A 284,796-nucleotide genomic window follows, 5' to 3' on the forward strand; every position below is an offset into this window, starting at 1 on the left:
CTTGTCTGTACAGTAGGAATAACAGTGACATCACTCCAAGGGGTGGATGTAATGACTGATGGTTTGTTTGTAAAGCAGAAAAGCAGATTGTGCTTTTGCCATGGCACATGTGGGCACAGTCCCTGCTGTACCCTGTTCTCCAGGCTGGCGGGCCTTGCCATTAGCCATGGTGCAGCTTTTAGGTTGGCTGGCTGACAGACATCCTTTGGACTCTTTTACAGTCTAGGTCAGAGGTGGGCAAACTACGGCCTGCGAGCCACATCTGGCCCGCGGAACCGTCCTGCCCGGCCCTTGAGCTCCCAGCTGGGGAGGCTCGCCCCCCCCGCTCTCCCACGTCCCTCGCCGCCTCAGCTCGCCGTGCTGCCAGCGTTCTGGGCGGCGGGACAGCGTGGCGGTGGCTGGCTCTGGCCGGGGGGACGCGGTTGCCAGTCCTGGTGCTCTGAGCAGCATGGTAAGGGGGCGGGGAGCGGGGAGGTTGGATAAGGGGCAGGGAGTCCTGGGGGGCAGTCAGGGGACAGGGAACAGGGGGCGGTTGGATAGGCGTGGGAGTCCCGCGGGGGCCTGTTGGTGGGCGGGGGTGTGGATACGGGTCGGGGCAGTCAGAGGACGGGGGGGACGGGACGGGGGGAGTTGGGAAGTGGGAGGGGGTGGGTAGGGGGCAGGGGCCAGGCTGTTTTGGGGGCACAGCCTTCCCTACCGGGCTCTCCATACAGTTTTGCAACCCCAATGTGGCCCTCGGGCCAAAAAGTTTGCCCACCCCTGAACTGGGTGCTCCCAGCATCGCCCCACACTTTGCCGGGTGCGGTACTCGGTTTATCATGGTGCAAGGGGCACCATGGTGCCGGGCTCATGCTCGAAAGGGGCCCTGGCCTGGCCAGGCGCTGGTGCTGCAGCCGAGCCGGGGTGCTGGTTCCTCTTCACCCCGTCCCCACCCTCCCTCCCTTCCCCGCTCCTCTCGGCAGGCCAGCCCAGGGCTCCCCCCTGGCCTGCCCCCTCAGCCCGGGCACCCAGCGCTCCCTCCCCGCCGCCCGCCTCGGCTCCGGGGGAGCCGGGGCTGGGCACGGGGCTGGCATCTACAGGGGGAGAGGCGGTGGGAGAGCGATCAGCGCGGGGGGGGCGACCCCAAGCCCGGCCCCCCTCCGCCCGGCCGCCTCCCACCTGCGAGTTCGTCGCCGCTCGACCGGCCGGAGCCCTTTTTGGCCCCCCCAAATCTTGGCGCCCTAGGCGGCCGCCGCATGGTTCCACCGGCCCGGGGTGCCCCCAGCCAGGATTTTCACTCCTGCCCCATCTCCGCCACCGGCGCCCACCCATGGGGGAGACCCAGCGCCCCCTGCCCCAAAGGTGGGGAGGTTCAGGTTGAGAGGGGCTAGTTCAGAGAGGGGTCTGATCCAGTTTGGGCTGGAAGGAGGATTTGGTCCAGTTTGGGGGCTTTGGTCTGCAGAGGGATGCGGGTCTGGTCCAGTTCGGGGGGTTCAGTCTGGGGAAGGATGTGGGTCTGGTCCATTTTGGCCTGGGGAGGGACGTGGGTCTGGTTCAATTTGGTCTGGAGGGGGACACAGGTGTGGCCTGATTTGGCGGGTTGGCCCAGTCTTTTGGGGGCGCAGCTGGTCCTGATCCTAGTCTCTGTGCCTCTCTGCCGGGAGGGAAGGAAGGACTAGCACGACTAGTATGAATAATGAATAATGCTGTAAATAAAATGTAATACAAGTTTTTTGTATTTTTATTGTTGAAATGTTTGAAACAGTTTTTTAAATTGGCCTTAATTTCATCCAATAATTAAATTCAAGCCCTGGTAGTTCATACGAGAAACATGAAGGATGAGCTAGTCTGACGGTTCCCGCTTAGTGGGAGCAGCACATAGCTCGTGGTTTGCCCAGCTTTGGCTTTTGTTCGCTCTTTGTACCCTCCGTGTTTTATTTTGTATTTTTTTCTTTTAGAATTTATTTGATGTACACTTCTGTGTATCTGTTTGCCTTGGGGCTGCCATTGCTGGTACCCTAACGGCAGCTACCTCCGCCTGCAACTTAAACTTGTAAATAAAATCTGTGCAGCTCTGTGCTGTGTCAAAGACAACTCCCGTGTTGATCTCCCGTCTTCTACGCCTGTTCCCCAGGGGGGCCCACAAAAATATTTGGAGCTGGGCCCACAAAAAGTTAATCCGGCTGTGATAAATGAAGGGAAGGAGGGGTAGCTCACCCAGCCAGCCAGTTAGCTATCAAATCCCTGTTAGTAGCTATTCTCTACTTGCTTTACCTATAAAGGGGTAACAAGTCCACAGGTAAAAGGAAGGGACTGGGCACCTGACCAAAAGAACCAATAGGAGGGCTAGAACTTCTTAAAATTGGGAAAAAACTTTCCCTTTGTCTGTCTGTTGTTGTTCTCCGGAGAGAGGAGACAGAGCAGCAATGCTGTAAGAAGCTAAACCAGGTATGAAAAATCATGAAATCATACCTAGGAATTGCTTATCTGAAACCCCAGATATGTAAGTAAATCAGGGAATTTCTAGGAAGATGCAATTAGGGTTATTTCTTTTATTTCTTATTGGCTTGTGGACTCCTCTGTGCTGTGCCTGGAGGATCTGAGGGTGGCAGTGGGTGAGGGGCTTCTGAAAATATTCCGGTTCAATGAGGCAGCCACCTGCCACTGCTGCCTTGGCAGGCTGGTGAAGCCAACCTGGTCTGGATACAATTAACTTAGGCTTGAATAGAGACTGGGAGTGGCTTAGTCATTATGCAAGGTAGCCTATTTCCCCTTGTTTTTTCCTACCCTCCTCCCCCCCGATCATCTTGTTAAACCCTGGATTTGTGCTGGAAATGGCCCACTTTGATTATCATACACATTGTAAGGAGAGTGATCACTTTAGATAAGCTATTACCAGCAGGAGAGTGGAGTGGGAGGAAGTATTTTTTCATGCTTTGTGTGTATATAATAAGATCTTCTACACTTCCCACAGCATGCATCCGATGAAGTGAGCTGTAGCTCACGAAAGCTCATGCTCAAATAAATTGGTTAGTCTCTAAGGTGCCACAAGTCCTCCTTTTCTTTTTGGTTAAAAGATAGGAAACAAAGGGTAGGAATAAATGGTCATTTCTCAGAATGGAGAGAGGTAAATAGTGGTGTCCCCCAGGGGTCTGTGCTGGGCCCAGTCCTATTCAACATATTCATAAATGATCTGGAAAAAGGGGTAAACAGCAAGGTGGCAAAATTTGCAGATGATACAAAACTACTCATATAGTTAAGTCCCAGGCAGACTGTGAAGAGCTACAAAAGGATAAAATGGCATCCGATGAAGTGAGCTGTAGCTCACGAAAGCTTATGCTCAAATAAATTTGTTAGTCTCTAAGGTGCCACAAGTCCTCCTTTTCTTTTTGCGGATACAGACTAACATGGCTGCTACTCTGAAAAATGGCGGATGAAATTCAATGTTGATAAATGCGGAATGCACGTTGGAAAACATAATCCCAGCTATATATATAAAATGATGGGGTCTAAATTAGCTGTTACCACTCAAGAAAGAGATCTTGGAGTCATTGTGGATAGTTCTCTGAAAACATCCACTCAGTGTGCAGCGGCCGTCAAAAAGCGAACAGAATGTTGGGCATCATTAAGAAAGGGAGAGATAAGAAGACAGAAAATACTATGTTGCCTCTATATAAATCCATGGGATGCCCACATCTTGAATACTGTATGCTGATGTGGTCGCCCCATCTCAAAAAAGATACATTGGAATTGGAAAAGGTACAGAAAGGGCAACAAAAATGATTAGGGTTATGGAACAGCTGCCGTATGAGGAGAGATTAATAAGACTGGGACTTCTGAATTTTGAAAAGAGACTAAAGGCGGATATGATAGAGGTCTATAAAATCATGACTGGTATAGAGAAAGTAGATAGAGAAGTGTTGTTTACTCCTGTTCATAACACATTAACTAGGGGTCACCAAATGAAATAAATAGGCAGCAGGTTTAAAACAAGCAAAGGGAAGTATTTTTTCACACAATGTTAAGTCGACCTGTGGAACTCCTTGCCAGAGGATGTTGTGAAGGCCAAGACTATAGCAGGGTTCAAAAAAGAACTAGATAAGTTCATGGAGGATAGGTCCATCAGTGGCTATTAGCCAGGCTGGGCAGGGATGGTGTCCCTAGCCTCTGTTTGGCAGGAGCTGGGAATGGGGAACAGGAGATGGATCACTGGATGATTCTCTGTTCTGTTCATTCCCTCTGGGGCACCTGGCACTGGCCGCTGTGGGAAGACCGGACCCTGGGCTAGATGGACCTTTGACCCCGTATGGCTTTTCGCATGAGTTGTTGGGGTAGGGGAAGTTTGCAGTTGTGTCGCAGGGCCAGGCAACTGGGGCTTATGGTGCCACCATCACCAGACAGGAGTGGGGCGCAGCAGAGGGTTCCCGAGTAGATGCCTTGGGCATGCACGATTCGGTTTAGAGTGAGCCGCTGCCTTGCTGACTCCACTAAGGCGCGCCACAGACTCCCTGGCGCATTGGCTGTGCCATGGAAGGCTTGGGCTGCAGCACTCAGGTGCTGTCCAGCCGGCTGCTGTTCTACGCTCACGTGCTCTCGGTTCCCCTGTACGCTGGTGAGCGCCGGTTGTGGCGAGCAGGGCAGAGAGGAACCTGAGTGCCAGCTCACCAGGGTGCAGCGTTACTAAGGGCGGCATGGATGCGTTCCCTGGCGCTTTGGAATCCGTGACTCCCCCTCCTGCTGGACTCGCAGACGGAAGGGCTGCAGAAGGGCCTGTCCAGGAACTCTGAGGAGCGGATCACGGCCTGGAGCCTCTGCATCGCAGCCTGGCTGGAGGCCCAGCGCCCTTTGCCATGGACCCCAGCCAGTTTGTAGGGGCAGGAAGTGAAGAGGGAGCAGGAGCCACGCAGCTCTCTCTGCTCCCACTGCGCCGCTTCATTTTGCACACGCATGCACGCTGGCCATAACTGGGACACGGTGCCTTAGAGCAGTGGTCTCCAAAGTGGGGTGCGCCAGAGGATCCCAGGGGGTGCACGGACGGCACTCCGCCATTTTGCTTCTTCGGTGGCAGCTCTGCAGGCCTGCAGCAGGTCTTCCCTCCTTCTTCCTTCAGTGGCACACCTGCGGTAAGTCTTCCCCTCTCCTTTCTTCAGCAGTATCGTGGGGGTGCACGATCCAAAAACTTTGGAGACCACTGCCGTAGAGAGTTGGGATCCTGAAGAAAGAGTGGGATGTTGCAGGTGAGGTCGAGAGAAGGGGTGCGTTGAGGAGCAGGGAGATGTCAGATGGGAGGGAGGAGGGCTGCTGGGGGAAGAGTGAGGAACGAGCTGGCTGATGGGGGGAGGAGGGAGCAGGGAGGTGTGGGTGGGGAAGAAAGAATCAGGGGTGAGGGCTGGAATTAACTGGGACTTGGCTGGGCCACTGGCCCAAGTCAGGTTCTGGGGAGGCCAGAAGGAAGGGGCTGGAGCCTGCTGGAGAGAACAGACCTGACCCTTGCATGGGGCCTCTGAATACAGCCGGAACCTCACTACAAACCGTCTTGGGGCCAGTGTAAGGACACACTACCGGGCTTCTGGATAGACTTGATGTGAGCAGGCGGTCCCAGTAGAGACCAGAAAAAATGATCAAGCTCAAAGTAGGTGGGAGAGAGAGGCTGATTCTGAGCAGCGATGCTGGGTGGGCGCTGGGCAGGGCAGCGACGTGGACCCTGGACCCCTAGGCCAAAGCAGGGGTAGAGGGAAGGGCCGGGAGCTGCAGCGGGGGCAGGCTAGGTGCAAGGAGCCTGGGGCTGGGCAGGTAGCCTGGCATGGACCCCGGACCCCGAGGGCAGGTGCAGGGAGGCTGGGTGTCCAGAGCAGGGGTAGAGGGAAGGGCCGGGAGCTGCAGCGGGGGCAGGCTAGGTGCAAGGAGCCTGGGGCTGGGCAGGTAGCCTGGCATGGACCCCGGACCCCGAGGGCAGGCGCAGGGAGGCTGGGTGTCCAGAGCAGGGGTAGAGGGAAGGGCCGGGAGCTGCAGCGGGGGCAGGCTAGGTGCAAGGAGCCTGGGGCTGGGCAGGTAGCCTGGCATGGACCCCGGACCCCGAGGGCAGGCGCAGGGAGGCTGGGTGTCCAGAGCAGGGGTAGAGGGAAGGGCCGGGAGCTGCAGCGGGGGCAGGCTAGGTGCAAGGAGCCTGGGGCTGGGCAGGTAGCCTGGCATGGACCCCGGACCCCGAGGGCAGGCGCAGGGAGGCTGGGTGTCCAGAGCAGGGGTAGAGGGAAGGGCCGGGAGCTGCAGCGGGGGCAGGCTAGGTGCAAGGAGCCTGGGGCTGGGCAGGTAGCCTGGCATGGACCCCGGACCCCGAGGGCAGGTGCAGGGAGGCTGGGTGTCCAGAGCAGGGGTAGAGGGAAGGGCCGGGAGCTGCAGCGGGGGCAGGCTAGGTGCAAGGAGCCTGGGGCTGGGCAGGTAGCCTGGCATGGACCCCGGACCCCGAGGGCAGGCGCAGGGAGGCTGGGTGTCCAGAGCAGGGGTAGAGGGAAGGGCCGGGAGCTGCAGCGGGGGCAGGCTAGGTGCAAGGAGCCTGGGGCTGGGCAGGTAGCCTGGCATGGACCCCGGACCCCGAGGGCAGGCGCAGGGAGGCTGGGTGTCCAGAGCAGGGGTAGAGGGAAGGGCCGGGAGCTGCAGCGGGGGCAGGCTAGGTGCAAGGAGCCTGGGGCTGGGCAGGTAGCCTGGCATGGACCCCGGACCCCGAGGGCAGGTGCAGGGAGGCTGGGTGTCCAGAGCAGGGGTAGAGGGAAGGGCCGGGAGCTGCAGCGGGGGCAGGCTAGGTGCAAGGAGCCTGGGGCTGGGCAGGTAGCCTGGCATGGACCCCGGACCCCGAGGGCAGGCGCAGGGAGGCTGGGTGTCCAGAGCAGGGGTAGAGGGAAGGGCCGGGAGCTGCAGCGGGGGCTGGGGAGGTGCCACCAGCCAGGCCCCTGGAGCTGCAGCGAGGCCGAGGGGCATTTGCAGGGTGCGTGGGGCAGGCCACGGCACCGGGATCCAGGCAGCTGCAGGGAGGCTGGGGGCAGCGCGCGGGGGTGTGCAGGGGGCGGGGCCGGGCGCGCGCGCGGGGGTGCAGGGGGCGGGGCTGGGGCGGGGGCCGGGCGCGCGCGCGGGAGTGCAGGGGGCGGGGCTCGAGCGCACACTCCCGAGCTCGCGCTCCGCCTCCGAGGCCGCGCGCCGCGTTGCTTAGCGACGCTGCGGCCTGGCCCAAGGTCGCCATGAGCCGGGCGGCGCTGGCCGAGGGGGAGCCCGAGGGGCCGGGGCAGCCGCGGGCGCGGCTCCCGTCGCTGAACTCGGAGGAGCAGGAGGAGCGGATCGCGGCCCGGCGCCTCCGCATCGCGGCCCGGGTGGAGGCCAAGCGCCGGTGAGAGCGGGGGGCTGGGTCCCCCGAACCGGCCCCGCCCCCCCTGAACCCCGAACCGGGCCGAACCCCGAACCGGCCCCGCCCCCCGAACCGGGCCGAACCCCGAACTAGCCCCGCCCCCCCAAACCAGCCCCCCAAACCTGGCCGAACCCCGAACCAGCCTCGCCCCCCCGAACCCCGAACCGGCCCCGCCCCCCGAACCGGCCCCGCCCCCCGAACCGGGCCGAACCCCGAACCGGCCCCGCCCCCCGAACCGGGCCGAACCCCGAACCGGCCCCGCCCCCCGAACCGGCCCCGCCCCCCGAACCGGGCCGAACCCCGAACCGGCCCCGCCCCCCGAACCGGGCCGAACCCCGAACCAGCCTCGCCCCCCCGAACCGGCCCCGCCCCCCGAACCGGGCCGAACCCCGAACTAGCCCCGCCCCCCCAAACCAGCCCCCCAAACCTGGCCGAACCCCGAACCAGCCTCGCCCCCCCGAACCCCGAACCGGCCCCGCCCCCCCTGAACCGGCCCCGCCCCCCGAACCGGGCCGAACCCCGAACCGGCCCCGCCCCCCGAACCGGGCCGAACCCCGAACTAGCCCCGCCCCCCCAGACCAGCCCCCCAAACCTGGCCGAACCCCGAACCAGCCTCGCCCCCCCGAACTCCGAACCGGCCCCGCCCCCCGAACCGGGCCGCCCCCCGAACCGGCCCCGCCCCCCGAACCGGGCCGAACCCCGAACCGGCCCCGCCCCCCCAAACCAGCTCCCCAAACCTGGCCGAACCCCGAACCGCCCCGCCCCCCAAACTCTGAACCAGCCCCCTCCAAACCGCGACCCGCCTCCCCGGACGAACCCCGAACCAGCCCACCCCACCGGGCTGAACCCCGAACTGCCCCCCAACTCCGAACCAGCCCCCCGCGAACCGCCCCTCCTGAACCCGGCCGAACCCTGAACCGGGCCGAACCCCGAACTGCCCCCCTAAACGCCGAACCACCCCCCCAAACCGGGCTCAGGCGTAACCGCGAACCATCCCCCAAATTTTTCTTGTCTGAAAGTCAGTAGGAGCGGGAAGGGGGCAGCCTGGGTACCCAACTGTGGGTCGTGGGTGGTGGAGCCGGCCTATCCCTGGGAACCCAGGGACGGATTCTTCCCCCTCCCGGGGCTCTTGTCATCCGCTAGCCAAATTATTGCTCGCGTCCATGTGACACGGGCTGTGGGAGCAACAGCCTTAGAATATGGGGACGGATCCAATCGAAGACCAGCCTTCTTCTCTGCATGGGGTCAGATGAGCCGGTGCTCCTCTGAAATCACTGCCAACCGTCTTGCAAATGAGATCTGGACCCAAACACGGAGCAGTCCGCTGGAGCTCACTAGGCAGGAGCCTCCTTACCGGGCACTGATGTGTTCCACCATGGCAGTAACCCTGTTGTCCTTGCTAACCTCCCATGTCATGATGGGGGGACCCAGCTATCTCCCGTCAGAGTCTGAGAGCATCTGGGTCCCTCTTCCATCCGAGCACTGCGCTGACTCACCCTTGTGGGATCTTACAGGATCACAGAACCAGGTGTTATGGCTCCATGGAGATCTTTAAGCTATAGAAGATGGCATGTTACTAAAGAGTTTCTCTTCCCCATGTGTCCACACAGGGAGGCCCTTGGAGAAGATCCAGATGCGAAGAAGGCTGAGGCAGAAGAACTGAGCAGGAGCCACAAGCAGATAGAAGAAAGCAGACAGGTTAGAACTAAGCTATGGCGATATAGATCAACATAGGCAAGTCGATCAGGGCGTCTGAATCACATATTTGGCTCTGGAGTCCTATTCAGGTAGCCTTTGATGTCACAGCCCAGAGTAAACCAATGGATCTGTGTGTTTTGACATAGCCTGATCACACAGGCTGCTCAGTTGGGGACTAATGTAATGTTTGAAAAACATGTCCATATGTCAGGGAGATCTACAACCATAAGCTCATGAGAATTGTTTCGTCTTAAGCACCCAGCTGCTTCTACCTCTTCACCTTTAGGAGCTCCTGAAAACAGCCTCCTATTTTCAGCTCTGCAGCTAAAGCCTGGCCAACACACAGTATACTGAGCTTCCAAGTACAGCACGTGTTGTGTGGTGCCCTCTCATCACACTAAGGGCGCAGCGAAGCTAGGATGCACTGTGAAGGAAGGGTCCTCCTGGTGGTCACAATGATTCTTCGAGATGATGGCCTGCGTAGAGCTGCCCTGCGGGTGACACGCAGGCCTCTGACACATCTGATTCTTTCCTGTATAGTGAGAATCTGTTGTAAGGCTCTGACCTAGAGAGGAAGGAGGGTGGGGCATGTGGGTCCATGCTGGGAGTCATCTCAAAGACCCACAGTCACCAGGGGACGTGAATCTTTTTTTCTTCTTCAGTGGAAGCAGCAGGTGCACAGACTACTTGTATTTAGGTACCCAAATATGAATGTAGGAGCCAGACTTTAGACACCCTGGCTTGAAAAATGCTAGCCAAGTAGTCCTCCAGCGTAACGAGTTTGGGCCCCTTTGCCTATCATTTTGCTCTGTCATTTTGCTGCATTCACAGAGGCTAGCTAAGCTGCTGAATGACGGCACACAGCTAGTGACAAATATCCAGGTGGCTGCAGATGCAAGGGAAACCCAGAGGAGGGCTGAGGAAGACGAACTGAAGCGACAGAGGTAAGAGATCCCATAGCTCTGCTGTGTCACTGGCAGGAAGATCTTTGCTCCCGTGCTAGGCCCTAAGCATCCCCTGAAAGCACCAGCTTGGGCCGCCCACATGCTGATCAACTGGGGGCTGCTTTGGCAACTCACTGGCAGGCGAGAACTGCGCTTAATTTACATAAACGAGCAAATTGCAGCCACCCTTTTCTGTAATATGCAGAGGTGGCGTGGAGAAGCTGCAGGTCCCTGCATGCAATGCGGCCTGCCTGATTGGATCTGGATGGAGCATTGCATGCTGGTGTGTATAGCTTCCCCAGCCCGCACTCGGGCACAGAAGGTGATGGTGATTCCTTGTGAGAACCCTGTGGCCTGCAGGTTCTCATTTAGCCACCACCCCTGGTTTAGAGGAGCCAGCACTGGCCTCTCCTCTTTGGGATTGCAGTAGAGAAGCCTGGGTGTTCAGCCCCATCTCCCTGCTGTCGGACTTAGCAGTTGTCATGAGCAAACAAGTCCAGCGTTGCTGAATGGACCCGTGCCTCTTAAGAACCCCCAGTTATTTTCATGGCACTCCACAGGAACATAGTGGGACCAGAGAGCAAGGGGACTGCTATGAAATTGTGAGCCTTTCACTTGTGGGTCACTTTTGGAGGGGACTGAGTGCAATGGTTTTGTTCTGGGCTAGTTCTTAGGTGACCTGTGTCCATCTCTCGGCTGGCAGCCTTGCTGGAAGTCTCATTAGGAAAAGCAAGCCCCCTCAGACCCTGGTGATGGCCCACTGGCAGGGCATGTGTGTGAGGGAAGCACGTGCTGCTGCTGTGTGTACTGTACCTGCTCCCTGGATGAATGGAGGTCTTGGGTCCCTAGTGCTGCAAATCCAGCACCTTCTGCTAATGCTAACCTTACTGGATCGGTGACTGCTGCTGGAGCTAGGCTTCCTGGGCCAAGCCCACTGTCAGCAGTGGTAATGGTGTGGGGTGTCTGCGATGCTGGCCTCCTGACAGACCCAGCTTGCCAGACGAGCATTTCCACAGCCAGTTTGTTCTGATCAGTTTTTGCTTGTGTAATGTGCTCCCTTTGAATCCAGTGTATTCCCAGGGCTCTGATACAGAGACCAGTCCTGCAGCCATGTTTGTAGTGTCCTCTACATACTGGCTGCGGAGTCATTTCTCTTAGTGCATGGAGTCTTTTCAGATCAGAAGATGGAGCCTATCATTAGGGCTACAGAAAACCTTGTTGACCCACTAAGATCTTGTCTACCCTTTGGTTTAAAATGGATTTAGTCCCTAAAGCTGGTTGTCCATGAAGACACTAACATGGCTGGAAATCTCAGTGTGGATGGGCCAAGGGCAGCTGCCAAACCCTCCACCAGCCCCAGTTCTGTTATCTGCCTTGTGCTGGCTGCTCTCTGCAGGCTCGAGAAACTGGAGAATGAATCCAAGACTAATCAGGACAAGTTTGAAGAGATCACCTCAAAATGGGGCTCGGCCAAAGAGAAAACCATCCCGCAGGACCTGTGGGACGTGCTCAACCAGCAGCAGCAACAGTGTGCTCTGCTCATCGAAGAGAAGAACAAGCTCATCAGTGAACTGCAGCAGGTAGATTGCCAGAGTGTGTGTGTGTGTGTGTACGTACACAGCTGTGGGGCACAAAGGGTCTTGTTGGAGAATGTTAATATTAGAGGGACACTGTCCGAGAGTAAGTGACCCAGAACTGGCTGGCTGTTTTTCTAGGGCACTGTGCTACCCTACAATAACAAACCCATATACAGACTCAGCATTCACTCATGTCCTGGCAGTAACAGACCAGGACCCAAAAAATCCTGTTCCATACTTTTCCCACCCGTATGCAACAACCCTCCAAGTTCACACCCAGGCTCCTTCCGAGCAATTTACTTCCCTCTCCCTCAGCTCCTCCGTTACCCCTGACTCCCCCAAGCCTTTGTGCTGCTGCTGAGGGGTGTGGGAAATATGGTTCTGGATTGTAGCTTAAATGAATTATTATTCAGAGCTCTGTATTTATATGCCTAGTAAGGAATCTATTTGTCAAAAAACATTTACTGAGTCTTTTTTGTTGTCTATATTGTTACAGACGTACTTACTGACAAGTACTTTGGAATAACTGACCAAAAATAATTGAAACTGGTTTGATTATATTGTGTTATTTTGACAAATAAAATATGTAAAATTTTGCAGAACTTAAAAAGATTGCGTGCAGAATTTTAAATTTTTTGTTGCAGAATTGTTGTTTTTGGCACAGAATTCCCCCAGGAGTAATCTCCCTGCCAATGCATGATTGTTCCTATAGTTTACTCTTGGGGCTTTCTAGTCCTGCCCCCTTTAGTCCGGACAAGGGTTAAATAGCTCAAGCATTGGGGCTTCCTCCTCCTTGGTAGCAAGTGTAGTAGATCTTCCCATCATCTCTTCTCTCTCCTAACCACTGTTCTGTTCCTCAGTTCTCTTCCCTAGTCACCTTCCATAACGTCTGAAGGGGCAGATGCAGGGTATTGATTATTAGGTTCTCTGGCTTGTGATGAACCTGTGTAGAGCAGCATTTATCAGTTCAGTGTCTGCTCTTCTCCTGCAGGAGCTGAAAAGCAAAGATGACCATTATGTGAAGGATCTCAAGAAGCAGTCAGACGACATTAACCTGCTGGTGGAGAGAATGGAGGAGCAGATCAGAAACCTAATGAAAACTTACCGTCGGGAACTCACGCAGATTGAGGTAGCAAATGGCTTCATAGCAGGATGGGAGCAAGCAGTGAATTATTCCCACAATAAATCCACCAGGGAGTTCTCCTTAATGGAATTATCTCCGGCAAAGGGGTCTTTTGCTCATTACACTGGCATTTCAGCAGCGCTGGGTTGTGGGCTGCAGTCAGATGTTTATGTGGACCAGAGCTCTCACTTTGCCAGGTAGAAATAAAAATGGAGATGAACTGAGCACTGCGGGTCCAGGTTATGTGATTATTGGGTCTTCTCCTCTCTAAGTTACTGGGGATCCAGTGCAGTCCAGGTCAGTAGAGACTGAAAGTCGCTTCTGTTGATGGCTGTTCATTCCCAGATGTTTAAGGCCAGAAGGGACCATTCTGATTATCTAGTCCAACCTCCTGTAGAATGCAGGCCAGAGAATTTCACCCAATGGCCCATAAGTTTTGGTTGAGCTAGAGCATTTCTTTCAGTTTAATGTAGTGGCTTGTTGTGTGAACTAGATTTCATCCTTGCACCCATGCTAAACTGTTCAAAGCCATCTTCCTACAAACTGAGAGAGCCAACAGCCCGCTTAACCCCAGACCCAGTAACGCCAGCCTTTATACCTGGCAACTGCTGGGTCTGTGTTGCTGTCGGGGCAATAGGAAGTGCACGTTGTCTCATGGTTAGAGCAGCGCACTTAGAGTCCCGAAGACTGGTTCTCTTTCCAGCCCTGCCACTGATCCCTGGTGTGACCTCGGGCACAGGGAGAGGATGCTGTGTCTGGGTGGCACCTGGCGGCGATCTGGAGCTGGCTTCTGTCACAGAAGCCTCTTGCCATTGTTCCTAGAGCTTGGCCTGGTAAACAAGGCTCGTCCAGCATGGCAGAGCTGGCAGCAAGCAGGGAGTGGGCCTTGCGCTGTGCACGGCAACCCGCTCACTGCACTGTCTCCTTGTCAGAAAGCTTTCGAGCTGGAACGGCGAGAGCTGCTGAGCAGCAATAAGAAGAAATGGGAGCAAGCCATGCAGGACCACAACGCACAGGAGGTAAGGGCCCCAGGGGGAATTGTGATCTGCGAAGGAAGGCTCCTGGGCCAGCAGCTGCTCCTAGGCACTGAGCAGTAGCACGTCTCAGTCCCTGTGCTCGCTCTTGACATTGAAGAGCCTGGGGTCAGAAGGGGCCAGGTGTGGGCAGAGAGTAGGTGGGCCGAAGCCCAGTCCTTGGCAGGGTAATGAATGCTTCACTCTGCCCCCCTCTTGTAGGGTTCATGCTTGCTACAGGGCAGGCGTAACTCGGCAGCCCAGCAATGCAGGATCAGGCTGCCCTGCACTCCTTGTCCATATTGCTCTGTACCTTGAAAAAGACACGGGAGGCAATTGTCCTGCTCTGCTCAGCGCTGGTGAGACCTCAGCTGGAGCACTGTGTCCACTGGGCGCCATACGTTAGGAAAGATGTGGGCAAACTGGAGAGTCCAGAGGAGAGAGACAAAACTGATCAAAGGTTTCGAAAACCTGCCCTGTAGGGAAAGGTTAATAAAAGTGGGCCTGTTTAGTCTTAAGAAAAGAAGACTGGGGGGGGGGGGAAGACGGGACTGGGGGACTTGATAAGTCCTCAGATCTGTTCAGGGCTGTTATGAAGAGGATGGGGATCGATTGTTCTCCATGGCCACTGAAGGAAGGACAAGAAGTGACGGGCTTTATCTGCAGAAGGAGATTCATGTTAGTTTTTAGGAAAACACTCTAACTCTCTGCGTAGCTAAGCTCTGAAATAGGCTTCCCAGGGAGGTTGTGGAATTCCCGTGACTGGAGGTTTGTAAGAACAGGTTGGACAAACCCCTGTGGGGGATGGTCTAGGTTCACTTGGTCCTGCCTCAGCACAGGGGGCTGGACTAGACGACCTCTCGAGGTCCTTTCCAGCCCTATGTTGCTATGACTCTATGATTCTATAATCTCCGAAAGGTAGGGCTGGAAGGGAGATCAAGAGGGCATCTAGTCCAGCCCCCAACGCTGAGGTAGGATGAAATATACCTCAGTGTGAGGAGGAGTACTGGCTACGTTGTGCTAGTACACACAGGATTCCCACTTCCTTCTGCCCTGCCCCCAGTCACTTCTGCCCCTTCAGCCAGGGCTGGTTGCTTTGCTCTTACTATGGAGGCCAGGAAGTTGGGAGAGCCACCTTGGAGCTTGGAGTCTGTGCAGAGGCAGCGAGATACCTCGGTGATGGGCAGACTAAAAATGAATGAACAGAAGGGGGATCCCATATATGGTTGGTCTTTTTTCCACTCGTTTTTTGTTGGATTGACTGTTAGGCCACATCCTCAGCTGGTGTAGATCTGCTGAGCTCCCACAGACTTCAGCGGAGCTGTGCAAGTTCACACCAGCTGAGCTCTGGTCCCGGTTTTGTACCCGAACTCTTTGCTGCACTGGGGCTTCTTGGTGGCTGTGATGTGCCTGGTAAAGAATCACAGTGGAGCAGGAACAGCCGGCGTCACTTCAGAGGCCTGAAAGGAAAGGGATGGAATGGGTATCCAATTAGCCTGGCTAACAGCACGTACCGGGTGAGCAGGCATTCAGGGACTAGAGCAGGTGGCTGGCCCTGTACCGCCTATTCCAGTCACACCCACATTACACCCCGCATGCACGGTGTGTAAGGGAAAGACCTAGTGTTGGTGTCTGAAGTAAAGACTGTCCGGAGTTGGGCACAGGGAGTGACACTCCTGCCTGGTTTGTTGATAGCCCAAGGAACATTGTCCCCACTAGGCTGCTGCCTGGGAATGATCCATATCCCTCCTTGCTTTGGACTTGCCAGGGCAGCTGGGATCAGGAAGGCTGAGCAGCCAATCAGAACCGTGGCGATTATCTGCGGTCGTTTGACTCTCCTCTGGTCTCCTTCTGCCCTCAGCTAGAGAACTTGATCACCCGCATGCAGACCGTGGAGGAGTACGAGAAGCAGCTGAATCAGCTGCAGGTGAAGGATGCCGAGGAGTACACTACCGTCAAAATCCAGCTGGAGAACGATGTACAGGTGTGGAGAGCAGGGTCCCGGGGGAGTAGAGACACAGGACCCCACTGAGTGCATAGAGTGACAAGGAGAACACAGCGACAGCTCTGTGGCTATCAAGGGGAAGGTCTAAGCTAAATGGCTTTTTAGGAGGTCTAAGCTAAATGGCTACATTTCCACAAACCGCATAGCTTGTACTGAGACGGGAGAGAAGGACAGCAGAATCAAACACTCTCAGCCTTTCTGGGGCTTGGCTTCAGGGTACAAAAGTTAACAGTAGCAACCGTCCCCCCTCTCCCCCCCAAGCTGGGCTACTCCTAGGATTCCTCCCTCATGATTGCTCAACCTGCCCCCTAGATCCTCTCAGACAGTCACTTCCAGCTCTCTTATATCCAGATGGAGTAATGAGCCACATGTATTAGTGAGTTAGCAGTGCTTACTTGCGATCAGCACCTGCTAATAGGGTGGGGGTTTCAGGCAAACACTGCCTGCTTGTTACAAGGATAGAAACCTTCATGCATGTTACCTTTTATCTAACTAGGCTCAGGAAGGCACTTCCCTCTGGATAGATTATTCCAGAATTATCCGTGATTGTGGCTTCCTGTGAAGCCACTGGTACTGGCCATTCAGCCGAGAGACTGAACTAGCTGGATCCCTGGTCTGCCCGGCACAGCAATTTCTGTCTTCCTAAGTAACCACCGTTCATATTGCAGACCTTGTGACTGAGACGTAAAATAACCCTCTTCCTACCGATGTGTCTTCAAGTGCTTGAATAACAATGTGTCCAACAGGAGGGAGGCAGAGAGATTCTCACACCTGCACCTGGATTGTGCGGCTTTAGCTCGGACAGTAGATGCTGCCTCTTCCCGTGTGCTGCCATGACAGCTGAGGGCCCCTTAACACTCGCGCTGACATCGCTTGGCTGGGGGCTGCTGGCAGGGAGTTTGGAGCCTGTGACTCTCCTTGCCAGCTGATGGAACAGGACGTACAGGGCCTGGGGCACGCCTGTCCATGCTGCTGCCTGAGGGGTTGGCATGGGGGTGAGGAAGGTGATGCACTCTTTCTCCATGGCACTGAGTCGGTGGGTGACAGGCTAAATTAGGGGTTCTGTAGCATGTCAGTACAGTGAATGTTTGTAGCCCCTTTCTATCAAGGAGGGCTTCGTACAGGGCTCGTCCTTTAGAGGAGCTTCACTGTAAGACTTCTGCACTGTTTGCTAGAGCCTGGGGAGTCCGTTCTAGGCCCTCTCTTTTGAGAGCCCCAGGGCCAGCCATGGGATAGCAGGGAGGGGCTCTGTACTTGCAAACCTTCCCTTGGATACAACAGAGGATGGCTTTTTATTTTGTTTGGAATCACAGATCCTGGAGCAGCAGCTGCAGCAAATGAAAGCCATTTACCAGCTGAACCAGGAGAAGCTAGAATACAACTTCCAGGTGCTAAAGAAACGGGATGAGGAAAACACCATCATAAAATCCCAGCAGAAAAGGAAACTCAACCGGTAAAAGATCAACCCAGTTCGTGTGGGGTTGGGGCAACGCCTGCAGCCATACTCAGCACTCTCTGGGTCACTGTCCATATTCTCACTGCAGGCCACAGCCCTCTCCCTTCCCCCACAAAGGCTGAATATAATCCAGCTTTGCACAGGGGCTCTGTGAACAGAGTCCTTCCCACTCCAGGGGTGCTGCAGCCACTGGGCTGGGACGGGGGTGAGGAGTGGCCCATGTTCAGGTGCTAGGACATGCTTGCCCTTGTATGTCCGGCTCTGGATGTGTGTATGGATTTATTTACTCCTGGGGAAATTCTGCACAGGTACATAATTTATGTCCCCTGCAGATTTCTTTGCTTCCCCACAGAAAAATGACTTTCTGACGGGGAAGCAAAGGGAAGCCGCAAGAGCGGTCATGCAACCTTCCCAAGCAGTATGTTTCGGGTGCCAGGGTAGCCGGCAGAGAGGTAAATCACTTGGGGCAGAGGGCAGGAATGGGGAAGACCCGGCTGGTGGCTCCTACCCTGCGCCGGACTCAGCTGCTAGTCCTGACTGGGCTGGGGAGGACAGGACTTCCTCTTCCCCTGCACGGCATCCGGGGCTGGGTCAGACCCACCCCCAGATTTCTCCCCCGGCTGCAGGAAACTCTGCAAACTCCACTCCCCCCACATTTCCTGCACCCATCACTCCTCAGCTGCAGTGGGAGGGATCCCTGTACAGGGAGCTGCTACCCCATCCACCCAACTCTCGTGCATCCAGACCCCTTCATACCCAGACCCTCCCACTGAGCCTCACCCCACTGCACTCAGAACCCCCACCTGATGAGCCCCACTCCCCCTGCACCTGGAACACCCCGATGAGCCGGCGACACCTGGATCCCCACCCCACCGAGCCCCAACCAGATGCACCTGGATCCCCACCCCATTGAGTCCCACTCCCTCAGTATCTAGACCTCCACTGAGCCCCTCCACACCCAGACCCCCCTGCCAAGCTCTATCTTCCCCCATACCCAGACCCCCCCTGCTGAGCCCCACCCATCTTCACCCGGACCCCTCTGCAGAGTGTCATTACTGTTGCACCCAGAACCCTCCAATGAGCCCCTGTGCATCCAGATCCCGCCCTGCACCTGGATCCCCCAATAAGATGCTCACGCCAAGATTGCCCCACAGAGAACCTTCTCAACCCACACCTGGATCCCCCTATGCTACGCCCCTCCAGGCTTGGATCTTGCCTTGCTGAGCCTGCCTGCCCACACCTGGCACAGAGGGGCAGGGCTCTGGGGTGTTTTTGGGCAGACCCGGTCCTTGCGCTGTGTCACAGTTGGGTGCAGCCTCACTGCTGAGTCTGTGTTCCAGGGTGCGGGGGGGAGCTGCACAGTGATCTCCCACCTCTGTGCAGCCTGTGGCCTGTGCTCCCCAGAGTCATGCTGGAGCCCCCACATTTATTTGACAAACAAAATTTGCAGAATTTTGCAGGATTTTAAAATATTGTGCACAGAATTTTAATCTTTTTGGCACAGAATTTTTAATTTTTTGGCACAGAATGCCCTCAGAAGTAATTTATTGTTGTTAACAGCCTGCTCTCCTCCTCAGGCTGCATGATGTGCTCAATAACTTGAGAATAAAACTGGCCAAACAGATAAAGCAATTCCAGGAGGAGAACCAGAACCTGACGGCCGATTACAAGCGCATAGTGGAGCAGTACAAGGACCTGCAGAGAACGATGAGGTATGGTGTGTCCCAGAGACACAGCCTCTCTTTGAGCAGGACGAATTCACTTGGGCACTGGAGGGCAGCTTGGCGGGACCCCCAGGGCCTCATCAGTTAGTTCAAAGAGAGCAGATAGCAGCCACCCTCCCCTGGCTGCTTGGCTCAAAGTGGAGCATTGCTGGGGGGCCAGTAGTCTCTGGGATCTGCTCCACTGTCTTAAAGTTAAAGGCAGCTGCACGCCCCATTGTGGCCCTCACCGGGCAGCTGTGGGGAGAGAGGTTACTCTCCGAAGCCTGTGACTGAGCACTGTCGGGGGCTTCTGACCCACAGAGGCACCCCATTGCTCCAGAGCATGGAATGCGGCATGGCACAAGCCTGACTCACAGGCAGGGGCCTTCCCCCTCTCGGCAGACACTTTGGCGTCGTTGATGCCCAGAAGTTCCTGGAGATCTGGCTAATGAACGAGGAGGAAGCCAAAGGGCTGATGTGGAAAGCTCTCGAGGCTGATCGCGTCATTCACACCCAGCAGCTGGGGCTCCCCTGGGTGGAGCCTGACTACTGGTTCCTGGACAACGTGGGCCCCATCGTGCACCGCAAGGCAATCAAATCTGCCAGCAAGCTGGCCCAGGAGGTGATGGCATTAACAGGTGGGACACATGGCGGCTGTAATTCCCCGAGGATCTCAAAGCCCTTCCCATGCTCTCACTGCTGACGCCTCCCTGCACCCCATCTCGGAGGAGGAGGAGGCTGAGGCCCAAAGGGGTTCAGCGACTTTCCAGGAGGGCTCAGTGAGTCCTTACTAGGTGGGGATAAACCCCCTAGCTCCCAAATCTCAGTGCCCTGCTCTGCTTTGCCTCTCCGGGGTGTGGCGGGAAAGCAAAGGGACCTGTTGTCATTGTAAAACCCCTGGGACCGCCAGACCAGATCTCTTTCTAATGACATGCACCTCTGCCCGCTGGCCGAGGCTGGGGTGATGTCAGAGCCAGCCCTGCACGTTCTCTGCAAATCCAGTTTTAAAATGGAAACTCCTCTGCTCCCAACCACCCCATACCCACCTGCTCCTCATTGTCTCCAACTCCTAGAGGCTAGTGCAACATCAGATGCACCCGCTGCTTGCCAAGGTTTGCATCAGCTGCTGAAGTGGTAACCACACGAGGTGGCCTCCAAGCATCTCCCCTTTCACAGCCCTCTGACCAGATTCCTGTGCTGATTCCCTGGGGGTGGTTACCTGTGCCAGGTGAGGAGAGCAGCAGGCGATGGGTCTTCCCTCTCCCCTTGTGCTTCAGAAAGCAGCCAGCAGGAAGAGGAGGAGGAGGAGGAGGAGGAGGCTGCGGAGGAAGGAAGACAAGAGGTGGCGGAGGCTGGAGAGGAAGTTAAACCTCCCCGGCACGTCTTGGTGAAGTCTGTCAAACACATCCTGGAGCTCCTGTGCGACGAGTCGGTGAGTTGGGCCGTCCTGGCCAGCTCCGACCGCAGAGGGCTCTGTGCTGCAGAGGATGTTGGCCCTTAGCCGGGCCGCTCCTTCGCAGAACAGCTCCTTGGATCTGAGGATTGTCTTCTTTTCCTGACCCCGCACTCTGGCTTCCAATGGGTTCAAACATCATCTGAGCCAAGGCCAGGTCCCCGTGCTTTCTACAGCAGCACCTGGCACAGTGAGTCCCTGACCCTCTTGGCGCTACTTTAATGCTCCTAATCATCCAGCTGTCTCAGTGGAGGGGTCACCCTTCAGGGCGACTCAGACCCATTCAGCCGGGCGTTCACGTGGGGAACAGACAGGAGTGTGAGTGCTGTTGTGTTGCCAATGTCTCTTAGCCCCTTGCGGGGCTTTCCGGGTCTGAACTGCCACCTGCCCGTGCAGCATCTCTTGCTGCAGAATGTGTGTGTGAGAGGAGATGCTGGTATGTGTTTGGTGCCACCTGCCTGCCACACTTCTGGGGAGGGGGTAGAATGGGGCTGGCGCAATATGGGACACACCGAAATAGCAATTGGCTAAGCTGCATTCGCAAGAGCTTGTAGGGATCTAAAAACGTCCTTCTAGGGAGCGTCCTATGGATCGGCAGGGTCAGACAGCTGTCGCGCCATGGCACGAGCCCCATGAGACCCTCTGCCAGGGTAAACGCAGCCCTGCAGCCCGACGCCCTCAGCTCTGCCAGTTGTCAACAGCAACTCAGCGCGAGCCCTGCTGGGGACAGCTCGGGCCGTTCGTTACTGGTGGCACGAAGCTGCAAAGCCAGGGGTCCGCCTACCTCTGAGTCGGTGACACCTTCCACATCAAACAGCTGCTGGACAGGGTGTCACAGCTGTCACGTGCCAGACGTGGCCTGCTTAGAGCTTCCTCCCCAGAGGGATACACGGGAGGTTTTCCCCTACGTGTGTGTTAATACACTGCCCGCTGTGGCTGTCACCAGCTCCGGTGGAGAGGGTTATATCTGGTGCCACCTACTGGCTGAACAGTGTAATTCAGTTCGGCATCCTGTCCCAGCTGACGGCCATCAGACACACTAGAAAGTGATTTCCAAGTGCACGGGGGACGTGATTTCTGAGGTAACCAGGCCCAGTGCCCCACACTTGTCCTGCTGTTGTGTGAACTCTAACCCACCGTGAGATTGGGCTTTTCCACACCCCAGTCTGCAGCAGGTTAGGGTGTGTGCAGTGGGATTCAAATCACCATTGCAAAAGTTATTTAAAAACCTCTCTTAGTATGCCCAGGGCAGGAGTTTCTGAGCTGGGAGCTGTGCTACATTCTGGACCCAGATGAGAAATGGTCCCATCCCTCCAGATCACTTGAGTCCCCGTTATTTGAGCGTGGAGGTTAGCACAGAGTAACTGTGCTGTGGCTGGTTCTGCCTGTTGGGTGAGTTAGCAGCTCTGGGATCCTAGTGTGAATTGAAACACTCATCAGCGTCTTGTGATTTCCTTCCAAGGGCTTCCTGATAGAGAGCAAGCTGCTGGGACTCCTGCAGCCCCTGGAGAGGCACGAGCGCTCCCTGATGAGGCTGGATGCAATCTTTGCGGTTAGTGGGGCGTCTTGCACAAAGCACATAGGTTAGGGGCACTGCAGGAACACACCCCAGAACCAGCCCCAGTGCCCGCGGGCTGAGAGCTGCTGGTGGATGATGCAGTTCCACAAGGGCGGACCTGCTGAGACGCTGCCTTTAGAAGCTTGTCACCTGCAAGGGGGGGAAGGGAGGAGGGGCATGGTCCATGCACATGCGACTTCCCGTAGGACTCAGCGGGGTGATCTTGTGTGCTCTGTTCTGGGAGTTTAGCTGGGGAAGGTGGGGGGGGAGGCTCCCTTCCCAAGGGGGATTGCAAGGCAGAAGGAGTAAGAGAGATGGGATGTGGCTGAAGCCAGTTCCTCCCTTTGCCACCCCTAGTGCCATCAGCTCCCACTCCCCTGGCACTCGCTCCCACTGATCCCCCAACCCCAACACACTCCTGGGCCTTCCGGCTCCCACCCTGTCCTGTGTCATTCCCAATAGAGCCCTCCATCCTCCCTGCAGATATCGCTGCTGCTGCCACTAAGACTCCACGTCTCACATCCCCTTCCCACCGGGGCCTACCCTCTTGAGGTCCTTTGTGGCCACCACCCTTTTGCCCAAAGAGAGCTGGGCTCCTCTCCCCTTCTTTGGGAAGAGGGATGGGTTTGGAGCCGTGTGACTTACCCTCTTTCCCTGGGGAAGCATGTACTGCTGCAGGGCTCCCAGCGTCTGACATCCCACTGAGAAAGACCAAGAGCTTGACCTGAACCTGGTCTTTCACTTGCCCCAGCTGAGCTCTCCTGCTGGTCCCGCACCAGCCCCCTTCGCATTGGGAAGGGAAGGGCTGTGAATTTAGCTCAGGCCCATGGGCCGCTCCTCTAAAGGAAGCGGGAAGGGACCAGAGCAACATCTCGGAGTCCCAGCTGCCACCCAATCTGCTGTTTCTCTGCCTTTCTCCAGGCCCTCGAAATTGACAATGAAGACGACGTGTATACGCTGGTGGATTTCTTCTTGAAGTTCAAAGTCCAGCAGGTTGTCTCCAGCCCGGTATGATGAACGTGGGCATCGCGGGATGAGACCCAGCAGCCCGGGAGGAGATGGGGCTTGTAAAGCCCCGCGGAGGGGGAGGGAATTGGTGTTGCTCTTACCAAGAGAACCAGCGTGGTCCAGAGGCTGCAGCCATGACACCATTGAAATGGGTGAAGTCTGAGTTTCCGCCAGTGCTGAATTTGGCCCCCAGGCCCCTGTGCTTTGTGCCCAGTGAATACAGATGTCAGTCATAGACACTAAACCAGGGCTCCGGATGGCTGGAAGCCTCCTGGGTTTGTAGGTTAGGGTAGAGGTGCTGTGGGCTGGGAGGAGCATTACCGGGGTTAGCTGTAGTTGGAGCCCTGTGTGGCTGGAGTTCACTCCCGGTGCGTGTGGCTGCCGTGCAGAGTAAGGAGTGGGCAGTGGAGGAGGGCCCTGAAGAATTCGCTGTGGATGCAGCGAAGGACGACAGGGGATCCGCTGCCCCGAAGGAGGAAGGCACGGCCCATCAGAGCTCGGCAACGTCACTGTCCTCTTTGCTCTTCCATCACGATGACGTCCTCAAGGCCCTCAAAGCATTTGTCCGGGACTTCCAGAAGTCGAGGTGAGCAGAGCTCGTTAGCTGGGAATGGGGTGGGGGGCTGGGCCTCGTAGGCTGGTTGCGAATACGAAGAGTACGAGAGAACGGGCTGCAGGAGTAGCCCCGTGATCCGAGCGTGTGAGCTGGAGGAGGGGCAAGGCACGGGAACCGCGGGAGTGAGGCTGGGGAGAGCGGGAGGCGCATCTGGGCTGGGGATTGTCTGCGAATGCACTGGGCGGGTGTGCTGGGCTACGGAGGCTGGGCTGATCTGCCCAGCAGTGGAAAGGTCCCCGCCGTCTCCCCCGGGCACAACTGGTTTCTGCAGGCAACGTTGACGAGGTGGGGCAGGGCAGGTTCCCCACAGTGAGTGGGGTTCATTCTGCCTGGGACAGCTGTGCAGTGGGGAGCAGGTTGGATTGGGTGGGGTGAACATGGTGGGGCAGGGAGGGGAGGCAGTTGAGATGAACAGTTGTGGTGGAGAGGAGCCAGTCGCTGGCAGCAGGGAGCTGTGAGGCTAATGCCAGCGGTGCCCCAAGCCATGGTCCCTCCTTTCAGACCTGGCTGGGTGACCGGAAGGGTGGGCCGAGCAGTGCCGTGAGCCCAGGGCTCCTCTCTCTGTCCCTTAGGGACAAGCGGCCGCAGGTGAAGAAGGTGATGGAGGAACGGGACAACTCCAAGGACTCTGAGTATTGGGAGGCCCTGGCTCACGTCATCCCAGAGTCAAAGCTGAAGGTTTGGGACGCGCTGGAGGCGGCATTGGAGAAATACCAGTAAGTGCCCCAGCCAGGGGCCCCCAGCCATCCCACCCTTGGGTGTGAACGCACCAGGCCTGGCAGTGCTGATGGGGTTTGTCATTAGACGTGCGACAGAGCCCAGCGGCTTGCTGGGACATTCCTCTGGGCCGCTTGCCCCCAGCTGCCAGTGCACACGTGGGGGGCTTGTCTTCACGTGCCCTGAGGGCTCAGCCTGGGGGAACCTGCAGACAGTGCCTGTACAAAGGGTTACCTGGCCATTAATGAACTCCAGGGGAGTCCAGCTCCCAGTGGGGAAGCGCTGGTTCCTGGCCTGAGACACCCCTTGCTGGGCCGTGGCTGGAGGTCGGGTGACCCCTGGTGGTGGGATTGTAGAAGATCCGTTTCTTGTATCTGGTTGGTTCATGTTTGGCTCCTGCCCATCCTTGAGTGCCCTGTAAGTGACCTGAGCATGACTCTTCACCGCTACCTCCTTCAATGGAGGTTTTCCACCAGTGACATTCACAGCATCAGCCGCTCGAGCACACCGAACGCTCCCCCCAGCTGAGCTTCCCAGCCCCTGGGCCCCCTGCAGTCAGGCGGGACCGTGCTTTGTCAGTGGCGTTCTCCAGGGTGCACTTAGTCGCTTCTGTGTGGCTGCGGAAGGCGAGCTGGGAGGAACACAGGATCTAACTGAAACGCCAGGGGCCATTTGTGGGCAACACAATCAATTTAGCCAGACTGGGGCATTGCTCATCCTCTGCTCTTGAGAAAAGCGGGACCACAGCTATACGTGTGAAATACAAAGGGCCTGTTAAAAGCCAAGCCCCCAGACCCACGGGGAGGAGGCTTTGCCGTCGGGAGCTTTGACCCATTTCCCTTCCTCTTTGTGAAGCTACGTTCTGAGCCAGCGGTCGAAGCTGCTCACCGATCTTGATGGGCTCCAGCAGCAGAACACGGAGCTGCACATGCTGCTGCATCAGTACCTCACCTCCAAGGTGAGTGGGAGCTGGTACCTCACTGGGCCCAGGGCCGCTGGGCAGCTGCACTCGCTGGCCGTCAGAGAGCTACGTGAATGCTTATTGCTAAGGCTGCCGGACGCCCTGCATGGCAGCTGCCCCCATGGCCCTGTGGCAGTGAGCAAGGGTGAGGGGAGGTGATGCAGGGTGTAACCGGCCCGGCTGACACCTCACAGGCTGCAGGCAAGCAGAAGAGGTGATTTCTGAGCTGTGGGAAGTGGGACAGGTTGGTCCTTGGGGCTGCAGCCAGGGCCTACCCATGCATCCTCTGCCAGTCAGGGTGGGCAAGTGGAGGGGTGGAGAGATGCCAGGGGGATGGGCATAGGGCCAGGAGGGGCTCTGAAGGCCAGCAGAGGGTTGGGTAGTGGGGTGGACCCAGTAGAGACCTCTTCAGGGGGGTGAAGTGATGGTGTGCGTGCAGAGAGAGGATGCCATTGGGACAGATGAGCAGAGCAGGAGGAGAGAGAAACCAACCCTGCAGTGTTTGGACTGAAATGGGCAAAGGGTCCTAGGTCCCCGGTGTGCATGTTTCCCCCCCCCCCCCGTCCCCTCCCCACACACACCCCATCTCCCAGCTGACAGCAGGTTGGGGGGCCGGGGGGGACATGCAGTACGTCCCATATTGTTCCAGGACGTGAGTATTCAGGGCTGGGAATCCGGCGCCTTCCCAGACACAGCACTTGCTGTACCCGGAGAGGAAAGGTGGGAATGGGCAGGGGACACTCACAGGGGCAGTACTAGAGTCAGCCTGGACCCGGCCAGGGAACAGCGTAGCTCTTCTCCCCATCGCGGCTCGGAACCGGAGTGTAACACCAGCGGGCAGAGCGTAGTGGCACCTCGTCCCCACCCAGAGTGAGGGCCCTGGGGCCTCTTCCAAGCCAGTGGGTGTGGTGTGCCCCCGAGAGCACCGTCACCCTCACTGTGGCCTCGGCTTGTCCCGGCGCAGGTGAACCAGGAGCTACTGATTCCACCCACCCATGTGGTAGAGCTGATGACGCCGTGACGGTCAGGAGGCCAGGAGTGCCGGCAGCCAGCATGAGGTCCCTGCCGTACGCCCCTCCCCATGAGCCTGTGGTGCTGGATCCGGGGCATTCGCTGGATGGCAGCGGCTGGAATAAACCCCCCTTTAAAACAACCGGGCTGCAGGTGTGTGATTGCTGAGGAGAGATGCTGCCCTCTGGGATGATGCCAGGGCTGGCTGCCCTCTGTCACGGAGCAGCAGGGCTCAGGCTGGCAGCAAGGTGCCTCTCACTGTCTCTGCTACCTTGACGCTGTGTGACCTGGGTTGGCTCATTTCCCTCCCCGCCGTCTCCCATCTGTTTTATGGTGGGGTGGTCAGCGGCTGCCGGGGTACTCACACAGGGAAGATAAGGCTGATTACGTCTGGCTCCCCAAAACCCTGCCCAGCCTTAGCCCACCAAGCACCCAGCCCATCACCCACCCTTCTCTTCCTCTTTTGATCAGGCCTGCCCCCCATGCAGCAGTTACTATAAGCCTCCCCCCGTCCCGCCCAGCCCTGGGGTCAGCCCTGGTCTCCCTCAGTGGGGCTGGGAGGTGTTATTAGAGACTGTTAGGCTGGGTGGGGGGCCGTGCAGCGGACGCTAAAGGTCATGTAGGAACAGTGTGCAGACAACACCCCTCAGCCCCCCGCATGAAGTAACAACCGCAACCTGGAGCCACACACGCTGCCCGGGCATGTGCTGTGCAAAGCGAGGCACGGCTCTGCAGGCAGGACATGACGCGCGTGCATTGCATGGCTGGGGAGAGCATGACCCTGCTTCACTAACTGACACGGCTCAGTCCTGCGGGGGCCCCTCCCTCACAAGAGCTGAAAGGGCACCATGCACACCAGTAACCAGGGCAGTGTGGGTGGGTGCTCCTGTGCTTAGCTCCTACTGGGCGCGCGAGAGCATGATCAGCTGGGGAAACTGAGGCACTGAGCGTTTGTGACATGTCCAAGCTCACGCGCAAGGGCAGCAGCAGAGCCAGTTCTAGCACCAGGCCCTGGCTGGGTCTGAGAGCTAAACTCCCCCTGCCCTTTAAACGAAGACCTGCTGGACGCGCCTCTTCCCAAAGCATGGGCCTGCCTGCTTTGCTAAGCCACCAGGCCAGGGCTACCCCCACGCGCTGTGCTGGTTAACGGGCCCTGCTCAAATTAGACTGGTACCCCCTCCCTCCCTGTTGCCTCCCCGGGGGGACGTAGGTCGTTCTAGCCGGCTGGTATAGCTGGGCCTGCAGGGAACGGGGGCCTACGCTATACCTGTGCTTTATGTATTAAGCTGTGTCCGTGCCAGGGGGCGCCCCGGGCTAACGGTGTCAGTCAGATCACCCCCACCCCCATGCTGCAGGACACTGGTACAAAGTGTGGGGGGGTGGGTTACATGCAGGCCGCAGCCTGGGGACCAGGCACATGGGCCTAGTTGGGTCATTAACTGCGTGAGCCCCATGACTTGTGGCTTCCTGCCTAAACAGCCGTCTGTCTCTCGGAGATCCGGGCACTGGGGCGGGGGCACCTTGGACTCACTTGACATGCTACAGCCGCACTTCAGTGTAGACGCTACCTAGGCTGACAGGAGGCAGGAGCCGGTCCCCACAGGTAACCCACTTCCCGGGTGGAAGCCTGCGTGTCTCACCCTAGGGCTGGCTCCACCGGGGTTAGCTCGGCATAAACATCAGTCAGGGCTGGCGTCTTCCCCCCACCCCTGCACGATGGCACTACGGCACCCGGCCGAGTTAGTGGCACCCAGGCCCTAGCCTGCCGCAGTAGGTGGTGGAGACGCAGCCGGGCCCGGTGCTGAGCCAGCTCCAGCCCCCAAGTCCAGCTGGGGCAGGGCCTGCCCAGTGCCCTGCTCCCGAACGGTTCCCATTCAGCGGCAGGGCCAGGGCCCAGTGCCTGCTGCAGGGGCCAGGGTTCAGGGCTGGGTCATGCGCTGCTCACTGACCCCCACTCCCACCAGGTAACCATGGAGCTGCTGTGCTGAAAGGAAGGGGGGGAGTGAGCCCCACCAGCACATTGTGCAGGGGGTCCCCTTTCCCTCTTCCTCTCCCCCCGGTCCATTGAGGCAACCAATCGGCATGGGGAGGGAGCGTGAAGTAGGATCCTGTCTCCCAGGCCTGTCCTGACCACTAGGTCATGCTGCCCCCCCCCCCCCCCCGGTGCACGGTGCAGTTGTGTTGCTGGAATTTGGGGGCCACCCTTCCGCCACCAAGCCTATGCAGTGAGCAGCTAAGCCGCGCTCCAAAGGGCAGCCGGCGCCTTAGGCATGGGCCCTGGGATGCCCCCAGCTCCAGCACCAGGCCCACAACTGGGGTGTTTCAATTTTCTTTCCTCTTTTTTATTGACAGATAAAACACAAACATCATAAAAACAAACGAAAGAGGCTCCCCCCCAACCTTGAAATGGCCCCTGGGCCGGCTGCTCTCATCCCAGCAGCGAGCTGGCTCAGCCCCAGGACCAGAAATCAGTGAACACCAGACGCACGCGTTCTCGTGCCCAGGTGGGAAGGGCTGAGGGGGCCGGGGGGAAGGGGGGGGGAATAGCTGTAACACATCAGGCCAAGCGTTAGCAGGGCTTGGGGCCAGCAGGGCCCCTCCCAGGATCCCCTGCGGCGACAGGTCCCGCTGCGGTTACTGGGCAGCCACGCTAGAACAAGGACCGGCTGGGTGGCCCTCCAGCCAGCACCGACGGGGTTCCCACGCAAGCCGTGCACTGGCCCAAATGGAGCGGCTGAGGGTGGGGGGGCTGGAAAACGGGCCCAGGCTGCGTCCAACCCACCCCCCACGGCGAGGGCAGGCAGCCTGGAGAGCTGGCCGCTCCTCACGACCTGGGCACGTTTCCTCGGCTCTGCTGCTGCTTTCTCCACAGCCTCCGGGGTGAATGTCACCCCCACGGGGGGGGGCAGGACGGCCAGGGCCTTGGCCATGGGCAGCCTCAGAGCCCGCCTGGGCAGGTGAGGGGCTCTGCCCCTCCGGAGCAGAGGGGGCTGCTTTTCTGGAGAGTCCCATGGCTCCCCTCCTCAGGCTGTGACCACTCGGTGTTCAACGGCCCCGTTCTCCCTGGCACCGGCGCCCCAGGGTGGCTGCGGCCGAGCAGGAAGGAGGGTGTGGAACAAACCAGAGCCGCACGTCCCCCCCTCCTTGCCAGGCCAGCCGTGATCGTGGGAGGGTGCGACTGGCCTCCTGGGGCTCTGGGAGCCAGAGCCGGGGCAGGGCTAAGAGGCTCTTCGCTGTGGGAGGTGGAAGCCGAGCTTCGCCGACGCTTCGCCCAGGGAAAGCGCGAAGGGAGCCCGGTGCCCCAGGCCCAACTCTTCCTGCCCCCGGCCTCAGGCGAGACAGACCCCAGAGGGAGCCGCGCAGGCGAACACGCAAGCAAGGCGGAGCCGCGGGCGTCCCCCTGACCCAGTCCCGGCGCCGCCCCAGCTGGGCCGCTGCGCGTGGCGAGCGGGTGCCTGGCCCCGGGCCCGGGCAGCCTTAGGCCCCCAGCAGCTTCTTGACCATGTAGCCGGGCATGGAGTAGAGGAAAAGTCCCACCATGATGAGGAGCAGCAGCGCCAGCATGATCTTAATGATGAGCCACTTGTAGCGGGTGCAGATCAGGTACTTGACGGACTTGAGCGGGTTGAGGAACCAGATGAAGGAGGTGTCGGGGCGGCTGGCCAACGGGCAGCGGCAGCAGGAGGCAGGGGATGGGACGGGGAGGAAGAGACGCACGGCCCGGGTTAGCAGCGTTAGACCCAGCCAGGCCCCTGGGTAGGGGAAGGGCCTTCTGCCCACGCCACCGCCAGGTCTTTGCGCCTCTGCCTGCCGCCCCCTGCAAGTTCCCGCCTCCCTCGGCTATGCCCCACGGCTCAGCGGCTCGAAAGTGGTTCCCAATTCCCCACTGTGCCCGCCGTGCCTTAGCCCAGCTGCTCATCCGCCCCGGGAGACCCAGCTGGCCTCCTGCTGGCCGGTCTCCAACGAGTCGCATCTGTTCCCTGCCCCTCCTGGGACTGGCCAGGGCCCCTGGTAGCCCGACTATGCCCCACCTTAGTCCCCTCCCACGCACCCGGCGCCTCACGGGCCCCTCCAGTGTTCTCAGCCAGCAAACATGCCCCGGGTGTTCGGGGCAGGAAGTACCATGAATAAAGGGGATGGTGCCCTCAGGCCCCCAGAAGCTTCTTGACCAGGTAGCCCGGCATGGAGTAGAGGAAGAGGCCGACCAGGAGGAGCGCGAGGAGGAGGAGGAGGAGTTTCAGGAGGAGCCAGCGGTACGTGTGCCAGATGAAGTAACGGATGGACTTCAGGGGGTTCAGGAACCAGATGAAGCTGGTGTCGGGGCGGCTGGGGGGGTGCAGGGGGGCGGCCGGAGTGATGGGGAGGAGGTGAAGAAAGGCAGGAAAGAAAGGTTGACAGACAGACACAGAGAACTGGACGTGTATGGGGGGAAAACAGCCTGTATCATGGGGTGTCCCCACCACCTCCATGCCCTGTAGCGTCCGATCCACGCACCTAACCCCCCTCTCCACCCAGCCTTCATCCCCACAGCCCGCCCCACATCCTCAGCCTCACCCTACCCCCCCACCAGGACCCTGCAGGCTCAGGCGTGACATTTGCCGGTCGCCCCTCGTCACTTACTTGGGTTTCTCCAGAGGGTCGGGCTCGTTGCGGGCCAGCCCCGCGGGGGATTTCTCGGCCTCCTCCGCTGTCAGCAGGTGCAGCTCGGCCTCCACCTTGCCCTGGGGGAAGCACAGAGTCTCTGGACGGCCCTGGCTGAGAACTCCCCTGGGGCTGGGGACCATCCCACAGCCTGGGCTGGCGTCCTGGGGCCTACAGCTGGAACGGTGCAGAATCCTCCCAGCAGAGCCGCCCCCAGGGCACATCATCTGAGCTGCTGGGGGTGACCGTAACCCCCCCACGCTGAGAAACAGGCTCACCGCTCCCAGGACCTACCAGGGCCAGAGAACAGAGCCAGGGGCGTGCCCAGGGCCAGGCCGTGGGGCTCGGGCTCCCTTTGGCTCGGTCAGATCTCTCTCAGCTCCCCCTGGCTCTGCGCCTCCTGGCTACAGCTGGGATCGGCAGCGTCTGAGCGGCTGCCCCGCCTGCACCTGACACCCGGCTGGGCAGAGCGCCCAGCCCCGAGAGCCGCACAGCGCAAAGACGGAGCCAAACTGCTCCAGCCCCGGAGAGCCCAACCTCCGACGGGAAAGAGTCACCCAGCGCTTCTGCCCTGCAGTCCCCCGCTGGCCTGGTCCCGGGCTCCCCGCCCCCGGCTCCGCCGGCACCCCCCAGTCCCGACCCGCAGCCCCCCCCGCTGGCCTGGTCCCGGGCTCCCCGCCCCTGGCTCCGCCGGCGCCCCCCAGTCCCGACCCGCAGCCCCCCCCGCTGGCCTGGTCCCGGGCTCCCCGCCCCTGGCTCCGCCGGTGCCCCCCAGTCCCGACCCGCAGCCCCCCGCGCTGGCCTGGTCCCGGGCTCCCTGCCCCCAGCCCTGCCAGTGCCCGTCCTCGTCGTGAGTGATGCCAGGCCCACACTGCGGTGCTGCATTCAGCAGTGACCCGCTGCCCGGCATCCTCACCGTGAGCTCCAGCTCGTCGTTCTCATTCCTGGCCACGAAGGGCCACCAGCCCTTCACCCTCTTCTGCTTGAAGATGGAGACCAGGGGCAGGTCGCCCTCGTTCGTCACCATGTCCATGCTGCACTGCTTGGCCGTCTTGGCGCCACGTGGGAAGCGGTTCAGGTCCAGCTCGATGGCCCCTGCCGGGGAGAAAGATCAGCAGCCTTCCCAGCCCGCCGGCACTGCCGTTGGGTGCACGGCGCTGGGGCGGGGGGGCGGCTGCAGCTCCAGGGCCAACACCCAGAGCCTCATGGGACGTGCCAGGGGAGCTTGAGCCAGCTGGTCCCTTGGACCTCATCCCCTGCTCTCCATCTCCTCTGAGCTCCTGGGGGTCTCCCCTGCCCTGATAGATCAGCATCTCCTTTAGTGGCTTCTTCTCCCTCCCTGACCCACCAGGTTCTTGCCTGGGGCTTCCCCCCTTCTCTCTATCCTCTCCCGCCAGCCTCGCCTGCCCGGCCGTGGACAGCGCAGAGTGGATCCCCAGATGGCGGCCTGGCGCTGCACGGCTGGGTGGCTCTCCCTGCCCCACCACAGCCTCGTGCCCAGGCCTGGCAGCGCGTCACCCCTCCCCCCCCAACGTGGGGCCGGACCCCCTTCACTGCACACCGAGGAAGTCGTCAGCCGAGAAGTGGTCGGCGTCCCAGACTTGCAGGGTGAGGCGGGCCGGGATCTTGTACTCAGTCTCATCCCAGGAGAACATGGACTCCTTCTTGGAGATGACAATCTTCTCCTCCGCCATCAGGTAGTCGAAGGGGAAGACGTAGCGCCAGTTGAAGTTGCCCTCGCCAGTGAGTGAGTGGTAATGCACGTCCGTGTCCTGCTTGTCCTCTTGCTGGCCCTTCAGCCACCTGCAGGGACCAGACCGTTGGGCAAGGGGATGGGGCTGGTCACGGGGAGCAACGGGACAACAGACACACACACACACCCCGTGCCAAGGAGCTGCTGAGACAGCACCTTGGCTGCGGCCCGCGGCCCAGGGAGACAAAACAGGGGAGCAACGACCGCAGCAATGGGCTGGAGGACCCGACAAAGGGGGCAGATGGCATGGAGCTCAGCAGGTGAGCACTAAGGGCAGGGACCCAATGACTCTCTGGAAGGGCCAGCAGGGTCCACAAGCCCAGGAGAACCCGGGTGGTCCAAGGGGACCGGACGAGGAGGAGGGGGAATGGGATTGAGGAAGGGAACATGTAAGCTGGGGACCAGTGATTGTCTCCTGGTGGGCAGATGTGCGGGGCTGTGCAGCATTCCTAGAGAAGGGGGGGCGCCTACGTGGCTTGCAGCCAGGGCAGAGAAGGACACGTCCATGCGTGCGTGAGCGTGTCTCTGTTCCTCCAGCAGCACGGCCAACAAACAGACTCAGCAGCGAGCTGGGACCTGCCGACAGCCCGGCCCTGGGGGACACTGGTGCAACCATCGGCTACGCTGTCCCCACACACTGCGTCTGTGCACCTCTGCCCCCACGGAGAGGAGACCCCCTGGGGTATGGGACGATGTCACTCTGCCTGCAGGGACTCTCTGAGGAGCCGCAGGTTATCGTTAGCAACTCTTGCTTCAGGGGACTGCCCGTTTGGCACAGAGGGGCACCAGGTGGCTGTGGGCAGGGCGGGTTTGCAGATTCATAGAGCCCAAGGAACCACTGTGATACTCTCATCTGACCGCCTGGATAACACAGGCCAGGGCACGTCCCGAGAAGCCTACCTGCAGCATCTCCTTTAGAAAAACATCCAACCTTGACTTAAAAATTGCCAGGGAGCAGGGAGTGCCCACACTGAGCGCAGGGAGTGCCCACGGAGTGGCCGAGACCAGCGAGAGCAGCTCTCAGCAGCTGCTCACTGTGTAATGGCAGCTGCTCTAACTGGGCGCCAGACGCAGAACTAACCGGCCACCGAAATCGTCAGGCATCCCACCGGCAACTAACGGTGCCTCATCGGGCCCCAGAAGGGGAATGAACGCGGTGTTGCCACAGACACTAGCCGGGCACCAGAGTCGTCCGGGTTCCGTGCTGGCACCAGGCCAGCGTGGGGAGTCGCACGAACAGGCCCTGGAAGCAGAATTCACCCCCGGCTGCAGGGACGGGTCACGACAAGGAACCCAGCGGAGTCTGGAACTGGAGTTAATTCGGTGCTGGAGCTCAAGCTGAGTGGGCTTGGGAGGAGCCAGGGGCCAGACCTGGCTGAGCCCCCCCAGATCCTCAGGCTGTGGGTTTGGGTGGGGTCTCCCGCGGGGCAGCGATGAACACCTGGGACACTCGGGACACATCGTGTCCCTCTGCACAGCCCGCAGGGGAGGGGGCCGGGCGGCAAGATGTTGGCCGTTACCCCCGGACATAGATGTCAGACATCTTCTCTCCTGCCATGAAAGCATCATCCTCCAGCAGCACCTTGTCGGTGTTCCAGATCACCGCCCGCAGCTCATAGCTAGGCGGCCGGCAGGGCGGGACACAGGGACAGACCACACCAGGCGCGGAGCAGACACGGCAAAGGGGTTGGGGGGGGGACACAGACAGAGGCAAAACAAAGAAGCAGAATGTCTGTTATTCACCCCCGCAGCCCCCCAGACCAAGCGCCAGCGGGATCCCGGAGCGGGGCGGCAGCTCCGCGAGATGCTCACGTGCACGGAGGAGCCGGCTCGCCGCGCTGTACCTACCCCCTGACAAAAATGTCACTGGATTTCTCCCCAGTGAAGAAATCATCGTCCTCCAGGATTACCTCATCTGTGTTCCACACTATCACTCTAAGCTCATATCTGGCAGGGAGGAAGGGAGACAAGGAGGTGAGACGAGGCCGGCGGGGAAATCCGGGGCAGAACGGCACAGACCCGGTGGGGCGCTGGGATCGGCTCCCCGGGACAAGACCCCTCTCCTGGGGGGAGCCACGGTGCAGGCCCAAGAGCAGGGCTCAGCCGTGAGTTTCGTGGCAGCCCAGTCCTGGGCCTCCCGGCTGTTTCAGACCAGAAGGAACCATTAGGATCAGCTAGTCTGACGTCCTGCCGATCGCCGGCCGGGGGACCTGGGCAGGCAGCCCACTCCTGGGCTTGGGCAGCTTGCTCCCAGCTCTGGGGCTGGTGCAGGGCAGCCTGTTGCTGCATCAGCTGCTGGCACCTGGGCCCACAAAATTCACCTCCACATGATTCAGCTGAAGTCCCTGGGGTTGCACCAGGGCCCAATGGGAGCTGAATTTCCCCTCCATGCTCAAACCAGCAGCCCAGATGTTCCAGCAGAGCCCTGCCACCTGGCCCAGCTGGGGTCTGGGGAGCTGGGAGGAGACAGAGCCCATGGGCTGTGGGTTTCATACCTAGGGAGCCCCCACTCCTGTAGGCTCATTCAGGCAGGGGCCCATCCAAAGCCCCTAGCATGCTGCTGAGTAACATAATAATTAATACAGTTTAGGGCTCCAGCAGGTGTGACCTGGGGTGGCTCCTTGCAATGGTTCCCAGCCAGGGATGCTGACCCACACCAGCTGATGATAATACACATCACACCCGGGGCTGCAATGCCCCCGGGGCTGCAGCCTCGTTGCTGATGGACGGGGGCTCGCGGGGTTGTTAAAACGCTGGTCTGGCTCGATCTGCAGTCTCTGTCTCACGTGCAGGCCGGGCACATTCACACCCACACGCGTGCACAAAGAAGGTGGGGGCTTTGCTGGGTGTTTCACATCACTCAGGTCTGGCCCTGGCCACAAGTCGCGATCGGGAACAGACGGCAGGGCCCCGGCTCAGCTTTCCCGGCGGCAGGCAGGCGGAAGGCGCTTTGGGGCTGGAAGCTGTTGAACGCCTTCCCTGCCCCTGCCACGGTGAAAAGGGCCCAGCGCTGGTTCACAGGGTGCTGCTGATCACCGGTTCCTCCATCGCCCTCCCTGCCCAGCCGCTCTGTCCCCCCTCCCGCAGCTGGATCACGCCCTGGTCCTTAGCTCTCCTGCTCCCTTGGTAGACCCAGCACAGGGCCAGGAGAAGGAGCCTCATTGATTTCACTGGGCTTCGGATCAGGCCCTTATCTCTCTGGCTGTGGAAGCTCAAGGCCCTGCAGGTGCTAACTCTGCCTCGGTGCCCGGCTGGGGCCCCGCGCACCACCTCTCTGTGAGCAGATGGTGGGAGCAGGAGATGGAGGACATCACACCCTAACTCCCAGCCACCTCCCAAATCCAGGGACCAGGAGCATGGGCTGGAGGGATCGCTCTTTGCGGGGCAGGGGAGGGAAAGAAAGACAGGTCCATCCAGCTGAGGGTTTCCTATAGCTCTCAGCCCAAACGAGGAGCTGGTTAGGAGCCCCAAGGCGGGCCCTGCAGCCCTCCCATTAGCAGCAGCATGAGGGGTGACCGACGTGGGGCCTGGGCTGGTCCCAGGCTACCCCCAGGTTCGTTACCTCTTTGGCTTCCTGGGAGAGATATCGATGGCAGGGCCAGGTGCCGGCATATCCATGGGGAACATGTCCACCCACATCTCCAGCCGGCCCTGCAATGTGGGGAAGACCCAGTTAGCTCCCTCTGCTGTCTCCTCTCCTCCCTTTACGGGGTTCCTTCCCCTCCCGCCTGGCAGTCACCAGCCTGAAGGTGACAGTCGCATGGAGACAAGGCCGTGACAGGCCGTGTTTGCAGACAACTTTGCCAGCTTGGGGGCTCAGCTGCAGCTCCATCCCCCCACAGAGTGTCTCCTACCCGTGGAGCAGATGAGAGGCAATAGACGAGGTACCGAGGGGACATGGGGAGGGAGGGGCGTGGCCACAGGATGGGGATGTAGGGTGGAGATGGAGGGGAAACAAGCGCACGAGGGTAGAGAACAGGGTCCGGGGATGAGGAAGGGAGCCAGAGCCCTACAGTGGTGGGCTTGGGGAACACAAGGGAAAGGGGCCTTGGGGAGGTATGGAAAGAGGGGGGAGCTAATCAGACAGGCAGAGATCATTGCTGTTATTGCTCCCCCCGGGGTGATGTTTTGGGGGAAGGGGCTCCCCATGCAGGATTCTCCAGCTGTGGGGACGGGATGGGGCTCGTTCGCTTGGCCTTGGATCTGCCTTGCACATGGGAACCCATGAGGCTCCGCAGGGCTGGCGTTCCCCGAGGGCCAGACAGGGTGCTGCGTTCACCTCTCTGTCCCGCCCCCCCGGCGCCGAGCCGGTGACCCCCGATGCCAGGAGAGCGGGCGGTACCTGCTCGATGCCGGGCTTGTCGGGATTCAGCAGCGGCCGCGTCTCCACGTGCTCCGGGACGAGCTTGCAGCCCACCCGGGGGATCTCCTCCCAGTGGCGCAGGACCGCCAGGGCCAGGTGCTCGTCCGTCTGCTTCTTCTGACCTGCGTGCGGAAAGCCAGCTCTGAGCCGGGCCGGCTGGGCCAAGGTAAAGCAGCCGGGCCACGCTGTCCGCGGCCAGCCTGAGGCAGGAGAATGCCCACCCCCCGACGGGTAGGGGCATGGAGCATGGGCTGTCTCACCTCTTGGGCGTGGCCAGGCCCCTCCCAGTACTCCCAGCCCAGGCCGACCCCCAGCCTCCGTCTCCCCAATGCAAAGCAGGTGCTTGATTTTCTGGCACGCTCCTTGCCTGACCTGGGGTGCGTGTGTGCTCATAGCAGCGGAGGCATATGCAGGTGCCTGCCAGGACGATGCAGCCGTCCGACCCACCCCTCCAACCCAGCTGGGGGAGTGCCGCGCCCCGGTCCCATTACCGTTTTCATCCTCCATCTCCCTGGGGCCGGTGAAGACCCGGTTGGCGACTTTCACCCGCCCTGGAGGTCCGTAGTGGGGCCCGTCCACCTTGCCCTCTTTGCACAGCTTGGAGAGGATCTGCGTGGGCTTCCCGGGGTCCCGCCACATGTTGTAGCCGTGGCTGTGAACAAAGGGCTGGGGTCAGGGAGAGCCGCTGCGGATCCAACCCCTTCCATCTTGCCCAGGGAGAAGGGGCCTGTCCCGCTCCTCCGGGGCTGGGAGGAAGGCAGAATCGCACCAGCTGAAGCCAGGAATCATATGGGAAGGGACAGTGTAGACCAATGTCCCCCGCTCTCCCAGCCCTGAGCTCCCCACACATGGATCTGCCAACGCCCCTCAATCCTGAACTGTAGCCCCTTGTGGTCCCTGCCCTGGGCTTCTCATACACAGCTCTGCCGGTGCCCCCCAGTCCCGACCCACAGCCCCCTGCTGCCCCAGTCCTGGGCTTCCCCACCAAGCTCTGCCAATGCCCCTCAGTCCTGGCCTTACGTGTCCCCTCTTTGGGCACCTATGCACCCTCTGCTGATGCCCCTGAGTCCTGCCCTGCATTCCTGCTATTCCATGTGGGGTGCCCCATACAGGAGCAGCCAGGGCCAGGGGGTAAGTAGCACACAGCGTGTTTCCACCTGCCCTGCTGGGCTGCGGGGGTGGGTATAGGCCCGGGGCTGTCTGTCTGCCTGGGGACAGTTTCATTCCCACGCAGTCGGGGCAGTGGGGTGGCAGGGCCCGAGGCGGGAGGAGTTTCCATACGTGGAGTAGATCTGTGAGATGCCGCAGGTAGCCCGGTGCTTGCTGTAATACCGATTCTCCAGGTCGATCTTGGTCTCCCCGATCAGGTCATCAGAGCCCACCAGGTCCCAGTCGTACACGGCCACCGTCAGCATGGACTCCACGGGGAAGGTGGCCTCAATGTCGAACGACCTGGGGAACGGGGAGGAGAGAGAACGAAAGAGCATTTACCCCTGGGCCTCGGTGCAGGCCCCCCCCTTGCCAAAAGTCCTGGCTTGCCTCGCAGCCAGCTCTGCCCCAAGGCTCTGCCCCGCACTCCACCCCGAGGCCCCGCCCCAGCTCCGCCCACAGTCTGCCCTGAGGCCCCGCCCCCACTGTGCCTGCACTCCACCCTGAGGCCCCGCCCCAGCTCCGCCCCCATTCTGCCCTGAGGCCCCGCCCCCATTCTGCCCTGCCCCCGCCCCTGCTCAGCCTCTTCCCCCCAAGGCCCCACCCACCACTCGCTTGGGGAGGGGGCAGAGAGGAGTGAGCAGTGGGTTCGGGGGAAGGGTGGAGTGGAGTGAGCAGGGGGCAAGGCACGGAGGGGGGCGGAGAGGAGCAATCAGTGAGCAGAGAGAGGAGTGAGCAGGGGGGCGAGGCGGGGAGGAGAGGAGCGAGCCGGGGGGGGCCAGGTGGAGAGGGGGCGGAGAGGCTGAGTGGGGGCGGGGACACAGTCCGGGCACTGGTGCCCCTTCTGAGTGTGGGCCTGGTGTCACTGGCACTATTGTAAACCCGGCGTGGACAAAATGGAGACAGGGAGCCTGCCTTTGTCCCGCTGCTCTGTGGGGGATGGGCCAGTGCCTAGAGCCCTGGGCTAGCGCTCAGGAGCCCTGGGCTCTCTTCCTGACCCTGCTTGCCTTCTTCAGGCTCCCACTATGCGGCTGAACTAGCCCTCGCCCGGCGGTCTCAGCTGTGGCCACTAGTCGCTACAGTAACACCGCAGCGCCTTACTTCCCAAAGATGGGGTTCAGCTGCTTGGAGATGTAGTTCTCCTTGTCTTTGATGTCTGTCTTGCCCAGCTTGATGGCGATATAGGGATCCGCTTTCCCGTTGATGTCGGCTGGGTGCAGGTCGGTGGCCTGTGAGGAAGACATGAGACACACCGTGTCCCCTGGGGGTTTCCCTGGCCACACGTGGCCCACACCAGCCACGCGTTCGCTTTCTGCAGCGTGGCTGCAAGGCTCTTGCTGTTCAAACCTCCCCTCCCTCCATTTCCTCCAAGAGAAAACTGACAAACTGCAACTTCACTTCCCTCCGCCCCTCGGAAGAACGTAACTGGGTCAGCCCAATGGTCCATCTAGCCCAGTATTCTCCCTCTGGTCGTCAGAGGCTAGGGACACCCAGAGCATGGGGTTGCATCCCCGACCATCTTGGCTAATATCCATTGGACCGGTCCTCCGGGAACTGATCTAATTCTTAGAATCATAGGGCATAGGGTTAGAAGGGACCGCAAGGGTCACCTAGTCTATCCCCCCACCAAGAGGCAGGATTTGTTGTGTCTAAACCATCTTTTTTGAACCCAGTGATACTTTTGGCCTTCACAACATCCCTTGGCAATGAGTTCCACAGGCCGACTGTGTGCTGTGTGAAGAAATACTTCCTTCTGTTTGGTTTAAATCTGCTGCCTATTCATTTCATTGGTTGATTCCAGGGTTCTCCTACAACTCTCGCAGCCTCCTCCCAGCATAGGTGCAGAAGTTTCTCATCCACTCTCCTCCTATAACACCTCCACTTGCCCCTGTGAGCCCATCCCAGCTCATCTCCTGAGCTCCCTCACGCCCAGCCTCATCCCCACCCTCCTCTTCTTCATAACCTCTTGCTCTCTTCTGGCTCTTTCCCCTCACAATACGACCACGCTCTCTTCGATTTGTAGATCCCAAGGGCAGAAGGGACCGAAGTGATCATCTAGTCTGACCTCCTGAATAGCACAGACCTTCCCCCAAACAATTCCTGTTTGAACTAGAGCAGAACTTTACGCAAAACAGCCAGTCTTGATTTTAAAATGTTCAGTGATGGCAAATCCACCACAGCCCTTGGGAAATTGTTCCAATGGTTAATTATCCACTGTGTTAAAAATGTACATCTTATTTCCAGTCCGAATTTGTTTAGCTTCAACTTCCAGCCCTGGAATAGTGTTAGACCTTTCTCTGCTAGACTGAAGAGCCCATTGTCAGATATTTGTTCCCCGAGGATTAAGCTCTTTGAGTCTATCACTGTAGGGCAGGTTTCTAATCCTTTAATCATTCTCATGGCTCTTCTCTGAACCCTCTCTAATCTATCAACATCCTTCTTGAACTTTGGGCACAGACCCGGACACAGGATTCCAGCAGCGGTCACACCAGGGCCACATACAGAGGTAAAAGAACCTCTTTAATCCTACTTGAGATTCCCTGTTTATACATCCCAGGATCACATTAGCTCTTCTGGCCCCTGTGTCACACTGGGAGCTCAGCTTCAGCTGATTTGATTCCCCCTTCCCCAAATCTTTTTCCGAGTTTCTGCTTTCATCCTGTAAGTACAGCCTCATTCTTTGTTTCTAGATGGATACATTTACATTTAGCCGTATTAAAACACATTGTTTGTTTGTGCCCATCTTACCAAGCGATCCAGAGCAGAACAGACCTGTCCTCGTCATCATTTACAGATGTATACAGAGATACTATGTAAGGAATTTGAATATATACTGGAAATATGTTTTAAAGTCTGCATCAAGGTATTAGTCACCAGCAAAGATGAAGAACAGGTTTTGCATAAGACACGGACTAAGAAATGTGTATTTCTTTGTTGGGATGTAAACGAAGTAGCATAATCTAACACAACGGATGCTCATTTTACATACAAAGTCAAATTTTAACGAAGAGATGTGAGGTCAACAGGGAAAGCAGCACACAGGCAAAACATGTCACAGGTGGTTATCCTGTCTGTGAGGAAAGACAATGAAATTTGGGGGTACACTGAGGAGGCAAAGAAGACCCGCACCCTCATCCTGCACCTAGGAAGGAAACAGACAGTGTGTTTACATTCATGAAAAACGGATCTCAGCCAACCTTGGCTGCAGGGGACTTTGGGTTAGAGAAACTTCTTTAGACAGGAGGTTAAGCTGGTAGTTTAGTCTCTAGAAAGTGTGTTGTGCTTTTGTTTGCTATGTAACTCTTTGTTTCCAATATCCTCCCTCACCGTCTCCCAAATCTCTAGTCTTTGGTAATAAATTTATTCTTGTATCACTATCAATATATCTCAGAGAGGTGGTGTTCAGCAGCGTGCTGGCTGAGCTGAATCTTTCAAGCTGTCCTGTCCTGTTCCTTTGGGGATGGCAGCCCTGCTAATTCTGTGAGTGGTCAGTGGAGAGGGTGCTGGACTTGACAGGGGACGCTCAGAGCGGGCCAGGGGTTGGCATGTGCACAGAGACAGTGAGAGCTGCAGAGGCCTGGAGAGCAGGGCTTGTGTTGCCAGCGGCTGGTGGATTCAGGGAGCTGATTCACAGACAAGGCTGCCTCATGTTTACAGGCAGGTGGTGGTGAGGGGCCCCACAACCGTGGGCACTGTCACATGGGGACCCTACTAGACACACACCCGCTCCATGATGTGGACAAATTGGAGAGAGTCCAGCAGAGGGAAACGAAAATGATTAGGAGGCTGGGGCACATGACTTACGAGGAGAGGCTGAGGGAACTGGGCTCATTTAGTCTGCAAAAGAGAAGAGTGTGGGGGGATTTGATAGCAGCCTTCAGTACCTGAAGGGGGTTCCAAAGAGGATGGCTCTTAGCTGTTCTCAATGGTGGCAGATGACAGAACAAGGAGCAATGATCTCAAGTTGCAGTGCAGGTGGTCTAGGTTGGATATTAGGACACACTATTTCACGAGGAGGGTGGTGAAGCACTGGAATGGGTTCCCTAGGGAGGGGGTGGAATTTCCATCCATAGAGTTTTTTAAGGCCCGTCTTGACATAGCCCTGGATGGGATGATTTAGTTGGGGTTGGTCCTGCTTTGATCAGGGGGTTGGACTAGACGACCTCCTGAGGTCTCTTCCAACCCTAGTCTTCTATGATTCTATGATCTATATTCCATAAAACCATGGTGATTGGCATTAATTACATTATCCTCCTTTAGTTCTTTATTAATCAAGTCCCAGATCCAGCTGTTCCATTATCTTGCCTGGGATCAATGTCAGGCTGACTGGCCTATAACTACGTAGGTCATCCCATTTACTCTTTTAAAAAATTGGTACATTAGCTTTCTTCAAGTCTTCTGGAACTTCCCCAGTGCTCCAAGACTTATTGAAAATCAACTCAAATGGCCCAACGCATTCCTCAGCCAACTCTTTTAAAACTCTTGGAGTTAAGTTATTTAGACCTGCAGTTTAAAAATGTCTAACTTTAGTAGCTGCTCTTTAACATCCTCCAGAGATACTAGTGGAATGGAAAGAGTATTATATGATATGACTACACCATCTGTTTTTTTCCCAAATACAGAACAGAAATATTTATGGAAAACGTATGCCTTTTCTGCATTATTAGTGATAATTCTTCCTTTTAAATCTAGTAATGGACCTGTACCATTGTTGGAATTCTTTTTGTTCCTAATATACTTTAAAAACTCCTTGTTGTTCTTCTTAACTCTGCTGGCCATAGATTTCTCTTTGTGTCCCTTTGCTTCCCTTATCAATTATCTACAGTTACAATTTATATTCATTACTATCAACTTACCATTTTTTCCATTTGTTATAGCTGTCTTCACTTACCCTGTAACTAGGTTGGTTTTTTAACCAGTACAGACTTCTTCATTGACTGTGAAATTACAGCTTTTTGGGTATCTAGTAAAGTGTTCTTAAACAATTCCCAATTAACATTCACATTTTTCTGATTAAATTCTTCCTCCCCACTGATTTGGCTCATGCTTTTTTTCAGTGTTGTGAAACTGGTCCTTTCAAAGCATCAAGCATATATATCCCTGGTTTGGACTTTATTCTATTTGCACATTAAAACTATGATCAAGAATGATCACTTGTACCTACCCTTCCATTAATTTTGAGTTCTATGGTCAGTGCCTCTTTATCTGTTAGGATAAGGTCTAATACAGAATTCCCCCATGTTGGTGAAAATGCTTTTTGAGTTAGGAAACTGTCATCTAGGCTATTACGAAATTCCAAGGATTGTTTTAGCACTGGCAGCATGACACTTCCAGCATGTGTCACTGAAATAGAAGTGCCCTGGGACCACACAACCACACAGCTTTTTTACCTACACTTTAGAGCAGCGGTTCTCAACCCGCGGCCTGAGGGCTGCATGCGGCCCCATTACCACACAGCTGCGGCCTAGCTCAGCTGCATGTCAAAGGCCACGGGCCCCGGCTTCCTGGCTGCCCTGCCGTGTGGTCCCTGCCCCGCGCCCCACACCCCGCTCTTCACTCCTGGTCCCACTCTGGGGGGGGGGAGTCGTCTCTGGGCGGAGGGTGCTGAACAAAGGGGTTTGTGGGGGGCACTGTGGGTCTCAACCTGCGGCCCAGTTAACACTTTGTGGGCTGCATATGTACCCCACAATGATAAATAGGTTAAGATTGATCCTTAAGCGTTCAATATCATCTTCATACATGCTGGCAGTGACTTGGAAACAGGGAATACCATTTTTGACACAGAGCGTCCCTCCTCCTCCCCTCTTGCCCACTCGCTCCTCCTTTGAATAGGTTAAAACCATTGATTTTAACACATCCATGGACTGGACCATGCAGCCCACGCTGTCCGGCAGGTTACACTCACCCTCACGATGTACACGCGGACCAGCACATTGATGGGGTCATTGTTTGGAATCCCCTGGAACATGCCGAAGTTGGGGTCGTATCCTGCCTCCTTGGTGATGTCGTCGGGAAGCGGCACTTTGTAAACACACATGGAACCCTGATGCAAGGAAAAACACATCCCAAGTGGGATTCAGCCTGAGGACCAAGCACCCCTCTGGGCCACATTCTGATCGCCCTTATCCCAGGGTGAACCCAGAGCCACGGCGCCCTCAGCTCCAGACGTCACACCGCTGAGTTAAGCTGAGGTGGGTTCAGAGAACAAATGAGAAAATAGCATCAAGGATGGTGAGTCCTGTGAAAACAGTCCACAGTCTGATTGGCCGGGGGTGAGGGCCGCGGGAATGGCCGATACACTGAACCACTGAAAATCCGGCCAATAGCCTGCCTCTAGCTATGACGGTGACAAGGTAGGTCAAATTTTGAAGCTTCACCGAACTTGCAAGTATCCCTGTTTTATTGAATCGGAATGAGGAAAACGAAATCCAAGTGAATGAAGTCTGCAGGATGGCTGAACTGTCTAAGGCTGTCTCTTCCGTTGACCTAGCTGCGTTTATTCTGGGGGTTAGGTTGGCATAGCAATGTAGGTCAGGGTGTGGTTTTTTCACACCCTTGAACAAGGTAGCTATGTCGACATAACTTTTAAGTGTAAGCCGAGTCTCAGCATCTGCAGGTGAAAGCGCCAATTGAGAACTCCATGAAACCTAAAGCAATGGAAGGAGAGGAGAACATCTACTGATGGGCCAGAGAATCCAGGAGACACCACAGGATCTGCTGCTTTCCATGTCCCTGAACTTACAATATGAGACAGGGTGGGCAACTGCCGGCCAGTTTCTTCTGATGGAAGTTCATGGCAGTAATTATGAAAATTGCCACTGGAACTGGTTGGAAAACGTTTGTGGAAATCGTTTTCCATCAGAAATGTCTCGTTTGAATATTTGCAGAACAAAATAGTTCAAAAAAGTTTTGATGTTCTTGTATCAAAATTGAGTTTGATTTGAAAAAAAAAATGTAAAAGGGCCAATATCAAAATGAAACATTTTGAACACATCAGATCAAAACATTTCCATTGGCCAGACACACACTTTTTGTCAGAACTTTGGTTTGCAATAAAAATTTGTTGTTTCCTCCCAACTGGGGATGAGTTCCTCTCCCCCTCCCCAACAAATCTTACCACTTTTGGCAGGACAGAAAACCCGTTTCCCAACCAACCCTGCTTGTAACGGGCTGTGATTCAATACCCGTGTGAAATACCTTTGTGGGTGGCCAATCTCCTAAACCTTTCCTCGCTCGAGTGAGTCTTGCACAAGCTAATAGCCCCTTTGGTGTCAACAGGGCTACCTGTCTGAGTCGAGAACAGACCAATGGAGGAGTCACAAGTTCCCTTCCCATAATCTGGGAAGCCTGGGGAAGGGAAGGATTTGCTGAGGGATACACTCTGGGTCTGGGCACTGGCTTTATGTGGCCACCAGCTCATGTGGATACTGCAGGAATTAAAGAGACACATCACGGACTGACTGAGGCAGGTTGTGACCAAGGGAGGGTTACCTGAAGGTGGGCAGGGCAGGCTGCGTGTTTCCACCCCTGCACTCTCCAGAAGCAGCTCTGAGCCCAGAATAGTCCTGCTGATACATCCGCTGGAGGTCTCCCATCTGTGTACTGATCTGCCTCAGCCCAGAAGAGCTTACTCGGTCTAACGGGCTCACATGCCAAGGGAGCAGGGTTGAAGGCACCGCAGCCGGGTTCAGTTGGGGTCCCTGTGAATTGATTTCTATTGTATCCGATCCATTTCCCTGCCTGCAGGAGGGTATCCCGGCTGGGCCAGACTCACCTTGAACCTGCCCACTATCCGCTCTTCCTCCGTCGTGGTTTCGTCATTGTCCCCGATCTTCCCCCGGAAGAGGCTGAATGTGTGCAGCCAGTCTTCGAAGCTGTCAAACTCCATTTCTAGTTCTTTGTTGTAGACCTAGGAAGGAGGCGTGGAAAGTCGTGTGGTGCACATTCCCTGTGCCAACAGCCGCAACCCGGATGGGAGCCCAGAGCGCCCTAGGGCAGTGGGCTCCCATGTCCCATTAAATGCCATTGGGGATTGGGCACCTAATGCTAGTAATTCCCAACCAACAGCAACAACATGTGGGATGACTCACTGAGCCACTCCCGAGCTTCCCAGGGAACTGCAAGGCCAGACGTGGCCGCAGAAAGCAGAGAAGGAAAAGCCAGATTACAGCCCAGCTCCTCCCGTAGCCAATGCAGGTCTGCTTCCTGCAGGACCTTTCCCGGGGCTTTATCCAGTCCCTTTGTAACTGGAGCAAGTGATGGAGTTTGTCTCCATTCCCTTGGGAGACTGTGCCGCAGTGTAGCACATCTCACTGCTAGGCATGGCAGAGCCCCGAGAAACAGCCTGTGTTGAAACTAACCTTGGTTCCCCATGACCGCACAAATAACGAGAGAAACGCCAATGGCAATGACCACAGGGCTCTATTCTATTTGGGTTCTTATCTCCTCCTCCCCACATTATCTGAGCCCCTTCCAGTCCTAAGAACATAAGAATGGCCAGACTGGGTCAGACCATGGTCCATCTAGCCAGGTGTCCTCTCTCCAACAGTGGCCTGTACCAGAGCTCCATGGGGAGTGTACAGAACACCATTTATGGAGTGATCCACCCCTGTCTTGTACTTCCAGCTTCAGTCAGAGGTTTAGGGTTGCCCCAAGCTTGGGGTTGCGTCCCTGACGATCTTGGCTAATAGCCATCGATGGACCTGTCCTCCACGAGCTTATCTAGTTCTTTCTTGTGCCCAGTTATACTTTTGGCCTTCACAACATCCCATGACAATGAGTTCCACAGGTCAGTTGTGTGTTGTGGGGAAAAAGTAACTTCGTCTGCTTTGCTTAAACCTCCTGCCCATTAATTTCGTTGGGTGATCCTTGGTTTTTGTATTGTGGGAAAGCATAAACCACACTTCTCTCGTCACCTTTGCCACATCCCTCACAATTTCATACCCTCGATCACATGCCCCCTTAGTCGTCACTTTTCTAAGCGGAACGGACCTCAATCTTTTTAGTCTTTCCTCGTCAGAAAGCCATTCCGTACCCTTGATCATCTTTGTGGCCCTTCTCCGAACCTTTCCAGTTCTGCTATATCCTTTTTGAGATGGGGCGACTAGAACGGCACTCAGTATTCAAGGTCTGGGAGCACCGTGGGTTTATAGAGTGTCTGTCTTTTCTTTTTCTATCCCTTTCCTAACAGTTCCTAACCTTCTGTTAACCTTTCTGACCGCTGCTGAGTATTGAGCGGAAGTTTTCATGGAACTATCGATGGTGACTCCAAGATCCCTTTCTCAGGTGGTAACAGCTAATTTAGAACCCATCATTGTGTCTGTAGAGTTGGGATTATTTTTCCCAGTGTGCATTACTTTGCGCCTTACCAGGTGTAGCACTTTCAGGACAAATGGCTGAGCCCATGGGCCACCAGCCCCTCCCCAGGCTGGGATCTGGCACTCACCCTAGCCCCTGAGCGGCTGGCACTCACCTTCAGCTCGTCAATCTTCTGTTTGTTCTTCTTCTCAGGAGCCTCAGGTGGCTGTTGCTGCTTCTTCTTCTTGTCCTCTTTGGGCACCTTGACCTTCTCCTTGGTCTTTGCCTGGCCCTTGGAGCCTTTCATAGGAGAGTCATCAAGTTTGATTTCTGAGTCCAAGGGGAGAGACAGGGGGGAAGGAGGTGGAGATGGGAGTGAGGGTGGGATGAACACAGGACACTCAACCATGGCGGGCATGAAAGCTGACAGCCAACGGTTAAACCTAAAGCTTATGGTTCACATGGGCAACCCCCACCCCAGCAAGTCAGTCGGCACAACCTCGCCCGGGGACATAACGTCCCACTTGCTGACGGACCAGTGGTTAAATGTCCTTTTGGTCTCAGGAGCTCTCACTAAGGGCTGGATTCCCTTCTCACATGGGTGAGATCCAGGGGCAACTCCCTGGAAGTCACCATTGCTACACTGGAACAAATGAGAGGAGAATGGAGTTTTAAGTCTCAGTTGAAAGAAAAATATCGAGGGCACCTTATTTACCGCAATAGGTCTTGCCATCCCACTGCCCTTGAGCAGAGTACGTCTCCATGCCCAGCACCCATGATGCCTTGCAGCATGGGGAACAAACCCCAGCATGGGTTGTCAGCAGGTCTGAAGCCTAGATCTTCAGCCTACAGCACAGAGCTTGACCACTGGAGCTAAAGGAGCAATCCCATTACGTGGCAGCAGTAGTAAGCTATTACCCTCTATGCAGAGCAGCCACGACACACAAGTATGTTACCCAGGCAGCCAACAGAGGTTTGTTCAAAAGGGACCTGTGGACACTCTTTCCCCAGATCTAAGGTTCCCCCAGCCCCAGCCCAAAGTCTTTGGCGGTTTCCTTTTCCTTTGCTGTCTCCGTCTTGCCAACTTTCATGGCTTCTTTGCCGTGCAGCTGAGAACAGACAGACTGGGACAGACAAATGCGCAGTATGAAAGAGGGAGGGTAGAGCATGCGGGGCGGAAGCTGACCGTGGCCAGGCTCCGCTTGGGAATGGCTGGCAAAGACAGGGGAGGGAGGCCAGAGACACCATGCCAAGAGCAGCCAGAGTGACCTCGCGACTGGGGTGAAGAGACTGGGAGCCAGGGCTGAGCCCCGGGGGTTCTGCAGGGAGCAACCTGGTGCTTCTCATGGTGCAGAGCCCAGGGACTGAGCTGAGACCAGGCCCCTCCTCCTGACTGGCTGCTGATTCCACGCACCCCAGTACACCAATGACCAACACCCAGGTACACCCAGGCCCTCGCTCACCCAGATGTTGGCCACAGGCAGAAACCACATGGTAGCTGAATCGCACTGGATGCAACAGGCCACATCCCCAGCAGGTGCAAACAGTGTATCGCCGCTGATGGCAACGGGCCAGATCCACAGCTGGTGAAAATCAGCCCACCGGGGCCAGCGGAGCTATACTGACTCCCAGCAGCTGAGGGTCTGGCCCCACACGGTGAGAGGTGCAGAGCCGACGGCCCCATGACTGCAGGCTTCCTCCCCAGGGAACAGGTAGAGATGGGAGCAGCACAGCAAGCTTCCTCCTCACCAGCCACCCTGCCCGCAGCGTGATGAGCCACCCAGCGGGGAGCTAAGCGGTACCATCTATGGGCCCGCCCTGGAGCCCTACCCACATGAGCGGCCCTGCTGAAGCCAGCGGGGATTAGTTCCGTGAGTAAGGGAGAGTGGATCAGACCCTATAAGGGGACTGCTAAGAGACACCCAGTAACCCCAAACATCAGTCGTCCAAGGGGAACTGACCGGGGCCCAGAACTCAGAGGTGAGAGTCCCTACACCCCATTCCCGGAGCCCCCTCCTCAGCCTGATGGATTCCCGATGTACCGACTGTTTGCTGCACAGCCCGGACCGTCCTTGGCCAGTTGGACATGGCCACGGACATTCGTAGCCAGCGTGGGCTGCATTAGTTCTTCCTGCTGGTCTGAATTAATCCTCCGGTGACACATGGATGGGGCCTGCCTTTCGCAGCAGGTTACTCAGAACCTTCATATTATTAAATAACCTAGCAAATAGGTGTGACCAGTTGGCTGGAGCAGCAATTGCAGGGATCACAACCACCCTGGGCTCTTCACCCGAGTTGTGAGTGAGATCCCATAGGGCTCGACTCCTGGAGGGGCCAGATCCACCCAGCTGGTTCTTAATGCTATGGGGAGTGGGATGGCTGGGGTGCAACTGATGTGATCAGCAATGCCTAGTGGGAAAAGCACAGGGATGGGCGTAAGGGCTCCTGGATCTGTTCCTGGCATCATCCACAGACTCACCGTGTGATCTTGGGAAAGTCATTTAATCGCCCCATGCCTCAGTTTACCCATTTGTGCACTGTTAGGGCAGACACCTTCGGGGGTGTGACATGCTTGGAGATCCACAGGTGGCATGCACTAAAGACGTGCACGCCCATGTCTCGGGGCAGCCTGGCAGGGCAGGCACTGCTGTATGCTAGTCCCTAAGCTACGCTACCCTGTGAGTTGCCCACAGCCTCCCTGAAGGGAATGATGTCACACCAGCGTAACGGAGTAGGGTGCGGCCCAAGGGGATATAATACAGTTGAGAAACTGGCCATCCTGCTTCTGGTATGGCTGTCCTGGGGGTGGGGGCTGGACAGGCTGGGAAAGCCTGGCACGCTGGCTTATTGTTAAGAATAATACTTTCCACTTCTATAGAGCCAAAGATCTCCGAGTGCTTCCCGCACACCAGCCAGAGGACCCCCAGGAGGAAGGGATGGGCAGAGAGACTAAGTGGCTCTCCCAAGGCCACACAGCAAGGCAATGACTCAGACTAGACGCTAACCACTAGACCGCATTGTCTCCCTGCCATGTCACATCTAAGCCAGGCAGACATCTGCGCCGTGATCCATCATTGCAAGACGACATGTGTCAGGTTTGGTCTCACTGAAATACGTGGTGAGACCCCAAACTGCAAGCTTGGAGCCAGAGGTACAGAATTTAGCAGAGGCTCTGATTTTGGTCTGAACTTTCCAAACCCGGAGAGAGATCTTAGCACTGAGCCCGGTTTTATCGATCTCTGCGTCGCTCTGGTAGCTGGCTTTCAAAAATTTACCCTCTGCAATCTCCAGTTCCTCCTTCTCCTCAGCTTCTGCTGCAGCCGCTTCCTGCTGCCGGAGTTGCTGGAGAGAGACGAAACGGGCAGTGAGATGCAGAGAAGGGCAGGTACAGGAACGATACATTCTATTTCCACAAATACCTTTCAGCCCGGAGCCTGCTAGAAAACACAGACACATAGCAGCCCTGAAATGCAGCCAGCTCTGGGGTGAAGCACAGCGACTGAATAACAACACACAGTCACCGTTTAGGACAGGAAGTGAAGATCAGCTAACATTGTATGCAGAGGTTTATGCAGGCAAAATATAAGCTGGAATTTGTCCAAGGCTTTAGGGATGATGCTAGATCTGGGTGAAATAAAACTGATTTTTCAATTCGCTGGCCATTCTGAAAAATTTTAAATTTTTTTTTTAATGAACCAAAAAAATTTTTAAATTATTATTTTGGATCAAACAAAACAGTTTGTTTAATTTTTAAGCTTTCAGCTTTTTAATTTTTTTTAAATAAAACACATATATTTCACAATGAAAAGTCATTTTGAATCAAAAAATCTCAGAACGTGTCAGAACAAAATATTTTGATTTAAAAATGTTGGAGGGGGGGTATTTTTGTTTTTTCCTGACTAAAGCAATTTAGCAAATTTGACATGAACTTGCAAAATATTCAGATTTTCAAAAATCTGGGGGTCTAGCTCTTTGTGGCAGGGACTCTCTGGGTTTGTACAGCGCCAAGCACAATGGAGGCAAAGTCTATAACTGAGACTCCTTGGTAGTACAATAATAGAAATACTAAATAATAATAGTTAACATCCATTACTGCAGTAAACAAAACAGACCAAAAAGTCCCATGGATCTTTCCTAACAACAAGCGGTCAGAAGCTCAGTTTTACTTCTGTTCCCAAATGAGACACCAGCTGCAAACTCCTCTCTCACGCCCACAAGGCAGGAAGAGAACGGAGAGGGCGTTGTGAGAAGTGAGTTGCCTCATGTGCGAAGGAGTAAAGGAAGCTTTAAGCCACCTTAGCATCCCATAGACCTTTGGGCCCAGCCAGACAGTTGGCCAGAGCCCTGTGTAAGTTAGAGCTGACTTGAGGCTGCTCTAAGTTATGTTCTGGATGCTGGGGTGGCTCATGATGCTGGAGGCATTTACTGGCTGGGAGAGCCTTTACTTTGAAGGCCCCTATATGCCGCAACGAGGAGTGGGCTCAGAGCAGATAAGAATCAGCGACCTAGAGACAAAAGGCTCAGTATCTCATTGTCAGCTTCGATGCTTCTGCAGGGATAATGCGCATGTCCATATCCTCTGCTGGGAGCTGCTCCAGAAATGCCCAACCTTTGTGCTTAGGGGCCAGATTTGCCGGGACCTTGGCTCCGCTCTGGTGTCACATAGCAGCCAAGCTACTGGAGCCTGTCGGGGAATCTGGCCCTAGAATGTTAACCTGAGGAGATGAAATAGCCACTGAGCCGCGCCTGGCAGTGTGAATTCTCCCATGGGCTGGACCCCCTGCCCCCTCCCTCCCTGCCCCGCTCCTACCTCCTTCATAGTCTCAATGGAAGCAAAGTACTTGGACCACCAATCCAGCATGCTTTCATCCGGCTCCTCTTCCTCTATCTCCTCTCCCCCTCCTTTCTTCTTCTTCTTCTTCTTCTCCTTCTCCTCTTCCGACTGCCGGGGCGCGAGGAGCACAACAGAGGGAGAGAAAGAGTGAGAGAGAAGAGGGGAGAGGCTGAAAGAGCCCTGCAGCCAAGATGGGGAAATAGATCCCTCCCAACCCACCCTGTGTACTGTTAGCTCAGGTAGGGGAAACTGAGGCACAAAGCAGTGAAGTGACTCATCCAGTCACACAGGGAGTCAGCGGCAGATTTGGTGCTGTACTTGGAGACCACAGGGCCGGCCCAGTCTTGGGACATTTTAGCTACCGCTCAGAGCCCAGCTGGGAAAAGCGGAGCCCAAAGCTGCAGAGGTCAAACCCTGAGCTCGAACCCACTGGCAAAGTCTGAGGTGTTGGGAGCAGAGGTTTGGGTTGGGGCTCCTCGCTGCTCTGAACAGCATCCATTGCCAGCCCCCTGTTCCCAGGCAGCCCGCCAAGGGCCAAACCCCACCCGCAGCACTCCTGGGGCCAGAGTCTCAGCCGGCGTCACTCCAGATTGCTCCATTGATGTCACGGAGCCTGCTGAGGGTCTGCTCTTCGCTGGGAGCTGGCGGGGGGGTGCGGGTTTGGTGGCCGTAAGAACCCCACTTGGGGCTCCCATCCATTGGGGTCATGCTGGCTCTGGGCTCACCGCACCGTCTACCCCAGGGGTTCTCAACCATTTTCTTTCTGAGGCCCCCCTGACAGGCTATAAAAACCCCATGGTCCCCCTGGGCCACAACAACTGGTTTTCTGCCTATAAAATCCAGGGCCGGCGTTAGAGGGTCACAAGCAGGGCAGTTGCCTGGGGCCCCACGCCACAGGGGCCACCACAAAGCTACACCAGGTGCAGGGGCTCAGGGCCTCAGGCTTCAGCCCCATGCGGTGGGGCTTCGGCTTTCTGCCCTGCGCCTCAAGCAAGTCTAATGCTGGTCCTGCTTGGCGGACCCCCTGAAATCGGCTCGGGGGCCCTGGACCTCTGGTTGAGAACCACTGGTCTAGCCCCACGGCTCCAGCTGTCACTGACGCTGCTCATCACAGACGTGCACAGGAGTGGGGTCCAGTGCCCAGTGAATAGACAGGAAGGCCTCCCTTGACGTCAATGGGCTGTGGGTCAGGCCCATGCAGCGTGTGTGCCAGCTGACTCAGCTTCCCCGCCAGCCCCATAACAACACCAGCGGTGAGGGCTCTGCAGCAGGCCAAGCAAAGCCGAGGGTGGCTTGCTCAAAGCCAAGCAGAGGGCAGGGGCAAGGCAAAGCCCAGCACTTACCATGTCAACCTTCACCACCGCGTCGGAGTTCTGCCGCCCGGAAGGAGAGGGAACAGGGGAGAACATACCGTCAGCAACGAGCCAGGACGCACCTCTGTGCTTTGCCCACACATGCACAACACCCACCCACAATGGGGTGGGAACAGAGACGCACGACACCCCCCCCCCCAAAGAAACAAACAAGGTGTCTGATGTTCTGAAATGAACAACTGCAATTAATAAAACTGAAAAGGCACGGACACCTCGAGGGAAAGTTTGGAAGATGATCCGTTGGGAGACGCTTCTTCTCCTGCTCTGCCAGTTAAATATCACAGTGCTAGATAGCAGGGTGATGGGCTCAGGAGAAATGCCTGGATCCACAGAGCACATACAGGCATTTTCCCCTTCTTCAGCTGCGCATGCCGGTTTGTTATTGTAGGGTTGCTGGTGAGCGGTACCCTGGTTTGTATATGGGCTGGACTGTGCATGCTGGTTTGTTATTGTAGGGTTGCTGGTGGGGGGTACCCTGGTTTGTATATGGGCTGGACTGTGCATGCCGGGTTATTATTGTAGGGTTGCTGGTGAGGGGTACCCTGGTTTGTATATGGGCTGGACTGTGCATGCCAGGTTATTATTGTAGGGTTGCTGGTGAGGGTACCCTGGTTTGTATATGGGCTGGACTGTGCATGCCGGTTTGTTATTGTAGGGTTGCTGGTGAGGGGTACCCTGGTTTGTATATGGGCTGGACTGTGCATGCCGGGTTATTATTGTAGGGTTGCTGGTGAGGGGTACCCTGGTTTGTATATGGGCTGGACTGTGCATGCCAGGTTATTATTGTAGGGTTGCTGGTGAGGGTACCCTGGTTTGTATATGGGCTGGACTGTGCATGCCGGGTTATTATTGTAGGGTTGCTGGTGAGGGTACCCTGGTTTGTATATGGGCTGGACTGTGCATGCCGGGTTATTATTGTAGGGTTGCTGGTGAGGGGTACCCTGGTTTGTATACGGGCTGGACTGTGCATGCTGGTTTGTTATTGTAGGGTTGCTGGTGAGGGGTACCCTGGTTTGTATACGGGCTGGACTGTGCATGCTGGTTTGTTATTGTAGGGTTGCTGGTGAGGGGTACCCTGGTTTGTATACGGGCTGGACTGTGCATGCTGGTTTGTTATTGTAGGGTTGCTCATGCACACTGGCGTGGGGTAGCCTGGTTTGTACGCATGTTGCGCTGTGTGTGCCGGCCTGTTACTCTTTGAAGCAGAATTCCAATATCTATGTGCTCTCAGTCCCGAACGGGGGCTCTCTCTGCAGGTAGCACTGTGTGCATCCACCCAGGCCAGCGTGGGGGCCAGCCTGCGCCTTTCACTCAGGGCATCAGTTTGGTGGCACATCCCACCAGATGGGTGGCCCCTGCTTTGGGTGGAGCACCCCCTGGCGGTCTGTAGCATTGGAAAGAAACACACCGCTCATGGAATGAGCTTGGCCGCTCGGATACTCACAGCCTCCAACTTCACCATGGTCTCCATCTTCTTGATGGGCACCTCCGGCTCCATGCTGATGACAATTTCACCTGGGAGGCGATAGTACGGGCCTCTGTTTGCCAGGGCCAAATAGCCGTTGAGCAGTTTAGCTGGACAGAGGACAGAGAGAGAGAGAGAGAGAGAGAGGCAGAGAAGAGCCAGTGTAGAGGAGACCCGAAGAGATCAGAAAGCAGGAATGCGAGGGAGGCGGGTGATGGGGAAGAGAGACAAGAAATGGGAACTGTCCCGGAAACAAGAATCAGAGAAAAAGAAACACCTGCCCTCAAAGGAAAACCCAACTCAGCCGGAGTCGCTGTCAGAGGACGGGCCACATGGATGGCATTCACACCAGCAATACCAGCTAGCACACACGTGGATGAGTGAGAATTTCATGCTGGAGCACGGAGCTGGGGGGACGGCCTGGGGGACGGGCGGCTTCTACCTATCCACAGCACAGGTGCTGTGTGGACGGAGGCGTCGTCCGCTGCTGATGCTGCCCCATCCCAACCCAGGGGGGCTAGGAAGCGAGAGAGGAGTTCAGTCCCCTTGGCCTCTCGGCTGAGGCCACTGTGGCCTCGCTAAGGAGGGGCCTGCGTGGCTGTGCAAGAGGTCGCCTTTGCCCCTCTAATCCCTGGGGTTATTTCTTCCTCCCGTGGTGCCATCGGCACGCACGGAGCTTTCCTACACGGCCCCTGCCCCGGCGCCGAGTGGAGATGCTGCGGCTGTAGGGAACTGGGCCTGCACCGGTCTGGAGCTGGGCTGTGTGATCGGGGCCTGGGTGGGTTCCACAGGGATACTGACGCCTTTGGTAGATATCAACCCGCTGAACAAGCCCGTGAATCTCCCACCCATCCGACCCCCTGTCCCTTGCTCTGACCCGATGCTCCCACCCGGGAGCCCTGCCGGGCTCTCGGCCTGCCCTCTGCTCAGTTAGACGCTTTAATGAGCAGGAAACACCGCATCATAGAATCATAGAATCATAGAGTATCAGGGTTGGAAGGGACCCCAGAAGGTCATCTAGTCCAACCCCCTGCTCAAAGCAGGACCGATCCCCGGCTAAATCATCCCAGCCAGGGCTTTGTCAAGCCTGACCTTAAAAACTTCTAGGGAAGGAGATTCCACCACCTCCCTAGGTAACGCATTCCAGTGTTTCACCACCCTCATAGTGAAAAAGTTTTTCCTAATATCCAACCTAAACCTCCCCTACTGCAACTCCTTGTTCTGTCATCTGCTACCACTGAGAACAGTCTAGAGCCATCCTCTTTGGAACCCCCTTTCAGGTAGTTGAAAGCAGCTATCAAATCCCCCCTCATTCTTCTCTTCTGAAGACTAAACATCCCCAGTTCCCTCAGCCTCTCTTCATAAGTCATGTGTTCCAGTCCCCTAACCATGTCTGTTGCCCTCCGCTGGACTCTTTCCAATTCTTCCACATCCTTCTTGTAGTGTGGGGCCCAAAACTGGACACAGTACTCCAGATGAGACCTTACAAATGTCGAATAGAGGGGAACGATCACGTCCTTCGATTTGCTGGCAATGCCCCTACTTATATATCCCAAAATGCCATTGGCCTTCTTGGCAACAAGGGCACACTGTTGACTCATATCCAACTTGTCGTCCTGTCTATCACTCTCTGCCCATCCCTGCCCGGCTCGGTAGCCGGCTGGGGGCCACATGCAGCCCAGGGCGTCCGCCCCTCGACTGGTACCTGCAGTGTTCCAGTGCTGGGATTTCTTGTCCGGGGGCCGGTGGATGAACCTCCGCAGGGAGCTGACGGCGTGGGAGCCCACCAGCGTGTACCGGCCAAAGGCCCGGCAGTCCACCACCCGGATGTTCAGGGGTGGGTGGAGCAGCTCGTTCTCTGGGAGATCCTGGAAGGGAATGGTCCCCGTTGCAGGGGGTCAGGGGTTATTTTCGTGGAGGGGATAAGCCTCCTTCCTGGCTCAGACCAGGATCCCATCAGAGGGTGAATGCTAATTCAGTTTCCTTCCCCAGCCAAGCAGGACTCACTGCCAGCAGGGGAAGGGCAGCTCTCAAAGGACCCCTGGGTTTGGGCCCCTCTCTCGGCAGGGGAGAAGGGGATTGCTTTCCAGTGGGGGAGAGAGCAGGGCCCCAAATCACGCGAGTAGGGGATGGGGCCCTACTAACCGGCCTATGTTAATAGAGGCAAAGTGCCAGTTGGTGCCTTTGTGACATGGCGCTGCGTCAACACTGCCAAACAGAGCCCCGCAGCCCTTATCGGCCCAGTGGGGAAACTGAGCCAAAGAGGGTCAGTGACTTGCCCATGGCCACCCAGGGAGTAGCTGCCCAAGTCAGGGTAAGAACTCAGGAAGGAGCTGGATCCCAGGCTAGCGCAAAGGCCACTAGCTCCCCCACCCAGACCAGCTGCTCCTGCTGGACCCCCCTGGGCTCCCAACCCTAGCCCTGCCCAGGAGGGGTCGGAATGGCCTCTCCCCGGCCAGGCAGGGCTCAGCTATCCCCCCTCCCCCGAAGCAGGCTGGACTCACCACTTCAAACCACTTGACCAGGGTGCTGAAGTTGGGGTTTTTCTTGTAGTTCTGGATCAGGGCCGACTGGACGCCCTTGCCGGCGCACTCGATGTCCACGCGGGGCCGGTCCACCTGGGCCAGGTTCACCCGCTTCAGGTCCCGCAGGCCCCAGAACAGGATCTGGGCCGAAGGGAAGGTGCCGAGGTGAGGAGCGGAGAGCCGCCCACGGCCTGTGTCTGACATCCGGAGGTGGCACTGGGAGCTGGTGCAAGGGGCCGGAGTGCCCATGGTAAATGGCTGTGGTGTGATATCGGCTGGGGAATCACAGCCCCCGGGCTGCCTGGCCCTGGCTGAGAGCCTCCCCTTCTGACATCCAGCAGTGGAGCAAGCTTCCCTGCTCTCCAGCCATGCCAGGGTACCCAGCACTGAGTCTGGACCACGCCCCAAACATTATAATGGGCTCTCCTAAGCACCCCCAGCCCCAGCTGAAACAGCCCCACATTGCCTCTGCCATGCAATTTGGACGTAGCCATTTGTGCTGCTTATTGACACCATTGTGAACCCAACCACCAAAAGCCAGCGACCCAGGAAGCAGCCGGGCCTGTGGATGAGCAGCATCCCCGGGGTTCTTACCTCCACTCTGTATTTACTCAGCACAGGTCGGATCCCCAAGGGCACCGGCAGGATGGGACCCTGCTCCATGTCTGTCGGCCCATCGATCGGAGGCAGGTCCGACTTGCCAGCCGGGCCGATCTGGAAGAGACACAACACCGATTAGGAGCCGCTCCATCGAAACGCCGCACAAGCATCCAGCCAGCGCCTCCTTTGCCAGTTCCCCCGTGCCCGGTCGGGACAGGAGGGTTTTACATTCCTGCATTCGCTCCTCAGCGTGTATTGCTCCACGCCCAGATGACTGAAGCCATCCCAAGTGAGGAGCACTGAGGAGATGAGGTTCAGCTCCAAGACACCCCGTCCTGACAGACATGCAGCTAAAGCCCTGCCAGGCAGCTCCCCGGCATGGTGCTACGAGACATGCTCCTCTGTGCGTGGCATGCACTCTCAGGGCTGCACCCCCAAACAGAGGCGATTGGCCCCCGGCTGGCTCTCAAACCTGGGACCCTCATGGCTGAAAGAGGCAACTCTACTGTTTGCGCTGCAGGAGACTTGCCCGTTGGCACCTGCCGCGATAGCACCGGTGTACTAGAGTTGGCAAGAGGCAGGCCAGCGGGCAGTGTTAGCACCGGGCGTCTTTACCAGCGCGGGTGATTAACCACTGGAAGAAACACCCAAGGGAAGGGGTGGATTCGCCTTCCCTGGGCGTCTCCCAGTCCAGGCTGGCTGCCTGTCCGGGAGGCGCGCTAGCCAAGCGCAAGTCGTTGGGGTCCGTCCAGGGGTGACAGGGTGAAATGCCAGGAGTAGACCCCACCCCAACATGCTGCCCCCTGCTGGCCCATTCATCAGCACAGGCCTCACCCCAGCCAGCGGGAAGCGGGGACTTGCTGAGCGAGGACTTAGCCTAGACCCACTGCTGCACCTCCACCGGGAGAGCCTGCAGGCTGAGTTGGCAGGGGCTGTGCTCACCCGTCTCTCCTGGGAGCGTCTCCAGCTCACGCCCGTGGCGATACACGAGCCACATCCAGCACCCCACGTTGCCGGCGCAGCTCCCAGTGCCGTGGGGAGGGGGCTCGCCCAGGGTGGAATTATCTGCTACCTCGCTCCGTGGGCTGGGCTCTTACCTGGAGCAGCTCGAAGGCGGCCAGCAGGTCCCCGGCCGTGGAGTTGCCCCGGTAGATCTGGTAGTACTCCAGCTGGGGCGGGAAGCGCGGGGGGCCGTACTCCTCGTCCGACATCTTCACCACCGGCTTGGCAAAGGTGCGGCCCATGAAGTCCGCCTTGCCCTGGAAAGGCAGGGAGAGAGCTTGGGCATGTTCCAGGAGGCTACTTCCCACCCCCCAGCCCAGCCCCATCGCTCCCCCCAGCCTGGGCGGGCAGGTTTGGGCGGAAAGCTGATCGGCAAGTGGATCGAGAGGAAGAGACTGCAGGACTCTCTGAATCAAGAGATTCTGCCCGGTTCTCCAGGGGTCTGTGGATGCCAGGGTCACTTCATGGCTGGCACCTCCTTATTATATCGTGACCCCTGGCCCCTGTGTGTGGGAAGCCCTGTGCTGGAACAGCCAGGGGGCTGCAGGTAGGGACTGAGGGGCCTCGGCAAAGCTGGGGGACAGGGGTTGATAGCAGGGGGCTTGAGGTCAGGAGGGAGGGGCATTGGCAGAGCTGGGGGACAGGAGTGGATAGCCGGAGGCTGTGGGTCGGGATTGAGGGGCATTGGCAGAGCTGGGGGCCAGGAGCAGACAGCAGGGGGGGTGTGGGTCGGGATTGAGGGGCATTGGCAGAGCTGGGGGCCAGGAGCAGACAGCAGGGGGGCTGTGGGTCGGGATTGAGGGGCATTGGCAGAGCTGGGGGACAGGAGTGGATAGCCGGAGGCTGTGGGTCGGGATTGAGGGGCATTGGCAGAACGGGGGGCCAGGAGCAGACAGCAGGGGGGCTGTGGGTCGGGATTGAGGTGCTGTGCAGCGGTAAAGGCCTGACTACCGTCTCCCTGCCTTCGGCCTCACAGTCACTGGCTCTCTCTCACATCAGCAGGAAATTTCAGCCTCTCCGTGCCACTGAAACAGCCTGTAACGAGCAGCACCGGCTGTATAATTGCCCCAGCCCTGGTGTTCTGCAGCTTCTTCCTTCTGCGTGGGAGGTGGTGCCCGGGGGTAGTTAGGGAGGGTGCCGGGGGAGAAGTGGCTCTCCACAGCCAACACCAACACGGTGTGTGCCCGTGATTAATCCTCCAGTCCCTGGCACTGTGCTCCCAGCGGGCTGGGCCGGGGTGCTCCCTCACCACCGTGTCCTGGTCGTAGATCTCAATGACGATAATGGGGGGGTCGTCCCGCATCTCGTGGGCCTCTCCGTAGAGCTCCACGTTGTCGAAGACCAGCAGCTGGTCCCAGGTCGGGCACAGCGTCTCGTTGAGCACCTGGAGGAGCAGGAAGGGGAAATAGCACCGGGGCTGTAGTTAGAGGGAGGAGAGGGGCAGACGGACTCTCCTGGTACTTCCCACACCAACCCATTGGATATACAAGATGGCTGCTTTAAAATTATGGTGGCGAGAAGGCGGGTCCCGGAGCTGGGAAGCCTGGAGGCAATCTCGTCCCAGCTAGCAGAGCTTTGCCTGTGTAGGGTGAGCCTTGGCCACATGGTGAAGGCCCCAAGTGAAGGAGAAGTGAGGTCTAGTGGCTGAAGCACAGTGCTGGGAGGTCCCCAGAGCTCCGACACTGACTCTCTGTCTGACCTCAGGCAGGTCACTTAGTCTGCTCGTGTATCAGTTTCTCTCCATGTAAAGTGGGGATCACGACAGGTATCCCCAGGGGAGTTGTCAGGATCAGTCATTTGGTGCATGTCCAACAGCACCCAGCAGGGTTCAAACCCCTGATCTTTACAGCCCCAGTGCAGCCCTCCCTGGCTTGAGCTAAAAGGGAATCTCCATCAGCTAGCAGCACTAAGTAAACTATTATCCAGCCGTGGGCCAGGCCCAGAGGGGCACCTCTCGCTCTTTGCCAGCGTGTTATACGTCCGGGCAGCACTTGATGTGCGGTGTTTTCATTACCCCTCCCGCTTCCACCAGGGTTGCTGCAGTCTGGCGGCCCAGAAATTCAGCCCAGCGAGTTCAGATGCAAACCCGCCCACCTCCCCATCCCCGGTTTAGGGACCTGTCTCTTACCTCAGTGCACTGGCCCTGGGTGATGAAGAAAACCCGGGCAAAGGGGTCGGAGAGACCGCTGCTGTCTGCGGCGAACAAGCTCCGGGCCTGGTACATGTGGGCTCGGAGCTGGAACACCTGCTTCTCTGGGAGGAAAGGAGGGGGTGAGACTCCCGTAGCAGGCAGCACCAGAGATGTCCTGAGCCGCGGAGCTCAGAGCAGGACACTCCGGGGCATTCGGGGCAGGGATTAGCATGGACACCGGGGAGAGATGCACAACGTGGCTCCAAACTTCCCCGGGACCTGGGCGGTTTCCGTCTCTGGGCTGGGGCTGCTCCGGATGGAGTGGTGCATGCGGGACGCGCAGCACGCTGGGGCTGCCTTGCAGATTTCCACTGCACAGATTTCCTGCGCTGTGGCCTCTCCTGACCCATGGCTGATGGGCTCAGAAGGGACGGGCCACGTGGGGCAGGAAGGGGACCAGAAGGACAGTCTCCCCGCAGGCTTCCTGTGGGGCAGCACGGCTCCCCACACCAGGCTGCCATCAATCCCCGCGTGGCCCTGGGAGTGACTCCAGGGTCTAGCCCAGCCGGCAGCAGCCGCCAGCCCTCGCCCAGCACGGGCCCCCAGGAGCAGCACCCGAGGGAGCAGAGGGAGAGCGGGCAGCTCTTACTCGTGTAGAGGAGGCTGATGGGTGGGAAGGCCTGGAGGCCGAGGCCCTTGCTGGCTTTCTTCTCCTCAAAGCCGCAGGGCAGGCCACTCAGGAAGTCCTTGCATTGCTTGTTGAGGCCCAGCCACAGGTAGATCTCCATCTTGGCCTGCACCGTCCAGCCGGCCGGCCCGAAGCCCCTCTTCCCGGGCAGCTGGGCACAGGAAGAGAGCTTCAGCTGGGGCATAGGGCACACCAGACCAGACCCATCTCCTGCCCTACGGGGTCAGACCCACCATGCCATTCAGCCCACTCTCCACCTCCTGCCCTATGGGGTCAGACCCACCGCGCTGTCCAACCCACCCTCCACCTCCTGCCCTATGGGGTCAGACCCACCGCGCTGTCCAACCAGCAGCCACCTCCTGCCCTGTGGGCTCAGAGACACCTGGCATTTTTCATTGTCTTCCCCACCTACCCCTGTTGTGTGTAACCTAGCAGGAGGCCTCCCACGCTTACAGTTCAGGTTCTGGTACCGCACCTACAACAGCCCCCAGTACCTGACACTCGGCTCCTTCCTGCCCTTCCCCCAGCCTCTATGCACCTCCCCTGCCTCTTTTCACCCGCCCCTCTTCCTCCTGTCTCTTTCTCCATCCCCCCCGTCTTGCATGGGCCGTGGTGGCCCCATCCAAGCACAGGCTGGTTACCCTCAGGAAGACGGTCTTCACTTTGGCACAGTCCTTGCCGGTCTCCTCGTCCACGATGGAGTACAGGATGTCCTTGGAGGGGATGCGGGCATAGGCGATGCGCTTGCCGTTGCTCATCATCCAGATGAAGATGTCGGGGATGCTGTGCTGTGGCTGCGAACCCCAACAAGGCTCCGCTCAACACGGCGGGCGTAGCCAGGCGCCCTTCTCCCACCTGCTCTCCCCTCATTCCTGACACTGACTGAGGCCCCAGGGGATGGACTTGTCTAGTGTCTCCCCGGGCTCACTCACTGTAGGGTCCCCCACTCCCTTCCTTAGGGACGGTTTTAAGCCTCCCCGGGTGGATTCATAGATTCCCAGGCCAGACGGGACCAGTCTGGCCTCGTACAGAGCATCCAGGCCGTGGGACTGCCCTGAATTAATTTCAGGAGGCCTGACTGGCCCTCAGGGTCATTAGCAGAGGGGTGCTGTGACGTTATTGACATAATCTGGGACGTATAGATCATTGTTGCAACCAAGGCCCTATAGTGGCACCAAATCTTGTATAAAGGGGGTCAAATAAGGTGTCTAAGATGAGGTTATGGTTTGCTGGTTATGATTATGCTGTCTCTAGGCATGTATCGTTTTTGTATTTAAAGTTATAAGTATTGGCTCTAGACTGACTGTAGTTCAAACTTGTGCTCTGCTTCTGGGTGACACCCCAGACAAGTTGGTGTCAGCTCTGCCTAGCCTGCTGGATGGCCCATTAAGGACCATCAGCTGTACAGCTGACCCACTGAGAGAAGGCAGACACGCCTGGGGACTCAGCCAGGTGTGCAGGGACCTGCCTAGGGACCGAACGCTGAGGTGTTTCCAGGCCATGTGCTGGGCAGCTTGTCCTTGGGACAAAGAAAGAGAGGCCACATGGCAAGAGAATATTAAAAGCTGCTGCAGCTCCTCCATCTTGTCTTCAGTCCTGCTTCCTACCTCTGGAGGGACTTTGCTACACTGAAGCTTTGAACCAAGGACTGAATGACCCATCCCAGCTGGGGATGTTCTCCAGAGACTGGATTTGAACCTGCCGTTTATTCCATCACTGCTACAAGCCTGAACCAAGAACTTTGCCATTACTGTATGTAATTGATTCCATTTAACAAATTCTAGCTCTCATCTCTATCTTTTCCTTTTATGAATAAACCTTTAGATTTTAGATTCTAATGGATTGGCAACAGCGTGATTTGTGGGTAAGATCTGATTTATTTATTGACCTGGGTCTGGGGCTTGGTCCTTTGGGATCGAGAGAACCTTTTCTCTTTTACTGGGGAATTGGTTTTCATACCCATTTGTCCCCACAACGAGGGGCACTGGTGGGGATACTGGGAAACTGGAGTGTCCAAGGGAATTGCTTGTGTGACTTGTGGTTAGCCAGTGGGGTAAAACCAAAGTCTTCTCTGTTTGGCCGGTTTGGTTTGCCTTGGTGTGCACAGAAACCGCAGCCTTGGGCTGTAACTGCCCTGCTTCAAGCAATTTGTCCTGAATTGGCACTCTCCGTGGGGTCCCGCCAGAACCAGCATCGTTACAGGGGCAGCACACAGATCTCACGCCACGGTGAGGCCTCAAGGAGCTTTAACTCTCTGGCTGTGCCCCCAGCAGCAGCCTGTGTGTATAGTAAAGCTGGGAGGAAATCAGAGTTTCCATCTCGTGGGACGTTCCAATATTCCATCCTTTGTTTTTGCCCCAAATTGACATTTTAATTCGGAAATGTCCAAACGTACTGTTTTTATTGGCTTGGTTTGATAATGAACTGCCCGACCTGCCCAGGGCCTCAGGGGAATTCATAGATTCAGAAAAATCAAGGCCAGAACAGACCATTGTGATCAGTGAGTCTGACCTCCCGTATGACACAGGCCAGAGACCTGCCCCATAGTAATCCCCAGAACAGATCTTTTAGGAAAACATCCAATCTTGATTTAAAACTTGTCCATTTTATCCACATCCTTCCTGAATTGTGGGCACCAGATGTAATTCAGTCACATTCTTCTCTGTCGGCTGAGCTCCGTGGCCAGACTACATTTCCCATGATACACTGCAGCCACGGAACTCTGGCACCTCAACCAGAGGGGGCACTGTGGTGCATCATGGGAAATATACTCCACCCAGGGAGCCTGGTCCATAGAGGAGAATGGGAACACGAGGCACCAAAATTAGAACTCCCACGAGGCACCAACAAACCGAAATGTTTTGACCCCGCCATGAAACAATTCTGCATAATGGGAATTTTCCCAGGGAAAATGTTGGTTTGGTGGAAGCTGCATTTTCCATTGGAAAATATTTGAATGGAAAATTCCTGGTGAGCTCTCCTACATAGGGCTGCTACAGCCCCTCTCCTGGGTGGAGTCTCATGCTGTCAGGAGCAGGGACCAGGCTGCCTCCGCTGGCCGGTTTACAGACAGACCTTCAGCCCTCTTCCAGGCTGGTGATTAATGAGAGTTATTAATGTCATCCCCGTTTTCACAGCACCACTCCCTGCACTCTCTGAGTCCTCTCCTGAGCTCCACTCTGTTCAACAGCTCCCAGCCCCCATTCAGCCACAAGCCTCCCCACCAATTCTCCCCCTTCGGGCCAAGCCTATCACAGGGCAGAAATGGCTGCGTGTAACCCACGTTAACACTGTATGATTCTTTGTCCCCCTCTAGCAGCTGGTCCATATGAAGAGCTTCCTGGAGGCTAATAGCTCAGGTGCTAGCGGCTCATGCATTTACCTGCAGAGGTTCCAGGTTCAATCCCTGCAGAAGACCCAGGCGTTGCTACCTGCCCATTCAAATCAACCAATGCACTTGTGTACTGTAGGAAAGTCAACGAGGCCCAGACACCAGCATGGGTATCATAAGAACATGAGAACGGCCATACCGGGTCAGACCAAAGGTCCATCTAGCCCAGTGTCCTGTCTCCCAACAGTGGCCAGTGCCAGGTGCCCCAGAAGGAATGAACAGAACAGGGAATCATCCAGTGATCCATCCCCTATCGCCCATTCCCAGCTCCTGGCAAACAGAGGCTAGGGACACCAGCCCTGCCCATCCTGGCTGATAGCCATGGATGGACCTATCCTCCATGAACTTATCTAGTTCTCTTTGGAACCCTGTTATAGTCTTGGCCTTCACAGCATCCTCTGGCAAACAGCTACACAGGTAGACTGTGTGTTGTGTGAAGAAATACTGCCTTTTGCTTGTTTTAAACCTGCTGCCTATTCATTTCATTTGGTGACCCCTAGTTCTTTTGTTATGAGAAGGAGTAAATATCACTTATCTACTTTCTCACGATTTTATAGACCTCTATCATATCCTCCCTTAGTCGTCTCTTTTCCAAGATGAAAAGTCCCAGTCTTACTAAACTCTCCTCATACAGAAGCTGTTCCATACCCCTAATCATTTTAGTTGCCCTTTTCTGAACCTTTTCCAATTCCAATATCTCTTTTTTGAGGTGGGGTGACCACATCTGCAGGCAGTATTCAAGCTGTGGGTGTCCCATGGATTTATATAGAGGCAACATGATATTTTCTGTCTTATTATCTGTCCCTTTCCTAATGATTCCCAACATTCTGTTCGCTTTTTTGGCTGCGCTGCACACTGAGTGGATGTTTTCAGAGAAGTATCCACAATGACTCCAAGATCTTTCTTGAGCAGTAACAGCTAATTTAGACCCCATCATTTAATATGTAGAGTTGGGATTATGTTTTCCAATGTGCATTACTTTGCATTTATCAACATTGAATTTCATCTGCTATTTTCTTGCCCAGTCACTCAGTTTAATGAGATCGCTTTGTAACTCTTTGCAATCTGCTTTGGACTTAATGAACTTAACTGAGAGCAGAACACGGACACCTTTGAGGAGAAGCAGAATCCACCTGGAGCATCCTGGGCTGTGGGGCACCTTTGCCCCATACAGGCTTATAAAGCCTCAGTATGCTGGTTTCCCTTGCCCTTGGCCTAGGATCGATGCACAAAGCAACAGCCATCCACAGAGGCTGCTTGTTTCCCTCCCCCGGGGGCCAGCCAGGCTCACGCCCAGGGTCAGTGCGGAGGGGTGGTTCCTGCTCACCTCATCCGCCAGGAAGCGGAGCTTCTGCAGGAAGTTCTGCACCAGCTTCAGCTTGTCCCTCATCGTGTTCTTCTTCACCTGCGACCGCAGGGTCTTGGCTTGCTGGCCCATGTTCTCCTGCGGGTACAGCGTCCGGTGCCAAGGGCATAAAGTGAATGAGTGGTAAAGGGACCAGAGAGAAGGGAAAAAGACAGGGCAGGTCTGCATGCAGTGAGGAGGGGGTGGAAGGACGGTGCCTCAGTTTCCCCATCTATAATAAGGGGATGGTGATGCCGACTTCACAGTGAATTCATTAACACCTGTCAGATGCAGGGAGGAGCTAAGCCAAGGTACAGAGAAGGTCACCCTAGTGAAAGGGGCTGGGTTGGCAGTCCTGGAGACCTCTATGCAGTGATGAGGGGCAGCCTGGGACGTGACAGGGCAAGTCTCTTGCCTGTTCACCGGGGAAGCGCAGTTCCCATACTCCATACTGTCCTGGAGGCTGCCGAGCAAGGGCCAGGAGAGCCAGAAGCAGCAGTGGGTCACTGAGCTGCCAGTCCCATCTCACTGAACACCACCCGCAGTTTCAGCTTTCCCCCTTGGGCGCTGGGCTCCATATCCCATTGGCAGTGCCCAGAGCCCCCCCACCCCTTGCTGACCTTTCACCCCGCCCCACCCGCCAGATGCTCTCACCAGCTCCCGCATGCAGGATTTGAGCCGCTCTCGGTCCAGTCTGGTCCGGGCGGAGAGGCTCTGGTCTTTGTTGGCGAGGGTCACAAAGCGGCTGGCGGGGGAGAGAGACACGACATCGGCAGTCACATGGGGCTCAGGAGAGGAAAGACAGCGGCCGAAGGCGTGGGATGGGCGTGAGAGGGATGGAGGGATGGCAATGCACAGGGTGAATTTCACCCAGTAGGGACAGACCCCAGGATGCCTCCAGCAGGATCCCCGTTCCCTGCCAAGGATCTCTGCAGTAGGTAGATCACCTAGCCACCCACCAGACTCCCTGCAATACAGCTAATGGGCAACTGGCTTATTGGCTCATGCTGCTGGGGGTGGCATGGCAGGAGCTGCCCTCCACATACGAGGCTGTAACTCTCACAGGGCCCTGGTGGCTGAGTCCTTGAGACTTTCCGCCGTGTCTCTGGCTGGGCCTCTGCCTCTTCCCCTTCCCCCTTCCAACTCACAAGCATCCGCTGCTCAGCTCCTCCAGGACCCCTCGGAGCCGGCGCTCAGGGTGCGGCTTCTCCGTCTTCATCATCTCCTGCACGTCGTTGAGCCCCTCCTCCTGGAACGGCAAGGAGAGAAGGAGGCCACGCGTCCTTGGGGGCAGGACGGAACCGCAGCTCCCCTTGGGAGAGCCACGTTGGGAGCGAGAAGCCCCTTCCCCTCTCTCTTCCGGGCCGGGGCTGGGGAGTCGGGGTGCCCTGCTCAGTCGGCCAGCCGGCCAGGTGTAGCTGGCAAGGGCTGGGGCCGGCTCGGTGTTGTTAGCTCACACAGTCAGAGGAGACCAGTTCTGGGCCTTCTCTGGGGCTTTCCCCAGCGACTTCATGCCTCCTTGGGTGGGGCTTCTGAGATGTCTCCTTGGGGATCCCTCACCATTAAGCTAATGAGGCCAGTCTCTGGAGCTTTCTGCTCTCCCTCAGCTTCGAGCTGTAACTGGGGCTGCCCCCCATATCCCTCTGGACACCAGGGTCCCAGGCTTTGGCTCCCTATGTGGCTGGGTTCACCAGCGTGGTCCCTGCGATGGGACCGTTCATGTACCATGAGCAGTGCGGACACAGTTGTCAATGCAGGGGAACTAGGTGTGCTGTCCGCTGCCCCCCCGGGCTCCTAGTCCCCTAGGAGCCCTACCCCGTCCTCGGACTGACCAGCTTGTCGGCGATCTTGTCCATGATGTTGGCGTTGTAGAGCCTCCGTCTTTGGTCCTGCCACCAGCTCTTGATGTAGATGCAGGGCTTCTTCTCGAAGTAAGGCAAGTGGAAGTAGTTCCTGCAGGGAAGGGAGGAAGGATACACCAGAGCGTGAGCACACCTCGGAGGGCACTGCCGGCATCCAGGCAGCGTGAGGGCGCTCATCCCGCACAGGCTTCATGGAGCCCACCAAGGAGTGCACGGCAGATGGAGCGGAGGTCACACTAAGCGCCTCTTCCAAACCCACTGAAGTCAACGGAAAGACTCCCATAAACTTCAGGGGGCTTTGGGCCGGGCCCCAGGATCAGACAGTTGCCCTGAGCAGAAGGAAATTGTTGGTTGCTCGCTTGCAAATAGCCCCATTCATAGGTCCATAGATCCCAAGGCCAGAAGGGACCATTGTGATCATCTGGTCTGATCTCCTGTATGACTCAGGCCAGAGACCGGCCCCAGAATAATTCCTAGAGCAGAGCTTTTAGAGAAACATCTGATCTTAATTAAAAACTTGTCAGTGATGGAGAATCCAGCACGATCCTTGGTAAATTGATAATTAGCGTCACCGTCACGCATCTATGCCTTCCCATCTGAATTTGTCTAGCTTCAACTTCCAGCCATTGGATCCTGTTAGACCTTTCTCTGCTAGACTGAAGAGCCCATGATTAAATATTTGTTCCCCATGTAGATACTTATAGTGTGGGATCAAGTCACCCCCTAACTTTCTCACTGCTAAGCTAACTAGACTCAGGTAGCTCAACTTATCACTGTAAGGCAGGTTTTCTATTCCTTTAAATATTCACGTGGCTCTTCTCTGATCCCTCTCTAGTTTATCAACATCCTTCTTGAATTGTGAGCACCAAAACTGGACCATTGTGATCATCTGGTCTGACCTCCGACATAGCACCGGCCAGAGAGCTGCCCCACAGTAATTCCTGTTTAAACTACAGCAGATCTTTCAGAAAATCGTCCAATCTTCATTGAGAATTTGCCAGTGACAGAGAATCCACCCAACCTTTGGCAAATTGTTCCAGTGGTTAAGTACTGTCAGAGTCAAAAACTTCACCTCTTCTCATGCTCTCGAGGTGCGAGTGTGGACAGAGAATAGACAAGGCAGAGAAGACTAGACTAAGGGAGGAAGGACTGCCCAGTGGTTAGAGTGCTAGCTTGGTTCTCAGGAGATTTGGGTTCAGTTCTCTGCTCCAGCAGAGATTCCCTGGACCAGTCAATTAGCCTCTCTGGGATTGTCTACACTGCAGTCAAACACCCGCAGCTGGCCTGCCTCAGCTGCGGGCTGGAGCACAGATCAGAAGGGACCCTTCAAAGCTGCTCGGAGCTCCAGCAGTTTCTCTGCCTGGAGGGCCTAACCTGTTGTCCTGTAACCCTGCTGATGGCTTGGAAGGCAGTATCCTCTTCTCAGTTTGAAGCACCAAACTCACCCTATACTGCATTGTATTGTACCCTAATGAAGCCAGCAGGGCAGGAAGAGCCCAGTCGCTCTGCTTCCCAACTGCCTGAAAGGCAGGAGACCCCAAATTCTGTTCGATCTAATTACACACCACAAGGGTCCCCCCCTCTTTTATCTTCCACCCCCAACCTTCAGCAACACCCCGTCCCATTGACCAGCCTGGCACACTTGCCTGTCCGTGATCAGGGGCTTCACTGGCTGAGTCGAGGAGACAGAGGCCAGCTCCCCGTCATCATCGGCTTCGTCCTCGCTTGAGCGCTGGAGCAGCTCAGAGTCCTCCTGCTTGCCGTCCCCGCCCTCCTTCTTCTTCTTCAGGCTGAGCTTGGCCGTGCCGTCGATCCGGTTCCCGTAGTTGCCTTGGGAAGAGGGCGGCGAACGAAAACCCTTACCCTCGCCCCCGGCTCCGTCAGTCGCCACTGATTTAGGGTGGCGAAGGAATTCCCCCCTCCCCCTCCCAGGGGATCCTGGGGAGGTCAGGGAGTTTCAACCACCATGAACACTGACCGGGGCTCATATCCCGGACCCCTGAACATCTTCTCTCCCTCCTTGGTATTTATTTAACACCAGGATGGATTGCACCAGGTTCTCCAGAGCTAAAGCCAGGAGCCATCACAGCTTGAGCGTAAACCCATTTTTACAAAAATACCAACCTATTGTGACCTCAAAGTTGATGGGTTTGTCCCCGATCTTCCTGTCAATCATGGTCGCTTCCAGGAAGGCTCCAAAGAGAAAGAACTCTTCCATTTTGCCAGTGCAGTTCTGCCGGAGAAAGTACAGGCTGTTAACATGGGGGCAGGGGGGCGGTAGAGACTGGCTGAACTGGCTGATGGGACTACAAGGTCCCTCTACTTAGCAGTTGGGAAGCCTGCAGACTGGCAATGTGTTTTGGTACCCACAGTAGCTATCAGTTCTGGGGAGGCAGCTTTGTTGGTTTCCAGTGGACTTTATTGCCAATAAAAGATGCCAGATTCACAGGCCTACAGACTGAGGGCCTGTGTTTATTCCCAGCATGAGCAGTAGCAACCCAAGCTGCACTACTAAGGTACCTTAATCTTGATCTGTGGAGCACCCCTCTGGTTGACAGAGGGTAGCTTAGTCTCTCTTAGGACTTTGGGGCCGTGCTGGGACTTGTTGTGAGATAAGAACAGAGCTGGATGAGTAACAGGCTTCTCCGTTCGTTTGCAATTTAAAAAAAAAAATCATTTTGGGTCGCACCAAAAATGAACATTTTTGGAAACTTTTCAGGATTGGAAAGGTAAAAATCCCAAACGCTTCAGGTCCCACAAACCAGTTTGGTTTTGATTTGGAACATTTTTCAAGGTTTTTGATTTACAAAAAAGAAATAAAGGAAACTTTGACCCCAAAAGGCATTCTGAGCTGAAAAATGGAAATGTTTCATTTCAAAAAGGCTGAAACAAAAGGACGCCATTTTTCAGAATTTGTTCTTAGCTTTTTTCTCCCTCAGTGAACCATTCAGCAAAATCAACACAAAATGGCACAACGTTTTGGGGTCACCAAATCTACATTTTTTTTTTGGCCGAAAAAAAAGTTTTTGTCGAAAAATGTCATCCACCTTGGGGTATGGAGCCTTTCACCGCTTAGTCCCGGTTCAATCCCCGCCAAGAGGTGGTGGTGGGGGCAGGGCAGACAGACAGCTGTCACCACATGAAGGCTATTTGGTTGCCATCGCGAAACAAGGGTCTCTGGTGACCTGTTTCTAACAGAACAGATGTCTCCAGATTCCAGAAACCGCGCCCTGGCTGGGACTAACTTTCCCTGTTGGTGGCCGTCCCAACAGGGGCAGACTGCCCCTGCCCCATGCTCGCTGCACTGGGAGACAAGGGATGAACAGGCCTCGGAGGGGTGAAGCAACCTGACCGTCAACTCGCAAGACGTGGCACGGGAGCTGGCTAGGGAAATGGCGGGGTTGACTCACGTCTGCGACCGGCGTGGCCTGCTCCACTTGCACCTCTGTGGAGCTGGTGATCTCCGGGTTGCTGGTGTCCAGGATCTCCACGGCGAGGCTGAGGAGTAGCCGGGCGCGGAAGGAGACGCCCTCGCCCAGGCCCTCGTTCAGGTCCTGGTGCTCGTCCATCAGGGTGTAGTTCCGGGTGGAGCCATACATGTTCACCCAGGCTGGGCCGAAGGTGGGCAGGAAGCCTGCAGCAGAGAGAACATGCCTGGTGAACGGGGTGAGGGCAGTGCAAACACCAGGACATGGCCTCACCTGAGTGGCGTGGGCATGGAGGACTGTGTGAATGTGCACAATTGCACCGGTGCGTGCCTTCACGGGTACCCAGACGTGTGTGTGTGAGCACAGGCTGCCGGTGCACAAATACCGCTGCCTATCATCACGCTGACCAATATCACCTCACTGTTTCCTTGTGCTCCCCCATCTGTCTGTCTCTGTCTGCCATCTCTCGTCTTACACATAGCTGGGAGTTCTTTGGGGCAGGGTGGACTTTTTGTTCTGTGTTTGTACAGTGCCTAGCACTGATTGGGGTTCACAGGTGCTACGGTAATACAAATAACAACAACAAGTGGGAGTGTATCAGATTTGCACCTGCCTGTGGCAGAGCTTGTGGAAGTGACTAGTGGGCTTCGGGGCCCAGCTGGAGATGTCTTACAAGGGCCTGATTTGCAGAAGATGGGTGCGCAGCAATTTCTGAAGCGAAGCCTCTCAGGCCGGGCACCCAGGCTCACTAATCTCTAGGCTGAAGGGGGAGGTAAGTGGTGCCTATGCCGTCATGTCGGCCTTTTCCAGCAGGGTGGAGGATCAGCCCCCGGGCTTTACCTTTGTCCCCTTCATTGGAGATCTTGCGCAGGTCAATGAAGTGGGTGCCGATGGCCATGTCGTTGACCTTGTCCGAGTCCCGGATCTGGACCTTGAGCCGCTTGCACAGAGGGGGGAACATCTCCGTGAAGATGATCTGCTCGTTCCAGAGGGGCTCATAGCTGCTCTTCTGCACTGACGTTTTCCCCTGCCAGACGGGAAGAGCGGGAGCAGGATCATGGAGTGGCCTAGGCTAATGACCACCAGGCTGTCTTCACCTGTTGCCCCTGCTGGTGGTAACCAACGGACCATGCACTGAGCCAGCAATTCTCTCCTCCCAGCATATGCAATGGGACCTTCCCGCGACTGGTGGCTATCGCAAAGCGCTGAACAAAATTGTTCACGTTGTTTGGACACAACAGAGGAACGTGGCAAACAGGAAAGCTTTGCCCAGTGATTGCCTTTCCCAGGGCATCTCCCAGTGCCACGGCTCAGCAAATAACCTGCTTACCTTCTGCCCTGCAAACAGCACCTGGACGTAGGGGTCCACCAGATCCTTGTTCTCTCCGATGAGTGCCTTCTTCACGTTGGCCATGAGGCTGGTGTTCATGCGGGGCAGCCCCTCCGCACGGTAGATCTTGATGTAGAAACGGGCCCACTGCCGCTCTGGCGGGATGCCATCTGGAAGAAGCAGGTTCCTGCAACGTGGACACAGACAGACAGGGCTGGAGGGGGTCACTGGGCCCAAGGGGAGGAGTTGGCTAGTCGCACCGTGGCTGAGGGACCGACTCTGGGGAGGCGAGACTTTCAGAAGTGGGCACAGCTTCCCCTTCACGCTCTGCGTCTCCCTTCGGCACTGAAGAAGAACATAGATGAGTGACCATCACATGAGTGATCATCTCCATGTCTGGAGCCAAGTTGGCTTCATTGCTACATCTCTGCCAACTCTCCCGATTCAGCATGGAGACTGGCCGTTTTACGGAGGACTCCCCATGGATCTGGCCTTGCAATGCATGTGACCATTGGGCTGGATCTCATGAACAGGTTCTCATCCATATGGTCTCTGGTCTTGCTATTTATTTCCACCCTGAGATCTGTCCAGGGATAAGTCACTTAAATAGGTGTTGTCCTGAATGGGCAATGAGTGGAACGCCCCTGCCCGTGTGGGACCGCCCCCGCCAGTGTGGGAACGCCCCCACCAGTGCGACCTCCCACGCACCATGCAGAGGACGCCATTTTGCTCAACCAAATGGCGTCTTCCATGTAGTGCAACCATCATGCTGAGCGGAGGATGCCAATGGAATCCTCTGTGTGGCAAAAGTGCCAGAATGCGGCTCTGGCCCCACGACCGCACTATGTTGTCTGGGGCGAGATGGGGGTAACTTCCTCGCTACATCAGTGGACCGCACAACCTTCTGGCTAAAAATGGGCCAGATTGCACCCTCAGTCACCCACCTGCAATCTCAGGGATGTCAGATGGGGCCAGAATAAAGCCTGGGGTGGTTGCAGGAAATGGCGTGGGACATCCCTTCTAGCCTGGTTGCCGGGGATGCTGTATAACCAGGGGGATGCTAGGTAACCAGACAGGGACCTGAGGTTTGGCTTTAAAGGCCCCAGACACCTTGAGCCACTTCATTGGTCTATCATTGTGGGGGTGAACTAAGTTTTGAACCTCATGGACTTTTCTCCTGAGTATTTTGTAGGGATTTTCAGTGCTCTGCATCAACACCTCTGCAGGCTTCCCACCCCTGTGTCCCCCACAGACCCAGGCCAGCAGGGGAGTGGCAGGACATCTTCCCTGCAGTGCCCTGACAATGAGTTTAAGCACGGTCTGAATGAACTCTCCCCTGATAGCTAGTTCTGGAGGGAGAGAGACTTTAGGAGCAAACTGTATTTACATGAACACACCTACTCTGCCTGCGTATCCAGCAGACAGAAGCTGCGTAGCTCCAAGTGATCAGCTTTGGCTGGTGTTGGGTTACAAATCCCTTTAGTACTGAGTGCAGGGATAGTGAAATGTTGTTATCTTCCTTGTATGACTAAAGGGGAGCAGAACTGTGCTGAGCTTATCCCGACTGAGGGGTCACCCTCAGCTGAAAGGAACTTACTAAGCCAGGGGCTCGAATGCCAGACCCCTGTGAAAGTAAGAGGGGTGGGGACAGGTGTTTCAGAGAGGATGTGGGGATTCCCTCCCCTAAACGTCCTTGGGCTGGTTTAAGCTGTTTCTACCCACTGTTAAAAAATAAAGCTAAACAGGCTTCCTTGGGAGCCTTTTGTTATGTTAAAGTGCTCAAATGGAAGTGGGCGTCGCTGGCAATGGGGCAGTGTTTCTGCCCAGTCTGCACAGAGCTGATAATCACTAAGAGACGGGATGTGCAGAGATCACAGCAGGTGGCAGCAGAAGGTGACTGACAGTCGGACAGTGAATGAGCAGCTGGCGAGGTGGCCAGGCTCTCACCCATATGCACCTCTGAGCCCCGGGTGCTCACTGGCCAAGGACAACCACTGTGAGTGGGCTGTGGTGAGGGGGCACAGTAAAGGAATTATTGGCTGTAGAACTCAAGAACACGGGGTGGAAGGCCCGGCCCCACGCACTCTGCGGGGGGGGGGGGGCGTCCTGCTCACAGTTTTATGTTTATGAATCCCACTTGTGGCATTTTCCCTAATTAATGTCGGGTGACTTCTCTCCTTTCATCCAAAGTTTCTTTTCTACACTCAGACTCTGTGCTTGCAAGTGGGGAAGTGTTGCCTCTCAGATGCCCAGGGGTGGTGTGTAAATTTCCCAGGTCACTGGGTGGGGGCTCGAGCCGGTTCTGTGCTGTATTGTTGAAAAGGAACCCCTAGATATTGAACCCAGCTGTAGTTGCTGCTGGCTCCACCTGGCAGAAGCTAGAGCAACCCCCTTTTCTAGAGGAGAAGACAGCCTCCCTGGCCCATACAGTCCTTGGCATCTTTGCTGAGGCTGCCAACAATGTGGCCTGCTGGAGCAGTGGTTTAACAATGCAGGCACTATGCCGAGACCGCTCAAAAGTGTTTTGCCAACAGACACCAACTTGGCTGTCAGTCATGACCGCCCTGGGCTGGACTGGAGACCTGGCAGTTGAAGACCTGTTACAAATCACTGAAACCCATCAATCTACCCCGCATGGATCTGTGGCACAAGGATGGTCCCTGAGCTGTGAGAGACGGCTAATGTTTGGAGGTGGCTAATTCCAGAGTGGTGAACCCAGTTCCATGCTGCCTCACCCCTCGATGTCATCCTCGTCTGTTTCGTTGGCTTTGTGCGGTGTCTTTATGTTGTCCCCTTTCCCCACCACAGCGATGTCACACTTCAGGTACCCTTTCAAGCCGGCCGTGATGTCCTCGGGATCGGACAGGATGGCCCATTTGTGGTAGAACTGATGCTCTGGAAGCCAGGAGGCAGGGAAAGTCAGTCACCAAAAGAAAGTTCAGGGGTTATTTATGGAGTAGGAAACTGTCTGACCCTTTTCTGCGACCTCCATGTGGGAGTGCCTGTCTCAGCTCCCATGAGTGAGAGGAATACAGATGGCACTCCATGCTTTTTATGCTCAAAATCTTTCTCGAAGGGGAAAATCCCAGTGATCTAGCCTGTAAAATACTAGCTGCCTGTTATCTGAAGCTCTCCTGAGCCCACCCCAAATGCCTATATATTTTGAAAACTATGTCAGGGTTTTGTGTAGTGCCCATAGCTTCTCAGTGGAGGCGAAACCCATAGATAAACTGCCGAGTGACCTTATCAACTGCATTTTTCACACCCTTTTGATTGTTTCACCTACACTCGGCCTACCAATTCAGCTCAGCCAGGACAACCACTAACACGCCAAAGCGGCTGTCAGTTTTTAAAAAAAAATCAATCTGCCGCAAACAGGTTTCCCTCTTACCCCACTGAAAATGTGACATTTCTCCCCAGTTTCGCATCGGCAATGGTGCCGGATGGTGAGATTCAGTCCTGGACAAGAGGCAGGGTGGTGGTCCACTATCTTGTAAAGGGCCGCAGTGCCAGAGCAGTGTGAAAGGGCCATGGCCTTAAACTCCCTATAAGAGTGGAGCCTTTTCCAATGGGATACAACCTTTGGCATATTGTGACATTTTGCACCTTAAAAATTGCACCATTATTCTGTATAGAAAAAAAAAAGTAATTTTAGGCCCTTTTAGAGGTTTCTTAAATGTGTTAGCTATGACTTATCTCCTTCCAAGGCAAGCCCACTGTGAACCATGGGTCTAGATAAGCCCTGGGATCCAGGGACCACTTGATGCCAACTGGCAGAAGGCATAAGGGGTGCGTAGGGGTTTATAGGGATCCCCTGGATCTGATGTCTACATAATAATGGGCCAAAGGGTGGAATGTGAGGTCTCCACCAACAGCCAGAGCTACGCTAGTCATCAGGGAACGTACGTAAAGATCCTATTTAATCGGTTAAGTATCTGTACTGAAAACTATGTTCTTAAGGTAGGTGAGTTAAGGCAGGTCAGCTGAAGGTGACAAACAGGTTCTGTTCAGGCAGGGTTAGGAGACACTTCTCCCTCCTTGGCTGACCGTTGTGTATGCTGTATCTTACGACAAGACTCTTTCATACAGAGCCATCAGCTTATCAAGACAGCAGAGACAAGAGATCTCAAAGCTTACAGGAAGGAAGACACAACAGGAGAATTACAGAATTAGTCAGGTATATCAGGAGAATACAAGGGGACACATGGCTTCCTTCCCCTAGGAGATAAGCTGAGAGCGTAAAAAGGGATCACAGCCAACCTGGCAGAAAAACAGCGGGAGAAAGATTTTGAGTGAGCTAAACGTCCTTAGAGAATCATAGAATCATAGAATTGGAAGGGACCTTGAGAGGTCATCTAGTCCAGTCCCCTGCATTCAAGGCAGGACTAAGTATTATAGAGAAGACGGTGTCTTGTTAGTTAAGTCTAGATTCTAGAAGGTGTATTATGATTTTGGTTTAGATGTAACCAATTGTTTCCAAAAAAAGAAAAGGAGGACTTGTGGCACCTTAGAGACTAACCAATTTATTTGAGCATAAGCTTTCGTGAGCTACAGCTCACTTCATCTGATGCATCCGATGAAGTGAGCTGTAGCTCATGAAAGCTTATGCTCAAATAAATTGGTTAGTCTCTAAGGTGCCACAAGTCCTCCTTTTCTTTTTGCGAATACAGACTAACACGGCTGTTACTCTGAAACCAATTGTTTCCAATACTTCTACCTACTTGCGATTATTTGAATCTCTGTTCTTTGTTAAATAAACTTATGCTTGTTTTCACAATAAACATCGCTAAGCCCTGTATGCACTGCTGTTATAGCCATGGCAGTCCCAGGATATCAGAGACATGGTATATAGCCCCAAGAAGCATCACCACCCTGCCTTGCCAGCTGGAGAGACGGGCCAAATAAGTCCCAGTAGTAACATTTCTTGTTGCATGTGTGCAAACACACTGAAGGGAGAATGCAGACGGGCAGACATTTCCTTGACAGGCCTATCAATCAGCTTCTTCGGTCACTGACGTGGCATAAACCAAACACACCGTGGGATGGAAATGGCCCGAAGGTTTTGTCTGCACATCACTTGTGAGCATGGCAGCCATCCCAAGCAAGCGCTGATAAAACCTTAAGCCTCCACCCCCTTCTCTCCATTTCAACTGACCCACAGAGAGGCCAACCCTTCTGTTAACAAAGTGGGGTTTGAGCACAGACTTTTCCCCAGGCATGAACCACCCCCGCCCAAGCCACTGCTACGTACCAGGCTGCGTGTAAACGGTCCCAACATCCATTTTGAAGGAGCCCACCAAGGTCCCACTGCGCAAGAGGTTCTTAGAGTGGATGACCTTTCGATCAACAAAGGCACAAGCAAGTCAGTACGCACTGAGCTACTGCACTGCCCCCAAGCCCAGCCATGCGGGGAGTGGGGCAGCAGGTCCCAGAGTGCGGATTCAGCCTCCCAGATCTGGAAATGTCATGAACGAGATGGGTGCATGGGGGAGGGTTCTCTTAGTCTCCCTTGAGCATGGGCCCACAAACGGCGAAACCCGGCATCTCTGCCGAGGACCTGAATGGCAGGAGGAAGCTGGGAATCAGCATGGAGGTGCGTTAGCAGAGCGGCATGTGACCAGACTGGAAGAGCAGGATGGGGCTCAGGTGAATGGGCTGGGTGCGAGGTGCTGAGACTGGAATTGCAGCATGTGCTCTAGTCTACAAGCGAGCCCTGCGTGGGCGTACCCAGGCCTGGAATAACGGAGGGCCCTGGACTAGCAGAGGGGGCTGTGGGCCAGGAGAGAGGGGCACCGGCAAAGCTCTTGCTCAGGGAAGCTTGCACAGTGGTTGACAGCGGCATCCCCCAGCGCCTTCCCTCACTTTTCACCTGCAAACGCCACCGGCAGGTGAAATGGGCTCTTTCCACCCATACTCTGAAAGGGCAGCGAAGGGGCCGCACACACGCGCACCCGCTCAAGCACGCTTACCGACAGTCTGATGACTTTATCGAACATGACGTCCGGGGGCACGTGGAAATCAAAGACGAAGTACTGCAAAGGAAAGGGAAGCTGTAAGGGAGGGGGAACAAAGGGGTGTGCCTTTCGGAGGGAACGTCAAAATGGCTACCAACGACCAGCCCTCGTTACCAGAGACAACCATCGCATGGGACTGGCTCCGGGCAACGGAAGTTGCTGAGGAGGTGGGGTGGGGGGGAGAAGGAAGATCCAAATCACCTTAGAAAATGACAGCGTTTGTGGTCAAATGGAATGGAAAATATGATCCGCTATGAAAACTGGGTCAATGGGACAAGGGTCAGTAAATTCAACATAGATCAAGCGAACAGACGCTTTCTCTCGTAAAAGCACTCAGAGGCATTGGCTGCTTTCCCTGGGTTTTCGCTCATCCTAGCTGCACAGGTGCTGTCGGGGCAGCTCGGATCTGGTTCTGAATTCCATCCCCCTGACCCTGTCAGGAAGCAGAACCAGTCTCAGGGTGACCTAACGAGCACAGGTGGCCTGCACAAGGCTGCCTGATGGGGTGGAAGAGTCAACAGACCGGCTGCTCAAAGCATTTGCCCCTGGCTTCGATAGCGCTTCGGCCTGCTTGTTTCCACCCTTTCCTTGCTCCAGTTCTGGCGCTGGCCGTAAGGCCCCCAGGGATCTAGAACCCAGGCTGCAGAGCCACCAGGCAAGCGCCAGCTCCAGGCCATCACCCAGAAGCAGCTGCAATTAGCTCGCGCTCCACTGCCCTTGACTCACAGTGGACACAGACCACAGGAAGTCCTGCCTCAACGGTTGTGATAGGCAGCAGCCTCCTGGCTCCTGATTGGCTCCCTGCCCTATATAAACCCAAGGGGCGGTCCAAGATGTGTCCACGCAACAGTGTGGATCTCCTGTATATGCCAGGACCTGTCCTACTCCTGAACTGGCTTCAGGCTTGATTTGAACTTTGCCTCCTGACCCAGACCCTGAAACCTGACTTGAACTCTGACCCTTGGTGTCGACCCTGGCCTGGAACCTGACCGCAAACTCCTGCACTACTCCTCAGGTTTGACCCTGCTCTGACCTTTGGTCCTGACTGCCCTTGATAGGATCCTGAGCCTAGGCTCTGATTCCTGGCTATCGACTCCTGCTCCAACCACTGGCGTGACTGCCCATGTCCCGGGCACTCACAGACCCATCCCGAACACAAGGACACGTATGTTCAAAGCGGACGGACCCTCAGTCAGGCGCTGCCTCATTCACATGGAAAGACCACAGCCAAGCAAGCCACTTGCTGTAGTGTTGGTGTGCTTCGAAGAGCCAGCGTTCTGCGGGAACGTGGGGCAGATCCCACGGTCTCTCCTGCCCCAGGCAGCTAGTCCCACCGGGCCCGTGGAGCAGTACCAGAGGGGCTTTTAATCCCAAGTATTTGGCACGCTAGTCAGCAAGGCAGCAGTTCTCCAAGCCCAGTGCAATACTCTGAGGCGTCCTGTGACTATCAATGGCTAGATCCGACCTTTATCTTCCGCTAACCCTGACCCGAGAAGTCAAACACCCAGCTCAGTCTAGTCTCTACATCTGTCTACAGGTGTGTGTCAGAGCCAGGTCTGGGGAGAGGCCAGCTCACCTCATTGTAGTAGGGGCAGTTGGTTGACTCCTTCATGGATGTGTATTTCTTCTCTTCCCCCACCTCCACGCACACCACGGGGTCCATGTTCAGCCCCACCAGCTGCCGGGCCTCGATGACTGTGATGCTCACCTGGGGAGGGGAGATAGGGACACCCACCCTTGTGAGAACCGGGTTCATCGCTTCTCCGCGGTATCCGCCGGCCTGCATTCGTCTGCTGACGTGAGATCAGTGCTGGTGGGGAGGTGCCAGAGCGACAGCCCGAGACCCCAGGCAGGGTCAGCTTCCCTACCCCAATGCTGCTGATGTCCTCACGCCCTGGCCTGGAGTGGACGTGAGCTTATTTAGGCCAGAGCCTGTCCTCTGAGGCTTGGGTCATGAAGTTGCTCTCATTTCACTAATGGAGTGAAGTTAAACCGATTTAGTTCGGCCAGTGCAGCTTTGCATGTGGACACTCTCCACTGGTTCACACCTGGGTCACACTGGTTTTGGGGTCCCCACATAGTTGCACCAGCTGACCTATGTCAGTTCATACCGTTAGTGAAACTGATATAACATCTGTGTGTAGACAAGCCCTGAGACTCCCAGCTGACAACGATGGTGGCTGGGTCTGTATGAAATGGCCACCCACCCAGCAAGAACTGGACTGAGACCACCTCTGCGCCCCACCTAATTAGCAGCCTCCCTGATTAACAATTTCTCCTCCCCATCCCCGTCATATCTGTCATATTCTGACTGTTACCTGCATCTTTCAGAAGCACCGTATCAGACAGATGAAGTGAGCTGTAGCTCACGAAAGCTTATGCTCAAATAAATTTGTTAGTCTCTAAGGTGCCCCAAGGACTCCGTTTCAGACTGTGGTTCTCAAATGTAATTGATTTCCTAAAATTTTTAGGCGTTCAGCAAAAGCCAGTTTGTTATGGAAAATGGATCTACCGAGGGTTAGCAAACAAGCCCCATGTGTCCCCGACTGTGTTTTGTCATTGCCAGTTCTTCTACACCTCAGAGCTGAGCCATTCTAGACTAAGTCATGTCTCCACACCCTCATGATCTTCTCCATTCCAGACTAAGTCACGTCTCCACACCCTCGTGCTCTTCTCCATTCCAGACTAAGCCATGTCTCTACACTCGTGATCTTCTCCATTACAGACTACGCCACGTCTCCCTTGCCCTTGCAGGACCACAATGATCTCCCAGCTGGCCTGCCCGCTCTTTCCATCTCTTGCTCGTGACTGGTTCAGAATTTACCAGCAGGCTGCATTTCTCCTGTACCCCATGACACTTCCATTACGCCATTAATGACTGAGCTATACTGGCTCCCCATTAGCCTCACAATCCGGTTTAGTTTATAGTCAAAGCTCTTCAGTTTATATCTCCATTGTATTTGCCTAATTTCATTTGGGCTGCTGTTCCCGCGTGGGACTGGCCATCCACTGGCGATGCGTTCCTGGGACATGCTCCCATTTGGTGGAATGTTCAACAAGTCCACCTGTGGCCGAGCGAGTCACTCGTGTCCCTTTCTCCTGACCAGCTGTGATCTAGATGTTTTAGGGCTCTCTAGGCAGCTGCCTGGTATTTGCAAAGGGCCATGAATACAATCCAGCCAATCAATAATTACAACATCTGCTCAAAACAGGAATGGTTGCGGGCATGCGGAGTGAGAGCAGTCAACAGCCAGACTTCCCCAGGACTCCCTGGCATGAGCTACCCTCCCCAGGCTGTTTCAGAAGGGTCATTCAGAATGACCAGACCCCTGGGTGGGTAGGTGAAGTGCTGCAGTCCATACATGGCTAGCCGGGCATTGCTACCCTCTTCCCGAAACATGGGGAAGATGGAAACATGGGCTCATGTAGATGTCAGCCCTTTTCTGGCACAGGTCTGCTCCTTTAATTCAGTGGATGCTAGAGGCCTGGGATTCTGGAGGCTGATGGTCCCAAGGATGAATTCTTGATGGTCCCAATCCTGTGCTTGCTATGGTCAATACATCACCTCGAGAAATAGCCACAGTGACAAGCTCTGGTCTTTAGCCCAGCAGCAGGTCATAAGATGTGGCTTGGTGACTCTTTCTGATCAGGAAGAACTAAATAAAGTTTCCATGGCCGCCCACCCAAGCTTTAATTTAATGTTCCCTAGCCCTAAAGGCATCTCCTTGGAGCTATCTGTAACAGACAGCCGCCTGCTTCAGAGGTCTCCATGTCAGACCCTAGCTGTGTGCCCCTGTTGGTAAGTTATGTCCTGGCCTTTCAGCTCAGGGCGTCTCCCAGTGGGTCGGGACAAATAGAAATGAAGATACACGCTGTAAATACATGGAACCCTGGGCATCGCCCGTTTCTGTCCTGTGCCGCCCACCCCGCAGCCTGCCTGCTAGCCGCTTGGTTGGGGTGGGACGGGGCACGCAGTTCGGCTCACCAGGCAGGGCTGGACCATTGCTCTTCCCCCTAAGCAAAGGCCCCTCTCCCAGGCTGCCCGAATGAGTCTTCTCTTCCCTTCTGGAAAATGTCTGGCCTGCACATCCTCAGCCTTGCCTTAGCCGCTGGCCTGCACTGTTTTCGAGCCCGTTACAATAAACTTCCCAACCGGCCTGAGAGCAGTGAGGCAGACGGCTGAGTTTGGAGGTTCCCCCAAATGTTTGCAGGGAGTCTCTTCCTCCCCCTCCCTCTTTTAATCTCCCCAGCAGGGCATTCTGCTCCCCCCCGCCAGCCTCTAGCCCCAGGAGCATGTGGAGGATAGGCAAGGGGTCACAGCAGCCCCACTTACTTGGTAATCCATTGGCCGGCCAGCACTGGGCTCCATTTTAATGTCAGGCTTTGACCTTGGAAGGGGAGGAGAAAAATCAATGTTCATAAAACAAAGAGATGAGCAGCGTATTCTGGCTGCTGCAAATGTGGAGACCTTGACAAAATATTTGCAAAGCTATTGAGCCTCTTCCCGCCTCTCTCTCTCTGGATCTAAGCGATAGGAAACCTCCCCTGCCCCGAGTTTTGCCTTCTGCAGGTGGCAAGATCTCTGGCAGGTCTTTAAAGAGCCATCGCGGTAACAACCCTGGCTCACCCCCTCACCCCCCGAACGCAGGCGGAGTGTGCATCTGGACTGTGGGCCGGGTGATGTCACTTTCTGTCTCGTATTGGCTCAAATTTCCTCCCTCACCTCTTATTCGACACATCGGTGGTAACGGCTGTGACCGAAGCCAGAGAAATGGTGTCTAGGTCGAGGCCTCCTCCGAGCCGCATGGCTTTCCGGTCCAGGTCTCCTGCCTCCAGAATGGCAGGTTCATCTGATGGACGCACACAAACACAGACCAAAGAATGACTTTCCCTCGTGCCCGTGTCTCCCCTATATAATAGCGCGTTAAATACCCAACGGCTCAGCGAAGGCCAGTCAGTGACTCCGAGTCATCCAACCCCAGAATGCAAAGGCAAGGGTCCCCACATCAAATTATAGGCAAGAGTTTTCAAACCAAGGGAGCGGAAGCAGGCTTTCATGCTGCATATAATTAACCTGTGAAATTTACAGCTGTAGGATGTTATGGAGGCATATATCTTAGAAGGATTAAAAAACACAAAGGATCAGAGACATTGAAATTAGCATAATACCTGAAGTTACACTGGCCAGGAGAAGAGTTAGAAAGCTAGCAAATCTCATAATTCAGGACTTGGTGGGTCAAGAAGAATTTCCCCCTATGGTTCAGTGTTACTCAGCTAGATGGATGATGGGTGTGGGCGGGTCCCATGCTCTGCCCTAAAGCACCTGGCATTGGCCACAGCTAGAGAAAACATACCAGACTTCATGGACTGCAGATGTGGCCCAGATGTGGCATAAAGAGGGATACAGGCGGTTCCTATATATATAAGGTGAGATGCTGAACCAGATGGACTGTTCCTCTGTTTGGATGTGGCAGAAAGTGAAATACCAGACTAGATCATAGATATTGGACATGGGGGAATCATAGAATCATAGAAGATTAAGGTTGAAAGAGACCTCAGGAGGTCATCCAGTCCAACCCCCTGCTCAAAGCAGATCCAACACCAACTATATCATCCCAGCCAGGGCTTTGTCAAGATGGGCCTTAAAAACCTTTAAGGATGGAGATTCTACCACCTCCCGAGGTAACCCATTCCAGTGCTTCACCACCCTCCTAGTGAAATAGTTTTCCCTAATTTCCAACCTAGACCTCCCCCACTGCAACTTGAGACCATAGCTTCTTGTTCTGTTATCTGCCACCACTGAGAACAGCCAAGCTCCATCTTCTTTGGAACCCCCCTTCAGGTAGTTGAAGGCTGCTATCAAATCCCCCCTCACTCTTCTCTTCTGCAGACTAAATAAGCCCAGTTCCCTCAGCCTCTCCTCATAAGTCATGGGCCCCAGCCCCCTAATCATTTTCATTGCCCTCCGCTGGACTCTCTCCAATTTGTCCACATCCTTTCTGTAGCGGGGGGGAGGGCAAAACTGGATGCAGTTCTCTAGGTGTAGACCTCACCAGTGGTGAGGAATAATCACTTCCCTCGATCTGCTAGCAATGCTCGTACTAATGCAGCCCAATATGCTGTTAGCCTTCTTGCCAACAAGGGCACACTGTTGACTCATATCCAGCTTCTCGTCCACTGTAATCCACAGGTCTTTTTCTGCAGAGCTGCTGCTTAGCCAGTCGGTCCCCAGCCTGTAGCAGTGCATGGGATTCTTCTGTCCTAAGTGCAGGACTCTGCACTTGTCCTTGTTGATCATCATTAGATTTCTTTTGGCCCAATCCTCCAATTTGTCTAGGTCTCTCTGGACCCTATCCCTACCCTCCAGCGTATCTACCTCTCCTCCCAGTTAGTGTCATCTGTGAACTTGCTGAGGGTGCAGTCCATCCCATCATCCAGATCATTAATGAAGATGTTGAACAAAACCGGCCCCAGAAGTGACCCCTGGGGCACTCCGCTTGATACCGGCTGCCAACTAGACATCGAGATGTTGATCACTACCCATTGAGCCTGACAATCTAGCCAGCTTTCTATCCACCTTATAGTCCATTCATCCAATCCATATTTCTTTAACTTGCTGGCAAGAATACTGCTGGAGACTGTATCAAAAGCTTTGCTAAAGTCAAGATATATCACGTCCACCGCTTTCCCTATCCACAGAGCCAGTTATCTCATCCTAGAAGGCAATCAGGCTGGTCAGGCATAACTTGCCCTTGGTGAATCCATGGTGACTGTTCCTGATCACCTTCCTTTCCTCCAAGTGCTTCAAAATGGATTCCTTGAGGACCTGCTCCATGATTTTTCCAGGGACTGAGGTGAGGTTGACCAGTCTGTAGTTCCCCAGATTCTCCTTCTTCCCTTTTTTAAACATGGGCACTATATTTGCCTTTTCCTAATCATCCAGGACCTCTCCCGTTCGCCATGAGTTTTCAAAGATAATGGCCAATGGCTCTGCAATCACATCAGTCAACTCCCTCAGCACTCTCGGATGCATTAGATCTGGACCCATGGACTTGTCCAGCTTTTCTAAATAGTCCTGAACCACTTCTTTCTCCACAGAGGGCTGGTCACCCCTTCCCCATGCTGTGCTGCCCAGTGCAGCAGTCTGGGAGCTGACCTTGTCTGTGAAGACCGAGGCAAAAAAAGCATTGAGTACTTCAGCCTTTTCCACATCCTCTGTCACTAGGTTACCTCCCCCATTCAGCAAGGGTCCCACACTTTCCCTGACCTTCTTCTTGTTGCCAACATACCTGAAGAAATCCTTCTTGTTACTCTTCACATCCCTTGCTAGCTGCAACTCCAGTTGTGCTTTGGCCTTCCTGAGTACACCCCTGCATGCTCGAGCAATATTTTTATACTCCTCCCTAGTCGTCTGTCCATGTTTCCACTTCTTGTAAGTTTCCTTTTTGTGTTTAATCTCACCGAAGATTTCTCTGTTAAGCCAAGCTGGTCCTACTTTCTGTGCATCGGGATGGTTTGTTCCTGCACCCTCAGTAAGGCTTCTTTAAAATACAGCCAGCTCTCCTGAACTCCTTTCCCCCTCATATTAGCCTTCCAGGGGATCCTGCCAATCCGTTCCCTAAGGGAGTCTAAGTCTGCTTTTCTGAAGTGCAGGGTCTGTATTTTGCTACTCTCCTTTCTTCCTTTTGAACATCTAGTCCATTTTTCCTAGGCTTGTTCCCTACAGCACATGTCTTATCTGGTCTAGTTTGAAATGTTTCCTGCAAAGGGGTTTCCTTCTACCATTTCTCCTGGGAGCCTACTCCACAGCCTAACCCATCTCTCTGTGATGAAGACTGTTGTGATATTTATCTTGAGTTTCCTTTTCCCAATTCCACATCATGATCCCTAGTTACGTCCTCCAGCACCATGTTAAACTATTCCCCTCCCTCCCAGGGATTAGAGCTTTCAGAAACCCATTGTCATGTCTCCGCTGAACCGTCACTTAGCCAAGCTAGATGGGTGCTCAGTCTGCTCCAGGCTGGGATACTGGATAAGATGGACCAGCTCTGGGACAGCATGGGGCGGGACTCCAACCAGAGGGACCAGTGATCGGTTTGGTATGGTGGGAAGAAGGTGGGACTCTGTGCCGGATGGACCATTGCTCCGCTTATTCACACTGGCCAGTCCGATGCTTCTCTTCCCGCCCATGTTTCGTTGCAAAGGAGGCTGCATTACAGAGCACTAACCTATCGTGTGACAGCACCCTCTTGGCTCACCTGCGCATGCTCGACCCACTAGTGACGCGGTAAGTACCGCACAGTGTATTTCGATATTAGTGCGATGCAAGGCAAGCGGCCTTGTAATCACAGGATGCAACACGCATGTCTCCTGGCCTCTCAGCTGCCAGCACCAAGGTGACATGGTAATGACACCTTAGCCAGGTGAGCCCACTACAGCCCTCTTGAGCTGCTGAGGTTACGTAAGCAGAGAGGCATCTGCAGCTGGTAACACAGAGCCACAGCAGTGGGGGAGAAACGGATGGATGGGGACAGGATATTCCTCCATCAGACCCTGCACTGATGCTGCACACGGTACCCAGCCCCTGCAGCCCAGGTGCGACAACAGCCAGGAAGAGAATGCCCTCCAGGCACAGCCTGCCCTCACCCGTGCATCCTGCCCAGAGATCAACACTTGACTTGCCCCGTTGTCTTAACTTCCTGTGTGTTCTGAACAGCGACGCAGGGCAGGTGCCGAGGGGTGTATCCATATCGTGTTTCTATAGCTCTTTCCTTCTCCAAAACTCTAATCAGAGAAGTATAGGGCTGGAAAGGACCTTGAGAGGTCGTTTAGTCCAGTCCCCGGCACTCAGGGCAGGACAAAATAATAACTAGACCACCCCGGCAGATGTTTGTCTAACCTGCTCTTAAAAAGCTTCAATGATGGAGCTTCCACAATCTTTCTAGGTAATTTGTTCCACTGATTACCCACCCTGGCAGTTGGGAATTTTTTCCTAATGTCCAACCTAAACCGCCTTTGCTGTAATTTAAGCCCATTGCTTCTTGTCCTCTCCTCAGAGGCTAAGGAGAACAATTTTCATCCCCCTCCTTGTTAACACCTTTTATGTCTCATTTCTCCTACCAATCCTTTTCCCGTGGCTCTATTTCCATTGACGTCTGCACTCATGGGGAAAAAAATCCTAACTATGCCGACAGATCTGTCCGCCTATCAATCATTCGGGCTGGCTGGCAAATAGTAAGGATTTTCCATGGAAAATATTTGAAAAGAAACAAGATTTTTCCCTCCCCCAAAATTTGAATTTTTTTCATCTAAATGGAAAAAAATCGGTTTGATTTGAATTGAAAGAAAACGAAAAAAAAATCTGTTTCACTCACCCCGTCTTTTCCAGGGGGAAGAGGACCCTTGAAAAACGAGGGTTCAGTTTGATTTTGATGAAAAATTGAACAGTTGAAAGAAAAAAGATGAAAACCATTTTTACGCATTCACCCTCTCTCTCCCCCTGCCCCCCCGTCGGTCTGTAACATGCAACATAAAGAAGCAATGGAGCAGCACAAGTTGATGGGGTACTTGCAGGTCATTGCTAACTCAGCCAGCAGCTGCCTGGTCAGCCAGATTTCAGCGTGGTCTCACCCAGCTGGGGCCCAGCTCTGCACAGCTGCACGTACCTTGCTTTCGGTGAGGGTCTTCCTTTGGGGGCCGTATCTTGCCCAGCTTCATGGCTGAAAAGACTCCTTTCCCAGCTCTGCAAGAAGTGGGGGCGGGGGGGGGGAAAGGCAGAACTCACTAAATACAGGAATTGCAGATATTTTTTTCTGGGCATTTCAGCGCTCTGGGGGTTAACCTACCCCAAACTAGGACACGCTACTCTGGGACTCAGATGCGACCTAGATTTTCATCTGTAGATCTCAGAGTGTTTTACAGAGGAGGCCAGTATCGTCAGCCCCATTTCACAGCTGGGGAAATGGAGGCACAGAGCAGTGATGTGATTTACCCATAGTCACCCAGCAGAAGAGGAGGGAAGAGAACCCAGCTCACCCAAGTCCCAGTCCAGTGCTCTATCTACTAGGCCACTCTGCCTCTCTCACGCAGTAACCATACCCCAAACTAGGGTGAAAATATCAGCTAAAATATTCCACTCTGAGTGTTAAATACCAATCAGCCTATCCCAGACTAGAACCAGAATACCCCCAAACTGGGGCTAAAACACCAGGCTGAAATGGGGCCAAGACACCCCAGATTGATAATGGTGACGAGCCATGTGCGCTTGCAGCCATGTGACTCTTTTTCCATAAGCTGCCTACCGGCCACAGGTCAGCGGGGGGTGGATTTCCCCACGCAGAAGGGCCAGCACAAGCCCCAGGCACCATGGACATCCCGCAGTGGTTGTGCTTGGTCTCTGCACGGGGAGGGGGGGAATTTTCACCCTGAATCATTTTGAACCATAAGACTTGGCCTGCAGCGTGTTTGCCAGCCGCTCATTGCAAATATTCAGCCTCCGGGGCTGGCTCCTTAACTGGCGCGAGTTGTCCTAGAGCGCTGTTCACTGCACTGGAGCTGCAGCAATTTATAGCCGCTGAGGAGCTGGCCCCTGAAAGCCAGAGTGCGTTGATTACTTTGGATTAACTACACAGATCACATGGTATTTTTTTATGTTGCCTGATTGGATGAAAGTGTCTCAGGTTCCTGGCACACATAATCTCACTTATGGGTTCAAAATTCACTTCATAGAATCATAGAATATCAGGGTTGGAAGGGACCTCAGGAGGTCATCTAGTCCAACCCCCTGCTCAAAAGCAGGACCAATCCCCAATTAAATCATCCCAGCCAGGGCTTTGTCAAGCCTGACCTTAAAAACTTCTAAGGAAGGAGATTCCACCACCTCCCTAGGCACTTGCTGTTAATATTCACTGAAAACTCATCAGCCCCACTGTCAGGGTTCCCTCCCCACTCTGGACTCTAGGGTTCAGATGTGGGGACCTGCACGAACAATCCCCTAAACTTATTTTTACTAGCTTAGGTTAAAATCCCCAAGGCACAAATTTCACCTTGTCCTTGAACAGCATGCTGCCACCACCAAGTGATTTAGACAAAGAACAGGGAAAGGACCACTTGGAGTTCCTATTTCCCCAAAAATATCCCCTCAAGCCCTTACACCCCCCTTTCCTGGGGAGGCTTGAGAATAAACAAGATGAGCACAAACCAGCCTTGGATTTTTAAGACCCAAAAACCCCAATCAGATTCTTAAAAAACAGAACTTTATTAGAAGTATAAAAAAAGATAAGAGAACAACTCTGTAAGATCAGAATGGAAGATAATCTCACAGGCAGTCAGATTCAAAACACAGAGAATCCCTCTAGGCAAAACCTTAAGTTACAAAAAGACACAAAACCAGGAATACACATTTCCTCCAGCACAGCGAACTTCACAAGCCAAAACAAAGAAAACCTAATGCATTTTCTAGCTAGATTACTTACTAACTTTACAGGAGTTGGAGGGCTTGCATCCTTGATCTGTTTCCGGCAAAGACAGTAAAAGCCTTCCCCCCCCCTCCAGATTTGAAAGTATCTTGCCCCCTCATTGGTCATTTTGGTCAGGTGCCAGCGAGGTTATCCTAGCTTCTTAACTCTTTACAGGTAAAAGGACTTTGCCTCTGGCCAGGAGGGATTTTATAGCACTGTATACAGAAAGGTGGTTACCCTTCCCTTTATATTTATGACACCCACCGACATTCCTGCCAGTAAAAATGCTTGCTAGAATATTTCTTCAACACTTGCTGATTTATAATGGCATTAAAAATGGGGATCGGGGGGTATTCTGGCTACCTTAGACTCATAGACTTTAAAGCCAGAAGGGACCATCATGATCAACAAGTCTGACCTCCTGCACCTCACAGGCCACAGAACCTCACCCACCCACTCCTGTAATAGACCCCTAACCTCTGGCTGAGTCACTGAAGTCCTCAAATCATGGTTTAAAGACTTCAAGTTACAGAGAATCCACCATTTACTCTAGTTTAAACCTGCAAGTAACCCATGCCCTGTGCTGCAAAGGAAAGCAAACGCGCTCTCCCTCCTCCAGAGTCTCTGACAATCTGACCTGGAGGAAAATTCCTTCCCAACCCCAAATATGACAATCAGTTAGACCCTGAGCATGTGGGCAAGACCCACCAGCCAGACACCTGGGAAAGAATTCTCTGTAGTAAATCAGAGCCCTCCCTGTGTAGTGTCCCATCTCCAGCCGTCAGAGATATTTGCTGCTAACAGTTGCAGATCTGATTTAAAACGACAACATACAACCAAGGCAAAGCTAGGCACAAAGTGGGTTCAAAACACAGCCAACGTGAGTTTAAATGGATATTCATGGCAAACATTTTGCGGTGTTTCTGGCTGGTTCAGTACAATATGCTAGTCTGACATGACAATAATTTAATATACTGGCTCCCAAGCTGAACAGAACTTGGTTCGCAGGGTTAATAAAATATAGTTCTTTAATACACTGACAACTCTAGCACGGCAGACTGGGTTCATTTCATCGGACGGCATAATAAATATGCAGAGCTTGTCAAGTAATATAACAACTGACTGCAAGTATTTTTGCTCTTTGGTTTCACTGTTATTTGAGTTGGGGGAGAGCTAGGTGAAATTCTTCAACCAAAGGTTTTTAGGTGAAAAATTCTGGTTTGACTAAAAGGTTTCGCAAATTCCTGTTGATTTCACCAAATTGTTCACTTCAAAGCACCGACCCCCCGTCCCAATTTTAAAAAAATCAAAATGTTTCATTTCAACATTTTCAAAATGAAATGTCTGGATTTTTCACTTGGAAACAACTTTTGGTTTAGAAATTTCATGTAGTTTAAAAAAATTAGAAAACTTGAAAAAGGCTCAAAATTGAAACGAAACATTTAGCTTGACCCAAAGCATTTTTTCTTTGATTTGCCCAAAATATTGAAAATGTTTCACATCTCTTGTGCCCCAAACCATTCTTTTGTTTCAATTTTTCAGAATTGCCAGCGATCCAGAAAAATCCCTTATTCAGCCAGCTGTAGCTGGGGGTTCACTGTTACTTATGGAATCATTTTATCTGCTGTTGGTCGTGGACGGGCACCAGTTATCTTGGTGAAAATATTACTGAATCTGGAAAGTTTCATGACTTTTTCACTTCAAGAATGATTCAGCTGGACATCGGGACCAGAAAGAGTATTCTTCGCTATTCTCCAGGCACCAAGAAGCAGAAACAAGGCCTCACGGTACAGATGGCCAATCCTATGCCACAAATACCGAAGAGCAAACAGCTGCAGCTACAGAGTGAACTACTTGTGACCAACCCAATGGATGAAGTTTGTTTGCTAATCTCTGAGTAGGAATATGCTTGAGGGTTTCACATACATCCACAGCAGTGACGATCGGGGAAAAAAGGATTAACTGGATAATTTGTACATTCACGATGAGTGAAACTCACCCCGTGCTGTAGGGCAAGGCACAAGGCCCATGACCCACATACATGCAGCGTTTAAGTGGGACTAAAGTGATGTAAGAAGCGTTAAAATCAACGGGCAGATTTCTCCTTGCTGTTACTCCACTGCGTGTGAGTTTGTCTGGAGGTGACTGAGAAAAGAGCAGAACTGAAAAGCAGTTTATAAATCTGTACTGATCTCTGCTTAACAACAATCTTCTATTATTCAGCTTGCAAAGAGCTTTTGCTTTAAGAACATCATTCTCTCCAACATCCCGCTTCCACTTGGCAGCTGGAGAACTTCAGCAGATTCTGAGCATTTGGGCAGGACTGTAATTATTCCTCCCGATGTAATTAAATGTCGTTCTTTTTAATTAGTCGCTCCAAACCCCAAATCCATCTCCGGCCCAGGGGTGGTACAAGACAGCCGCTTACTGGCAGCTGATTAGCACATAATGAACAGCCACTGAAGCCATGGTATTAAATATTAAGGTGTGTTTTAATTTGGGAACAAAAAAGAAGGCAGAGGGTGTGTGCGTGTGGGCGGTAGGGGGGCGTTGCAGCACTGTAGGGTGGAATCAGAGAAGAAAACAATGCTCCTAAAGCTCCTCTATGCACGGCAAAGAAAGAACTCATTCCAATGGCATGAATGGGAATCACAGCTCCCATTCAGCATAGCCCTTCAGCACAGGTCTAATCCGTCTCAGCAAACCAGTTCAGCACTGGCTTCCTGTTAAGCATGTTTGCATGCTCTTTGCTGAATCGGGATGGGTGGAAGTGTGTGGCTGAAGGTTTGCACATGGGAATCATTAAGAAAGGGAGAGATAATAAGACAGACAATATATTGCCTCTCTATAAATCCATGGGACACCCACATCTTGAATACTGCATGCAGATGGGGTTGTCACATCTCAAAAAAGAGTTATTGGAGTTGCAAAAGGTTCAGAAAAGGGCAACAGAAATGATCAGGGGTATGGAACAGCTGCCCTGTGAGGAGAGATTAATAAGACTGGGACTTTTCAGCTTGGAAAAGAGACAACTAAGGGGGATATGATAGAGGTCTATAAAATCATGACTGGTGTGTTAGTCTCTAAGGTGCCACAAGTACTCCTTTTCTTTTTACAAGAACTAGGGGTCACCAAATGAAATTAATAGGCAGCAGGTTTAGAACAAACAAAAGGAAGTATTTCTTCACACAGTCAACCTGTGGAACTCCTTGCCAGAGGATGGTGTGAAGGCCAAGACTATAACAGGGTTCAAAAAAGAACTAGATGCGTTCGTGGAGGATAGGTCCATCAATGGCTATTAGCCAGGAAGGGCTGGTGTCCCTAGCCTCTGTTTGCCAGAAGCTGGGAATGAGTGACAGGGGATGGATCACTTGATGATTCCCTGTTCTGTTCATTCCCTCTGGGGCACCTGGCACTGGCCACTGTCGGAAGACCGGATACTGGGATAGATGGACTTTTGGTCTGACCCAGTCTGGCTGTTCTTATGTGCTCCAGCACTTTGCTAAATATTTCAAGGGAGGACTACGAACAGCCCCCTGTATTGTCTGATATTTTCACTAGGAGGCTGTCATGATCGCCCCACCACCGCCCTCAGCATTCCCCGGGGAACCTTTGCAACTCTCTCCATGGACCTCATCCCCAAGCCCAGCTCTCTGCCTCTTTCACCCACCTTCTCAATCAGGTCAGCAGAGGACACCCCTGTGCTGGCACAGGGGAGCCAGAGCAGCTTCATTTAAAGGGGCCAGCTCCCCTACGACAGAGTACAACCGAGGGCTCCAAAATGTGTGTCTTGTCTTAAGGTCCCTGCCGGATCCTCTAGCCCATGCTGGAGGAGGGTTCCCAGCCCTGGCTGACCGACACGGAGTAGGGTTTATAGGAACAGGAGGCTTCCCCCATGAAGATAAGAGCTCAGGGTTAGGACCTGCCACACATGTGCATCCCTTCCCCGCTCCTTCCATTCCCAGTAACGAATGAGGCAATTTTCCCTTCTTTCGGTCTTTTTTCTTAAAGGCCGCATGCTCCTGGGAGCGAGGACACAGCAAACTGCCGGCCACATGACAACTGGGAAGAGTGAGAAAAATTCCTGCTTTCCAGAGAAAAAAGAAAGAGCGAATGAGAGAGAGAGAGAAGCATTCAGGGCCGACACATCCTCGGGGCTGCCAATGACAGAACGCTCTAGCTAGCTCCCCCTGCCCGCCCCCAACCCTCCCATGGCTCCAAGTCCCACCTGTCACCCTTTCAGGTCAAGGTAAAGTGAGAGATGGCAAATACCTCCCCCCTTCCCTGGACCCCTCATTTCCGTGCACGGCCAGGTTCTACCTTCACCAGCCGACAGTCCACAGTCCGGCTTTCCCCGAGAGATGGGCAGAGACAGGAGAGCGCCTACCCGGCTGCTAGGGCGCGTGCCGGCGGCTTTACCCGTGCCGCCCAGCAGCCATCCCTGCCAGAGCCCACCTCAGAGCGGGAGCGGGGGCTACGAAACCAGCAGCAAAGCCTCTGGCCGCGCTGGGGTTGATCTGGGGGCGGACGAGGAGGGGATCTCCCGCCGGTTCTCCGCTCCCACCTGCCTCTGGCTCTTTGCCGTATTAAAGAAAGGTTAAGCCCCCTCACCCCCAGACAAAGCGGGGAGTGGAAGGGAGCTGGCTGGGCGGGCGGCGGTGGAGAGCTGACACCGTCCCTGCATGAATATTGGATGAAGGCCCGAGAACCTGAGATGCCAGGCCCTGGTCTGGCAGTCGTTGCAGGTGAGGGCTCCGGCCTGGGGTTTTTCTGGGTCACTTTGAGACCCAGCCTCCCGGTTCCCCTCCCTGTCTCTCCCAGAGAGGGGGCCTGGGGGCGTGCGTCCGTGCAGGGGGCGCTGGCCGCCTCTCCCCACAGCCTGTGTCCCAGCCCTGAGGCCTGGATCTGGTTACAGGCTGCCATTGAATTATTCACAGCTGGCTCTCACTTTTTAACCATCACTTCTTTGAGGGGGGAGGGGACATTGGCACATTTCATCTCCTCGTCCACGATCATGCCTTAAAGAGACAGGATGTCAGCCGAAAATCAGGGGCTGGCCCCCGTACCCCCCGTCGAACTCCCCCCACCTAGCAAAGCCAGTGGGTCCGCCCCCCCCCGAGGATTTCCCCTATGCATGCAAATCTTTGCATGGTCGCAGAAACGCCATAACTGCTTCTATGCCACCTCCTCCTGGCACAGAGTGCTTGGCTGAGGGCAGGGGTGGCGGTCCGAATGTCTATACACCCTGGCAGTCGTCCACAGATAATGGCCTGGCCCCTTGGGGCAAGGGACAGCCAGGTGTAAATTAGAGCAGCCCCGAGGCTGCCAAATCAGAATCCTCCACTCATTTGTACCAGGGTCAGGGTCAGATACCAACCTGGCACTGAGGAAGACGACAGCACAAGGTGCAGGGCCATGGGAACCAGATCCCATGTCTCCAGTATTGTTCCTATTCCTTCTTTCATAGTGGATTGAAATTCTCTCCAGCGTAGAGAGTCAGCACCAAGTAAATCCAGTGGGACTGTGAGCTGGCCTTCACATGGAGTCAATTTCACTCAGTCAGAAGGTGAGAGGCCAGGGGGTGGGCTAGCACCTATGAATGCTCCCATAACCTATCACCTCATTCACCTTGGGCATAGAATCATAGCATATCAGGGTTGGAAGGGACCTCAGGAGGTCATCTAGTCCAACCCCCTGCTCAAAGCAGGACCGATCCCCGACTACAGGCGTTGCAGACACGGTAAGCCATAGCCACCACAGCTGAACCGGAGAGCTCAGAAACCAGCCAACGGCACCCTTTGAGTGGCCCCTAGAAATCCAGGGATCCAGGCGGAGCAGAGCTGCCGAGTTTGCTCTCTAGCCCCCAGGGAGCACTAGGAAGTCATAGAATCAGAGAATATCAGGGTTGGAAGGGACCTCAGGAGGTCATCTGGTCCAACCCCCTGCTCAAAGCAGGACCAATCCCCAACTAAATCATCCCAGCCAGGGCTTTGTCAAGCCTGACCTTAAAAACCTCTAAGAATGGAGATTCCACCCCCTCCCAAGGTAACCCATTCCAGTGCTTCACCACCCTCCTAGTGAAAAAGTTTTTCCAAATATCCAACCTAAACCTCCCCCACTGCAAGTCCTCACAGCAAAAGGCAACTCTGAACAGGATGGAACAGGAAAGCTGAGAAATGTGGATGTTACAAATGAGGGAGAACAAGTTTGCTTAGATTGACTCTGTCTTGGGAGAGAGCTGGGGGAGAAATTGTATCACGACAGGGAAACAGAATATGACTTTGAAACATCTTAGTGCCATTTCATATCACACATCAGAGTAAGTGAGTTCTTTGTCCCTTTCTATCGGCTGGTCCTTGTAAGAGGATAAAAGTCTACTACCGCTGCCAGCAAATGGAGCTACTCATTTAGCTCCATAAGTAGAGGTTCATGCTTTTAGCACTGAAGATCCCAGGCTCAAATCCCACTGTTGGCCCTAGCAGGGTCTCCGTGGGAAAAAAGCCCCCATCCTGGGCTCTTTCTTAAATCAGTGCTCAGCTGACAGCCCTGAAGACCAAAGACCCCCAGCCCAGCACCCACACTGAGCTCTGCCAACATGCTTCCACCCTGCCAGGGCCGGGATGCCGAAGGGAGAGGAGATGGGGAGATCGCTCACCAGGCCCACTCCGACCTGGAGCTCTCTGCTCACACTGCATCCGATGAAGTGAGCTGTAGCTCATGAAAGCTTATGCTCAAATAAATTGGTTAGTCTCTAAGGTGCCACAAGTACTCCTTTTCTTACTGCCAAGAGAGGGGCCATAGATTCATAGGAGACAAGGCCATGATGCTCATCTCATCTGTCCTGGATGATGCAGGGCCTGGGACTTCCCCAATTTAATTCCTGTCTGAACTAGAGCGTGTCTTTTAGAAAACCGTCCAGCTTCCCAGCCACAGCCCTTTGAGCGAGAGCTGGTTTTCTCTGTGCCCTGGGTCCGGCGGCTGGAGGCTGAGACAGTTGGAGAGGAGGAGAGCCCCGGGGTCGGCTCAGCCCCGCCAGCCATGCCCAGGAGATAGCGCGAGCATGCAGAGAGAGGGCACCTACTTGTGCTCGCCATCTTTGCCCCTTTTTGTCTTCTCTTTGCCTTTGCTGAAGCGAGCGGCCAGGCAGCGAAGGAACAAAAGGGAAACAAACCAGTGGGTGCCATTTACAGATTGATCGCCAGCATCAGCCAGTCGATAAAACGTACATGAGGCCCCCTGCCTAGCCGCTTTCCCAGTCCCTTCTAACTCGGCAGGTCACTACGTGGCGCTGGCCATCACTCAGAGCCCCATTCCCAAATGCCCCTGGACACTGATGTCACTGGGGTCCAGGCTCCAACGTTGCCCCTTTCTACCCAAAATTCGGGGACCAAACACCCCGATACATGGAGGAAGTTTGGGTTCAGAGGTCATCTTTATGACCTGGACCTGTCTCTCTAAGTCTAACCCCCCCTTAGATCTCTGAATGAGCATCCACTGAGCGTCTTCCAATACGGGTGATGCGGGGACTGCGTGACAGAACAGTGAAGCTCAGTGCAGATGGAGGTGATTTGCAGATGAATGAATAATGTGTGGGTGTGTGCGGTGTGTGTGTGCACGCACGTGTGTGTGTTCTCCCCTCCCCAGGCAGCATCACCTTCCTCACCCCATTTAATACACCCTGGGGCCCTTGCACAACGGATCAGAGTCCCTCAAAGTGAGGCTGGAATTTGGGACGCCATGGACATGTGAAAGAATTCAGGCTCTTCTTCCGGATCCATGCCCCCATTCCCAGAACCCTCTGGGTTTCCCTGGGGCAGATCAGAGACGGCAGGAGTGAGGAATTGGTGGGCACTCTGGTGCCCTGGTTTTCATCAGAAAGTCCTGCTCCTGAACATGTCCATCACCATGGTATCCGGGCCCTGACTCAGTGCTCTGAATCTCAGCACATTGTCTCTACTCTCTGCCCACAGTGCTGCTTCCTTTCCCTGTCGTCTTTCCTCTCTCATTCCCTTTTCTCTGGTGCATCTACATTCCTTTAGTCTGATCGTGCCTCCTTTCTCCTGCCCCTCCTCTTTTCCCTTCCTTTCCCCTCCTAATCCCTGTCTGCTCCCACCCCTGCGCTGCTCTGCCCCTGGCTTGCCCCACAGCCGCGTGGGACAGCAGACGTGCTCTGATGTGCCCTGGTGCTTTGGGGAAATTTCCTGTCACCCCCTGCTCTTCTCAGCCTCGAGCTCCGGCTCCATTCAGCTGCGGAAGGCAGAAGAGCAAGGGAGTGGGTGGAGAGAGAAATGAACACATAGTGCTAACGGACCTCGCTGACTGTTAATTGGAGTTTGCTGCTCTGCTCCCAGCAGCTGGAAGGGGGGGCAGTTGGTGAGGAGGAGTGGGGCGGATGAATTCACTGAGCTCCTAGATAATGACCTTCCCCGGGGACCCTGAGAACAGCACATGGGCCTAATACACACCGGCCCATTCCTGGCTCGAAGCAGCCTAGCCTAGTCTGGGTTCCCTTGGGGCGAGATTTTACCCTGTGCAGAGGGGCCGGTACAAAGTCTTGCACTGGCCCCCAGCACAGGGGGAATCTCACGCTTTGTGTCTCACCAAGCGTATGCTGACAGGAGCTGGTCTCCATTCAGCTGAGCTCGCCGTCAGGAGGAGTGAAGCATGCAGAGGAGACTCATAAAATCAGCCCCGTTGAAGTCGGCTGAGCTATTGCTGCCCAGTGACCCCGCTGGGAGGGCCTGGGGGCATTTCTTGTTCGGGTGACAGCGTCTTACGCCACGTCTTGAGTCCAGGCAGAGTGAAGGAAGGGAATGAAATGCACCTTCACGTACTCACTCATGCCCCCTGCTATACATGGCAGAAGCTCCCTGTAAACATCTGCAAAGCAACCTGACTGTCCTCCTTAAAACTCCCCTACCAAAACCTCCACACTAGCAGGGTTGGCAACTCTCACAAACAGCCTCCTGCTGTTTGGGGTTTTGTCTTAAAGCTTCAGCTCCTGGAGTCACGTGAATCTCTGAGAACCAACTTTCATTTAAAAAAAAAAGTTTCTAGCCCTCCTGATTGTGAAGAAATGCAGGAAAACGTGACACCCCCCGCCCCCGAAGACACAGTTACCAAAATCCAAATATTGTTGGATTTTTAAGTAAATCTCATGATTTGGGGGGGCCTGTCTCATGATTTTGGAATGTGTGGGGTTGGCAATACTGATGTGCTGAGACCGCTGCCTGTCACACAGACCGGCTCTCCTTGTGTCCTTGCACTCCCTGTCTGTATCTCTGCCTCTGGTCCTACACTTAGATTGTATGCTCCTTCAGATAGGGACTGGTTTTTCTGTGTTTTTACACCTCGCACAATGGGGTCCTGATCTGTGACTGCAACCCCTAGGCGCCGTGGTAATACAATAACAAAAACAATACATGTCGAAAACATTTCCAAAACACACAGAAAACCCCAGAAGAAACAACAAACAAAAGAAAGTGCTTCCCCCACCCCCATCCCGTGTGTTTAGATATTTTAAAATACCTCCCAGAATCCTTTGGGCTCGCTGCAGCCGTGTGGATCACGGCACGTCCCAGAGAAAGGAACATTAGAACATCTTGTGTTCGTTGGGACCCGCCCGCAGTCTCACTCCATTCCCGTGAAGCGGAACGCAGGACTCCGACAGCCTGGCTTCCCTGGACTCCTGGGAATTCGGGCACCAGGAAGACCCAGGTCGACAGGGAGAGGGTGGAAGAGCGAAAATCTTCGCTCGCCCCCCGACTCCCTGCAATCTGTCCCGTGTCCGCTGCACTGGTGCATGCACACTGCTGCCCTCTGCTGGCGGCAATCAGACATGCTCAAGTGCTTTTGGCGGCTATGTCTCCCTCGAGTGGATGGAGGCCCACAGGGATGATCTAAGACCCGGTACTATGAATAGCTGATGCGGATTGCCCCTCAGAGGCCTGCATTCTGGAGCAGCAGATGCTAAATTCTGCTCTCCTTGCAGTCCAGGCTTGTCTAGAGCCCACTGGGCGTGGAGTTACTGAGCACAGACTGTTGGGAGGGTCTCACGCCACCTGACGGCACAGTGCATTTTCTCACACAGGGACTCTCTCTCTAGGGAAATCACTTTCTTCTCCCTTTTCCACTTTGCAGAATGTCCAGATTTGACTCACCTACTCCACAAGGGGGCGTTTCACACCCCTCTGGGCTACCCGGCCTCCTCCCTGCACCCTCGCCGCCTAGCAGAACTACTGTTCCTCCCACTGCCTCCAACCAACATTAGGCTCTTTGTACTTGAACCCCAGTGGAAGGACGGACAACGGGAGAGATTCCCCTACCTGCCCATTGACACCAGCAGGGCCTCCCCCACTCACACCAGCCGGGAATTTGACCCTATGTATTTTCATTAAGTCAAATTAAGACACCACCAGGGGAGTTTAGACTGGAGCCAAAGCTCATGAGAGTCTTTCCCGTGACTTCCGTGGGCTATGGATCGGGCCCTTAAGCTACAAAAACCATACTGAAAGAAGCAGCAGCTCGTACTGGTGCTGAGGAAGAAATCAAAGTAGCCTCAGGCATGAAATAAGCATCTATAATAAATGGCTCACTAGCAGCTTTGCATCTATGCGTGTGTGTATATATATTTATACATGTACTCATCAGCCAATAACCAGACAGAGAAGAGAACACAAAAACTAACATATATACATACACATGCCAAAAGATGGCAACTCAGACATATGCATATATGCCATATATATACACACCCACGCTAAAGGGCTTGCATTCTGGGCCTTACAAGGTGAAACGTAATCAGTCGCATTTGCTTTTAATACTCAAAGGGTTAAATGTTCATAGTTTTGTTGTGGTCACCGATCAGCAGCCCTAGTCCGGTAGACAGGAAGGAGCCAGTTAAATCCCCACATATTAAGTCTGATTCATTTCTCTCCATCCAGGTGTGTGTGTACCTGCCCGCACACATGCACATGGGTGAACATGAGTGAATTTAAGTGTGCCTTGTCCCCCTCTAGCGGCCAGTTCCTCTAGTGGATAACAACCTACGGCTGCTGCCAGCGAATGGAGTTTCTCCTTTAGCTCAAGTGGTAGCGTTACACGCTTTTACTTCTGAAGAGCTAGGGGAGACACCCTGCAGGGAAGCCAGGAGAGGGGCTGTCCTGCGGAGGCGTGAAGCAGTAGGCTACAACAGTTGTATTCAACCTTTCCAGGCCATTGCACCCCTTTACCAGACTCAGACCCCCACTGTGCCAGGCCGCGGCCTCTCCCCTGCTGCTGTATGTGCTAGATACTGTGGCTTATAGAGCACGCTCAGCTGGGCGGGAGGCTGGCAGTGACCCAGCGTGGTGGCCTGCTGAGAGGGCAGGCTGGAGCTCCGTGATTGCATGGGTGACATCGGAACCCGGGGCAGGGTCTGACTGCCCCGCTCAATTCTTCCCTGCCGTCGGCCAACGTTCTCTGTGCGGGGCCAGCACCTGTGGTCCTTGGCGGTGCCCAGTGTCGATTCCACGCCTGGGGCTGTCCCACACCATCGAACCAGGAGCAAGGCACAAGAGAACCCAGGGGGCTTGGGTCTGATCTGTTATCCTCCACGTGCCAACTGTGAGCCTGGATCCAGCCCCAGAAGATGGGCTCACTGGGGCCCGCTCAGGACCACAGATTCTGGCCTCACAAAGACCACGTACTCTGGCCCTTCTTATCCAGAAGGAAAAGGGTTTCAAGCCAATCAGAAACGTGGGGAAGAGAGACCAGCGGCAGCCCGGCTACTGAGGGCTAACAGCTGAGGCTGGGGAGGGAGCACTGACCCCCGCTAGCAGGGTGATGGGGGCGGGTAGGGTCAGGGTACCTGAATGGCATAACGAGGTGCCTTTTCTCTCTCCCCTTAGCTCTGAAATCACAAAGATCAGTCGATTCAGACACAAGCCGCTCGGCGGCAAGAACACAGAGCTCGCCCCGCCCCCGCCCCCCGAGCTCATGCGCCAAGCAAACCACAGCAAACCACAGCAAAACCTCACTGCAATGGCATGCTGCCGTCCACGAAGCAGGCCAGGGCACCGGGACAGAGAGCAAGGCAGAGAGACGGCAGGGCCCAGATACAGTGGGGAGGGGTGTGGCAGGCAGGCAGGCAGGCAGGCAGACAGATAGGTGGGTATGCATGGAAGCCCCACACCCCCAGGGCAAGTGGGGAAAAGGGAATGAGTGGAAGGAAGCCCTGCTCCCTGCCCCCATTCAAGAGACTGGGGGAGAGGAGCAACGGGAAGGGAAGGAGTGGAAGGAAGCCCCTCCCCCTTTGGTCGCATGGCGGGAGGGGAAGCAGTGCTCCGTGCAGGCTTTTCCAAAGTCACGCCATGCCACGTGCCACGCCGGGGCTGACAGCCCAGCACACACACCACCCGCCATGCACGTGCCGTGGCGAGGGAGGCCTCGTGCCTGATACCTGGGGTCCCTGTGCGCGTCGCTGGTCAGGAGAAACACCATCGACGGTGTGAGTGCCAGGGAAGAGCAAGGCCAACCCCAGCCCTCCGCATCCTTCCCCTGCGCCATCCGCCCTCGAGCACCCACAAGGAGAGGGGAAGAGGCCCGGGGGCTGCAATTAACTCCAACAGGATGGCTCCCTGCTCGGGGTGGGATGTACTGAGAGCAGCTCAGAGCCCCCTGTTGGGGAGCCAGACGCCTGCCCAGAGCTCCCATTAGCCTGAGACTCCATCACTGCCTGGGGGAACCTCCTCCCAGCTCACTGGTGCCGCATTGGCCCCCATATCTCAGCCTGTCACCCCCGATGGCTTGCCAAGTGCAGGCCTCTCCCCTCCCTCTCCTGTGTAACCCCCAGCCCCTGCACTGCAGGGCCTGGAGGTGCAAGTCTGCAAAGCCCTCAGGAGCCCGTCAGCACCGCTCGGCATGCCCAATGCAGGGAGTGCTGAGCGAGGGGTGCGGGTACATCTGCTGGGACCCAGGTGGGTTGGTTCTGAGGAGCTCGGGTCCACAGACACCCAAGGAGAAAATCTCCTCTCTGCCCTCCGGCGTACAGGGGAGCTCTCCCTCCCTGCTGCATTCGCAAAGGAAAGAGATGTCACTGGTGGGAAGTGTTTTCCGTTGTGAAATTCAGTTTCCCTGAATGCAAAATCTTTCCCAGCAACGTGTCAATTTCAAAGGAATTTTGGACAGCAAAGAGTTGAAATGAATCATTTCGCCCTTCTCGTTCCGTTTCACTGACGTCAAAACATTTTGTTTTGATAAAGTACAAATGTTTACTGTCGGCTTCATTGTTTCAATTAATTTTGGTTAGATGTTTCTATTGTATTAAAATATTTATATATCAGTAAAATCCTAGAACCATAGGGTTAGAAGGGACCGCAAAGGTCATCTGGTCTAACCCCTGCCAAGAGACAGGATTTGTTGTGTTAATTATATCTATAATCTATTTAATGCTATAGAATATAAGAGATGAAACAAAATAAATCAAAACAATGAAGACAGACCAAAACATTTCAGTGGTTCCAAATCAAAATGGTTCCAAATTTTCATTTCACGGGAAATTTTGTAGTATCTACTTGTTCGATTCAAAATGAAAAAATGTTTTGAGATGTCGGAATTTCCCACGGAACAGAAATTCTCTAAAAAGAGGGTTTGTGCCTCTGTCCCGTCCCCCCGCGTCTGTGATTTTCCTGCTGCTGAATAAGGCACTGGATTCACATGTAGAGCACTGCCCTGGGATAGTCCAATCTCTAGTTCCATTCAGTCCTGGGGCCTCTGCAGGGGGACTAAGGTGGTGACTCTGAGACCAGATACACAGGGGAAGTGGATACCAGCTCGTTGCACAGGGGCTGCCGAGCAGATAAGCCAGGTGGTAATCAGATTTACTGAGACCCTGAGTGTATTTCTATGCAGAGTCATACGGGTTCACAGGATCATGGGGGTGTGGAACAGGTGGTGTGTGGGAGCAACCCAGAACAACACAGGCATAAGAAGATGGGTGGGGTCAGAGAGAAAACCCTCCTCCAATACTGCACACAGCCTCCCTCCAGACCCAGGATAGTGGTACCTTGCTACTGACTTGTGTCCGTCATTGAGTTTATTCCTCATTTCAGACATTTTGCTGAGTTAGGTGCAGAAAGGGGGGTGGGGGAGAGAAATAACATCACATTGTCAGATTTAAAAGCATCCCACCAACAGCAAGAAAACCATTATCCCTAGGACACATCACTGGGCCTGATCCAATCGGATCTGCCCTTGCCAGATCAGATCTGCTCTTAGCAAGACAATCTATAATGTTGTGCCTTGTAATGATACGTTTACTTGTAATTATATTACCCAGCCACTAGATAGCTCTGTGTGCTCTACAGAGTTATAGGCAGAGTGTGGTTTGTGGTTAACAACACAGACAAAGCTGGGACTTAAGCTGTGTATAAGTTGGCCTATTTGTGTCAATAGTTTGTAGCTGTTTCTTTAATAAATGCCTCCTGTGTAAGATGGACAGTGATTCCATATGCCGTGACACCTCCCAGGCCATGGCTGAACAGGATTCTTGCTCAATCATTTGAGACCAATCCCTGCAGAAGAGATTGCGGGGAACAGTTATGCCCTGGCCTGGATGGGGGTGGACTGTATGCCCCAGTTCAGTCCTTCCCATCTGCAACTCCTCTCCTCCCAAGACCAGACTGCAACACTCAGAACATTGGATTGCATCGTGGTTCATTCATATCAAACATCCTCTCTGTTCCTGTTCTTCTACAGTCTCTGCATGCACCTGGTGGCCTGCTGGATGCCTAGACTGTGAGCAATTCATTTGGCTGACAATGTTTGCCTTTGCAACTGAGCACAAGGAGGTGGTGTGTGAGCACGCCAGGGAATGAAATGGAGATGCTCCCCAGGTGTGCCTGAAATTATGAATGCAAACCTGTGCCCCCAGAGAAAGAGGCTGCATTGAGAAACCAGGTTCTGTTTATCTCAGAAGGTGTCGCTCAAGCCTATAAATGAACGAATGAATCCAGGGGCTCTAAATCCAGATATAAATATTGACAGACACACCCAGGGGACTCATTAAATGGTCCCAAATCGCTGCAAGAATCTGTGGCCGGGGCTCAGCAACCCGTATCATTCAGCCTCCTTCCTGTGCGTTGGCTTAAAGGGTTCACACTCGGGTCCCTGGCTCGGAAGCAACCGGCCCACTGAGCTCATTAGCAACGGACCGAGCTCACCAAGCAGCCGGGCACAACTTGGCTGCATCAGCAAAGCCAAAGAAAGGGAAGCATCAATAATTCACTCCGACCAGATTGCAGTCGGTTACAGAGCTCCGTGCCCCCCATGAATTTTTAAAGGCAAACAGCTATCAGGTTATGCTTTTTGGTCTCTTGTTTTGTGCTCGCCGGCAGCCCACTCGCTGCTCTGACATTCTGGCTCTGTCTTAAATAAGGAGCCCGAGAGAGAGAGAGGCTTTGATGCCGTCACTCTCAGCATGGCTGGGACACTGCTCAAGGGAGCTGGGCCTACACGTTAGACAGTCTAGGAGGTTGCACAGCTATTTACCCAGAATTCTCCTCTTCGGCATCTTCTCCCAGGCTGGGGCGTTACAGATGTATCAAAAATACAATGGAAAAGAGTTAGTCACAGAGGGTCTCTCTCTTTTATAAGCATTGTTAAAGGGGGACACGCATTTGACTGGGAAAGGACCATGAACATAACACACAGAGATAGGGAAAGAACTCCATGCATATTGGCTCCCCCCAAAAAACTTTCTGCTTCTTCCCAGAGCTTTGCACCCAGCCCTGCGGTGCATTCTGGAGAAAACATATGCCAAATGGCGATGACATCTGGACAGGGGCTGTGAGCCCAAGAAAGAGAGAATCCCTGTGTAGCGGGGTGGACACCCGCTCGGGCCCAGAGGGGTTTAAGACAGCCCTGGGAGAGGGCTGGGGCAGGGGAAGAGCTGGGCTGATTGGTAGAGCAGCCGCAGCTGGGGGCCACGCCCCAAACAGACCTTATAGAAGCCAGGAGCAGAAGAGTACTGTCCCTCTGCCTGTAAAGGGAGAAGGGCCTGGCTGCAAGGTGCCGAGCAGGACACCTAGATTGGAGCAGGGCTGGGGAAAGGTCAAGGAAGCTCTGGCCTAGGAAAGACCCAGGCTGCAGGCCTGGGAAGGCCTATTAGGTATGGGGGTTGCAGGGGCAGCCACAGGTAGGCAGAGGCAGCAGGTCCAAACTCAACCTTGCCTGTGATGAGTGGCTCATACTGCAGTCTGCCCCAGGGCGCGTGGGCTAGCTGGTGACTGGCAGGAGCCTATGACTGAGGCAAGGTAGGGATGGGGCGGGTTCCCTGCCCAGGGGCCAACACCCAGTGAAAGGGGCACTGCGGTCCCGGAAGGGACACGGGAGCCAGCAGCAAGGCGAGACACCGGCCTGAAAAGGGCGCTCCGGAGGCTGGTGAGCTAATTCCTGGAGATGACCAGCAGGGGGCGCTGCCGGTGAGTCTGCTCCCGGTTACACCCGGGTAAATCTGGCTCGGGCCCACCCGGCTGAGAACGCCGTTGTGGGGCCCTGATCCTCAGGAATATTCGTCATTATTTTTCAGGCATCTGAAAGTGCGCTCAGCCCCTCCCAAAGCAAAGGAAAACACTGCAAATCAAATAAAGACGCTACCAGAGTTTGCAAACCAAAAGCGTTCATGCTCCGGCTTAACTTGTACCACGTGAGCCAGTCCCATTGACTCCAGTGAGTCTCCCTAGGAGCTTAGTAAAGTACGCGAGTAAGTGTTTCTGGGACAAATTACTACTTGTGTCTTGCTTACAACACTCCTGCTAATACATCCCAGAATGATGTTCACTTTTTTCAATGGCGTTACACCGATGACTCATATTTAGCTTGTGATCCACTCTGACACCTGATCCCGTTCCACAGTACTCCTTCCTAGGCAGTCATTTCCCATTCAGTATGTGTGCAACTGATTACTCCACTGAGGAAGGAGCACTTTGCATTTGTCCTTATTGAATTTCATCCTATTTACTTCAGACAATTTCTCCAGTTTGTCCAGATCATTTTGAATTTTAATCCTATCCTCCAAAGTACTTGCAACTCCTCCCAGCTTGGTATCATCCGCAAACTTAATAAATGCATTCTCTAGTCCATTATCTAAACCATTGATGAATTATATTGAACAGAACTAGACCTAGAACTGATCCCCCTGCAGGACCCCACTCATTATGCCCTTCCAGTATGACTGTGGACCACTGATAACTACTCTCTGGGAACGGTTTTCAAACCAGTTTTGCACCCGCCTTACAGTAGCTCCATCTAGGCTGCATTTCCCTAGTTTGTTTATGAGAAGGTCATGCGAGACAGCATCAAAAGCTTTACTAAAGTCAAGATATACCACATCTACCGCTTGCCCCCTATCCACAAGGCTTGTTACCCTGTCAAAGAAAACTATCAGATTGGTTTGACATGATTTGTTCTTAACAAATCCATGCTGACTGTTACTTACCATCTTATTATCTTCAAGATGTTTGCAAATTGATTGCTTAATTATTTGCTCCATTATCTTTCTGGGTACAGAAGTTAAGCTGACTGGTCTGTAATTCCCGGGGTTGTCCTTATTTTCCTTTTTATAGATGGGCACTCTATTTGCCCTTTTCTAGTCTTCTGGAATCTCTCCCATCTTCCATGACTTTTCAAAGATAATCGCTAATGGCTCAGATATCTCCTCAGTCAGCTCCTTGAGTATTCTAGGATGCATTTCATCAGGCCCTGGTGACTTGAAGACATCTATCTTATCAAAGTAATTTTTAACTTGTTCTTTTCCTATTTTAGCCTCTGATCCTATGTCATTTTCACTGGTATTCACTATGTTAAACATCCAATCACCACCAACTTTCTTGGTGAAAACTGAAACAAAGTGGTCATTAAGCAGCTCTGCCATTTCCACATTTTCTGTTATTGTTTTTTTCCCCTCATTGAGTAATGGGCCTACCCTGTCTTGGTCTTCCTCTTGCTTCGACTGTATTTGTAGAATGTTTTCTTGTTATCCTTTTTGTCTCTAGCTAGTATGATCTTGTTTTGTGCCTTGGCCTTTCTAATTTTGTCCCTACGTACTTGTGTTGTTTGTTTATATTCATCCTTTGTAATTTGACCGAGATTCCACTTTTTGTAGCACACTTTTTTGAGTTTTAGATCATTGAAGATCTCCTGGTTAAGCCAGGGTGGTCTCTTGCCAGACTTCCTGTCTTTCCTACGTAGTGGGATAGTTTGCTCTTGCGCCCCTAATAATGTCTCTCTGAAAAACTGACAGCTGTCTTCTATTGTTTTTCTCCTTAGAGTTGCTTCCCATGGGATCTTACCTACCAACTTCCTGAGTTTGCTAAAGTCTGGCTGCTTGAAACCCATTGTCTTTATTGTGCTGTTCTCCCACCTTTCATTCCTTAGAATCATGAACCAGTTCCTCCCTATTTGTCAAAAGCAATAACAGGTTTAATACCAATGCTTGGCACTTTTCACCGCTAGAGCTCACACTTCTCTGCACACCGAGTGTAATGCGACAGATGGGGAAACTGAGGCATGGGGCACGGCGGTGATTTGCCCAAGGGGACACAACAGACCAGTGGCAGAGCTGGGAACAGAATCCAGGCCCCAGGGCCTCCACGGTGGTCTCTTTGCTCTAGTGACAGAAGGGTCTGACAGCCAGTGCAGGGTCGCTCTTCTAGGTCCATCTGCCCCTGGTGGGGTGGTTGCCCTGGCTGGAGAGCTAAGCCATAATACTCAGGGATGGACTGCCCTGGGCAGCTTGAGGGCAGGAAGAAAGAGACCCCTTATGCCCCCGCCCCCCCGGCTAGCCGCAGACGCCAGCGCGGCCGGCACTAGCTTGGCCGAAGGAGTTTCAGGTAAAATGCACCAGTGCTTTGGAGACAAGTGGTCCAAGAGCCACCTGGTGGAGGCAGGTCACCACACTGACGAGTGCTATAGTAAGTCATCCGGGTCACCCCTCTGTCTCTGGGGCCCCGGCAGTGTGGGAACAACCCCTAGCAAATGTGCCGTCCTTGGAGTCACACGCAGGGTGGCTGTGTTCTCGCTCTCTCCGTTTTTTTTGTCATTACCTGACAAGAGTCCTGTCCTGTCCACTTTTCACCATGGCCCCTCCTGCCCCCCTCGACCAGGCCGGCAGCTGAAGCACCACCGGCTCCACGGACCCTCCATCTGCCTGGGTGGGAGGGGGCCGAGAGCAGCCCCTGACCCATGTCCCTGCTCCCTGAGCCCCCCACCCATGGTGGTGGAGGGTCTGCAGCTCCTCACAGCTGCCCGCGTGGCTCTTAGCATGGCCGGGCTGTGGCTCCAAGGCCCCGTCCCCTGGCCAGAGCTGGGTCAGGGTAAGAGCTGCATGGGCAGCTGTGGGGAGCCATGAACCCTCTTGCCCTGGGCGTGGGGCCTGCTGGGTGGGGACACAGGCCGGGGGCTGCTCTTGGCTCCCCCACCCCAGGCAGGTGGGGGATTCATGGCTCCTGGCCCACTCCGGCTTCAGCTGGGCCGGAGGTGGGTGCCTCAGGTGGAAGGGGCAGGACCATGGAGGGGGTGGGAAGGCTTTTGGGAAGGCTCCACCATCCCTGCACTCGGATACTGTGGTCATGGGTGTGGTGTAGAAGCCAACACAGAACAGAACAGAAGGCAGCAGCCCTTGGGCCCGGCAGGTCTCTGCTCTAACATCCGAAGCCCTTCACAGGCTCGGCTTGTGCTACCCAGGAGATGCCTTTCCCTCCACCACCAGGACCTTCTCCAACAGCTCCCTTCCCTGGGACACTGAACCTGCCAACCACTAGGGGGAGGCTTCCGAGGGCAGGAGACAGGAACTTCCACAGGGGCTGGTCCGAGCCTGTGGAACTCACTGCCACAAGCGGTAATGACAACCCCGGGCTTCTGTGTATTGAGAACTAAATGCAGCACGGTTTTGCACTGAGACAGCAGTGTCTCTGAAATGAATTGGCTCGTTCAGGCTTATTGCCTGGAGCCTTGTTTTTCAATATGCCATTTGTCTCTGAGTCATTAGTGATGGAGAACCAACTTCCGAGCGTTGGAGATGCCTGCAGCCCCTTCTGTCTATTTCCTTGATGGATTATTTAATTCTGACTCCCAGGACCAGAGGTAGGAGATAGTGATGGGGCTGGGAGGGGTGAGAGACTCCTGCACAGCCTTGGTATGAATCCCGGCTTGTCCTCATGGAGCGCAGATGTCTGCAGAAAAGGACCTGGGGATTACAGTGGACGAGAAGCTGGATATGAGTCAGCAGTGTGCCCTTGTTGCCAAGAAGCCTAATGGCATTTTGGGCTGCATTAGTAGGAGCATTGTCAGCAGATCGAGGGAAGTGATTATTCCTCTCTATTTGGCACTGGTGAGGCCACATCTGGGGTATTGCATCCAGTTTTGGGCCCCCCACTACAGAAAGGATGTGGACAAACTGGAGAGAGTCCAGCGAAGGGCAACGAAAATGATCAGGGTCTCGAACACATGACTTATGAGGAGAGGCCGAGGGAACTGGGATTGTTTAGGCTGCGGAAGAGAAGAATGAGGGGGGATTTGATAGCTGCTTTCAACTACCTGAAAGGGGGTTCCAAAGAAGATGGATTTAGACTGTTCTCAGTGGTGGCAGATGACAGAACAAGGATCAATGGTCTCAAGTTGCAGTGGGGGAAGTTTATGCTGGAAATGAGGAAACACTATTTCACTAGGAGAGTGGTGAAGCACTGGACTGGGTTCCCTAGGGAGGGGGTGGAATCTCCATCCTTAGAGGTTTTTAAGGCCCGGCTTGACAAAGCCCTGGCTGGGATGATTTAGTTGGGGTTGGTCCTGCTTTGAGCAAGGGGTGGGACTACATGACCTCCTGAGGTCTCTTCCAACCCTAATCTTCTATGATTCTATGTCAGAGCTCAAGGTACTGATGGCGAAGAGGCCCTTTCCCGGCAGGGAGGGATTTGGTGAACAATTATGCAGCACCTTCTGGCACTGCTTTGCAAAGGGATAGACAGGCCGCCATGCAGGCTCATATCTCTCCTTCGTGGGGCTGTATTCGTCCTGCCAAGGCGTGCACTTGGCTTGCTTTTAGCTGGCGTGATGCTTCAGCCAAAGACTGGTCTCCAGGTAACATGCTGGCAAAGGGTGTGCATGTATCATGTCCCCCTGTATGGGCTGGCCCACTGCAGGATAACAGCTTACTACTGCTACCTTCCATACAGAGAGAGCCGCCCGTAGGAGCCAACAGATATCTCTAACCAATTCCGAGAGGGATGTCTGCCGGTCTACACGCACATTTACACTGGACAGAGCTAGTCAAAGCACTGAGCCCCCATGCCCCCTGCCCAGCCAGGAGAGAGGGAAGGAACAAGCCACTCGGAAACAAACCACTTAATTTCTGCCGTAAGATCTGCTGATGGAGCTAGATATGTACCCTTAGCATAAGCCATTGTCCTGGGCTTCCTGTCTAAGGTGCTTATCACAGTACCTGAGCATCTCACAGTCTTTAATGTATTCATCCCCACAGCCCCGCCGTGACACAGGGCAGTGCTATGATCCCCATTGTACAGCTGGGAAACTGGGGCACAGAGACTTACAAAGGGAGTCTGGCAGGACAGGGCCTCGAACCCCCGGGGTGTAAGCTGTAGGTTAGCACCCTAACTGCCGCCCATCCTCCCTCTCCCCAGAATCTGCGTCTCAGCTTGCCTTCTCGGCTGACATCCAGTTAACGGGCTGTCACCAAGCTTCATTGCTGGACCCGTCTATCTGGAATGTCCGACTGGGGCCAGGCCTCCCTTATGGTTCGCCCAGGGTGCAAACTGATCCCGACACATCCCCGAGTGAGCGGCAGAGCCCAGCCTATAAACGACTTGTCTTCCCCTTCCCCAACGAACGGCTTACTCTGGATGTTCCCATATGGGGCCGACTCCAGACAATTGACAGCAGTGCGTGAGCCCAGACCATGCATGGAGCAGGTGTGAATCAGTTCTGACTTGATCCATGCAGCTAACAGGGCGGAACATGCGCGCTGGGAAAGTGACCCTAGGAGATAGGACGGCCCTTGACTGGACAAGAACTTGGGGGACACGTGGAGCGATTTATAAATTCTTTTCCTTTCGGGGTCTGTTCATTTTCCCCCCCCATGGGACAGAAAAATCAGCTGACGAATGTCACGTCTTCCCACTGGGACAAGTGATAAGTGGCTTTTGAATGATTTGCAGGCAAAACTAAAGGCTTGAGCCAAAGCCACAGAGTCAAGAGTGATTTTCCCCACTCACTTAGTGGGCTTTGGATCAGGTCCATGACTGGGAGCTGCAGCTAATAAACCTGCTAGGACATGGAAGGATCTGGAGATATGAGCTGATGTCACTTTAAACCACGTTTGAGAGGCCAGAGAGGGGGGCATCAAAGCAAATTTGCTCTGCTGAGCCCACCTGGGCAGAGGATGCTCTGATGGAAAGTACAAGCTAGCCTCAGAGAATCAGAAAGGCCCGGGGCATCCCCTGTGGGAGTCCAGTTTATCCCCCAGCCAACAGCCCCATCAAGGAAAACAGCAGCCCTACCAGGGCAGGGGTCCTTAGCACCACCTCTCTCTCTTTTGGTGCCTGCTCCAGGAAAAAAAGGGGTTAACAAGTAATAAAAAAGGGGCATTTCTTGAAAAAAAATAGTTAATTTTCTGTCCAAAAAAAAAAAAAAAGTTTGGAGGGAAAATTTTGACCCACTCTGTGTAATACATCAGGGGCCTGAGTCTGTTCTCATTTACACTGGGCTAAACCTGTTGTGACTTCAGTGAAGTGACTCCTGATTTACTCCAGTATAGATATGAAAATTAAATCTAGGACCATAAGCCACCCCTGACGTGCAAGAAGGAATTAGGGCTCTCACCTCGTATTTGGGACACCAGGGTGCAAGCTCTTGCTTTTGCCAGTCACCCTAGGTGGCCTTGGGCAAGTCACTTAACCTCTCTGTACCTCATTTCCTCATCTCTAGCATGGGGATAACAGCCCTGCCCTGTCTCACAGGGCTGCTGTGAGGATACATACACTAAAGATTGTGAGGCATCCAGATATGAGGTTAATGGGGCCCAATAAGTACCTTAGATCAGTGGTTCTCAACCTGGTGTATGCAGAGGTCTTCCAGGGGTACATCAGCTCATCGAGATATTTGCCTAGTGTTACAACACGCTACATAAAAAGCACTAGCCAAGTCAGTACAAACTAACATTTCATACAGACACTGACTTGTTTATACTGCTCTATATGCTGTACACTGACATGTAAGTACCATATTTATATTCCAATCGATGTATTTTATAATTATATGGGGAAAATGAGAAAGTCAGCCATTTGTCAGTAGCAGTGGGCTGGGACACTTTTGTGTTTTTATGTCTGATTTTGTAAGAAAGTTGTTTTGAAGTGAGGTGAAACTTGGGGGTCCACAAGACAAATCTGACTCCTGAAAGGGGCACAGTAGTTTGGAAAGGTTCAGAACCGCTGCCCTAGATAGACAGCAAATGTAGCTATGATAGCACGGAGTAAATATGGAGCTTAAAACATCCTATGGATGGGAAAGAGGAGGCGATCCTATGACAGATGGGTCCTATAGATGAACTGGATTGCACCTGGGAGTGCTGCTAGAATCTGAACTATAGCACACCAGGAAACCTCTCTCCTGTACGTCCCCCCCGAGGGAATATACCATGGAGCGTGCAGCCCTCTACCCACAGGCCAGGTGCAGCGTGGGGGGCAGGCTTCCCCCCATGCTGTCTTGCCACTGTGCTCCACCACTGAGCCAGCGGGACTGCCCACGTCAGACGGGGAGTTCAGGCTTGCGACTCATTCAGCCCTGAGCCGCTTTGTTGAGGGCACTGATGGTGGTGACTGGAGAGTGGGCCTCCCCCTCAATAGCCCGGCTGAGCCCTCCAGCTCTTTCCCACAGGCCACCCCACAGCCATCAGCTGAGAAGAGCGTTTGGTCAGCCCTGGTCTGGTTGCACTGGGACCGGTGTTAGAAGGGTGGACGGATCTACAGCCCCGGAGACCCCCCCGCCCCGTGCTCTCAACTCCTGTTAGAATAGAGCAGCTCCATCAAGGCTGCGTCTGCAACTGGTGTTGGACGTGGGGGGCAGGCGAGCGGGGAAAGCCCCGGCCTTTGTGACAGGACACACCATGCACACCACAGCACACTGCAACCTGACGGCCCAGGCCCGGCCTGGCCCGATACCTCATGTTGAGGGAGCCCTGGCTCAGGGTGTCTGCCTCGCCCAGGAGTTCGTCCTCGCTGTGATAATACATGTCGTCCTCTTCAGACCTGGGAGCAGCAACGTGGCGCACGTCAGCCTCCTGCGTTCAATCCTCAGCTCCGCCAGCGAGGGCAGCAGGCCCACGGGGTGACGGGGATGGAGACATTGGTAATAATGCAGCCGCTGGGTTGCCGGGGAGCAGGTGGACCAGGACGTGGCAGGGACAGCCTGCAAACCCTCAGCGTGGACGGCTGCTGGATATTGCTTGCTTGGGCGCAATTCCCAAATCTCATTACAATGCTCAGCCACGAGGGAGTGCGTTGGGTGAAACCCTGGCCCCACTGAAGTCAGTGGGAGTTTTGCTGCTGATTTCAACGGCGCTAGGATTTCACCCATTCACGCAGGCAGCTGCAGTGGCATCCTGTGACCCCAAAGACTTTTCAGACTCTGCGTACAGGGACCAGCAATGAAATGCAGACACTTCTGGGGTGGCACGTGGCAGCTAGTTAGCAGTGAGCATGCAGCAATGCTGCAGAGCCAGAGCTATTTAAGGGAGACAGGATAGAATTACCCACATTCAATTTGCTCAGGACAGCAGGCCTAACACCTCCCGTCTTGGGGAAAGTGCCACAGGAACACCTTACAGTTGGTAGTTTGCTAACTTGCCATTATTGCTTCGCCCCTTAACAAAACCAGGGAAAGCCCAGCCCACCTCCTGCATTAGCTGTGATCATGAAAAAACAGGAAGGTGCTAAAATACTCCTGTTTCATACACAGAGCAGGGGCCTGATCCTGAAGGGTCCCAGGCATCCGCCCCTCTGAGCATTAAGGCCCACACAGCAGGTTGGTCACTGCAGGGCATTTTAGTGATCTCTGAATGGGGGTAACTGAAGACAAACTTTATGGGGCCTTTGTACGAGACTTAGGAACTGTCCGAGCAGGGATTGACTCCCCCTCTCCTAGGGGGCACTGATCATAGAATATCAGGGTTGGAAGGGACCTCAGGAGGTCATCTAGTCCAACCCCCTGCTCAAAGATGTTTTAGGGCAGACTACATAGCAGTACACAGCTACAGGTCAGCAGCCCTGCATCCTAATGGTGCTAACACTGGGTACCAGAGTGCAGTTTAGCCTCCGAGTCCCACAGCCATGATTCAGGCACTAGCTGGGCTGTTAATTTTGTGTCTGACTCCAATCGACTGCACACAGTGTCTGTCACCCTGAGCAAGTGCACTCAGTGCCCCCAAAATGCAGCCAGCTCTGGGGTGGAGCCAAATGTCACCCAGCAAAAATACACAACACTGAGGAAAGAAGGGAAATTTTGACCCTGGACATGGCTCCTTCTCTGGTATCTTCACAGTCCAGATGGAGCAAATCGGACACTGATTTAGAAGCTCTCCTCTGAACAGCCGAACTATTGTAAGCTACATGGCTCTGCGCGTACCTATGCCAGAAGGATGGAAATGGGTGTTGATTGTTCCAGGATTTGAACCTGCTTTTGTAGAGATTATAAATCAAAAATCCAGGCTACTAAACCCCCAGGTAGTGTTACACAGTGTGCACACTTGACAAACAGCGGTGCTTGCTCCCTTTGAAATCCGTTAGCATCTTCCCTGTACAAAAAATGTACTGTGTATTGAGCTGGGAAACTGATCTATGGTTTCAATTAGGCTGGAAATCCACAGGACACAGGCCAATTCTCCGAGTAAATTAGCTGCTTGCCAGAGCATTTCGGAGCCTCTGGGAGCACCCTCCCGCAGCATTCTGCTAGGAGGAAAGGACAATTTCCTCCTTAAGTGGTCACGTAGGAGACAAATCTCGAGAGAAAAACCAGGCAGCCTAAGTACAGAGAGTGTGGGTGGGTCTGTGAGCTACACAGCAGACGCCCGACCGGCCCTTTGCGGCAAAAAAGGTTTTCAAATGCCTGTGCAAAAAAGAACACGGCTCTAAATCCTACAAACCGGATCTATTTCTAAGGCACGTGATTGGCCACTGCAAAGCTAGCCTATCGTCTGTCTCGCCTGGGACGGGTACTGTGTCGCTCTGGCTATACCCTACACAGTGCCACATTCAGTGAGGGCCCTTAGGAACCATCATATGATAGAGCAGGGAATAGGCCCCCTCCCGCCCTCATGGGAGGAGAGGCAAGACAGCAGATCCTAGCTTGGACGTCTGAGAGCTGTTTCCCTCCAGTCCTGAACAGGGCTGGGTCCACACTGGGTGACCCCATTTTTTGACAGTTTCCCTGGAGCTGCCACGGGGTGAGGTAGGAGTACCACAGTGGTGACCCAAGCCCCCATCCTCCAAGCTATTTTCAATCTATTCAGGTCCGGTCAGCTCTCCGGTCCACCTTAACATGGGAGTCACTGATCAGCACCTCCCTAAATAGACAGCTCAGACAAACGCCCTGGGCCTGCTCCTGCTCTGATGCGCCAGCGTAAACCTGAAGGCCGAGGCGTTCACCCAGCCCAAGTGGGATCAGAATCAGGCCCTAGCCCCTCTGGCTGCAAAGAGCCCTCTGGCTGAGCGTAACTTGCCTTCGGCTGGTGTGTGACATGGGTGCAATCCGCACCCAGGCGTTATTCCAGAGAGCCTGGACCCGGCGCTTGGCTGCATCTGGCTCCAGTGAGCGACTGGGACTCAGGGGTCTTTTCCTCCCTGGCTGGATGGAGCAGATCCTGGTCTCAGCCACGCTGCTGGACATTCAGCACGACTCAGTGGAAGTCGGTGGAGCCGCTCCAGGTTTCTGGTGGTGTGAATGAGAACAGGAGCCCTCCCTGTACATGGATGCAGCATCAGCTTCCTCTGCCTTGAGAATTCACTCTCCATGGCCCATTTGGCCCCAGCCTCTGCTGAGACTGACAGCCTGAGGGTTCCCTTTAGTGCCCGTTGTGTGCGGGTGGGTTCAGGTCATGGGAACGAGGAACTCTGTGTTCTCTTTTATCCCCATAAAGTGGCCGTAAAGGGCGCAGGCCCCTAGTTTCTCTTTCTAGCTCGCCTTGCATTTTTATTCTCCATCAGCGATTTCCACAGCTGGTTTCCAAAGCCAGGCAGGCCGTTTCTCTCTCCATATCAGCCTTGCTCACTCCGCTAAGTCACTGGGAAATCAGCTCCCATCCTTCCTGCTTCTGGCATCACCGCCAGCCCAGCTAGGTTCATTGCTAGGAGCTGGGCATGGTTCTGCAGGGCTCCCTTTGGGGATGGCTTGGCTCCGCCCCCTCCCCCCCAGAGCCAGGTGAAACGTTTGGATCAAAACTCGGGGACCTTGAGACATTTTGTCAATTTGTGTTTATGTCGCTGAGCTGTTTCAGCTGGAAAAACTCTAAAAAAGTCCCGAAAAAACCAGAAACTTGTCAATTTTTCCATTCAAAATGACTTTTGGCTTTGGCATTTCATTTCATTTTTCATTTTAAAAAAATGGCAGATGTGAAGAAATGCTCCTAGTCCCAATGCAGCCTTTCGTTCAACCCAAAGTGATTTTTATTTTACTTTTCAATTTGTTGAAAATTTCGAAACATTTCCCTTTCTGTTCTACCTGAAACAATTCTCCCTCCACCACTCCATTGTTCGGAAATGCCAACAAACTGAAAAATCTGTTATTCACCCAGCACTAGGTATTGCTGCCAGCTTCCAACGCAGGGTTACCTAGCTGGGATTATTTCTGTCTCTTCTCTTTAACCTTCCCTTGTGAGCACCCCCTACCTGTTCATGCATGCGTGAACCCAGGCAGTGCTCCCCACCTCCTGTCCCTCCGCACACATGCAAACTTGGGTGTCCATGCCTGTGCCCCACCACGAGCCCCACATTCGACTGTCATTTCATCTTCACGCCCATGTGCATAGGCCTGGCTCCTATCCAAAGTGGCTGGGACATCTAGTTACTGGGGTGAACAGTGCTGAATGCTTTGTAATGGTCTGTATGAGCCGCTGTCCCAGGGGTGTGGAGTCGGCAGGAGTCAAATTAGAGCAAAACAAAACAGCAAACGAACTCTTCATGGGGATTTGATTGGGTACAGAGCAAAATCCGTTCCAAAGCAGACTGCACTTCTGCCTACGCATCTCCTCCTTCCTGGCTGGCCAGCTAAGCGATAAGCTGTTCTGAGCACAGGCCATGCATCAGGAGGAAGAACTTCTGACACTGATGCAGAACGGTTCAGGGAGACTAAGGAGCAAGAAGTAAATCCACGGCTCTATAAGCGTAACATGCTCATAAAGCGTGTTGGGTCCCTCGCCGGTGATATGGCCTCGTAGCGGATAGTGGCTGACTGCTGATGTGCATTAGAGGAGTTACTCCTTTAGCTCTGTGGTAGAAGCCCGTGCTGTAGTATAGCAGGTTCTGAGTTCAAATCCTGTGGAGGATCCATGAGAGGGGACAGGCCAGGAAAACTGCATGGTTACCGCTATGTCACATACAACCGCTACCTGGAACATCACAGTATCTACCGGGGTAGAACTTGGATCCTTCTGTTCCAAAAGCCCAGGTCATCGGGGGAACGGGTTACGATCTCATCAGAAAACCAAGGCTACATCTGCTCAGGGTGCACGATAAAAGGTGCAAGAACTTGCCCTGCACCCTGGACCAAAATATCCCAATTTGATCTGTCTAGCTAGGTGCTTACACCATGTCCATCAGCTCACTGTGATAGATGAGCATCTGTTTTGCTGTGCACTTGTCAGCTGAGCTGCCGCTCCCAACCCAGACACAGCAGCATGTCAGTGGTGCTGTAACCCAGCTGCCAGATCCCACCCAGAGGTAGCTGCACATCCACAGCACTGTAATCCAGATTGCACTCCAGAGGTGGCTGCATGTCAGTGGCACTGTAACCCAGCTGCCAGATCCCACCCCAGAGGTGGCTGCATGTCAGTGATGCTGTAACCCAGCTGCCAGATCCCACCCCAGAGGTGGCTGCATGTCAGTGATGCTGTAACCCAGCTGCCAGATCCTACCTCAGAGGTGGCTGCATGTCAGTGGCATTATAACCCAGCTGCCAGATCCCACCCCAGAGGTGGCTGCATATCAGTGGTGCCGTACTCTGTGAAATGCTGTGGGATCCTTTGGGATTCAAGGCGCTATAAAAATACCAAGTATTACAATCCCATCCAATATGAAGAGGCCTAACCAACAGCCAGCCACCTAATCCTCCCCACATCTGTATTTAATTATATTTGCATTTCCCACTCCTCCCGGGCACATTACAAACCTCAGTAACTGGTTTGCTTTAACACTCAGCTCCACCCCAGGGCCCAGGAACTGGGCTGACTGGTCTCTAGGAAATCACCGGCTACTTGGGCCCAGCAATAACCGACATTTCCAATTCATGCCTAACCAATTCTGAGTGAATGGTCGGAGCTGCTCTCCTAACGGCCACTGAACTCCTCCTGTGCGCATGTGTCTGCATGGGACAGCCCTCACCCCCCGTGACATTTACACCAGCGCTGCGGTCCTCACCTGGAAACCCAGAGAGCAGGCAGTGTAAACATCACACCCTCGAGCAAGCTGCTGATCGCTGCTTCTCCTCCCGGCCTGAAACCGCACCCAGCACCGGGGTTATATCCCTAGGTTGCCGTAAGACCTCTGCATTTGCCAACAGTTACCACCTGGTGGCAGCTAATATCACCACAAGTTTCCCTTCTACTTAGCCCTGCGGTTACGGTGCGTTAGAAGTGCAGTATCTGTTGACAAATGTTGCGTTCCCCCCGCCCCCCGGAATTAGCCTGTAACCCATGTCTCTTGCAGGAGCCATCTCTCAATGGGCAAAATCTGGCACTGAAGCAGACTGGACAACGTGTCTTATTCCAAGGGGCGGGGCCTTAGTCTCAGGGGCGGTGCTTGGCTTCCGAAAGCGCGGCGCGGCCACCAGGGAGGCAGAGTGAGTCTGTCCGGCTAATTTTCTCCTGTGTTTTGCAGCCTTTTTTTTTTTTTTTTTGGCCTGAGTTTCAAGGCAGAGGAGAAGCAGCCGCAGCCGTGTCCCGCCCCACGCCCACCTGCGCATCGACCTGTTTAAAATGAACAGGGGCGGAGACACAGCTGGAAATGCAAATCCAGCGGAGGTGAGACGCATCTGCGCTAGCTCGTACACCTATCTCCCTTCGCTGCAGCGTGACGTGAAGACGGTGGCGCTATGAACAAGGACCAACAGGGCCCCCCTCCATAGGCATATTGAGGAGGGCTCATTGCCAATGCACGCTCATGCCAAGAAGTCTGCCCGCACCGGGCAGTGCCTGGGAATCGAGTTGGTGCCGCGGGTGGAATGTTACCTCCTGAAGTTCCTCTCTGCCGGTTTCAGGCTGGGGTTGGATTTGCCAGGAGACACGGCCGCGCCCTGCCGGTGCCCGGGGAGCAGGCTTTCTGTCTCCAACGGGCCTTCGCCCTCCGACCGGTAGTTAGGACTCTCCAGAAATTCCCCGTCATTCCAGGTGCCCACGGTGCCATCCATGGCCTGGTACCTGATCTCTATGGAGACGCTGGTCTGGAACACAAACCAAACACACGCTCAGCGAGTGAGGCTGCGCGCAGGGAAGATTTATTCCTAAATACTGAGGCCAGAAGAGGCCATTAGATCATCTCACTTGACCTCCCGTGTAATGTGACGCCTGCCTTGAGCCCTCCACAGGGCATTTGGCTAAATCAGTGATACGCAGACCGAGGCGTGCTAGCCGCAAGTGGCTCTTTAATGTGTCTCCGGCAGCTCTTTGCAGCACAAGATATTAAAACACGGTGGGATTGAATTATTAAGCGATCTAAGCTATTAACCAATCAGGATGCTTTCATTAGGTTATTAACCAATTAAGTTAACTTGCACTAGGTTATTAATATATGGACGGCGGGTGAACCCCACCTTTGGGGAGGCTAGCCCCTGGGCCCGCCCCTTCTGTCCGAGGCCGTGCCCCCCACCTGCCAGCACCCCATACCTGCCCGCAGCCGCCCAAACCACTCCGGCTGCCCAGCTGGCCTGACCCCCGAGCTGCCTGACCCCCGGGCCAGCCCAAGCTGCCCCAGGCCACCGGCTGGCCTGCGCGCCGTCCCTCGCTGTCCCAGCCCCGAGCTCCAGACTGCTGGCTGGAGCTGAGCCCCTGCTAGCTTCAGGGGAGAGGGGGAGTGAGGACGGGGCTTCGGGGTGGAGCGTGGGGGGGACCACAGCCTGGTTAGGGGAGGCTAAGCCTCCCCTGGCCTTGGATACCCACCGCTCTTGTAAATGAAGCCATGAATTCACACACCGGGGGCTCATTTGGGTAACGCTGATCTCTAATTTGGCTCCTGAAACACGGAGGGCTAAAGCTTCTTCCAGACTGGCAGCCAGTCTGGATTCAAAAAATTGGAGAATCCACCATTTCCCTTGGCCGTTTGCTCTGATGGTTAATCACCCACACTGGTAAAAATTGGTGCCTTATTTTTCATTTGAATTTGCCTGGCTTCAGCATCCAGCCATTGGTTCTTGCTCTGCCTCACTCTGCTAGATTAAAGAGTCCTTTAGTACTGGTATTTCTCCCCTCGAAGGTGCGTTTACACTGTAATCAAGTTACCTCTCAATCTTATTTGGAAAAGCTGAACAGATTGAGCTCCTTAAGTCTCTCACTGTAAGTCATTTTCTCCAGCCGTTCAGTTATTTCTGTGGCTCTTTTCTGTACCCTTTCGAGTTTTTCAATGGCCAGTTTAAAATGTGGACACCAAAATGTGATGTGTTATTCCAGTAGTGGTCTCACCAATGACCTCCCTGAGTACCCCCAGGTTTAGAATGATAGAATCGGAGAATCTCAGGGTTGGAAGGGACCTCAGGAGGTCATCTAGTCCCACCCCCTGCTCAAAGCAGGACCAAAAGTAACGTGAAGGAGGATGTGCCTTTTGAAGTTCTTGGAGGATGGGGGAGAGGCTCCCTGCCACAGGGGGAGAGGCTCAAAGGCCTCACATTGGCCTTTCTTTGTCACTGCATTTTTGTCATTTTGTCACACTTTGTCACTGCTAGTGTGCCCTTGTTGCCAAGAAGGCTAAGAGCATTTTGGGCTGTATAAGTAGGGGCAATGCCGGCAGATCGCGGGACGTGATCATTCCCCTCTATTCGACATTGGTGAGGCCTCATCTGGAGTATTGTGTCCAGTTTTGGGCCCCACACGACAAGAAGGATGTGGAAAAATTGGAAAGCATCCAGCAGAGGGCAACAAAAATGATTAGGGGACTGGAACACATGACTTATGAGGAGAGGCTGAGGGAACTGGGACTGTTTAGTCTGCAGAAGAGAAGAATGAGGGGGGATTTGATAGCTGCTTTCAACTACCTGAAAGGGGGTTCCAGAGAGGATGGATCTAGACTGTTCTCAGTGGTAGCTGATGACAGAACAAGGAGTAATGGTCTCAAGTTGCAGTGGGGGAGGTTTAGGTTGGATATTAGGAAAAACATTTTCACTAGGAGGGTTGTGAAGCACTGGAATGGATTACCTAGGTAGATGGTGGAATCGCCTTCCTTAGAGATTTTTAAGGCCCGGCTTGACAAAGCCCTGGCTGGGATGATTTAATTGGGGATTGGTCCTGCTTTGAGCAGGGGACTAGACTAGATGACCTCCTGAGGTCCCTTCCAACCCTGATCTTCTATGCTTCTATGCATCACACCCCTGATTTCTGTTTGAGCTGCTGCATAGTCAGTTATGATTTAGAGACTGCAAGTGATCACGTGATGCAGAAGTCACCAGGATGCAAAGATGAGGACTTTGCTTCTCACCAACAGACCTCAGAGCATTTCACAAACACTCACTTAATTCCCATTGCTACGGTGAAAAGATTTTGGCCAAAAATGATAGTTTTGTAGGAAAATAGATTTTGTTATCTAAATGGAACTTTCTGTGGGAAATACCTCATTTATGATCAGACCATAGGGGTTTTGTCATAAAAACGAAAACTTGAAAAATGTAGCCAAAAAGCTGAAAGAAATGTTTTGTCTATATTTTTCAGGGATCTGCTCACAGCTCCTCAGGGAGACGGCTGAGTGTCATTATTAGAGCTAGTCCAAAACCGCTAATTATGTTCTGAAGGAAATTTAGAAAATTTTCCAGTTAAAAAAAATCCCTGCCCCTTTTTTTGGTTTGTTTTTCTATGAAAAAAATTTGAACTAAAACCTGGGAACAAATTAGTTTTCGAAAAATGCTTTCAGATAAAAAATAAAAATTGGTTCTAGTAAAACGTTCCCGTTTTTGTAACCCCCCCCCCCCCAAAAAAAAAAGAACTCTCACAATTTTTTACTGATTTGTTTTCTCAGTGAAGAGCTGGAAAAATTTGACCACCATGAACAGTTCATGTTGCTCGAAAAGCCATTTAAAAAAAATCATTCACCACTGATCATTATCCCATTTTATAGATGGGGAAAGTGAGGCACAAAGATGGGACGTGACTTGCCCAAGGTCACCCAGAGAGTCAGTGGCAGAGAACAGGTCTCCTGGCTCCCAGCCCGCTTGCTCTGACTATGCTACTGTAACAGCTCTGCATCCGATTCCCTCTGGTCCCCATATGCGAATGGTCTAAAATTGCAGGTGACACATTTCTATGACTGACAAAGGAAATAGTATCTTTCACAGCCTGGAGAAAGCCTCTTTCTAGCTCTGGTGATTACGTGGTCAGGTCTGAGAGGAGCTACTCAGTCTGGAGTTATTCACAGGGCTTGCATCCTCACTGCCTTATCCCCTGCAGAGCGCCATGGGATGTGTGCTTAGAGCAGCAGCTCTCAATCAGGGGCATGTGTACCTTGGTGCTACGCAGAGGTCTTCCAGGTGGTACTTCAACTCATCTAGATCAGTGTTTCTCACCCCAGGGGGGTCGTGGGATGGGTTTAGGGAGGTCGCAAGTGCAGGGCTGGCATTAGTGGGTAGCAAGCAGGGCAGTTGCCTGTGGCCCCATGCAGGGCCGGCTCCAGGCACCAGCGAAGGAAGCAGGTGCCTGGGGTGGCCAATAGAAAGGGGTGGCACTCCGTCCGTCACTGGGGTGGCATGTCTGGGTCTTCAGCGGCAATTCGATGGCAGGCCCTGCAGTCCCTCTCTTCCTCTTCAGCGGCACTTTGGCGGCAGCTCAACCAGGTTTGGTTTTTTGTTTTTTTTCCTTCACCGCTTGGGGCAGCCAAAAAGCTAGAGCTGGCCCTGGCCCCACGCCACAGGGAATCCTGCAATGCTAAGTTACATGCTTCAGCCCGAGGCACCAGGACTCGGGCTTCACACGTCTGAAAGGGCTATTGTAGTCTGAAAAGGCTGAGAACCACTGGTTTAGAGAACCCATCCTCTCCCCCTATTTAACACAGTCACTGGAGCTGCAGCAGAGGGGGGTTAGAAGGAATTTACATGGCTAAATTGTCCTTTCTGTCCTAAGAAGTTGCCATGGATACTGCATGGGAAAAGGCAAGTCTAAAATTCTGCGTAGATCATATACCCCCACCAACGCAACCACTCCTGCGCAGCCCAGATTAACAGGACCAGAACACCAGAGTTCCGTCGGAGGGCGTCAGCAATTAAGGGACAATATATTCCAGGGATGTTACAGTTGTCCCAAAGCAAGCGGTATGAACCCAGGAATATGAACATTGGATATATATCAAATGTGTTTCTCTGCCTCACACACGAACACACAGGATGCGACTCCAAGGACTTACTGAGGGACCTACGGGGGATCTAGATGCTTTTCACTCTATCATTCTGTCTGCCAAACATTTGTGCCAAATTCCCAGGAAAAGATAGTTTGGTATTGGCAATGGGGCTTTATATGTTTTTCTAAGAACGGCACAAACGCTGGCTCATTAATCCCCACAATGTCCCTGGGAGGCAGGGAAGTATTATTTTGCAGATGGGGAAGCTGAGGCCTTGAGACCAGATGTGACTTGCCCTGGTCAAACAGTCAGTCTGTAGCGAAGCCAGAGTTAGGTCACTTCTCCTCTTGGTCTCCAGTCCTGCACTGAGTCCTCTAGTTACAGATTCATAGAGTTTACAGCCAGAAGGGACCAGTAGGTCCTCACAAGTCACAGAGTTTCACCCAGGTACCCTGTCCTGAGCCCAGTGACTTGTGTGTGGCTAACACTTCTTCCATAGAGGCCTCCAATCTGGATCTGAAGACATCCCCCACTTCCCTTGGTAGTTTGTTCCAATAGCTAATAACCCTCCCCATTGAAAATGTGTGGAATTTCTCTGGCTTTAGCTTCCAGCCGTTGGTTTTTTGTTCGTCTTTCTGCACCAGACTGAAGCATCCTTTAGTACCTAGTATTTCTTCTCCAGGAAGCTCCTTATATACAGGCTTGGCAGAATTCAATTTTTTTTTAACAATTTCCATGGATAATATCGATGTTTATTTTTAAGCATTAAAATAGTTTTTAGTGATTTAAATTTTCACAGCTGTGCAGAATCGTGGGTTTTAAAGTATTCTTTCTCTATTTTTATCAATTTAAGTTTTCACAGTTGCAGGAAATTGGGGGCGGGGGCAGGCGATGTGGGAGATCAGACAAGAATCACTTAATGACAGGAGACACTGCGATTCAAAAAGTGAAAACTTTACAACCTTTAAAACATAAACGGGTAAACATCACAGGTCAAAACATACGAAGTAAATATCCTCAGATCAAACTAAGAAGTCCTCAAGCAGCATTTTCTTACGTTGCCTACCTGTCAATGTCAAGTATCCTGGGTGGAAGTCTTTTCCCATAGGGTGGATGCGGGTACGGTGAAAGTGACGTGTATCGACATTTACTAATAAAAATCGAATGCTTCCCAATCTATTTACACCCCATGCTCAAGTCACCTCTCCATCTCCTTTTTGGTAAATTAAATAGATTGAGTTCTTTAAGTCTCTCACTGCAAGGTGTCTTCTCCAGCCCTCGACTCATTCCTTTGGCTCCTTCCTGTCCCCTCTCCCATTTTTCAACCGCCAGTTTAAGGACTGGACACCCGAGCGGGATGCAGGATTCCAGCATCGCTCTCACCCTTGCCGCACACAGAGGTGAAATCAGCTTCCTAGTCTTCTAGTCCTCACGTTTGCGAGCAGCTGGCACACTGGAAGCATTTTCCCCCTATGGTTTTTAAATTTATCAGGAAATTATGGATCCCTGTTTTTCAAAATGTCAGCCTTTTTGCCTAGAAATAATTCAGAAGATGATGGGCGGTCTGTATAAGAGGCCTGGGGAGGCTAAGCCTCCCCCCAAAAGGCTGGCCATGCAGGAGGGCAAATGCCGCGGATGTAGCATGGGTCACCTCCCTTTGGAGGCGTGTCGGCCTGCCGCCTTTGGAGCGCCGGAAGCGAAGCTCCCTAGAAGTGGGGGGCCACTGGTGCCCAGACCATGACCCTGTCCACACTCTGGCCTGAGACCCTGCCCCCTCTCTGCCTTCTCCCCCAAGGCCCCGCCCTTGCCCCGCCTCTTCCCCCTAAGCCCCCCTCCCACGACACAGAGGAGTGGGCGGGCGGCCGGGCCTTGGGGGAAGAGGCGGAGAGGAGCGAGTGGCAGAGGGGTGAGGTGGGCCTCAGAGGAAAAGGAGTGGGAGAGGAGTGGGAGGAGCCTAGGGGGGAAGAGGCAGAGTCGGGGCGGGGCCATAGTCCAGGCACTAGTGGCCCCCCCACTTCTAGGGAGCTGTGTGTAAGCCTCCCCAAATGGAAGACTCACTTGCCGCCTATGCAGAAGCCGCTTAACTTCAAAGCGTCTCATGCAGCCCAGCAGGGAACAGCTGTTGGTTGATTCAGTTTGACAAATATATTTTAATAATGCCGGGTTAAAAACACAAGGGCTGACCCGAAGGCAGTCGGAGTTTCCCCCACTGACTTCAGTGGGCTTTGGATCAGGCCCTAAGTCATTAAAACATAGTTTTCATACCTACATGGTATGGAACAGCGGGAAATTTCATCATTGCCAAGGGCACACAGTTGACTGTAGAGCTGGGACGGAGTAGGGTCTCCAAGTCCTTGTTCCCAGGCTTCTAGTCTGCCAGCAATGGTGCGCTCTGCTCTGCTCTGCTTGTTTCTGGGGAGCACGATGTGCCAATGTGCATTGGACAGGCCACGTTAGCTCCCTGCAGACCTAGTCTGCCATTCCCTGGAGCAGCGTAGAGCTCAGGGCTCTGATAAAGCCACGGGACCAGGTTTTATGCATCATCTGAAAGTACCCCAGAAATGGGGTATGTCTGCACTTCGAGCTGGGGTGTAATTCCACTCAGTTTTCAGCTTGCTAGCATGATCAGCACCAGCACAGGTAACAAGAACAGAAGGACTTGTGGCACCTTAGAGACTAACCAATTTATTGGAGCATGAGCTTTCATGAGCTACAGCTCACTTCATCAGATGCATTCAGTGGAAAATACAGTGGGGAGATTTATATACACAGAGAACATGAAACAATGGGTGTCACCGTACACACTGGAACCAGAGTGATCACTTAAGGTGAGCTATTACCAGCAGGAGAGCGGGGGCCAGGGGAGGAAACCTTTTGTAGTGATAATCAAGGTGGGCCATTTCCAGCAGTTGACAAGAACGTCTGAGGAACATTGGGGGGTGGGGTGAGGGAAATAAACATGGGGAAATAGTTTTACTTTGTGTAATGACCCATCCACTCCCAGTCTTTATTCAAGCCTAAGTTAATTGTATGCAGTTTGCAAATTAATTCCAGTTCAGCAGTCTCTCATTGGAGTCTGTTTTTGAAGTTTTTTTGTTGAAGAATTGCCACTTTTAGGTCTGTAATCGAGTGATCAAAGAGATTGAAGTGTTCTCCAACTGGTTTCTGAATGTTATGATTCCTGATGTCAGATTTGTGTCCATTTATTCTTTTACGTAGAGACTGTCCAGTTTGGCCAATGTACATGGCAGAGGGGCATTGCTGGCCCATGATGGCATAGATCACATTGGTAGATGCGCAGGTGAACGAGCCTCTGATAGTGTGGCTGCTGTGATTAGGCCCTGTGATGGTGTCCCCTGAATAGATATGTGGACACAGTTGGCAATGGGCTTTGTTGCAAGGATAAGGTCCTGGGTTAGTGGTTCTGTTGTGTGGTGTGTGGTTGCTGGTGAGTAGTTGCTTCAGGTTGGGGGGCTGTCTGTAGGCAAGGACTGGCCTGTCTGCCAAGATCTGTGAGAGTGATGGGTCGTCCTTCAGGATAGGTTGTAGATCCCTGATGATGCGTTGGAGAGGTTTTAGTTGGGGGCTGAAGGTGATGGCTAGTGGCGTTCTGTTAGTTTCTTTGTTGGGCCTGTCCTGTAGTAGGTGACTTCTGGGAACTCTTCTGCCTCTGTCAATTTGTTTCTTCACTTCCGCAGGTGGGTATTGTAGTTGTAAGAATGCTTGATAGAGATCTTGTAGGTGTGTGTCTCTGTCTGAGGGGTTGGAGCAAATGTGGCTGTATCGTAGAGCTTGGCTGTAGACAGAATGGATCGTGTGGTGTGATCTGGATGAAAGCTGGAGGCATGTAGGTAGGAATAGCGGTCAGTAGGTTTCCGGTATAGGGTGGTGTTTATGTGACCACTGCTTACTAGCACTGTAGTGTGCAGGAAGTGGATCTCTTGTGTGGACTAGTCCAGGCTGAGATTGATGGTGGGATGGAAATTGTTGAAGTCATGGTCGAATTCCTCCAGGGCTTCTTTTCCATGGGTCCAGATGATGAAGATGTCATCAATATAGCGCAAGTAGAGCAGGGGCGTTAGGGGATGAGAGCTGTATTTTCCTCTGAATGCATCTGATGAAGTGAGCTGTAGCTCACAAAAGCTTATGCTCAAATAAATTGGTTAGTCACTAAGGTGCCACAAGTCCTCCTTTTCTTTTTGCGAATACAGACTAACACGGCTGCTACTCTGAAACCAGCACAGGTGTGTCTCCTCAAGATGGGAATTCCACTGCCATCTCAGAGTGTAGACACACATCCATAGTTTCATACCTCTTGACCCTGGATGAGCCGTCATGAGAAATCAGTAAAATCTGACGGGGAAAGGCTGCCAAGATTTGGAGATTCCGGGGCATAGGTGGACACTAGAGGGCGACAGTCTCACGTGCACTCATGCAGCTCTGTCATTCCCCCAGCAGGGGGCAGCGGTGCCACACGCGCACATTGCAGGAGGACAGAAAGCGGCCACTGTTGTCTGTCACCTACCCGAATGGCGGAGTTATTGTCGTCTATTAAAGTGTCCGTCACCTCCAGCTGGCCTTCCTCCACCACCTTCTGCAGGACCATCCGGAACGTGCCGATGAGTCTAGGAAACAAACGGGAGAGGGGGTGAGGAGCCGCAGGCTGGGCGAATTCCTGGGCCCTAGAGAGGCGGTGAATCCCCGCCAGCCCAACGCAGCCATCAAAGGGAAGGGAACTCCTCTGCCCAGCTGCCATTGGAGCTGGGGGAGGGCGTCTTTATAATCAGAGGCTTCATTTCCATTGCCACCTTGGTATATATTTGCCTAGCTCTGGGGGAGACTTTCAAAAGGTGCAAGATCCATGGAGAGTCCAGGATGCTCCCCGCAGCAGGTGCTGTCCCCAGCCTGGTGCCCATGGCTGGGATACCCCATTATAGACACAAGCAGAAGGCACAGGGTGCTGGAAACCTCCCTGAAATTACCCAGGAAGGCAGGAGCTTGGAGGCAGAACATAAACTGGCTAGCACAGGGTCCAACGAGTTAGGGAACTGCCAGGAATAATCAGCCCTGGATTGGTCACCTGGGCTGGGGAGGGATGGGACCAGCTGGGGCCATTTTCCATCTCTAATTCCTGTAGGCCCGCAGGAAACGTACTGGCGTGGAGTATCTGAGCGCCATCTCGTGGCTGAGCCCACAGAACAGCTCCGACTCCTGCTAGCGAAGGGAGCTCAAGCTGTAGCGGAGGCCTGAGGACCACAGCTCTCAGCCCACCTCCCAGGTGCGTCATCTCGCTCATCCTTTCCTCCGCGGTTGGCAGCACAGGGGGTCGCTGCAGCGTGTGGACGGGCTTGTACAGTCAACGCGCCCCCTGGAGTCAGTGGCCATGGAGCCTGAGCCATAGGGTGACCAGATATCCCAATTTTATAGAGACAGTCCCGATTTTGGGGGCTTTTTCTTATATAAGCTCCTATTACCCCCCCCACCCCCGTCCCAATTTTTCACACTTGCTGTCTGGTCACCCTACTGAGCCAGCACTGCAGAATTACACCCCGGCGGCCAGATGCTGTGGCAAACTGGCCCCTCATCCTCCAGCGAGGCCCCTCGGCTCTGCAGTTTGCTAGCATGGCAGCCTGGAACTCCAGCATCATTGGCAAGTAAATTAACCAGCGGCCATGTCTGTCAGATGACACGGGGAAATGAATACAACGCTCAGCGTCAATGCCCCTGGGCTGTCTCAGCAGGAGTGGCAGAAGGTCCCTAAAAGTGGTGGTGGGGGGGCACTGGTGCCCAAACTGTGGCCCCGACCCCCTTTCTCCCTAAGCCCCCACCCCCACACTACCCCTTCCCCCTAGGCCCTGCTCCCATGCCACCTCTTCCCCCCAGGACCCTGCCCCTTGCTTGCTCCTCTCTACCCCCTCCCCCTGTGGCTTGCCCTCACATCCGGTAAAATGTGGGAAGGCCTAGCGCTCCCACTTTTAGAAGTGGGCCGGCCATGGTGCCCTCGCCCTCCCTGTTCCGGTATCTCAGCATCGGTTCAGTTTATTTGATGCTGCTCCGTTTGAGGCTGCTGTTTCTTGCTTTGCATTTTTGGCGTGGCACCAAAACGATCTGTGCACCTCACCAGGCCATACGAAGCGAGCAATGCTGCAAACAAGGCCACCTATTAAACACCGAGCTGCTTATAACCCAGCAGAAGCCCTGGCACAAAGCATGTGCTATGCTCTCCCTTACCGTCGGATCTGCAGTGCTGATAAAGATCCTCCTGCTATCCCAGAGCTACAGACAATGTATCTGGAGGGCTTGTCAGAAATAATTTCACAGTGCTCAGCTCGCTGGGGCCAGTGAGAACACTGCCATTAATTACAGTCTCTTTCTTCTTCCTTGTAAGCCTCAGGGCATTGTTCAGTCTCAGGGCAGTGATCTATCTAACCATTGTTTCACAGAGGAAGGAGAATCATAGAATCATAGAATACCCGGGTTGGAAGGGACCCCAGGAGGTCATCTAGTCCAAACCCCTGCCCAGAGCAGGACTAATCAATTAATTAATTAAATCATCCCAGCCAGGGCTTTGTCAAGCTGGACCTTAAAAACTTCTAAGGAAGAAGATTCCACCACCTCCCTAGGTAACCCATTCCAGTGTTTCACCACCCTCCTAGTGAAAAAGTTTTTCCTAATATCCAACCTAAACCTCCCCCACTGCAACTTGAGACCATTACTCCTTGTTCTGTCATCTGCTACCACTGAGAATAGTCTAGATCCATCCTCTCTGGAGCCCCCTTTCAGGTAGTTAAAAGCAGCTATCAAATCCCCCCTCATTCTTCTCTTCCGCAGACTAAACAATCCCAGTTCCCTCAGCCTTTCCTCATAAGTCATGTGTTCCAGTCTCCTAATCATTTTTGTTGCCCTCCGCTGGACGTTTTCCAATTTTTCCACATCCTTCTTGTAGTGTGGGGCCCAAAACTGGACACAGTACTCCAGATGAGGCCTCACCAATGTTGAATAGAGGGGAACGATCACGTCCCTCGATCTGCTGGCAATGCCCCTACGTATACATCCCAAAATGCCATTGGCCTTCTTGGCAACAAGGGCACCCTGTTGACTCATATCCAGCTTCTCGTCCACTGTAACCCCTAGGTCCTTTTCTGCAGAACTGCTGCCGAGCCATTCGGTCCCTAGTCTGTAGCGGTGCATGGGATTCTTCTGTCCTAAGTGCAGGACTCTGCACTTGTCCTTGTTGAACCTCATCAGATTTCTTTTGGCCCAATCCTCTAATTTGTCTAGGGCCCTCTGTATCCTATCCCTACCCTCCAGCGTATCTATCTCTCCCAGTTTAGTGTCATCTGCAAACTTGCTGAGGGTGCAATCCACACCATCCTCCAGATCATTTATGAAGATATTGAACAAAACCGGCCCCAGGACCGACCCTTGGGGCACTCCACTAGATACCAGCTGCCAACTAGACATGGAGCCATTGATCTCTACCCGTTGAGCCCGACAATCTAGCCAGCTTTCTATCCACCTTATCATCCATTCATCCAGCCCATACTTCTTTAACTTGCTGACAAGAATACTGGGGGAGACCGTGTCAAAAGCTTTGCTAAAGTCAAGGAACAACACGTCCAGTGCTTTCCCCTCATCCACAGAGCCAATTATCTCATCATAGAAGGCAATTAGATTAGTCAGGCATGACTTGCCCTTGGTGAATCCATGCTGACTGTTCCTGATCACTTTCCTCTCCTCTAAGTGCTTCAGAATTGATTCCTTGAGGATCTGCTCCATGATTTTTCCGGGGACTGAGGTGAGGCTGACTGGCCTGTAGTTTCCAGGATCCTCCTTCTTCCCTTTTTTAAAGATGGGCACGACATTAGCCTTTTTCCTGTAGTCCGGGACCTCCCCCAACTCACTGGGCTCACTGGGCTTCAGATTGGTCCCCACGCTGGCTAGCTAATGAATTTAGCTGGTGCCCTGCATCATAGTATCTGAGCACCTGACAGTCTTCACTGTATGTATCCTCACAGCACCCTTGTGAGGCACAGTGGGGCTGTTACCCCACTGTGCATATGGGAAACTGAGGCAGAGAGAGACTATGGTTACGTCGACACTGCAAAAAAAGAAGAATACCCTGCAGCAGTGAGTTGGGGTCTACAAAACCAGCAGTGTAGGCGTTCCCATGTGGGCTGGAGCTCGAGCCCTGAGCTCCACCCTCCTCGCTGGGTTTCACAGCCTGAGCAGGCCCATCGACACAGCTGGCTTAGCACCGTAGTGCAGGACCGTAGACCCGGGCTCTCCGACTCGCTGTCACAGGGTTTTTTCGCAGCGTAGGCAGACCCTGCATGTCTTGGCTAAGGTCACTCAGGGAATGTGCAGCAAAGCAGGGAATGGAGCCTGAGTCACCCAACTCCCAAGCCAGTGGGCCCTTCGTCCTTCCTGTCACCAGCCCAGCTCTGCTCTGCAATGAGACACTGCTTCTGAACAACTCTTAGATCATCAATCACTTGCCCCTCAGGCCATGTCTACACGACACCCCTCCATGCAGCCGCCCCAGTAATTACATCGCTCCTGTGCGTCTCCTCTTTGCTCCTTGTATCGGCCGTATGTGTCTTCACCAGGAGCTCTTGCTGTACTGTCAGCGGGGGCCATTGTGGGATGGCTCCTGGAGGCCAGTGTCTGCACTGACATTGCGTCGATCTAACTACATCGCCCGTGACTCTACACTGCTCAGGGAGGTGGAGTTTTTAAGTCGGCGTAGTGGGGCAGTTACATCAGCGGGAGCCAAATTTAAGTGTAGACACGTGCAGAGTTAGGTGGACGTAAGCTGCCCTGTAGTGTCGAGTAAACCAGACCTCAGTGACTTCAGATCCAGGCTCATGTGGGACCTTCAGCCTACCTCTTCCAACCCTTTTGCTATTCCCTCTGCATTCACATCCCTGGAAACACCATAGTTTGCCTAAGGGCTTGGAGACTGGCTGCTCTTCGCACCAGTCGCTGTGGTCCTGTGTGAACACACTCACGTAGCCAGGTCGGAGCAGGGGAAGCCTTTATGCGTTATTGGCTAGTCTCACATTTTTTTAAAGTTTTGGTTATCCAATCAGGGAACAGAAATAATACCATGTGACCAATCACCGGGCCGCTAATTGAACTGTTCATGAGCAACAAAGATGGTAGAGTTGATTTGACCAAACCACCTGGCAAAATGTGCTTGTTTGGCCAGCACCATCCAGCCATAGCAACGGGGAGATCCTCCCTGAGCCCTTGTCTCAGAACCTAAGAGATGCCCCAGATGATCCATCCCTCCAGCCTGGTGACATGCCTTGTAGCTGATGCTTTAGAAGAAGGCAAGCCCACCTGTCCAATGGAGCAACGCTGCCCATTTGGTGGGAGACTCTTCCTCTGTCGGAGAGGTCTATTAGTGTCACGTGCGAGGGACCCTTTGCCGCCTCACCCCTGAGATTCCATGTTGAGCGAGCTCAGAGATACCAGCGTTCAGCTGTTGTGTATTCATTTAAGATGCCATGTAGCCCATTAAACATGAATTGCGTGTGTATTTCATTCCGCTGTGTATGCAATGAATAATGCATGGCCACCTCAAACAGAGACCTGGATCTTCTTTCAAGTGTACTTTCAAGTATCATGAGAAAGACTGAGGCAGAGCCTATATTGCCCCAATGGTCAAAGAATTGGTAATACTCTTTGTAATCCTAGAGCCTTGCTAAAAGCTTGAAAAGGTTTCCTCAATGCAATGCATTTATTGGTTTAAAATTCCAGCATGTGACGGCCCTAAGGGAGTAAAAACACAATCTTGGAATAAATTCACACCCACCTAGGACTTCACAGATGTCACTGGGCTGCACTCCACAGACACTGGGACCTTCATGGCAGCAGTGAGGACAGAACTCAGATGTGCCTACCCCAGAAACCCAATCCTCTGCCACTCAAATGAAGAGAGTCTCCATTCGCTGTTAGCACTATAGTGCCTATGACACACATAGTTCTGATTCCTTCCTTTAGATGGCAGTGGGAGCACATAAACATTATGCCTGCACATTACAATAATGCAGCACATTTCATCTGAGGAATTGTGATGATGTGACGCAGCAGGGAGGGGGGAGTGTTGACCTGGGAATGGGCCCTGGGGATGGGAGACCTGAGAGCCTGTCACCTGAGCCAGGAGGGGGAGGGGGAGGTAACACCTCTGCCCAGGAATGTGAAGACAGGCTGCAGGAGAGAGCCTGTGGGGGGGTGGGGGGGTGGGCTGGGGTCTAAGCTCCCTGCTCCCCCAGAAGGACTTGACTGAGGGGTCCTGGGTGTGCCCACAAGCTCTGTTTTGGACTGTGTTCCTGTTGTCCAATAAACCTTCTGTTTTACTGGCTGGCTGAGAGTCTCAGTGAATCCCTGGAAGAGGGGTGCAGGGCCTGGACTCCCCCACACTCCGTGACAGGAATGTAAAGCTCTTTAACAAACATCAGTTTCACAAATCTTGGGTAAGTAATATTAACCCCACTGACAAGTGGGGAAACTGAGGCACAGAGTAAGGTCAAGTCACTTGCCTGGTGTGACACATGGAGATAGTAACAAAGCTGGGAAGAGAAGCCAAGAGTCCTGACTCTTGTCCCTCTGGTGCATGGGGTCAGGTGAACAGTGCAGGGAATCAGATACCTCTGCTGATGACCTGTAGCGGCGTTAACCATCCCGCCAGGCACAGGTATGTGCCCTGCGCTCCAGCAGCCCACAGAACACGCCAGACCAAAACCCTGGAACGCAGCAGCACAAACTCCGCACAGAGCCAACAAGCTGGCCTGGATCTGAACTCGGAAACACAGGCCCATGGGATCCTCCCCACCACCGGAATACACTGATGGGGCGGGAGGAGAAGCAGAGAGAATCTGAACTTATCTGGCCTGCTGCATGGATCTAAAATACTTGAAGACCTGGAGCTGGGGGCCCAGATTTTTCAAGGCATTCAGGTGCCAAACTCCCATTGAAACAAACGGTTTTAGGTACCTAAACACCTTTAAAAAGCTGGCCCTTACTTACTACACCAGAGGCTAGTAAAACCTTCAGGCCAGGTTCACCCCTGCTGTAATGCCACTGAGTTCTAGCTGTGGGAGGGCAAAGCAGAATTGGTATTTGCAGTGCTCGCAACTGAATATAACATAAGAACGACCACGCTGGGTCAGACCGAAGGTCCATCTAGCCCAGTATCCTGCCTTCCGACAGTGACCAATGCCAGGTGCCCCAGAGGGAATGACCAGAACAGGGAATCACCAAGTGATCTGATAACAAGTGATCAAGTGAACTGAGAACAACCTGTTAGTGGCAACGCATGACTCCACACAGAGCACCGCCGGCTGTGTCGGGCCTGGGAGCAGCATGTGTCAGGCCCGGGTCACTGGGTACTTTGGCAGGGCATGCCCCAGGGTCACGGTGCGGCAGCCCATCTCAGCTTCTGCGAAGCGCTCGAGAGAACGGTGCCCAGGCTGCCTGCTTAGCCTGCTCCTGCAGCTGCTGCCGGGCAGAGTCCGGACACTCACCTGCCGCAGCGGGCAGGATGCCCAGCGCATAAGCCGAAAGTCGTAGAGGTGAATGGCTGGTTCAATGAGACTGTGCTGCTGGCTGGCTGCTCCATCGGCTTCGCGAGCACGGATCCCTGTGTGTGAACGAACCCCAAAGGGGCCCCAGCACAGGCTGGAGAGTCTGTACTTCAGATCCAGCTGCAGGAGCGGCTCTTAGCCTCTGTGTCTTGGTTACTCCATATACGAAATGGGAATAATGGGAAGGGGGATGAGGTGGACGAGGCTTTCTTCCGGCAACTCGCAGAAGTTACTAGATTGCACTCCCTGGTTCTCATGGGAGACTTCAATCACCCTGATATCTGCTGGGAGAGCAATACAGCGGTGCACAGACAATCCAGGAAGTTTTTGGAAAATGTAGGGGACAATTTCCTGGTGCAAGTGCTGGAGGAACCAACTAGGGGCAGAGCTCTTCTTGACCTGCTGCTCACGCACCGGGAAGAATTAGTAGGGGAAGCAAAAGTGGATGGGAACCTGGGAGGCAGTGACCATGAGATGGTCAAGTTCAGGATCCTGACACAAGGAAGAAAGGAGAGCAGCAGAATACGGACCCTGGACTTCAGAAAAGCAGACTTTGACTCCCTCAGGGAACTGATGGGCAAGATCCCCTGGGAGAATAACATGAGGGGGAAAGGAGTCCAGGAGAGCTGCCTGTATTTTAAAGAATCCTTATTGACATTACAGGGGCAAACCATCCCGATGTGTAGAAAGAATAGTAACTATGGCAGGCGTCCAGCTTGGCTTAACAGTGAAATCCTTGCTGATCTTAAATACAAAAAAGAAGCTGACAAGAAGTGGAAGATTGGACAAATGACCAGGGATGAGTATAAAAATATTGCTCGGGCATGCAGGAGTGAAATCAGGAAGGCCAAATCGCACCTGGAGCTGCAGCTAGCAAGAGATGTTAAGAGTAACAAGAAGGGTTTCTTCAGGTATGTTGGCAACAAGAAGAAAGCCAAGGAAAGTGTGGGCCCCTTACTGAATGAGGGAGGCAACCTAGTGACAGAGGATGTGGAAAAAGCTAATGTACTCAATGCTTTTTTTGCCTCTGTCTTCACGAACAAGGTCAGCTCCCAGACTACTGCCCTGGGCAGCACAGCATGGGGAGGAGGTGACCAGCCCTCTGTGGAGAAAGAAGTGGTTAGGGTCTATTTAGAAAAGCTGGACAAGCACAAGTCCATGGGGCCGGATGTGCTGCATCCAAGAGTGCTAAAGGAGTTGGCGGATGTGATCGCAGAGCCATTGGCCATTATTGTTGAAAACTCATGGCGATCGGGGGAAGCCCCGGACGACTGGAAAAAGGCTAATGTAGTGCCCATCTTTAAAAAAGGGAAGAAGGAGGATCCCGGGAACTACAGGCCAGTCAGCCTCACCTCAGTCCCTGGAAAAATCATGGAGCAGGTCCTCAAGGAATCAGTTCTGAAGCACTTAGAGGAGAGGAAAGTGATCACGAACAGTCAGCATGGATTCACCAAAGGCAAGTCATGCCTGACTAATCTAATTGCCTTCTATGACGAGAGGTTCTGTGGATGAAGGGAAATCAGTGGACATGTTGTTCCTTGACTTTAGCAAAGCTTTTGACACGGTCTCCCCCAGTATTCTTGCCAGCAAGTTAAAGAAGTATGGGCTGGATGAATGGATGATAAGGTGGATAGAAAGCTGGCTAGATTGTCGGGCTCAACGGGTAGAGATCAATGGCTCCATGTCTAGTTGGCAGCCGGTATCAAGTGGAGTGCCCCAAGGGTCGGTCCTGGGGCCGGTTTTGTTCAATATCTTCATAAATGATCTGGAGGATGGTGTGGATTGCACCCTCAGCAAGTTTGCAGATGACACTAAACTGGGAGGAGAGGCAGATACGCTGGAGGGTAGGGATAGGATACAGAGGGACCTAGACAAACTGGAGGATTGGGCCAAAAGAAATCTGATGAGGTTCAACAAGGACAAGTGCAGAGTCCTGCACTTAGGATGGAAGAATCCAATGCACCGCTACAGACTAGGGACCGAATGGCTCGGCAGCAGTTCTGCAGAAAAGGAACTAGGGGTGACAGTGGACGAGAAGCTGGATATGAGTCAACAGGGTGCCCTTGTTGCCAAGAAGGCCAATGGCATTTTGGGATGTATATGTAGGGGCATAGCCAGCAGATCGAGGGATATGATCGTTCCCCTCTATTCGACACTGGTGAGGCCTCATCTGGAGTACTGTGTCCAGTTTTGGGCCCCACACTACAAGAAGGATGTGGAAAAATTGGAAAGAGTCCAGCGGAGGGCAACAAAATGATTAGGGGACTGGAACACGTGACTTATGAGGAGAGGCTGAGGGAACTGGGATTGTTTAGTCTGCAGAAGAGAAGAATGAGGGGGGATTTGATAGCTGCTTTCAACTACTTGAAAGGGGGTTCCAAAGAGGATGGCTCTAGACTGTTCTCAGTGGTAGAAGAGGACAGAATGAGGAGTAATGGTCTCAAGTTGCAGTGGGGGAGATTTAGGTTGGATATTAGGAAAAACTTTTTCACTAGGAGGGTGGTGAAACACTGGAATGGGTTACCTAGGGAGGTGGTAGAATCTCCTTCCTTAGAAGTTTTTAAGGTCGGGCTTGACAAAGCCCTGGCTGGGATGATTTAATTGGGGATCGGTCCTGCCTCGAGCAGGGGGTTGGACTAGATGACCTCCTGAGGTCCCTTCCAACCCTGATATTCTATGATTCTATGATAATGATACTCGCCTCCTGGAGGGGCAGGTACTTGTGAGGGCACCTCTCTCGAGCCAGTTTTATCCCCACTCTAATCCCATGCCCCTTCGAGGGAGTTACACCAGGAATAAATTTGGCCCACTAGTCTCTATCAGGCCAAATTTTCATGCCCTCCACTGCATGCCCACCAGTCCTGCTGCCAGCCCTGTCGGGGAGACGCCAAATGCCTCATACGTCCCTTTTCCCCGTTCAGAACGACTTCTGTCGGCACTTTCCGTATAATAATTAACTACTGCATAAGAGCTATTATCATTGACCTATTGAGCATGCCCTGCTACCCCACGTGTTCCTCAAGTCCACCACGAACATCATCTACAGCCGCCCGGGAAAGCTCCTGGAGCAGAGTGGGCCCAAGGGATCCCGTTGGGGAACGTACGACAACGGAGGAAGGCTCAATCCATTGAGCGCAGACACCACTGGTTGTTACAAGGGTGTATTTTGCCCAGGGTGCAGTTGTGCTCAACTGCAAACCCCAGCTGCAGAATCGCAAGTGTCTCACCACTTGTCAGTGTAAGCAGGGTCTGCGCGAGCTCTCCCCTGACGTCTGGTGATGAGCTGGGGGAGAAGACTTCATGAGCTGACCTTGTTTGCATAGACCCGCCCACTCTGCCTAGGTGCACAGCATGATGAGGCTGCTTTGCACAAATGATTGCTTTTGGCTGGTGTTGGATCACAAGTCACTTTGTTATTGGGGCAGGGATAATAAAGAGTGGTGTATCCTTGTAGTGTGAGCCAGGGGCAGCAGAAGTGTGCTTGGCTTACCCTGATTGAGGGACTCACCCTCAACAAAACTGCACTTGCTAGGCCAGGGACATGGGTGCCAAAGGCCAGTGGTGTTGAGAGAGGGTATTTGTACTTGGCTGTGTGGGCATCTATCTGACACCATTTGACCCTTTCTGTCTCCACTGTGTAATAACAGACCTCATTAAGATTCAATTGAAGGTCTTTGTTGTAAATCAGCAGAGCTGAAACCCCAGATAACCAGGTCTAACCATTAGAGCTACTTTGGGGACAGTGCCTCTGATACAAGAGACACCCAATCAGGGCCTTGGGGGGAAGAGGCAAAGCAGGGGGTGGGGCTGGGGGAAGAGGCGGAGCAGGGGCAGGACCTGGGGGAAGAGGCAGAGCAGAGGGTGGGGCCCCGGGGAAGAGGCGGAGCAGGGGGTGGGGCCCCGGGGAAGAGGTGGAGCAGGGGGTGGAGCCAGGGGAAGAGGCGGAGCAGGATCGGGGGTTGGGGAAGAGGTGGAGCAGGGGCAGAGCCTGGGGGAAGGGGCAGAGCAGGGGGTGGGGCCAGGAGAAGAGGCGGAGCAGGGTCGGGGGTTGGGGAAGAGGTGGAGCAGGGGGTGGGGCCCCGGGGAAGAGGTGGAACAGGGGGTGGGGCCTGGGGGAAGAGGCGGAGCAGGGGGTGGGGCCCCCGGGAAGAGGTGGAGCAGGGGGTGGAGCCAGGGGAAGAGGCGGAGCAGGGTCGGGGGTTGGGGAAGAGGTGGAGCATGGGGTGGGGCCCCGGGGAAGAGGCGGAGCAGGGGGTGGGGTCTGGGGAAGGGGCAGAGCAGGGGATGGGGCCAGGGGAAGAGGCAGAGTAGGGTTGGGGGTTGGGGAAGAGGTGGAGCAGGGGGTGGAGCCAGGGGAAGAGGCGGAGCAGGATCGGGGGTTGGGGAAGAGGTGGAGCAGGGGCAGAGCCTGGGGGAAGGGGCAGAGCAGGGGGTGGGGCCAGGAGAAGAGGCGGAGCAGGGTCGGGGGTTGGGGAAGAGGCGGAGCAGGGGGTGGGGCCTGGGGGAAGAGGCGGAGCAGGGGGTGGGGCCCCGGGGAAGAGGTGGAGCAGGGGGTGGGGCCTGGGGGAAGAGGCAGAGCAGGGGGTGGGGCCAGGGGAAGAGGCGGAGCAGGGTCGGGGGTTGGGGAAGAGGTGGAGCATGGGGTGGGGCCCCGGGGAAGAGGCAGAGCAGGGGATGGGGCCAGGGGAAGAGGCAGAGTAGGGTTGGGGGTTGGGGAAGAGGTGGAGCAGGGGGTGGAGCCAGGGGAAGAGGCGGAGCAGGATCGGGGGTTGGGGAAGAGGTGGAGCAGGGGCAGAGCCTGGGGGAAGGGGCAGAGCAGGGGGTGGGGCCAGGAGAAGAGGCGGAGCAGGGTCAGGGGTTGGGGAAGAGGTGGAGCAGGGGGTGGGGCCTGGGGGAAGAGGCGGAGCAGGGGGTGGGGCCAGGAGAAGAGGCGGAGCAGGGTCGGGGGTTGGGGAAGAGGCGGAGCAGGGGGTGGGGCCTGGGGGAAGAGGCGGAGCAGGGGGTGGGGCCTGGGGGAAGAGGTGGAGCGGGGACAGTGGTTGGGGGAAGAGGCAGAACAGGGACAGGGCTTGGGGGAAGAAGGGGAGCAGGCGCGGAGTCTGGGGGAAGAGGCGGAACAGGGACGGGGCCTGGGGGAAGAGGCATAGAAGGGGGCAGGGCCTCGGAGGTCCGGTTACCAGCCATTAGAAAGGTAGCAACCCTACTCATCTCCAACACGCCACCTTCCATGAGCCAAATTGCACCCGTTGCTCTCGGCTGCAGGCGCGGCTAGGGCGGCTCATGGCCTTGTTACCTCCAGGCTGGAGCAATGCAAGGAAAGGGCCATGGCATGAGGAAGCTGCAGCTAATTCACCCCAGCCGCCTGTCTCCTCGCTGGGGCCAGCTAAAGAAGGGTGCTCGGGCTGGCTTGCGCCCACCGCTGGATCCACTGGAGGGGTCTGGTGTTGATCAGGGAAGTCTTTACTGCACTAGATCCACTCTGTCTCGCAGGATAGGCCACGGCAGCTCCCACTGGCCAGCACCCACTTGACACAGGCTGGGAGATTCAGAGGGGGAGCCCATCCCCACGAGCATCTTCAATGGAGTTACGCCAGGGATGAATCTAGTCCATCGTCTTAGCTGCCTTAGATGCACAGGCATGCCCTGGTCCCCAAGGGTCCGCGTTAGCTTTGCTGCCTCCCCCTGGCACAGGTACTTGGGGGAAGGACCATCCGTGCAGACTGCTTTGGTGGGGCAGCTGCGTGACAACGAGTCGAAGGGCCAGCTGGTTTTGGGTGAGCTCAGGGGTAAGTGTGCACTGTTTTGGGGTGTGCAGACTACTGGGCCAGGGGGATCTTTAATCTGAATGCCCCACCGGTGCCCAAGGAACGCGTTTCTGGCTCTTCCTGTGCTGGGGAGTCTAGTCTAGGCAGTTGTCTATCAGGTAACATCCAGCCTGACTCCCAGTGAAGTGGGGAACCAGAGTTCGCCTCGGCCAGGATTCCAGACTATTTTCGTCTCAAGCCTCTTTGAGAGCAAAAGGTGAATTCACCAGTGTTCCTGCTGGGATCATAGTAGGGGCTGAGAGAGACGGTGAGTGTATGAGCATTTCCACCACTGTCCTGTTCTGGAGGGAATCAGGCCTGCTCAGCTCTCTACCACTAACAGCTAACAGAGATTTTCCTGTAGCTCAAGGGACAGGGGCCTGTGGTTTAAGAGCAGGAGGGTCTGAGTTCTAGCCCTGCTTTCACTGGGAGCAAAACGGCAAGTGTGACGTCTGCGCTGGCCCTGCAAGCGTTACACGATGCGTTTCCCTCCTGGGCCTTCCAGCAGCGTTTGAGCTTCTGGCAGAACAGGCACAATGCTGCTCCCAGCAATGGCTAATATAAAACCGTAGCAAGCCGGCGTCCATTTCTAGCCTGCCCCCTTTCCCTTCGGAGACAAGACAGAGCTACCTCGGCATGCCGGTCTGCTTTGGATCCGACGAATCTGGGGTCACAAAAGCCGAGGGAATAAAAACGTCCATCAGCAAGTTCTTGCCGCGGTGGGAAGAAAAGCTGGGCAATTGGAGATGGTGCTGTCCTGCCGAGTTCGGATGGTAGCCGATTACATCCCATTAACCCGCTGTAAACAATTTCTCTCCCTTCTTGGGCCATTCAAACACTCTGTCCCCCCTAGAGACATTAAGCCAAGCTAGACACAGGGCTCAGGTCCGATACGTTTTCCCTTCTAAGCCAGTTCCTGTTACCCCTCTCCTCTGAATCCTCCTCCTCTATATCCCCAAGGCCCAGGCCTGGCTTTGTACGTTAGCGTGTGAATTATTGAGAAAGTACTGCCTCAGTGTTTGGCTTGTGATCAGCCCTCTCCCACCCTCCTCCCCCGGCCAGACAGGAGAGGGTGAAATATTCAGCAGCCATCTACACAAGACGTTACTTCCAAGTGTTTCATAATTCATCCAACGCCCCTCTCCTTGCCTGTCTCTTCTGCTGACAGAAAGGCAAAGACTGTTTCTGGGTCACTCTGGACGTCTGCTGTGTCAAACACGTTCTTGCTGCCACCTTCCTCCCAGGGCTGCAGATTCTTCTCCCCTTATTAGCGACCTTCTCCCGGAACCTCTGCCCCCTTCAGGGGAGCAACATGTGCTTCTTGCCAGACACCTGGGGCCTGCCTCTCTCCGGACTGGGACCTTATCTTCCAATGTGTTTGTGAATCAGCGTGCAAGATAATCACCTCTCACACGCCTGGTGCTCCAGCCATGCTCTTGTCCTGGTCACCGTCACCCACACGGGACTTACCTTCTTTCAGTCCATCCCTATACTAGCCTAACATGACTCCCCTGGCTGAGTCAGCAGGGGCAGGTATTGAACTCAGGACCTCTGGATCCAAAAAGCGCACGTCTCTAGGGAACCTATCTCCTTTAGCTGAAATCTCTAGCCATGGACTAGCCCCCAAAGGGGGCAGAGAGCTGCACTGAGCTAGCATAGGCGAGACCACGAACAACCTCCCCATTAACCTGCATCCACTTGCCCCCCCACCCCCCCCGAAGCCCAGCTGTCCTACAGTTGATACCTGCTACGATCACCACATTCTGCACATGCCCTGGCAGCCTGGGAGCTTCTCGGACAGGAATCCATTCTCTTTACAGCACAATGACTTATTATAAAGTCCTGGTAAATGACTGCTAGCACAGCACACCTCATCCCCCCCGTCACTTCACTCCCAAACACCCAACACGAGGTGGGTGAAGAGTTCAGGTTTTAAGCCCAGAAGAACCAGGATGGTAAAGGCCGGATGCTCCATCCTGTTCCCAAGGTTTGGTTTGCACGCTCTGGTTGATTGTGTTAGCTTTAGTGAAGGTCTGAAGCCAGAACCCTGGTTCTGAACCACTTGGAGAGTCAGAACCAAACCCAGAAAGGGCAGTTTGCCAGTTCTGATTCAGCAGAAGTCTTGCAAGTACGGCTTTCGAGTTCATGTCAGTGTCAGCTCAGAACTCAAACCTAGTCCTGCTCCAGCCTTGAGCCCTGAACCCCAGACTTCATTCATCCTTGAACACCCAAAAGTGAATCTTGACTGATTCATGTACCCCAAACCTCAGTCCCGATTCAGCTGTGAATCCCTCCAAACCAGCAGGGATTCCACCTTGGACCTCAGCTTCAGCCGCCTCCAAGCTCACGAGCTGAACACAGCCTTGTTAGCCTGCCTCTCATTGGCCTTTCTGGCTCCCATGAACATCCCAGTGCTGGTTGTGGGTGAGAGCATAACCATTCATTGTTGTAAGTGGATGTATTCAGCCCTAAACTCCAGCACTACCGCGTTCTGGTAGTAAGGGCTTCTGGGACGTGCAATGCACAGGGGACGGCTGGGAGTTACGGACTACAACTGCAAGGCATGCTGGGTGGGGAGATTAATAGATTATAAAACCAAACTGCACCGTTGTGATCATCTGGTCTGACCTCTTGCCTAATGCCAGCCAAAAATGTCCGTTTGAACTACAGCAGACGTTTTAGAAAATCATCCAATCTCAATTTAAAAATCGCCAGCGACAGAGAATCCACCACAACCCTTAGCAAATTGTTCCAGTGGTTAATTATTGTCACCATCTAAAATGTGCACCATCCAGTCTAAGCCCGAGCAGCTTCATTGGACCTTGTTATTCCATTGTCTGCTAGATTGAAGAGCCCTCTGTTATGAAATTTCTGTTCCCCCTGCAGGCACTTCTAAACTGTGATCAAGTCACCCCGAAACCTTCTCTTTGACAACAGAAATAAATTGAACTCCTTGAGTCTATCGCTACAAGACAGGCTTTCTAATCCTTTAATCCTCATTGTGGTTCTTCTCTGAAACCTCTGCAATTTATCAACATCCTTCTTGAACTGTGGGCACCAGCACTGGACACAGGATTCCAGCAGTGGTCACACCAGGGCCAGATACAGAGGTCATCCTCCTTCAGATTCCTGTTTATACATCCAAGGATCCAAGCCTTGTTGGCCACCATGTCACATTGGGAGCTCGTGTTCAGCTGATTATCCAACAAGACCCCCAAATCTCTTTCAGAGTCACTGCTTCTCTGGATAAAGTCCTCCATCATGTAAGTATGGCTTACATTCTTGGGTCCTAGATGTATACATTTACAGTTAGCCATACTAAAATGCGTATTGTTTGCTTGCCCCGCAGCTTACCAAATGATCCAGATCACTCTGTATCAATGACCTGCCCTCTTCATTATTTATCACTCGCCCAGTCTTTGGGGGATATTCAGATGTTATCAGCAATGATTTTATTTTCATTCACATCATTGATAAAAACATGAAGTAGCTTAGGGCCAAGAACCGATCCCTGCAGGACACACTAGAAAAAAGCCCTCTCGATGAAGATTCCTTGTTTACAATGATAATTGAGGCCTATCACTTAGCCAGCTTTTAATCCATTTAATGTTAATTTTGTGCTGTTCTGGTTTCTTAATCAAAACGTCATCCGGTACCCAGTCAAACGCCTTACAGAAGTCTAAGTCTATTACAGCAACACTATTACCGGTATCAACCTAACTTGTAAGTGGGCCCCAGGTGGGAATTTATTGTAAACCTGATGAAAGAGTCTGGGACCAAAGCCCAGGGCAGGTCCTATTGATTTGGGCTTTCTTTACCAGGCACGGGGAAGAGTCTGGGCTCTCAGGAGAAGTGGGGGGAGGAAGAGCCCTGTGAAGGGATACTGGCCTTTCATTTACCCCCAAAGGGGAAGGATCTGCTCGAGACCTAAGCCAACCAACAATCTGGGGAAACTGAAGCAATGGTGGAGTGGCAAGCCACGGCCACCATCAGCAAGAGCTGCTGCTCAGGGAGCTGGGTGTACGCAAGGCGCTTCTCGGCCCAGCCCATCACATGCCGGGGCGGCTCATCTCCAAAAGCGTCCCTTCACCACTGACCCGTTTCCGTGGAGCTCACTCTGGGAGGGCGGGAACGGGATGTGCGGCTGTGCCTGCAGAGCCAAGGCTGGGGCCACGCTGGGGTGAGATGGTCGAATGCGATTCCTGCAGCCACACTGAGTGGGGATGTCAACGAGACAGGGAAAGCTAGGAGAGAAAAACCACCCTCATCCGCCACACAACAAGGGGGCTGGGGGACCCTTAATACCATAGAAACATAGGAGCTGGCAGGCTGCAACAGACCACAGGCCCATCTTCCCCGGCATCCCGTCTCCAAAAGCAGCCAGCAGAAGGTGCTCCAGAGGAAGGTACACGAAACCGCAGCGGGCATTAACAGGATAATCTGTCCCCAGGGGAAACTTCTTTCCTGGCCCCAATAATGAGAAAGACTTGAGGTTTTTTAATAAGACGTTTAAAGCTTTCTAAGAAGCTCTGTGATGAATGAAAAACGAATCATCCCTTGTAGTGCCATTCCTTCCCAATATATCCAAGACACTGCTTGACTTCGGATCAGCTACACACTCTTGGGCCGACGTAAAGCAGCCCAGCTCCACTGAAGTCAACGACACTCCCCTGTGCTACCCCTGCCAGGAGTCTCTAATCAAGCAGGATTTAATTGGGGGAAGTCCTACATTATACAGGAAGTCAGACTAGTAGATGATCACCGCGCTTCCTTCTGACCTCAAGGTCCACGAACGTCAGCACAGGAGCGGCCCCATTTATTCGGAATGTGAATTCCTGCAAGGGTTTGCTAAAACAATGAAGTCACTGCAGCAACTTCTCATCTCCTGAGGTTGCTTGGCAGAGTGGCCTCATCCCATACATTTTACCACACACTTTATTCCAGCCGTTTCAGAATAATAATGTAATGCATTTTGCAAACGAAGCACAGATGTGGGAACTAAGGCGGCTGTGCTGCAAAGGGGATAATTACTGAGGGAAACAGCTCAGTCAGCTTTAATTAAAAGGCTCTGACAGTTATGCTTGCTCCAGGGGGAAAAATTTACGGTTTCATTCTGATTCAAGCTCCAGGTCATAGACAGACTGACTGAGGGTCAGGAGGAAATGGAGCACTTGAAATAGTGCTTCATGTAGATCTAAGTACTGAAACCCCCAGCATCCAAAAAATCAGGTCAGCCCCCCCCCACATCATGACACTAAAAAATAAAACAAAAAAAACACTTTGGGATTTTTTTATTTGCCTTCTGGTTTTTGAGTCTAGGCTGTTTTTGCACAACCACAAGAGCAAGAGATTTACCTTTTCTATTTAATGAAAGCAGAGATTCTTCTGCACTTCCATGACTCCAGAAGCTGGGGATCCAGAAAGACACCATCTTCTGCGAGGATTTATTTGCAAAACCCAAATGAAACATGGAAACCTTGATTTTTGAAATCTCTTGAGCTTTTTTCACACAGAGCCTGCAAGATGCAGGGGACAGGACGCCCCAGGTCAGGGGAAAAAGGGACTTTCCCAAGAAAATCTCAAGATGGTGAACAAAATTGTAACCATCTCAGCAGGAGCCTGGGCAACACCCATTTTAAAAATCAGCTGGCAATACATAAATGTGTATGTTCATAAGCACTCCGATCTCTTTGGCTCTCTGTGTTTCAAAGCACTTCAATCACTCAAGCATTTTCAGGTTGAAGGTTTCATAATTTTTCATTTTGCAAGTATATCTAGAGGCGGTAACTGGGCTTGTGCTTTTTGTATAAAGGAGAATGAAAGTCTTTTCTCTCTCTCTTTTTTAACACTTTAGAAACCCAAACATAGAATGTAAAATCTGGGTTTTCAGGGCGACCCCGCTGTGTATTCTGAGCTCTCAAATCTGAAACAAAGGGCTGCTGACCCTTCAAAGAGCTCCTTTCTCCAACATGGTCACTGGTCAACACAATTAAATGCGTGTTTTTAAAACAACAACAATGGCTGGGGGGGTGTAATAAGGCCAACTAAAAATCTTCTTCATTGCTCGGCTTTCACCATCTTGGCTCTCGTGATGTCATCGACTGAGAGGTCCTCCAGTTGTCACAGAGTTTCATAGCTTAGACAGACCTGAAATTTCTAATGTAAAAAACCCCCCTGGCAGAGAGAACACTTCCCTGTCAGCAAAAGTCCATGCTGCCTTTGTACACCATAAGGAAGCAAAAGAAAAGGCACAAATACATGCTTTCCCCTTTTGCAGGCCATTTTTAAGCAAGGGGTATTCTCATCAGTGGTCATTCACTGTACATCCAATACACCGATTCCAGCAAATCAGGGCTGTTTCCTTTTCTCGTTGACTTAAACCCGGCTCTTTCGTAAGCAAAGATTATTGTGTTTACATCCTCCTCCATGAGAGACCCTGACTCCACGATTCATTGTTCGCTGCTGCCTTCTCTTTGGTTAACACACGGCCTGTTATGATTAGCCCCCCTTTCCCGATGCCCGTGCTCGGCATTTCACAGCCATGCGTTGGCGAGCTTTGGGTTTACCCCTCCGCCACAGTTCATGAAATGAACTGTAATAAAACCTGCCCCTTGAAAATGCTCCGAGCGACTGAACTGGTTTAAAATGAGCTAGTGAGTCAAGCAGGTCGTAGTGCTCAGGTAAAGGTCACCCAGTCCCCCCCGTTGCCCCCCACGAGGGTTACCACCTTTCTAAAAGGCAAAAGCAGGACACATGCAGTAGCCCCCACCCCCCCGAGCCAGGCTGTGATAAGAACTGCCCAGGGACCCTGAGCCGCTGTGGGGAGCCCTGGACCCACCACCTGCCCAAGAGCAGCCCCTGGCCTGTGTCCCGCCCCGGTCCAGGACACGCCGCCCAGAGTAGGTGGAGGGTCTGGGGCTCCTCACAGTGGCCCAGGCTCTCTGGGCAGCCCTTACAATGGCCCGGCAGCAGGGGTAAGAGGAGGAGTTTGGAGGCAGGGCCTTGTGGTGAGGGGCTAAGGCCCACCTGAGCCCCCCACCAGGAAGAGGCTGGTGGAGCCCTTGAGCCTCAGGCAGGCATGGAGCAGCGCCTCAGGGAATCCAGGACAAATGTTCCCAGAGTCATTCAGCCCGCGACTGGGGCTTGAGCGCCATATTTCGGGACTGCCCCACCCCATTCAGGAGGGGTGGTCACCCCACTGCCCTGTGAAGCAGGGTTAAGTAGATCTACGGGGAGTTAGGCTGGGACACTCAGATGTCGCAAGCCCTTGGCAGAGAATTCCTCCACCAAGAAGCAGCGTCGCTAACAAAGACAGTGATCCCCATTCACGGATTAAAACAAAACCAGCACACCTAGCGGACAGCCAGGCGCTCGGCCTTCTGGGAACTTGCAGGAGGGCAGCCAGGATGGCCTGACGAAGCTGGTCGGGGGGAACGTGCCCTTATGGGACAGACGAGCCAGGTCTCTGTACTCGGCTTTGTGCAAGAGGAGGGAGTTCATTGCTGGCTGGGAGAGAGGTCAGGACTGGAACGGCCCACGTGGCGCGTTCTCAGTGCCGCTGCTGAGCGGGCAGCGTCCATGCTGCTGTCCGAGCTGCAGACTGGGCATTAGACCCCTCCAGGCCAGACGCTGCGGGCGCGGGAGCCCTGCTATTCTATATGGGTTTGTACACCACGTGCATCACTGCAGTATTTAGCGCCTCCCAGGCGTGCGTGAGACAATGCCAGTTCCCGGCCTGCTGGGGGTTAATTTAGCATTTCAGCCTCACCACGGCACATAGAAAACACACCATTGCTTTGTAGGGTCAGTGGAGGTCTCCTCAGGCCCCTGTCTATGCCCAGCAGGGCCGAGTCTGAGCTGAGCAGGGGCGCTGGGGGATCCCATTTTACTCCTTACCCCCTGCCTCTTTGTCACAGATCCCTGCAAATAAGTCACATGTATCCTCGAGCAAGGACAGGGCAGGGCTGCCAAGACAGCCCTTTCTCCGGGGACAGACTTAATATTAACTCAGAATTAAAAGTGCAGGAAGGGGACTTGTAGCAGACACTTTAATTAAATTCCTGGGCTAGAGGTGAGAGCACAGGCCTGGGAGCCAGGCGGGAGCCTGGAATTCAAACCTCTGCTACTGACTCATTGTGTGCCCTTGGGAAGGTCACTTTGCCTTTCTGTGCCTTAGTTTCCCCCAAGTATAAAATGAGGAAGATAATGCACGTCACGAGCCGCAAGTGAGGTGTAGTTATAGTGAGGCATTCTGAGATCCTCAAATGGGAAGGGCTGGGGAAGCATTCAGGACAACACAATGGGGAACTCAAAGCCACACAGATCTCACCACACTGGAGTTCGACTCTCTGCATCTCGTATGAGTCATCGACAGGGTCTGAACCCAGGGCCTTGGGAACCACGGCACAGCTCTCTACCACTTGAAGTTAAGGGGTGCACCCCTAAGATCCCCTCCCTGCCACTGGTTTGCTACCATTGAACAGGCCTGACAAACTCGATGCACCTACCACATCGCTGTCGTGATATCTATAAAGAATGCCGTATAAAATATCAAATGAAAACTTACGTCGTACAGGTCATCACAATCCTTGTATTATGGCTGTATGGGTGTTAATTAAACAGTTGTCTGTTTATGCTAAAAATGTGTATAAAACCATGTAACCAGGCACAGTTGATGAACAAGTCTCCATTTTCAATTTCTGTTATCTCTGCTTAGTATCACTCAAAGCTCTGGTCGTTATTAATAAAGTTCTTTATTGAAGTGAGGTGTGAATTCCCAGCTGAGCCAGGCTGGCGTGTGATCGGTCTCTTTGGAAACACCGGACTAGGTATTTCTGAGGGCATCCAGTGACAGGGGCTGGATGCCACAAGGAGATGTTTCTGGAAAGCTCGGGAACTGAAATATGCCAAGGGTTAACCTGCAAGGCTAACTTTGGACTGGCAGAGTCCACAGGAGTTTGTTTGGCTGGCTAACAGACTGGGGTAGCAAGAGTTTAGCACCAACAAATTCCTCTTTTGCTAAAGCAGGCGGTAACAGGATGATAAAGCTCTGAACGCCCTGGGCAGGGACGTTCAGAACCACAGCACCACTCTCTACCACTGGAGTTCAAGGGGTAATTCCATTCACTGGCAGCAGTAGCAGACTGTTATCCTCTGGGTCACATCCACCTACAGTACATTGATCAATGGTCCCAAGGGTGGTTATCACTGATTGGGCTCTCTATCAAGCTGTAAAGCTGTATTTGTAGCCCTAATGCTCAAGGGACTGGTCAGGAGAAGTTGCTTTAATGGGGCCTGAATGGCCCGTGATTCCTGGGTTGTTCCCAGATACAGAGACAGGTATAAGAATCTCTCTAAGTAACCAGCCGGCCCTAGGGTTCAGTTAATAGAGTTTAAATGAATATTTATTTATTTACCAGCTCAGAGTGCCTCAACCATGCAGAGTGAAACGTAATTATAAGGAAACGGCAACAGTAAACATAGGACTTAGAGATACCAAAGGCCTATTAGATTTTCCAGCCCACGGGCTGCTCCTCCCAGCCCTGGCCAGTACAGCATGGCCTAGTGTTTCGCCCAGCTCAGGTTTAACCCATGGGGCTCTCACCCCTTCTCATGGGATGCTGTTTCCTGTTGGCTTGAGCCTTCGACTGCGTCTGTGTCAATCTCAGCTGCTCCTCGTCCTACACAGACAAACGGATTCTCATTCTATGTGAAGTTTTCCATGTCGTCCAACACGTCTCACTTTCAGGAACTGTTTCTGGCAGTTCACCTGTATTGTCCTGTTCTGCATTTAACTTCCATGGCTCCCAGTTAGATTGCACCCCGAACACGGCCTCTTCCAGGGGTGGATTGACAGTTAGTGGGGCCCCCTGGTCCTGTGCACAGCTTCATTTTCGGGGTCCCCACAGGGACCCAGACACGAAAAAGAACATTCTCTCTTATCTCCCCCCCATTTGTCATTCTTTTTTTTTCATCCTCCTCCTATATTATAAGTAATGGGAAGTAAATGAAAATAAAGTGAGGGACCTTGATTGGGGCAGGGGGTTGGGGTACAGAAGGGAGTGCGGGGGTTGGGCTCCGGGAGGAAGTTGGGTGCTGGGTGCGGGCTCTGGGCTGGGGCAGGGGGTTGGGGTGTGGGAGGAGGGGTGAGGGGTGAAGGCTCCGGGAGGAAGTTGGGTGCTGGGTGCGGGCTCTGGGCTGGGGCAGGGGGTTGGGGTGCGGGAGGAGGGGTGAGGGGTGAAGGCTCCGGGAGGAAGTTGGGTGCTGGGTGCGGGCTCTGGGCTGGGGCAGGGGGTTGGGGTGTGGGAGGAGGGGTGAGGGGTGAAGGCTCCGGGAGGAAGTTGGGTGCTGGGTGCGGGCTCTGGGCTGGGGCAGGGGGTTGGGGTGTGGGAGGAGGGGTGAGGGGTGCAGGCTCTGGGAGGAAGTTGGGTGCTGGGTGCGGGCTCTGGGCTGGGGCAAGGGGTTGGGGTGTGGGAGGAGGGGTGAGGGGTGAAGGCTCCGGGAAGAAGTTGGGTGCTGGGTGCGGGCTCTGGGCTGGGGCAGGGGGTTGGGGTGTGGGAGGAGGGGTGAGGGGTGAAGGCTCTGGGAGGAAGTTGGGTGCTGGGTGCGGGCTCTGGGCTGGGGCAGGGGGTTGGGGTGCGGGAGGAGGGGTGAGGGGTGAAGGCTCCGGGAGGAAGTTGGGTGCTGGGTGCGGGCTCTGGGCTGGGGCAGGGGGTTGGGGTGTGGGAGGAGGGGTGAGGGGTGCAGGCTCTGGGAGGAAGTTGGGTGCTGGGTGCGGGCTCTGGGCTGGGGCAAGGGGTTGGGGTGCGGGAAGGGGGCAGGGGGGGCAGCATCGGCACCCCCCTCCCCCACTCCAGCAGTGGCTCCTAGGCGGGGGACGGGAGGCAGGGGGTCTCCGTGCGCTGCTGCCCGCAGACACTGCCCCCGCAGCTCCCATTAGCAGCAGTTCTTGGCCAATGGGAGCTGCGGAGTCGGTGCTCAGGGCAGGGGCAGGACGCAGAGACACCCACCAGCCCTGGGGCCGCAGGGACAAGCCGGCCACTTCGGGGAGCGGCGTGGCACGGAGGAAGGGAGGCAGAGTGGGCAGGGAGCCGCCTTAGCCCTGCTGCTGGCACGTCTCTGTGCGGCCCTTGGGGGTGGGGGGCTGCAGGTCTCCGTGCACTGCCTGCATGCGGAGCCGCCTCCCCCCCTGCCAGGGGCGCGCAGAGACGTGCCAGCAGCCAGCTGCTTCCGGGAGCAGCGTGGGGCCACCGGCCACGGCATGCAGGCAGCCTGCCTGCCTGAACCCTGCTGCGCCACCGGCCGGGACTCAGGGGCAGGTAGTCAGATATTTGTCCTGCATTTTGGGGACCCCCTGTTGTTGGGGGCCCTGTGCCACCGCATGGTTAGTTTCATGGTAAATCCGCTCCTGCCTCTTTCTGTTCACCCCGTCCAAATACAGCACTGAGCGGTCAAAATTTCTCATGCATAACAAGACCCAGTTCAGTTCAGCAGTTAAAACTAATTGCACTGAAATGGACGTGCTCTTTCTCTCTCTCTCTCTCTGACAAGCTGTCATGTATCAACCTAGTTCCAGGCCCCCCAGCCAGGATTTCCCCAGGGTGGATCTGTGTAAGAGTAAACGGCTAATTTCTGACTGGATTGATTTTCACTGGGGCTGGCAGCGAGGAGATGTCTGCGCCTCGTTTATGGGGATCTGAGCGTGGGAGAGCATGACAATCAGCGGTGGCAGGTTGTCACTGCACATTACTGACTGATGCGTTTCTCTTCCTGCCATTGATGCAAACGCCATGTTCAACGTAAGCTTGTAGAGTTGCTCTGGGCAAAGTGAGGGATCCATGTGAAATCGATCCCACAGGGAGGGCGACGGTACAGTAACATTTCAGATCAGTTGCATCTACAGCCGGCTTTGTCCCTCACCTCTCTTGCATCTGGAGTGGGGGAATCGAGCCCTCCATGGCCTGCAATCATAACAAGTCGCAGCTTGGTGGCTGATGCAGGAGGCAGATTAGAATCCAGCTGTGTCTCCCTCAGCCTCGCTGATTCTGTGGAGCTGCAGATGGAAAATCTTGTTCCTACAATAAACTCTGGGGTTTATTGCACGATGAGATCCAACCACCACATGAAAAGCAGCAGCTTTCAGCTTTCCTGGCAAACTCCACATGGAGACCAAGTTTCAGGGAGGTTTGAGTGATCCCAGAGCCGCTCTCAGGTTGGGAAGGAAATTGCCCAGATTTCACTGCTCTGCATGGTGTCAGTGAGTCACCTGCATGTTGTGGCTGAGTTTTTGTAACCTAGAATACCGGATCACTCAGTCTGACCTCCTGTATATCACTGGCCCCCAGCACCATCCGGCTCACCAAACCCAACGTCCGAAACTAGCCCAGACTGTTAAAACCCTCAGAAGACTAAGCTCGTGTTTTGCTCTGCAGCTTAACGTGTGTCCAAACCCCAGACTCAAGAGGAGACAACCCACAGGGAAGGAGGTGGAAGAAAGGCACAGGCCTCTGCAGAACCAAATTACTAAGCGTCACCCACATAGAACCACCCCCATAGAATCATAGAGTATCAGGGTTGGAAGGGACCCCAGGAGGTCATCTAGTCCAACCCCCTGCTCGAAGCAGGACCAACCCCCAACTAAATCATCCCAGCCAGGGCTTTGTCAAGACGGATCTTAAAAACTTCTAAGGAGGGAGGTTCCACCACCTCCCTAGGTAACGCATTCCAGTGTTTCACCACCCTCCTCATGAAATAGTCTTTCCAAACATCCAACCTAAACCGCCCCCACTGCGACCTGAGACCATTACTCCTCGTTCTGTCATCAGCTACCACTGAGAACAGCCGAGCTCCATCCTCTTTGGAACCCCCTTTCAGGTAGTTGAAAGCAGCTATCAAATCCCCCCTCATTCTTCTCTTCCGCAGACTAAACCGTCCTTCAGTGGTGCTGAGGAGACTCCAGAGACATTGCGGGGAGCAGATCTAGCATGGCCACCTCCCCAGAGTCACTTGGCAGGGCTAACGGGACCAAAGGGAGCAGCGCAGCAGGGAGCAAACCCCACACGACAGAGGTGCCAACTTTCTAATGTGCAGGGGGGTGTTCCCCCCGACTCCGCCCCAGACCCCGCCCCCACTCCTCCTTCCCCCAAGGTCCCACCCCTTTCCTCCCTCTTCCTGCCCCATTCCGCCCCTTCCCCCGAGCACCCCGCCCTCGCTCCTTCCCCTTCCCCGCCAGTACCACCTGCATGCCATGGAACAGCTGATCACGGTGGGCGGGAGGCGCTGGGGGGTAGGAGGGGGTGCTGATTGGTGGGGCCTGCTGGCAGGTGGAAACCACTGGAGGGGAGGGAGAGGCGCTGATGGAGCACCCACGGAGTCAGCATCTGTGCCACATGATACCAGAGGGGCGAAATGAAATGCACTATCTTACACAGACCGAGCAAACGCACCAAAAGAATCCAGTTTCATCTTACTCGCTGCTCGCTCAATTCAGCCAAATTACTGCACAACACCCAGGGCTTAATTTGGGCGAGGGCTTGCCAGGGCTGAGCCCCGGCACCTCTAGGCTTGGCAGTTCACAGCCCCGGCACCTCTGGGCTTGTCAGTTCACAGCCCCGGCACCTCCGGGATTGTCAGTTCACAGCCCCGGCACCTCTGGGCTTGGCAGTTCACAGCCCCGGCACCTCCGGGCTTGTCAGTTCACAGCCCCGGCACCTCTGGGCTTGTCAGTTCACAGCCCCGGCACCTCTGGGCTTGTCAGTTCACAGCCCCGGCACCTCCAGGCTTGGCAGTTCACAGCCCCAGCTCCTCCGGGCTTGGCAGTTCACAGCCCCGGCACCTCCGGGCTTGGCAGTTCACAGCCCCGGCACCTCCGGGCTTGTCAGTTCACAGCCCCGGCACCTCCGGGCTTGGCAGTTCACAGCCCCGGCACCTCTGGGCTTGTCAGTTCACAGCCCCGGCACCTCCGGGCTTGTCAGTTCACAGCCCCGGCACCTCCGGGCTTGTCAGTTCACAGCCCCGGCACCTCCGGGCTTGGCAGTTCACAGCCCCGGCACCTCTGGGCTTGTCAGTTCACAGCCCCGGCACCTCCGGGCTTGTCATTTCACAGCCCCGGCACCTCTGGGCTTGTCAGTTCACAGCCCCGGCACCTCCGGGCTTGTCAGTTCACAGCCCCGGCACCTCCGGGCTTGTCAGTTCACAGCCCCGGCACCTCCGGGCTTGGCAGTTCACAGCCCCGGCACCTCTGGGCTTGTCATTTCACAGCCCCGGCACCTCTGGGCTTGTCAGTTCACAGCCCCGGCACCTATGGGCTTGTCAGTTCACAGCCCCGGCACCTCCAGGCTTGGCAGTTCACAGCCCCAGCTCGTCCGGGCTTGTCATTTCACAGCCCCGGCACCTCTGGGCTTGGTAGTTCACAGCCCCGGCTCCTCCGGGATTGTCAGTTCACAGCCCCGGCACCTCTGGGCTTGGTAGTTCACAGCCCCGGCACTTCTGGGCTTGGCAGTTCACAGCCCCGGCACCTCCAGGCTTGCCGCATCCGTTATGAATGTAAAAAAATTGCTTGAGCCCCAGCACTTCTTTCATTACAAATGAAGCCCTGACAACACCCTAACCAGATACTTTCCACCCCATGCCCTGATTCTGCTGATATTTTCCAACAGGTTAAGAAAGTTTAGGTTTAAGGTGAGGAGCGACAGAAGAGTCTAGCAAAGGAAGGGAAGATTTTAGATGCTGTTTGGGTCATGCACACGCTATAATAAAAAATTAGTCATAGAACCATTGGGTTAGAAGGGTCATCTAGTCTAACCCCATGCCATAGATGCAGGATTTGTTGTGTTTAAACCATCCAACACAGATGGCTATCCAGCCTCTTTTTGAAAACCTCCAACAAACTTCCCTGACTTCCCTAGACAGTTTGTTCCATTGAAATGAAACACAGCTCCTTTCATCAGTAGATCTCAAAGGAAATCAGTACTAAGATCCCCATTTCACAGGTGGGAAAACTGAGGTACAGTGAGGTGCAGTAATTTGCCCAAGGTCATCCAGCAGACCAGTGGCAGAGCTAGGAACAGACCCAAGGTCTCTGGAGCCCCAGTGCTGCGCTCTATCCAACAAGCCATACTGTCTCCCACCACTGAAATGCAACCACCTCTGGGGGCAGAATATGGGAGCTAGTTTAAACAGTGCACGGCAGCCCTATTGAAGACTTATCCCATGCAATGCTATATCCCAATGGAACTGCACTGGGAAATTTTAGGCAGGCAGATTGGAATTACCCAAGCTAGAATTGGGTCAGAGGACGGAGAAAACATTTCTGTTCCTCAGGAAGTGCTCTGGGTTCTTTAACGACCACAAGGGGTCAGAGCCTCTGTTTTATTAAAGCATCTTCAGTGGCACAGCGCCTCCTAGAGCCCTGGCCCAAGCACTCACTCAAAGGGACAAGCGGCCCCCATTGAATCCCAACCACCCCATCCTGGGTTTTCCTTCGAGGTCTCCCATCCAAGCGTGGACCAGGCCTGAGGCTGGGCAAGCCGGGGACAGCTGCCAGGATCACAGCTGGCAGAGAGACGACTTTTCATTTCATTTCCCAAGCTATTGTCTCCTGCCCTGTCCCAGTTGCATGGAGGTGGAATGCTCTTTGCGCCCGCCCCTGCACCTGGTTCCCAGTGCTGACATGTTCACAGTGCAGCTTGGAGCCAGGGGGGCAGGTGGGACTGCAGCTTCCAACAGTGGAGCGGGGGAAATGAGCTCTGATAGAGCCCTCCCCGTTCCTAGATCCCACTGCACTGCACAAAGGTGGCCGAGTATTATTAGCCCCATTTTATAAATGGGGAAACTGAGGCACAGAGCAATGGAGTGACTTACCAAAGGTCGCCCATTTCTTTTCCTGCACAAAATTCTGGCCACAGAAATCGGCCCGATTTCACAAAGCATTTTGATTTCAATGGAACCACAGATTCGGAGGGAAAATGGTTCCATCAGAGTTTCTCCAACCAGCACAACTTGTAGCCTCTTTAACAGATCAGGACAGGGACTCGGGGGAAGGGGTGGCCCAAGAGTGGGGAGTTTGGGGAATGTGTGGCATGAGGGTGAAGGCTCAGGGAGAAGGGACAGTGTGGGGGAAGGGCCTGTGGGACCCCTCCCCACCTTTAGGATGCTTCCACTGCTCCTGACTAGAGCCAATCATTTAGAAAAACATCCAAACTTGATTTTAAAATTGACAGTGATGGAGAATCCTGCCCATCCTGAGGCCAGTTGTTCCAATGGTTAACCACCCTCACTACTAAACATTTACTCCTTGTTTCCAGTCTGAATCTGTCTAGCTTCAAATGTCCGGCCATTGAATCATGTTAGATCTTTGCTACACTGAAGAGGCCTCTACTGTCATATTTCTGTTCCCAGTGTGGCTCCTTCTAGGCTATGATCAAGTCACCCCTTAGCCTGCTCTTTGTTCAGTTGTATGGACAGATGTACAACGTGCTGCCAACCCATCCTTCCTCTGACTGGCTTGGCATAACATTTGGGGGGGCCTTAAAAATGGTTCTCCAGGAAGACACTGCGTGTCCTGCCATTGGCTCTTGAAGAGCCAGGCCACCTGGTGCAATTCCCTGCCCTCCCAGCGAGCCGGCAGACAAGTGGCTGGTATAATCCACCTGGGCCCCATGCCCAGCCCAGGGAAAGGATCATTTTCCAAACTAATTAGCTGTGTGGCAATTGCTACCCTGGGATGGAACAAAAGCCCCACAATGAGCCATGCACCAGCATCTCAGCCGCGGCCCTTTCAATAATTCACATGAGCCAGTGTCGGGTGTCATGCCTTTATCTGCAAGTCCAATAGATATCCCTTACCAACACCTGTGAATTATTCAGGAGAAACAACGATTGCTTTCCCCACCACGGAGAGAAAGCTCTGTGCCCTGCATTGCCTCGTTCCCCCGCCACTGTAGGATTTAACCCCTTCGGCCTTTTCGCTAAAGCTCACTTGTGGGACAGAAGCTTGCTCTGCTGTTAAGACATTGGGCTAAGACTCAGGAGGCCTGGGATCAGTTCCTGGCTCTGCCATACACTCCTGGTGTGAGTCCAGGGCAAGTCCCTTTATCTCTGCGTGTCTCAGTTCCCCAGCTGTGACATGGGGGTAAAAACCAAATAGTAACACACCTGTGCGGGGGCCGGCAGTGTTACGTGGTCAGTATGTTCGCCCCACCCAGCACAGCAGCCTTGGGCTGGGAAGTCCTGGCTGTTTAAGGACCCCCCACAGATATACCAGCAAGGCAGCCGGACCATGCAACAATCAATACCAAAACACAGCGCTCTACCGTGTGAGCTACAGGAGTGCTCCATCCCAGGGAAAATAATGGTAAAGTTCATAGGGGATTTGATTAACAAAGTATTAAAGGAGAGGAATATAATTCATGCCAGTCGATGTGGTTTTATGGGGGGAAAAAAAGTCCCGTCAAACAAGCCTGATTTCATTCTTCGATTGCAAGTTTGGTTGATAAAGGTAACAACATAGAATAAGAACCAACGGCTGGAAGCTGAAGCCAGACAAATTCAGACTAGAAATAAGGGCTTGTCTATACTCTGGAGCACTCCTACAGCCCCATAGCTATGCATACAGGGCCATAGCTGCGCTGCGGTAGTCTCCAGATGTGGACACACACTACAGCAATGGAAGAGGTCTTTCCTTCACTGTAGGAACTCCACCTCCCTGAGCCAAGGTGGACATGGAGGATGGAGCTGTTCTCAGTGGTGGCAGATGACAGAAGACAAAGCAATGGTCTCAAGTTGCAGTGGGGGAGGTCTAGGTTGGATATTAGGAAACACTATTTCACTAGGAGGATGGTGAAGCACTGGAATGCGTTACCTAGGGAGGTGGTGGAATCTTCATTCTTAGAGGTTTTTAGGCCCAGGCTTGACAAAGCCCTGGCTGGGATGATTTAGTTGGGTTTGGTCCTGCTCTGAGCAGGGGATTGGACTACGTGACCTCCAGAGGTCTCTTCCAACCCTGATCTTCTATGATTCTATGATTCTATGTCCATGGAAGCATTCGTCTGTCAACCCTAGCTGCATCTACACTAGCGGTTAGGTCCACAGAGCTACAGTGCTCACCCGTGTGAATTTTTTCCCACCCCTGTACACAGTAGCTATGTCAAGCTATGTTTTAAGGGCAGAGCAGGCCTGAGGCAGACGTTTAACCTTGTGGGTGATTAAGCCCTGGAACAAACTACCATGGGGAATGGTGGATTCTCCATCTCTTGATGTTGTCTTCCAGTCCAGACTGGCTACCTTTCTGGAAGATGCTTTAGCCAAACACAAGGTACTGGCTCAATGCCGGGGGAACTGGGTGAAGTTTAAAGGCCTGTGATGCACACGGGAGTTCAGACCAGATGATCCAAAGGTCCCTGCTGGCCTCACACTCTCTGTGCATAGTTCCAGGGCTTCGTAAGACCAACAGAACTTCTCATTGGTGCCCATTGCCAACGGCTTTTGCACAGTCCTTTGCCAAACCCACGGTGACCTCAGGAGGAGTCTGAGGCTGAGGAAAGCTGCTGTAAATGGGGGAAGTTACGCTGGAGTCCAAATAGCTACACGAATTTGTACCTTCTGAGGATCTTGCTCTGTTTATTCTGAACGCAGTCAATCCAGGACCATGCTTGAGCCAACTGGTGAAGCTAGCAATTTGCTTTTTTCTGGAGAAAGGGGACGAGCTTGGTTTACAGGTCTCTAAGCAGCAATGAGCGTGAAACAACGAGACTATCTGGCTGAAAAGTGGTAGCCAGTGCTGGAGCTCTAACTCCTAGCTCCAGGCTCTGGGAGTGGATCCTGTTTCCTTCCCTATGGAGCAGCAAATCCTCTACCTGTGGTAGAGGCCTCTCAGCTGGCTCCTCATCCTCATTTCCAGCGGCTTGTATAGACATTCACATAGACTTACAAGCTCTTTTCCTTAGCGTGCGAGCAAATGTTGAGTCTTTGAAGAAATGCTGCATTGTTAGCTGTGCAATGAGTCTTTGCAGGAAGCAGTGATAGGCAGTTTGCTCTTTTTTCTCCATACTTGGAGGCAATTTTTGACACAGAGCAGTTGCCTGAGAACGGGTGTGTGCGCTGAGATGCGGAGGAAAGGGAATTGCCTCTGTTCTAGGATTGGTTCATGTGTGCAAATAAAGCAAATCACACTTAGATTATTCCCAGGCTCCATGTCAAATGACTTCTCCTCCAACGGGAAAGCTGACCTGCAAAGTCCTGGAAACAGGCTACTGCTTGGTACGGGGGCAATTCTGATGCCAGAAGTGGTCACGCCAATATCTGTGGTTCATTGCAAACAGTCAGTCCATTGCAATACTTTGTCCATTTATGGCCCCTTTCATTGCAGAATCTCACAGCATTTTACGGACATTAATTCTCACAGCATCCTCATAAGCTGTAGATCCCGTATTATCACCCCTATTTTACAGAGGGGGAAATCAAGGCACAGAGAGGCTTTGAATGAGGCAGTGCCCTGAAGTTAGCAACGCAGCTGTGGCGATATCAGGGGGCCATTCCAGGATGTACCTGTGGTCTCAGAGGGGACTGTACTCGAGGCGGCTAGAAAATGAGACTTGTCGTAAAGGCAGCATGTCTCTGGCTAAGGTACTTACCTGGCCTTTATTAGCATAGTACCATCCTTCCTCTCTGCATCAGCCTTGCAAGTGACTCCCTCCCGCCCCACAACACACAGGGGTTGGAGCTGTCTGGGACATCTTCAGTCGCTCCCAGAGTGAGGTGGGCTCTGCCCTCAGGACAGCGACTGAATAAATATGCTCAGTTGAACAGATCCGGTGCTCAGCATAATTGCTTAGGGCCTCGAGGAGCTCCAGGGCCCCCACTATTAATTATTAGTATGTGTTGTGTAGGGGGACCCAAAATATTCCTGCTTAGGGCCCCCGCTGGGATAGCACTGTCTCTGCTCAATTCAAACTCTCATGTGATTGTCCAAAACTCTCAATGAACCTGAGACACAGTGAGGTCCAGTTTGATATTTTAAAGCGATTCATATTCAGCATCCCTGCCCTGGGAACCATCTGTCTGTATCGTCACTTGAAACAAGTGTCAACACTCCCAGCTGGTGGCTCCGAAGACCCAGACTGGGGGCGAGACCCTGCGCAACACACTGGCTTTTAGGCCTTTAGTTTCTGTAACTCCTGCCTGTGTGAGAGTAGCTCCTAGGAACCTCGGCTGAGATCCGGGCCCCACTGCGCTGGGTGCTGCACAAACATGAAGTGACAGCCACCGCCTGCCGCAAAGAGCTTCCAGCCCAAATAGACAAGAGAAAGGGCACGAGCGGAAGCAAAGGCATGGACGGAGGCGGCGAACCCAAGGTCACCCAGCAGGTCAATGGCTCTTCACTCCCACTCCCGTGCTCTACCCATGAGTTCAGATGTCTCCAGTGAGTGGCTGTCCCCAGGGACTGCAACAACCTGTTGCTTTCCCACATCTAACAGAGCTCTCTGTTAGTTCACACAGTGAGGGCAGCATTTGTTATGCTAAAAGTCTTGGGTTCGATACCCACTGATAGCTTGTGGTGCCTATATCTGTAGATGACCTTGTTCTAGGGTTGGCTTTCCCCACCAGAGACTCACGTATAACTCAGGAATGGCTGCGTGCTTAAACAAAGCTGATGTCTGAGTAGTGGTGCAGAGCTGTGCGAAGCATGCGTGGGCCTTCTCTGGACAGGCCACTGCCTAACAGGTGAGGCATCCAGCATGGGCTTGCTCATGCTTGGGGGTCAGGTGCTGATTTCTGGTGTATAGTTTGGGCTGAGAGCTGAGCGGCTGCCCATCTCTTTAGCTCTTTCCTCCGACACATTTAGTGCAGGCCAAATCCACGTACCCCCAGTGATCATCCAAACAGCAGCTCCCTCCCGGCTCCGAACCCAAATATCTCACCATGCGCTCACACCTGTGTAACACATGTAACACGTGTAACACTGCAGGATCACAGCCTAGAGCTGCTACTGGCTAATGGAATTCCTCTTTTAGCTCCAGTGTGGATATCCTGTTGGGGCAGGTTGTTGACTTATATATGCTGGCTAGCATATGTTTTGTATATATATAACATATGCTAGCCAGCATATATAAATCAACAATATATATAAAGCATTAAACATAAATATTAAGTATTAATATAGCAGTTATATAGCCCAGATTAGCCTGTACCTTTGTTATAATCCTGTTCATTTATGCTAAGCATCCCATAATACCTAGCAATAGTTGCAGTAAGATTTGACTTAAGAGATTGGAAAATTTTTAGTAGCAGGATCTATGATTGTTTCCTTGTAGCAACAGAAAGTGAGTTACCCTCACAAGCCTGACATAGGCACAGGGAGGTGTCTTCCTGCCTCTTAGCATGTGGAATGCATGTACCCAGCACAAAGCTAAGGGTGCATCACGGTAAACACGGAGGGTATACAAGGATGGCTTTAGAGGTGTACCTCTGGGAGCACACCGTCTGCGTAAGGTGAACGCAACGTCACTGCACAGGAGACCGGTACGGTATAGCACAGCAGTGTCCAATACCTTCGCCGCTAGCCACATGTGGCTAATAGGCGATTGAATTGTGGCTAATGCATGTGGCTTTTTTATAATGTGGCTTAATGTGGCTTTTTTATAATGTGGCTAATAAGAAAAATTCAGAACCACAAGTGTGGTTAGCATCGAATTTCTATTGGACACCGCCGTGCCTGCCATTGGTTGTTTGGTCTCTTGAGTATATTTCGTAACAAACCAAAGCAATTGACAATACAATTTATCAACCAGGTGGAGTCATTACACCTAGTCTGTGCTTGGACAGTTACAGATGAAAAGCAATCACTGGAAGCCTGCTAGATAGCAAGCCTTTGCTCTTATGCTGAACACTGGTCAGTGCTTAAAAACACTGGTCATACACCAGTGTGGGAGTATGACCAGTGTTGTTAAATGCCACAAAGTATGTGCTGCTAATTACTGCTAGGGGCCAGATTCAGTATGGCCTTTGCTGGTGCATGAGCCAAAAGGCAATATCCCCTCTCCCCATGTGCTAAAGATACGTCCACATTCGGGAGGACGGCCCTGCATTTCATCACTGGGACACCAATAACTGGCAAAGGCAGAGAACTGGAAGGCCAGTTAAAGGATTAGCAGAGATGAGTGAGAAGGAAAGATTAAAGGAATTTAATTTGTGCAGGCTGGAGAAAAGGAGACCCGGGGGAGTGATCGGATACGAGGGTGCAAAGGGCTGGAAGCCAGTAACAGAGCCTACCAGAAGGGGAAGGGCGTTGATCATGCCTGAGGCTGGGACCCACGAGCGATGGATTCAGACCAATGGGATCCAGGTTAGAAAACAGTTTCCAAAGTTGGGCTGGCGGAGCCCAGTCGACTGCCTCCCACACTTAGCGATAGTAAAACGGGGGCTCAGTCTAACATTGCCATTTTATTCTGCTTCTTATGCCAGGGTCTATCCCTGCAGTGTCTGATCCCCATTAGCTGGGCAGAGGGTAATCGAGGGTGAATTCCTCCCATGGGCATGGGAATGGCAACACGTAAGTCCCACTTCAGGGAAGTGGGTGGGTCAAAAGGTGATTTTACAGCCCTTCTGTGTGTTTCAGCCCAACGCAGATAGAGAACCACCATTGTAAACTGCCCCCCTATTTTGTCTGGTTATTAGCTGCCTCTCAGTATAAGCAGTATGTGGCCTGTAGGAGTGCAGATCTTCCTCTCCCCTTCCCCCCGTAGTGGGTATAATGACTGCAAATTTTAGCTCTGATTTCCAGCCCATAGACTCAGCATGTTTCAAATTCAGGTAGTAAAGATTCCGGTGGGCTTGGCTTGCTCGTCCCCTTGGAAGATCTAGTAACCTCCTCCCATCTCTCCAGCCTCCAAACAAAACCATGACACCAGCTACCAGGCGGGGGGGTGGCCTATTCCACACGGCATGGGACTGGCCCCACCACAGGGGAAGAGGAGGACTCGCTCTCACCTGTTGGTGAAGACTTTGCTGTAGTTGAACACCTGGATCTCCAGCATCTCGTTGCCATCGATATTGCTGGCGATTGGCCATCGGAAGGTCTGCGGGAAAACAACGGAAGGAGAAAGTTAGGGTTCTGCTGGGCTTTGTTCCAGGGGAGAGGTTACGTTGGTGGGTTTTTGCACCCACAGGAATCAGATCCTCAGCTGGTGGAAATCAGCAAAACTTACTTTATTGTATTATCCGTGTTACAGTCGCTCCCAAAGGCTGCAGCTGAGATCAGTGCCTGGCATAGTACATAGAAAGTTTCTGCCCTGAACAACTAAGGGCAGACAAAGGGTGAGTGGAGACAGAGGCAGGAAATGACTTGGAAATGTGAGGAACCATTAGGAAAGGGATAAACAATAAGACAGAAAATATCACATTGCCACTATATAAATCCATGGGGTGCCCACAGCTTAAATACTGCGTGCAGATGTGGTCGCCCCGTCTCAAAAAGGGTATAGGGGAACTGGAAAGGTTCAGAGAAGGGCAACATTGATGATCAAGGGTATGGAACAGCTTTCCGATGAGGAGAGACTAAAAAGATGAGGGTTGTTCAGCTTAGAAAAGAGACGACTAAGGGGCGATAATGGAATTGTCCATAAAAGCATGAGTGATGTGGCGAAAGTGAGGAGAGAAGCGTTCTGTGCTGTTTCCTACAGCACAAAAACCAGGGGTCACCCAATGAAATTAATAGGTGGGAGATTTACAACAAACAAAAGGCATTATTTCTTCACACAACACACGGTCAACCTGTGGAACTCATTGCCAGGGGAAGCTGTGAAGGCCAAAAGTATAACCGGGTTCAAAAAAGAATTAGATAAGATCATGGAGCACAGGTTCTCCAATGGCTATTTGCCAGAATGGGCAGGGATGCAATCCCCTGCTTGAGATCACCCTACACCTCTGACTACCAGTTGCTGGGAGGGGAAGGCAGAGGTGTATCCTTCCAAAATTTCCCTGTTCTTTACACTCCCCCAGAAGCTGTGCTACTGGTCATTGTCAGAAGACAGGACACTGGGCCAGATGGACCTTTGGTCTGATCCACTATAGCAGCTCCTATGTTCTTACAGCCAAAGTCACATGGCAAGTAAGTGGCAAAGTGAGGCACTGAACCCAGGTCTCTAGGACACCAGACCAGACATCCTGCCCATTGGGCCACACACCCTCTCTGGCAGCCCCTAGGTCGTCTTTACCTGTTCCTGGCAAAGAAAATGGCTTTATTTTCTCCTAGATAATGTCACTGCATTTCCAAGAAAGTTTAATGGGGGAGAGTGACCCAAGACAGACAGGCCAAAAGGGGTATCCACTTGCAGTCCCCATGAGGACGCGAATGAGGGGCTCTTTCAACAGGAGCCGCAGTGAAAACACAGGCCTAGCGCTGATAAGGTTTCATTGTCGGTGCTCGGACTAGCACAAGAACATAAGAACGGCCATAGTGGGTCAGACCAAGGGTCCATCTAGCCCAACGTCCTGTCCAACGGTGGCCAGTGCCAGGTGCCCCAGAGGGAATGACCAGAACAGGGAATCACCAAGTGATCCATCCCCTGTCATCCGTTCCCAGCTTCGGGCAAACAAATTCTATTTTTATTGTTTTTTTGCAAGCCAAGCAATCAGCCTGCTGGGACAGTTCACACAAGGAAGTAAAAAACGTTATCCGATTGTCCAAGACATTACCCTCTCATGCCCACTGGGAGCTGAGGAAACCTTATTACCAAACTGCAAACAATGCATTAGAGGAAGGCAGCCGCAGCGAGCGAGTCAGAACAATGCTGAGTGTGAAGGCAATATCCCAAGCTGCTGAAACATCCCTGCAGATCTCCGGCTTTACTGGAGCAACACAAAGATAATTATGTTCAAAGGGGTGAAAGGCGGGGGTGGGGGGTTATCAAGACATTATCCAGTGTTTGGAAGCTCCTGGAGACACAGCCAAAGCAGAAATGGCCTGATGGGTCTATTTCCCCTAACCGACACTCACTCTAATACACACAGCAAGTTTTGTAAAATTTCCTGCGGAGCTGTTATTGCCAAATGGAGGAAAGGAAAAAACTGGGTTGTGATTCCAGCTAAGTGAGAGGAACTGGTGCAGTGAAAGAGCATTTAATTTGTACAGGATTTGTATTTCTAGGTAATTCTTTTCACTGCCTGGGAATGTATCCCCATCATAAAGAGTTTGGCTGAATTTGGAAATGATACCCCTATGGGCTTGAATATTTTATAGACACAGACACACAGACAAACACACACACGGGAGAGTCACTAGATTGTTGGCCCTGCTCCAGCTGCTTTGTATTGCAGAAGAACCTCAGAGTTACGAACACCTCGGGAAACTCTGAAATGTTCGTAACTTTGAACAAAACATTAGGGTTGTTCTTTCAAAAGTTTACCAGTGAACATTGACTGAATACAGCTTTGAAACTTCATCATATGGACCCATGGGAAGGAGGCCCTTGAGGAATTCCACCTGGATTTCAGCAATTTCCAACCCACCATCAACCTCACTCCGGACCAGTCCACACAAGAGATCCACTTCCTGGACACTACACTGCAAATAAGTGACGGTCACATAAACACCACCCTATACCGGAAACCTACTGACCGCTATTCCTACCTACATGCCTCCAGCTTCCATCCAGGACACATCACGCAATCCACTGTCTACAGCCAAGCCCTAAGATACAACCACATTTGCTACAATCCCTCAGACAGAGACAAACACCTACAAGATATTTATCAAGCATTCTTAAAACTACAATACTCACCTGGGGAAGTGAGGAAACAGATCGACAGAGCGAGACAGGTATCCAGAAATCACCTACTACAGGACGGGCCCAACAAGGAAAATAACAGAACACCACTGGCCATCACATAAGAACATAAGAACGGCCATACTGGTTCAGACCAAAGGTATATCCAGCCCAGTATCCTGTCTACCAACAGTGGCCAATGCCAGGTGCCCCAGAGGGAGCGAACCTAACAGGTAATGATCAAGTGATCTCTCTCCTGCCATCCATCTCCACCCTCTCACATACAGCACCCAGCTAAAAGCTCTCTAGCAGATCATCCACGATCTACAACGTATTTTGGAAAACAATCCCTCACACTCACAGACCTTGGGAGGCAGGCCAGTCCTTGCTTACAGACAGCCCCGCAACCTGAAGCAAATACTCACCAGCAACTACTCCCCACACCACAGAAACATGAACCCAGGAACCAATCCCTGTAGCAAACCCCGTAGCCTACTCTGTCCCCATATCTAGTCTAGCGACACCATCATAGGACCCAACCACATCAGCCACACCATTGGGGGCTCATTCACCTGCACATCTGCTAATGTGACATATGCCATCATGTGCCAGCAATGCCCCTCTGCCATGTACATTGGCCAAACCTGACAGTCTCTATGTAAAAGGATAAATGGACACAAATCAGACATCAGGAACGGTAACATACAAAAGCCAGTAGGAGAGCACTTCCATCTCCCTGGCCATTCAATAACAGATTTAAAAGTAGCCATCCTTCAACACAAAAACTTCAAAAAACGACTTCAAAGAGAAACTGCAGAGCTACAATTCATTTGCAGACTTAACACCATTAATTTGGACTTGAATAGGGACTGGGAGTGGCTGGCTCCCTACAAAAGCAATTTTGCCTCTCTTGGTATGGACACCTCCTCATCAGCTATTGGGAGTGGATCACATTCACCCTGACTGAATTGCCTTGTTAGCACTGGTTCTCCACTTGAAAGGTAACTCCCTTCTCTTCATGTGCCAGTATATTTATGCCTGTATCTGTCATTTTCATTCCATGCGTCTGAAGAAGTGGGCTTTTTTACCCACGAAAGCTTATGCTCAAATAAATCTGTTTGTCTTTAAGGTGCCACCGGACTCCTTCTTGCTTCAATTGAACATGAACTTCCAGTGCTGTACTACAGGGAAGGGTGTACACGTGAACTGGGGGAGTATAAACAGGGACATATCAAGTCGGAGTAAAGAGATGTTATTATCTCTGTATACAGTGTTTGTAGTGAGACCAATTCGGGAGACTGGGTCCCGTTCTGGTGATGTTGAAAAATTGGAAAGTGTTCAGAAAGAGCTACGAGAATGGTGTGAGGTCTGGAAATTATGAGTTCTAATGAGAGGCTCAGAGAAGCTCAATCTATTTAGTTTATCCCAGGATGAGACCTGACCAGTCTGTAATTAGCTGGAACCAAATAAACAGCCAGCCCCCCAACCTGAAGCAAAGGGATGTGACTAGCAGTCCCAAGCTCCCATTGCTTACTGTATGTTCGGTTATGCTAAAATCACGCAACCTTGGCCTGCAAACCTGCCATCTCTTCACAGCTCGGGCCTGTGCCATGACTGGGAAGCAGATCTCCAAGGCAAACCAAACAGGGCAGTAAAAAATGGTAACTCAGTCGGTGGCCAGTACTGACCCAATTCCCTCTCACAGTCCCAGGAGGCGCTATGCTGCTGCCTTTCCAATGGGATTTAAAGTGCAGAGTTGTGGTCACTGGTGTCCCCATAACGCTTTCCACAAGCGCCTGGTAGTGTCCTATTGCTAAAACCCAGTCTGAGTTCTTCTGTCCCACTCCCTACCTGCAGTGTCAGCTCGATATGGGACTTCCCTTCCTGTCCTGCACTGTAGCCGGACATTGCTGCTGCATTCCACCCCAGAGACAGCTGCATTTCATAGCTAGCTGAAACGATTCCTTCTTGTAGGAATCATTTGCCAACTTCTTCCCTCGGAAAGGCTCTATGCAAGTGCCAGGTTTCACTGTTACTTTTACAGAGCCTGACCATTTGCTGCTTTTCCAGGCCCAGAACCTCCCAGTGTTTCTCACGCTGAGAGCAAGAACCTTCCTTCCATAACCAGCCTGCATTCTGGGGACAAGCCAGCTGGGTTCTGCTTGACTCCTCTCCTCCTTCCCTGCTGCTTTGGGCCTCCTGTCGCTCTAATGAAGCCTTAACTTGGCCATCTGCACCACTCTCCTTATCCTTGGCAAATGCTAGACCTGCCATTGGCCCACCCCTGCCTGAGGAAGAGAACAAACCACAACACGGACATTAGCGGCTCCTTATTTGCACTAAAGCTCTAACAGAAACAAGGGGCTCTGAGACCCAGCAAAAAGCTGAAAGCACAGACTAGCCAGAATACATCTACAGCCAAAGCAGAGTTCTTCCAGCTGAGCCACACAGGCGAAGGACCAAGTTTAGCACCTTACAACTTGCAGGCTGGCAAGGTGCCACTGTGTCTCACGAGGGAAATTACAGATGTACCCAACCTCTGGACCCTGGTGTCCCCCAGGTTCAAGGATGCTTGAGCTGAGCCCATAGTTGCAGGGAAGGATCGCTGATGGAGGGGTTTTTGGATGCGTCTGATTTCTGAGAGCACCGTGACAATGTTACAAATAGAGGTGACTGGAATTCCCCCCCCCCCACCCCCCTGAAAATTGCAGTGTAAACCAACAAGAAGTCAGTCTGTCCACATTTGTAGTTGAAATCTGAATACTGAAACATTTTGGCTGATGACTGGGGAGAAGGGGGAATTGGCTGAAATTGATCAATTTGGGGGTTTTGGATTATTTGAGGAAAACAATGACAAGATCGGTTACGGTGCCTGGCCAGGTTTCCTGTCGAGGAAGCACAGCAATAGCCCCCGGCAGACTCTACGAGGAGACTACAACACGTGTGCTACAGAGGTTTCCTTCTCTATTTCTGCACCGAGAAAGAGATGGAAAAGTTCGCATGCTGTCTCTGCCATATGGGAGAGCAAGTCAAAGCATTTCCTTTAATTGGCTGAAGAGAGACTAAATCAAAATGCAGATTAGATCTTATTTGCACTGGTGACTTTTCTCATTTTCCACTGCCGTTTTCTTGAGTCATTCATCTCCTCAGGTCAAAAAAAAAAAAGGATCTGTAAACCCCACTACAGACTTCAGCAAAATGGGAAGAGAATATGCAGGCAGCTTTATCCAGGAAGCTCATCTGTGTGTTCAGATACCAGGCTGCTGAGAGCCATATGAGTACCTGGGTAGAGAGCTGGGATTCTACAACCTGTGTTGGATTTTATGGCAGTCCCTGCGTGGACTTGGATCTCTGCTGCATGCTCACAGTTCCTGGACTGCCTGGGAAAACTTGGGGTGTGAAGCAGAACCCCCAAATGCAGCAGGATCACCACAGCCAGCTGCTGCTACTTAATGACTAGAGGAATTTACAGAAAACTGGGGGAAGAGGGGTGCAAGGGTCGGCAGTGTGATCTGGTGGTGAGAACAGGAATCTGGGAACCTGCCAGTGACCTACCAGCGGCAAATCATTTACCCTCTTTGTGCCTCAATTTCTCTACCTCGTAAAGAGAAACTGACAAGCCCGTCTCTCACTGTCCCCCCCTCCCCAAAGGTAAAGAAACAGAACCAATGGTGAGAAGGACGTTTATATTTTTAAGATTTAATGTTGAATCATCTGAAGTGTTGTGCGGAGCACAGGCAAAGAGATACATCTTTAAAACCTCCACTACATTGAAACCGACAAGCTGCGCCTTTGTTTTGTTTCGGCTCTGGATTTAGCTGCCTTGCTATAGGCACTGAAGTTGGAAGATGTTGGCCTTGCAGAGACTGTGTCAGCTTGAAATCGAAACAATTGAAAGAAAGAGTTAAAACGGTTTCAGGTCCTTCCTCTGCCCCTGCCAGCTTTTGTGGGGTTGACTTGCATGTTCCTGCTTTGAGAAGCGCTTTGCTCACCTCACCCAGGTGCTGTGTGAAAGACCCACACAAACCACACAGGAAACACAGTGACCAAAGCTCACAGAAATCGATGGGAGATGCCCATGGGCTCAGCATCAGACTGTAACTGACTTACACAGGGGAGGCTTTCCGTCCGGCCCTCTCTCGCCTCCCAGAGACACATGGCCTCCGCTCCAGTCCACACCAAGTGCAGCTGTTTCAGTGAGCTTCCTCCCCCATCAATGTCATGGCATTACTCTTCTATTGGAATCCCTCCGTCGGGTCCCCGTGTGTTAGGGAATCGCTCATCTATGAGCATACGTTTGATCTAACTGGTATTACTGAAACCTGGTGGGATGAGTCGCAAGATTGGAATGCCAGAATCAATGGTTCTAACCTATCCAGGAGGGGTCGGGTGGGCAAAAGGGATGGGGGAGGGGCGCTCTATGTCAGAAATAGTGTTACCTGTTTCCGAGTCACTGATAACTCACACAAAAATGATCCTGAATGCTTAAGGATCACTGTCCTAACAGATAAAGCACAAGATGGGATATTCATTGGTGTCTGTTACATACCACCAAAGCAAATGATGGAACCGGATGACAGGCCCCTTGGACACCTATTTAAAATGACAGGTTTCAGAGTAACAGCCGTGTTAGTCTGTATTCGCAAAAAGAAAAGGAGGACTTGTGGCACCTTAGAGACTAACCAATTTATTTGAGCATAAGCTTTCGTGAGCTACAGCTCACTTCCTCAGATGCATATTGTGGAAACTGCAGCAGGCTTTATATATACACAGAGAATATGAACCAATACCTCCTCCCACCCCACTGTCCTGCTGGTAATAGCTTATCTAAAGTGATCATAAGGTGGGCCATTTCCAGCACAAATCCAGGTTTTCTCACCCTCCACCCCCCCACACACACACAAACTCACTCTCCTGCTGGTAATAGCTCATCCAAACTGACCACTCTTCAAGTTTAAATCCAAGTTAAACCAGAACATCTGGGGGGGGGGGGGGAGTAGGAAAAAACAAGAGGAAACAGGCTACCTTGCATAATGACTTAGCCACTCCCAGTCTCTATTTAAGCCTAAATTAATAGTATCCAATTTGCAAATGAATTCCAATTTAGCAGTTTCTCGCTGGAGTCTGGATTTGAAGTTTTTTTGTTTTAAGATAGCGACCTTCATGTCTGTGATTGCGTGACCAGAGAGATTGAAGTGTTCTCCGACTGGTTTATGAATGTTATAATTCTTGACATCTGATTTGTGTCCATTTATTCTTTTACGTAGAGACTGTCCAGTTTGACCAATGTACATGGCAGAGGGGCATTGCTGGCACATGATGGCATATATCACATTGGTGGATGTGCAGGTGAACGAGCCTCTGATAGTGTGGCTGATGTTATTAGGCCCTGTGATGGTGTCCCCTGAATAGATATGTGGGCACAATTGGCAACGGGGTTTGTTGCAAGGATAAGTTCCTGGGTTAGTGGTTCTGTTGTGTGGTATGTGGTTGTTGGTGAGTATTTGCTTCAGGTTGCGGGGTTGTCTGTAGGCAAGGACTGGCCTGTCTCCCAAGATTTGTGAGAGTGTTGGGTCATCCTTTAGGATAGGTTGTAGATCCTTAATAATGCGTTGGAGGGGTTTTAGTTGGGGGCTGAAGGTGACGGCTAGCGGCGTTCTGTTATTTTCTTTGTTAGGCCTGTCCTGTAGTAGGTAACTTCTGGGAACTCTTCTGGCTCTATCAATCTGTTTCTTTACTTCTGCAGGTGGGTATTGTAGTTGTAAGAAAGCTTGACAGAGATCTTGTAGGTGTTTGTCTCTGTCTGAGGGGTTGGAGCAAATGCGGTTGTATCGCAGAGCTTGGCTGTAGACGATGGATCGTGTGGTGTGGTCAGGGTGAAAGCTGGAGGCATGCAGGCAAAAGAAAAAGGACACTAAACTTTCTAAACTACTACATGCTACAAGGGGCCACAGCAATGGTTCCCTCAACCCACCTAGCAATATTGTTAACCTATCCAACTATACTCTCAGCCCAGCAGAAGCAGCTGTTCTATCTCGGGGCCTCTCCTTCTGCCCCTCCACCCCCACGAACATGATACAGTTCTGTGGTGACCTAGAATCCTATTTTCGATGTCTCCGACTCAAGGAATATTTCCAAAATACCTCTGAACAGCATACTAATCCACAGAGTTCTCCCTACCAACACTACAGAAAGAGGGATTCTAGGTGGACTCCTCCTGAAGGTCGAAACAGCAGACTGGACTTCTACATAGAGTGCTTCCGCCGACGTGCACGGGCTGAAATTGTGGAAAAGCAGCATCACTTGCCCCATAACCTTAGCCATGCGGAACGCAATGCCATCCACAGCCTCAGAAACAACTCTGACATCATAATCAAAAAGGCTGACAAAGGAGGTGCTGTTGTCATCATGAATAGGTCGGAATATGAACAAGAGGCTGCTCGGCAGCTCTCCAACACGAGTTTCTACAAGCCATTACCCTCTGATCCCACTGAGAGTTACCAAAAGCAACTACAGCATTTGCTCAAGAAACTTCCTGAAAAAGCACAAGATCAAATCCGCACAGACACACCCCTGGAACCCCGACCTGGGATATTCTATCTACTACCCAAGATCCATAAACCTGGAAATCCTGGGCGCCCCATCATCTCAGGCATTGGCACCCTGACAGCAGGATTGTCTGGCTATGTAGACTCCCTCCTCAGGCCCTACGCTACCAGCACTCCCAGCTACCTTGGAGACACCACTGACTTCCTGAGGAAACTACAATCCATCGGTGATCTTCCTGATAACACCATCCTGGCCACTATGGATGTAGAAGCCCTCTGCACCAACATTCCACACAAAGATGGACTACAAGCCGTCAAGAACACTATCCCTGATAATGTCACGGCTAACCTGGTGGCTGAACTTTGTGACTTTGTCCTTACCCATAACTATTTCACATTTGGGGACAATGTATACCTTCAGATCAGCGGCACTGCTATGGATACCCGCATGGCCCCACAGTATGCCAACATTTTTATGGCTGACTTAGAACAACGCTTCCTCAGCTCTCGTTCCCTAACGCCCCTACTCTACTTGCGCTATATTGATGACATCTTCATCATCTGGACCCATGGAAAAGAAGCCCTTGAGGAATTCCACCATGATTTCAACAATTTCCATCCCACCACCAATCTCAGCCTGGTCCAGTCCACACAAGAGATCCACTTCCTGGACACTACAGTGCTAATAAACAATGGTCACATAAACACCACCCTATACCGGAAACCTACTGACCGCTATTCCTACCTGCATGCCTCCAGCTTTCACCCTGACCACACCACACGATCCATCGTCTACAGCCAAGCTCTGCGATACAACCGCATTTGCTCCAACCCCTCAGACAGAGACAAACACCTACAAGATCTCTGTCAAGCTTTCTTACAACTACAATACCCACCTGCAGAAGTAAAGAAACAGATTGATAGAGCCAGAAGAGTTCCCAGAAGTTACCTACTACAGGACAGGCCTAACAAAGAAAATAACAGAACGCCGCTAGCCGTCACCTTCAGCCCCCAACTAAAACCCCTCCAACGCATTATTAAGGATCTACAACCTATCCTAAAGGATGACCCAACACTCTCACAAATCTTGGGAGACAGGCCAGTCCTTGCCTACAGACAACCCCGCAACCTGAAGCAAATACTCACCAACAACCACATACCACACAACAGAACCACTAACCCAGGAACTTATCCTTGCAACAAACCCCGTTGCCAATTGTGCCCACATATCTATTCAGGGGACACCATCACAGGGCCTAATAACATCAGCCACACTATCAGAGGCTCGTTCACCTGCACATCCACCAATGTGATATATGCCATCATGTGCCAGCAATGCCCCTCTGCCATGTACATTGGTCAAACTGGACAGTCTCTACGTAAAAGAATAAATGGACACAAATCAGATGTCAAGAATTATAACATTCATAAACCAGTCGGAGAACACTTCAATCTCTCTGGTCACGCAATCACAGACATGAAGGTCGCTATCTTAAAACAAAAAAACTTCAAATCCAGACTCCAGCGAGAAACTGCTAAATTGGAATTCATTTGCAAATTGGATACTATTAATTTAGGCTTAAATAGAGACTGGGAGTGGCTAAGTCATTATGCAAGGTAGCCTGTTTCCTCTTGTTTTTTCCTACCCCCCCCCCCCCCAGATGTTCTGGTTTAACTTGGATTTAAACTTGAAGAGTGGTCAGTTTGGATGAGCTATTACCAGCAGGAGAGTGAGTTTGTGTGTGTATGGGGGTGGGGGGGATGTGAGAAAACCTGGATTTGTGCAGGAAATAACCCAACTTGATTGTCATGCACATTGTGTAAAGAGTTGTCACTTTGGATGGGCTATCACCAGCAGGAGAGTGAATTTGTGTGGGGGGGTGGAGGGTGAGAAAACCTGGATTTGTGCTGGAAATGGCCCACCTGATGATCACTTCAGATAAGCTATTACCAGCAGGACAGTGGGGTGGGAGTAGGTATTGTTTCATATTCTCTGTGTATATATAAAGCCTGCTGCAGTTTCCACGATATGCATCTGAGGAAGTGAGCTGTAGCTCACGAAAGCTTATGCTCTAATAAATTGGTTAGTCTCTAAGGTGCCACAAGTACTCCTTTTCTATTTAAAATGGTAGGTAGAAAGGCTGTGGGATCATGGGGGACTTCAGTTTGGAAGACACATGCTGGAGGTCTCATGCTGCCAGTATAAAAGAGCATCCTTGGAATTTCTGAACACTTCGGATGACGCTTTCCTTACTCAAAAAATGTTGTAGCCAACATGGGAAATTCTTTATGAGGCTTTCTTTTACCAGAGAGAGAGGATCTGATTACAGAACTAAAATTAGTGGTAGCTTAGGTCCCAGTGGTCATGACTTGATCACATTGATAATGTGGAAGCAGAATAAAGTCCAGGCCAGTAATAGATACACTTGCTGCTTTAATTTCACAAAGCTGAAAAAAATTATGAGCCAAAAGAGCCGAGAGGCAGAATTTAATCTGAAAAGTATGAATAATTGGGAATCATGTAAGAACTCCTTCTTAGATGTCCAAAAAGCCACAATCCCACAACTGAGGAAGAAGGGTGTGCCGGTTAAAAAACTGGCTTGGTTTAGAGGGGAAGTAAAGGCAGATATAAAAATATTTAAAAGTAATATATAACAAAGGGAAGAAAGGGGAAGTTGATAGTAATGAATATAAATCAGAAGTTAAGAATTGTAGAAAATTGATAAGGGATGCAAAGGGACACAAAGCGAAATCTATGGCCAACAGAGTTAAGGACAATAAGTAGTTTCTCAAATATACTAGGAACAAAAAGAATCCTGACAATGGTACTGGTCCCAGATGGAAATGGTAGAATTATCAATAATAATGCAGAAAAGGCAGAAGTGTTCAATAAATACTTCTGTTTTGTATCTGAGGAAAAAACAGATGATACAGCCTCATCATATGGTGATAACACTCTTTTCATTCCACTAGTATTTCTGGAGGATGCTAAACAGGAGTTATTAAAGTTAGAGGTTTTTAAATCAGCAGGTCCATGTAACTTGATTCCAAGAGTTTTAAGAGAGCTAGCTGAGAAGTTTGCTGGACTGTTAATGTTGATTTCAATAAGTCTTGGAGTACTGGGGAAGTTCTAGGAGGCTAGAAAAAAGCTAATGTTGTGCCACTTTTTAAAAAGGGTAAATAGGATGAACCAGGTGTGTGACCCTGACATCAACCCCAGGCAAGATAATGGAGCAGCTAATATGGGACTTGATGAATAAAGAACGAAAGAAAGCTAGTGTAATTAATGCAACTAGACATGGGTTTATGGAAGACAGATCCTGTCAAACTAACTTGATTTTTTATGAGATTACAACTTTGGTTGAAAAAGGCCGTAGGGCTGACAGAATATATTAAGACTTCTGTAAGGCGCTTGACTTGAGACCACAAGACATTTTGATTAACACAGTAGAATGATACCCAATGAACATGACGCACATTAACTGGATTAAAAACTGGCTAGCTGATAGGTCTCAAAATGTAACTGTAAATGGGAAGTCATCATGAAGCTGATGTGTTTCCAGTTGGGACCCGCAGGAATCAGTTCTCGGCCCTATGCTATTTAACGGTTTTATCAGGGACCTGGAAGAAAACACAATCTTCACTGATGAAGTTGGCAGATGACACAAAGACTGGGGAGTGGCGAATAATGAAGAGGACCGGACGCTGATAGAGAACGAGCTGGATCGCTTGGTAAACTGGGCAAGCAAACTATGCATTTTAATGTGGCTAAATGTACTCTTCTAGGAACAAAGAATGTAGACCATACTTACAGGCTGGGGGACTCTACCCTGGGAAGCAGGAACTGAAAAAGATTTGGGGGTCCTGGTGGATAATCAACTGAACATAAGCTCCCAGTGTGATGCTGTAGCTGAAAGAGTTAATGTGATCCTGGGACGTATAAATAGGGGAAACTCGAGTAGGAGCAGAGAGGTTATTTGACCTCTGTATTTGGCACTGGTGCAAACATTGCTGGAACCCTTTGTCCAGTGCTGGTGCTCACAATTCAAGCAAGATGTTGATAAATTGGAGAGGGGTCAGCGAAGAGCCACGAGAATGATTACAAGATTAGAAAACCTGCCTTGTGGTGATAGACTCAAAGAACTTAATCTATTTAGCTTAGCAGAGAGAAAGTTAAGGGGTGACTTGATCACAGTCTATAAGGGGAACAAATATTTAACAATGGGCTATTCAATCTAGTAGAGGAAAGTGTGACATGACCCAGTGGCTGGAAGTTGAAGCTAAACAAATTCAGACAGGAAATAAGTCATCAAGTTTTAAGAGTGAGGGTAATTAACCATTGGAACAGTTTACCCAGGGTCATGGTGGATTTTCCATCACAGACAATGTTTAAATCAAGACTGTGTGTTTTTCTAAAAGCTCTGCTCTGGGAGTTATTTGGGGGAAGTTCTCCGGCCTGTGTTAGACAGGAGCTCAGACTAGATGATCACAATGGTTCCTTCTGGACTATGAGTCTAGGAATCCCATCAAATTTACACTCCTTGTCATCACCTTCAATGCTGTGCCCCTCCCTGCTTGATCTTGTCACCTGTGCACTGCCAACTTTGCAACCGTCACCTGCCCATTTGCCAGCATCTCCCACTGTTGCTGTCAAGCTTTCTTCTGCATGGCTTCTCTATGCATGGTCAGTCCACTCTGAACTCATTGGTAGGGCCCCACCCTGGCCACATTTAAGTGCTACTTAAAGGATCACATCTCCCATGCTGTCTACAGTGAATTGGGTCAACCTGTAAACAGTTCTCTATTTGTTTGTTCCCCTTCCCCCAAGCGCTGTTTACTTGTCTGTTTGTCCTTTGACGAGGTGCTCTTTGGAGCGGCAAATGCCTCATCTGGAACGTTCCTAGCACTCTGTGAGTGCTACCGTGAGAATAATAAATGCAGCTGATGATTTATACTGTGTCATCAAATGCAGAAAGTAAAGAAACTGAACAAACCAGAGGGACATTCATTTTCTTTCAGTTACAGTCATCACAACAACAGTAAGGGAAACATTTCAGAGAATTATGGTTTAAAATCACCGATTTTTTTAGAGCCAGACTGGGCCATTATGATCAGCGGGTCTGACCTCATGTAGAACCCAGGCCTGAGGATTTCACCCAGTGGTTTCTGAATCAAGCCCATATCTTATGGTTGAGCTAGAATATATGCTTTAGAAAGAGACACCCAAAATTGATTGAAAGACTTCAAGAGATGGAGAATCTAGCAAATCCCTAGGTGAATTGTCCCGATGGTTAATTACTCTCAATGTTAAAAACATGGGGCTTATTTCTTCTTTGAATTTGTCTGGTTTCAGCTTCCAGCCACTGGATCCAGGTCTGCCTTTGTCTGCCAGATTGAAGAGCACTCTACCATCAGAACTTTAGCCATGTCATCTCAGAACGTGATGGTGTCCTTTTCACATCTGTGGAGACACCCTGAAATAGCTGTCCTTGGTCCTGAAACTACAGGCAGCCAGGGTAGATTCACTTGTAAATGGCAAATGTGTGTTTCTTTCATTCCTGCCCTTAAAACAAGCCGAAGAAGGTCTGAGTATGGAAACCGCTGCTCAGTTTTCAGCTACTCCAAAGGAAGCTCCTCTTCCTACAGGCAAGAGCAAAACTGCGAGGCTGTTTCTAAACCCAAGACATATTATTAGTAGGTGCATTGCATGCAAGCCAAGGGGCTGCTGTCAGGATCGGGGCCCCATTGTGGCAAACAGAGGAAAATACAGACCCGGCTCCAAGAAGCTTACAGTCTAACAGGGGGGAAATGCTGAGGGAACATAACAAACATTCAGAAGGAAGAACAGAAACAGCCATAAGAAAGTGTCTGTGTAGATCAGCTATATTTGTATTTTCCTACGAAAAGCCAACAGCTTTGAATGTGCTGAAAGCAAGTGCCTTGGGCTCTGAAATGTCTTGCATAATCTCATTGCAAATTTATGTTACTCTCCTCATTGCTAGTTCTGTTGCACGGCACCAAGGGACTTGAGCTGCACTCTCAGAACCGCTTCTCTTTGCAAAAAGGGTTTGATTTTCTTAACGCAGCTGCTGAGTCTGCAGAAAGTGAGGTAACAGGGCAAGAGTTTGGGGCTCACATTGTCTGAGCTATGGGTAGCCCTGAGAGAACTCCATCCTTGGTCTATTCAGCCTCACAAAACGCCTGGAGGGTAGGAAAATAGCTCCTAGCCTTTAAATCAGTTGGGTAAACTGCGGTGCACAGATTTGCCTACATTGACATTGCAAGTCAGTGGCACAGCTGGAATTAGAATTCAATAGTCCTCAAACTTACGTTCTATCCACTGCCCGACATGCCTCTTAAAGGGCTAAGAGCCAACAGCAATGTGCCCGGTAGTACAGTGACTCTGAAGCGAAGGAGCCTAGGATAATACTGGCTGGCATTTATGTAGTGCATTTCATCCAAAGATTCGAAGTGCTCAGCAAACATTTACTGAGATCACTAACCCCGCCTTTCAAATGCGACCACTTCTGGGGAAGAACACAGCAGCTGTTTAATACCTCACAGCAACACTATAGGACAGTTTAGGGGAAGAAACAAAGAATGGTATGACAGAAGGGGATTTAGGGATGCAGAGAATTGGCATTTCAGCAGGATGTAAGAAATAATGCCCCAACCTTGCAAAAAGTATCAGGGAACTTTTAATTATCAACATTGGCCAGGACCTCGGATTTAAGTCTCATGTGAAAAAAGGCAGAAGCACAGCACTCATCTGGGGCTTTGGTTTAGTATTAACTCAGAAGGAAGAGCACCACCTATTGAATCAGAAGCAAGGATGTGTGTTCCTAAAGGCTTCCCTCCCATCCAAACTTTGAACAGGCCCTATCCGGAGAAGATCACAACCCGGTGTGAAATGGCTGCAGGCGAAGGCCCTAGCGATCACAGCTGTATGGTTAGATATGAAATATTCCTTGTTAGGATATAGATATTCAGGCCAGTCGGTAAAGGCCTGTACTCTAAGAATTTAGGTGTATTCTTATCACTTAGCTAGTTATAGAGGTATAAAAGAAAGAAACGCTGGCAGACAGCAATTTTGAAAGGGCCTTCTCTTACTGTGACAGTCTGAGGTCCTGTTCTTAGATTAAGGCCTTTGGCTAAGCAGCAGAGGTAGCCATAAGCTGGGAAGCGACCGGTCACATCCTCACATTCCAAACTTGTCACACTGAAAGAAGGTGCTATTGGGCTGTTAGGATACAATCCTGTCCTGATAATGCCTATCGCCTCCAGAGAAAGGGAAGTGCCTAGAAGATGTAAAAGGAAACTTAGTTTGATAGCATCCTGTCTGGCAAGAACTCACTTATCAATAGCTGGGATGTGAAATCCTCACTTCTGTATTATTTTGTCATTATAGTTCCCACTTTGCTATTGTTTGTCTGTATAATCTCTGTCTGGTTCTGTGATTGTTCCTGTCTGCTGTATAATTAATTTTGCTGGGTGTAAACTAATTAAGGTGGTGGGATATAATTGGTTAAATAATCATGGTACAATATGTTAGGATTGGTTAGTTAAATTTCAGGAAAATGATTGGTTAAGGTATAGCTAAGCTGAACTCAAGTTTTACTATATAGTCTGCAGTCAATCAGGAACTGAGGGAATGGGTGTGTGGGTGGGTGTGTGGGTGGGGGAGATGGGAACAGGGAATGGGGGTGGGGAAATTGGAATCATGTTTTGCTAAAGGGGGAAATGGGAACAGGGAATGGGGGTGGGGAAATGGGAATCATGTTTTGCTAAGGGGGGAGATGGGAACAGGAAATGGGGGTGGGGAAATTGGAATCATGTTTTGCTAAGGGCAGGAATGGGAACAGGGACACAGGTGTAAGGCTCTGTGTGTCAGAGCTGGGAAGGAGGATACTAAGGAAGGAAACTGGAATCATGCTTGCTGGAAGTTCACCCCAATAAACATCCAATTGTTTGCACCTTTGGACTTCGGGTATTGTTGCTCCCTGTTCATGTGAGAAGGACCAGGGAAGGAAGTGGGTGAAGGAATAAGCCCCCTAACATCTCTGAAGGCAGGGGCCAGGAGGAAAGAGCACGTCTGACCTTAGCAAAGCCGAATGAGTGGCTGCTGGCATTAAGACATCGCTGCAGGGGAAATCACAGGACGGAGAAGCCGATCATTAGGAGACAGTCTGACTGGCTGCTGCTGGAACTCATGCCTGTTCTGCACAAGCAGGAAAACCTGCTCCAGCAAGGATGTAAGAGCTAGTCAGAGGGATAGAAGCCACAGGCTTTGTAATTCACACTGATGCAAATGGACACTGCCGAGGTCTGAAAGGCCAGAGTTGGAGCTGCATAAGCCCCTTAGACCAATTTGCAAGGGATGTGTCATTCGCTTCATTTCTTTTTTTCAAAACAAAAGTTGCAATGTGGAAGGTTTTTTCTTCCAAAATCATTCAGTCCTGAGCAACCCAACACTAATATACCAGCATACAATGCCCAACCCTCATGACCAACCCTACAATAACAAACCTGTTTGCTTGTCCACATGATAAAGAAACATTCCATTTTCCAAGCTTCCAAGAGGTGGTTATAATCAGGAAGCAACAATTATTTTTAAAAATTCTGAAAAGAGACCTCACCAGCAACGTCCCTTCTATTTCTATGGGGAGATGAGCATTAAAGCTTTTGGGGAAACATTCGTGTTCTGCCACCATGGACGCAAGTCAGGAAAAAGAGACTGCACAGAGAAATAAACTTTAAAAGTTGATATTTAGACGGTGGAACTCACTGCCACCGAAAGTTGTTGAGGCCAAGAACTTAGCAAGATTCAAAGAGTGATTGGAGGTTTATGTGGTGTGACAGGGTCGGGCCAGATGGCTATAGGAGAGTAATAGAAGGCAGATATATTAGCCCCAGGCTAAGCAGTTCCCTTTTCCCTGGGTAAGGTAACAGGGAAGGTTCCAGAACAATCAGCAACCTTCTGGAGACAATTAAGACAGGCTGATTAAAACATCTGCAGCCAATCAAGAAGCTGCTAGAATCAATTAAGGCAGGCTAATCAGGGCACCTGGGTTTTAAAAAGGAGCTCACTTCAGTCTGTGGTGTGCGTGTGAGGAGCTGGGAGCAAGAGGCGCGAGGAGCTGAGAGTGAGAACGCGGACTGTTGGAGGACTGAGGAGTACAAGCATTATCAGACACCAGGAGGAAGGTCCTGTGGTGAGGATAAAGAAGGGGTTGGGAGGAGGCCATGGGGAAGTAGCCCAGGGAGTTGTAGCTGTCGCCCAGCTGTTCCAGGAGGCACTCTAGACAGCTGCATGCCACAGGGCCCTGGGCTGGAACCCGGAGTAGAGAGCGGGCCCGGGTTTCCCCCAAACCTCCCAACTCCTGGTCAGACACAGGAGGAGTCGACCTGGACTGTGGGTTCAGAAAAATGGCCAAGCTGAGGGCTGCTGTGAAGCTCCAAGGCGAGCAAATCTGCCAATAAGCGCAAGACCCACCAAGGTAGAGAAGGAACTTTGTCACAGTGGCTAACAAGAATATTCAGATTTGTTACCATTAGTGATAACAAAACATTTGGAAAGGAGATTAAACCTTGTGCTGGCCAGGAGACAGGGTACTGGACTAGATGGACTGCGACTCTGATCTCGTCTGGCAGTTCCTATGTGCCCATGGATTTACCTATTGCATTGGCCAGGTCTACACTACTGCTTACATCAATGTAAGTTACGTTGCTCTGGGGGTGTGAAAAAATCGCTCCTTTGGGCGACGTAACTTACACTGACTTACCCCGGTGTCTACACCGTGCTATTTCAGCAGGAAACGCTCTCCTGCCGTCATAGCTTCCATTTCTCTTTGAGGTGGATTAATTACATTGACGAGAGAGTGTGCTCCTGTCGACATAGCATGTCTTCACCAGATGCACTAAATTGATGCTGCCACATCGATTGCAGTGGTGCCGATTTAGCGGGTGAGTGAAGACAAGTCCATTCTTTCTCTCTACCCTGGCTCTCTTTGGAGCAGGTGCATTGCCCTCTGAAGTCTGCAACGAACCATCCCCACCTCTGGCACTATACGAATAAGACATATTTCATAAAATAATGAAATCTCGTAATCAAAACAGTTCCATGCTTTTATGATCTCATAGGAAATTATATTTTAATTGCAATAGATTCACATCAGTCACAATCTGTCCCCCAGGACAGAACTGGTCCATTAGCACAGTTTAATAAAACATCCCCTTTGCTAGATCATGCTTCACTGTCACCTGGTGAGCCAGTGTGTCTTTAATGCCAGGCTAACCACACTGTGCTTCTGACTGTATCCAGACTGCTCTGTGGTGCCTGGCAGCCAGAGAGGATTTTTACCAAATAGCTGACAAATTGCTTCCATCTAGCTTTGCCAAGGAAAAAGCAGAGGGGACTGGTTGGGTTAAAGGATCAGGACTGGGGACACAAAACCCTTTGGCCTGCAGGGTCAGGTGGTTCAGATCTGGCCCACATCACAGTGATCCTAGCTATACTAGCTCTTACAGGTGGAAAATACTTTTGGCGTCATCCTCAACAAGCTAATCAGTGGTGGAAATAGAAGAAAGGCTGCCCAATTAGAGTGGAACAAAACCATGGCTGACCAATCAAAGTGGAGCAAAGAAAAAGGACCAGCCAATCAGCAGAGCAAAAAACAAGCAAGCCAAACAGCAGAGTAAAACTGGATGGCGATTCAGAGTGGAATAAGGGAAAATCCAAGAGGAACACTGGTATGGTGCCCCCCACAGGAAGGAACCGAGGGCAACCAGCCCACTCACCAGCCCCTAGAAGCAAGCCTGCATATAGCTTTATCCAGATCTCATTGGTACAACTTCTAGAGTTTTACACCTGACAGGAAATGTCATGATTCCATTTTACCAATGGGCAACTGAGACATGCTTGGACACGGTCTCACAGCAGGTCAGCTGAGCAGGGGGTGGGACTAGATGACCTCCTGAGGTCCCTTCCAACCCTGATCTTCTATGATTCTGTGACATAGCTGAGAATAGAACCCAGGTGTCCGGACTTCCAGTCCAGGGCCCTCCACCCACTGGGCCATACTGTTAGTGAGAGCAACCTGTCCATGTCCGGCAGGTGATTAGTCACTTATTTGACATGAGTTTAGTGGAGCTTGGTCCAGTTCCACTGTACACATAGAACTAATGGGCCTCTCTGTCAGCAGTCCCAGCAGAGAGGTCAACAGCTGCACGGGCCAAGGAGCCTGAACTTTCCTCTGTTGCTAGATGGGTTGTGGCACCCTGTGCATCAAAGCAACACCCTGGAACTGCCATATTCACCACTGTCATGTCAGTATGACAGGTTTTGTACAAAGGATGCCTTGTGAGGAAGCATTTTAAAGGTCTTGATCTGCTGAACATTACTATCCTGTTGGATTGTGTGTGCTGTCACTGGATGGGAAGTTATGAAGTTTTGCTCTGTGTGTTACTGAGACATGTTGTGAGGTTGGGAACACCCACAACCAGCCTTTCAGGTACAACCATGGGGCAGCCAGACATGCTGATGGCCCATTAAAGGGAATCCACCCTCCCAAGGCTATCCCAGGATCTGTATACAATGGAGACTTCTCAGAGGGGGCACGTAGACAAGGGAGACTGCTTAACTCACATCATAGCAAAGGCTCTTTCCAGCAAGCTGGAAGAAACCATAAAAGAGAAATGGCACCATTATTTAGCCTCACTCCCCTCACAACTCAACACCTGGAAACCTGTCTGGAGGGCAAAGATCTTGAACTGAGGAAGTGGTCCCAGGCTGGAGGAGAGTTCCAGCCTGTGTACTGAAGATCTATAACCTACTTGTACAATCTATCAGGGTGAGACATTGCTTGCTTCAAATCCTGTTTAGTTTATAGAACTTAGATTGTGCACTTATTTTTATTTTCTTTGGTAACCATCTCTATCCATTATGCCTTCCACCTATAATCCCTTAAAATCTATCTTTCTTTAGTTAATAAACCTGTCTTATATTTTGCCTAAAACAGTGTGTTTTGCTTGAAGTGCCGGGGGAACCTCTGCTCAGTGTACAAAAGCTGAGGGAGAGGGGTGTACAAAATCCACATTGAGGGAGGGGTGGACTGGGTAATAAACTTACACTGGTCAGGCCTCTGACCAGGGCAAGACAGTACAGCTCTGGGGTCCTAGGCTGGGGAGCTGGGGGGAACTGGCTGGAGTCTCTCTATTGTTGGTTCATGATTGGCTAGGAGAAGCATTCATGTAACTCAGCTGGGCATGTCCCTGCCTGTGGATGGCTGTGTGTGTGCAGTATCTGGAGAGGTTTGCAGCTTGTCACAATATCACAGTGTGAGAGAGTGCCCAGGTTTCTAAGCCAGAGGGCTCAGCAGTATACCATTTCCAGATGCACCCCAGGAAAACCCATCACATGGATTTCCTAGGAGTAGGAGTGAGGGATGCTGGCAGAGAGCAGGGTGTTTGTGTGTGCATGCAACATAGGATGTGTGCTGCATCCCCCTTTAACGTTTGATCCTCTAGGGGATAACGTTTGATCCTCTAGCCTACTGTTGCTACCAGCCACTATTATTCTTTAGCCCTACACTGAACTCAAACGCCACTGTCAATCCATGCCCATCTCCTGTGAACCAACAGAGAGCTGCGTCTCCCAAGGCTGTCGATCTGGGACCTCCGCCCAGCACAAAACTCCCCAAAAGCAATGAAGAGAGAGGGAGCAAAAGCCTTTTGTCTGGTACCTTGTCTGCTCTGGGAAGAGCTTGCACAGCAAACAGGTTGGAGAACTTCTGGGGGAGGTGGGTAATCGGGCTCCCATGCCTGGCAAAGCTACTAAAACACCAGGCTCCATTTTTCTCCCAAACTGTCTCATTCCGATTGGTGAGGCTCTCACAGAAGTGATTTCTTCCATGCTTTATTGATTTTCTCCCCCTTTTTTAAAGTTAATGGTTTAAAATGCCAGTGGGGCAGAACAAGGCCCCTTCGGACTGATGCACACACATATCGAGTCTGGGAGGCCTGTTAGCTAATGCCTGGCACTTGGCATCACCAGAGAGCCTTGGAAATACCAATGAATCAGCACAGCCTTTGACTATTACCTTTGACTATTACTCCCATTTTACGGAAGGAGAAGCAACTTGTCCCCAAGGTGAAATTCACCCCAGCACATGGCCCCGTGGGCTGAAGTGGGACTTATTCCAACAGTCACAACTAGGCCACATGCTGCCGCTCCACCCAGGGGTGAATTTCACCCACAGGGGATCCGTGCCCTCATATCCAGCTGGGTCTGCCCCCCCAGCCCCATGCCCACACTGCCTTCCCTACAGCTGAACTCACAAGCTGCCCTGCACTCACATCCAAGGTGATCAATTTCACTTTCACCCCTTTTTAAAGGAACAGAGACCCTCTGCCCTGCCCCGACAAAATGTGCAAACTACTTATCTGCACAACGGACCCACCAGCAAACCTGGTGCTTGTGCAAATGTTCCTGGCACCCCTCCAGAAGCTCCCTTGGCCCTTTGGCCCTTTAACACCTTTCTCGGAGAGCTGGGGAGCGTTAAACCTCTCAGCAGCAGCAGGTAACAATGGGGTGGTTAGAAAGTGTAATTGGCTGTTTTCCTTAGCAGCCCTCCTTGGCATCAAGGCATTCATCTCCCTTTGCAGGCTTTGGGAAATAGTTCAAACTGAGGGTGAATTCGGATGCAGAGCTTGGGTGAAGCGGAAGGTCACCGCAGCAGCTTCCTCTTTGATGGCAGAAAGAACCCAACAGCGATTAGAAGAAGGTGCAGGTGGGAGCAGTTTTGCTCTGTTGTTTAATTGCCTTAGTGCTCGTTACCGTGCCTAAGCCACATGGAAAGGTTTTTACAAAGAGAAAGTCTCTGTAACCTTCTGTAGCTTTAACAATTCCCAAAGGCTGGGAAGGGACCCCCATTCCAGTAAGGCTATGCCAGAATAGTCCCTGTGTGAGAGTGTGGACACTCCAGTCTGGAATCAAATCATTATTCTGGAGTCACTCGAGAGGAAATGCTTATTCTGGTATAGCTCTGCCAGTCAATTTCCCCATGTAGACAAGCCCTTGGCATTGAGTAGGGCCCTATCAAATTCATGGACCATGAAATCCGGTCTCCCCCGTGAAATCTGGTCATTTGTGTGCTTTTACCCTGTGCTATACAGATTTCACGGGGGAGACCAGCGTTTCTCAAACTGGGGCTCCTGACCCAAAAGGGGGCTTCAGGGCGGTCACAAGGTTATTGTAGGCGGGGCATGTTAGTCCACCCTTACGTTTGCCTTCAGAGCTGGGCGGCCGGAGAGCAGTGCTGTTGGCCGGGCCCCCAGCTTTGAAGGCAACGTCCCGCTAGCTGCGCAGAAAGAAGAGTGGCAATACCAGACCATGCCACCCTCGCTTCTGCTCTGCTGCTGGCAGCAGCCTCCGCTCTCTGGCCACCCAGCTCCGAAGGCAGCGCCCCGCCAGCAGCAGCCCCGAAGTGAGGGTGGCAACTCCATGACCCCCCTCTGATAAACTTGCAAACCCGTTCCCCCTCCCCCGCACAACCTCCTTTTGGGCCAGGACCCCTACAGTTACAACACCATGACTTTTCAGATTTAAATATCAGAAATCATGAAATTAACCATTTTTAAAACCCTATGACTGTGAAATTTACCAAAATGGACAGCGAATTTGGTCGGGCCTTAGCGTTGAGCCATGCAGCCTTCCTGCACTGGAAAGTCTCCCCGATCCCGGGCATACACTCCCCTCTCTCCACCCAACCGGCCGCATAATGAGCTGTGGGCACTGCAGGCTCACAGACATCGTCAGCAGCTGCATTGCATACAGCAAGCCAGAGCCTTCCAGCTCCAAACACGCTAGGCCTGCCTTCACCACAAAGCTGAGTTAGGGGCCAGGCTGGCGTTGAACCCCGTCCACACCCAAAACCCCTGAGCCCAAGCATGGTGGGTGCTTTTCACTGGAGTTGGCTAACACCATCACACGGGCAAGGCCCAGTGTGATTTCGCACCGCAGCCCCTCTCACGTGAGCTTGGCTCGCCTGAGAGGCGTTAACCCTGCCGTGAAGACACAGCCTAGGTTAGACTTCTCTGCCCGTGCCAGCAAAGGGACCGCTCCCTAGCTTTGGCTAGGATCGCGATGAGCTCGAGCATTCCCCTCTGTCCTTGCCCTGGGGCAGTTTATGGGCACAGGGGGCAGCGCTGAGTTTGGGTCCCCTTGGTGCTAGCAGCACGTGCATTTTCCAGCAGCCGTGTAACAACCAGCAGCTCCCCAGCTCCCCACAAGCCTCCATAAAGGACCGTTAGGGTTGCCTGGCAACCAGGAGGCCGAGGGAGTAGGGGGCCCAAAGGAAGCTGTGGATGCGTGAACAGAACCAGGCTGCTTGGATCTGCTCAGGCAGCTAATGGCCACCAGTCCTGGCCGCTCAGCAGGGCCAGCACAGTATGCCCCAGGGTTCGGGGCGGGGAGCACAGGAGAGAGAGTCGGCACCCGCAGGAAACGCTGCTTCCTCGTACAAGGGCGAGGGGTGAGGAGCGACGGGCCCCTGCAGGGCGCTGAGTTTCTGCACCACCAGGCAAAGCCAGGGAGAGCTGAGGAGGTTCAGACTCTGGCAGGATTGGGCCTGCAGTAACTCTGGCCATGGCCCATACCAGAGCTTCAGGAGGGGTGTACAAAACAGCAATTAGGGGTGATCCACGCACCTTCCGCTCCCAGCTTCTGGCAGTGAGAGATTTAGGGTTGCCTCAAGCCTGGGGTTACATCCCTGACCGCTTTGGCTAATAGCCATTGATGAATCTACCCTCCGTAAAATTATCCAGTTCTTTTTTTGAACCCAGTTATATCTTTGGCCTTCACAACATCCCCTGGCAATGAGTTCCACAGGTTGCCTGGGAGTTGAGTGAAAAAGGATGACTGAGTGTTTGCACTAAACCTGCTGCCTGTTAGTTTAATCAGGTGACCCCTGGTTTCTCTATTGTGGGAAAGGGTAAATAACACTTCTCTAGTCATGTTTCCCAGACCATTCACGATAGTATAGATGTCTATCATAGCCCCCCTTAGTTGTCTCTTTTCCAAGCTGAACAGCCCTCTGGTGCTGGCCAGCCAGAGCCAGGAAACTTGGCCAGATGGGCCCCAGGTCTGATCTAATCTAGCAACTACATTCCTAGGAGGTAAAAACTTGTATGCACTGTGTGTCCTGCTATTGTCTCTTGTCTTAGACTGTTAGCTCTTTGGGGCAGACCCTGGAGTTTTCTTCTGTATTTGTACAGTGCCTGGCACAGTGGGGTCCTGGCCCTTGCCTGGGGCTCCTAGATGCTACCTCAATCCAAATAATACATAATAAGTATGTGTTGCTCTCCGTGCTCTGAAGACAATTCACAGGGAGTTCAAGTGTTTCTGGGGCCGTGTTTTAACCGTCCAGCTGTAGGATTCTGCCCGGCAGGGTGAGTAACCGAAGCTGGGTCAGATAGGCCGGATGGCAAAGCCATCCCGTTATCTGCCACGCCTGTCTCATTCCAGCCCAAATGCAGATTGTACACGAAGAAAACAGATGCGGTGCAGCCCCACGGTGTCTGAAATGCCACGGTGGCCAGGCCTGCTCTCGGTATAGTTAGAGCGAAGGAAGAAGAAATACTCATCCCAGCAGAGGAGGGGAAAGCAAATGATTCCACCCCCACCACTTCAATCTCATCACATTTAATTTCATCTGCAGCAAGGAAGTTGCTAATCAGCATCTCAGTGATAGCACAGCCCCAGATCTGCACAAACCTTGGCTCTGCAGGAGCCCGTCCCTTCATCCATCTGAAATGCCAGACGAGGACGCTCTGTGGGAGCCCCATTAAAGGTGACTGTCTGGTTTATTAGCTCTCCATCAGCAGAAATTGTTTGTATTCTCATTAGTTAGTCAATTGCACAAAATGAATCAAAGCAAAAACGCCTGGAGGGGAGGTTCCCAGCAGGCAGCTTCATTCCTTTCTTTCCCTTCCTAAACATTCTGCGGGGCTGGTGGAAATGAAGGGGGTGATAAGACTGGGAATAGCCAGGCATGGGGGCCCGTGGGCAGTGAGTAACCTCCCTTCCCCTCATCCTGCTCCACTGGCCCCCTTGTTCCGGACTTCCGGCACACCGCTCTGTCAGTGGACGGGGAGACTTTGGCAAACCAGTAAAGTGCCTGAAACCACTATGGCTTATTGCTAAAAGCAGCCAAGTCAGCAGGCTGTAAATTAGCCAAGTCAGCAGGTTTAGCTTAACCAAGGCAGGAGGGGAGGGGTTTTTTTTGGGTGCAACAGAGAGGGCAGCTTGACCCCCGTCCTTCCTGATAAGAATTGCGTTGAAGTGGCTGATACATGCATCTTAGAAGAGCAGGGTGTGCCCCAGGAATGTCTATTGGGGCCTCAAGGCTGCAAACTCTGAAAAAACCCACCCCTGGTTAATCGATAATCAGAAGGAACCTCTCGCTTGACCATTGAAACTGCTTACTTAACAAGTTTGCTTTAAGGGACATGTCATTCTATTACTAATGTATAAATAAGGGGGAAAAGTTTGAGGTTGTGGGACTCTTCAGGCCTGGACTTTCCCTCTGGATGCATCTTGTGTTCCCCACTGGCAGTGTCTGCCGCTGTGCCACTCGAGAGCCACACTCAGCTTCGGTAATTATCAAGTGCTGGGGCTGTTTTACTAACCTGTTGCAGACGTGTGTGTAAGTGCTCGAGACTAAGTAAAGTTTAGCTTTAAGTGAAAGCCCTCTTGGGTTGTCCTGTTTGTGCCAGGACGGCCGTGTCTCCCCGATTTATTTCCTGACCCCACCTCGCACAGAATAAACATTACCAAGAGCTTTGGGTTGGAAGAACCCCGGGTAACACCAGTGCCCCTCAATCCTGACCCGCAGCCCCCAGCCCTTTTCCCCCAGTGCTGGGCTCCCCCTTGAAGCTCTGTTTTGATGCCCTCAGTCTTGACCTGCAGTGTCCCTGTCTCTGCTATTCCCATGTTGCCCCCTCCCCAGCTCTGACTGACCCTATTTTTAACCCTAATGTGCCCTTTGTCTGACCATTATCTATTGCCTCATTAATCCTCACGCCACATGAGCTCCCCACAGAGATTCCATAGCGCCTGGCTGAGGTCGGGGTTCTAGCCCCGTCACTCTCTGATTTCTAAAGTCAAACCCCAGAACAGGACAGGGGGAATCGGACCCTCTCCCGCCTGGCGAGGCTTTGGGGTGAGATGAGGACTCCAGCTGGCCACACTTTACACATGGAAACATTCAGAGTAAAAGGAATTTATTTCGATGAGTCAGGTGGGAAATTCCAACTCAACTTTAACTATCCAGGATCCATGCGTGAGCATTTCACACGTAACACAGGAATACCTAGGCTACCCCAACAAGTACCACAGGTCCTGGAGTGCTGGTCCCAACACAGACCTCTGCAGAACCGGCCTGTGAACCTCACTTTGCTGGGAGTGGCAGCCGTTCATGGCCGGTTTCTTTCCACACACGTTCGTTTTTTAACACACGTCTTCGTCCCTCGCCCGGGGGGTTATTTAGTTTCCTTAATTGTTTTTTATGTGTTGCCCTTTGAAAAGCTGTGCAAAAAACCAAGCCTCTGGGTGGCCTTTATCTATTTGATTAACTGAAAGCCCCCTTGCCGATTAGAATGGATGATTCGCCTCCTACTGAATCTGCACTGGGTTACGTTCACACGCACTCAGAAGCCGGATAGAAACAAACCATACTCTTGCTGGAAGGTTGCAATGTCACCCTGCTTTATTCCTTAGAATTCAGAACAGTACCACACAAGAACCCCAAAACAGAGAGGGACAAAGCAGGCTGCTCCCTATGGCCAAGAGGCACTGCCCACCCTGCCTTATTCCAGGCTGGCACGGCACAGACTGACTGCTGAACACATCTGGGCATTGCCAGCAGATCGAGGGACGTGATCGTTCCCCTCTATTCAACATTGGTGAGGCCTCATCTGGAGTACTGTGTCCAGTTTTGGGCCCCACGCTACGAGAAGGATGTGGCAAAATTGGAAAACGTCCAGTGGAGGGCAACAAAAATGATTAGGGGACTGGAACACATGACTTATGAGGAGAGGCTGAGGGAACTGGGATTGTTTAGTCTGCGGAAGAGAAGAATGAGGGGGGATTTGATAGCTGCTTTCAACTACCTGAAAGGGGGTTCCAAAGAGGAGGGATCTAGACTGTTCTCAGTGGTAGCAGATGACAGAACAAGGAGTTATGGTCTCAAGTTGCAGTGGGGGAGGTTTAGGTTGGATATTAGGAAAAACTTTTTCACTAGGAGGGTGGTGAAACACTGGAATGGGTTACCTAGGGAGGTGGTGGAATCTCTTTCCTTAGAAGTTTTTAAGGTCAGGCTTGTCAAAGCCCTGGCTGGGATGATTTACTTGGGGCTTGGTCCTGCTTTGAGCAGGGGGTTGGACTAGATGACCTCCTGAGGTCCCTTCCAACCCTGATATTCTATGATTCTATGATTCTATGATTGCACCTTTCCCTACAGAGCCCCCTAGCCTGCAAGTAGGACCAGAAACTCTTAGGATTTAAAGTGACAGTGTGTAATTTTTACAGATTTCAATGCACCACGTTTCTTCACATGATAGGTAGCGAAGCGTTGCACCATTCCGTACTGCCCTAGACAGCCTCAGTTTCCCCAGCAACCAAGAGGAGGGTCCCCAGCCAGTCATGGCCTGCATCCCGTTTGACTTCCATTTTTCCATCAGCCAATTAAGCAACACGGAACACGAGGTCATGGCCTCCTGCTCTGAGCAGATTTCCTGCTAGTTGGAATTAGTGTTCACAGATGCTATGCAATCCTAGACGTTTAGAGTTAGGCTGCAGTTCTAGGACACAGCCCATAATATGGGACAGTCCACGGCTTCTCCACCCCAGGAGCACCCCAGAGCAGGAACTGTGGCTTAGGGAGATGTAATTTCCCCTCTGCTGCCCCCTTTGGGCCATACGGGGTAGTGCCGCTGGCTTTCACCAGCATGTACTCCAGATCCCTGCAGTGACTAGCAAACGAGGGGGCGGAGCCAAGGCTCCTCCTGTCCCCGCCCACCTATCCCAGCTGGCACACAGCTCTCACAGGTGCCTGGACCCAAGATCTGATTAACCCACACAGAGACAGGCGTGTGTGGGGAGGAAAGGTTCCTATTCCCTGAGGTGAGCATGTAGTCCTAACTAGCCCTTAGTGTTGGACGGCCATATTTGCCAAAGCCTCTTTATCCACTGCTCACTACAGCCTCTGAAGAGACCCAATGGATGGGTGCAAACTCCTCCATCTCCCGGCTTGGCAGCCAAGCTCTGCCTGGCTCTCCAGGAAGTCTTGTCTCTTTGCAGATTAAGCTCCTCAGGGAAAGGCTCTCACCTCTCCATACATTTGAAAAGCATTATGTCCCGTATGCAAACAACAGAGCAGAGGCCACAAGAGAACAGTCAGGTTCCCCTTTCCCATTTCTTTCCCTGACTTGCTGTGCCCCCTTGGGCATGTTACTTCACTTCCCTGCACTCAGTTTACCCATCTGTACCAGGCGGATTGTGGGACTCACTTAAAGTTTGTGAAATGCTTTCAGGAGAGAGACAGATGGACTGCAAAGAAAAGGTGCTACACGAAAGCAAAGCTGTCTAATCATGCTGCATTCCTACGGCCCCTTTAATCGAAGGACTCTCTGCCTGAACGCAAACCTCTCAAGCATCCCTTCCTACAGAGAATTTTAGATCCAAGTGAGTCTAAACACACCCTAACCCTGAAGAATGTTCTCTTCTGATCGAGAGGTGTGGCAGATAATGCTACTGCAGTGACTCTTCCTGCCCAGGCCACGGAGTGGACTGAATGACCCACGAGGTCTTCTCAAGTTGTAAACTGCTGTTATATCGATGGGTGCTCTTCTGTTATTATTTACATTACAGGCCCAGACATGCTAGGCATTGTATGTACAAGAGACATGCCACACAGAGCTAATCTGACTAGACGAGACAGTCAAAGGGTGGGAGGAAAGGCTTCTTATCCCAATTTTACCAAGGGGAAACTGAGGCACGGAGATAGCCCAAGGTGACCCAGAGCTCCAGAGTCTAAATCTAGGGCTTTAACCACAGCAGTCTTCCCCTCTGCCAGTCGCATTGGATAGACCAAAGCAGCCCTGTTTACACACAGGAAGACCCAGGGGCTTATCTTTCCTGAGCTTCAAAGAGACACAGGTTTTGCATAATTTATTAAGAAATGAATAGCAACAACAAAATATAAAACTTCAGAGCAACCGAAGTACAGGCTGGGAGTGAATTTGTGGGGGATTTTAAGAAGTAGCAGGACAAATTAATTCCTGATTAGCTGTCCTCGTTCAAGGGTGGCATCCGGACCCTTTAGTGTCTTGCAGACTGAATGCAATTATCTTTACTTGTTAATCATCCTGGGCTCTGAGCTGAAACGCTGAGCATCATTCTCTCATCTTAATACACCGGACTTTACGTGAGACGCAGGATGCAAATGCTGACGCTCTAGGGGGAAGAGACTAAGCTACGGGTGCTGGATGGCAAAGAACTTTCCAGCTTTGTTCTATGCAGGGTCCTTGCTATTTCATTTTTTGGGTGTCTGGTTCATAAATAATCAGCGCTGCATGTGGAGGTTTGAAAAGAAGGCAGATAGTGCCAGATACGCTGAAACAAGAGGCTGGTTTGCCCCCACCCAAAGTCATGCCTTGAATGTTCAGAGAATCCTAGAAGTCAGAGAGGGACTCGAAGGCTTGGCTCGTTCAGTGAGTCGATCTGCCATCTCAGCCACGACCTTGGGGTTTTTGCTGCACTTGGCCCTTGCAGTTCATTTCCCAGAGGTTTTAAGTCAGGACTGAGGCAGAGCCACGTGTGGAATGCGGCAGCCGTGACTGCCTGGCCTGGACTTGGCGCTAGCCAGCATCTATCTTTCCCTCTTATAATGAGGGTTACACTTAAATGCTACTCACGAGACCAAGCAAGTGTAATGCTGACAGACCCCGGTCGTCGGCAGGCAGGATCAAACCTGGGACCTCTGGAGCTAAATGCATGAGCCTCTAGTGCATGAGCTAAAAGCCTCATGGCCTTAGCTAAGGCTGTAGCAGACTCAATCTCTCTCTCTAAGTGGTCTTCATGCCACTAGCTGGGACAAAGTGCCACATCCAGGAAGTGTGTGGGTTACACAAGCAAGCAGCATGTTTCCCAAGTACCTGATCCAACATCCCAGCCTCCCTCTCCTCTCTTGGCATATGCATCTCCTCTATAAACGCCCAGTCTCTCTTAGTTCCTGAACCCAACGCCTTCCCACCCAGCTGCCCTTCCTCGCTGCAGTGCCCCAGCTCGCCCCCATCCGGCGCTGAGCATGACGGGAGAGCTGCCCAGCGGAGGTCGGCTGAGCACACAGCCTGGTTGCCGAACTGGGCGCTGGGCCCTTCTCCAGCCGCGACCAAAGGCAGAAGGGACGCCAGCCATTAACACCCTCCCCTTCCACGCAGGCGGCTGACGGGAAAGCCGGTTTGTCATCCCGGGTGACAGTGTTCTCGCCGTACTGACCGGCCTCGGGGACAGGCCAGTGCCAAGGAATGGCCTTGTCATTAAACGTGCCTCACCCCTCCAGCACCAGGCTGGAGAATCAGTCCCAGGCTTATACAGTGGGGAGAGGACCAGCTGGAGCACAAACAGCATGCCCAGAGATTTTCCTTCCAAGTACTGAGCGCCCCCTGTAACAGTCCTCTTTGGCGTGGGAGGGGGTATTGCAGCGATGCTTACAGAGGCGGAGCTACATACGTTGCGGGAGCCAGATGGGATGAAATCAGAGGGCCCCCAGGACAGTGCACGGGAACGGCGAGCCCCGGGCCTGGCAGAACACAAGAGCTTGAGGACAGATTGGTTTTGTACTGGGGGAGAGTACAGTGCTGAGCATCAGGAAGGGAAGGCGCTGCCTGGAACAGGAAATCATGCTTCGTGTGTGCTCCTTGTCAGTGGTCCCTGGCAGGGTATCTGAGATGTTACATAGACCTTCTGTGCTACAACCCTTACATAACGTTCTCCTCCCCTGCACTGCAGGCTGCAAGGGTGTGAGCTGGCTCAGGCTGCTAGACCCAACTGCTCTTCATTCACTATTGCCAATAGCAAGTTTCCTTTGGCTTCCCTGGCAGTACGGATTCATTGTCTATGTGCCAGGAATAGCTTCCCCCTCCAAATCCCTGCCAAGCCTTGCAGCGCTAATGAGATGTGTAGACAGGTCAGGAGAGCGTTTTCTCCTCTACCCATTGTTTGATGTGACATACAAAGCAGGATAATGACTGCCTATGACATTAGCCAGCTCGGAATGACATTCATTCGCCAGTACATACACAGCCCAGTATGATACCTGCTTCTCATGGGCACTCTCATTAGCTAATTAGCTTTGAAGAGTCCAGTACAGATGCTGACTGACTCACACCAAGATTAAACACCTCCATCCCCATTGCACTACGGTCAGCAGTCAAATGGGTCTGCGTGGCATTGTGTTTCTTTTGCTAGCACGGTAGAGGCAGGCTGGTCCAGTGCTCAGGGAGAGATCCGGATTCAATTCTTCGCTCCAGCACCGGTTTCCTGTGTGAACGTGGACAAGTCATGCAGGGCATGTCCCCACTTGGAGCTGGGGGTGAGATTCCCAACTCGAGGATACATCCTCTACCCATAGGGTCTGACTGGGTTTGTACTTGGGCGGCTAGCCTCTCTCGCTGCTTCCTATGAGATCATGGTGTCACTATTGTTTTTAGCACGCTAGTGCACTGACAGCTATCAAAAGTATGTCTCCTCAAGAGTGGAGTCATGCTCTTAGTTCCAAGTGTAGATACACCCTTAGTGGATCTGTGCCTCAGTTTCCCTTCTGTACAATGGGAATCAGAGCACTGATAATAATACCTCACAGGGATGAGCATAAATACATGAACATAACAATATAAGAATGGCCCCATTTGGGGTCAGACCACAGGTCCATCTAGCCCAGTATCCTGTCTGCTGACAGTGGCCAGTGCCAGGTGCCCCAGAGGAAATGAACAGAACAGGGAATCATCAAGTGATCCATTTCCTGTTGCTCATTCCCAGCTTCTGGCAAACAGAGGCTAAGGACAGCATCCTGCCCATCCTGGCTAATAGCCACTGATGGACCTATCCATGAATTTATCTAGTTCCCTTTTGAACCCTGTTATGGTCTTGGCCTTCACAACATCCTCTGGTAAGGAGTTCCATAGGTTGCCTGTGCGTTGTGTGAAGAAATACTTCCTTTTATTTGTTTTAAACCTGCTGCCTATTCATTTCATTTGGTGACCCCTAGTTCTTGTGTTATGAGAAGTAGTAAACAACACTTCCTTATCTACTTTCTCTACACCGGTCATGATTTTATAGACCTCAATCATATCTCCCCTTAGCCGTCTCTTTTCCAAGCTGAAAAGTCCCAGTTTTAATAAGCTCTCCTCATACGGAAGCCGTCCCATACCCCTAATCATTTTTGTTGCCATTTTCTGAACCTTTTCCAATTCCAATATCTCTTTTCTGAGATGGGGTGACCACTTCTGCACACAGTATTCCGGATGTGGGCGTACATGGATTTATATAGAGACAACATGATATTTTCTGTCCTATTATCTCTCCCTTTCTTAATTATTCCCAGCATTCTGTTCGCCTTTTTGACTGACGCTGCACATTGAGTGGATATTTTCAGAGAACTATCCACAATGACTCCAAGATCTCTTTTTTGAGTGGTAACTGCTAATTTTGACCCCATCATTTTATATGTATAGTTGGGATTATGCTTTCCAACGTGCATTACTTTGCATTTATCAACATTAAATTTCATCTGCCATTTTGTTGCCCTGTCACTCAGTTTTGAGAGATCCTTTTGTAGCTCTTCACAGTCTGCTGGGGTCTTAACCATCTTTAGTAATTTTGTATAATCTGCAAATTTTGCCACCTCACCATTTATCCCCTTTTCCAGATCATTTATGAATATGTTGAATAGGACTGGTCCCAGAACAGATCCCTGGGGGACACCACTATTTACCTCTCTCCATTCTGAAAACTGACCATTTATACCTACCCTTTGTTTCCTATCTTTTAATCAGTTACCAGTCCATGAGAGCACCTTCCCTCTTATCCCGTGTCATCTTACTTTGCATAAGAGCCTTTGGTGAGGGACCTTGTGAAAGGTTTTCTGAAAGTCTAAGTACACTGTATCCACTGGATCCCGTTGGTCCACGTGCTTGTTGACCCCTCAAAGAATTCTAGTAGATTGGTGAGGCATGATTTCCTTTTACTAAAACCATGTTGACTCTTCTTCAACAAATTATGTTCATCTATGTGTCTGACAATATTGTTTTTTATTATAGTTTCATCCAGTTTGCCTGGTACTGAAGTCAGGGTTACAGGCCTGTAATTGCTGGGATCACCGCTGGAGCCCTTTTTAAAAACTGGCGTCACATTAACTATCCTCCAGTCATCTGGTACAGAAGCTGATTTAAATGATAGGTTAGAGACTACAGTTAGTAGTTCTGCAATTTCACATTTCAGTGCCTTCAGAACTCTTGGGTGAATCCCATCGGGTCCTGGAGACTTATTACAGTTTAGTTTATCTATTTGTTCCAAAACCTCCTCTAATGATACCTCAATCTGGGACAGTTCCTCAGATCTGTCCCCTAAAAAGACTGGCTCAGGTTTGGGAATCTCCCTCACATCCTCAGCTGTGAAGACCAATGCAAAGAATTCATTTAGTTTCTCCGCAATGGCCTTATCGTCCTTGAGTGCTCCTTTCGCACCTCAATCGTCCAGTGGCCCCACTGGTTGTTTAGCAGGCTTCCTGCTTCTGATGTACTTACAAAAAATTTGCTATTACTTTTTGAGTCTTTGGCCAGCTGTTCCTCAAATTCTTTTTTGGCCTTCCTAATTGTATTTTTACATTTCATTTGCCAATGTTTATGCTCCTTTCTATTTTCCTCACTAGGATCATAGAATCATAGAATATCAGGGTTGGAAGGGACCCCAGAAGGTCATCTAGTCCAACCCCCTGCTCGAAGCAGGACCAATTCCCAGTTAAATCATCCCAGCCAGGGCTTTGTCAAGCCTGACCTTAAAAACCTCTAAGGAAGGAGATTCTACCACCTCCCTAGGTAACGCATTCCAGTGTTTCACCACCCTCTTAGTGAAAAAGTTTTTCCTAATATCCAATCTAAACCTCCCCCACTGCAACTTGAGACCATTACTCCTCGTTCTGTCATCTGCTACCATTGAGAACAGTCTAGAGCCATCCTCTTTTAACTTCCACTTTTTAAAGGATGCCTTTTTGCCTCTCACTGCTTCTTTTACTTTGTTGTTTAGCCAGGGTGGCTCTTTTTCGGTTCTCTTACGATGTTTTTTAAATTGGGGCATACATTGAAGTTGAGCCTCTATTATGGTGTCTTTAAAAAGTTTCCACGCAGCTTGCAGAGATTTCACTTTTGGTGCTGTTCCCTTTAATTTCTATTTAACTAACCTCATTTTTGTGTAGTTCCCCTTTCTGAAATTAAATGCTTCAGCGCTGGGCTGCTGTGGTGTTTTTCCTGCCACAGGAATATTAAATTTAATTATATTATGGTCACTATTACCAAGAGGTCCAGCTATATTCACCTCTTGGACCAGATCCTGTGCTCCACTTAGGACTAAATCAAGAATTAAATGAAAGAGTGTGAAGTGCTCAGAAACTAAGGTAATGGTGGCCATGAAATTTTACCTACAATAGACAGATGGAATGTAAGCAGTGCTTCAGTGCTTTGCAGTCTCAAAGTGCTTGGTGTTAAAATAATCCTCCCAGCGTGCGGTAGGAATAATAACAAACACTTTGTACAGCACTTTTCCTCTGCAGGTCACAAAGCGATTTGCAAAGATGAGGAGGGACTATCAACCCCATTTCTGCAGTGGTGGAAGTCAAGGCACAGAAAGGGTTACATGCTTTGCCAACTGGCTTCAAAGAATCCCTACTCAGTCCAGTAGCCCGCAATAAAGTAAAGCTGAGAATTCTCTGTCAAAATGGTTTGTGACTCTCCCAACACTGAAATTTTCTGCAAAAAAATGACAATTTTGCTGAAATTTTTCTGTTGGGGAAAACTGAAATCAACTGTTTTGTTTTGTGTTGGGTCTGTTCAACCTTAATCTGTGGCTGAGCTGCCACGGTGCCTTATGGGAGTTTTAGTTCAGGCATCTCCTTCCCCTATTCACACTGAGGGCCTGGGCTTCCTGACTGGACTACATCTCCCATGATGCATCAGGGAGGCTATAGTGCATCATGGGAGATATAGTCCAACTCATGGGAAGAATGAGGGCAGGAGATAGCTGAACTACAGCTTCCAGGAGGCTTTGTGATGGTTCAGGCAGACACAGTTTAACCCTGAACTGAGCCAAAACATTGAATCAAAATTTTTCATTCTGTGCAAAGAACAATTTAGGACAAAACCAAACATGGAAATATTGGAATTTCCAGTGGGACAGAAAGTCTGATTTTTGATCAGCTCTACAGTTAAGTATGATTATCCCTGTTTGACAGATGGGGAAAAGGCACAGAGCAACTTTTCCGAATTCGGGGCAGAGGCAGAGTGAGCCGATGTCAGACCCCAGGCATTCCTGACTCCTGGTCCTGTGTTTAAAGTCCACCCGTCTCTCAACACTGATGGTTCTTGCAGGAGTGGCCTATTCAGGAGAGCCCTGATTTAGCTGCTCTTTATAAAATTCCTCGTCTGGGCTGGTGTACGGTTACCTCACCAGAAGGAGGAGCAGTCTGGCTCGATGACTCGAAGGGGGGAATTTTTATCCTCTCCCATGGTGCCATCTCCTGGCTTTTCCATGGCTGGACAGAGCTTTGTGGGTTCTTTCAAAGCAGGGCTTCCCAGGCTAACCTAGGAAGGAGGCAGACCCAACCCAACGCAAACCATTCTGGGTGGCTATTTATGCCTAGTACTGGCTGGGCAAACGGAGAGCCCTGGGATCTCTGCAGGTCTATCTGGACCACAGAGCTGTCGCTGTGTACCAGTGATCATGGGGCTGGAGGGATCAACTGATGAGCTGCTGAATTCATCTAGCTGGGCTGAATGACAGCTCCAGCAGGGACAGGGGGAGAGAGGGTAACCTGGAAGGTGTGAACATCGTGGAGCGGGGAGGTTTGTGTGATCCAAGGGCTTAGAGCCCGGGCTGTTGGGACAACCTTGCAGCCCAGCCCTGGTCCAGAAAAGCCCTTCAATACCCGCTTAGCTTAAGAAACCACTGGGCCTAGCATGTGCTTAACGGCTAAGCACACGCGACACGTGCTGTGCTGGATTGGGGCCAGCATACACAGCACTTTCCGGCCTCAGGGCCATCATGAGCACATGGATGAACACCAGGGACAACTTCCTCGGGATGGGAGCTGCCAGGCTGTGGGATTGTTTTCCCAGAACGGGAGAGACGTTAAAAGCTAGGCTGGAGTAAACCACTGGGGTAACAGAGCAGAGGGGCAACCAGATGCTGTAGAACCAGAGATTTTCGATCCCCGACCTGTAGGAAGCCAGGTTAATTCAGATCTGGTCCTTGCACCTAACCGAGGCTGGAAGGGTGAAATTCACCCCTGTGCACAGAGGCGCCAGAAGGCCAGAGAAACCCCCTGAACCTGCTGACGTGAGACCCCAGCTCCCATGCACACAGACGGACAGACAGACTCTTCCACAAGCACGTCCATCCTCTGTACTGCAGCACCCTCAGGCTGCTGGGGCCGGCCAGGTCAGAGCAGGGTGGTGGCTGGCCACGCTGTGCTCCGTGGCCAGTGCTCAAAGAGGACTAGCAGCGGGACCCGGCGCTGCTGGGCACCGAAGCCTGTCACACGGTCAGAGGTCAGCGGCTCCGGGCCACGCTGTCCTTGTCAGAGACCGGGCGCCACTGCAGTGGCTAATAACACCCAAAAACAGGCAGGTGGGGAGAGCCCATCCAGCGGGTCTGAAACCCCAGCCCTGCTCCCAGCCCTTCTGTGGGAGCCTGCTGGGGAAGAGTCATTCCGGGGGCTCTGTGGACCAGCAATGCCCCATGCCACTAGGCCTGGTGCAGCCATTTACCACCTGTTTCTCAGTCTCCCCAGGTAATCGCTCCCTCCCAGCAAACTATTTAACCGTAAGCCAGTGGGGGGGGTCACCCTGTACCTCAGTTCCTCCCGCTCCCTCTCCCCCACAGGGCATGGCAGCCAAGTCCTGCTGATGATTCATCTCCCTAGAGACCTACTCACCTCCCAGCTCTTGGACCCTCCCGCCCTCTCTTCCACCACTACCCTCCTGCCTCCTCTCACCCTGCGGGGACGCGCTGGGGACTCTGATTGTCCCCAGCCTGGCATTCTGGGCCAGATCTAGAAAAGGGAGGCCAGCGACACGGGGGACACACACACCACCGACACAGGAAGGTTTCCAGTCATGGTGGGGTAGGACTCTGCTCCAGACAGGAGATCCGAACTCCCTGATGCCTCCTTGAGCCCTAGAGAAGTCCTCCCGTCCCTGCAGCTGATCCTACTCAGCTACCAAACGACACAGCGCTTGTCCCCCCAGTGAGCAGCTCCAGAGGATGTATCCATGCCCCCGGACTGCTTGAAATCCCTCTGCCCCCGATCCTGCATATGCCAAGTCCCTAGAGCATCACCCACACGCCGTAGCTGGAGGATGAGTGTGTGTGTGGAGCTGGCGGATTACATGGCTCAGGCTCTTTATGTGCATGCGTGAAAGTCCCCCAAGCCCTGCTCTTTCTCCTCCTCCATCGCCAGCCCGTGACGGACGGATCTGAATAAATAACGAGGGAGAGGAAGGGCTCAAGGAGAGAGCTCACTTGGAGACGGAAGGCAGGGCAGAGCTAAGCCACAGCTGTGCTATTCACACGGTCCCCCCGCCAGTTCCCAGCTACGCTTCCTCCTGCAAGTGTCTCTTTCCTTCAGGAACGCCCTGCCTCAAGCGTCTTCTGTGTCCCCGTATGGATTTCTATTGCTCCCATCATCACCCTAGCAGAGGAGCCAAGCACAAGTCCAAGGCCCGGTCCGCATGCAGAATCACTCCAGTTTAATTACAGGTGTGATTGAGTTACACTGGTGCAGCGTTAAACCTATTTAAAATTGACAAATTCACAGGCACAAGCTAAACAGATACAACCAGTCTGACACCAATATGAGAGCATCCACACAGGGGTCCGCACCAATTTAGGTTAAATGGATGCAAACTGTGTGTGTAGACACTCTCCGAGTGACACCCTTTTTGTACCATTCACCGCTTCTCCTGAGCGAGGGGCTCCACAATCTTCTCACCTTGGAGCGTGACCTCCGCCAGCCTGGTCGGCGCTCGGATGGGCGACCTCCCAGGAGCACCCGCGGTGCTGCTCTAAGCGGTGTTAGACACTAGATGGCGCTCCTCCTTCTGAGTCAGTGAGCCAATGCCCAAGGGTGCTGCTAGGGGGCGCTGTGATGTGGGAGGCATCTTTGATGGGCTGAGTCCAAGACTGTCCTAAAGTCATGTCGTCATTCAGGATCCCATGAGTCTGTATCCAGGAGCTGAGGGGTTACACGCTGGCGCCCTGGCTAAATTCCATTTTGGGACATTGCAATTTACCTCCGAACTCTCGTCCTGTCATTTCTATTGGGAACGGTGTTGTTCTTCTCTTCCTGGCCTAAACCGCTACGCAGTGGGATTCCTCCTCCAAACTCACTTCTTTCCACTAGCTTCCCGTCGGTACCTTTCCCCCCAGCCTCCCCTCCAGACACCATCTGCCCACACTATTACAATCAAAGGAAATAACTAGATGTGTATGTAACATCCCCCCACCCCTGGCCTGGCACAGATCGTCAGAGGATTTGAATTCCAGCACCATCAGAACTGGAGCCAAAGGGTTAAGTCCATTAGCTGATAACAGTAGTAGGCCATTATCCCCTATATGGACTAACTGCTAGATGGGGCCATGACACACATTGTGGAGGGATATTACACCATACATGACAATAAGCTTTTCTCGCCATCTTTCTCCTTTAGGGTCCTTGGCCTTCCACAGCCCATTCCTGACTCTTGCCTATTTCTATCCTTTGCTGTCTTATATCTATTTGAGATCAGAAGAGTCTCAGAGCTGAGGTTTGGCACTCGGAGTGGGTCTGTACAGCGCCATGCACACCTATGGCACTATATGAAACTAATAAGTACTGTTGTGCACTGTTGGACAGCTGCCCTGTCCCACCTCAGAGGGGGCAGCATCTCTGTGGTGGGGGAAAGGATCCTTGTATTTCATTTGCAGAACATTTGGGGATGAGGGCTGCTCCATTAATGCACATTATCAACATTGTAATAAATGGCCTCATTTCAGATCCACGGAAATTTGCATCCCATTAATCCGAATGGCTTCCCCACAATGATTCTGCTTTAAGAGTGGTATTTTTGGACTTCACCCCCTTCTACCGTAGTGACTTCATTTTGTTAAACCAGCCAGCCCCTGCCTGTGAAGGGGCTGCCCTCTGAGCATCTCCCCTAGACTTGGAAAGGGAGAGGGTGGCTACCACAGATCCACCTGATCAAAGAGGGAGTGTTGCCTGATGATTACAAGCAGGGGTTGTGACCTAGTAACTACTCAGTTCTTGTCCCAGTCCTGCCACTGACTCCCTGCGTGACCTTGGGCAAATCACTTAACCATGCTCTGCACCTCAATCTGCAATGTGGGGATTAGCTCACCACACGGGCATGTGGTAGGCTCAATCTTCCGTGCTCAGGGACCCTGGATTATTTCATTCCCTTCTGCAGCCCACTTCATGTGAGAGATTCTCTCTAGGCAGGTCTGAAATATTTTCTTCTGCCTTTTACCTAGGCATCACATGCCAGTTGCCATGGCAACCCACTAGGCTTAGCATGTACCATTTTGGGATCACAAGAAGGGTGGATGGGATGGGCAGGCTCTTGGGTGAGCCTCTCGCTCCAAGGGAAGAGGACACCACCAGGATTTGGTCCCCCACAACCCTGGGTCCACAGCTTGAGAACCGTTAAGTGAAAGGAGTAAGCAGGTGCTAAGTGACATGGGTCGCTGGTTGCAATTCCTTCTCTGCGGCCCCTGCAAGGGGACTGTGATTGGGGTTCCCCACTCAACCCAACACGGCCCATGCACAATGCATGTTGTCTAAACTCACCCCCCACCTCCTCCCTCCCTGGGATTTCCCTCTATCCATCAAGTACCAAAGCCCTAAGACAGGATTGTGCCATACCTATAAACATAACCCTTCGCCTCCTAGCTCCCTTCTGAGTGGGATGATTACAGTACCTGTCTGAGGCACCTCCTAGCTCCGTCTTGCTTCTTCCTGCCTGGTGCTAATGAGACCAGCTGGTCTGGTTGTCAGGGTGGGTCAGTAGCACTGACTCTCCGTTCAGCCTGACACTAAGTTACAGGGTGCCCAGCAAACACTCACGGGTTCTCCTTTGAATCCAGCTAGTGTGGGTAACAGCAGCCATGAAGAGAGCACCACGCAGCCTTCAGAGCGGGCAGCGCCAACCTGCCACAGCCCAGAGGGCCACTTGCTGGTGGGATGGGCTTGAACAAGTGACTGGCCTCCTTTTTCAGATACCGATTTCAAGGCCAGAGGGGACTCTGCGGAGCATCTAGGCTGACCTCCGGGAGCAGACCGGCTGGAGAATCTTCCCCGCTGAGTCCTGCGTAAAGGCCAGAGCGTCCGGTTGGGCTAGAGCAGATCCTTTGGAAAGCCCGAGCCATATCTACCCGTCTTTGTAAAGCACACGGTAAGTGCTAAGTATGAACCCAGGGAAATGGATAATACAGCCTGAACCATGGGGTCACGGCCAGCTCTGCACCCCGATGATCACTGAGAGGCTTTTCTGTGCTGCTCCCCACTATAGCACCAGGGCAGCTGAAACCTCAATGGATGGGTTTAGCCTCACCCCAGGCCTGAGCAGGAGGGAAGTCCTGTTATCCCCATTTTACACAGGGAAACTGAGGCTCTGCGAGACCGAGGCACGTCTACACTGCAGCGAAATACCCGTGACAGGCCCGGGTCCGCTGGCTTGGGCTCCTGGGGCTCGGGCCGCAGGGCTAAAAATTGCAGTGTGGATGGTCAAGCTCATGCTGGAGCCCGGCCTCTGGGATCCTCCCCACACAGAGTCTGGGACTTGGTGCCGCGGGGGTTTTTCTTGCAGCGTAGACATACCTGAGGGACTTGCCTTAACGTGTGTGGATCAGAGCCAGGATTAGCTCTCATGTCCTAGTCCAGAGAGTGTGAAGCTCCAGAGCATCCTCCTTCTCCGGCAGGGGCATTTCAAGGGAAGAGCCTACACTGCAGCCCTCCCTTCGCACCCCTCCGATGGCTCCCCCTTCCCGAGCGCATCAAGCTGCTGGGCTTCTCTTTGAAGGCCCTTCTCTGTCTAACCCACCCTTCCCGTCCTCTCTCCTTCGCTATCAACGCCCAGCACCCACTCGTTACATTTCCAGGTGCTGTCTCTCCCCTGCTGCCTGCCCCTCACGCTTGGGAGGCGCTCCCCATAGCCATCCACCAACCTACATCCTCCTCCTTCCAACTCTCCTTTGCCTTGCTGCCTGGACAAAACTACACAACCGTGAAGCAGCTGGTGTCCTGAGATCACTACCACCCATAGAGTCACTTTGTTTCCTGGTCATCCCCCCCGTCTGTCTGTCTTCATCTGTTGTCTCTTGTCATATACTTCGATTGTAAGCTTCTTAGAGGAGGGACCAGCTCTTTGTTCGGGGTTTGTAGAGCACCTACCACAGTGGGGCCCTGGTCCATGACTCGGGTTCGCAGGTACTATGGAAACGCAAATCCTTAAACAACAATAAACATTTCACTTCTCCAGCAGAGCTGCAGTGAAAGGTACAGACTCAGTGAAGCAACACTCTAAGTCCCCGAAGAGCAGTTACTGTAACTTGGATTGTGACCGTCTCTGAAATAAAACCCGACCGTCACAGATGAACTGAAATGCTTTAAAAGGATAAAGAGTTTCAAGGTGTCGCTCCCAACCCACTTGTACAGTTTATCTTCTGTAAAAGATACAGTAGAAATCAAAGGAAACACCCACTCTCTTTTTAATACACATTTTCTTTTTCAGTGCGACATACTGGTGCTATCTTTAGTCCATGCTTATCTGTGATCTTATGTCATTGTACTCCGAATATTTCTGTCACGAGCGTTTAAGAGAAAGCTACATTTCAAAACCACAAACCCTCTGAAATCCAATTGCTCTTTCACATCCTTTCCAAGTGCCGCGCTGAGAGTCTGAGGTCAATAAATCTGGACTTTCAGGCCAAAAGAAATAAACACTGTCTTATAATGTTGCGTGGGGTTGTGTGAGCATGTGAAAACAGGCCCTGTTGTGATGGAGAGCAGCAAGCTGGGGCCTGAGGCATTTGCTCTGAGAATCTTAAACTTGGAATTTTTTCCCTTTTATGCAATTAAAGTCTAGGAATGGCAAGCTGCATGTCCAGAAAGGTTTGCAAAATCCAGTACCGATAGCAATAGTTTTCATGTCATTTCAGTGCAAACAGTGGGGATTTTTTCTTTAAAGAATCATTCCCCAGATGCACCAACACTGATCAGACCGAAACATGAAAACCTCTTTGGGATCCATTTCCACTGGAATGGCGGGTGTGTCTTATTGGACCGACTTCTGAGGGTGAAAGAGACAAGCTTTTGAGCTCCCCAGAGCTCTTCTTGTATAGGCTCGAAAGCTTGTCTCTTTCACCAAGAGAAGCTGGTCCAATAACAGATATTACCTCACCCGCCTTCTTTCTCAAGGGTCCTGGGACCGACGTGGCTATAACGCTGGGTAAATATAAGAAAGGTCTGGGAGTCATCAGTACACCGAATGCATTGCAGCCACTATCTCAGAAACCTCTGAGCATGTTGAACTGTAGGCCACCTATGACACCCGCTAGGGGAGAACCCTTGGGCCAGAGAAACAACTGGCCACAACCAAAAGACACACATCAGTTTAAGCTTATCAACTGTAACTAGATTTGTTTTCTCTGCAGAGCTCCATCCTAATCATCCGGGCCTCAGATAGACAAATCAAGCCCACTTACACTCTTGGGATGGAGCTGATAGGATCCACCTGGTCTGCCGTCAGAGTAGGTCAGCAAAGAGAGCTCTGCAGCTCTACTCAGGGACTTGACGTGAGGGTGAGTCAGCGAAAGTGCTCTGTATCTGTACACAACTATGAACTTGATACCATGGTTACAGCTTTATGGCTTAATATTTGTTCTGAATGCATTATAGTAAGGGGGGAAATACATTTCAGAGGGTGTTAACGTTTGAACAGGAAGAGAATTATTTAAAAAAAGACCCCAACCCATCCCTGCAAACCGAACGGTGAGAAGTCAATTGGCCTGAAGACGGGCTCGTCTCTTACCTCGTCAAACCTGGCCTCATCCGTGCAGTTTTCAAGTACTCGGGTGTAGAAGGAGAGACCTGCGCAAAGCAGAGAGGAAAAGAGCTTTGTTACTTCAAAGCCCGAGGGGACTGTGAGAGGGACACTGTTAGCGGGAGGAGAGGGTGTCTGGGGGGAATGGAAGGAGCTGTCCTGAACCCAAGAGGAGCTGTTAACAGCACTGTGCTGCGGGAGTGCGAAGGGACCTGTGTCTGAGAGCAGGAGAGAACGTATGGATGCGACAGGTGCGAGTCTGCAGTGGTGCGCGTGGCCTCTGACTGTGAGAGGGTGGAACATGTGCAGGCATGAACATGAGTGCATGTTCTACCCCGAGCGAGCAGGCGGTGTGCGCGTACGCCCTCTGTCCGGGGGGTACGCGTACGCCGAGCGAGCAGGCGGTGTGCGCGTACGCCCTCTGTCCGGGGGTACGTGTACCCCGAGCGAGCAGGCGGTGTGCGCGTACGCCCTCTGTCCGGGGGGTACGCGTACGCCGAGCGAGCAGGCGGTGTGCGCGTACGCCCTCTGTCCGGGGGGTACGCGTACCCCGAGCGAGCAGGCGGTGTGCGCGTACGCCCTCTGTCCGGGGGGTACGCGTACGCCGAGCGAGCAGGCGGTGTGCGCGTACGCCCTCTGTCCGGGGGGTACGCGTACGCCGAGCGAGCAGGCGGTGTGCGCGTATGCCCTCTGTCCGGGGGGTACGCGTACGCCGAGCGAGCAGGCGGTGTGCGCGTACGCCCTCTGTCCGGGGGGTACGCGTACGCCGAGCGAGCAGGCGGTGTGCGCGTACGCCCTCTGTCCGGGGGTACGCGTACCCTGAGCGAGCAGGCGGTGTGCGCGAACGCCCTCTGTCCGGGGGGTACGCGTACGCCGAGCGAGCAGGCGGTGTGCGCGTACGCCCTCTGTCCGGGGGGTACGCGTACGCCGAGCGAGCAGGCGGTGTGCGCGTACGCCCCCTGTCCGGGGGTACGTGTACGCCGAGCGAGCAGGCGGTGTGCGCGTACGCCCTCTGTCCGGGCAGTATGTGTATGCTGAGCGAGCAGGCGGTGTGCGCGTACGCCCCCTGTCCGGGGGTACGTGTACGCCGAGCGAGCAGGCGGTGTGCGCGTACGCCCCCTGTCCGGGGGTACGTGTACGCCGAGCGAGCAGGCGGTGTGCGCGTACGCCCTCTGTCCGGGCAGTATGTGTACGCTGAGCGAGCAGGCGGTGTGCGCGTACGCCCCCTGTCCGGGGGGTACGTGTACGCCGAGCGAGCAGGCGGTGTGCGCGTACGCCCTCTGTCCGGGGGTACGTGTACGCCGAGCGAGCAGGCGGTGTGCGCGTACGCCCTCTGTCCGGGGGTAAGTGTACGCCGAGCGAGCAGGCGGTGTGCGCGTACGCCCTCTGTCCGGGGGTATGTGTACCCTGAGCGAGCAGGCGGTGTGCACGTACGCCCTCTGTCCGGGCAGTATGTGTACGCTGAGTGAGCAGGCGGTGTGTGCGTACGCCCTCTGTCCGGGGGTACGTGTACGCTGAGCGAGCAGGCGGTGTGCGCGTACGCCCTCTGTCCGGGGGTACGTGTACACTGAGCGAGCAGGCGGGCTGTATATGTACCATCTGTATAAGTCCCACCTCTTCTTTACCATGAGGGATGACAGACCGGGGGTGCTGGAACAAGAGGTGCTGGGTGCTACCGCACCCCTTGGCTGGAAGTGGTGTCCATCATAACCAGGGTTTACAGTTTGGTTCAATGGCTCTCAGCCCCCCCCCCCCCGTACAAAGTGTTTCAACACCCCTGCGACAGACCCAGACTCTGGATCGAGATTCAAACCAGAGAGTTTGCAGCTGAATTTTTATCGCTCCTATTTACTGCACTGGGGGTCTAATCTGGACATCTAAAACTTCGGGAGAGTTTGGGTTTGGATTTCCTACCTCCTGGCTCAGGGGCATTCAGCCCCAGGGGCTTGGCTTGGGGTCAATCTCTTCTTGCGGTGCTCATGAACCTTAGGGAATCATTTGACCAACCCACTCTGAGTTTATAACAAACCTTGAAACTGGTGAGTTTAGGCCATCCCAGGGAATAATGGTTTGTGCAGCTCTTACAATTAAACGCTGAAACACAGCTCTCGCCTATGGCCCCCCATCTCACTCTTCCTGCTTTACTGCTCAGTAAACCAACGATCCAAACAGGTCCAGGGAATGATGATGTAAAATTCCACGTCCTAATGTCCGCAGAAAGCATGCCTTTAAACAACCGAGAAGGTGCTTCCCTCCCACCACCTCCCGGAAGCTGCTCCTGCTGCTTGTCTTCCAGTTGTTTGATCAGGTCTCGTGAATTTCATTCACTCATTCAAAATAAACACAGAGAATTTGAGAGGTTTAGCTTCTCTCTGTCAGCGGAGATTACGACAGGTCTGAAAGCAAATTGCCGGCTGGGAGGATGCAGACCAATGTGCCGGATAACCCCTCGGGATGGGCAAGGGGAATCTTTTGAATGGTTTTTTCCTTTACTGCCGGCGTGAATACATAAATCAATCCACCATTGATCAAAGGGTTCACATTGTGCTTTCGGCTGCTCTGGTTTCAATAATCTTTCTGACTTTGCCGAACCAATATTGTTATTTAATATCCACTGTGCAATGCTGCAGAAAGAGAAGTGATTAAAATGCTAATTTTAGGCACTGAATCCAGACGAACCCTCTCTGTCTCAAAGGCAATAATGCTTCTGGGTTATTAAATACTGACATGTTTCCAGCAGGGCAGAACCATGTATGTATTTGTCCAGGGTCCAAAATTCCCAGGACATCTGAGCACCTGCAATAACATGCTCAGAGCTTTGTGGGGGTAACTTTGGGGCACGGAGAGTTAAAATGTGCCAGTCCCACATATTATTAATATTTATTGTACCAAATAGTGAGCTGTTATGACAAGGATCCAGGTTCCAGCATGTGATACTCTGCCCTCATTACCTTCCCCTTTCTGACTGAACGCTGATATGAGTTTACAAAATGAGGCAATTATGGCAGGGGACTGAGACTCTGGATTTCTGGGTTCTCTTTCTAAGGGAAACTCTGCAGTGCTTTCGGCTTGCACAAAACTTGAGACTTTCGTTTAAGTCTTTGTTTCATGAATCGTTTCCCCTGTGAAATCGTTTAAACTCCAGGGAAACTTAATAAATAGCATCTTTTCTAACTAAACAGCCGCCTGTCCTCCAGGAGTGTAAAGCGGCTGTGTGTACAGACACCACCGATCGCCAGTGGGGGTTCGACCCCTAGGCTTTCCGTATTCATGCTCTTCTGCGCAGCCACCACATCTACCACTGTGCTTGGACAGCACCCGGCACACAGGAGCCTATTCCTGATGTGAGTGGGTGGGTGGGTGGGGGCTCTTCTGGCCTTCAGACAACCCCAACCTCTCCACGCTCATCATCAGAAACAAGGTCCCCATAGACCAGGGCACACCAACTCAAAGCAGCACCAGATCCTGCCAGAACAACAGATACAAAACCAGCAGACACATCTCCATCGCTACAATGATCAACACCAGCACAACACACCTTTCAAGATCCATGGGTCCTTGCTGATGGGGTGTACAAACCTCATACTAGGCAACAAGGGTTAAGGGATTCTTTTGGGCTCATCCAGCCCTGCCCCGCCCCACCTGCAGCAAATGCTTCATTTGCTGGGGCAATTAAAAGGCAGGGAACGAGCTCATTTGGGGGCTGTCATAACCATACAGCTAAGGGTAGCCTAGAATTCCTCCTTACCTGTTAAGGGGTTAAGAAGCACAAATAACCCTGGTTGGCACCTGACCAAAAGAAACCAATGGGGAAAGAAGATACTTCAAATCGGGGAGGGGGGAGGCTTTGGTTGTGCTCTTTGTTTGTGTGTTCTCTGGGGAAGCAGAGAAGCATCAGGTCAGAAAACTCCTTCTCCTATAAACCATCCTAAAATGAGTCTCCATGTTGCAAAAAAAAGTAAGTAATAAGGCAAGGCACGTTAGATTATCTTTTGTTTTTAGCTTGTGAATTTTCCCTGTGCTATGAGAATCATAGAATCATAGAATATCAGGGTTGGAAGGGACCCCAGAAGGTCATCTAGTCCAACCCCCTGCTCAAAGCAGGACCAATTCCCAGTTAAATCATCCCAGCCAGGGCTTTGTCAAGCCTGACCTTAAAACCTCTAAGGAAGGAGATTCTACCACCTCCCTAGGTAACTCATTCCAGTGTTTCACCACCCTCTTAGTGAAAAAGTTTTTCCTAATATCCAATCTAAACCTCCCCCACTGCAACTTGAGACCATTACTCCTCGTTCTGTCATCTGCTACCACTGAGAACAGTCTAGAGCCATCCTCTTCGGAACCCCCTTTCAGGTAGTTGAAAGCAGCTATCAAATCCCCCCTCATTCTTCTCTTCTGCAGACTAAACAATCCCAGCTCCCTCAGCCTCTCCTCATAACTCATGTGTTCCAGTCCCCTAATCATTTTTGTTGCCCTTCGCTGGACTCTCTCCAATTTATCCACATCCTTCTTGAAGTGTGGGGCCCAAAACTGGACACAGTACTCCAGATGAGGCCTCACCAATGTCGAATAGAGGGGAACGATCACGTCCCTCGATCTGCTCGCTATGCCCCTACTTATACATCCCAAAATGCCATTGGCCTTCTTGGCAACAAGGGCACACTGCTGACTCATATCCAGCTTCTCGTCCACTGTCACCCCTAGGTCCTTTTCTGCAGAATTGCTGCCTAGCCATTCGGTCCCTAGTCTGTAGCGGTGTATTGGATTCTTCTGTCCTAAGTGCAGGGACCCTGCACTTATCCTTATTGAACCTCATCAGATTCCTTTTGGCCCAATCTTCCAATTGGTCTAGGTCCTTCTGTATCCTATCCCTCCCCTCCAGCGTATCTACCACTCCTCCCAGTTTAGTATCATCCGCAAATTTGCTGAGAGTGCAATCGCGCTATCTCAGAGTAAAAACCGGCCCCAGGACCGACCCTTGGGGCACTCCACTTGATACCGGCTGGCCCCAACTAGACATGGAGCCATTGATCACTACCCGTTGAGCCCGACAATCTAGCCAGCTTTCTACCACCTTATAGTGCATTCATCCAGCCCATACTTCCTTAACTTTGCTGACAAGTATACTATGGGAGACCGTGTCAAATGCTTTGCTAAAGTCAAGAAACAATACATCCACTGCTTTCCCTTCATCCACAGAACCAGTAATCTCATCATAAAAGGTGATTAGATTAGTCAGGCATGACCTTCCCTTGGTGAATCCATGCTGGCTGTTCCTGATCACTTTCCTCTCATGCAAGTGCTTCAGGATTGATTCTTTGAGGACCTGCGCCATGATTTTTCCAGGGATTGAGGTGAGGCTGACTGGCCTGTAGTTTCCAGGATCTTCCTTCTTCCTTTTTTAAAGATGGCAACTACATTAGCCTTTTTCCCAGTCATCCGGGACTTCCCCGGTTCGCCACGAGTTTTCAAAGATAATGGCCAATGGCTCTGCAATCACAGCCGCCAAGTCCTTCAGCACTCTCGGATGCAACTCGTCCGGCCCCATGGACTTGTGCACGTCCAGCTTTTCTAAATAGTCCCTAACCACCTCTATCTCCACAGAGGGCTGGCCATCTCTTCCCCATTTTGTGATGCCCAGCGCAGCAGTCTGGGAGCTGCCTTGTTAGTGAAAACAGAGGCAAAAAAGCATTGAGTACATTAGCTTTTTCCACATCCTCTGTCACTAGGTTGCCTCCTCTCATTCAGTAAGGGGCCCACACATTCCTTGGCTTTCTTCTTGTTGCCAACATACCTGAAGAAACCCTTCTTGTTACTCTTGACATCTCTGGCTAGCTGCAGCTCCAGGTGCGATTTGGCCCTCCTGATAACATTCCTACATGCCCAGAGCAATATTTTTATACTCTTCCCTGGTCATATGTCCAACCTTCCACTTCTTGTAAGCTTCTTTTTTATGTTTAAGATCCCGCTAGGATTTCACCATTAAGCCAAGCTGGTCGCCTGCCATATTTACTATTCTTTCGACTCATCGGGATGGTTTGTGCCCTGTAACCTCAACAGGGATTCCTTGAAATACAGCCAGCTCTCCTGGACTCCTTTCCCCTTCAAGTTAGTCCCCAGGGGATCCTGGCCATCCGTTCCCTGAGGGGAGTCGAAGTCTGCTTTCCTGAAGTCCAGGGGTCCGTATCCTGCTGCTTACCTTTCTTCCCTGCGTCAGGATCCTGAACTCAACCAACTCATGGTCACTGCCTCCCAGATTCCATCCACTTTTGCTTCCCCCACTAATTTCTACCCGGTTTTGTGAGCAGCAGGTCAAGAATAAGCGCCCCCCCCCTAGTTGGCTCCTCTAGCACTTGCGCCAGGAAATTGTCCCCTATGCTTTCCAAAAACTTCCTGGATTGATGAGGGAGGTTTCTCCCTGTTTTTTGTAATTTTAAAGTTTTGCCCTAGAGGGGAATCCTCTCTGTGTTTTGAATCTGATTACCCTGTAAAGTTACCTTCCATCCTGATTTTACAGAGGGTGCTTCTTTTTACTTTTTTTCTCTATAATAAAGTTCTGTTTTTAAGAATCTGGTTTACCTATTTGGTTGGTATATTACTCTCAAGACTACCCAGGAAAGGGGGGGTGAAGGAGCTTGGGGGGATATTTTTCAGGAAGTTGAACTCCAAAAGAAATCTGACGAGGTTCAACAAGGACAAGTGCAGAGTCCTGCACTTAGGACAGAAGAATCCCATGCACCGCTGCAGACTAGAGACCAAATGGCTCGGCAGCAGTTCTGCAGAAAACGGACCTAGGGGTGACAGTGACGAGAAGCTGGATATGAGTCAGCAGTGTGCCCTCGTTGCCAAGAAGGCCAATGGCATTTTGGGATGTATATGTAGGGGCATTGCCAGCAGATCGAGGATGTGATTGTTCCCCTCTATTCAGCATTGGTGAGGCCTCATTTGGTGTAACTGTGTCCAGTTTTGGCCCCACACTACAAGAAGGATGTTGAAAAATTGGAAAGCGTCCAGTTGAGGGCAACAAAAATGATTAGGGGACTGGAACACATGACTTATGAGGAGAGGCTGAGCGAACTGGGATTATTTAGTCTGCAGAAGAGAAGAATGAGGGGGGATTTGATAGCTGCTTTCAACTACCTGAAAGGGAGTTCCAAAGAGGATGGATCTAGACTGTTCTCAGTGGTGGCAGATGACAGAACAAGGAGTAATGGTCTCAAGTAGCAGTGGGGGAGGGGAACCCTGACAGGGGCAGAGCTGGAGGTTCTGGGAGGCATGATCTGGGAGGCAGTGACCATGAGTTGGTTGAGTTCAGGATCCTGACGCAGGAGAAAAGGTAAGCAGCAGGATACGGACCCTGGACTTAGAATCATAGAATCATAAGAATCATAGAATATCAGGGTTGGAAGGGACCCCAGAAGGTCATCTAGTCCAACCCCCCTGCTCGAAGCAGGACCAATTCCCAGTTGAAATCATCCCAGCCAGGGCTTTGTCAAGCCTGACCTTAAAAACCTCTAAGGAAGGAGATTCTACCACCTCCCTAGGTAACGCATTTCCAGTGTTTCACCACCCTCTTAGTGAAAAAGTTTTTCCTAATATCCAATCTAAACCTCCCCCACTGCAACTTGAGACCATTACTCCTCGTTCTGTCATCTGCTACCATTGAGAACAGTCTAGAGCCATCCTCTTTGGAACCCCCTTTCAGGTAGTTGAAAGCAGCTATCAAATCCCCCCTCATTCTTCTCTTCTGCAGGCTAAACAATCCCAGCTCCCTCAGCCTCTCCTCATAACTCATGTGTTCCAGACCCCTAATCATTTTTGTTGCCCTTCGCTGGACTCTCTCCAATTTATCCACATCCTTCTTGAAGTGTTCAGGAAAGCAGACTTCGACTCCCTCAGGGAACGGATGGCCAGGATCCCCTGGGGGACTAACTTGAAGGGGAAAGGAGTCCAGGAGAGCTGGCTGTATTTCAAGGAATCCCTGTTGAGGTTACAGGGACAAACCATCCCGATGAGTCGAAAGAATAGTAAATATGGCAGGCGACCAACTTGGCTTAATGGTGAAATCCTAGCGGATCTTAAACATAAAAAAGAAGCTTACAAGAAGTGGAAGGTTGGACATATGACCAGGGAAGAGTATAAAAATATTGCTCGGGCATGTAGGAATGTTATCAGGAGGGCCAAATCGCACCTGGAGCTGCAGCTAGCCAGAGATGTCAAGAGTAACAAGAAGGGTTTCTTCAGGTATGTTGGCAACAAGAAGAAAGCCAAGGAATGTGTGGGCCCCTTACTGAATGAGGGAGGCAACCTAGTGACAGAGGATGTGGAAAAAGCTAATGTACTCAATGCTTTTTTTGCCTCTGTTTTCACTAACAAGGTCAGCTCCCAGACTGCTGCGCTGGGCATCACAAAATGCGGAAGAGATGGCCAGCCCTCTGTGGAGATAGAGGCGGTTAGGGACTATTTAGAAAAGCTGGACGTGCACAAGTCCATGGGGCCGGACGAGTTGCATCCGAGAGTGCTGAAGGAATTGGCGGCTGTGATTGCAGAGCCACTGGCCATTATCTTTGAAAACTCGTGGCGAACCGGGGAAGTCCCGGATGACTGGAAAAAGGCTAATGTAGTGCCAATCTTTAAAAAAGGGAAGAAGGAAGATCCTGGGAACTACAGGCCAGTCAGCCTCACCTCAGTCCCTGGAAAAATCATGGAGCAGGTCCTCAAAGAATCAATCCTGAAGCACTTACATGAGAGGAAAGTGATCAGGAACAGCCAGCATGGATTCACCAAGGGAAGGTCATGCCTGACTAATCTAATCGGCTTTTATGATGAGATTACTGGTTCTGTGGATGAAGGGAAAGCAGTGGATGTATTGTTTCTTGACTTTAGCAAAGCTTTTGACACGGTCTCCCATAGTATTCTTGTCAGCAAGTTAAGGAAGTATGGGCTGGATGAATGCACTATAAGGTGGGTAGAAAGCTGGCTAAATTGTCGGGCTCAACGGGTAGTGATCAATGGCTCCATGTCTAGTTGGCAGCCGGTATCAAGTGGAGTGCCCCAGGGGTCGGTCCTGGGGCCGGTTTTATTCAATATCTTCATAAATGATCTGGAGGATGGTGTGGATTGCACTCTCAGCAAATTTGCGGATGATACTAAACTGGGAGGAGTGGTAGATACGCTGGAGGGGAGGGATAGGATACAGAAGGACCTAGACCAATTGGAAGATTGGGCCAAAAGGAATCTGATGAGGTTCAATAAGGATAAGTGCAGGGTCCTGCACTTAGGACGGAAGAACCCAATGCACAGCTACAGACTAGGGACCGAATGGCTAGGCAGCAGTTCTGCAGAAAAGGACCTAGGGGTGACAGTGGACGAGAAGCTGGATATGAGTCAGCAGTGTGCCCTTGTTGCCAAGAAGGCCAATGGCATTTTGGGATGTATAAGTAGGGGCATAGCGAGCAGATCGAGGGACGTGATCGTTCCCCTCTATTCGACATTGGTGAGGCCTCATCTGGAGTACTGTGTCCAGTTTTGGGCCCCACACTTCAAGAAGGATGTGGATAAATTGGAGAGAGTCCAGCGAAGGGCAACAAAAATGATTAGGGGACTGGAACACATGAGTTATGAGGAGAGGCTGAGGGAGCTGGGATTGTTTAGCCTGCAGAAGAGAAGAATGAGGGGGGATTTGATAGCTGCTTTCAACTACCTGAAAGGGGGTTCCAAAGAGGATGGCTCTAGACTGTTCTCAATGGTAGCAGATGACAGAACGAGGAGTAATGGTCTCAAGTTGCAGTGGGGGAGGTTTAGATTGGATATTAGGAAAAACTTTTTCACTAAGAGGGTGGTGAAACACTGGAATGCGTTACCTAGGGAGGTGGTAGAATCTCCTTCCTTAGAGGTTTTTAAGGTCAGGCTTGACAAAGCCCTGGCTGGGATGATTTAACTGGGAATTGGTCCTGCTTTGAGCAGGGGGTTGGACTAGATGACCTTCTGGGGTCCCTTCCAACCCTGATATTCTATGATTCTATGATTCTATGATTCTATGGAGGTGAGGAGATCTGCAGCCCGCAGCCCCAGCAGAGCAGAGGGAAACCCAAGACTCTGACACAGATGCCCAAAGGGGCCCTTCCTGAGGGAAGGGGAGACCCACCCCGGAGACAACCAGAGAGGGAAGTATCCTCTGGACCTTGGACTTTGTTACCCCCTCTTGTGGTTTGGGCTTCCACACCAGGCGAAGGCCTTGGACTAAGCTGACCCCAAGTGGGATGGACGAGAGGAGGAGGCCCAGGGAGGACAGCCTTGGTTGCCAGACTACGGGTAGCCCAAAGGGCCCTGGGTTGGATCCCGGTGCGGTGGGAGGGCCCAGGCTCCCCTCCCCACAATCCCCTTGGCAGTCGGGAGTTGCAGCCGTGACCACTAGGCCATGCTCACCTAAGTGGGAACCGTTACAGTCCAACATGTGCGGTACCTCATCTACTGCACTAAATGCCCCAACAACTATGTGGGTGAAACCAGACAAATCGCTAGGCTCTCGAATAAACTCACCCAGAAAAATGATAAAAGACAAGACCACCTTATCACCTGGGGGTGAACACGTTTCACAAAGTGCCCATCCTATACCCAGCCTCTCAGTCCTCGTCCTCAAAGGAAACCTGCACAATGCCTTCAAAAGACAAACCTGGGAGCTCAAATCTGTAACTCTGCTAGACACCAAAAATCCCGGACTAAGGACGTGTGCGCTGCAATCTTAAATCGACCTAGGCTAGGTCAATTTACAGCCACTGCAGTCATTGCTGAGGTGGCTGATGTCCACACTGCCCTCCTTTTGTCAGTGGCGCGTGTCCTCATCAGAAACACGACAGAAGAGGGGCAGTGTGGGGGGCTGACAGCCAGGGTTCTCAACTCCATGCAGCTCCTCGCCAGGAGCCCAGCTGTCCCCTGGGACTCCATGCCTCCCGGCTCCCAGCCAGGAGTGGCGGGGAAGCCGTCCGGAGCTTCTCGCTTCTGGTGGGGAGATCCGCACCCGGAGTCCAGTCGGCTGCCATATGCCTGGCGTCCCGGAGTCCAGCTGGCAGCCCAAGTCAGGAGCCTTGGTGGCAGCCCGGTTAGAGTGGAGATCCAGAAGCAGCCCAGCTCGGGTTCTGGGAGCTGGATTTCTTGTCAATTTCATGGCTCCAGCCAAGCCGTGAAATTGAGAAGAATGACAGCGGACCACTGATGTAAGGATCACAGTGTCTCCACAAACTACTGCATCACCCTGACTATGGCAACGTAAGCTCTATGCCCCCGGTGGAGGTGGAGTTGTTAGGTCAGTGTAATAGGAAGCAAGGCTGTAGTGTAGACCAAGCCTAGGTAGAGATTCTGGTTTTATGACTTGTTACAACAATCCTACTAACCTTCCCTTGTGCCATGACTGCACAAGTGTTAATTGCCCACTTCATTTGGTTTCTTGCAACGTGCGTTAACTCCTTATGCTTAACAGTCCGTCCCACCTTGTACTTAACTGTGACACTCAGGTTACTTTCCCCAGACCTGAGGAAGAGCTCTGTGCGGCTCGACAGCATGTCCCTTCCACCAGCAGAAGTTGGTCCAATATAAGATATCACCTCACGCATCTTGTCTCGCTCACATCCTGGGAGCCACACAGCGGTAACGCCGCCAAGAACCACCGCCCAGCTCAGCCCAAGTCTGCTCAGGCTTCTGAGAACTTCCAGTTCAGGCCGGGTCTGTTCGGAGACTGAACCCGGGCATTTGCATGGTCGCTTGCACTCTCAGACCCATCCTTAGCCACCCCACTGTTCTCCACTGTGTCATACATGGGGCACAAGGGCCCGCACCCACGTTCCTGGCTGCAAGGGCTGGGGCTCTTGGCTTTCCCTCAGTACCTGCATCCGCAGGACAGGGAGACTATTGGAACAAGTCCCCAGATGTGTTGCACGTATGCGGGCTCTCCGGAATGTCCCAGCGACACCAAGGATGAGACTGAGAACAACCTGCCCCAGTATCTAAAAACCTCTCCAGAAACCCAGACCCATTAAAGGAAGAGACCCTGCTGGTCCCCAGGTCAGGGCTGGCCCCTACAATGTGTCCTCAGGCTAGATTTGAAAGTGTTAAATAATGGGACTGCCACCACACCTATAGTAGAGAGACTGCTGGACCGCCTGACAGACATCACAGCGAAGGGATGCTCCCAGATGTGGCAGGGTGAGATCCCAGCTCATGGATAGAACTCGGGACAAACTGACTACTGTCACTAGTGTCTGCCCCTGATTTGCTGGGTGACCGGAGGCATGGCACATTGTCTCTGTGACTCAGTTTCCCCATGCGTAAAACAGACACTGTGATCTGTACAGAGAGTACAGATCTGCCTGGCAGGGAGTTTGTGAGGACAAATGAATGCTTGGGAGCGTGCAGAGATCCCTGGATGGAAGAATATTCACTCTATACTTGCCTTTTGCTTATTTTATCCCTTTATGCCTAAACAATTCCCTCTGTCCTGGCTCCTTTGTGGAGGATTCTACAGATTTGTGACTTTTTATCCCTTACTTGAACTAAAGTCAAGCAGCAATTCAGCGCAATCCTCCTGCTCAAATGCACATTGAAACCTGCCACCTGCTGGCCTGACTTCTGACTTAACTTCTTTCTTGCAGTCATAGAATCCTACAGCTGAAGGAGCACACAACCACACAAAGCTCTGCTGCACACCCACGGGCAGCATTGCTGGGGAGATGGGAGTGGGCAAATGCCAGCTGCCAGCAAGAGAAGCTAAACAAAACAACCCACACCTGCGACACTCAGCTGGCTGTAACAATGAGAGAGAAGTAATAATAATGACTGGCATTTGCATAGCACTTTTCGTGCTGAACCTAAAGCAAAATTACAACCGGCTGTGAGCTGCGTTCAGGGATCACCGCTTCGCCACCACTGAAATGCAGCCACTTCTGGAGCAGAACCGGGTAGCCTGCAAACGGCTCACAGCAATGGTACGCACATCGTTCGGGACAGAATGTGGTGGGTACTGAAACTACAAAGGGCATGAATGGAATTATTTCGAGACGCTGTGAATAGCACAGGCCTGGTCCCAGGAAAGTGCCCTGGGATCTCTAATGGCCACGGGTGGCGGGATCTTGACGGCTCGTTGTTAGTAGTCTTGCAACAAAGTCTAGGAGCCTGAGCAATGGATCAGAGCCCCGTTGCGCAAGGTGTGGTGCAAAGTTACAGCAACAAAAATGGTCCCTGCCCCAAAGAGCGTACAGTGAAAGTCTGAGACTGACAACAGGCGGATACAATCAGATGGGAGGAGCATAAGGAAAACATGGGACGATTGTGTTCACCGCTCGTCGAAGGCGGTAGCTCCAGTGAGAACAGCGCCCCCTAGCGCCGCCCTGAGGCATTGGCTCAGTACCAACTCAGAGAGAAGAGTGCCTCTTGCTGAATTTTCAGCGCTGGTGTTTTCCATCTGAGTGTTTCCTACCAGTTATCATTTCTCTAGCATTGTAAGTGTTTTACACAACAGGACAACAGGCCAGGTCCCCACCCCATGGGGCCTGCAGTTTGAAAGACAGATACATTGCAAGGCTGCAAGCAGTTTACTGAGTTTTTGAGGAATTAGCCAAGGCAGCAAGAAAGTGACGCATTCCTGGTTATTGTCTCCATCAATAAATTTGACAACAGTGGCACAAACTTCTTAACAGCACAGAGGGATACAGAGTCACAGCAACGTAGGGCTGGAAGGGACCTCAAGAAGTCATCGAGTTTAGCCCCCTGCGCGGAGGCAGGACCAAGTAAACCTGGACCATCCCTGACAGTTGTTTGTCCAGCCTGTTCTCAAAAACCTCCCATGACGGGAATTCCACAACCTCCCTTGGAAGCCTGTTCCAGTTTAAATCCCCTCAGAGCTAGAGAGTTTTTCCTAATATCTAACCTAAATCTCTCTTGCTGAAGACTAAGCCCATTACTTCTTCTCCTACCTTCCGTGGGCATGGAGAACAACTGATCACAAACCTCTTTAGAGCAGCCCTGAACAGATTTGAAGACTTATCAGGTCACCCCTCAGTTTACCACGCCCAGTTTTCTTTAACCTTTCCTCACAGGTCTGGTTTTCTAAATCTTTGATCAGTTTTTGTTGATCTCTCTTCAATTTGTCCATATCTTTACTCAAGTGTGGTGCCCAGAATTGGACACAAGACTCCAGCTGAGAGAAGAGCAGGACAATTACCTCCCATGTCTTAAATACGACACTCCTATCAATAGATCCAGAAGGATATTAGCCTTTTTCAAACTGCACCACGTTGTTGGCTCATATTCAATTTGTGATCCACTATCTCACCCGGATCCTTTTCAGCAGTACAACTGTTATTCCCCATTTTGTAGTTGTGCATTTGATGTTTCCTTCCTAAGTGAAGTACTTTGAAATTGTTTTTAATCAATTTCATCTTGTTGGTTTCAGTCCCGTTCTCCTGGAGGGTAACTCAGGAGGGGAAGGTGGAGGAATGCAAGAGCCCAGACAGCCAGTACATATTTTCAAGGAAAGTATGATTTAGTTGGGGTTGGTCCTGCTTTGAGCAGGGGGTTGGACTAGATGACCTCCTGAGGTCTCTTCCAAGCCTAATCTATGATTCTATGAAGCTGTAAAGGAAGGGAATTACCCAGAGACTTGGAGCAACGAAGGCAGGAAGCTAGAACTGGTCAAAAATTGGGTCCCCTTCCAGCCATGGAAAATTTTGTTTTTTTGACAAAAATTCAAATACTGAAAAATATCAGGCAAAACCCGCAATATTTCTACTTGGAAATGCTGTGGTGCCTCATGGGAGTTGTAATTCAGATTCCTCACACTCCCATTCTCCCTTAGAGGCAGGGCTCTCTGGTCGGACTACATCTCCCATGAGGTACCATGGTCTTGTCTCAGAGTGGGGAGAGGTGGTGCATCATGGGAGTTCCTGGCTCCTGGGGCCAGCCACCCCATGAGAGGGATGTGGAGGAAGAATTGTCCACTGAAAAGCAGCTTGGAGGAGCATAAAAATTAGAGATGGGAGAGACCTTTTGGGCGTTGATCGATTCTGAGTGAAATTCACCCCTCTGCTGCGTGCCTAGACATCCCTAGACGGGGGATCATTTAGCATCTGGAGCCAGGATGAATGCACACTCATAAGAGGAGTGGCCCAATGGGTAGGGCGGGGGATCTGATTCTAATCCCCTCTGACCCACTTTATGCCCCTTGGCAAGTCACTTCCCCTCTCAGTGCCTGTTTCCCCTCCTGTCCTGTGGCTGTCTTGTCTATTTAAACTGGAAAAGCTCTCTGGGGCAGGGACTGTCTCTCACTCGGTGTCTGTACAGCGCCTAGCACAACGAGGTACTGAGCACAGCTGTGGCCGCTAGGTGCTGGGGTGATACAAATAGGGATATCCCTCCGGGTTTCTAGGTTTGAGGGTCTATTGATGTGGTATTCCTGAGCTCTCCAGCAGCGAGAAATGCTCCCTTTCCCCACCCTGGCTGAGGACTCATTTAAAGCGGCCAGGGAACAGCTGAGGAGGGGGAAGCAGGGAGGCACCGGTGAGACAGTCCGAGCCACAGCTAGCTCCTAACGCCCCTGATAGGACAGCCTGTGTGGGTGCCTGCATCACTCAGGCGGAGGAGAGGCGTCTGGGGGAGAGAAGGTGCTAAAAATAGACCTGTCTTAGGGAGAAGCAAAGCAGCAGCAGGCCAGTCTGAGAGGCAGCCGAGAGAGAGAGGCTCTCTCAAGTTTCCTCTTAGTGATGGAGAAATGAAAGGCCAGGAATAAATATGTTCGGTGAACAGCTTCTGCCTCCAGAGGAAGGCTGGGCCGGGGTCAGGGCACCAGCCAGAGACTTGGGATATCCACGTTCAATTCCCTGCCTTACCACAGACTCCCCTGGGCAAGTCACTTAGTTTTTGTGCCGTGGTTTCTCATCAGTCACATGGGGACCCTGGCAGGGGTGGTGTGAGGATTGATACATTAAAGATTGTGAGGTGCTTGGGTACCATAGTAATGGCGGCCAGATAAGCACCTTGACAGATAGATATCAATGATAAACTCTCCTCATGCACCCCCATCAGAGCCAGACGCTGAAATGAACAACCGAGGGCAAAATTCAGCCCTGACGTGCTGGTGTATCGATTTGGGCCATGCTTGTGTCTCATAACAGAAGAACAAGGGGACATCTGCTGAAATACCAGGGTGGCAAATTCAAAGCTGGTGGGAGAAAATATTTTTTTCACACAATGCACAATTAGCCGGTGGAACTCATTGCCACTAGACAACACAGAGGCCAACAGCTAAGCAGGACTCAATAAAAGATGGATAACGAGCATGTCCAGTGATATTCTAGGAAATACTGAAACATAATCAAGAGTTAGGAAGGGCCATAAACCTTCCTGTTTAGGGAATAAACTGACCTCTAACCAAGACCCCCCCCCCACCCCGACAGGTTCTTTCATAACTTCTGACTGTGGGATTCTTTTTTATTCCTCTGAGACATCTGGCGCTGGCCACTGTCAGAGACAGGACATGGAGCTAGATGGACCCTGGGTCTGACCCAGTCTGGTACTTCCTTGTTCCTATGCTGTGTTCCAGACCATGCCAATAAAGCTATTGACACTGAATAACACCCTTCTCTCTCATCCTGAAAAGCCCATCCAGAATGGGCTAATGCAGCCATCTCTGGGGTAGGACCCAGCACCGGTCACAGCACATTAATAGGTGAGGAATGAAGAATGACCCTGCAGTTGAAATGACAATGGGAGGGGGACATAATAAAATTGCTAGAGAGGTCCTACTAGGTCTGTTCCTTTCCTTCCCGAGCTGCTTTGATGCTCACATTAGTCCTGCCGGGGAGTGGGAATGGGGGGGAAGGGCTATTCAGCACCTACTGCAAACAGCAATAACTAAATATTGGTCCCCTCCGAGCCGATGAATGGGGAGACGCCACGAAAGCCATCGCTGCTCCACAGAGACGGGGTTACGCTCGACCTGGGAAATGCAGATTTCAGCCGCCAGAGGCTCTCTCCATATTTCTCAGCAGCCTTGAACTGCTGTGCCCCAGTGCTCCCCCAGAACAGAGTCAACAAAGACCACCTGCCTCACGCTGGGAGGCCTGGACCATGCTGTGGTCGGGGGTTCTGCCTGATCCGCAGAGTGAACCCCTTGAATTGCCTTGGGGGGTCAGGCTGCCTGGTCATTTCTCAATAGCCCCATTGACATGCATGAAGCCAAAGGCACAAGATTCCTAGATCCCAAGGCCAGACAGGACCCTTGTGATCACCTAGTCTGACCTCCAGGATAACACCGGCCACAGACCTTCCCCCAAATAATTCCTAGAGCATCTCTTCTAGGAAAACCATCCAATCTTGATTGAAACATTGGCCAGCAATGGAGAATCCACCACGAGCCTTGGGAACTTGTTCCGACGGTTAATTACCCTCCCGGTCACAAATGGATGGCTTATTTTAGCCTGACGTTGTCTAGCTTCAACTTCCAGCCAGGTTCCTGGCTTGATGGCTTGCCTGTCTGAACCAGCTGTGACGTTATTGACATAATCTGGGACCGTATAGATCAGCCTAGCCCATTAAGGACCATCAGCGACACAACTGACCCACTGAGAGAAGGCAGACACGCCAGGGGACTCAGCCAGGTGTGCAGGGACCTGCCTAGGGACCAAACTCTGAGGTGTTTCCAGGCCATGTGAGGGGCAGCTTGTCCCTGGGACACAGAAAGAGACGCCACATGGCAAGAGACTATAAAAAGCTACTGCAGCTCCTCCATCTGGTCTTCAATCCTGCTTCCGACCTCTGGAGGGACTTGGCTACCCTGAAGCTTTGAACCAAGGACTGAATGACCCCTCCCAGCTGGGGATGTTCTCCAGAGACTTGATCTGAACCTGCAGCTTATTCCATCCCTGCTACAGGCCTGAACCAAGCACTCTGCCATTGCTGTGTGTCATTGATTCCATTCAACCAACTCTAGCTCTCATCTCTATCTTTTCCTTTTATGAATAAACCTTTAGATTTTAGATTCTAAAGGATTGTCAACAGCGTGATTTGTGGGTAAGATCTGATTTGTTTATTGACCTGGGTCTGGGGCTTGGTCCTTTGGGATCGAGAGAACCTTTTCTCTTTTACTGGGATATTGCTTTTCATAACCATCTGTCCCCATAACGAGTGGCACTGGTGGGGATACTGGGAAACTGGAGTATCTAAGGGAATTGCTTGTGTGACTTGTGGCTAGCCAGTGGGGTGAGACAAAAGTCTGCTCTGTTTGGCTGGTTTGGTTTGCCTTAGAGGTGGAAAAACCCCAGCCTTGGGCTGTAACTGCCCTGCTTCAAGCAATTTGTCCTGAATTGGCACTCTCAGATGGGTCCCACCAGAACCAGCCTCGTTACACCAGCCTGACAGCGTAGGGAGATATAAATGCCAGTAGACCAGTAGGTGGGGAGGGTAGGAGAGAGTCACCCAAGGGAAGGGGAAGCTGATCTTGGTTAGCGTCTCTGGAATAAAAATAAGCGACCACCGGGGGGGCTCTATGGGATGGAAAAGGGAGGGCTCTCTGCATTGCAGGAGCCAATGCACGTGCCTTTATCATCAACGCCTGAAGAAGAAGAAAGCCACTCGTAGAGTGCGAGGTACCAGCCGATTGCAGCTGCCCAGAAGTGCTGTGTCGCTGGGTGACTTCAATGCAGTCTGCATTTCCCAGCGGCCAGCACCGGCTACTTCAGAGGAAGGCACAATGCCTGCTGGCTGTGCTCAGTCCTCCTCTTATGGCACCTAGATCAGCTAGAAATCGATGAGCCTGCTACAGCCTGGGCTAATGGAGAGGTGTCTTTTAGCTTATGCAGTGGAGGTTCATGTGTTAAACCTCAGAGGTCCCAGGTTCAATCCCACCGGCCACCGACAGGGGTCAGTCAGTGTTACAAGTGGCAGCTCATCTGGGAGATCAGCCGGGAAGTCTCTGAAGCTCGGGACGCGCTTCCTCAGCTGGGGGACGTATGTAAGCCATGCCTGCTCGGTGTGGCGCTGTCCTCCTCTACTGGTGCCTATACCAATGTTTGTTTCCTCTTTTTCTGCTCCGCGCTCTTTCCCTGGAGGGCGGCGGGCGGGGGGGAGAAGCATGTCAACAAATGAAAAATTTCAATTAAAACCTAATTGAAAATTTTCACCTGATTGAAAAATGGAAAGATGCCGAAAACTGTGAACAAAAGAGCACGCTTTCTTTTTAACTTTTCTGGGGGGGCGGGAAATACGAGACCTGGTAGAAAGTTGTCCGTCTAACCTTGTCTTTGATGGAAAATTGGGTTGTGAACCAAATGAAAGTTTCTGTGGAAAGTGTCCACTTTCCTCTGCAATTTCCAAGGTTTCATTATGAAAGAGAATTTTTTTTCTTTCAGTTTTTCAACAAAAAAATCAAAATTATCTCTGGAAAAATGCCCACCGGCTTGGATGTTTTTTGACCAGCACTACCCACCAGCCTGCTGTCGCATAATCACGTTGCCCTCTACTGACTCAAGGGGTCACAAGACTCAGGATTAGCACAATTGGCAGAGATGAGTGCAAGGGACAGAGGCTTTGGCCAAGATTGTCCAAGCTGGGTATGTAAAGAAATGAACTTTCAGAGGCACTGAGGTTCCACAATCACCAGACAGCTGCCGGTGCTCACTCAGCCTCTCAGAAAACCAGCCCACTTATTTAGGTTAAAAACCTTGGCTTTGTCTTCTTGAGGCCAAGGGTCCCAAGATCAGTCCCCAGGGCTGCCTCTGTGCAAAATATGAGACATTTTGGCCACGTGTGTGACGATGGGTTTGATCTAATAGGAGTACTTCTGTGTTCCTGAAGATTACTAAGGACTGCTGACACCTACCGTAGGTGTCCGGACACCACTGTGATGAACAAATCCCTAGCTAGGGCGGAAGACAGATTAGTCAGATGGAGCGCTCCATGGGTCCAAAGGTCATTTCTGAAGCAGCTTGGTGTGAAGAACAGCAATAACTTTGGTCCCTGTTCCGTGCAGCAGTAATTCAGGAAGGAAATTCCATTTGTGGCGTTTCTGGTGACATCTACTGGAGGATTGGGACTCCCGCAATCTGGGGGCGCTGTATTCCTCTGCACAAGGGGTACAAGGGGGACCTGGTGGCCTGTGTAGTTACTTTGTGTTGATCTATCTAGGCACTTGTACAGCCTCCATCCCCTTAGCCTGTGAGAGTGCATGCCAAGCGGGCCGTGCATAAGGTGTCCCATGGCGACGTCCCAGGGGACCCTTCTTAATATGAGGTGGTGGTCTGGCCATTAGAGCTTGTAAAGAGCTTTGAGCCCTTCGCTGGAGAGACGAGCAAAGGGGCTGCTGTTCTCACCACTCAGGGGGATTCACTCCTGGGGATTCACAATGGAGCTAAGCACCAAATGGAAGTTATTGCATCCGTGTAGTGCGCTGGCAGGGGTCTGTGCAGCGTTGCCAGCCTTGCGATTTTATTGCAAGTCTCGCGATCCCTGGCGTTTTTCTTAAAGCCCCAGGCTCCTGGAGGCCCCCGATGAAGCGAGAATCTCAGCGTTCAGTTAAAAAAAAGAGGTGACGTTTCAAAACGTGACCTGTCCGTGACCTAGAGGCTCAGAAGGCAAAGCGGAAGAACTCCCCTATTGATTATTTTTAAAAATGGCATGAACTAAACCAGGCTCAGGGGGCCTGACTCATGATTCAGTCCTGTCCGGATCTGGTCACCCCTGGCTCTGGCAGTCACTGATACTCCCAGGCTACGTCTACACTACGAGCGCGGGGGGGATTCCCCTACCCGTGTGCACAGGCTGGCATGCCCTCTCACTGAGCGAGTGCCAATGTGAATAGGGGTGTAGCCATGGCAGCGGCAGTGGCATGGCTTAGCCGTGTCGATCACGTACCCACCGGTGTCGGGCGGGTTTGTGCTCAGCATGGCTAAGCCGTGGCTCCGCGGCCAATCGCCGGGCGACCGCAGCTATGCTGCCTTTACACTCACCTAGCTCCACGACAGCGACTGCGAGTATGTGCGTGCGAGCGGGGGAATCGCACCCCTCGCGTGGAGTGTAGACGCAGCCCAAGAGCACCGCACGGAGACGTTCAGTCACGAGGATTTTGCATTCTTTGGCCAGGCGGAAGGAGGAGCCCTGCTACACGCTGGTGACCCCTGTTATGTTCGCACCAGCGCCTGGCCCCCAATAAACAATGGGCCTCTGACTGCTGACAACACTGCATGCCAAAATCACACCCAGTCCTGCACGGAAACCTCTGGGGTCCTGGCACTTCACAGCCAGGTCTGAATGGAAGTACAACCACAAAGCTCGCTCCTCGATACCCGGCTGGAGCTCCTGTCTATCGGCACGCAGCTGAGTGAGTGACACCAGAGAGACTGCACTGCTGGGATGAATCCAGCAGACACAGAGACTCCCTAGAAGAGGAGGATAGTCGGCAGAGCTGGGAGTAAGGGATTGAGCAGGATAGGATGAGCAGGGGGACTGCAGGTCAGAATCAAGGGCCATTGGCAGAGCCATGGAGGGCAGGCCTGGGATAGCAGGGGGCTGTGGATCAGGATTCAGGGGTACAGGCAGAGCTGGGGGGCTGCGCCCAGGGCTGGGATAATGGGGGCATGTGGGTCGAGACTGAGGGGCAGTGGCAGAGCTGGGGAGGGTGAGCTTTCAGGAGCCGCCCAAGGAAAGCGCCGAACCCTGACCACCTCCTGCACCCCACCCCCCTGACCCAGCCTAGAGCCCGCACTGCCTCCCGCACCCAAACCCACTCCCAGAGCCCGACCCCTCACCTCCTCCCACACCCAAACTCCCCCCCCCAGAGCCTGCACCCCTCTCATCTTCCCACACCCAAACTCCCTCCCAGAGCCCGAGCCCCCTCCCACACCCAAACTCCCTCCTCCAGAGCCTGCACCCCTCACCCCCTCCTGCACCCAAACTCCCTCCCAGAGCCCAACCCCCCACACCCAAACTCCCTCCCAGAGCTCGACCCCCTCCCACACCCAAACTCCCTCCCTCACGCACCCCAACCCCCTGCCCCAGCCTGGTGAAAGTGAGTGAGGGGGGGGAGAGCAAGCAACGGGGGCGGGGGGTGGAGTGAACAGAGTGCGGGGCCTCAGAGAAGGGGCGGGACAGGGCTGTGGCCGCAGGGAAGGGGCAGGGCAGTAAGCTGGGCAAGGGTCTTTGGGTTTGCGCGATTAGCCAGTTGGCACCCTACCGGGCGGGCACGTGGAAGCCCTGGCCGTGCTGGAAAAGCGCGCCCAGAAGCGCAGCCGGCAGCTCGCTGGGCACCAGCCAGTGCAGGTACGGCACCGCCCAAACGGCAGGCAGACCGCGTCCGTGCGAGCGCGGCTTGTGCGTGAGTGGGGGCCCCACTGACTGTTCTGCCCTGGGGCCTGGAACTGCTGTCAGCGGGCCTGGTTAAACGACATGGTGCTGAAAACGCCGGTGCCCCGTCTACACTATAGCTGCACAGCTCGAACTGCACTGGGACAGAAAACCCCAGGATTCCCGACCCCCAGTCCTGTAATCTAGCCACCACACCGCCGCTGTGCAGAAGGCAGCACTCGATATTTCTTTGCGCTGTTCCCTGCTGGAGTTACAACGGAGCGGAGTAGTGCTCCTCGCTTACACCGTTATCCATCGTTACAGTTAGAATCCCCTTCCCCTTGCCTCCACAAGGCTGCCGGCTACTACGTGAGCCGTCCTCTGGGCCCAGAGCGGGGTGCCAGTCCAGTGCTGCTGGTAATATGCTCCCCTAGACGAATTCAGTGCTCCCCATGAAGGGTTTTGTGCATCTCCTTCCGGAGGATAGAATTCCTAGCAGGCGAAAGAGCGACTATGAATGAGGCCAGGAGAAAGCACTGTTGTGGGAATAAAAGCAGCAGCCCTGGATAAAGTCAGATTCCTGGCAGGATCGAGGATCCACAACACATTCAGCCAATTTCATAACCCTGAGCCATTCACTTTTGTGTGGGGTGGGGAGGGGCTGTGCCGTGATGGTTTAAAACCTTAAGACTCCATGAAGCGACTGGGTCAAATCCTGGCCGATCTGACTCAGCGCTGGCCCTTTCCAAAGTCCGGCACCTTCCACCCATTTCCACGCGGTTTGCTGCCTTTTTGTCATCCCGGTTCCACGGCCTATTTTGCCAGAACAGGAGTTTGTCCTGGGTTTCTCTGGCAAACCTGCTCTCTGTGCGGTGGCTGCTCTCCTACCCCAAAGGGGGTTACGCTTCAGCGGCTGGGTGCCCCACGGTGGGTACGATGCCGAGGGGTCCCTGGGGTTGGAAGGTGCTATCGAAACCCCTCACACCGTTAATCGGTGCACAATCCCCTTCGAGAAACTAGTGAGAGACTCGGGGTTACAGACTGGAAAGCGACCTGATGTGACAATAAGGACAGAAGTCAAGCGAGGCACAGTCGTGGGTCAGGATCCGACACTTTGCCCGTCTTTGGCATTGTGTTAGCCCCTCCAGGGCAAGGGAGCTGCTGTGGCCTGAGCATTAGATCTGACCCCTGCCCTAGGAAGATGTCAGTGGTCCATAGGGCCACACCAGCAGGTTCCAAACTTTACTGGCTCGCGCGCCCCCTTTGCTGTGGCGTGAATGGAGGGCACATGGAGCTCACATGCCAGGCCCCCTGGGTGACTCCGCACCCTCCTCTGAGCACAGACCCCGAAGGTGGGTCTCTCCACCACCTGTCTCGGAGCTGGTGGCGGTCCCCATTTCGCAGATGGGGGACACAGAAGCTGGAAGAGCTGGGACGAGACTCGGGGGGGCCCCGCTCCCAGCCGGGGCCGCTAGCCACCGGGCCACCACGACCACGCGCCAAGCTGTGCGGGGTGATCCACAGGCAGGGCAGATGGCCCAATGCCCGGAGCCCATGGGGCAGGTGACTCTGGCTCTCCCTGTGGAAATACCCTGGGGCTGTTGGACGGGGGGGGGGGGCACGAGAAGGCAGCCAAAGGGGGCTGAATCTGCAGCGTCCTCATGGGGGGGACGGACACTAGCCCCGGCCACAGAGCCCAGCTCAGCCCCGGGCCACACGGGACCCCGAGCCCAGCGGCCCCAGCCTCTCCCCTGCCCCCAGCAGCCCCCAGCCCCGCGGAGAACTTTTCCTCCCCAGCGGCTCCCTACCTCTGAACGCCGCCTTGGCGAGCCGGTCCCCCTTGCCCCGCAGCTCGGTCACCGCCTTGAGGCGCACGAGCAGCGCCATGGTGCGCCCTGGGCGAGCCCCCGCGCCGCCGGAGCGCAGCCTGCACGCCCGCCTCTCCTCCCCGGGCCGGCGCCGAGGAGCGCGGCGGGGCCGCTGGGAGCAGCCGGTCAATTATTCAGGAGCTGCCCGCGCCGCGCTCCGTGGCCGGCCGTGCGCTCCTCTCCTGCGCCCCATCGCTCCAGCCGGCCCCCAGCGGGCGGGCGCCGCGCCGCCTTCCACGCCCTGCCAGGCAGCCGCTCCACTGCTTAGCTGCGGCAGGGAGGGGCGCCTTTCCCGGACTCCTGGGTCCCTGGCCTTGGGCCAGCGGGGTCCCATTCCCTGCGTGACCTGCAGGAGCCAGGCTAGGGGTTTGCACCCGCCCCCGAAAAATAGCTTTGAAGTTGCACCTCTCAGGCCTGCTGGGCAATTCCCCACCCACAGGAGGGGGCTCCTGGCACTGCCCTGCCTCAGGGGGCGGGGGAGGATAAACGCCTGAGAGCCTGGGACGTGCTTCGAGATCTCCCGGTGAAAAGTTCTCTGCGAGAGCCAGGTCTTGGCATTACCCATGTCACAGAAGCTAGGGAAGGGAAGGCTGGGTGGCTCCCTGCCTGCACTGTCCGGTGTTGTGTGTTTAAAAGGGGAAGATGCTATTTCAGTGGGAAGTCAGCACATACAGCTTTGCACGTTCATCTCTCTCTGCTTTCCAGTGCCCAGACATGACGGGACCCACAACATCCCAGGGACAGGACAAGGAATCTTCATTCCTTGACAGAGGGGGAAACCGAGGCACGGAACTGTTAACTGACTTTCCCAAAGATACACAGGGAATCAATATCCAAGCTAGGAGTAGTCTCCATTTCCCTGCCCATGCAATCGACCCAACCCATGAGCGCTCAGCTGGGTTTCAACCTGAGGCCTTCAACACTGCAGCACACATTTCTGTCACTGGAGTTAAACAAGCAGCCCCATCAGCAGGCGGCAGCAGTAGGCTGTTATCCTGTAGGCAACCAGCCAGGAAAAGGGGACAACACACACGCTGGCACCAGCTTGGATTACACCAGTCACAAGAGGGGCACATTCATACAGTTAATAAACGTGTCATCTGAGCCATAGATCAACATGGGATTTCGCCACCTGCCCCCATTGTCTTTTCCCCACAGCAGCTGGACCTGCATCAAAGCCCCAGCACCAAGCCATCGCAAACATGGGAGCAGTTTAATGTCAGAGCCAAACTCTCTGGTCCAGGCTGTTCTCTGTAACACACCCTCCCTCCCCATCCCTCTGAGATGGGATCCTGTCCCCTCAAATCCACAGCCACGCTGCCGCCTGCTGCCCTGGGGCCTCTGCTATTCCTCTGGGGTTTATTGAGCCTCCCCCTCTGTCCCCCTTTCTGACTAAAGAGCGGGCAGGCTGCGCCGAGGGGGCACATGCCTGTCCCAGCTCCGTGGCCCAGGCTGTTCCTTGGTCTCCTCTTCCCTTTCATGTGTTGTGATTCCTATTAGCAAAGCACTTACAAGCCCCAGTCACAGACCAGGACCTCCCTGTGCTGGGCACTGCGCACAGAACAAACACAGCCCCCAGACGGAGCTGCCGCCCTGCACCCAGAACGAACTGCCTTTGCTTCTGAAGGAAATTTCAAAGCCAAAATGGAAGACCCTCAATTTATAGAACAAGCCCCACCCACAGGCAAGGGTCTGCCAATTGTTGGAGAGGAAGGTGGAGCTAAGTCCCTCCTGCATATATAGGGTGACCATATTTCCCTATGCTGAGTACAGGACACCTGGTAAAATTGCTCGTATTCAAGTGAATTCAGTGGCAATCAATCAGACCTATGCAGTCCAAACATTCAAATTAACATCAAGGTGACTGAGCCCCTGTTATAAAGAAATACTGCGTAGTTGGATTCTTTTTATTTACCTTCTTACCTTTAAGGTTTTAGGGTTCAGAGTAGCAGCCGTGTTAGTCTGTATCCGTAAAAAGAACAGGAGGACGTGTGGCACCTTAGAGACTAACACATTTATTAGAGCATAAGCTTTCGTGAGCAGCTGTAGCCCACGAAAGCTCATGCTCTAATAAATTTGTTAGTCTCTAAGGTGCCACAAGTCCTCCTGTTCTTTTTAAGGTTTTAGGGTTCACACAGGGAGGGGGTGACACACAGGGGACGAGGTTACACACACACTCCCGTACCCCTTTCTCACACTGGAGGGTGACTGAGTGACCGACCCGACCCTCCTTGCCTGGCGCTCTCTGCCCTCCATGCCTGGCTGGGCCCCCAGGACGGACCCGCCTCTCCTGGTACCTGGGGCTGCATCTCCCCGAGGCAACACATGGGAGGGAGCATGCAGGATCACTGCCAGGGTTCACACCAGAATGTGGCCAGCAGTAGCCTTTTGGAGCTGTGCAGGAGGGAAAAGGACAGGATCTGCTAACACCTCCAGGCTGCTGCCGGCCACCAACATAACCGAGCTGCCTCCTGTGCCCCGGGCTACAGCGCGGGCAGGAAGGGGTTAAGCCCTAAGGACACATTGTGCACCAGGGCCCAGGGAACCCGACTGCAGGGGCTTCAGTGAACCCAGCCAGAGAAGTGGCTCAGCAGGGGAGGGTGCCTAGGGGATGGAGCAGCCCCTCGCTTGCTGGGGCAGGACCCAGGGCAGGGGCAGGGGGACTGGGGAAGAGGGTGCTAAGCCCCTGCTGGGGGTCTGTTGTGAAGCCTGCTGGATCGGGGCACAAACAGGCTGGAAATCGCTTCTCCCCCTCCCCCCACCACTCCAGAGCTTAGCTTAGCTGAGGGGCAGAGAGGCTTCCCCATGCCAATGCTGTACAGGGCTTTGGCATATGCAGGGCTCGGCTCCTCCTGGCCAGCACCCCGGCTCAGAGGATCTTGGGCTTTCCCAAGGCACCAGCCCAGCCAGAGGCAGTGGGGTAAGGAAGGAGCCTCCCGGCCAGGCTGTTGGTGAGCTGAGTGCTCTGACCAGGGGCTGCTTCTCCGCACAGTGCTGGGAGCAGGATGCACCCCGCTGGACGGGGGGGAGGGTGGGAGATATGGAGGAGCAGCGGGGCTGGGAGCATGAAGGGGCACAGAAGGGAGAGGACAGCGAGAGGGGAAGCACATAAAGGGCCGATGGATGGGTAACAGAATCATAAAATATCAGGGTTGGAAGAGTCCTCCAGAGGTCATCTAGTCCAACTCCTGCTCAAAGCAGGACCAACCCCAACTAAATCACCACAGCCAGGGCTTTGTCAAGCCAGGCCTTAAAAACCTCTAAGGAAAGAGATCCCACCCCCTCCCTAGGGAACCCATTCCCATGCTTCATCACCCTCCTAGTGTAAAAGTTTTTCCTAATATCCAACCTAGACCTCCCCCACTGCAACTTGAGACCATTACTCCTTGTCCTGTCCTCTTCTACCACTGAGAATAGTCTAGAACCATCCTCTCTGGAACCCCCTTTCAGGTAGTTGAAAGCAGCTATCAAATCCCCCCTCATTCTTCTCTTCCGCAGCCTAAACAATCCCAGGTCCCTCAGCCTCTCCTCATAAGTCAGCGACGACACGTAACGGGGCCGCCGCCTGGCGCCTGCCCACACACACCCGCCTCTGCAGTCAGTACGCAGTCAGCGCTGGCTGGAAACGGGATGGGATGGCAGGCCCCCGCTGACCAAGAGCTGGAACACCGCAGAGGCTGTGCTGATGGACCGGCCTGGGGAGCGGCCGGCCTGGCACGCAGCATCTTCGGCCTGCCACTAGCCTTGCACACCCACCCCCATTGTCGGCCACTGGATCCCCGCTCCCTCACCGCTGGCAGGTGAGCGTCTGGCGAGCAGGGACCTGGCCAGCAGCAGGACCTGCCACTACTGATGAGGGTGGGGACAGAAAATAGGGGACAATTTGCCCTTTTTAAAGAAAAAGTCGGGACACCTGCAGGACATCTGGTCACCCTATGCATATATACAGCTGGTGAAAGGTCCTTGGGCTGAATTTCAGAAAGAACAGGTTTCCCTCCCTTTATTCACAATGCACTCCAAATTTTCTCCCTTGGGCTGTTTCCCCTCATTCTCCAGTGCCACAAAGCATGTCACCAAGTCCTTGTCTAAGCGGCCGGGAACACAGCTGTGTCCTAACCACGTGATAAAACATATTTTGGCTTTGCTTCCATAGACCTGACCAAACTGTTATACCCATGGCAAAGGAATGATGTTAATTGCCGCTCTGAGGGCTAGTCTGCCTGGGGAAACTGACCAGCAGAACTGCAGCAGTATAATTAGACGGCTATGTCTTTGCCAGTCAGTATATCTGCCCACGGGGAGACTATTCCAGAATAAAAATGGTTTTTATTCCAGTTTAATTACTCCTCTTATACCGGCATAGCTAGAGCCGTACAGTTATACCCCTGCAGTTCTGCCAGTCAGCTCCCCTGTGGAGATGAGCCCTAACTAAAAGAGAAGATGGATTTTGCTGCAGAATCGCTATATGCAAGAAGACACCTGGAGAGAGAGACCGTTGCTAGAGCACTCCTGATATATTAGATCTCTTTTTTTAATATCTTCTCACCTATTTGAAATAACAAATAGTCTTGCTTTGGAAGTATCTTTGCTCACATGACAGATACGTAATAATCATGGTGTATTTGAGCAATGTAACTGCCCCATGTACCTTTTGCTTTCTGTGCGCTGCATCTTTAAATCTGAGGTCTACCAAAGACAGGCAGGCATAGTGGGAGTTAGGGGCCTAAATATCTTTGAGGGTCCCATTGTGTTCAGTTTGGTGCAGACTGCCCGGGGCCTCAGGAGACACATATACTGTCCTCTCTCCTGGAGACTTTACTTCTGTTCTTTCTTGTTTTCTTTTAGCTCAGATAAATCAATTTCCACTGAGAATATAAGGCTGCTGCTGCTATGTGGGAAAATGTGACGAGATTGTATATGTAAGGGCTTGCTGTCAGCCTGCTTATGTCTCTGAAATTATAAATTTCCCTCACCTGCTGTTCAGACAATTCCCAGAAGTGTGATGCACTAAGCTAGCCCAGGAGAGCCCTTTGTATTCTCACGAGACAGGCAGGGGCAAAACCCTCATAGATATACAACAGAACACAGGAAATAAGGCATCCTTCTCAATCTGTTCCCATCCACTTCTATCAGAGGGCTTTGATTCTTGTCATTCTGCCAAAGAAAAAAATCATTAAACTCAGTCATAAGTACATGTAAGTGAACTAACTTTGGATTAATACTGTGTCATTTTCTATTAGGTTCATAATTATATCCTGGCAGCACTGCTGAAGTAAGAAAAGATTTTCTAACGTAGGAGAGAAGGGTGATAGTACGTATGCCGGACTTCTGCTTGCTGTGTATTCGGTCAGTGAGTGTTACACAAGATGGACCTGTATAACTGGATGGCACAACAGGCCCTGTTCTGCTAAAGATAATTCTGGCCTTATGCAGGGTGTGTCTTCACTGCAGTAAAAAAATCCACGGCACTGAATCTCAGAGCCGGTCAGCTGACCGGGGCTTGCAGAGCTCAGGCTGGGGGCTAAGAGTAGCAGTGTAGATGTTTGGGCTGGGGCTGGCGCCTGGGCTTTGAGACCTTCCACGCCCCTGAACTTGAACGTCTACACTGCAATTTTATAGCCCAACAGCCCTGTGAGCCTGAGCCAGCTGCCCCAGTCTTTTTAACCCCTCCTCATACAGAAGCAGTTCCATAGAATCATAGAATCATAGAATCATAGAATATCAGGGTTGGAAGGGACCCCAGAAGGTCATCTAGTCCAACCCCCTGCTCGAAGCAGGACCAATTCCCAGTTAAATCATCCCAGCCAGGGCTTTGTCAAGCCTGACCTTAAAAACCTCTAAGGAAGGAGATTCTACCACCTCCCTAGGTAACGCATTCCAGTGTTTCACCACCCTCATAGTGAAAAAGTTTTTCCTAATACCCCTAGTCAATTGGCGGCTGAACTTTGTGACTTTGTCCTCACCCATAACTATTTCACATTTGGGGACAATGTATACCTTCAGATCAGCGGCACTGCTATGGGTACCCGTGTGGCCCCACAGGATGCCAACGTTTTTATGGCTGACTTAGAGCAACGCTTCCTCAGCTCTTGTCCCCTAATGCCCCTACTCTACTTGCGCTACACTGATGACATCTTCATCATCTGGACCCATGGAAACGAAGCCCTGGAGGAATTCCACCATGATTTCAACAATTTCCATCCCACCATCAACCTCAGCCTGGACCAGTCCACACAAGAGATCCACTTCCTGGACACTACGGTGCTAATAAGCAATGGTCACATAAACACCACCCTACACTGGAAACCTACTGACCGCTATTCCTACCTACATGCCTCCAGCTTTCACCCAGACCACACCACACGAGCCACCGTCTACAGCCAAGCTCTACGATACAACCGCATTTACTCCAACCCCTCAGACAGAGACAAGCACCTACAAGATCTCTGTCAAGCTTTCTTACAACTACAGTACCCACCTGCTGAAATGAAGAAACAGATTGACAGAGCCAGAAGAGTACCCAGACGTCACCTACTACAGGACAGGCCCAACAAAGAAAATAACAGAACGCCACTAGCCATCACCTTCAGCCCCCAACTAAAACCTCTCCAACGCATCATCAAGGATCTACAACCTATCCTGAAGATGACCCATCACTCTCACAGATCTTGGGAGCCAGGCCAGTCCTTGCTTACAGACAGCCCCCCAACCTGAAGCAAATACTCACCAGCAACCACACACCACACAACAGAACCACTAACCCAGGAACCTATCCTTGCAACAAAGCCCGTTGCCAACTGTGTCCACATATCTATCTATTCAGGGGACACCATCACAGGGCCTAATCACATCAGCCACACTATCAGAGGCTCGTTCACCTGCACATCTACCAATGTGATATATGCCATCATGGGCCAGCAATGCCCCTCTGCCATGTACATTGGTCAAACTGGACAGTCTCTACGTAAAAGAATAAATGGACACAAATCAGACGTCAAGAATTATAACATTCATAAACCAGTCGGAGAACACTTCAATCTCTCTGGTCACTCGTTTAGAGACCTAAAAGTTGCAATTCTTCAACACAAAAACTTCAAAAACAGACTCCAATGAGAGACTGCTGAATTGGAATTAATTTGCAAACTGGATACAATTAACTTAGGCTTGAATAAAGACTGGGAGTGGATGGGTCATTACACAAAGTAAAACTATTTCCCCATGTTTATTCCCCCCACCCCACCCCCCACTGTTCCTCAGACGTTCTTGTCAACTGCTGGAAATGGCCCACCTTGATTATCACTACAAAAGGTCCCCCCCACCCCACCCCCCGCTCTCCTGCTGGTAATAGCTCACCTTAAGTGATCACTCTGGTTCCAGTGTGTACGGTAACACCCATTGTTTCATGTCCTCTGTGTATATAAATCTCCTCACTGTATTTTCCACTGCATGCATCCGATGAAGTGAGCTGTAGCTCACGAAAGCTCATGCTCAAATAAATTGGTTAATCTCTAAGGTGCCACAAGTCCTCCTGTTCTTCTAGTCAATTGGGTTGCCCATCGCTGTACTTTTCCCAAGTCTAATATATCTCTTTTGAGATGAGGCGACCAGATTTGCACGCAGTATTCAGGAATAGGGCATACCATGGATTTATATAGTGACAATATGATATTTTCTCTTTTATTATCCATCCCTTTCCTAATGGTTCCGAACATTCTGTTCTCTTTTTGACAGCCGCTGCACATTGAGTGGATCATAGAATCATAGAATCATAGAATATCAGGGTTGGAAGGGACCTCAGGAGGTCATCAGGAGGACGTTGGCAGAGAACTATCCACAATAACTCCAAGATCTCTTTCTTGAGTGGGAACAACTAATTTAGACTCCATCAGTTTGTATGTATGGTTGGGATTATATTTTCCAGTTTGCATTGCTTGGCATTTATCAACATTGAATTTCTTCTGCCATTTTTGTTGCTTCGTCACCAGGTTTTGTGGGGTCCCTTTGTAGCTCTTCACAGTCTGCTTTGGACTTAACTATCTTGAGTAATTTTGTATCATCTGCAATCATTGCCACCTCAGATCATTCATGAATATGCTGAACAACACTGGTCCCAGTACAGATCCCTGGGGGACAACACTGTGTACCTCCCTCCACTGTGAAAACTGACCATTTAGCCCTATCTTTTGTTTCCTGTCTTTTCTGCCTACTTTGCTTAAGAGTCTTTCGCAAGGGACCTTGTCAAAGCCTTTCTGAAAGTCCAAGTACACTGTATCCACTGGATCTCCTTTGTCCACATGTTTGTTGACCCCCTCAAAGTATTCTAATAGATCAGTGAGGTGTGATTTCCCTTTACAAAAGCCATGTTGACTCTTTCCCAACATATCGTGTTCATCTGTATGTCTAATAATTCTGTTCTTTACTGTAATTTCAATCTGTTTGATCCTTTGTTCCCTTGATCATCTCTGATCAGCCTCAATCAGCCTTGTGATCACCCTCCCCCTGTGTGATTAATGACGGAGTAGGGCTGACCTACGAAGGAAGGCCTTAAAAGCCAGAGGCTAAGCAACCAAGGGGAGCTAGGGAACAGGGGAATTTGAGAGAGGGAGTATGTGGGAGGGAGATATAATAAAATCGCTATGGTTAGGAAGGGCCACATCACCAGTGCCAACACTGTGCCTGTCTCCTTCACCTGCACTTGTAACCAGACAGAGAACCTAACCATGGATGCCTCTACCCAGATCCTGGTGTGGATTTGCGGAGACTGTGGCCTGCATTTGCCACTCACAGAAAGCCCGGCTGGGAGGACCATCTAGTGTGCGAAGTACCTGTTGGTGGAATCTCTCAGGAAGCAGATGGGAGGGCTACAGGAGGAGGTGGCCATACAAAATGGGAAATGGCTGCCTAGGAAGGAGCACTGCGGAAAGGGATCTGGGGGTCACAGTGGACCACAAACTAAATATGAGTCAACAGTGTAACGCTGTTGCAAAAAAAACAGACATCCTTCTGGGATGTATTAGCAGGAGTGTTGTAAGCAAGACACGAGAAGTAATTCTTCTGCTCTACTCCGTGCTGATTAGGCCTCAACTGGAGTATTGTGTCCAGTTCTGGGTGCCACATTTCAGGAAAGATGTGGACAAATTGGAGAAAGTCCAGAGAAGAGCAACAAAAATGATTAAAGGTCTAGAAAACATTACCTACGAGGGATGACTGAAAAAATTGGGTTTGTTCAGTCTGGAGAAGAGAAGACTGAGAGGAGACATGATAACAGTTTTCAAGTACATAAAAGGTTGTTACAAGGAGGAGGGAGAAAAATTGGTCTTCTTAACCTCCGAGGAGAGGAGAAGAAGCAATGGGCTTAAATTGCAGCAAGGACAGTTTAGGTTGGACATTAGGAAAAAATTCCTAACTGTCAGGGTGGTTAAGCACTGGAATAAATTGCCTAGGGAGGTTGTGGAATCTCCATCATTGGGGATTTTTAAGAGCTGGTTGGACAAACACCTGTCAGGGATGGTCTAGATAATACTTAGTCCTGCCTTGAGTGCAGGGGACTGGACTAGATGACCTCTCGAGTTCCCTTCCAGTTCTATGATTCTATGAATTTGCCTGGTACTGAAGTTAGGCTTACTGGCCTGTAATTGCTAAGATCACCTCTGGAGCCCATTTTAAAAATTGGCGTCACATTAGCTATCCTCCAGTCATCTGGTACAGAGGCTGGTTTAAGCAATAGGTTACATCCCACATTTAGTAGTTCTGCAATTTCATATTTGAGTTCCTTCAAAACTCTCAGGTGAATACCATCTGGTCCTGGTGACTTATTACTGTTTAATTGATCAATGTCTTCCAAAATTTCCTCTATCATCACCTCAATCTGGGGCAGTTCCTTAGATTTGTCACCTAAAAAGAATGGCTCAGGTTTGGGATTCTCCCTCGCATCCTCTGCAGTGAAGAGTAATGCAAAGAATTTATTTAACTTCAACCTTGTCTTCCTTGAAGGCTCCTGTAGCTCCTCAATCATTCAGTGGCCCCACTGTTTGTTTGTGACTGCTTCTGACTTACTTCAAAAAATTTTTTGCTGTTACTGTTTGTGTCTTTTGCTAGCTTCTCTTCAAATTCTTTTTTGGCCTGCTTAATTATACTTTTACACTTGACTAGACAGAATTTGTGTTCCTTTCTATTTTCCTCAGTAGGATTTCACTTCCAAAATTTAAAAGATTTTTTTTTTTTTGGCCTCTAACTGCCTATTTTACTCTGTTGTTTAGCTATGGTAGCATTGTTTGGTCCTATTACTGTTTTTTTTTTTATTGGGGGTTATTCATTTATGGAGCCTCTATTATGGTGTTTTTTATAATGTTTCCATGCAGCTTGCAAGCATTTCACTCTTGTGACTGTTCCTTTTAATTTCCATTTAATTAGCCTCCTCATTTTGTGTAGTTTCCTTTCTGAAGTTAAATACTACTTGTGGTGAGATTCTTTGGCACTTCCCCTCCTACAAGGATGTTAAATTTAATTACATTATGGTCACTATTACTGAGCGGTTCCGTTATATTCACCTCTTGGACCTGATTCTGTGCTCCACTTTGGACTAAATCAAGAATTGCCTCTCCCATTGTGGGTTCCAGGACCAGCTGCTCCAAGAAGCAGTCATTAATGGTGTCAAGAAATTTTCTCTCTGCATCCTGTCCTGAGATGACATGTATCCAGTCAATATGGGGATAGTAGAAATCCCCCAAGTATATTGGGGTTTCTGTTTTCATAGCTTATCTAATTGACCTGAGCATTTCACAATCACTGTCACCATTCTGGTCAGGTGGTCAGTAATATATTTCTACTGCTATACTCTTATTACTCAAGCATGGAATTTCTATCCATAGAGATTCTACAATACTTTTTGCTTCATTTAAGATGTTTACTATATTCGACTCTGCTTTCTTTCACACACAGTACCACTCCCCCACGACCTGCTCTGTCATTTCTCTATATTTTGTACCACGGTATTACTATGTCCCATTGATTAGCATCATTGGAATGCATTACCTAGGGAGATGGTGGAATCTCATTCCTTTGAGGTTTTTAAGGTCAGGCTTGACAAAGCCCTGGCTGGGATGATTTAGTTGGGGCTTGGTCCTGCTTTGAGCAGGGAGTTGGACTAGATGACCGCCTGAGGTCCCTTCCAACCCTGATATTTTATGATTCTATGATCATTCCACCAGGTTTCTGTGATGCCTGTTATATCAATATACTCATTTAATACCGGGCACTCAAGTTCACTCATCTCAGTATTTAGACTTTTTGCATTTGTGTTCAAGCACTTAAAAATTTTGTCAATATTTAGCTGTCTGTCTTCATGTGATGTAATTGAATAGGACTCTTTTTCATTTGGCTGTTTCTCTTCAATTCCTACTAGTACTTTATCAGCTTCTAGCCTCTCCTCTTTACTAGGGTATAGAGTATCCCCTTTAATAAATCCTCTCTTAAGGGACGATCCCTGAGCACTTACTGGATGCACGAACAATCCACTTTCATCCACTTCCTAATCAAGATGCACTGGGCTGCTTCTTGAATCCTCCGAGCACCCTGCTAGAATTCAATAAAAGCAACAACAACTAGCAGGGCCATCTCTGCTGGGCCCTGACATCGATCCTGCCCTGTCTACAGGTGATCCTGCCTAACCTGACAAAGATATCATCCCCCAGCATTTCTGCAGTGCAATCAAATGCCCCAGATTGCTCCTCACTTGATTAGTCTGCTGCTTCCTCTTCTGGGCAGACCCCACCCCTCACCCCAGTGAGCCAGTGTCCATTCATGGGGAAATGAACCCATGCAGGAGACCATAGAATATCAGGGTTGGAAGGGACCTCAGGAGGTCATCTAGTCCAACCCCCTGCTCAAAGCAGGACCAAGCCCCAACTAAATCATCCCAGCCAGGGCTTTGTCAAGCCTGACTTTAAAAACTTCTAAGGAAGGAGATTCCACCACCTCCCTAGGTAACGCATTCCAGTGCTTCACCACCCTCCTGGTGAAATAGTGTTTCCTAATGTCCAACCTAAACCTCCCCCACTGCAACTTGAGACCGTTGCTCCTTGTTCTGTCATCTGCCACCACTGAGAACAGCTGAGTTCCATCCTCGTTTCCTTCAGGGTGGAGTTACGCATCCTGCCAGCTGCGGAGGAGATGCCCACAGCATGTTGGCAGTGGCAGGGCGTCAACAGGCCAATTTAATTGCAGAAGAGAAGTACAGAACCATTACATGGCCGAGGCTGGAGCGCGGTCGGGATTTTTTTGAGCGCAGCCGAAAAAGAGGTACTTATCAGAGACAGCCCGAGCCGGGACACGCGGCAGCTTTGTACAAGGCTGGAGAGCATTTAATTTTCCAGTGGATGATTTTGTTAACAGAAATATCACCAGTCCTTTCTTCTGGGCTGGCTGTTCTTTAAAATGCTTTCAGCTGCGCTGCTTTCTAATGGGAGCTTGGTCACTGACTTCCACACCAGCAGGACTGGACCTTCAGCCCAATCCCGCTCTTCCCTTGGATTAATAATTGAAGTCACTTTTAAGGCCAGTTAACAACCCAGGGCTCCTAGAATAAATATGGCCCAGGCAACAGCCAGGCACCTTCTCACCTTATACCGTCCTGTCCTTCCTGTCCAGAGGTGAGAGGGGAGGTCAGTCTCCCTTCCCAAGAAAGAAAGCAGCGGTGATGCTGGTTTCTAGGATGTGGACAGGTTACCAGCAACTGTTTTGGTTCTGTCTATTCACGTCAGATTTGGGAGACTTGATGGCTCAAGGGTCTGTCGTGGGACACGAGGCCTATCACCTGCAGGCAGCCAGCAGATCCCACCCGGGTGGTGTGTGATGGAGAGATGTTACCAGCTGAGGGCAGCTTGAAAAGAGGTTGGCCCAGTGGGTAGGGTGCTAGGCAGGGACTTGGAAGGGGGTGGGGGAGCAATCCTTTGTCCACCACAGATTTCCTGTGTGACTTTTCCTGTGCCACTTAGCCTCTCTGTGCCTCAGTGAAATGGGGTTACTACTAGCACCTCACAGGGGTGTTTGGTGGATAAATACCGTAAGGATTGTGAGGTGTGGATCTACAGTGCTAATGGAAGCCAGAGAAGAACCTGAGCCAGACTGTCTGCTTTCTCAGCTGGGATCCGTTCTGTGGATCATGCATGCCAAGTTTTATATACCTGAGATTGCATGCTCCCTTCCTGCGTCTGTCCATCACCTGGCACGCTGGTGGTTACATAGTTAAAGTATCACAACAATCTGTAGCTCTCCAACTCTCCAAGTGCTTTACAAAGGAGATCACTATCTTTATTCCCATTTTACAGAGGGGGAAACTGAGGCACAGAGAGGGCAAGTGACTTGCCCAAGGCCACCCAGCAGCAGAGCTAGGCATATAATCGAGGTCTCCTGAGCCCCAGTCCCATGCTTTGTCCACAACCGATTATCCCCTGGTGAGCCACCTGCAGAGGGGCTCCTCCCCATTCAGATACCCCTGGCCCATACACAAGGTGGGAGGGCAGCCACTTCTGTGGCCCTCGAGAGGGCTCTTGTCTTCCCCCGGACACCTCAAACTCTGCAGGGAGTCTGCCCAAAAGGTCGTGGGTTCTACAGCAGCGTGACTGCAATGGAAGTGTACTGCCCAAAGCTAAAGGGTGACTGGGCATAGATGCTCAGGCCATACTCCCTGTTTCTCCCTGGAGAGGGAGAGCAAACCCTAGCTCCCAGGAGAGTCCACCAGGGGACTCCGATGGAACTGCGATGGGGCAAGTGCCTATCAGGGCAACAGGACAGCAATACTGATAGACATCTTCAGCAATGAAGAGACTTTTGCCGCTTCCATACCTACGGGCCTCAACCATCCTTGTTGTCTGTCTCCCCATTGTGGTGTCCCATGATTGCAATTGTTTTGCAGTTTCCTCACCTGCCATGGCTGCAGCATGGCACCTGGAAACCGAACGCGGCTTCCTTGTGCTCCTTAAAGTCAATGCAGAACCCCCATCAACTTAACTGAAAGCAGGACTGGGCTGGAATACTTTTATTAGGAGAATAACAACTCTTCAGGCATCTCTAATACATTTATTGGAAGAGCTTAAAGCACTTTACAAATGTTGCATATGCCTCACGTCTCTTCTGTGAGGACCAGCCACATTAATACAGCTTTACAAGTTGGTAAACTGAGGCGCATGTTGGCGACTGTACACTATTGACATGCTGGAGGCATGAGTCTAAATAGCTGCAAAATGAGTGCACAAACCAATGCCCAGGAACAAGCAGAAGGAACTCCAGGGGCACCATTTCATTCAGTTTCACAGGGCCTCTCTCTACCTCATTGACTCGCCATCTCTTTTCCGATCTCTGCTGCAAGATTCTCTTCCCTCACTTGCCTCATTTCACTCTGCAGGGTTTGGAGGATGCAGCTGCCATGAATAAGGCTCTAGCTGCATTACGCTGCAATCTACAATTAAGTGCGCCAAAGTGGGTGGCTTTCTCCAGTTCCGAAAACGCCGCGGGGGCGGTTTCCATAGCGTCCATGCAAGTCTGAGCGGATGATGGGTTGGCTAATTACGGCTCATACGCAGTGCCAATCAATCCAAAAACGCTGAGGCTCTTCTTCTGTCTGCCTCCCAGCTGGGAATCCCCTTTACAACTCAGAGTCCTGTTCGGCTGCAAACCTGCAGGCCGTGCGGAGAACCAAAGTCTCATGAGAATGAGCTCTGGTCCTTTAAATACTAATCAGCCAAACATCAGCTCCCAGAGTGACACTGTGTTCAAAAGAGCTAATGCGATCCTGGAATGCATAAACAGGGGAATTGCAAGCAGGAGCAGAGAGGTTTTTTGACCTCTGTTTGCCCCTGGTGTGATCGCTGTGGGAATCCTGGGTCCAGTTCTGGTGCCCACAATTCAAGAAGGATGTTGATACATTGGAGAGGGGTCAGAGAAGAGCCATGAGAATGATTAAATGACTAGGAAAGCTGCCTTATGGCAGTAGACTCAGGGAGCTCGATCTATTTAGCTTAACCAAATGAAGGTTAAAGGGTGAGTTGATCACAGCCTACAAGTGTCTACAGAGGAACAAATATTTAATAATTGGCTCTTCAATCTAGCAGAGAAAGGTCAAACAGGATCCAATGGCTGGAAGTTGCAGCTAGACAAATTCAGACTGGAAATAAGATGTACATTTTTAATAAGGAGGGTAGTTAACCATTGGAACAATTTATCAAAGGCCGTGGTGGATTCTCCATCACTGACAATTTTTAAATCAAGTCTGGATGTTTTCCTAAAAGCTGTGCTCTAGGAGTTGTTGTGGGACAGATCTCTGGCCTGTGTCATCCAGGAGGTCAGATTAAATGATCACAACGGTCCCTTCTGGCCTTGGAATCCATGAATCTATGATATAATAGCTGCTGTATTTGGGCTTGCTCCTGCAGGCCAGCACCAACCCTCCCATTGACTTGAACAGGAGCACAATAGGGGCCCAAGACACCAAATTAAGGAAGGACACTGTAATGCCCTGGCACCCCACTATTCACCACTGTCATGTAATTAGGTTATGTTCTGTACAAAGTCTGCCTTGTGAGGTGTCATTCTAAAAGTCTTGACCTGCTAGACAGGCATATCTTGTTGGATTGTATGTGTTGTCGTTGTATGTGAAGTTATGAAGTTGGGCTATGTAGGTGTTACTGAAACATGCCATGAGATTGAAAACACCCACAAGCAGCCTTTCCGGTACAACAGTAAAAAGGCCAAACAATGTAATGGCTTATGGAGGAAATGCACACAAGCACAAGGATTACCCCAGAAACTGTGCACAGAGACAGCACTACACAATGGGAACTGTTTGACCCAGGTCCCAGCAAAAGAGCTTTCCAGCAAGTTGGATGAAGATATAAAAGGGGGAAAATGACATCATGGGGGTATCTCATTCTCCCTACAACAACACAGCTGGAAACACCTGAGGAATAAAGACTGAACAGGGGGGAAATGATCATCCCAGGCTAAGGGATTTCTAGCCTGTGCATGAAAACCTGGGAAACCCAAGCTGAAAAGCCAAGGCAGCTTGTGCCTTAAGAATCTGCCAGCCTGTTTATCACTCATGGTGAGAAGTATGTTAAGCTCAGTTTGTGGTTTTGTTTATTGACTAGGTGATCTGCTTAGATCTGTTTGCTAGCACTTATAATCTATTCTTTTGTAGTTAATAAACTTATTTTATGTTTTAATCTAAACCAGTGAGCTTTGATTGGAGTGCTTGGGGAAAACCTCTGCTTGGTTACCTCAAGTGTGCATTGTCCTCTTCACATTGAGGGAGAGGTAGACCGGGTATTAAACCCATATGTTGGCCAGATTTGACCAGGGCAGGTACTGCTCTGGGGTCACAGGCTGGGAAGCTGGTGGTTAGAAAGCCTGTGTGTAATTGCAGCTGGGTGTGTCCCTAACTGTGTGAATGCTGGTGAACGTGCAGGCTGGAGGGCTTTGCAGCTTTCCACAGCAGTACAGTGTGAGAGGGAGCCCAGGCTGGTGGGTCGGGGGCTCAGTGGTACCCCAGTTCCAGGTATCACCCTGTGGTGAACCTGTCACAGACCCCAACAGTCCATTTTAGGGCTGCCAAAAATGCTTGAGGGAGCAACCGCGGCAACCTCCGAAGGCTCAGGATTTGGGTTTGTTTTGGATCAGTACCCCACAGTTGTTTCTCTGAACTATCCCAGCTGCTCAAATCTGCGACAATGGACTGCAGATCTCACCAAAGCAGGCTCATTTAAAAGATTCCCAGCTCCCCTCTTTCTGGCGCCAGCCAGGAGCACCATGGCAGGTGCCTCTTTCTGTGGGATTCCATCACTTCCCATCCCAACTAGAACTCAGAGCTCACGGAGATGGGAGACAATTCAATAGCAAACCTAAAGGTTCGTTTTGAGTGCCGTTAGAAAGATGGCCATGATTTTAACCAACCTGATTCACCCACTTAAGGGACAGGCCAGCTGGGTGGCCAGACTGCTCGTGAGCTCTGGCAACTCCTGGTTCTGGGAATGGCTCCTTGGGGGTCACTGCAGGAGCAACACAAAGCAGCCCCAAGGCTACCCAAGTGGTGCCAGGTCCGAAACTGCCTCAGGCCAACCCCAGGACTGGGGTGGAATAAAAGCTCCCCCTCCTCTGCACCAAGCTCTCCATCTCCGGCTCTGTGGACTGCCTGCCCTTTAGTAGCACCAGGGTAGGGTGTCAGAGGAGCAGCCGTGTCAGTCTGTGTTCGCAAAAAGAACAGGAGGACTTGTGGCACCTTAGAGACTAACCAATTTATCTGAGCATGAGCTTTCGTGAGCTACAGCTCACTTCATTGCTTTCTCCAGGTGTATAAAATATTTTCTTCAAGCTGTTTCAGGGGTAGGACGCTAACTGCTTTTCACTTGCAAAATAATATCAGTCTGGTAAAGCACGTGTGTGAAATGTCTGAATTTCAGACTGCATTAAGGGCAGATATGAAAAAGCTTTTAACAGCAAGCTGAGCTGGACAAAGAATTCCTTTGTCTCAACCGTACATTTGTCTGTGGGCTGTTATAAATTCCTATATATTTGTACCCTGCCAGGGATCAGCAGGCATCTCTGTGCAGCAGATTGGAACTCGGGGGTTCTATTTTCTCACCGGTCCCTTTATTAAATTTGCATGTGACTGAGAATTAAAATGCACAGTGATAAGAGCACAGCTTGATCAATGAGGTTTTACACTGATGCCCACTGAGCCTTGAAGTGTCATTCTGCTCTTTGAAGTGGCTCCTTGCGGAGGGAGGGGGTGGCGTTTCAACATTTGATATGGAAAGACATCCCAGCCAATCTGCTCCGTTTACATGCAGAGTAATGCCGTCCAATGCTTAGACTATGTCCACACTACACACCAGTGGCAGCGGGAGAAGCAGGCTGCGTCCGCTCTGCGGCATGTAGCTACCTGTGTCCGTGAAAGGCTCCGGCAAGGGGGAAGCAGCGAGGAAAGGGCTCCAAGAACTGCCTACTGCTGGAGCCTTTCACTGCGTGAGAAAAGGCTCCGGCAGGGAGAAGGCAGTGGGGAAAACCACTGCCGTAGGGACGGATATAAATAGCAGCGTTGATGGGGGAAGCACTGCTGGGTCCTGTAGAGAGGTGTGGGGGGTATATACCCTAGGGTTCAGGCATGTCTTTAGTCTACTCGCCTAAGCAGTGACTCTCTGTCTACACTGCTACTTACGCCCGTGCGAAGGGTACAGCATGCAGTGTGGACGTGCCCTTGGAAGTGCTGAACCCCAAGGCCCTGATTCAGGCCAGCACTTACCCGTGTGCTTACATCAGTGGGATTTACGCACCCGCGTCAAGTTAACCATGCGTGTAGCTGCTTTCCTCACGCAGGGCCCAGGTGTTGCCGATGGCAACTGTAGGTGGTCAGCAGCTCTGAAAAACCAGGTCCATGCTTAGAAAGCTAGATAACGGCCAGCCCTGCAAACTCCACCAGCCTCTGCTTTGGATTTAAAGGTGTCAGGTACTCTTAAGCGTCATGTTCACAGCACACACAGAGCAGATAGATAAAAACATCAAATACTCTTGCTAGAAAATTGTGCTGGGGCCCTGCTGTTGAACCCAGGTCCGTCAGGTCCCTAAACAGCTTCCACAACCCAACAGTACATAGAACCATGGCCCCTGGCCAACAGCTGCTCCAGGCCTGTAGTGCCCAACAGTTACATCCGAGGCCCCTGATTGGCTGGCCACACAGGATTTTCATTGGCTGCCTAGACTATGTTAAGATCCCAGAAGAGGAAGCTGTCTGAGCAGCAGGCCATTGCCCACTGGTTGCTGCTAGGCCGCCTGTGCGTGACCTCACCTCGGCTCCCTACTGCCTCGCCTGACCCTGTTGCACTGGACCCTGCCCTGCTGCCAAAATCAGAGAGAGACAAAACAGGCTGCTCCCAAAGGCAGAGAGGCACAACTTGTTCTAGATCGGGTCTTTCCAGACTAACTCTGATTGCACACTTTCATACTGAGCCCACTGTCCTGCAAGAGGGACCAGGAAACCCTTCACAATTAAAGTGACAGCCTACAATTCCAACAGTTTTCCAATGCACCACATTTAGCACGTGCTAAATTGGTCAAGTTAAAGTCTTGGCTCTCTGCAGTCTTTAATTTGACTGACTGATCTAGATCAGCAGTTCTCAAACTGTGGATCAGGACCCCAAAATGGGTCCCAACCCCGTTTTAATGGGGTCACCAGAACTGGCTCAGACTTGCTGGGGCCCCGGGCCAAAGCCTGAGCCCCACCTCCTGGGGACAAAGCTGAATCCCAAGGACTTTAGCCCTGGGCAGTGGTGCTCAGGGTCCAGACTCCCTGCCTGGAGCTGAAGCCCTTGGGCTTCTGCTTTAGTCCCCCTTGCTCGGGGTGGTGGGACTCAGGCTTTGGACCTCCCAACACAGGGTGGCAGGGCTCAGGTGGGCTCAGGCTTTGGTCCCCCCTCCTGGGATTGTGTAGTAATTTTTGTTGTCAGAAGGGGGTCGCGGTGCAATGAAGTTTGAGAACCCCTGGTCTAGGTAATACTTAGTCCTGCCATGAGTGCAGGGGACTGGATTAGATGCCTCTTGAGGTCCCTTCCAGTCCTATGACTTAGCCTGACACTGTGCCTCTTCTCGTCTAGACTTTTCAGACGTGTTAGCTACCATGTTGTAACAATGCACCTTTTATCCTAGCCTAAGACAGGCCTGAGAGCCAAGCTAGGTTTGTTTTCCTTCTATCAATAATAAAGATTAAGTAGATCTTCATATACATCTGTCTGATCCCTCCCCCCTTGGAGCCCAGAGCGCACACACCCCGCGGCTGCCGGCCCCACCACACACCTCCAGCCCTGGGCGAGTGGCTTGGCCCCAGCACCCCCAGTCCCGGAGGGGCAGGTGGGTGGTGCAGTCCCAGTGCCCCCAACCACAGCCCCGGGCCTTGCGAGCACTGGTCCCAGTCTGCCTGCCCTAGTCCCAGCCTCTGGGCCACAGAAGAGCGGGAAGAAAACTGGAAGCAGGCAGGAGGGGACCTAAGGTGGAGCGTGGGCGGGGCCACGCTAGGCTGTTTGGGGCAGCACAGCCTTCCCCAACCTATGATGCCCGCTGCCCATGGTTCTGTTGATGATGTTTGAACAACAGTAGAATCCAGCTCCCTGGATTCATCGGGAACGACAATGGATCCACCTCGTGAAATAGCTGGGCTGGCTCTGCAGGATGAAACAGAGTCAAAAGCAACAGTAGCTTATTGTAAAGTCAACATTTAGGGCTCTGAATACACACAGGGGGCAGTTCTGTTCAGATCTTTTCAGAGGAGCAATGCAATCTCAGCCAAATAATTACCTGTCATCTACGACTGAAAGCTAAGCAGTTCCCACCATTCTGTGGTATTATTATTTATTAAGAACATAAGAACAGCCATATTGGGTCAGCTCATGGTCCATCTAGTCGAGCATCCTGTCTTCTGACAACGGCTAATGCCAGATGCTTCACAGGGAGTGAACAGAACAGGACAATTATTTAATGATCCATCCCCTGTCTTCGAGTCCCAACATCTGGCAATCAGAGGCTTAGGGACTCCCAGAGCATGGAGTTGCTCCCCTGACCATCTTGGCTAATAGCCATTGATGGACCAGTCTTCCGGGAACTTATCTAATTCTTTTCTGAACCCAGTTACACTTTTGGCCTTCACAACACCCCCAGCACTGAGTTCCACAGGTTGACTATAACTGATTGGTGAAACTGAACTATAGAACTTCATAGCCAATTTGGGGTTTGTGCCCTGGTTCCTAACAGTCTGTCCTGAGGTTGATGCCCATGCTCTTGAGTTTCTGCAGGCAACTTTACAGGGGAAATGGGCAGAAGAATCTGTGTCCACCATAGCACATTCCCCGCCAGAGCCTGGAATGGAAACCAGCATCCTCTGCTGTCAGCAAATATCAGTGAAACCCAACAGAAAGCGTGTGGCTCAACCCTCTCTTGTGCTGGTCCCCATAGCAGGTGACAGCCTGCGACTGCTGTCAATTACTCAGTTAGCTCAAATTACTCAGTTACCACTCAAGAAAGAGATCTTGGAGTCATTGTGGATAGTTCTCTGAAAACATCCACTCAATGTGCAGCGACAGTCAAAAAACTGAACAGAATGCTGGGAATAATTAAGAAAGGGATAGATAATAAGACAGAAAATATCATATTGCCTCTATATAAATCCATGGCATGCCCACATCCTGAATACTGCGTGCAGATGTGGTCGCCCCATCTCAAAAAAGATATATTGGAATTGGAAAAGGTTCAGAAAAGGGCCACAAAAATTATTAGGGGTATGGAACGGCTTCCATCTGAGGAGCGATTAATAAGACTGGGACTTTTCAGCTTGGAAAAGAGACGGCTAAGGGGAAATATGATTGAGGTCTATAAAATCATGACTGGTGTAGAGAAAGTAGATAAGGAAGTGTTGTCTACTACTTCTCAAAACACAAGAACTAGGGGTCACTAAATGAAATGAATAGGCAGCAGGTTTAAAACAAATAAAAGGAAGTATTTCTTTACACAATACACAGTCAACCTGTGGAACTCCTTGCCAGAGGATGTTGTAAAGGCCAAGACCATAACAGGGGTCAAAAGGGAACTAGATAAGTTCAGGGAGGGTAAGTCCATCATTGGCTATTAGCCAGACTGGGCAGGGATGGTGTCCCTAGACTCTGTTTGCCAGAAGCTGGAAATGGGCGACAGGAGATGGATCACTTGATGATTCCCTGTTCTGTTCATTCCCTCTGGGGCACCTGGCATTGGCCGCTGTCGGAAGACCGGACACTGGGCTAGATGGACCTTTGGTCTGACCCAGTAGGGCCATTCTTCTGTTCTTATGTTCTTGTAGAAAAACTGGTTGTAGGGGACAACCTTGGTTCGAGTGATCATGAGCTAATTCAGTTTAAACTCAATGGAAGGATAAACAAAAATAGATCGGCAACTAGGGTCCTTGATTTCAGAAGGCAAACTTAAAAAAAATTAAGGGAACTAGTTAGGAAAGTGGACTGGACTGAGGAACTCCAGAATCTGAATGTGGAGGAGGCTTGGAATTACTTTAAGTCAAAGTTACAGAAGCTCTGTGAAGCCTGCATCCCAAGCAGGGGGGGTCTCACGGCTCTGGGGGCAGGGGGGGGGGCGAGGGCTGGGGGGTCTCATGGCTCTGGGGGAGGGGGGGCCAAGGGCCGAGGGGGACGGGGGGGTCTCCTGGCTCTGGGGGCGGGGGGGGCGAGGCTTGGGGGTACGGGGGGGTCTCATGGCGCCGGAGGCTGGGGGGGACGGGGGGGTCTCACGGCTCTGGGGGCGGGAGGGGCCGAGGGCTGGGGAGACGGGGGGGGGTCTCCTGGCTCTGGGGGCGGGGGGGGGCCGAGGCTTGGGGGGACGGGGGGGGTCTCCTGGCTCTGGGGGCGGGGGGGGCCGAGGCTTGGGGGGTACGGGGGGGTCTCATGGCGCCGGAGGCTGGGGGGGACGGGGGGGTCTCCTGGCTCTGGGGGCGGGGGGGCCGAGGGCTGGGGGGGACGGAGGGGTCTCCTGGCTCTGGGGGCGGGGGGGGGCCGAGGCTTGGGGGGTACGGGGGGGGTCTCATGGCGCCGGAGGCTGGGGGGCCGAGGGCTGGGGGGGATGGGGGGTCTCCTGGCTCTGGGGGCGGGGGGGGCCGAGGCTTGGGGGGTACGGGGGGGGGTCTCATGGCGCCGGAGGCTGGGGGGGACGGGGGGGGCCGAGGGCTGGGGGGGACGGGGGGGTCTCCTGGCTCTGGGGGCGGGGGGGGCCCGAGGCTTGGGGGGACGGGGGGTCTCCTGGCTCTGGGGGCGGGGGGGCCGAGGGCTGGGGGGGGACGGGGGGTCTCCTGGCTCTGGGGGCGGGGGGGGCCGAGGGGGGACGGGGGGGCTCATGGCGCCGGGGGCGGGGGGGGGCCGAGGCTTGGGGGGACGGGGGGGTCTCCTGGCTCTGGGGGCGGGGGGGTCGAGGGCTGGGGGGGACGGGGGGGGTCTCCTGGCTCTGGGGGCGGGGGGGCCGAGGGCTGGGGGGGACGGGGGGTCTCCTGGCTCTGGGGGCGGGGGGGCCGAGGGGGGACGGGGGGGCTCATGGCGCCGGGGGCGGGGGGGGGAGGGGCAGGGGGCGCCCCCCCGCGGCCCCGCCCGTTGCCCGGTGACGGGGTTTGTGACCCGGCCCCGCCGCGGCCTCACTCGGCGGCTGCCCCGGAGCGAGCGAGGGCCCGGGCCCGCCATGGCCTCCCGCAGCGCCCGCCCCGCCCCGAGCCAGCACCGCGCCGCCTACCTGCCGCCGGCCCTCATGCCCGGGTAACGGGGCCCCCCGGCCGCCCCCTGCCCCCCGTCTGACCCCCGGCCGCCCCCTGAGCCCCATCAATCCCTGGGACCCCCCCCAGCAACCCCCTGCACCACAGAGACCCCCCCCATACCTCCCCTGCACCCCACCCACCTCCCCTGCACTCCCCATAACCCCTGCACCCACAGAGACCCCCCATACCTCCCCTGCACCCCACCCACCTCCCCTGCACCCACAGAGACCCCCCATACCTCCCCTGCACCCCACCCACCTCCCCTGCACCCACAGAGACCCCCCATACCTCCCCTGCACCCCATAACCCCCTTCCCCCCACCCACCTCCCCTGCACTCCCCATAACCCCTTGTGCCCCCATATATCCCTGCACCTCCATCAACTCTTGGGACCCCCATCAGCCCCCTGCACCCCCACCAACCTCCCCATAGCCCCTCTGGACCCCATAGCCCCACCAACCTGCATCTATCCCTGAGCCCCCGATCAACCTCCCCATTGCCCCGTGTACCCCCCGTCACTCACTGCACCCCTCATCAACCCCTGGGCCCACCCTATTGCCCCCTGCAACCCCTTGCACTCCTCATAACCCCCCAGCACCCCCACCAACCCCCATAGCCCCCCATGCTCCCATCAACTCACAGGGCCCCCATAACCCCCCGCACTCCCCATCAACCCATAGGGACTCCTGCACCCCGTCAACACCCGGGACTCCCCATATCCCCCTGCACCCCATCAACCCCTGGGACCTCCCATAACCCCCTCTACCCCCACTAACCCCCCCAGGGAACCCCATTCCCCTGTATCCCCCACTAACTCACAGAGACTGCACAGCCCCCTGCACCTCCATCAATCCCCTGCACCTCCTCATCAACCCACAGGGACCCCCCATCACCTGCTGCACCCCCCATTCACCCCTGGAAATCCCATAGCTCCCTGCACCTCCCATAGCTCCCTGCACATACACCCCACTAACCCTCATAGCCCCCTACATCCCTATTAACTTCTGGGGGCAGCAATAATCCTCATATTAACCCCAGGAGAACTCCCTGCACAGTCCCCTATGTCCTCCCATTAAGCCCAGGACCCCACTTTTGAGGGTACCTCCTATCTCTAACCTGCCGCATGCTACTTCTATCATTCCATATATCCCCCTTTTCCAGGAGTAGATATCCCCATCCATTGCTCCCTATGTTCCCCTCATTCCCCTATTACCTCCACTCCACCTTCCCGAGAGGCATCCCACATCTATCATCCCCTAAACACTCTCCTTGAGGCATAGGAATCCCACATAATTTCTTCCCAACTCCCCTACACTTCTCTCTGTGGAAAAGACCCACTATCTGCCCCAGAGTGTGGAAAATCCCCCTCGCCAGTCTATGCATTCTCCGCACGGGAGACCCAATACCCCCATAGGAAGGGGAGAATGGAGAGGGTTTGAATCACGCATAGAGGGGGAGATCAGGGCTGTACACATGGAGATCATAAGATAGGGTTGTGCATGGAGGCTGCAGTTTACGGGGGTGCGGAGAGGGGCGGGTGCAATTTGTGGGGTGGAGGAAGGGGGCGTAAAGGGAGGGGATTCAAACCAATAGCGACTCAAGGGGTGCAGATACCCCTCTGCCCACCAAAGGTGTGTCCAGGAAAGGGAACCCTTGTAATGTGCTCTAATCAATTACTTTGGGCTTGCAGTATTGAAACCTGGGTAGGGCAAACAGATTCTCCTGGGTTATGCTGGAAACTTAGCCTATTCAGGTCCCCTCCCGCTCTGGACTCTGTTGGATCAATAATGGAAACAAATTGCAGAGGCTGATCCCCCCTCCCCCCCAAGAAATCCCTCTCCCCCAGCTCTCAGATCGATGGAGCTCTGCTCACTCTAGCATTTACCATGAGAGTCAGGGCCAAGGCAGCCAGGCACCTCTGAGAGCTGCTTTCTCCTTCTGGTGCTGTTGGAGGAATAGTCAAACCTGCCAACATCTCCAGGCAAAACAAAGAGATTTTCAATGTGCATAAGTCTGCAAATTTCCATAAATTTAAGCAGGCTCTGTCTAGGACAGAACAGCCATACTGGGCAGCCCGATGGCCCATCTAGCCCAGTGTCCTGTATTCCGACAGTGGCTGATGCCAGATGTTTCAGAGGGAATGAACAGAACAGGGCAGTTTATTGAGTGATCGATCCCCTGTCGTCCAGTCCCAGAATCTGGCAGTCAGATGCTTCAATACATTCAGAGTAGGGGGCTGCATCCCTGACCATCTTGACTACTAGCCATTGATGGACCCATCCTCCAGGAACTTACCTAAATTATTTTTTGAAGCCAGTTATACTTTTGGCCTTCACAACATCCTCTGACAAGGAGTTCCACAGGTTGACTGGGTGTTGTGTGAAGAAGTACTTCCTTATGCTTGTTTGAAACCTGCTGCCTATTAATTTCATTGGGTGGCCCCAGTTCTTGTGTTATGAGAAGGAGCAAATAACATTTCCTTATTCACTTTCTCCACACCAGTCATGATTTTATAGACCTCTACCGTATCCCTTCTTAGTCGTCTATTCTCCAAGCTGGGGATTCGCCCCCAGTATTGCTCTCAGTGTGGCTGTCCAATTCCACTCTTTATGTAGACAGGCAAAGCTGTGATTTTGTCCAGTGGGAATTAACACAGGGTAAACTCCACCACTGAAAATAGTGGCTTTTCTGGCTATACTAAGAATGGCATTGGTGCAGCTACACCAGTCTAGAAAAAGGTACACAAAGGCCCCTCCATGAACTAATCACCTGCTCCCCTCCAAGGAGAGCCCCCCATGAATTCATCCGCCCCCCAACCCCAACCCCAACCCCACTTGTGCTCCCAAGCATGCCTCTTCAGATTCTGCGGCTGCCACTTCTTGCCCTGTTGCTTTGCTTGGCTTAGCCAGCTGCTCTGCCCCCTCTCAATGCAAGGTGAAGCTGGGGATACACGTGCACATGGTTCGCACAGTAGGTGGTTTATTCGCTTCCCAGTCCTAGCAGGGGGGCAGCACTGGAAGTCAGAGGGCAGAAACTGCGTCTTTGGGGGCAGGGGAGCTGCCCCACGCATTGGAGAAGGACAATAGCTGCTCAGCACATTGAGCAACTCCAGTTGGCTGCCTGCCTCCCCGGAGGCAGGGAAATGGGGAAGGCAGCCAATCAGAAGTGAGTTCCCTGTAGACTGACAGGTCTTCCTTGTAGAAGGGGATGGAAAACCTGAAGTCTACTGGGAAACCTATGGCATTGGCAGGTCTGGATGTAACGTAGACAGATGTCTGGTATGATGCTGAGGGACCTGGTGAGAACGAACTAGAATGAGCTGCCTGTGAGCAGGAGGCACCTGGAATCCATCTCAAAACAACTAGGGCTGAGTGCGTGTTTCCCCTGTTCTGGAGAGCTCCAGCCCAGCTGGACTGGCCTTGCCATGTCCTGGAGACACAGAACCAGACTGCCTACTATCTGTAGCACAGGGGATGTTTTGTGAACCAGAGCCAATTGGAATCAGCGTGTGGATAAAATATTAAAAGCCTCTGAGCCAGCTGTGCTGCAGCTTTAGCTAAAATGACAGTGTTTGCCTGGTCTCGGGGTTGTAGCTACATTGGGGAAAGTTCACTGATGTCACTGGCAATTTTAGCCCTGTATCTAGTTGTCACCGTAAAGTGAAATATTGATTTGATAATTCATGAGCATCTCTCTCTATTTTTAATACATAAGGACCCAAAAATGCTTTAAGCGCTGATTTACAAGTGATTAGAAATCATTGCGTTGAGCACAGAAAAGGTATGTGGAGTAAAACAGGGCAGCTGTTTAACACTTCACAGCAATGCTGCATGGCAGTTTAAGACAGGAAATGAAGTATGCAGAGCCCCACTGAACCTTGAAGAGTAGGGAGAAGGTTTGGAATTTGTCCTTAACACTGGGATTAACAACCTATGCGTAAGAAGATCTTTGATGAGCACAGGGACTCAGGACTTTGGTTTAACATCTCATCTGAATGTGATAATTATTGTAATAAGAAAGAAAGTTAGATTATTGCAGCATTTTTACATTGTCAGCTAGACTGTGGTATGGAGCCAGCAGTGTAGCTGTCAAAGCAAGGGCCTGATCCTGTGAAACATTACTGACCTGAGCAGTTCCTATTCACATGTGTAGTCTCGTCGGCGTCACCGTGGGCTGCGTCAGAGTTTTCAGGTGTGGGCCCTGCAGATGGAGAGAGTCCGTGTGAGTGCAGTGATCACATGCACTATGTAGCACGTTTAGAAGAACCCCACTTCTTTCTCTTCCCTTTTATTATTTCTCTTGCAGCAGTGCCATAGAACCTCAGGTCTGGTCTACCTACAGACCTGTATCGGTATAACTACATTATGCAGGGTGGTGAAAAATCCACCCCCCAAGTGACGAAGTTATACCAACCTAACCCCCTGTGTAGACAGCACTCTGTCGGAGGGAGAACTTCCAGCATGAGACCGGAAGTCTACACGGCAATGAAACAGCCCCTGAGCCCGAATCAGCTGGCATGGGCCAGCTGCAGGTTTTTCACGCTGTGTAGACATACCCACAGTCACTGGTTTCTCTGGAGACTGTGCCAGCAAATGCCAATTGTGGTGGTGGGTTTTTCTGAAGGGGACAAGGTGTCCAGGGGCTGGACTGCAGCCCACCAAAGAGCCCTCAGCTGGGAACTGTTTTCAGTCTACCCCTCAGAATGCATTTCTAGGGGGTGGTAGGATCTCAATCCCATTACCAGTTCTCTTCGTCATCCAGCCCTCTGTTTTTAGACTACAAATATTATACTCCTCCACACTGACAGCTCAGTACTCCACATTAGTTACAGTATTAGCTGCGGGTTAGCTACATGTGTGCTGTCTGCAGTAGTCCTTGCATAGAGCACACTGCTTCCAAGAGGAGCCTTACAGCTGGGTCATAGAAGATCAGGGTTGGAAGGGACCTCAGGAGGTCAAATAGTCCCACCCCCTGCTCCAAGCAGGACCGATCCCCAACTAAATCATCCCAGCCAGGGCTTTGTCAAGCTGGACCCTAAAAACCTCTAAGGAAGGAGATTCCACCGCCTCCCTAGGTAACGCATTCCAGTGCTTCACCACCCTCCTAGTGAAAAAAGTTTTCCTAATATCCAACCTAAACCTCCCCCACTGCAACTTGAGACCATTACTCCTCGTTCTGTCATCTGCTACCACTGAGAACAGTCTAGCTCCATCCTCTTTAGAACCCCCTTTCAGGTAGTTGAAAGCAGCTATCAAATCCCCCCTCATTCTTCTCCTCATTTGTCAAATCATTTTGCTCCTTGGTTTTCAGAGGGAGCCATAAATGATGCAGTCTGCTGTTCCGTCTGTGATCAGGACTCTGGAAAAGCAAAGTCCCTGTGCTTTATGTTGGATGGGTTTTCCATGGGCCCTTTTTTGCACAGCCAGAGACAAATGGGCTGATTGCTTTCTCAGCTGCAGCAAAAACCTGGCTTCCCTTATTTGTTTGTATAGCAACAGCTGTGCTCCAGGTGCTTTCCAGACAGGTCGTTTGTCTCAATTCTTGCTCCGAAGTGCTTACAACCAAAGTATTTTAGGTCCCTTCTCTGGTGACTTCTGGCACGTGGGAGCTGTTCCATCTCTGGCCGATCCAGCACCCACTCTCTGCTTGCCCTCTCATGATGTCCCATGTTCTCTCGCCCTGTCTCTCTGAAATAGGCAGGCAGGGTAGTTGGGCCTTTTCCTGCCTTGAGTCCCTTCCTTTCCCCCCATTCATATTTTGCTGTCTTAGTGCCTAGGATTGGCTAGTCGGATTATGATGTACCAGTGCAGTCTGGCCAGGCAGACTCAATTGGGCACTAGCAGAGAATTACCATGGCATGTGGATGCCACTCCATTAACACCGTAGAGGTGGGAAAACAGGGGCTGGGGCAAGCAGTAACCCTATTCCTCTAATATCTCACGATTACCATTTTGGTTTCTACCCTGCATGTCTACGTGCTGAGTCCAGAAGAGTGACAATGGGATAGTGAGACACCAAACCACGTATCAGTTACGCTGCTTGGAAAATTAGCTTTAACTAGGTCATTGCTGGGCACAAAGTGCTTTTCCATGGCCCTTTGTGTAACTGTGTAGTGCCTCCCAAGTTTTATGTACAAGCAGGGAGGGCAGCTGTCATCTCTAGATTCAACCATTTAGTCACTGCTGCACTATGTCCATACTTTAGAACCAGTTTTCCTTAGGAACCTCTGAATTAACAGAGCACAAGGAGGTACCTGGTACATCCAGCCACATTTGGGAATGGCAGTTCATGGACTGTAGCAGACTGGAGTTCAAAGTAGTTTCCTTCTTTTGTCTATCAACCCCTGAATGACGATGTACCTTGAAAAGAGAACAGGAGGACTTGTGGCACCTTAGAGGCTAACCAATTTATTTGAGCATGAGCTTTCGTAAGCTACAGCTCACTTCATTGGAGGCTCATGAAAGCTCATGCTCAAATAAATTGGTCAGTCTCTAAGGTGCCACAAATCCTCCTTTTCTTTTTGCGAATACAGACTAGCACGGCTGCTGCTCTGAAACGATGTACCTTGAAGCAGTTCCACAACCACGCAGGGCTTTATCCTGATTTTGTCCCACTATAATAATGGGGAACTTGTGATCATAATTAGGCCTAATCTTGTAAAAGGAAATAAGGGTTCTGGTGTATTTCCTCTCTCCCTCAGACCTCTTTCAGTTGCACTCAGCCAGTAGATTCTCTCCGGTCCCAGAGCTATTATTGCTGGGATGGGAAAGGCATCGTAAGTAGCAGGCTGAGTCGGAAAGAGCTGCCTGTGAGAAAAGATCAAAGAGCTATGTATGGTTAGCTTAGCTACATGACAGCTAAAGAGGGACGTGATGGTCTGCAGGTATCTGAAGACTGTAAAACACTAACGAGGGAGAGGGATGGTTCAGGGTGACAGAAGAGGAATGGGGGGGGGGAATTTGAAGAAGGGAAATTCAGTTCTGTTAGGTTGTAGAATCGTTTCCCAGGGGAAGTGGTGAAAGCCCCGATGCTTGGGCCATGTAAATCCAGATGAGAGGGATTAGATGATCTAATCACTTTTCTCTCTGAATATCAATTTCTGTTTTCCTGTTTACATCCCAAACCGTGTTAAGAACATGAAGTTTGCAGGGTCAGGCACTCAAAAGCTAGGAAATGCCAGAATAAAGGCTGCCCGTGCAATGTGTATTCATTCTCCCGTGCATATGCATTGCATGCGTTTAATTACATGATGGCATACTCTGTCTTCCCACAGGACCCTGCCTTATTCAGTGACTGGGTAGCTCTTCCGCATTTCCTTTTATGCTATACATTCAATGCATGGTGCCAGGGCTTATTTAACATGCATCATCCAAAGTCTTCACTGACTACAAAAGTACTGATTCCCTCATGTACGCAGTGTAGTTATAGCTGTGTCGGCCCCAGGATGTCAGAGCAACAAGGTGGGTGAGGTAGTAGCTTTTATTGGACCAGCTTCTGTTGGGGAGAGAGAGAAACTTTTGAGCCACAAAGAGCTCTTCTCTGAGCATCACAGCTGCATGCACAGGTGGGACGGATTATGTACTAATTACTTACACTAAACAATCTTAGTACGTAGGGTATTTTTACGTTCAAAGCGTGGCTCCAAATCAACACAGGCTGCAGCTGTGAGTGCCCAGCACTTCTGCAGATCAGATCCCAAGTGACTCAAGTTGCACACCCACCCAGACAAGCAGAAACACACAAGTAATGCCCAACTGTGAAAAGTGTGGGTTAAGTGACTTGCCCACCATCACGTATGAACAGGCAAGGATAGACTCCAGGTCGGCATTCAACTTCCTTAACCATGAGGCCAGATTTTCTCTTCCTGCAATACCTGGCCTCAGTCACTAGACATTTTTCAACTTCTGCAACAATAAATGAGGCAGGGATTCTACAGACAACAGCCTTCTTCACTGCACAACCCTGATTATTCTCAGAGCAGGTCCATCCAATGCACTCAAGTAGGAGTCCTGTGGAAGGAATATTATATGATCATGCAATTAAAGATTGTATCATACTGCACATGCACAAGGGTTGCATAGGCAACCTAACTTCTAGGTGCTTGACTTTGCAACCTTAATGTTATATTAACATAGTTTAAGATGTAGGTTCCTAATTTTAAACAAACAAACAAACAGCAGTTCAGTCACATGGAATCCCACTGATTCCCACCTGAGTCGTCAGCAGTGTTTGGCTCTTTAGCTCCACAACCCAGATCTCTATGACTTGAGCTAACCATAGTAGGCTGTTATCCTCTAAGTGACCCAGTCAGCATGGGAGTAGGAAATGAGGTACACACCTTGCTAGTGGGTTTCACAAAAATAGTTCTTAAACAATCCCAAGGAAAGTCAAGATGCAGAAATATTAAGGTGGAGATTTGAATCATATCAAAGTCGGGTAATAACTGCAGGTGTGGTTGACTTGGCAACCATAGTTTAACCACGTTGCACATGTAGGTTAGAGATATAGTTAACAATTAATAACATTTTGCATTTATAGAACACATTTCATCCATGGATTAATTTCAGTTTGGCCTCGAGGCATTACCATAATAGAAGTCAATCAATCATTGGTTTCAAAGTGCTTTGCAAATGTGAGCAAGTGTCATGAGCACCCCTTGACAGATGGGGCAGCTCAGGCATAGAGAGAGGGATGTGCGACTGTCAGCCTCAGGAAGTCACTGGTGTTAAATGAACAGTAGCCCCAGCTCAGGCCTGCCTACACTCATAGAGGCTCTGGCAGGCAGCAGTCTCGTGTGCAGCTCCTGATCCTAACCTGGCCTCTCTCCTAGGAAGTGTGAGCTCCAGATCGGCCCTCCTTCCCACTCAGCTGAGCTGTGCTCTCTCCCTTCCAGCCCAGCACCTGCCACAGGTGTAGTGGGGCAGGGCAGCTCATTAACTCTTTCTTAGCCAATGTGGGGTTTGCATATGCCATCACAGTCGCTCTAGCCACATTTTGGGGTAGGAGGCAGGAAGAAGCCCCACGGAAGCCCCATCTGTTGCACCCAAATCTGGCTGCATCACTGTTATTTACCGTTCTCCACGCTGTAAAAGGCAGTGGAATACAGTGTCCATAGTACAGAGGAAGCGATGGACCAGGCTCTCATATTTTGCTCATGCTGATTAGTCCCATACTCAACTTGAATCAGATTATCAGAATCTGGCCCGTTCTTGGAAACAGCTTTTTTACCAAGGACCCTGAGATTAATACTCCTGCTCTCATGAAAAGTGTCCTGGGGCCTTTAATGACCATGAATGAGCAAGACCTTGATGTTGCTTCTCATTCAAAATATGAGCACGAGAAAGCTCCCAGCACTGAACGCACTTACTGTCTGATAACCCAGCAGGTGCTCGGGATTTTCCATGCCAATCCAGGCCGTTTTGTGCATAAGAAATTTGGATTGATAGGAAAAGAAAGAAATTAAAAAAAAAAACAGTTGTAGGTTTTGGGTTTTCTCCCTCCCCCCAGCACTGACAGAACAGAGCTAGCTGGAACAGGTACTGTTTCTTTGCTTCATCTCTCCAGATCCCAGAGAGGTAATTTGGAGCATTCTATCCATCAAATAAGCAGCACACAATGATTTTATATGAGGCATACAATAACTGCCAGTTATGGTACGTCTGTGTAATGAGGATTGGCTGAGAGCGAGGAGAACTTGGCAACATTGAGGACTGTCTTCAAGAGACGTGTCTCAGGCTAGCATCTCTCAGGATTCCACCACTGAGACACGGGGAAAAAAATATCCCAGGGCAATCTAGATATGTTGAGTCATAAATGTTTATCTTAAAGCAGAATCGATCTTGTTCTCACTCCGCATCTGGATCCCACGTACTGTGAATTATACACTTGATTCTCTCCCCATCAGTCCCTCACAACAGAGACTGTCAGGCTGAGATTTTCACAGGAACCAATGGGATTTAGGAACCCACCTCCCATTGAATTTAGTTGGTTTCCTCTCTAGACCCTTTGGGTTCCTTTGCATTTATGTTTTGTTGTTGTTGTTCACCATAACCGTAGTTTCTGGATAGATTTCTCTCTTCACCTCTGAGATGTTTCAGCTGTTTATAAAGCATATGTCTTTAGATTTCTAAGCAGCATCTTATTTGGCAAGATCCTATTGTTACAACCTCACAACTGGGTTATTTTTCACCAGCGGAAATGCTCTTTAGAGGCAATATACAGAAAATCTTTATCTTGCAGCCAAATTCACTCCGCTTCCCCAGTGAATTAACACAGTCAAAAAGAAAAGCAAGTGCTCTGTTCAATCCAGCCTCTTGCAGAATCTAAACCAGGGATCAAACACACTGTCTGTGAATCCATCACAAGTTTGCCCTCTTTGCTTTTGCTATAATGTACATTTCCCCCTCTGAAATCAGAAAGCCCAAGGGTATTAGCGTTGTGGTAAAGCTGGTTCCATGCAATCATTACAGTGAGCCAGAGTGAGAATAATGTCAACTTGTATAAATTCTGTGCAGACTTACTGAAGGCATAAATGGCTTTTTTTGGTGGGGGAGGGGGTAGAAGAGGGGATACATTACAGCTTCATAGCTACCCTTTAAGCTTTTATTATTAGTAAAATTTTCAGCTACAAATGTTGCCAGAGTTACCAGGAATTCCACCTAATCGTTTTTATGAGCCAGATCCTGAAGTCAATGGAGCTATGTCAGTTTACACCAGCTGAGGATCTGGCATTACATATTTACCATGGTGATGAAGCGTGATGTGCATGTCGAGCTAGGTGATCATCGGTTCTGTCCCTCTGCCAGAGCAGCGTAGGTACGATCACACAGCGGAGGATATGAAACTGCTGCCGTACTGCTTACTGCCAGGCAGCCAAGAGATGCGACAGGAGCAGGGTTGAGCCCAAGAAGTGAAGTCAGGTTGTTGGCAATTGCAGAGCCAACTGTGAGGACTTTGGAAAGGGCGTGGTGCCGTGGGAGCAGCAGGAGAGGACATTGGGTGTCGCAGTGGCAGGAATGGAAGTGGGTGTCGGGAACTGTCAAAGCATGGGCCAGGGTTCTGCTCGAAGGAAGGGAAGGATTTTGGAGACGTTACAAAGGAAGAAGCAGCAGGACTGAGCAGCCAACTAGGATGTGAGGGACGACACAAAGGTTATGCCTACACTGCAGTCAGAGGCATGATTTCAGCACGGGCCTGCACACCTGTGTTAGCTAGCACAGCTAAACATACCAGTGACAATACCAGGCTGTGAGTGGTTGTGCCCAGTGGTTAGAGCAGGCATCAGGCCTAGTGGTTAGAGCAGGCATCAGCGCTAAGAGTCAGAACCAGAGCTAAGGGTGAGAGCTGAAGTCAGGAGTCAGAGCCAAGGGTCAGGGCCGGGTTACCTGGAGTGAGACAAGGCAGGAGCAGGGCTGGGGCCAAACAGGTGCCATCACAGCCCAGAGTGAGTGCTTTGAGCAGCCACTCACCTGCTGCTGCTGCTGCTGCTGGGCTGAAAAGCCAGGCTGCTGATGCGTCCAGCCAACCAGGCAGCCTGGTACAGGCCGGCTGAACTCGTTAGGTAACCTGGAGATTGGCTCCGCTGCAGGCGCTGATTCCTGACAGAATGGGCTTCAGCTTAGGCTAGCGAGGCAAGAACTCGCCAGGGTCCCCAGGGTGCTTGGACTGCCCACCCTAAAGCCCCTGCCACCGCATCTAGGTGGCTGTTTTTAGCCGTGCTCGCGAGATTCAAGTGAGCGGGGAGACGCCAGCCTGTGCTGCGGTCACCCACTGATCTCAGTGTAATTGCACCCTGAAGTGCGAGCGTAGAGAGCGGCAGAATCACTGGCTGACTGTGTGTGATGGAGAAGGAGGATGGGGATGGCTTGCTGGGGGGAGATGACGAGGTGTGTGAGCTCGGTGCGTTGCGTTTGTGATCGTGGCATCTGGGAAAAGAGGTCTGAGAGACAGCAGCAGATGCGTGTCTGTGTGGACTGCGTCAGATCTGTGTATCTGCTGTTCAGAGCATGCCCGTCACCCCAGTACCTAGGCAGCATGCTATCAGGTCAACTGCGCGTGTGTTTGCAGGTTACCATCAAAAGCAGCTCTCCCCGGCTGTCACAGAGGAACGATTGCTACCATCTCTGCTGTTGGGTCATTAGCAGCAATCGCAGTACATCAGAGTGTCCCTTTGAGAGAAGTCACCTGGGTTCTGTAACTCAGCTAGGGCAGCCAGGCACTTAAACTGGCCCCCAGTTATCCGGGGGCTTCTAACTTACAGGAAATGGGGGTGCTCTGCAGCACATATCGTGCCTCTAACTGCCGGGGCGGTTCTTTGATACTCTCGTCTACGATGGTTTTTCCTCCCCTTCTCTAAACCTTTTGTAAAACTCAGTTCATGTGCCACCAAAGTGGCTAAGTTGTTCTTTTATTCAAGTGAAGTGGGAGTGAGGCTAGGATCTCTTTTGAACCTGGGGGCTTAGGGGCAGTGGCCAAGCAGTTAGCTCTCCATCAATAGCCCAGCCCGGGTAAAGCTCAGCTTGGAGAATTCTTTATTTTAGTGGAGGGGAGGGAAAAAATCCAAAGGAGAAAAATCTTCTCACAGTTGCAGCTGATGTCAGAGGATGGGCACTTGGGGATGTGGGCAACTGGCGTCCCTTTGGCTGCTGCAGCTCACGCTAATGCCTAAGCTGGGGTATGTCACCCCCTCCAGTGTCTGACAACTGCATGTCGTAGCAGGGCCGGCTCCAGCTTGCGCGGGTCGAGGTAGGTGCCTTGATGGGAGTCACTTGGTGAGGAGTTCTGACGACCTAGACAGCTGCTCCTTGGAGTCCCAGTGGGTGGGAAGCAGTTTCAGGGTGAACCAGCAAGCCTTGTTCTATGGAAACAGCCAGTGCTTTCCAGGGCTGGGACAGCCTGGGCGCCCCGCTCCCTTTAGTCTCAACCCTAAGGGCCTGGTCCCACTTCGTCTCCCCTTGCCAGAGGCAGCGGCCTAGGCAGAACATCGCTCACTGGGCTTTGACGGTGGAGGGACAGATCCACCAACCAGGAGTGGATTCGGTGTATTATTGTGCAGCTGTTGCTTAATTGCCTCCCTTAGCTGGTGTTCGTCAGCCGGATGTTCACACCCCCTTGTTCCACCTGGCATGAAGAACCATGTCCCATTGGGCGATGGGCTAATTACTACATCCCTTTTCCCTACATGGTGTGGGGTAGGTGTGTTATGTGCATGGACCCTGCATACACCCTATTTTACCTTGTTCATCTAGCCCCACTCGGGTGGTGCCTGGGGGGCGCTGTGATGAATCTGGGGAATGAGGCCACCAGGGGCTGGAGCAAGGATAGTGGGATGGCCTCGGCCTCTTCTGGATCTCTGGGAGCCACATGGATCCTGGGACTGCCACCCAGTTTCAAGTGAGGGGTCCATATCCTTTCACAGGGTGGGGGTCAAACCCAGCCCCTCTCCAATGACATGCTGTTGGGAAAACTCTGCAAGGCATTCCTCATGGAGATTTCCACTGAGAGAGCCCCTCCCCGTGGATTGTACCTCCATTCCTTGCTCTGCCATTCACCTGCTGAGTGGTCTTGGCCAAGTCACGCTCTGTGCCTTGGTTTCACTTCCCTATTTGTTGTGAGGCTTAATCAAGTGCTTTGGGATCCTCGCGCGAACAGTACCTGGGAGGTGTGAAAACTGTTAATAAAATTAAAGCTTTGCCCCATAGGAAATTCAGAGTCCCTCCTCCCCCACGTCACTGAAAGCGTCTGACCTGCAACGGTTCTCAGAAAGGGTGAACGCAGCCCCGTGCATTGTGAACCTGGCGTTGTTGACGGGGAGTCCGTTTGATCCCTTTGCTCGTTGTAGGGGGGTAGCTCTTGTCGATGTGAAGGAAGAGCAGTTAATGAGGAAGAAGGACTGCACATGTCTGGAGTCGGGAGGGCCAGTATCAATTTGATAGCAATTTATCCTCCTATGGAACATCACACATGAAATGTGCTAATGAAAAGACCGAAGCCGTGATAAAGATGTCTCTGCAGTCACCCTCTGGTCTGTTCTCGTCTCACTATTGCTAGATGCCTTTCATAGCCCACATCACAGCTTGCCAAAGTCTATTTTATAAGCTGCATATTTGCAGAGCCCAGTACGGAAGCATCTGTGAGGTGTTTAGCTATGGGACAGCCCATGATTCTGTTGCCATCATGAATGTACAACAATCCTGGGGTTTATAATCTGGCCAAGCTGATATTTAAATTGACAAGAGCCTTTCATCAATGCTTCATCTCTTCAGAGGACTGTGCAAAGACTCTGTAACCCTCCCAACCCCCTCCTCAGCACTAGCTGGTCATAGCCCCATTTTGCAGATGCGGAAGTTGAGACACTGGAGGTCAAGGTTCAACATTGCAAGTGCCCATTAATTCCAGGCATCCAACCGGGGCCTGAGTTTCAGAGATGCTGAGCACCAGTACTGGCCGTTGACGTCAACACTTCTGGAAAGCAGGCCCTAGGAGTCTCCAGTTGGACCCACCCAAGGGGGTGGGGCAAGGCTTAGACAGCAAGTGTGAGGCCCAGCTGAGACCAGTGCTACAGAGCTCCTGGCTTCCAATCCCATGCATCTCACCAATAGGCAGTTCCAGCAGCTGGCCAGTTTAATGGCTGATAATATCTTCAGCTATGCATGTGAAGATCAGGGTAAGAAAAGGCTTTTGGGTGTAAACTGATGGCCCCCAGGACCTGGGAGGAGCCCCTGCCTCCTCCCTCCCAATGTGGCTCAGTCAGCTTGGAGCAAGGTGGGACATTGACATGCGGGCCACAGGGTGTATGTGGGGGAGAGCTGCATGGTCCCTCTCTGATGTATTTAAACCAGAGCCATCAGCCCCTCACTTTTGCAAGCAGTGCATTTAGAAGTGTTTAGAAGGAGAGACAAGGGCCCTGTCCCTAGGGGGTGCCCCTGGCCTTTCCCGGTCCCTCACTGGCTCTGTCTTTCCTCTGCAGGTACCGCGGGCATGTCCCCAACACGGTGTTTTCCTTCGGCGACACCTACGGGAACACCACTCTGAAATACTTCCAGGATTTCCGCAATGCTGCCATGGAGACCAGCCACTGCCCATACAGCAAAGGCGGCCAGTTCCCCACCCTCTTCTCGCCTGACCCTGGCTTAGTGCTGGGGTGCAGGGCGCGGGGCTGGGACAGGTGGCTGCACGTCCCTTCCTATTCCCGCTTCAACTTGGATTTCAACCGCTCCGAAGAGCTGAAGGAGTTTTACAAGGTGAGAAGGTGTTTCTTGCGGCGGCATGGCCTGCACACAACAGCACGGCGGGCTTGATCCGACACAGCTCCTGAGCACTACACAGTAGCCAGCGCAAAGCAGTCAGGCCAGCACCCACGTGCCCCAGTGAGGGGTGCCTTGGAAATGCCCTGGACTGAGCCAAAATGCAATCAACACAAATATATAATCAGTCACAGCCAAAAACCAGCGCCCTCGGCCTTTGACACCTACCTGCCACACTGAGATGGTCTTTTTCACTGCCCTAATACTGGTTCTGAAGGCAGCTTCTTGAACATAAGAACCTAGGCAGACAGTCACCAGAAAACCCAGTTGGCATTATTGTAGGGGAGGCTCCAGTTGTCCCGTCTCCACCGGTTTGCATGCGCGTGACTGGCATGCGGAGGGAGGAGTCAGCATGGAGAGCAGTGGTGGTTGCCGAAGAGCAGGGCTCCCCTCCCATGGTTACAGCGCAGACATCTCTGCGTGTGCGGTTGCGGGCAGGATTGCCTTGGGAGCTGTTTGAGGAGTCATCGAGCTTTGCTGAGTTGTCTGAGAGAGGACGTGGCAGCTAAAGGGGGAAGGAATGCGAGGGTCACCCAGCTGGCGTAGCTCACAGCATAGGACACAGCCGGAGTATAGCCCCACTGCTCAGCACAGCGAAACTGTGTCCCTCTCCCTGAATCTTTGATCTGGGACAGGAGGGGGAAGTGGAGCAGAGAGGTGGAGCCCAGAGTCCCTGGGTGAAGAAAGCATGTTATCCCAGTAATAAATAGCATGAGAGGAGGACCGGTGTGTGGGTGTGGCTGTGGGACCATGCATGGGCCTGGGCATGTGTCTGATTGCACATGGGGGATGTTCCCCCCAGCTAAAGAGAGCAGCATCTCTCTAATCAGACTCAGCCAAGCTGCACGTTGTATGATTTGCGCCCAAAACACAGTGTTGTCTCTCCACTTCTCAGCCATAGTGAAGGCCCAGAGCCACGCCTCCATCACGGTGCCTCAGGAATAATTACAGCTTGCATCGATGAATTCCCAAGCCAAGCCCAGATGCTATTGATCACGATCGTCACTTACCTGTATGTGCTGCCCGGAAAGCACCTGAGGGAGGGGAGTTTTAGAAACATGGTTGTTATTAGTTCTATAGCAGCGGAGAGCAGGTTGCGCTTTGCACATCTCTAGGAAGAGAGGACCCTGCCCTAAAGAAGCTATCCCAGCTAGTGAATAAGGCTTTGGGCCCTGCTAGGCGGTGTCCCTTCGCAGCAGGGAAAGAGGGATGCCGCACAAGGCCTGTTATCTTTTCCCATTGCATTTCCTATTTGGTATTTTAACTCTTCGGTTGCCTTGCCAGCTAATGCAGCTCTGCCCTGTGCCGGAAGCCTGGGTTCTGAGTAGTTTGTTTGTCCCGCAGCTTTCCCAGAGGCACCGCGAGCATTACCGCGACAAGACCGGGACAGAGTATGTGGTTCCCTACTTTGTGCTGCCGGTCAAGGAGAAGGACAAGTACCCCCACCCTCTTGATCTGTGAGTAGCAAAAGCAGCCCCCAGAAGGTGTGCTTGGTAGCGGCCCTTTCCCCACTCCTAACTCCTGCGGGATAATTTAAATAATGCTTTGGTTCCTGAAACAAATCCTGTGTGTGGACTGGGTCAGTCCAGCCCCAAGTACCTATGGGGTTTCCCTCTAGCTCCCCACCCCCATCCAAAATAAAACAGCCCCTCCCCCCATAGAAAGGGCACAAGACAGGCTGGATTCAACAAAGAGGGCTAATGGGGGGGTGGGACGGGAAGGTTTGTTTTGTTTGTTTTTTTAATGTGAAAAGGACACGCCCAGATTAAAAATCACAGGGCAAGCTTCACCAAGGGACAGATCCCAGAATCAGGCCCCACTGTTGGGATTCACAGAACCCCTGCTCAGCAGCTGTTGAACCCTGCAGGCACCTCAATCGACTGAGCACCCAAGTGTGTGCAGTGAAAGCTCAGTCAGCACACGCAGGACTGCCGACAGCGATTCCAGGCCCCAGGGCCAGAGCCGTCCCTGGGAGAGGGGGCCAAAAGACAGGCCTTCCTCCGCCTAACCCGCCTGCAGGGCCCAATCCAGTAAGCGTGCTCCGAGCTGGCCCACCAGATGGAGGCCCTGTAGGCAAGCTTGTCTAATATGGCTGGGGGGAGAGGGAGGCAGACCTTCCTCTTAACATTTAGCCCAGTGGTCAGTGTACTCCAGCTGAGGAGGAGAGGGGATCTGAAGAAGGATCTGCCACCTCTCTGGTGAATGCCCTACCCCCAGGGCTCTGGAGTGTTCTGATGTGGGGCTTTCTCAGTCTCTCCTATTGAAGCTGAAGGGGAATGATTAAAAGTCATTAGAGCAGGGGGCTGGATCCTGGGTCTCCCCACTCCTAGGTGAGTGCTCTAACCACTAGGCTACAGAGCCATTCTAATGCATGCTGGTGGTGTGGCTCTCTCTCTCTCTGGGTCTTTCATTATTTATCCACAGTAGAACAGCTTCACCAGGAGAGGGTGAGGCTACGTCTACACTACAGTGGCATAGCGGCAGCATGGTTGCTACAGCAACAGAAGGGGTTTTTCCATCGCTGCAGTGAATCCACCTGCACGAGCTCGGTCAGCAGAAGAATTCTTCCGTCGACCTCGCGCTGTCTACACCAGGGCTTAGTTTGGCTTAATTGCGTCTCTCGGGTGTGAATTTTTCACATCCCTGGACAACGTCACTTGGTCAACCTAAGTTTCAGGCGTAGACTTCGCCTGTGGGAGCCCCACCCCAGATTTTCCCATTAGCCCCACAGTGAGAGTACTCCCCTGAGAAGTGGCAAATCCCTGTTGAAATCCCTTCTCCCCCTCAGGGGGAGGTGGGATTTGAACCAGGGGTCACCCACATCCAGGCGAGTGCTCTGACTACTGAGCTAAAAGTCGTGAGGGTGGTGCTCCTCCCCCCACCCCCGTCTCTTGTCAAGCCGGTGTAGGTTCCTAACTCCAAGAGAGGGGTTTCAGCTGAGAATCCCAAGCAGAGGGAGGCATCTCCCACCAGAGGGGTGGGGCTTAGCAGCCCCCCCTCGTCTTGGCACTGCCCATTGGCTAGGTTAGGGGAGGAGCCACCTCAGTGCCAATCCCCTTCTGGGGCAGCTCACTGTCCCCATGCATTGTGCAGGGAGCTGAGGCACTGGACTCAGGGTCACCACGCCACCGTTTCTTTGAGAATCTCGTCCACGGAGATTTAAAAAGCAAACACCCTGACTAGAAGCTCCCGGGATTGTGAAAGCACAAATCCATTTCAAAATGGAATGTGCTTTCCTCACTGCTGTGATTCTGTATTGCACCTGGCAGGTCAGTTTCACCTTTGTTCCTGGTCAGTTTCAGGTTCTGGGCCTGGGGGGTGCTCAATCCCCCACTCCACCCCAGGCCCTACTCCCTTCCCCCAAGCCCCTACCCCATCCTGCCTCTTCCCAGCCGCTCTCTGCCCTGGACCTATTGGAGATAGTATTTTGCACTTCCTGTTCTGATTTCTTGTCAAACAGCTGCCTTGCTCTGCCCCAGAGGTGGGTGCATTTCACTGGTGGGTGAAGTGACCCTACTCAGGCAGTGTTGGTGTCACTGTTGTTATGTCTTGATATCCAAGTGCTACCAACGCTAATACAGCAAGGGTCGTTGCTTTTGTTTGTAAAGCTCTTGGGAAGGAGAAGGGCACTAAAGCGTAGCAGCCAGTGCCCTTCGCAGTGGCTCTGAATCTGAAATGGCAGCAGGCCCCTGCAGCCCTTGACTACAAACCTGCGAACGTGCCGGCTGCAGTGTATGAACATTAACAGTGTTGGCCCGCTGAAGTCTCCAGCAGATACAGTAACTGACATCGCCGGCACTGGCTAGACTGGGCGCTCGCTGCGTTGGTGAGGCTTGCTCTGGGTTCCGGCACGCCCCACAGCAACGGGGATAGAGACCGTGACGGGACAGGCATGACTCCATCAGTTGGTGTGTCTCCAGAAGGGCCGTCCCTCAGCAGGGGATTTTCATCGACTCTTCTGCTAGCTCCTGTTTTTTGGCCCCTGCAAAGTGTTTGCCCACCAGCCAGGTGCTCTGTCTAGGAGGGAGTCGCCGTCAGTTCTGAGCGTGTCACTATTACATCTCAAAGAACTCCCATGATCCCTCTCTTTTCTCACTACCCCCTGTCCTTGGGTGACCCCATCCGCTCTCGGGGTTCAGCCATCCCCTCCATCCTGCGAAGTCTCAGATACATGTGCCCCCCAGACCCACCTCCTGCACTTCACTCTCCCGTCACTCCTGGTCTCAGTAAGCCTCATCCTGGACAGCTCAACAGGGTCAAATGGATCTTTCCTCCCAAACCTGCTCCCCTCCCTTCACCCAGTCTTGTAACTTCTGCGTCCTCCCATTTCCTTCTCCTCCTCAGAGCGCAGATCTTCTCTTGTCCTGCACATGCCTGGATGGATAAAGCACTTGTCCACACGCCAATCCTCTGCCACCACAACGGCTGCAGTCTCTTCTGCTTGGGTCCTTTTGAAACCAACCGTGCTTGCCTCCAAAACGCTGCCTGAATGGTCCTGCTCCCCCAGAGCTCCGAGCATGCCCCTGACCCTCCCTTTGAGTCGCTTCCAAGTCTCATCTCTTGTCCTTCCTCTCAGGGCCATTCGTCTCCTACTTCCATCTCTGATCTGCTCTCCTTTTGTGTTCCCCATCTCTCCCCCCACCCCAAGTCTGGCGATCACCTGTGTGCCAGCCTTGGTGCCCGGTCTGTATCCTCCTGCCCCAGCTGTCTCTGTGCTTCCTTCCATGCTGGCCCAGCAATTAGGAACCACCCTTGCCTCATTCAAGTGAGCTGTAATTGCCTCCCTTCTCTGTGCCTCAGTTTCTCCGTCTGTAAAATGGGGGTGATGACTCTTCTTGGCAAAGGGCGCTGTGCTCTAAGGCTGAAAGACACCAAATGAGAACTAAGCATTGCAGTGTGTTATTTCAAAATAACTCACACACTTCTGCAGCCCTGCCTGTTTAAAGAGGCACGTTTGTCCTCCACTAACAATAAACATAAGTCATCCAAAGGGATGTCTGCCTGACCTGAGTAACTGTGTAACCTGGCCCTTTCCTGGTGTGTTACATCCTCATTCAGCTGCCAAGCCGGTTATCTAGGCTGTTCAGGGAAGTGCTGTTCTATTCCTGTGCCAGGAGGAGCCTAGCAACCCGATGGGAGCTCTAAACTAATAGTCACACTTGGAAGGAAGGCAAAATAACCTCATCACGCACCTGGCCAGTTGTGCAATGCTGTAAATGGGGGTGGGGAGGGGGCAATGGTAGGGTGGGATTATTCCTTCCTGTTCCATGCTCCCAGCAATCAGCAGTGCCCTGAAGCATGAGAGTAGACTGGCCCAGTCTTCACATTCAAAATTACACCAGCAAGTGACCTGCCCAAACTGCTTCACTTACAAATGAAGCCAGGGTTACACTGACTGGAACAGCACGTCGGCATGTCTGGCCACCCCACATTTGAGGTACAACAGCTTCCAGGCCGGGACCCCAGAAAGTTGAATTAAAAGAGCCAATGAAGCCATGGCCAATGCCCCATCCCCCTGCCCGAGCTATCCAGGGTGGTCAGCGTCCATAGCATGCGGTAGTATTAACCCTGCCCATTTGGTAGCATCGCTGGTTTCAAACCGGGGGAGGCAGGTGGCATTTAAATTGTTTCCTTCCAAGAGTCCAGGCCCAGTCCCACCTCCCTACAGATAAAACCCTCCACGCCCGGGCACCACATCTCACCTCCCTAAACCAGCCAACTGGCAAGTCCCTAAAGGGTTAAACACCCAGGGTTAACCAGTGGGTATGGAGCTTAGTTTGGGGAGGGGGGTGGGGGCCTTCAGAATCTTCTATAGGTTCCTCCACATAGGGTAGGAGCCACAGGATTCAGTCCTGCTGCCCATACTCCTAGGAGTAAACCTTACACACGTGGATTGTCTCGTGAGCTTGAGTAGCACTCACAGGAGTAATAGTTAATGGATCAGAGTGTTCCTCTGCCTCAACCTGCCAAAACCCCACTTCCCATCTGTGGGGCATGGTTTTATAACCGGTCCCCTGCCACCCCTCCCGGTGTGCACTGGAGAGCTGGGACCTGCTGGGGTACATCTGCACAGCAAAGAAAAACCCACGGCTGGCCTGTGCCAGCCGCCTGGGGCTGCTGCGGGGCTGTTTCCCTGCTGTGTAGACATCAGAGCTCAGGCTGGAGCCCAAGCTCTGGGACCCTCACAGCTCCAACCCGAGCCTGGACGTCTACACAGCAACGGACCAGCCCTGCAGCACGGGCCAGGCACGGGGTTTTTGTTGCTGTGTAGACGTACCCCTAGTGTGAGAGCTCCAAGTGGTGCTTGCTCCCTGGCCAGGTGAAATCCACCCACTGGGTCCCCGGCTGTCTCTGCCCCTCTAGGCGAGGAAGGTTCCGTGGAGTTTGTTCTCGTGGAGTCTTTGTCTGTCACTGCTGTAAAGCTGCTGGTTAGCAGGTCCTGAAAGCTGAAGGGAAGGAGGCTGCCTGGGACTGATGCAGCTTTGGATTGGTGCCAGGCAATAGGTGGCTGTTAATTATCAGCGTCTTTGTGTGTCTGTGTATGCGGGGTAGGGGGGTACACGAACGTGGAAACGAGCACTGTGCTTGGGTGCAAGGCGAGCCTGGGATATCAGGAACGGCAGGCGCTGATGTGAGGCTTGGCCGCATCGCTTGTTCCTAAGCCAGGAAAAGCTCTCACTGCAAAGCACTGTTCTCTGCCGCCTCAATGGTCTGTCCCAAGGGCTGCATGGCCCGTGCACATAAGTGAGCCTCTGGTCTCGTATCAGGCCCTGCTCCTGTAATCAGCTCCCCACGGGCAGCCCCTTGGACCCACTGGCTCTATGGAGGCGCAAGAGCCCGATCGGAGTGCAGGATTGGGGCCTGCACCCTCAGAACAGCAGGTTTTCCATGTGTTTGTCTCTTCATTGATGGAGGCCGAGAACCAGAATGGGGTGAGTGGTGCAGAATGGGGCTGAACACTGGACTGGGAATCTGGGGCTTCTGATTCCTAACCCTGCCTCTGACACCCCCTCCTTTGTACGAGTCATGCCCCCTGCCTGTTCCCTCCCTCTACTGCTGCTGCTGGCCCATCTCACGGAGGTCACGGGAGGCCTGGTGTGTAGCTGATGGTGAAGTAGATGGGCGCAAGCGTTAGTGAATTCATCAGTACTAAAAAACCTGCAATTGCTCAGCTTTGGCCTGCAGGTACAAAGAGGCAGGGACCGTGGGTTGTTTGGGACTCAGGCTTCCCTGCTTCAAGCTGAAAATAATCAAATGCACTTGTTGTGCTTGGAGCTGTACACCTGTTAGCTCTTTACTCTGCATGTCTGGCCAGGATTAGGCTCTGTAGCTTATAGACCACAGTGAGGGACCTGTAGAAGGCTGGTCTTGTGGCTTTAGCATGAGACTAGAAGTCAGGAAACCAGGTGCTAAACCTGGCTCTGCCACTGACTCACTGTGTGATCTTGGGTAATACCACCTACTCTGTCCCTCAGTTTCCCTATCTGTGAAATGGGGGTAACGTACATACCTGTTGGGAGGCTAGATTGGCTGGTGCTTGTGAGCTCCTCAGATAAAGATGCAAAAGGCTTGAAGAGTGCTAGTCAAAGCCACAGGCTTTCTGAGTATCGCTGGCTGTCAAGGCTCTAGTTCAAACAAGAATGATTTCAGGGAAGTTCTCTGGCCTGGGATATACAGGAGGTCAGACAAGATGATCACAATGGTCCCTTCTGAGCCTGAGCATCACTGAATGGCAGCAAAGCAGGGTCCATTGTGGGGAGGGATAGCTCAGTGGTTTGAGCATTGGCCTGCTAAACCCAGGGTTGTGAGTTCAATCCTTGAGGGGCCCATTTAGGGATTTGGGGCAAAAATTGGGGATTGGTCCTGCTTTGAGCAGGGGGTTGGACAAGATGACCTCCTGAGGTCCCTTCCCCCGCTGATATTCTATGATTCTATGAATCCGCTGTCAACACATGCCACCAATGCACCTGCCGTAGGGCTAGCTCTCTCTGTGTCCCTCCAGACAGCCCAATTGGCATCCCCTCGCTTTGAGAGGGGGAGCACTGAGCAAGACTGTGCTCCTCCAGGGAATGGCTGAAAGCGGGAGGGAGCACTTTCTGCACCAAACACAGGCAGCTTTTAGCTTTGCAAAGACTCATTTGCATTTGCTTTTGTACCCTCGCCTCTGTAATAACCACCCCCCTGTCCCGCCTTGATTCTGCGCTGGGTGCACAAAGCCTGTGCAAGCCGGTCCTTTCCAAATGTCTGTTGTCATTCATTTTGCTGCCAGTGTTTTGGTTTTGTTCTATTCTGCAGCGTTTTCCTCTCCCGCCCCACCAGGGACCCTGGCACAACCCTCTGCATGTTTCCATCGCTTCTGTATGATAAAACACACAGGGCTTATTTCTAGGCACTGATTTTGTCTGGGGGGTTGAGGTGGGCTCTCTGCAAACATGAGCCCTTTGAATTACCTGACATGCAGCAAAGAAGGAAGGGGTTTCTGTTCTCGGTTTCCTAGGCTCCACTGAGTCTGTTTTAATTAACTCTTTGGGTGCTGGTTCCCCCACTGCACCTGCTGCTCAGCCTCTGGCCATTTGGGTTCCTTTGTGCTCACTGGAATGTTAAGATGTTTTTGGACTGTTGAGACACAGAGAAGGCACCAATCCCCGGTACATTCAGACCCTTGTTCCATGGGCATCTCTGTGTTTGGCAGCACACCCAGTAGTGTACAGCGTCTTTGGCTGTCCTCTTTTGTTTAGCTATGAAGCAGGAGAGTTCTGCATGGACAGCCCTGGTGCATACTGCCACTTTCTGTCTGCACACCCTTGAGAGGGTGTGCCGCCTGGCAGCTGCAGTCTAGCTGTGCATCCCTGCCATGCTGATCTGAGAATGAAGAGGGAGAGCGCCTGGCACGTATGTACTGGGATGGAGGGAAGGGGACGCATTGAAGAGTGCCTGCTTAAAACCCTGCCTAGCCAACCTCACTCTTTCTTGTACATTTTGTAATAGGGGGCTCAGACTCTGCCTCTGAAGAAGAGGTGTGAACTGTAACCCTTTGGCTTTGCTGACAGAGTTCTCATTTGCCTGGAGATCTCTTCATTAGGACTCTCAGCAGTGGAAGGACTTAGGCATTTGTAACAGTGGAAATAGATCACTGGGTTCAGAATTCACATGAATAAAACCTACCCTATGATTTTAGTTGCCCGGCTTAATATTCCAGGAAACCATTTCTTGTGTTTCCAGCTGTGTAATATTTTTTTCCATTAAACCCTCTTTAGCCCTATTCATGGCATGTCTGCCCTGGAAGGGTCTTTGGAGAACTAATGAAACGAGGACATCGCATGACACCAGAGCCTGGAAAGTGATCACCAGAGACGGGACAGGATTTTAGTCAGACTCTGCTACCTAAAGAACACTTGGGAGAAAGGACTTCTTTGTTGAAATTAGCTCTCTCGATGCACATTTCCTCAGAGCCCCCAGGAGTCTGCTAGCAAAACCGGGGGAGATCAGACTTGACATTCCCGGTATTTTGAAGGCAACACACAAGCAGGCACAAAACTGCTTGGGCTTTGGGCATCCATGCCCAAGGAGTACAGAGCCAGCTGGTGGAGCTCCTTGGCTGGTTACCTCTGGAGCTACCGAGCATGTGATGCAGGGATAGGATTTGGGACTCAGAGATACAGGCCCCAATCTTTAGCCACAGTACAACTCAGGCTCAGGGCACTCCCGCATCTCATTCTGGGCTGACTCTGTGCTGAATTGGTCCACAGCCTGAGTTAGAGTAGCAAGAAGGCTGCTCTAATTTATGCTGAGTGCCTACATCCCCAAGTGGTCGATAGATTCCAAGGCCAGAAGGGACCATTGTGATCATCTAGTCTGACCTTCTGTATAACACGGGCCAGAGAACTGCCCCACAATAACTCGTAGAGCAGAGCTTTCAGAAAAACAGCCAGTCTTGGTTTAAACATTGTCAGTGACGGAGAGTCCACCACAAACCTTGTAAATTGTTGCAGGGGTTAATTACCCTCACTGTTAAAAAGATACACCTTATTTTTTGTCTGAATTTGTTTTTCTTCAGCATTTAGCCATTGGATTGCGTTAGACCTTTCTCTGCTAGATTGAAGAGCCTGTTATTAATTATTTGTTCCCCATGTAGATACTTATGGATTGTAATCAAGTCATCCTGTAACCTTCTCTTTGTTAAACTAAATAGATCGAGCTCCTTGCATGTGTCACTATAAAGCATGTTTTCTAATCCTTTAATCATTCTTGTGTCTCTTCTCTGGACCCTCTCCATTTTTCAACATCCTTCTTGAATTGTGGGCTCCAGCACTGGACACAGGATTCCAGCAGCGGTCAGATACAGAGGTCGAATAACCTCTCTGCTCCTGCTAGAGATTCCCCTGTTTATGGGGAAGCCCTAGCCACACCCCCTATCCCTTTGCCCTGCCCCTTTATATCCACAGCAAGGTGGATGGCGTAGGAGCCATGATGCCAGTACTGCAGGAGGATCCATCTATGCAGCGGTGACTGTGGCTAGTTACACTGGCTTTAGGGACCCTGTGTGCTAGCAGAGCAGTGTGGAGAAGAATCCGGGCCAATTCGTTAACAGTCTTATGATCCGACTGGGGGTCTTGGCCCACACCCAGGTGCACGTCAAGCTCTGCAGAATCACCCCTGGGACGTGGAGCCGCACCTGGACCCCATGATGTGCTAGGAACCCCGGGGACTGAGAATTCCAGAGTTAAGGGACTAATCCGCTCTCGCTGGCATCTCCCCCATGTCTTTCATTCACTGCCTTCCCCCAGGAGACAGAGCGCTACCGAGGCAGAGCTAGCCCCGCGTCGGACTGCCTGCCCCTGGGAGCTGCAAATCGTGAACACACCAAAGGGATCTCACATGAAGCAAAACCAAGGCTGTGTCAGTACCCTGCTGTGCTCAGCTTTCCAGATCGCACCGCCTCTGACCGTCAGCCCTAGCCTCAGGATGTTGGCGTTCCTACCTGCCTTGGCACAGCTCCCTGCCCCTGTGGCTAAGCGACCTGCCTTAAAGCCTCAAATCACCATCCATAGGAGGTGCCCCTAGGCCTGGTTTAATTTTGCACTAGGAGCTATGAGTCAAATTCATCCCTGGTGTAACTCCCCTCATGTCACTGGGGTTACACCAGGGCCACAGTGACTTCAAGACACAAACACCACCACAGCGATCGGC

At 52.5% G+C, this 284,796-nt stretch overlaps 3 protein-coding genes across 5 annotated transcripts; 2 read left to right on the forward strand and 1 right to left on the reverse strand.

Annotated features, from left to right (window-relative positions):
* Window positions 1–7,176: 7,176 nt before the first annotated feature.
* On the forward strand, window positions 7,177–26,360 carry DRC1 (dynein regulatory complex subunit 1). 2 transcript variants are annotated; one of them, XM_073335513.1, is made up of 17 exons: window positions 7,177–7,357; window positions 8,986–9,073; window positions 9,905–10,017; window positions 11,414–11,597; window positions 12,586–12,723; window positions 13,650–13,736; window positions 15,592–15,714; window positions 17,049–17,188; window positions 18,769–18,903; window positions 19,297–19,532; window positions 20,172–20,326; window positions 21,810–21,899; window positions 22,827–22,913; window positions 23,303–23,499; window positions 24,102–24,245; window positions 25,102–25,204; window positions 26,172–26,360. In XM_073335513.1, exons 1-17 carry the CDS (start codon window positions 7,212–7,214, stop codon window positions 26,226–26,228), a joined length of 2,223 nt encoding a protein of 740 aa, XP_073191614.1. In that variant the 5' UTR covers window positions 7,177–7,211; the 3' UTR covers window positions 26,229–26,360. The 2 variants fall into 2 exon arrangements, with proteins under 2 accessions (XP_073191614.1, XP_073191615.1); XM_073335514.1 differs by lacking the exons at window positions 25,102–25,204; window positions 26,172–26,360 and having other exon boundaries at window positions 24,031–24,118.
* A 2,178-nt stretch (window positions 26,361–28,538) lies between these two features.
* Window positions 28,539–235,202, reverse strand: OTOF (otoferlin). Of its 2 annotated transcripts, XM_073335512.1 has the most exons (46): window positions 234,920–235,202; window positions 210,774–210,832; window positions 166,034–166,122; window positions 130,178–130,277; window positions 121,353–121,564; window positions 89,075–89,151; window positions 84,133–84,259; window positions 83,743–83,797; window positions 80,986–81,117; window positions 79,365–79,427; window positions 78,647–78,731; window positions 76,131–76,290; window positions 73,396–73,582; window positions 72,906–73,092; window positions 72,048–72,271; window positions 70,762–70,870; window positions 70,284–70,467; window positions 68,608–68,728; window positions 67,924–68,024; window positions 67,430–67,520; window positions 66,758–66,874; window positions 62,681–62,833; window positions 62,001–62,190; window positions 61,349–61,473; window positions 60,470–60,604; window positions 59,316–59,477; window positions 58,213–58,332; window positions 57,598–57,759; window positions 56,799–56,961; window positions 55,073–55,203; window positions 53,599–53,628; window positions 52,232–52,363; window positions 50,697–50,763; window positions 47,597–47,721; window positions 45,899–46,033; window positions 44,030–44,167; window positions 39,226–39,353; window positions 38,257–38,427; window positions 37,467–37,627; window positions 36,955–37,097; window positions 36,175–36,263; window positions 34,461–34,559; window positions 32,421–32,662; window positions 31,776–31,954; window positions 30,839–30,939; window positions 28,539–29,876 (listed from the first exon to the last, which is right to left on the reverse strand). In XM_073335512.1, exons 1-46 carry the CDS (start codon window positions 234,996–234,998, stop codon window positions 29,696–29,698), a joined length of 6,021 nt encoding a protein of 2,006 aa, XP_073191613.1. In that variant the 5' UTR covers window positions 234,999–235,202; the 3' UTR covers window positions 28,539–29,695. The 2 variants fall into 2 exon arrangements, with proteins under 2 accessions (XP_073191613.1, XP_073191612.1); XM_073335511.1 differs by lacking the exons at window positions 76,131–76,290; window positions 78,647–78,731; window positions 79,365–79,427; ... (7 more) ...; window positions 210,774–210,832; window positions 234,920–235,202 and adding an exon at window positions 30,341–30,544 and having other exon boundaries at window positions 29,788–29,876; window positions 73,396–73,577.
* A 23,027-nt stretch (window positions 235,203–258,229) lies between these two features.
* Window positions 258,230–283,826, forward strand: CIMIP2C (ciliary microtubule inner protein 2C). The gene is made up of 4 exons (XM_073335068.1): window positions 258,230–258,303; window positions 273,270–273,543; window positions 274,951–275,063; window positions 282,864–283,826. Exons 1-4 carry the CDS (start codon window positions 258,230–258,232, stop codon window positions 282,907–282,909), a joined length of 507 nt encoding a protein of 168 aa, XP_073191169.1. The 3' UTR covers window positions 282,910–283,826.
* Window positions 283,827–284,796: the final 970 nt, after the last annotated feature.

This window comes from Lepidochelys kempii, chromosome 3 (assembly GCF_965140265.1).
Source record: "Lepidochelys kempii isolate rLepKem1 chromosome 3, rLepKem1.hap2, whole genome shotgun sequence".
Lineage (NCBI taxonomy): Eukaryota > Metazoa > Chordata > Testudines > Cheloniidae > Lepidochelys > Lepidochelys kempii.

Excerpts from the sequence above, each read along its gene's own strand:
- DRC1 (XM_073335513.1), top strand. The coding sequence starts at position 7,212 with ATGAGCCGGGCGGCGCTGGCCGAGGGGGAGCCCGAGGGGCCGGGGCAG. Across the intron at positions 18,904-19,296 it reads GACCTGCAGAGAACGATGAG|ACACTTTGGCGTCGTTGATG; the intron begins GTATGGTGTGTC and ends CCCTCTCGGCAG. Across the intron at positions 19,533-20,171 it reads GGAGGTGATGGCATTAACAG|AAAGCAGCCAGCAGGAAGAG; the intron begins GTGGGACACATG and ends CTTGTGCTTCAG.
- OTOF (XM_073335512.1), bottom strand. The coding sequence starts at position 234,998 with ATGGCGCTGCTCGTGCGCCTCAAGGCGGTGACCGAGCTGCGGGGCAAG. Across the intron at positions 36,264-36,954 it reads ACAAGCCCGGCATCGAGCAG|GGCCGGCTGGAGATGTGGGT; the intron begins GTACCGCCCGCT and ends CCCACATTGCAG. Across the intron at positions 34,560-36,174 it reads TCTCCCAGGAAGCCAAAGAG|ATATGAGCTTAGAGTGATAG; the intron begins GTAACGAACCTG and ends CCTCCCTGCCAG.
- CIMIP2C (XM_073335068.1), top strand. The coding sequence starts at position 258,230 with ATGGCCTCCCGCAGCGCCCGCCCCGCCCCGAGCCAGCACCGCGCCGCC. Across the intron at positions 258,304-273,269 it reads CCGCCGGCCCTCATGCCCGG|GTACCGCGGGCATGTCCCCA; the intron begins GTAACGGGGCCC and ends TTTCCTCTGCAG. Across the intron at positions 273,544-274,950 it reads AGCTGAAGGAGTTTTACAAG|CTTTCCCAGAGGCACCGCGA; the intron begins GTGAGAAGGTGT and ends TTTGTCCCGCAG.